Here is a 288,358-nt window from a genome sequence, read left to right on the forward strand (position 1 = left end):
AACAGGAAGCTCTGGTGTGTTATGATCCATGAAGTCATGAAGAGTCAGAAGCGACTGAACGAATAAACAACAAAAGTGGTTGTCTGGACTTTTGCAGCCTAAATCTGATAGCCCTAATTTACTCTTCATCTATAAGTTATCATTATTAACAAATATTATTATGCTTCTTTTTAGGCTAAAAATCTTCCAAAGAGAGACTGAATATCTTCAAGCTTGCCTTACTGATTTGTCATTTAAAATTGTTCTGCAGTGTACTCTTGTGTTCTTCTTTTATGATTGCGGGACTGAAAGGAAGATAAAAAACTTGACAATCACTTTACAGTGTAGTGTTGTATGATGTACACTTTGGAATATTTCATGTATCATAATCATTCCTTTGCTTAATCAGCAAATTGATAAAAGGGTGGCAGTGGAAATGATTTGCTCCTTGATTCCATCACTTTCTGTCTAGGCAGTTTTAGGTTTCAGAAAACAACAACAACCTTGAGGTGTATTAAGGCTGGAACTAGGGCTATCGTATCTGCATTGCAAAAATCAGGAAGACCACTAGATGCAGCAAAGTAATGCAGAAAACATACTTTTCCTGGCATCTAAATGGTTCTATGGAATTCTGCAACAATACATTGGAGTCCTACTGGAAGAGAGGTATTGGTGCTATTTATTTATTTATTATTATTTTTAAAATTTTGTTACCACCCATCTCCCCCAAGAGAGGTGGAGATGCTATAAGGTACAACTCTTCCAGAGGATCTTATTCCTATGCAGAATTTGTCTCTAATGGCATTAACAATCTCTAATTATGGGTCAGTGGTGAATTAGGTTGGCTTCATTAAGTTAAGAGTTGGCTTTCCTCCTTTCCTGGATGGGTGTTAAGGGGTTAACAAAACATATATTTATTTATATACTTCTGTACGCTGCCTTCTCCTGCAAATTTAGGTGGCTTACAATATATAAAGCCAGCCATAAAATGATAGAACCATGCACTATTTTACATAAAATACTGTTAAATAAAAACTACTGCTACTTGAGGAAATTCTCCCCAAATGTCTTCCTGAAGAAATCTGCAAGTAAAGTTAATTTTAGTCTACCCGAGAGATAGCAAAGGCCTGCAAGTCCTCGTTTTTTGGCACCTTCTGCTCCAGGAAAGAATTCCTGTTCCTAACTATTGTTCCTGTTTATCTCTTCACGTACCCCGTCGTTCATGGAATCAACTTTAATTTAGAAGTGCTCCTTCCAGACCATCTCGCTTTTGCATTGCCCCTGCGGTATCGCCTGGGTAACCCATCTCCCAGCCTAAAGCCCCGCTGTGCCGAACGCGGATCTCTTTCTTCCCTTTCTTTCCCCTTCCAAAGCCACGCGGCGCCAACTTCCCCTCCCCAGTTGAAAACTGAATACTTTGCTCAAGCCAACCAGAGACAGGGAGGCATCGCTCTATATTTACCTCCATGGTTCCGATGAGGTTCAGCCTTTTCTTTAACGTCACTTCCGTAGCGCCAGAAATGTCTTGAGTCGGCAGCGTGGTTCTCGGCTAGGCGTACTGGGGAGCTCAACGTTGCGGTATGCAATAAACTTTCCGCTGAGTGGGAACTTTCTCCCGGGCGGGGGTGGGGGGAGGAGATATTTCTTGGCTCGGAAAGGTAAGGAGGCGGAGGAATCAGCTGCCGGAGGAGCGCATTCTTCGCTGCGAGGAAGCAGTATCCGAGGAGTGGCGGAGCGAGGAAGGAATCTGCGCCGGGTGTCCTCGCTTTTATTCACGCCAAGAGTGCCTCTAGTTCAGTGTTTTTCAACCTTGGCAACTTTAAGATGTGTGGACTTCAACTCCCAGAATTCCCCAGTCCAGACTTCTTAAAAGTTGCCAAGGTTGAAAAACCCTGGGCTAAAGCGGTAGCTGTCGGTCAGCAACAAAATGAGCCGCATTTCCTGGTGCAATGCATCTCAATAGAATAAAATGGCATTCAGGTCCTTGGGGTGGTGGAGGAAGGGTCGTGTATGAAAATGATGAGATCTGACATAGAAAAGAATCGGGAAAAAGACTCTTCAGCATTTTGGGGGGGCAATGATAAAGATGGTCGAGCAATGACAATCTTTGGGCTGTTCATAGCAGTGGAGGGGGGCTATTACATGTGGAAGGGAAGACAGGTTAAAAATTGTATTTTCTGTGATGTGGTTTTCTGTAAAAAGTCAATCCTGTTTTGTTTTTGTTTAATTTCTTTTGAAGCACTATTCCTTTCCCTTGCTTCCTCCTCCATATTATAGTTTCAATTTGCCACAATTTATTTGGTTAATAAGAGATTGGAATCCCCATTTCTTTCTCTCATTTTCTCCCTAGATTTTTCTTCTGAAAACTTTTTTGTCCACTTCCTTTTATACATGGTTTCTGATTCTCCTCTCAGTCCAAGTGTATCTTAGTATTCTTTTTGCTGAATTTGTTATAACCATCTATCCATTTGTTATGCTTGCTATTTATATTATGACCTTGTTGTTTCGAACAATACTGTGCAATGCAAGCATTTGTATGTTGTTGTTTTTGAAATGGAAAATTTTCTGAGGCTCTAAATTGAAGACATATACAGGTTATTCTTTTTACTAAATACATTTATATCATCTCCTAATCTAATTGTTACATCAGTTAGCGATGTAATTGATCTTAGAGATATCTAATATAAACACATTGTATAAACATATCCCTTCTTTTTCTGTCTAATATATTCTATATATTGAAGCCTCACCGGGCATTTTTTTTTCTCTGCCTCCTTTCCTTTAGGGGCAATTGTTCAATAATATTCCTGACTATTTCTGTATTACTTTATTGATAAAGCTTTCTTTTTCTGGAAAATCAGTGTTCCCAGTAAAATGTGAAGATGACACTGATTAATTGTCCCTGTACTGGGTTTCTGTGTGCTTGGTAAAATCTGCAGGTTCCTGGGCCAGCTTCATCAAAATAATAGCAGCTTGTTGCTTAGTGGCACAAAGTCAGTTGAAGGGGTTCTCCTGATAATGTAGACATTTTACCTTCTTTTTCTTATTGAACATTACAATGCCACATTTCTGACTGCTGTATTTCTGCATATTGAATGACAGCAAGCTCCCTGCAAGCTAATGTATTCGTAGATGTACAAAAGAAACTTCAAAGGAAAAGGTCCAGGCTGACTTTTTCCTTGCTATGAATAAGGTGAACATAGTTCTAGTAGTCCTTAGTCTCTTGATCAATGGATGAGATCAAAGTATGTTGTCCTTTAGTGCTGCAGATCCAACACAATTCTCAGTTGAAAGGGAGTGTTATCTTTAATAAGGAGGCTAAAAGCCAGCTCCATACACCTGCTCCCTCTTGTGCTAGAGAATAGAGCCAGATTTGATATACTTTCCTGGGGGATAAGGACTGCAACCTTCTAGTGGCTCTTGGTCATACAGTTTATGAATAAAATTAACAGTATACAGGTAGTCCTTGGTTAACTATGGTCATTGGGACCAGAATTTTTGTCGCTAAGTGATGGGGTTGTAATCTGGCATTCCCTGTTACTGTTGTTAAGCAAAAATCGCAGGTCATTAAGCGAGCACCTCCTAGTGACTTCCTGCCAGCTTCCAACAAGCAAAGTCAATGGGGAAGTTGGTAGGAAGCTGCGAGTCCCAGGCGGCTTGCAAGCAGACCTGTGAGCATGTAATGCCTGTCACAGCCTAGCATAAGTGCAGCTGGGCCACGGTTGACTGCTGCCGGGGGCAAGAGTGTGTGCAAGCCGCCTTACACTCCGCTGCCGCCTGCAACTGACCTTCACCACTGCCTTCCTCCCGCTGCTGACAAGGCACACCTGGCCTGGCCCTACGCAAAGCCGTGGCTGCCCCAGCCTGTCCCAGTACGGAGGTGTGAAGGCACTGCGGTGCAAAGCCTTCAAAGCCTTGCAAGAAGGCTGCATGCAATTTGGACAAGGCTGCACATGGCCTCAGGAAGAACACCTGGTGTGGCCAGCAGCTGCCAACAGGCAGAAAAACATAAAACAACCCATTATTAAAAATACAAACCACCAGGCACAGAAGAGAGTAGATACTAACAATGGTAGAGCCATCTTAAAATGTCATTTATAGGTTTATGCTGAAGTGAAATTTGGATGCATAATCCAGACAGTTCACACTAAATATTTACTGATTTTAAGTTCTGTATGGGTGACTTCCAGTTCTGTAGACAGTGTTTGTGAATTGTGTCAGTGTTATAGTGTGATGTTTATGCAAATTTAGTAAGCATTCCCTCCATCCAAGTTATTCATAAAGATTTTAAAAAACATAAATTAGCTTCTACCCCTGGAGTCTGCTTTTCACAAGCAGGCTTGTAGAACTAAATCATGCCCCAATCCAAAAAGATATATGTGGATCTCAGAAAAAAGATTATTAATGCTCATGAGTTTGGAAAGAGCTGTAAACCGATTGACAAAGGCTTTGGCCTCCATCAATCCACAGTCAGATAGGGTACTAAGGGAGACATTGTAATACCATTGTTCCTAAGAGTGGTTGTACTCATCTCAAGTGTAAGACATACACTACTCCAGGAGGTTGTGTAGAACCCTAAGATGACAATTTGCAAGTTTTTCTTACATTTTCTAAAATCAGTGTTCATGGGTCCTCCATAAAGAAAAAACTGCACAAGGATGCTATGTGTGGGAAGACACCAAGGAGAAAAACACTGCTTTCCTGAAAGCATATTGCTGCCCATTTCAAATTTGCCAAAGAACACTTGGATGGCTATTCAATATTCTGTGGACAGATGAGACAAAAGTGGAACTTTAGGCCATTAATAAGAAACACTTAATTTCAACAAAAGAACCATAAGGTACAATGATGGGTATCATGGTTTTGGGTACTTTGTAGCCTCAGGACCATCACAGTAATTGAAGAAACGATGGATTCTGGACTGTACCTACACATTCTATAGAAGAATATCCAGGTATTGGGAACTTCCAGGGGAGGTATGGCAAACTGAAGACAGCTTCTGCAAAAGTGGAACAGACAACTGTGGCAAAGGCCAAGGAACCAGTGAGTAGACTGGTTCCTTGGAACCTCTCCAGATAAGTAGAAGATGGGAGATCACCCACATGTGCTCTGGATGGCTGTTCCTTGTGAGGAGACCACAGGACAGCCATTTTCCATAGGTTTGAGTGCTAGGAGACAATGGGATTAGCCATCTTACTTGCAGTGCAGTGGAGACTTTTAAAGGATACTAAGTTTGCAAACCTCACTTTATAATCACTTTTGGAAATTGCTCATTAATTACTTTTAAGCTATTAGAGACCTTCAGAATGAAAAGTTCAAAAACGACAGGTAAGTCTGCCTTCAGTCCTGAACAAAAGATAATCATAAGTTTAAGAATTTAAAAAATCTGAATAAACATCAAAAAGCTAAATAAGATTTTGATCTTAGAAAGTTATAAACTAAGGGTCCAGATAAAATTGGAATATTGAAACTTTTATAATAAGATTTTGGAATTATAAGGAACGAACAGCTTCTCATTGGAAATAGATTCTGTTTTGGGTTTTACAAGACACAACAGAGCTAAGCAATTTCATGATTTCAAAAACTGAATGCTAGAGGGGACTAAAGTTTTCAGGTAGAGGAAAGATTTACAATCCTGTAAAATGCTGGAAAACATGAGTGAAGGAGACTTTTGAAGAATGGAATCAGAAAATAGTAGCCGCAATATCAGCAAAATAATATAAGTAATGATATCTGCTTCTATGGATAGACTATGTCCAAAAGATGTTATCAAAAAAAAATGACAGATGTAGAACAAATTTTATCTGACAGGATAGAGATGGTATTGAAAGTAGATTTACAATGAACAGGCCAAGAGAATGACTTAGAAAAGGATGTTTCACTCGATTTAAAAAAGAAACGGTGAGGTTTTAAAATTTAAAAGGAAAAAACAAATGACAAACCAAGAGAGCGACCTGGGTAACTTTTTCCTATTTGATTTACAAAAGAGGCTTGCTGAAGCCTTGAAGAACTGTGTGCAATGGGACAAAGAAGAAATGAAGAGAAATCAAATCCTATGACAATATTTGAATGAAGATTAAGATTGTTAGAAGTAGAAGGAATATAAAGTTGGTTTATTTGATCATGGTTAAAGCAAGATGTGTTATTTCTGGCAACCCTTTATGGACTTTCTGCTGACACCAGGACTGAAAAGATGATGTTTTATGGATTTCATAGATGAGAGATGGGATATGGGATGAAGAGAAACGTTATAACCTTAGCGGGGTTGAAGCGTGACTAAATTTGTTTATACTTGTGATGACAGTTGGACATCGCTTCTTTATATATTTTTTCTTTATTATATTCTTACTTTTTTTTCTTGCACTTTTTACTCCTTTCTATTCTCTTTTATTTCTTTAAGTTTTGTTTGTATTAGATTTTACTATTTTAATCAAAATCCTTAATAAAAAACAGGGAGAGAAAAAATCCAGGTATTTATTGGTGAACTTAAACAAATGTGAGTCATGCAGGACAGCCACAGTCCTAAACACACAAATCTCAGAATACGCATTTAGAACAGTCAGGTCAGAGCCTGTGGCATGACTTGAAGTGGGCAATTCATCCTAGAGAGTCCAGAAATATAGGACTGAGTTGAAGCAGTTCTGTAAAGAGGAATGTTTTATGTATTGTTAGTTTAACCAGAATGTCTTCATCTATTAAAATATAAGTTAAAAGAATGGCACTGGTATCACAATCTTTGAGTGGTGCTGGAAGAAATCAGCCTGGAGTCCGGTACTTCAACTATTTACAGTCCTTACTATATACATCTATATACAAGCTAATTCTTTGTTGTTTATTCGTTTAGTTGCTTCCGACTCTTCGTGACTTCATGGACCAGCCCACGCCAGAGCTTCCTGTCGGTCGTCAACACCCCCAGCTCCCCCAGGGACGAGTCCGTTACCTCTAGAATACCATCCATCCACCTTGCCCTTGGTCGGCCCCTCTTCCTTTTGCCTTCCACTCTCCCTAGCATCAGCATCTTCTCCAGGGTGTCCTGTCTTCTCATTATGTGGCCAAAGTATTTCAGTTTGGCCTTTAATATCATTCCCTCAAGTGAGCAGTCTGGCTTTATTTCCTGGAGGATGGACTGGTTGGATCTTCTGGCAGTCCAAGGCACTCTCAGGATTTTCCTCCAACACCACAGTTCAAAAGCATCGATCTTCCTTCGCTCAGCCTTCCTTACGGTCCAGCTCTCACAGCCATACGTTACTACAGGGAACACCATTGCTTTAACTATGCGGACCTTTGTTGTCAGTGTGATCTCTCTGCTCTTAACTATTTTATCGAGATTTGTCATTGCTCTTCTCCCAAGGATTAAGCGTCTTCTGATTTCCTGACTGCAGTCAGCATCTGCAGTAATCTTTGCACCTAGGAATACAAAGTCTTTCATTGCTTCTACATTTTCTCCCTCTATTTGCCAGTTATCAATCAAGCTGGTTGCCATAATCTTGGTTTTTTTGAGGTTTAGCTGCAAACCAGCTTTTGCACTTTCTTCTTTCACCTTCATCATAAGGCTCCTCAGTTCCTCTTCACTTTCAGCCATCAAAGTGGAATCATCTGCATATCTGAGACTGTTAATGTTTCTTCCAGAGATTTTAACTCCAGCCTTGGATTCCTCAAGGCCAGCTTGTTGCATGATGTGTTCTGCATACAAGTTGAATAGCTAGGGTGAGAGTATACAGCCCTGCCGTACTCCTTTCCCAATCTTAAACCAGTCTGTTGTTCCGTGGTCTGTTCTTACTGTTGCTACTTGGTCGTTATACAGATTCTTCAGGAGGCATACAAGATGACTTGGTATCCCCATACCACTAAGAACTTGCCACAATTTGTTATGGTCCACACAGTCAAAGGCTTTAGAATAGTCTATAAAACAGAAATAGATGTTTTTCTGAAACTCCCTGGCTTTTTCCATTATCCAGCGGATATTGGCAATTTGGTCCCTAGTTCCTCTGCCTTTTCTAAACCCAGCTTGTACATCTGGCAATTCTCGCTCCATGAATTGCTGAAGTCTACCTTGCAGGATCTTGAGCATTACCTTACTGGCATGTGAAATGAATGCCACTGTTTGATAGTTTGAACATTCTTTAGTGTTTCCCTTTTTTGGTATGGGGATGTAGGTCGATTTTTTTCCAGTCTGATGGCCATTCTTGTGTTTTCCAAATTTGCTGCCATATAGCATGCATTACCTTGACAGCATCATCTTGCAAGATTTTGAACAGTTCAGTTGGGATGCCATCGTCTCCTGCTGCCTTGTTATTAGCAATGCTTCTTAAGGCCCATTCAACTTCACTCTTCAGGATGTCTGGCTCGAGCTCACTGACCACACCGTCAAACCTATCCCCGATATTGTTATCCTTCCTATACAGGTCTTCTGTATATTCTTGCCACCTTTTCTTGATCTCTTCTTCTTCTGTTAGGTCCTTGCCATCTTTGTTTTTGATCATACCCATTTTTGCCTGGAATTTACCTCCAATGTTTCTAATTTTCTGGAAGAGGTCTCTTGTCCTTCCTATTCTATTGTCTTCTTCCACTTCCGCACATTGCTTGTTTAAAAATAATTCCTTATCTCTTCTGGCTAACCTCTGGAATTTTGCATGTCATTGGGCATATCTTCGCCTATCACCGTTGCCTTTTGCTTTCCTTCTTTCTTGGGCTACTTCTAGTGTCTCAGCAGACAGCCACTTTGCCTTCTTGGTTTTCTCTTTCTTTGGGATGTATTTTGTTGCCGCCTCCTGGACAATGCTGCCAACTTCTGTCCAGAGTTCTTCCGGGACCCTATCTACTAAGTCCAGTCCCTTAAATCTATTCTTCACCTCCACTGCATATTCCTTAGGAATATTAGTGAGCTCATATCTAGCTGATCTGTGGGTCTTCCCTAATCTCTTTAGTCTGATCCTAAATTGTGCAAGAAGAAGTTCGTGATCTGAACTACAGTCAGCTCCAGGCCTTGTTTTTACCGACTATACAGATGTCCGCCACCTTTGGCTGCAAAGGATGTAATCAATCTGATTTCGGTGTTGTCCATCTGGTGAAGTCCATGTATAAAGCCGTCTCTTAGGTTGTTGGAAGAGAGTGTTTGTTATGCAGAGTGAATTGTCTTGGCAAAATTCTATCAGCCTATGTCCTGCTTCGTTTCGTTCTCCCAGGCCATACGTACCTGTAATTCGAGGTGTCATTTGACTGCCCACCTTAGCATTCCAGTCTCCTGTGATGAAAATAACATCTCTTTTAGGCGTGTTGTTCAGTAGGTGCTGCAGATCCTCATAGAACTGCTCTACTTCAGCTTTTTCAGCATTTGTGGTTGGGGCGTATATTTGGATCACTGTGATGTTAGATGGCTTGCCCTGAATTTGAATTGAGATCATTCTGTCGTTTTTGGGGTTGTATCCAAGCACTGCTTTAGCCACTTGACTATTAATTATGAAGGCTACTCCATTTCTTCTGTGGTCCTCTTGTCCACAGTAGTAGATCTGGTGGTCATTTGATGTGAAGTGGCCCATTCCAGTCCATTTCAGTTCACTGACGCCCAGAATGTCTATCTTTAATCTTGACATCTCACCAATAACTACATCCAATTTGCCCTGGCTCATAGATCTTACATTCCAGGTTCCAATGGTGTGTTGATCTTTAGAACATCGGATTCGCCGTTCACCACCAGCACCGTCGGCTGCTAGCCGTCCTTTCAGCTTTGAGCTAGCTGCGTCATCATGTCTGGAGCTAGTTGAGCTTATGCTCTGTTCCTCCCCAGTAGCATTTTGACCATCTTCCGACCTGGGGGTCTCATCTTCCGATGGTATACCGACATATCTCTGGTTGTACAGATCCATTTAGTTTTCACGGCAAGAATACTGGGGTGGGTTGCCATTACCTTCCCCAGGGATCGCATTTAGTCTGACCTCTCTGTCATGACCTTCCCGTCTTGGGTGGCCCTTTACGGTTTAGCTCATGGCATCATTGAGGTGCTCAAGCCCCAGCACCACGACAAGGTAACGATCCTTTGCTGAAGAAGCTAATTCTTACCAGCAATATATACTACACACAGTAACACACACCCCTTGTTCATCCCATACTGCTTATATATATATACAATGATAGGTGCTGAGTCAATCTACAGGTGCCGGCAATTACATCTCATGATCCTTCCAAGCTAATCACTTAGTGCTCTCAGCTGTGCAACAGCCTTGGCATTTTCTCATTCATACAGTAAAATTCTCTATACATCAAGTATACTCTGACACATATCACTTTATAGGTCACAGTACTGCAGGATTGCAAGTAATTCTAAGGGGTTCAGAAACTTAATTTTAACTCTCTTTTTCGCACAGGTATATGCTTGCCAGCACTGTCAGATAATGATGAATACTGCTGTTCCAGCTTTCAGATTCCATATTATAAAAGCAGAAAATCCATGAAATGTGGCTCTTATGCTCTTAATGGGCCCTTTTGATGCCACCAGCAAAAAACATGTATGCCATCCTACTGATAGATGTTTTTACTCAGTAAGCTTTGGTTTGCCATTACGTGATCTTTCAGCAGTTGAAATGGCAGCTGAAATGGCTAAGGCAATTATGAAGACATTGTTCTGTTACTTACTACTTCAGAAAATAGCTCTAGATCAAGGTGAAGAACTTACTCATCAGGTAAGGTAAGTAAGATATCATGGTATCTTTGATAATTGTTCATTGAGAATTAAAACCATAGGTGCTCTGATTGTTGGCAGAATGCTGGGAAAGCCTTTAGCCCAGGAGAGATCAGAAAAGTCACACACACCAGGCATATCTATAAAAATAATTTATTTACAGAAAGCATAAACAAAAGCAAAACATATTTAAAGGACTTAGCTCTCATTGAGAGCAAGCCTGGCTTGCTACATATCGGCAGAGAGAAAAAAAGAGGAAGTAAGAACAAGTCCGGGCAGGTTTCCTCCCCCCAGGCAATTTGCATGAAGCACGTGAGAGGAGACAATCAAATACAACCTCTTCACCCGGCCAAAGTGATTAGGTACAATAGCAGTCTTAATCGTTAGTAGGAAAACCTCAACACTCCCCTTTTTACACTATAGATTAAGATGCAAACCAATCTTCTCTGACAACTTTATATGTCTTTCCATTCACATTACTTTACCATTATCTCCCCTTTGGTTTAACAGAAAGCTACCATCCTTCTTCCTGTGTTTTTCCAAACCTAGGTTGTTATAATTCCAAGGCTTTTTAATATGAAATGGCTTTTCATGCAGGCTTCAAAATCAAGCCTTTGTTTTTCTGTTGATGTGAACAGCAGCAAATCATCAACATAAATGCACAGATACATACAGCCTTGTTTGTCCTTCTTCATATATACACAGGGATCTGCTTTTCCTTTTTCAAAACCAAAATTCTGCAGTTTTTCATCTACTTTTTGGTTCCAGGATCTAGCAGCTTGTTTTAACCCATAGATTGACTTCTGCAGTTCACAGACTAGATCCTCCCCTTTTTCATAGCCAGGGGGTTGCTGCATGTATAATTTGTGATCTAAATCTCCATAGAGAAATGCAGTTTGAATGTCATAGTGGTTAACTGACATTCCTTTCAGTGCAGCAACTTTTAACAGTAATCTAATTGATTCACCTTTAGTAACTGGTGCAAAAGTCTTGTCAAAGTCTAAATCTTTCCTTTGAGTGAACCCTTTTGCAACCAACCTTGCTTTATATTTTTGGATTTTGCCATCAGCATCCCTTTTCAGTTTTAAAACCCACCTACAACCCAGACAGCGTTCATTGGGAGGTAGATTTACCAGTTTCCATGTTTTATTTTCTTTCAAGGATGCTAATTCCTGTTGCATGGCAGAATGCCAATTTTGTGCAATCTCTGGTGGTAAAGCATTCACATGTTCTAAAGACTCAGGTTCTGTGAATATGTGAAAAGCCATTACTGTTTCAGCCTGAAAACGTGATGGAGGAACGCCTTTATTACTCCTCTGAGATCTGCGAGGTAATACAGGGCTTAAATTTTGACTCCTATCACTTTCCTGAGAAGCATCTGTCTCATCAGACAGATCTTCAGTTTGCTTTTTGGTTTAATGTCCTCATCAGGCAAAAGATCACCATCAGCAAGTCCTTGCTGTTCTCTTGTGGTGGTCAGATCAACTGGAGAGCTAGAATTTAATCTCCCCCAGTTTTGTTCAGCAAAAGAAGCGCTTTTGCTAATTATTAATTTCTCTCCCATTATGAACTTGTAGCTCCTTTGGCTTTGTTCATAGCCAACAAAGATGGCTTTCTTTGTTGTGGGGCCTCCTTTCCTTCTCTGCTGTTTTGGAATGTGAACCCATGCAGTGCTACCAAACACTCTAAGATGGTTTACCTTTGGTTTCACACCATAAAACAAATGGAATGGAGTGTCCTGAATCACAGAGTTATACAATCTGTTTTGTACATAAGTGGCAGTAGATATGGCCTCTCCCCAGTACTTAAAAGATAATTGTGAATCTTTAATCATGCATTCCATCGCATTTTGCAAGGTTCTGCCCTTTCTTTCAGCAACACCATTTTGCTGAGGGGTGTACGGGTTAGAAAGAATTTGTTCTATCCCCTTTTCCACTAGGAACCTTCTGAATTTGTGAGAAAGGTATTCTCCTCCTCTATCACATTGGAGTGCAGATACAGGCCTAGGGAATTTTCCATTTGCCCACGTCACAAAACTTTTAAATTTCTCAAATGCCTCATCTTTATGTTTTAAGATGTAGATAAATGTGTATCTTGAGAAATCATCAATGATGGTCATTGCATACCTTGCTTGTCCAAGACTTGGAGCAAAAGGACCAATAATGTCAGAGTGTACAATTTCCAAAGGTCTAGTTGTAACTCTGTCACTGTGCTTACTCACAGGAGCTTTTAGTGTTTTGCATTCTTTGCAAACTACACAGTCTAAGTATTTATCACAGGGTTTTATCTTTAGGTCAGCACACAGCTGTGGCATTTGTGCTATATACTTGAAATTAGCATGACCAAATCTCCTGTGCATCAGGTGTACACATTGGTCATGATATGGAGTGTTGCCAACTGCAGCCTTGCAGCTTGGCTTCCTTGCATTTTGCACAATGTACAAGGAGTCTTTTAACATACCAGTAGCACACAATTTCCCATTTTTTCGTATCTCACAACCATTTTTCTTAAATGTTATGATATACCCTGTTGCAGCCAATTGCGCCACAGATAAAAGGTTTGATTGTAAATTTGGCACATACAACACACCTTTTACAGTTTCTCCTAAGCAGGATAAATACAAGTCACCTTGTCCCATAATTTTGGTCACAGACCCATCAGCCAAAGATACACTTTGTCTTTCAGTTTTAGACAGTGACACAAAAGAGCTTTTACAATTACATAAATGACAACTGGCCCCAGAATCTAACACCCATACATCAGAATTACCCTTCTCAGCAACCTGTGCAATTTGGGTTGTCTGAAGAGCCTTCTTCTGTGTTGCCCTTGTGTTCTTCTTCTCTGTCTTTCTACTCTTGGGTCTCATGGCACAGTCTCTTTGCAAATGTCCAGCTGAACCACAAGTGAAGCATCGCTGGCTTGCTAGCGCTGTGGCCTCAGGTTCCTTTCCCTTCTTTTCCCTCATTTTCTGGTCTTGCAGCTTTCCAGAAGAGATGGGGGGGGATCTTTCCTCTCTCTTCTCCCATTCAGTGAGTAAGCACTGTGTAACATACGATGGGGTGAGGTCTGCTTCAGGCATAGCCTCCAGGGTACAAATCAGCGTGTCCCACATTTCATTCAGTGAGGACAGGAGGATATATGATTTTGTGAGAGGTGTAAATTCCATTCCTCTCTCCTGCAACTCAACAAACAGCTGCTGAATATAATGCAGGTGCTCAGGAAGGCTATCTCCTTCTGCAAGGTAGGCTCTGTACAGCTTTTTCGTCAGAGCAACTTTACTCCCTGCTGTTGCCTTTACATGTAAGTCTCTCAAAGCGTCCCAAAGTTGCTTTGCAGACTGCATGCCTCGCACGTGGACTAGCTGATTGTCCTCAACTCCCAAGATAATGGTGGCTCTAGCCCACTCATCCTGTCTCAGCCATTCAGCACTGGGATTTTGGGGGGTTTGCTCACCAATTGGCAGCCAAAGATTCTCTCTGCGAAGATACATCTCCATCTTCAGGGCCCAATTCAAATAGTTGGTCTCTGATAGGCGCTCCAGAGGCATCGCTGAGGGTTGGGAGGTAGCCATGGCTTCTTCCTTCTTTTGCAAGTCACCTCAGCTAGCTTCTTTGTCCTGTAGACCGGCAGTTGCTGGAAAATCTCCAGGCGGCTCCAAGGAAAATCTTCACAGGTCTTTGCTACCTGCCTTTAAATTGTGCATGAGGTGTGGAGCTGATCTCTCTTTTCTCTCTGGGTTTTACTGGGCTGTTTACTGGGTTGCTCACTGGGCACATAACCTGTTGGCAGAATGCTGGGAAAGCCTTTAGCCCAGGAGAGATCAGAAAAGTCACACACACCAGGCATATCTATAAAAATAATTTATTTACAGAAAGCATAAACAAAAGCAAAACATATTTAAAGGACTTAGCTCTCATTGAGAGCAAGCCTGGCTTGCTACATATCAGCAGAGAGAAAAAAAGAGGAAGTAAGAACAAGTCCGGGCAGGTTTCCTCCCCCCAGGCAATTTGCATGAAGCACGTGAGAGGAGACAATCAAATACGACCTGTTCACCCAGCCAAAGTGATTAGGTACAATAGCAGTCTTAATCGTTAGCAGGAAAACCTCAACACTGATGAATATATCATTCAGCAGGTTCTTGTTTTGTTTTTAAAAATACAACTTCAATAAATAGCTTTATATCTCAAATGATTAATTACCCTATTTTTTAAAAAAATAAATTGTGCTTGGAGCCATCATGCCTGCCTTTGTTACTTCTCTTAATTTTTGAGCAGTGATCATCATGCTACATAAGGACAATGATTTTCTTTTAGCCTTACAACCTACAAAACAATATTAAAAAAAATAGAAGAGCGATATAACTAAAAACAGAAAAACCTGGTGCCACAGCCACACTTCTTGTCCTACCCTGACCTTGCCTGATCCCAACGCCTGGGGGAAGAGCCAGGTTTTAAGTGCTCTCCGGAAGGATAGGGGCCTATCAGACCTCAGTGGGGAGGCTGTTCCACAGGGCAGGGGCTGCAACACAGAAGCCATAATATGTCTGGCATAAACTTGTATATGTCATGGAAGCCAAAAACTATTGGAAGTCCTGAAATTACGTTTGGTTGTTGAGTACTGTGATGTGGTATATGGAAGAGTTCCATGTTGGGACTCTGTTTTTCAGTTTGAAGTTTCCCTTCAAATTCCCTTTATGTTGCTTTCTGTGATTAGTTTTGATGGCAGTCACTCAGGCTTTATAGGAGATAACTGCAAGTCTCATTGAAAAAGGCTCAATACAGTATTGCAAGAATAGGTGCTGTCTCACTAACTGTTTAGAGCTCTTAAATGTACAGGTAGTCCTTTGTTAACAACCACTCGTTCAGCGACTGTTCAAAGTTGCGATGGTGCTGAATGAGTGCTACTTACAATTGGTCCTCAAAGTTCTGACTGTCTCAGCACCCACACGGTTATGGTGATCACGATTTGGGCACTTGGCTCACATTTACAGCAGTTGCAGCAACCTATGGTCATGTGATCACCATTTGTGACCTTCCCTGCCAGCTTCTTACAAGCAAAGTCAATGGGGAAGTCAGCAGGAAGGTTGCAACTTGCTCCTGTAAGTTACTGCTGCCACTTTTTCTCCCAAGGAGCGCACTACAGAATATGTAGTGTATGCCTGCCCACAGCAGCCCCCCATCCACACTCCATAGTGCCCACATGCCTTTTCATGCCCACCCACATTTGTGCGGTGCCACAGCACTCCCCACACCCACCCACACCATAGCACCCACATGCCAGCCTGCTTGCAAGTCTTCCAGGACTTGTGACTTCCTGCAGGCTTCCCCATTGACTTTGCTCATTGGAAGCCAGCAGGAAGTCACGGTAACATGAGGTCTTTGCTTAACAATCCGGGAAATATAGCAGACCTACTATTATAGACTCCATTAGTTTGTAATGGCTAAGATAGAGGGTGGAGCCACTGTTTTCTTTGGTCCTTCCACTATTGTCAATAGATACAAATTTGCTAAACCAATTTCAGAAAGATTCAATTTCATGGATTGTTTTCTTGAAGGACAAAGTGTAATCGTCTGTGGATCATTGACTGCCTGTGACATATCCATTTCCCCCTCTATGCTTATAGATCATTGCTAGGCAGGTACTGAGGATTAGGGAGGTTTCTGTGAACCTACTGGGAGGGTTTTGGATGCCTAAGTATCATCCTTCTAATGAACCTTCCTCTCCATTGGTGAAGGAGCAGGTACTCTGCATTCAGTGGCTCCATTATCAGCCTTTGGATGGCTTTAGTTTTATACTCTAATTTATTTTAGTTTACTTTTTAAAAAAAATATGCAATACATTATTTCAGAAATAAGGTACATCATATAAAGTATATTTCCAAGTATTTCTAGAGATTGATATAATACAGTTTGTCTAAGGGAACTGTGTTTTTTAGTATTGCAATGTCAACAATAAGTGTGTTTCTTTTCCCTCCCTTTTAAAAAAGGACAGTAATCCAAACACACCATATTTCCAAATATTAATGGAAATCCTGATTTGCCATCAAGTTTACAGAAAGGAAAGAACATGTTCACAAGAATTGCAACTGCAGTTAAGCCGAGAGAGCAATGAAGGAAAGGACTTCAAGTTGCCAAGTAAGTCTCTCTCCATCTCATAAAATAGATTCAGTAGTCATTGAATAGAATGCAATGGTATAGTTTAACTTTATGTGCTCCTTCAGCTTTTAGAGTTAAAAATGGAGGATTAAGATATTCTAAAACAGCCAGTATGTTGGAATAAGGCTTATTGAAGCTTCCACAGTCTGGCAATAACATGTTCCCATCTTTGGCCCCATTTTTGGAAGAGGTTATCAACCATACATGTCCCTCCTATTGCCGGTTACTGATGGGAGGAAAGGAAAAGCAATGGATCTTTTCCTATTTTCCTATTTTCTTCAGGGCTTGCTGCAGATTGCCATTAGCAATGGGAGACTGTGCCAGTGAATTGATTGAGTGATCATCTGGCTGTTGAAGACAAGACATTTTCTTTTTAAACTTAGAATGGCGGCAAGAAACCAGCAATTGATATCCTGCCACCTAGGGTTGCACCTGCTTACAGCTGCTTGAAGTTGGGCTATGGCAGAATGTTCATCAGTCAGCTCACTATCAGAACTGAATGACTGGCATTGTCAGCTAGAAAGATTCTGAAGGTGAGAGATTTAAACCAGGTAGAGGCAGGTGCAGAAAGACAGGAAAACCGAGCATTCCAAACTTCAAGAAATTTGGCAAGAGGGAGTTTATCTTCCTTCCACTGGGAGAGAAAAAATTGGATTAGCCTAAAGTGGGGGAGACAAAGGAGACCACCAAATTAGCATAGCAGATCCTAGTGGGTTGGAGAACTGGAAGGCAGAGAAGAAAAGGGACAGCTGGGATAGAAGGACTGACAGGGAATTCTGCAGTCTATTATATATATAGCCCTTTTATATACTTTTATCTGGACTTTATAATGCTTGGAAGCTGTGTGAAGCAGGAAGAGGTTTCTGAAGCCTGAATATTTATAAGATCACTAAAACCTGCACGTTACCTGTTTGGGCTTAAACATGGACTGATGACAGAGTTTTAAGCAATTTCCTTATGGAGGGAGCCGAAAATGACAGGAAAAAATGAGTGGTACTTCTAGCAGCATTTTTTTGTAGCTGAGAATTGCAGGTTATCCACTATGCACTACAGTCCAATATAGGTCTAAGTTTAATTCTTGGCAAATGCTTAAAACCAGGAATCTTAAATATATTAAATAAAGCAGCTTAATTCAAAGGAATTGTTTTAGACTGTCAGAAAATAGAGATTGATCAGTTATTTAGACACATATAAATAACAATGAATGTATGTTTTATACACATATATACATAAAGAAACAGTATGGACCATGGGCAGATTGCATCAAGTTTATATGTATCAAATACTCTGAAAACACATGTTGGTCTCTGTACACCTTCAGCCAAAGTATTCTTAACTAAAAGATTATTTTCTTTGAAGAAAATAGATGTGGACCCACAGAGAGGGAACAAGGCCCATGTTAGAAGGAAGCCTAAACAGCTGAATCCTTGTCTTCTTAAAGTTGGACAAGAAGTCCTTAGACCAAAAATAAAACCTGGTGGAAAGATGGGTGTTTCCACTTTGAATAGATTGGCCCCTGCATTATAGACTCTATCACTAATAATGGTTGCACAATACTGAGAGATGCTACAGGCTCAAGACTGAAACGCCACATCAGAATATCTCACCTTAAATCATATATAAGAGAATCACATAATCAAGATAAAAGTTTTTTTTCTAATTCTTTGGGCAGGGGAGGGTTTTATTATAGAACAGTGTAAGTCAAAAGCCATTCCTGTACCTCTTCAAAAAACCCATAGTTTGATATCTTTAGATCTTGTGCTTCTAGTCTGCCCCCAGTTGGCAATGCTTTTCTTCCAAGTTATTGTTCCTAAAAAAAATGGTTTTTTTTTTTCTGAAATGAGGGGTCTATGTCAGGAGAGAGAGTGAGATTAAGACACATGAACAGATATTGTCCACAAGCAGCAGTTGCTGAGAGCTCTGGGTTTTTTTTTTTATTATTATTGCTTACATAATTGCTGCTGGCAGGACACCAGTACTAGATAAGATATAAAGGATACTTCCTGTCTTTTTTTCTTCCATAAATTTAAATCATTTTGTCTAATCTAGCCAGTAAAAAGAATGGATTTTTGAATGCCTCTGAAGTTGGCATCTCTTAAACTATTGTATTCGTTTATTGAGAGGATGAATATCTTAACGATGTCAGTAAGTATGTCAGAGAGGTTTTTGTTTTGCTTTTTGCCCTATTTCAGAGAAGATTATAGAAATATTTAATTTTGAACACCAGCTTAGTTGTGATAGATTCAGCAATATCATTTTTATTTTGTGTTGTTTCATTCCCTTTAAATTACTAATTTAGTAATTTAGAAAGGAGCCAATAATAACATACTTCAAAGATCTGAATTGCAACACAGAGTGTGTGTATTTTTACAGGGTTTAACTGTAAAATATACTAGTGAATTATTTATTTATCATTTTGCAAAGAAGCTCCTCAGTGGTGAGTTTAATCTCTAGGAATCTTGAACGTATAAATGTTGTTCTCTTAATTTATTTCTATTAAGGACTATTGAACATGTAATTAATAATTAAAGGAGGGAAATATGTGAAAATGTGTGAATATGTGAAAAAATGATTTTGGCTTCCTATAACATATAACTAACTGCAGTCATTTCCTTCACTATTTACAGCACCTTCTATATATCAGAGAAATTTCTACATATTAGTCCTTCTACCCTCTGTTTTCAGATTTTTATGGAAATATCTAAGATTACTTGTGCCCACCATAAAAAGAGAGAAAGAGAATTGCCTGTCCTGCCATACTGCTTTTGCTCTTTTTTGATATGAGATACGATATGTTTTAGGCTTTGTTTTTTGTATTTTGCAGACATTTATCATCCTTACTGCGAAGCTGAAGGATGGTTAGTGAAATTTCTATCCTGTTAATACTTATGATTGGATAAATGTACCTTTAATGAAGATATTTTGTCTGTTGTAGGTGGCAGCTATGTTTGGCAAAGTGCCATTGTGGTTGACCATGACTATGTTGGTTCATCTGGAACATCCACAGAGCAGAGCAGAGCAGAGGTATTCTCTGCAAAAGGACCTCCTAGTCCATGGTGAATCCCTCCTGAGGAAGGACCTTGTTTTTTCAGAGTGTAAAAGTACCATGCATCTAGAATTTATAGGCCCAAACTGCACTGAATCAGCTACTTTGAATCCCAAGCAATGGTCTGTAGATTATTGGACTTTTCAGAATAAGGCAACCTGAATAAAATATGGTATGGGCTTCATGAGAATAAATGGTTCTGAACTTGTCATTTGTATGCAAATAACTTAGTTCTGGTTTAATTTCCTATTCACTGGACTGTTTTAGGCTCAGCTGCTACAAACACACATACACATATTTCAAACTATTCTTTTGAAACATGCTCAGAAATAGTAACTCTGCCTGCAGATTCTCTTCCAGAACCACCAAGGGATAAAAATATTTGTAAATTCCTTTGAAAAATATAGATCAATATTTAAAGATTCCTAGCAGCGCACACACACCCCAAACACAGAATGTGTCTGAATTTGGTGATTTGGTGTACTTCCCTCCAGTTAAAAAATAGCTGAATCAGATCAATAAAAGGATAAGAGCAAAGAAGAGGGCAGTTCAGATCAATCCAAAGCATGTTAAACTATTTTCCTAACTGAAGTATTCAGGTCTGAACCAAAGGTTCACAAACCTAGGGGAAAACATTATGAGAATATGGTGGTTGTTTTTTCCCCAGCTTGTTTTTTGAGCTAAGCAAGCATTCCAAAATAGTTCAGGAAAATTACCTGGAACATTTCAAGCCATTATATATATAATAATTGAGGTAAGTAACTAATCCTTGCTTTTAATATCAGCTATCATTCCTTTCCATTCTTTTCCAAGCCTGATAAAGAATGCAAGAGGAGTTCAGTTGTCTTAATTTGAAAGGAAAAAAGCCACTGCAGTAAGCAATTGCTTTCAAATTTATTCCATGTCCCAAATCCATTTCTTTTAAGCAAGAGTCCATTTCATAATTAAAAAAATAATGCTTTGCATTGGAAAAGCAACAAAATGTGATTCTTCCATTCAGAGCTATATTTCAAGAAGCACCATGTTTTTCATTTTACATGCTGTTTCCCTTACCTTACAGCGGTGTTTCTCAACCTTGGCAACTTTAAGCTGTGTGGACTTCAACTCCCAGAATTCCCCAGCTAGCAAGGCTGGATGGGGAATTCTGGGAGTTGAAGTCCACACATCTTAAAGTTGCCAAGGTTGAGAAACACTGCCTTAGAGCCTCTATGTAAATAAGGAAAAGAAATAAAGAAATACAACAGCCTTGTATTATCTAATAGTTGCACTAGTGCTACTTCTTAATTGTGTGATTTCGTGAGGGGTCTACACAAAAATAAAACCACCATAGAAGGCTGAGGGGTCTACACAAAAATAAAACCACCATCGAAAACTAGGAGAAGAGTTGTTAAAAGTTCACACTGATCTCTAGCCTTTCTGTTTCCAGGGGCTATTTGTATTAATGAATATTCAATTATCTGCAGACTCTGGAGGGCATACTCTTTCACCTAGAAGTATTTTCCATGGCCCAGGTCTTGTTCTGACATTGCTGCTTTGATTTGATGTCACTGTCTTGTGTGATTTCTGACCATCAGTATCTGAGACTGGAGACTTACTGTAGATAATTACTCATGTTTTAAAAGGAAGCCAGTTTCTACAGCAGTTCAAAAATTACCATGAACTTATTTTCTATATTGGAAATACAGAAGGGATATTTTTTTTTTGTTTGCAGCTGTACAAGACTTAGGTTTTTATGATAAAGCATTAACCTATACAAGAGCCTGCAGAAAATGATAGTTATCATTGTAATGGATTTATTAGTTTAGCTCGGATGTTTTCAAAGTTTTTCAAGCTGTAGAACTTGTTAATTAAAAATTATCCATCTCTTATCTATCATCTATCGATCATCCATCATCTACCTACCTACCTACCATCTCCCATAACCCCTGATCAAGAGGCAAAACTCCAGTGATAGAAAAGTGGCTGCATTTGAACAGACTTCATTTTCTTTTCGCCCTTAGTCACAGAACCCCATCAAGTTCTAACAAAACCCTCAGGGTTCACAGCTTGAAAAATCTCAAGCAAAATATGTTTCTGTCCTATACTATTCAGCTAATGCCTTTGAGTCAATTATTCAGTTTTCGGAGTGGCATCTTTCTTAACCCTTAGCCCTTAATAAGTACACCTTGCAATAGCAATATTTAAATTTCCAAGAAGCAAATTTTTGAACTACCTGTGTTTCTCAGTCACTAGAATGAATAATAACTCAGTTGGCTAGAATAAACTCTATGGCACACAACTGTTTTCACTTAATACAATGTTCATCCTAGCACAAATTTATAATACATAGTAATCTGTATTTGGATTAAAATTCTAAGAGCTCAGTCTTTCAATATGAAGGACTCACTTTTTCTTGTAGCTTATTATTACCAATTATATTATCAGTAGGGCTGAAGATCACCTGGCCTAAAACTCCCTGCATTTTCTGTCTTTAGCCATGCTGGCTGGTACTGTTGGGAGTTGTAAATATACAAGTAGGTCCCAGAATAAATTCGTGTCTTACCAGAGTTTATAGCTGAAAAGTTGGGGAAAAAAATATACAATGCCCTGCAGTAACTTGGGTCTCTTATGTATGAGCAAGCATGTAAAGCTTATTTATATTATTTATATAAATGGCTGAACATTTAAATCCATAACTGGGAAACAATCAAGTTCCTGGTGCATCACTGAAATACAAATTAGAAAAAAACAAAATATTTTTGATTGACTTTGGTAGTAGTATTAGTATGACCAATGAAGCTTCATTCAGTCTTCATTGCAAAATATAAGTTACTCTTTGCCTTCCTAACCACTAGGTGTCAATCACTCACTGAGTCTCGGGGCTTCTCGGACTTTTGGCTGAGATCAAGAGTAATCAGTGCAGCACATAGTATCACTACAGTCTTAACCATTGCTATAGCATAAAGACAACCCTAAGATTGGTAAAAAGCTACCACTGATTATGAGGCATGTACCATACCTATCCCTGCATCAGGACTAATTCAGATCTTTGACTGGGGTGCCTAAAGACAGCATAACCAACTCCCACTCACCAGATTATCTTACTGTGAGATTCATAGGAAGTAGCAGCTAAGTGACCTAGATGAGTTTTTGCAACATCCCAGTTGTGTTTTCTGCCACAGTTTGGGCTGTTAGGTTTGTACTTGGAGCAGCACTTCCATTCAATTAAAAAATATTCTCCTGGGAGACTTACCTGTTTACAGAATGGCTGCCATGTACGACATGACTAGTTACACATCACAGATTTAGAAGAAGGACCTGCCTTTAGTCCCCATTCTTGAAGGATTCTCCCTCTTACCCAGTTTAAGTTTTCTGGACAAGTAAGTGTATTTTCGGACAAAGCACTAGGCCACCTTTTATATTTATTTTTATTTTATGTTATTGTCTTATTACATTTTTGCTTTTTGTATCTATGGTGGGGGGAGACTGTGAGGGGCATTTGCAAAGGTGAAGTGTGTGCTTTGCAGCAAGGTGGCAGTTACATTTATGTATGTATGTATGTATGTATGTATGTATGTATGTATGTATGTATAATGTAACGAAACAAGAGGAACAGGGATCATGGCAAGTACCACAGAGGTAGTTCTGGGCACATGGGTGCCAAATTCTAGTTGTAAACTGAACTGCAAACATAATGCCTGAAAAAGTTAATTTCATTAAGTATGTACCTTACATACACTAAATGTTGCTGTTTTATTTCTTACCCAACCTTTTAAACCTTGCTTTAAAAGGTTACATTGGAGTAAGGAGCTTGTTACAGGGGGAAACTTTTCTTCAGCTTTAGAGCTTACTCTGCAGTGCTGAGTTTCAGTTGCTCACCATTTTGCGATAGGACATACAAAAACTGTAGATGTAAACCTAAAATAACCTTAACACCATTTTTGAAAAAGAAGTCAATCAAAATTCTTAACCTTCCTCATGTATGCAACATGTTGTCACCCACTTGGTATCATTGCCTCATCTGCTGTTGTCTATTATCTTTGGCTACAAAAATTGTCCATCTCTAATTTACTTGCTTATGGATCAGATTTTGAAGGGTAAAATCTGCATGGATTGTGTAGTCTTCCCAAGGCTCGCTGTAACTCATCAGATGGGGAGAGGGATTGGAACTTTTGATACGATGGAAAACTGAACTAGTTCCTCCAATGTAATGCAGAATATTCTGTATTTTGTTAAATTCTTATTTCATCATTAAGGTATCTTGAATCACAACAGAAATCAATGCTCTCAAATCCTGCTGCTATAATCAGGCAAGTACTGCAGTTATAGTAAGAAAGAGGAAACCTGGATTAATCTTGACATTGCATTGTGAATAGCATCAAACTTTCAAGCAACCCTGTTTTCTGATGTAAAGCTAAAGCCTTCATTTGTCTTGCACCTTTTATAACTACCATGTTCACCATCCTGATCTTGCGTTGCAGGAACCAGTATCAGAAGTGATAGCTAGCCATCATGGCCTGAAGGAACACACATAAATCAAGCTAGGAGAGGTAGGATGGGTATGGAGGAACTATATAGTCACTATACCATGCTACTCCAATATACCACATTGATCTATAAATTCTGATTAACTACTATAGTGCACTGCTTAATTGGAAAACACTACTTAATCAAGATGCCTCCCAGGGAACCAATTTCTACCTAATGATATTTGATGGCAAGGACAGCTGTTTAATTGGGATGGTAATTCCACATAATTAGAACACCTTCAGGAAACTGCATGGTGCTTAGGCTGGCATGCGTGCCTGTGTCACATTGGGCCTTATCTGCTCTGCCGATAAAGGATGGGTTCCTAGTTAATTTCAGATTCTGTTGATCCATCAGCCTATCGATATAGTCTGATCAGGTTTCATGGCACAGATACTAGACATAATGAAAAGTGTTACACTTCAGCAATGTGTAACAATGTATTACCTTGTTTACTACTGTATAGAAAGGAAGTGGCAGCTGCAGTAATCTCCACTGCTGCAATGGCTTTTCTTCCTGTTCCAGCAAGATGACTCCATCTTTCCTATTCATCACTAAGATTCCAGCTAAAGATGCTTTGAGAAAGTAAAAGCAACTTAACTGTTCATAGTTGGACATAACTGTATGAAATGCGGGGTGGGGGGAAGGTGGGCCACTATACTGTTGTAGTATCTTGCACATTGTTATTCACATGGTGGCAATAGTACCTTAACATAATCCAATGAGGTTCATTTATTTTGTTTTTGCTAAAAGTATGCAGATTGGCCAAATATTTGTGAAAGTTGTATAGACTTTGATAAAGGTTCAGAAACAAAAAAAGGGGGAAAGGCTGGGATGATTCTAATATTCTGCACATTTTCTGCTCCACTCCCAAACAGCTTATTTATTCTCTTTACAATTTTTCTCTTTGCATAATGTTGGTTTCACAAAGATACAAATCAACAATGAACAAATTTGTTACAATTTTGTTTTGTCAGGAAATTTGTTCCATCTTTGTTTCAATTGCTTCAAGAAATTCATTTTCAAATATCAGGAAAAATAGATCTGCATATATGTACACAATCATCATTCCTTTCTCTGAAATCACCATTTTTCAGGCAATATATTTTTAAACATTTTAAATATGGCTGCTCTTGAAATTCATATTGATAGTAATGCAGCTCACAGCAAAGATGGAAAGGTTTCAGGATTAGGTTTAATTTCTTTTTGGATGACATGGAGGATTCTGCATGGGAACCCAGTGTTGCCTTGTTGAAACAGACGTGGCCAGAACTTCTTGAAAATAAGAGGTTAAGTGGTTAAGGCACCAGGCTAGAAACCCAGAGACTGTGAGCTCTAGTCCTGCCTTAGGCAAAAAAGAGAGGCACTCTGTCTCAGCTCAGCTCACAGAGTTGTTGTGGGGAAAATAGGAGGAGGAAGGAGTATTAGGTATGTTCGCTGCTTTGAGTTAGTTATAAAAATAACAAAGGCGGTATAGAAAATAATTTTTTTAAAAAAATTTTATTTCTTGAAATCGTAAAATATAAAAGTCTCTATACTGGTATCAGTGAGAGAAACCTGATGTGGAACTTGAAATGGAGCCTGGCCTACAAGATGGATGTAGGACTATCATTGGAGATTAGATAGAGCCACCAATAGAAAAAAGGGGCATAGTGGCTCCCAGGCCAGAGAAGCTAAAGCAGCTTTATTTATTTATTTCCACACCTTTGTTATTGTTTTTATAAATAACTCAAGGCGGTAAACATACCTAATACTTCTTCCTCCTCTTTTCCCCACAACCACCACCCTGTGAGGTGAGTTGGGCTGAGAGAGACTGGCCCAAGGTCACCCAGCCGGCTTCCATGCCTCAGGCGGGACTAGAACTCTCAGTCTCCTGCATATTACAGAATGCTCATGTGATCAACGCTGAAAGCCCATATTAACCCTGCAGTACAAACCATCTGAAGGCATTCTGTTCAAAGACTTTGGTCAGCTTAGTGGCAATGGGACTACAAGGTAGTGTTTGCCAAGCCACAAAAATGCCTGTATGGAAAGATATTTCAATAGTAGTAATACTAACCTCAAAAAAAAGCACAACAAACATTAAAAAATGAAAAAGTAGGTGTATGTCTCTTCAGAGAAAAAATGGGAAACACTCCTCAGGTTACAGTTGTGTTGAAAAAGAGCAAATCAAAACATGGGAACAGCTTGGAACAGGTGTACTTCCAACCTGCTTCTTAGTTCTAGTTCTCCAATTGGGTTCTGTAGAAGCACACAAGCTGTGTGTGATGCATATACAAGATATATTCATATTGTACCAATGCATACACATTTTTTCAGTAGTGAGATAAACTGGGACTGTTTGAGAAAGGTTATTTTTATTTGCTCACACAATAAGACTTACTCCTGAGTAGACCTGCCTAGAAATTATGTCATAATCAGGAAGCCGTACTTCAAATAGTACTTTTGCCATGAATTCCATTTTGGGTATCCTTTTCCTCCCATCTTTAGCCCATATGCAATACGGAGAATATTGGTTGCTGGTTGCTATTGGAATATGTATCTATTAAATATTTCGCGCATTCTAAATAGCTTTAAAATGCCAGATTTTAAAACCAGGCTGATATGATAACCAGGACTATACCATATAACTGAGGAAAGATACAGGAACAAAACCAGTTCTGATGCAAGTTGACACACAGGTTTCCTGTTAATTCCAGCAATGTTTTTATTTTGGTATATGCCTGGAGTTTGGATATACAGGCCAGATTTTTTTTCTTTAAGACGACCCCCAACAACATGAATTTATACAGCTAATGAAATTTTAACTTTTTGATTTTAACAAAATTTTTTTAACTTTTTGATTTGCTTTTTTCTCTTTAAAAAAGCACTCCTTAACAAAGCATCTTCTTTCATACAAAATAACACTTGAGTTTTTCAGTTGGTGTGTTTTGTTAAGCTTCTTTGGGGATTGGTGGTGGTTTAACTGGGCTGTCTCCAAAGCCAGTTCCCCTTTGCCCCAAATGTAAAAATTCCACTTTGACAGCTAATGCTCTGCGAACACTTTATTACACAAGTTACATTCAGCTTCTGAAAATAGTGTTCTAACAGTGTAGCCATCTAAAAATAAGACATCCTGGAAACACACAAAGTCTAGGCGAGGAGGAGGAGGAGGAGGAGGAGGAGGAGGAAAAAAAGCCCAATTATAAATAGAGACTTTTAAAATCTTTCCTTTAAAGTAATAGAATAATAGCAATTTTTTTTAAAAAATAGGGGATTTAGTGGCTCTGTTTCATTGTGGCACTGTATTCTCTCTGCTCTGGATAGATTAAGGGCATCAAAAGTGAAAAGGCACCAAAGAAAAACTGAAAACCAAAAGTATTCTTAAAGCTGAGGCTGGGACTTATTTACAAATATAGAGAAGGTCCCTAATTGAAATGAGCAAATATTACTATTTTAAAAGCATTACTGCAATTGAAGTGGGATTGCCCTGCTTTATTAAAAGGTTCACATAAAACAATGGCACTGATATGAAATGTTCACACTCCCAAACTGAACTGAAGCAAAAGGGGAGGGGAGGAAAAACAAAATCAAAAATAAAACTGTGTACAGCCTCATAAAGGACTAGTACAGTTTACAATTAAATACGTAAAATCTTAAAACGTGCTAAATCTGGCAATCTTTGTAGACTCAGTGTAGCGATCAAAGGCCAGTTTCAGGAAGAAGACGAGGGTATCGCTGGAGGCTGAGGAATGGGATCCTCCTCTTCTGAATCCGTAGCATCCTCTTCTTTTTCCTGATCACTCCCTTCAGTACTAAGTCTGTCAAAGCCTTTTCGACTGTAGCCTGCACGGCTTGGGAAGAAATTCCCAAGATTGAGGCCCCCGCTTCCTTTTCCTGCAATGGAAATCAACTTTAGGATGTGGTTCATGTTGTTATCATTCAGACATGTTAGTTACTACACATTATTCTGGTCTTTCAGGTTTCATCTTTGTTAGCTTAACAGCCCCTTCTTGGAGAGCTTGCTGTGGTTAACATCAAGGAACACCATAAAAGAAATAGAACTGTCCTCTGTCTCCCAACCAAAGGCAACCTATACCTTTTTCCTCTTTTATTTCCTGTCAAGTGAGACATGATACAGGCACAAAACAGGGTTTGGTCTTCAAGTATAATAGGCTCTGCTTTCTTCCCATACTCTCCTCTAACCCTATGCCTCTCTTTGCTTAAAATTAGCTCAGGGATATTTTGAATTTAGGTTGACAGAAACCACTGCAGCCAATACTTTTCTTCATTTTTAGACAAAAGGCAAGTCTGAGGAAGAGAGATCAATTGCTCAGTCCTGTTCCCTGCTTTGCCTGTGTTCCTCATCTAAGCAATCATCAGTTCCCAAAGGCTTTGGGCAGTATATAAGATGACTCACCAACATCATTACAGCTTTCTCATCAGGAGTAACTGCAGATTCATTATCAGAGGAAAGACAATACATACGAGAGAGCGTGCAAGGGAAATATCTTTTAACTTTTAGAAAGGCAACACTACATCTTTTCCTTTACTCACCTCTAAATCTGCCCAGAATTCTACCTGAGCTTGAATCAAGTTTACGATCAGCATCACCTATAAGAATGACACATATATGTAAATTAGGAGCAAGAATTCTAAATTGAAATTACCTGAAGCAAAACATTTAAGAGAAACAAAACTATATAGCAGAGTATTACTATCAGGCCTCTGATTTACAAATGTTCTGTTCTGCCAATGATTCCTTGAAGTATATTTTACTTACCAAGCTAAACTTAAAGACCAGATTTTCTGACAGATGGAGTTTTTTTTTCTGGTGCCGCTGAAAAATGTCAAAGTCAACTAAGAAGCTAAAACTATATAAATTGTTTTAATTTCCTTTTATAATAGACACCCCATGATTCATAATTCATATTCTTTTCTTTCTCTCTCACACACACACACACATAAGGACACAGACACACTTTTAAACTTAGCAAAACTAAGCTGGTTTTCATAATATGGTATTCATACTACTATTAATAAGCTTTCACACTACTTCAGATACTTAAATTTTCTTTCTGAAAAATCTCACACTTGGAGAGAAAACTGCACATAGTATTTGTGAATTCAAGCTCTTAAGGTATATCTTGGTTAAATAATATTTCTTGGATAAAGTATGACTTTCCTCATAAAAATTACAGTATTACTGAAAGGATTTTGTATGTTCAGTTGGGGAGGCAATCGTTTTCAGGCCAAGGCTATATATGTATATTATAGAGTGTTTGGGAGGATAATATACGAAAAAATTGGGCATAAAGAAGGAGAAGGGTATATTTCTGGTACTAATCATCCACCCAAATCTGAAATTTAAAGCTTCAAAAGAAATACTGACAAGTTAAATTTGGAAATAAACTGTGATGCTGAATTTTAACAATTAATGGGGCTTCAAGGCCTACAGGAGAACACAGGGGAAGAAAAGTGATCTGGGGCCTAATAAAGGCAATGAGAGGAGAGGGTTAGGCATCTTATCTGCTTTCATCCCTTTTTTTACTCAAAAGCACACCTGAGGCTGTCATTCCTTGAAGAGCTGGTATGGAATTTCAAGGGGCATTAGTCCACAAATGCAATTCTTTTCTGAAAATAATGCTTTAATAATTGCATTGACATGTTTATAGAACTGGCTAGGGAACAGGTTTTAACAGTTTACTTTTACCTTTGATGCTGCTGTGTATATTTTTTTGAGTGCTGCCATAATTATGGAGCATTGCAAAGACTGTTTTACAAGAAGTTAAAAACAGGAAGTAGAGCTATTTGGCTGACAGAAAAAATCAATGCCAGAATAGATTCTAAAGAATACAGTGGAAACACCCAAAGGAGCTGGGTGTTTCCATACTGTCTTGTCTAGGAAAAGCTAAACAAAACAGCAAGACCACTTCAACAATCCTTTTTATGCATGTAGACATACATATTCCCTTTCAGGATAAGCAATGCTATAAACTCAAAGTAATATCCCAGATACCACAAGAACATTCATCCTAATTGCAAACTGGACTGAAAATAAGAATGTTAAAATATGTCCTGATTTGACAGGACAAAGGTACAACAATGTGCATTTTTGAAGCCAGTTCCATTACCAGAAATTGACTATGGTATGGCAGTGGGAAATTAGCATTCTCAAAGTTTTACTATGTTTTTTTTCCATAAAGGCATTGATATCAAAAGCTGGTTGTTACCAGGTTAAACACAGATTAATTACCTCCATAGATTCTTGCCTTTCTCCACCAAATAAATATGGCAATTGCCAAGAGGACAACTACTGGAATAATTAGAAGTGTTGTAATAAGAACAAAAGAAACGGAACTGCTAGCTTGCTGGACAACTGGATGCCTTTCTTCTTTCTTTAACAATTCTTTTGATGTGGGATTCCTTGTCAGTGTGCCTTCTATAATTGCCTCTGCTTTTTTTTTGAGGAAAGAAGAGATTGAACACAGATTAACTCTTTTGATCCATGCAGAATCTACTACAATATAACAGTTCACTTCAGAACACATATTGCCACTTTTAAATACCAACTTTAAGATACTTGTGCTGCAAGGTTGTCTGCCACCCTCCCTCCCCTGCAAAAATTGTACTTGAAGAGGACAAGTATGATAATTGCTTAATAGAAAGTCAGGATCAATGACAGCACAATCAACTGTTCGCAGTTCATCTCATGTGCATCATGTAATTGCTGAAAAAAATTAATTGTTTTAATTGTCAAAATGCATTCTTTGTGCACAAAATGAAACACTGCTTATTTTATCCACACAATCAATTTATAAAGTGTGTACCTCAACAATCCTCCATATACTATGAGCTCTATGTTGTTTATTCGTTTAGTCGGTTCCGACTCTTCGTGACTTCATGGACCAGCCCATGCCAGAGCTTCCTGACGGTCATCAACACCCCCAGCTCCCCCAGGGACGAGTCCGTCACCTCTAGAATACCATCCATCCACCTTGCCCTTGGTCGGCCCCTCTTCCTTTTGCCCTCCACTCTCCCTAGCATCAGCATCTTCTCCAGGGTGTCCTGTCTTCTCATTATGTGGCCAAAGTATTTCAGTTTTGCCTTTAATATCATTCCCTCAAGTGAGCAGTCTGGCTTTATTTCCTGGAGTATGGACTGGTTTGATCTTCTTGCAGTCCAAGGCACTCTCAGAATTTTCCTCCAACACCACAGTTCAAAAGCATCGATCTTCCTTCTTTCAGCCTTCCTTATGGTCCAGCTCTCACAGCCATATGTTACTATGGGGAACACCATTGCTTTAACTATGCGGACCTTTGCTGTCAGTATGATGTCTCTGCTCTTAACTATTTTATCGAGATTTGTCATTGCTCTTCTCCCAAGGATTAAGTGTCTTCTGATTTCCTGACTGCAGTCAGCATCTGCAGTAATCTTTGCACCTAGGAATACAAAGTCTTTCACTGCCTCTATGTTTTCTCCCTCTATTTGCCAGTTATCAATCAAGCTGGTTGCCATAATCTTGGTTTTTTTGAAGTTTAGCTGCAAGCCAGCTTTTGCACTTTCCTCTTTCACCTTCATCATAAGGCTCCTCAGTTCCTCTTCGCTTTCAGCCATCAAAGTGGTATCATCTGCATATCTGAGATTGTTAATGTTTCTTCCAGTGATTTTAACTCCAGCCTTGGATTCCTCAAGCCCAGCATGTCGCATGATGTGTTCTGCATACAAGTTGAACAGCTAGGGTGAGAGTATATAGCCCTGCCGTACTTCTTTCCCAATCTTAAATGAGTCCATTGTTCCGTGGTCTGTTCTTACTGTTGCTACTTGGTCGTTATACAGATTCTTCAGGAGGCAGACAAGATGACTTGGTATCTCCATACCACTAAGAACTTGCCACACTTTGTTATGGTCCACACAGTCAAAGGCTTTAGAATAGTCAATAAAACAGAAATAGATGTTTTTCTGAAACTCCCTGGCTTTTTCCATTATCCAGCGGATATTGGCAATTTGGTCCCTAGTTCCTCTGCCTTTTCTAAACCCAGCTTGTACATCTGGCAATTCTTGCTCCATGAACTGCTGAAGTCTACCTTGCAGGATCTTGAACATTACCTTACTGGCATGTGAATGAGTGCCACTGTTCGATAGTTTGAACATTCTTTAGTATTTCCCGTTTTTGGTATGGGGATGTAAGTTGATTTTTTCCAGTCTGATGGCCATTCTTGTGTTTTCCAAATTTGCTGCCATATAGCATGCATTACCTTGACAGCATCATCTTGCAAGATTTTGAAGAGTTCAGCTGGGATGCCGTCGTCTCCTGCTGCCTTGTTATTAGCAATGCTTCTTAAGGCCCACTCAACCTCACTCTTCAGGATGTCTGGCTCTAGCTCACTGACCACACCCTCAAAGCTATCCCCGATATTGTTATCCTTCCTATACAGGTCTTCTGTATATTCTTGCCACCTTTTCTTGATCTCTTCTTCTTCTGTTAGGTCCTTGCCATCTTTGTTTTTGATCATACCCATTTTTGCCTGGAATTTACATCCAATGTTTCTAATTTTCTGGAAGAGGTCTCTTGTCCTTCCTATTCTATTGTCTTCTTCCACTTCTGCGCATTGCTTGTTTAAAAATAATTGCTTATCTCTTCTGGCTAACCTCTGGAATTTTGCATTTAATTGGGCATATCTTTGCCTATCACCGTTGCCTTTTGCTTTCCTTCTTTCTTGGGCTACTTCTAGTGTCTCAGCAGACAGCCACTTTGCCTTCTTGGTTTTCTCTTTCTTTGGGATGTATTTTGTTGCCGCCTCCTGAACAATGTTGCGAACTTCTGTCCATAGTTGTTCTGGGACCCTGTCTACTAAGTCCAGTCCCTTAAATCTATTCTTCACCTCCACTGCATATTCCTTAGGAATATTAGTGAGCTCTTATCTAGCTGATTTGTGGGTCTTCCCTAATCTCTTGAGTCTGATCCTAAATTGTGCAATAAGAAGTTCGTGATCTGAACTACAGTCAGCTCCAGGTCTTGTTTTTACCAACTGTACAGATATCCGCCACCTTTGGCTGCAAAGGATGTAGTCAATCTGATTTTGGTGTTGTCCATCTGGGGAAGTCCATGTATAAAGCCGTCTCTTAGGTTGTTGGAAGAGAGTGTTTGTTCGTTTTGTTCTCCCAGGCCATGCTTACCTGTAATTCCAGGTGTCATTTGACTGCCCACCTTAGCAGTCCAGTCTCCTGTGATGAACATAACATCTCTTTTAGGTGTGCTGTCCAGCAGGTGCTGCAGATCCTCATAGAACTGCTCTACTTCAGCTTCTTCAGCATCTGTGGTTGGGGCGTATATTTGGATCACTGTGATGTTAGATGGCTTGCCCTGAATTCGAATTGAGATCATTCGGTCGTTTTTTGGATTGTATCCAAGCACTGCTTTAGCCACTTGACTATTAATTATGAAGGCTACTCCATTTCTTCTGTGGTCCTCTTGTCCACAGTAGTAGATCTGGTGGTCATTTGATGTGAAGTGGCCCATTCCAGTCCATTTCAGTTCACCGACGCCCAGAATGTCTATCTTTAATCTTGACATCTCACCAATAACCACATCCAATTTGCCCTGGCTCATAGATCTTATATTCCAGGTTCCAATGGTGTGTTGATCCTTAGAATATCGGATTCGCCGTTCACCACCAGCACCGTCGGCCGCTAGCCGTCCTTTCAGCTTTGAGCTAGCTGCGTCATCACGTCTGGGGCTAGTTGAGCTCATCCTCTGTTCCTCCCCAGTAGCATTTTGACCATCTTCCGACCTGGGGGTCTCATCTTCCGATGGTATACCGACATATCTCTGGTTGTACTGATCCATTTAGTTTTCACGGCAAGAATACTGGGGTGGCTTGCCATTACCTTCCCCAGGGATCGCATTTAGTCTGACCTCTCTGTCATGACCTTCCCGTCTTGGGTGGCCCTTCATGGTTTAGCTCATGGCATCACTGAGGTGCTCAAACTCCAGCACCACGACAAGGTAACGATCCTTTGCTGAAGATGAGCTCTATAGTGCTCAGTATAGTGCTTCATGATTGACAAACAAGATTCCCACGGACAGTCTTTGATTTGGTGTGATAACTGCTGTATTCTGGAGGTGGCTTTTGCTGTCATAAAAGGCATGGGCAGCAATGTGTGCGTTTGATCCTATAGTATGTTTGTGGCCAGTCCAAAAGGACCAAAACGGATGGAAGGGAAAGAGCATCAATATTCACTCACGCTATTCTATTCAAATTTTGTTTTTAGGTTCAATTATATTGTCATTACTTTATATTGGATCCTTTCCAATGGTGAAATCACTTTTTTACAGCGATTTTTCAAAGTACTATAAATAATACATGATTAAATAAACTTCAGAAGGATTTTAAAAATAAAAGAAGGGTTATGCTTTTAATGTTCCTCCTCCTTATAATTCATGCTACTCCATTCTGCCACTGTCAAAATTTCTGCACCAGGAACACTTAGTTCCTATCTGTGGCTGAAACTCATTGCCTAAAAGAAGCTGATCATACTATTTAATATTTAAGAATAACCTTTTTCTTTGTGTCAAGTTATATCCTTTTAATTTACATGACAAGTATTTTCCAGACAAGCATCTGCATAATCACAGATTTGTTGTTTTGCAAGAATAATCTAGTCTTATCCTCAGCAGTGTGCAGGAAAACCAATTATACCATCCATAAGAGGTAGCTGCACAGACTCAAATGGAGAACCCACAACCTCCATAGCTATACTGTTCTGCTTTGTACAGACCTTACATCAAGAAGTTTTTTCTTATACTTAAATGAAATCTAGATAGCTGCTATTTATACCCATTATTTCTGCCTCTAGTTTCTGTAGCCATGGAAAATAATTATTGACTACCCTTCCTGTAACTTCCTTTTACATACCTGAACATCTTTTCTCCCTTCAGTCATCTGTTCACCTGGTAGAACTTCCCAAGTTCCTTCAACCTATCCTCACAGTGCATGATGTCAAGTTCCTGTATCATTTTCTTCAACCCTTTTTGAACCCTCTCTAACTAGTCAATATCCTTCTGGAAATGTGGCACCCTGAATCACACAGAATACTCCTGGGTTAATCTCACTAGAACTGACTAGAGCAGAATAATGACTTCACATATCTTAGACATGACATTTCTTCTAATGCAGCCCAGAACTGCACTAGCCCTTCAAGCAGCTGTCTCACACTGCTGTCTCGTGTTCAATTTGTTGTCAGTGACCACACTCATGCCTTCTCAGATACAGTGTTTCCAAGCCAAGCTTCCCTTTTCTAAACACAGCACAGTCTGCATATTTTGCAGATAAGATAGGAGGGAACTCCTGCGTTGAGTGTTGAGGCTTTGTTGGCTCTGAGTTTTGCAAGCCAATCCCAAGGATTGTGTAGACTTTAAGCCCAAAGTCAGTCCATCCCCGAGATTGTTGGAAAATATAATGGGAAGGCTGGGGCAACCAGCCTTTGAACAGCTACAGCTCAATGTTTAGTCATTCCTATTGTTCTGCAGCTCTAGATAGGGTACTGTGGAATGGTGAGGGCACTGCTTTCAAACTATCCCTAAGTTCAAAACTTTGTTGATGCTTTGGGAATAGGGGGTCTTCAAAGAACACTCATGCATAAGCTACAGAACAATTGCCCATTGCAGTGCTCAGAACTGTTGCAACACTCAAAGCAACTCCTCTTGTAACAAACGATTTCCTTTTCATGCCTGGGACAAAACAGTGGGTTTTGTACCAGCCTTGAAACAAAACTCTCCAAACACAGAGTCAGGGAAATCAGAACAGCTTCTTTGAGGTCAGAATGTTTTGAGTTGAAGCACTTTGCACATTTCTGTTCAGAACCAACACCTTCCCCTGACCCTAAACGGCAGAAAAAAAAGACTAACCTTTTATTTCCTGTATTTCAATCCCAGCCTTTTTAACAGACCGATGTTCCATTTCTGAAACACAGAAATTGCTTTTGAGGCACTGTGATGTCTGTGATTCATTGAACCAGCAATGGTCACCAGTTGTGATACATAATTGATGTTGCAAGTATAAGAATGCACAGCAACTCAGAAGAATAGCAGGGGTTATACTATAAGTAGTATATAGTTAGTAGTACATTTCTTTCAAAATAAATAATAGTTTGTTTGTTTTAACCCAGGAAATCAGCAACATGAACCCAAAATATCAGCACAAAACGTTTATTCTTTGGTGTGTAATAGATTGGCAGGTGATTTATAACAATCACAAAAATTGTGATCTGGGAATCCTTTCAGTCCTTTCATTCTTCTTACCTATTTCTGGTTTTAAATTTCTTCACTTCGTTGTTTTATTATGCTTTTAAAAATATAAAATGGAAAAAAAGAATCTGAAACAGAGTAATCTCTTGATGACTTTAAGCAAAGAAATACTGAGAGACACTCTCAGCCAAGAACGAGTGCCAACTTCAGTGACCAAGTGACAGCAAATATTCCAGTGGGAACAACTTATTTAGGTTAACAAGATGTGAAAATGGCACAGGAAAATGAAAATGAAACCATTTGCACAGTAGAGTGACTACGATTCTCAGCTGGCTTGTCAATGGACACTGTATGCCAGATGCTAAGGAACAACCTGGGATGAAGAGATCTCTTTAACAAGGTAATAAAGCCAGACTTGGCAACACAGGATTTAATATTGCAAATCATCTTGGTGAATCTCTAAAAGAGCAAAAGTTACAATTCTCATTGGTCTTGTTTGGATTTGATTACACTTAGTCTAGCTCCGACGGTTCAAAACATTATTTTTCTCACCAACATCCACTGAAAAGATTATAGCTGTGTATCAACCAGATTATAATTCACAGTAGTTTCACGTGGCTGCTGAGAAATATATAGAATGAAAATTTATTTATTTATTGGATATTTAAGGCTACCTATCTCCAAAAAGACTCTGGGCAGCTTACAATATTTCAAATATGTAATTTAAAAACAGTTAAAAACATGACTGCATGGACAAAACACCACCACCACCACTTAAAAAAAAATTCAACGGGTTTCACAAACACCTAACCCCACGGCTAGGAAAATAGAGCTTTAGGAGCCTGCAAAAACAACTGCCTAGAGGCAGAGCCATAATCCCCTGGCATCTCCTTTAGAATTTGGAAATCCAAACATGAACCAACCCAGAATGATACTATGGGTCATGGTATCAAAAGTTGAGCCCTCAGCAGGTTCAGTTCAATTTTATTACGGTCACTGACCAGTACAAGATACAATTCTATAAAGATATACACATTAGCCTTAGCCTTAAAATATGAGCCATCTGATTTAAAGTAATTTTAAATTTGAATTTACAAGTTTCAATTAAATGTTAAAATATGTTTAGATCACAATGTAAATGAGCCCCTTAATCAAATTTGAAAACAATCTTATTAATTTGCAGGTTCTGAGCAGCGCCAATCAAGAGATCGCCATGAGCAATATGTGGGCAGCCCCGAGTGCCAGTGACATATTAAGAGACTTTTCCTTTGAAATTGAGAAACAGCTGCATGGAGTTGAGAAGCCAGCATAAGCCACTTGATGTGAGTGGGGTGACTCTCTATTAACAGCCAAGTGAGTTACTTAGAAGGAGGAGATGGCCAGTTGCCACAAGAAATCATATGGAGCAGCAGTGCGGGCAGTTACATGAGCATCTAGATCAGCACATGTTACAACTCTGTTCCACGAGCTACACTGGTTACCAATTTGCTTCTGGGTTCAACTCAAGGTACTGGTAATGATCTATAAAGCCCTACATGTTCTGGGGCCGGGTTGAGGGACACCTCCTCCCAATCACATCTACCCATCCCATCAGGAAGGGCACGTTGCAGGTCCTGTCCACAAGAGAATGTCACCTGACAGCACCCAGGAGGAGAACCTCTTCTGCCATGGCACTTACCATTTGGAACATCATTCCCCTTGAGGTTAGATCGGCCCTGACCTTGCTGGACTTCCAGAAGGGCCTGAAGACATGGCTTTGCCATCTGGCCTAGTGATCTGGTAACATGGGTATGGAGCCTGCAAAGTGGCTGTATTGCTAGAGAAACTGAATGTGCTCTCCTGCAGATTATGGTTTTTTTTAATGTTTTATTGTTTTTTAATTTTTTAATTATTTTTGTTATTTTTTGAATATTTTGTTGTATTGTTTTGTGTTTTTAACTTTGTACACTGCTCAGAGTCACATATATGAAATGGGTGGCTATACAAACTTACCAAATAAATAAATTAGCAAAGTCAAAATAAAAACCAGGGATATGCAAAACTCTTTACACATATACCTGATCTGGCCTCTAAAAACATGGATAATGCAACACTGGAAAATGAGGGCCATCTGTATATATAATAGCTATAATGTCTAAAATACTTACAAGTATTTAAACAAAAATAACTTCCAAATTAACTTTTGAATTTGCTTGAACATTTTAATCGTATTAACTGTATTTTTAAGTGTTTTTCCCCTACTTTTGGCTTTGAGAAAAAAAATCCAAGATATTATATAGCATGTAACATCAATTTGTGAACACTTAAAATAATTAAATTTCTGAACATAGTAATTATAATATCAATCAATCCCAGGCATTGGGAAATATTCTGATTTAATGTTGGAGGAAAATTCATCTAAGTGATTAAAGCTATCCAAAATAGGTTGTTCCCTTAGCCTGAACTGGAAGCACAGAAATTCTTTGTCCTATTTGTTAATGCATCAAGTGGCATTATAACTTTTTTTCAAAAAACCTTGGCCCACATTCATTAAGATGTAATGTACAGAAGCATTAAGAATATCATCTTTTTATCTGGAAATATTAATGCTTGTAATGGCAAAAATATCTTACTTTCTGTGGTTGCGAATTTCCACACCATGTTGGCATGAGCATCACCAACATATACTGTTCTGTCTTCTGAAGCAACAATGTCATGTGGCATCTCAAAATTCTGTGATGGTAAATAGCCAACATATTAAAATAGGGAAGAAATTGGAAATTATGTATTGAATAGCCTGAGATGTAGAATTACAGGCATCTGACAAGTAGCATTTGAACTTTAATTAATATGTGCAAAAGTATGGAGAAAGTCTAACAACATTTATGGAACAGAAGGAACCTCTGCATATACCAGAGGTGCTTCAGTTCCCTTGGCAATGTAGGATGACTTCCCTTGGCATGACCAGCGTTGGGGTGAGGGGGAATTGGAGCCTTAAAAGTCTGTAAGGATTATAGCACACATTTTATTCTCAGTCTCCTCAAACACACAGCCATATATACACAAAGCCAGAATTCTTGGCCTTAGTCACTCTGGAGGAAGCTCTGGGGGATGCGGACAGACCAAATGTGTCTCCTTGCACTAACATGAATGGGAAGTTTATACTGTAGTAGGAAGTCTTTTTCCAGAGCATACATGGTAATCTATTCCCCACTGGGTTAAAATAAAATGGTCCTGCTTGCTAATTTACAATATTTCACTGTTCTGTACCATACAAAGAAAGTTTGTCTTTACATCTGACACATAAAAGCACAATGAGAATACAATCTAATCATAATTTGTATAAACAATGAAAGATTCTTTGTATGTCTAGCAGGGATATGGTTGAGGAAACAACAAAACATACTTTGTAACTATAAATGGAAGACCGCAGGGATATTTCATTCTGGAAAACATCCTAGATTACTTTGAAGCCATCATTCTTTTACTAAGATTGATATTTGTGGTTTTAACTAAACAGTGTTGTTTGTTTCCCATACTCAATATTCAGAAATTAAAAACACATGGGGGGAAAAACAGATTTGTTCAAGGTGCACTTGACATTTGCTTTTAAGTTTTCAAAGCAGACGAAAACCTAGAATACTGATTAATTTTAATCTGATGGCGGGCTGATACTACATGCATAGTGGCAGCTACAGACAAGCTGAAAATGACAGAAAACCCAAATACAATGTAGTGACTTGCCCTCACTAGTGAAATCTCTCTTCTCTCCTTATGCTAACAAATCAAATTATTTCTTGGCCTGTACTCTGTCTCTTTGTGGCTGTAGCCTAATTAAATAAAAGATCTTTCCTTATGAAGCAAGAAGCCACTGTGTGCTGAGTAAACTCTGAGCCAGATATTGTATGTGGTACAGTTTAAAGCTAAGTAGAAAATGGAGAGGGTTCACTGAAATATATTGGGAGAGCATTTCCTCTTTCTTTGTTGAACTATTTTGCCGATTTTTTAAAACAAAAAACAAAGGGCCAGTTGAGAATGCATTTCAACTGCCACGAAGCATCAAGATGGGGCTATTAATCAATTCCTATTCTATACTTTCATGTAGACCATGTCTTAGTGATAAAACTCAAAAATCAATAATAAGGCAATAACATCAAATCAAGATCCAGGAAATTAAAACTCCAATTTCCAAATGTATGTATGTGTGCTCTGTCACAATACACTATTAGGATCCAGAAATCAGAATTCTGGTCAGATAGCTTTTCTCTCTTGGGATATTTTTCTCGCTAGCTGGCATTCTCCTGTTTTAAAGTTCTTCTAGAAGCATTTCATATCTCTCTGGCCACAGGAATTTGCTGTCCTCAGTTGACACAGATTAACGTAGCTATTTCATCAATGTATTTAAATTTACCCTCCTTCTGTTTTAGTTCTGGGAAATTTCAACAAATTTCAAAAGAGGAATAAAACGAAGTGCAAAACCATCTTCTTCCTGTTCAGCAACTAAGCATGCTTTTAGAACTTGGCAAATTAAAAGTTGTTGAATTCACTGCTCCCCAGCATCCAGGAACAGCCCAAAGTCCTTAGGATAACTCTAGGTGTAATCCAGTACCCAGTGCATTACCCAATTCAGTACTGCACGTTTTAGGAAGCATCTTATGCAATAATTGATTTATTCCAATGGGCCACTTAGAGCTCATATAAATCTTTAAAGGGAAAACATATGCTGATTTCTTATTGGCTATTGCCACATTATTGTGAAACTGATGTGGTATTTTGTCTTGTATATTTGTTTCTTGTTTGGGCTGAACTCTTTTAATAAATACTTCAAAATAGTTTTTCTGAACCAGCAAATCCCATGCATAGTTAAACATTTTGGTGGTAAGCACAGGAGTGTGCTGCATCTAATGTGAGAGTTTATTTATTTATTGCTCAAATTTAGCCACTGCCCATCTCCCCCAAAAGAGGAGTTAAGAGTTAAGAACTCTTAAGAGTTCCATTACATGAGTTAGAAGAATAATTCCATAAAACGTTATTTTTAAAAGAAGTATCTAGGTAATCTAAGATTTTTCATCTCAAAGTCTGAAATGTACAATGTACAAAGGGAAAAAAGTAAATGAGTATTCATGCATTTTTAATAAAAACAAGTCAAACTTCACAATGTGTTACCTTTCGAAGTGGCATGAAAGTGTCAATGATTTCTCCAGTTGAAAAGTTCATCACGAATGCTTGCACTGGCTCCCTGTCTCCAGAGGACAGCTTTCCGTTAACTGCATACAGGAGGCCACCTATAAACATACACTCATACTTTAATAATCTGTGTATAATGAATGATTTATTCTTTCTTACAACAATGTACAATTAAGAAAAGTTACACATTCATGTCACTACTGTTTTCATTCTCCAAACCCTCAGATGTACTTTGAAGGCCATCTGTGATGGTTTTCACTTCTGCTGACTTGAAATTCTAAGAGCAAAGAGGGAAAATTCCTGGTCCACAGAGAGAGAGAGAGAGAGAGAGAACACAGAAAGACCGATGCTTTGCATTTTGGCTGATGTCTAAGTATAAAGAAGGGGCAAACTGACAAATTCCTTGTTCATTTTATCTGGAATACTGACAAAATGCTAGGACTCCCCTTATAAGGACCTGAATGCCAGGAGGAGCAATGAAGTAAGTGTTCCCTCAGTTAGGGTACTGGAACCACGATGCTTCTAAAACCAATAAATCAAGCATGGTAGAATTCTTCACTGTTCTGCAGTTGAGCCTGGCATTCCAGCACTGCAAATCTCTGAAGCTGTTTCCAACTGACACAGAATCTTTGTGAGGAAGTATCCTTAAAGTCAACAGAACTACAAATATACATGAGCTCATTGCCTTTGCAATAGTGAGTTAATAGTGACAGTCTTGTACCACCACTCTCATATTAATCCTTTTAGCCATGACTATTGGGAGATAACTGGCACACCTTGGGGAGTGCAAGTAGTATAAACTTTATTTTTAAGGAGAAAAATGTATTGAAAAAAGAAGAAAACAGAATAAATCTTCTATTTTCTTACATTAATTGCTGCAATATATGATATTTATTATTAAAATGTATATGTCACACATCAATCATATTGTCCTGGGTCCTCACTAGTATGAGTAGAGATAAAAACAAGAAGTCTCCACCCTGTTTTGCCTTCCAGAGGGTTGGAGAGCCTCTTGAACACTAGTGACAAACAGGAACAGAATCTTCTATGTTGTCACAAGGAATGGTAAAGGGCCTCCCATTAGGTTCCTTTTAGTTCTTCTTTTTAGGATTCAGGGTATCATTTACATCTAGTAAACTGATGATGTTCAGGGCAACTGCTAACACAGTACTGTAATGGCTTTATAGAAACTTTTAGTTCTATAATTTCTGTTTTAGAAGCACTTTAAGAACAATGTGCCTCAATATAAACTATGGGCTGGAGTCCAGACTGAGCCAAAATTGATATACTAGCCTCCCAAACTTTATCTTCTTTTAAACAAGTTTTAAAGGAGTTTATTTTTCATTAAATTGACTGAAATTTGTAAACAAAACAAAACAGAACAAATTTCCAGTAAAGCCCTATCACAAAGAACCTAGTCAGAGTCTTAATCAAGATGAGCCCACTGAACATAAGAGGGCAGCCTTGCCACAATGTGTTCTGTTGTAACATCACTGATAAAAATCGTGGCAAGATACCTTCTAGAAATATATACTGCATAGTGGGTTAAATTAAAAAATCTTCAAGAGATTCAATGATTACTCTAAGTTCTCACCACTATGTCCTTCTAAAACTCTTAATATCACTTACCACCTATATTTTATTGGTCTTATAGGGATTGTAGGTAGGTAAGTAGATAGATAATTATTATTTTGGTCATGGCCAGCTGAAAAACAAAATATAATAAAATCCACCCCTGCAAGTGAGATGTACTTATGTATCACTGCATTTATTAACACTAAGATTAGGAACTAAAACTGATATACATTCTGTGAATAGTGGAGGAAGAATAAAGCTTGCTGAAAAGAAAATCTAGTATAGATATTCTCAAGCAGACTTGACTCCTGGGGCTGCTTCCATGTAGTTTTCTTAGCAGCGTTACAAAAAAGTTTGCCATTGCCTTCTTCTAGGATTTTTTTTAAAATTTAGCAGTCTAGCCTACAGCCCCGGAATGCCTAGTAATCTCCCATCCAAGTACTTTGTCCCTTATAGAACCTCTTTTAAATCTCTCTGAACTCTAAGCATTACCTGTCCTAAAGCAACTCAGGGCACAAAATCTGAATGCAGGTAGCTTGATGCAATTAGAGGATCAAGCTTCTATCTCCTGTACCTCCATGGCTTACAGATAACATAACTAATGCCAGAATATGAAGTTAAGAGAAACTGGCATGCTAACTGTAACGTATCTGGGACAAAGCTCAGCCAGAGTGCATTCTGCTGGCTAGGAAATGAAAAGTCAAAGCAGTGCCTGGCATGGATGGTGATCAATGTCATAGAAACTATGAGAAAAATGACAGCTCCTTTCAGAAAATGAAAACCCTGCCCAAATGATAAGACTTTTTCAAAAAGAAAACTAGCACTAAAGAAAAAAAATACAATAAATGATGCAAACATGTATTTTGTGAAGCCCATCTCTAAAGACATTGAAAATAACAATGACACATATCTTACATATATCACAAATGAGAAAACAGAGGAGCAACTGGACCACTGAATAACAAAAGAAGTATGAGGTTGCAAATAAATTGTTAAAAGTATTTGATAGGGATTGAGAAAACCCAACTTCCTGTTTCGCTGTGGACCAAGCACACTCCTTCAGTTCAACAAACTTCACAAGGCTGGTTTTTTGGAGATAAATAGGAAAGACATTCTATTCCGCCTTGGGTGAATAATGAAATAGTGGTATATAAATGCAGAAATAAATACATATCTTTGCATCTTCATTATACAAGATGTAGGACTGATACTGAAAATAGCAGCTCATTTTCAAGTAAGAAAATGTGAGGAACTGAGGCTAGTAGTGACGACAAACTGAAAACAAATTCAGCAATGGTAACTTTCCAGCTTAAAAAGGAAAAATGAAGCAAGGGTATACTACACACACACACACACACACACACACACACACAAATATAGTATACATTATAGATGTATACACTATTGTGTATCTGATAAAGTACTGTGAGAGTTGTGAGGGCAGTTTTTTTCTTTCTGTCAGGTCATCGGGGATAGAAACCACGCTGAGATGGTATTCCAACTCTACTTCTTCATTGCTCCTATCCGACAGACAGAACCTTGCCAAACTGAGGCTCCTGCACTAAGCTAAAGGAGATAACCCAAAAGGGCCCTAAGGAGGGGCTGCCTTGAACTTCTTAAGCTTCCCAGCCACCGGGTCTGGGCTGTGAAGCTGTTTATCAGTCTGGAATGTTCTCTCCCCCTGGGAACCAGCACCCTTGCTGGAATCCACCACACTTTCTCTGAAAATAGTACGGCCAGATGTCAGCAAATGAATTTTGAAGGAATAAGCAGTTCTCTACTCAGAGCTTATTTTACCTATAGCAGTATGGTAGTATGTAAGACTACTAACTTGAGTGTGTGTAAAAAGGAAACAGACAAATTCTTGGAGTTTAAGGTTAGCCCGCTTTTCATTAAAGTAATTTCCAAACAATAGTAACAAGAGGTACTATACCTCTCAATACCAGTTGTTAGGAAACATAAGGGGAGGATGCTATAACTGTGACTTTCCACTGGCACCTATTTAGCCACAGAATACTGGATGATTTGACATTGTATGGCTCTTAGGTTTTAAAGTTCCCTAGCTGGTATTGCTCAGTCCCTGGGCAGTTCATTGTAAAGGAGGGCCCTCCATCTGGAAAACAATACATAGAAAAAGCAAGCTGGATGGAATGAGAACTGTTGTGTTCCTGAAACTATAAAAAAATTCTAAAGGCTTAGGATAAAAGGTGCAAATTAGGAATGGTATCAAGCAGAACATATGTCTACAATTCTGTGAAGCCTTCTATAATCTTCTGCTCTTAGTGAAATGTCAACATAGGAAGCAAGATTTTGGTTGGAGAGACACAGGCCTGTTCTCTCAGGTTAACACCATCTGCAGTTTCTCTAGTCATATTCATAGTCTGTCGCAGATGCACTTTAGTAAGCAAAGAACCCATGAATACGAATAAACATTTCTAATATTTTATTGCTTGGCAATGGAGATTTTATTTAATAAGAACTTTTCACAAAAACTGAAAAGCCAATTTGATATTTCTGTAATTTCTGAATTTCTTAAAATACACAAGACATGGATAGGTATCAGCAGAGGCTGTAATGTGTGTCTAACCCCTTGTTTGAGGTATCCAACATTGTTGATGCCTTAATTAGGATAGGAGCTAAAATATTATTTCCTCTCTCCCTTAGTATGAAGTCCACATATCACATTCTTGCTGCAATAAACAATAGCACAACCTTGTTTAGATTCTGTTTTTCTCCCTACTGAACTGACCTACTAGCTTCCTGTTTTGAATAAGTGAGAGCATGGCTAACAAAGGCAGTTTTGTTTATACATGCAGGGAAAGCTCCCCCTACCCACTACAGTTTGTTATGAAACTCAAGCATAGTTTAAGAGGAAATCTGCTTGTATTCACACTAATAAAAAATTTAATTGTTTAAAACTGTAGAAAAAAAAATCTTAGAGGGACCAAGAAGAGAGAAGAAGCTTCTTAGTTTTTAAAGAACCTGCAGTAAGTTTGAGTCACATCTAATGTTAAAAAAATTAATACTGTAATTTTGTCCCTGAAGAAGCAAGCACGTGTCTCAAATGTAACACTTCTTTATAATTACCTGGAGTGTAAGAAACTGCAAAAACTTCTCTTCCAAACAATGGATGTCTGATCTCTTTCACAAATTCACCTGTTTCTGGCTTAAAACACTGAATCCGACCATTTTCTCTATCTGCTACGCATAGCTGACCAAAGTCAGATACAAGAGTTAAGCTGTGAGGGATGTTGAACTGGGCAGGTTTAGCATGACCTACAGAAGTCTCTGAAAGAAGAGAAATTGATTTTAGGTATGACAAAACTGAGGTCACTATTTATGGCCACATTTTAAGGGGAAAAAAAAAGTGAAGAAAAAAAGTGTCTCTCTTCAACCGCTGCAACTTTTAATCTATGTACCAATATAATTAAGCAGCCTTTTCACTTGTTCTTGTTTGAATAATGGACTGCATTTAACAACATGCTATATGCAAAAGAATTTTAAAAATCCCTATCTTGTAAAAGTCCAAATATCTAAATGATTAAAACATGGTTTAATACTTTTCCACTATATACTGAGTTTTTACTGAGACGTCTTATTTCTAGGGCTGCATTTCTCAGAATGTAGTGCTTTCTCACACTAAAGGTGTAAGCATACTTAATAAAAATGGAACTTCTTAGCCATTTAAATTATCAATTGCAGTTTAGTTCCTTATACAATAGGAATGTCTTTATATTAGAAATATTGTGTTATAAAATACATAACTTGAAGTCAAGGACTTACCCTCTCTGAAAGCCTTAAACCCACAGATCCTTAAGTATAATTGATTTCAGTGGGACTTGGAGGCGAGAGGGGATGGCAACCTTCTGAAATTTATCTTGTATGTACATAATTCTATGCCATTCTCCAAGGGGGAAAAAAAGAATTAACTTTCTATCCAATACCTTCTCCCCACTGCATGACAAATACTCCATTTGGAGAGAACCGAACAATACGACTATTGCAGTAGCCGTCGGACACATAAATATTCCCAGTTGCTGGATCCACGGCCACATCAGTGGGTTGGCAGAAGTGGTATTTGTCGCTTCCAGGTTGCAAAGCCCTTCCTAAAGTCAGCAAAGGAGATTCCGCACCATTTGAAGCCAGTTTGAACACCTAACAACGTAAAAGAATAGAGCTTCAGTTAAGTGAGACTAATACAAAAATGCTATCGCTTACAGGAAGATCAAACGTTTGACCTGTAGAATATATCTTTCTTCAGAGAACAGCCGTATAGACATTAATATTCATGAGATCAATACAGAAATCCGTTGTAAGAGCTGGATTGAGAGGGTTTTGGTTTTTGTTTTGCATAAAATGTCAGCCCATGGGTTGACTGTATTTTACCCAAATACAGTAAAAAAATGTGACAAGTATTTTCCCCGAGCCATCCTAGCTTGAGAAAAAATACTACACCCAAATTGTTAGTAAGAAGCAGAAAAACATAGATTCGGGTCTTCTTGTTAATACAGAAGCCATTTCTACATACCTGGTGAAGAGCTACATCCGTCACCCAGTAGTTACCATTATTATCTATACTCAAGCCATGAGGTAAATAAAACCTGAGAATAAATGAAAGCAGTATTAATGAGGAAGAAAGCAGCAGTATAAAATAAGAGGTTTTATTTAGTTGTCATATGTACAGCTTGAACTAACGTTATCTTATTTCAAGAGAAACATTATGGCTACCAAAATTAATAAGGGTTTTACAGCCCTTTTCTTGTTCTTTCTTCACTTATTTCCCCTGTCTTTAGTACTGTTATTCTCAAGTAATTCATTCTATTTGGTATCAACTTGGTGCTACTACCACTACATTTCAAAACTGACATTTGGGCAAAGGTCACAAGACAATGAAGAATTCCAGCCAGGTTACATTAGAGGTAAGCACAGATCTTGATCATTTGCTTCCCCCCCCAACACTGTTGATGGGCAAAAGGCAACAGCCAACATATCAGGGAACTCTGAATCCCCCTGCATTAACCACAAACATTTGTTACTGAAACTGCCCTGGTATTAATTTCCAACCACTTCAAACCACACCTGCAGTCCTAGAAGAAATTCAGTTCTTTTGTCCACGAATACCCTGGTGCATCACTCTTTTATTTCTCTGGTGATCCAACATGCCTTTCTAACATGTCATTACCGCTGCTTTAAGTTTTATTTTTTTCCATTAAAAGACCCAATTTCGTATTTATGGACGTAAGCATTTCCACCAGATAATACCGTCTTGGTAATATAAACTGCAACTTGCACCTAAATGTTCCATATATTTTATGGTAAGCAGTATAATGACTGAGGCACTCTATTAGCCATGTTAAGGACAGCTTAACTGTTGCATCTTTCCTACAATAAAGACACATCCAGCAACGCAAAACCAGAATCTGGACCATCAGTGTGATTTAGATTTATTTTAAATTTAAAAAGCAAAAGTGAAGAAAAAGGGGTTGCAGATATCATCACAGCCATGTTGAGCTTTTGTTCAATTTTGCAAAATCAGTATTACATCATTTGAAATCAGGGCAGTATGACGTACAGATTTTTGGAATGTTTTACGCAAGTGTAGGATCAGCCACATCCCTGGACAGCTGCTGATCTATCTTCCTTCTCTGCATCAGTATAAATGGAATTCCCTGTAAACAAATTGGTATCTCTTGCTTGTTTGGGGCAGTACTCTCTTCTATTGGAACCCAATTTGTGCTGTTCCCAACAGAATTGCTGACCTTCCAAGAAATGCTTTTGCAGAAAAGAGTAAGTGAAGTACTGGAAAGTATTCTACCATCAGCTTCCTTCGTGGCTTCTAAAGTTAACGCAAACTCTGTTTCTTACATAATTCTAAGTGTTTCAATGTTAACAGTCTAATTGTATGTACATTCATGCTAAAATCTGATAAACCTTTTTGTGGCAACACATTAAAAAAACGTCTACATAAATTCAATTTACAAACCAATTTGCATACTGATACCAAACCCCAAACTGGCGCATAACCTCACCCAGTGGTTTCATGTAGATGTCACAGAAGATGTTTCAGGAGAGGGGAGAGTGTTGAGCCCTGAGGGGCCATAGACATGATCACCCCCCTCTGTCAACACCAGCTGGAACTGAAAGGGTTTTTAATTATTTTGTGAGAGTATGCAAAGAAATCGCAGCCTCAACATCATCCCCATCCATCCATCTGCATACCTTCATGGGTTGACAATAAATGTTCACCAGGTATTAAAAGCATATTCAGCTAAACAGGCCTACAGATTTCCCATGATCATGGAGCCTTGATACATGGGAAAGCCTTGTAAATATATTCAGCAGCTCAGTGAGCCTAAAATTCCCTGATGAATCTTAATTGACAATATAGAAGGGTTTGCAAAGATGATAGACATGGAATAACATTCAAGGTAATTTGCAGGAATGATTTCACCGAAACCTACGTTTAACCCTGATGGATGCAGACTGAAAAGCTACCAAGAGCTAGGAGATTACCTTGCATGTAAAGAAAAGTCAGTCTTGTGACATATCTGAGAATCCTCATCTCAAAAATTCTTCATTTGAGCAGATCTTCCCTTCGGTACTCAACAAATCATGTCACGCAAACGTAAGACTATTTTAGAACTGCTTACTGTTTTCAGGCTGCATGAAAACAAGTACATATCTAGACGGAATACAAAAGAGAAACAACCCCTACTTTGCTTACTAGGGTGATCCAGGATAGAGTGGGGGTATTTCATGGCTTGATGGAACAGGTAGGATATGGGAGAAAAGCGATTTTCCCACCATATTGAAGCAATAAGGTAGCATATGGGACGGCTTTCAATCCCAGCCCACAGTACTTCACTGACTGACAGAAGTACATCCACCTCACCTAACATTTATAGCCAGGCCAGTGAAAGCAGACGTTTGGCAAACCATCCGCCTCTGTGTCCCTGCTTCTTTTTCCAAGAGAGGAGGAGATAATATTTAGTTTTGACTGAAATTGTGTTCATGTGGATCAGTAAACAGCCAGCAGACATAAAAATGAGAATCTATTGTTTCCAGAAAATGCTAGCAAAAGTGAAGAAATTTTGACATAATTAGTATAATGCAAAATAAAACAGAATTAACCAGTTCAAAAAAGAATCATGAAGACACATGAAAAAAAAAAAATTAGGGACTTACATATTTCTTCCTGTGGAACGAAGAATTGCTGAACCACTAGCCTCCAGTACAAGAATAGTATTTTCTTTAATTGGTCCAAGTCCTTTCTGTTGATAAACATAGCTACTGTTGAACGAGCTAAAGTAAAAAAAGAAATATATATATATATATATATATATATATTAGTAATAAACTACCTTCTCAAACCTAAGGATTGCTGGACTACATTTTAGCTAGTACAAATTAGAACTCTGGCTTGGAATGTTAACATCTGCCCGTTCACTACTGTCCCTCCAGTAAAAAGGGTATTTTGTGAGAGGCTATGTTCAACATAGCATTCATTTTGTGAATGTGCAAATAAATATGACAGCCAATTTGTGAGAACACCTCCAATATATTCTCGTAATTTAAAGCATGCCTATCAGTTCCAAAGACTGAACAGCCCATGACATAAGATCTCAATCAACCTCACAATATGTTTTTCTCTATCTACTTCTTTTAAACTGGGAACAATCTTTAAGTTCTTCAGATGCTATTAAAACTTTTTCCTAGCTCAGCTTCTTTCTTTAATAACTATTTCTCACTCAAACATAGGTTTCTAAGGTTGACATCCAGTGTCTGCTTCTTTTAGGAACTCTCCATGTTTCATCTTGCAGGTCTTTCTATTAACAACATATGCGTGTTCCTGTACTTAGATCTATACTGTCTCCTTATTGATGTGACTCAGAGCTTACATTTTAAAGGACTACATATATGGACCTTGTATTACAATATTGTCAGCATAATCCTCACCTTTATGGAAACAGCTGTCTAGTAAGAACTTACTCTGAAGGCTTTTTTCACGACTTTTCAAATGTTATATCAGATATAACAAAAAGTCATGAAAAACTAGACACTAGAAAAGCTAGAAAACTACACCCAGTTTGGTCTAGTGGTTAAGACTCCAGGCTAGAAACCAGGAGACTGAGAGTTCTAGTCCTGCCTTAGGCATGAAAGCCGGCTGGGTGACCTTGGGCCAGTCACTCTTTCTCAGCCCAACTCACCTCACAGGGTTGTTGTTGTGAGGAAAAGAGGAGGAGGAAGGAGTATTTGGTATGTTCGCCGCCTTGAGTTATTTATAAAAATAAGAATAAAGGCGGGATAGAAAATAAATAAAAAATAAATAATAATAGGATTCTAGGAAGCCAATAATGGGAGTTAGGAGAAAAGAGCAAAGCAATGTTAACATATTGAGAGATAAAGGAAACTGAATTTAGTCTTGATTAAATAAATCAATTAAATACCATTGGTTTTTACTCCAAATAAGACTAAGTTTAGATTTAATAACTGCATTGAACTGCATATTAAAAATATTTTATTTCTGTACAAAAAAAGCTTATTATGGGGAAAAATCCAGTTTTTTCAGGTATACTATTAATACACTATCAAGGTTGATAACAGGGTTGCAAACAGAATTTCCAGACTTGAGGCATGTACCAAAACATTTGTACATCTGTTATTTGGCAGGACTCCCTTGAAATTGCTACATCATCAGAACAGAGGAAAATGATCAAGCAAAAGAGCATGCACACCCAAAGGCAGCAATTTAAAGAACAGACTGCTTTGTAAATCTGAAAGTAGGTTAACTTGTTTGGGGCAAAACAACTGATATAGACACAGAACGCCAGATCCTGAGCATAGAATTCTATGGATAATACTAAATGAAACGGCCTAATATTCTCAAGCAGCTGCTACATTTACTTGTAGAGATGTTCAGCTTTTTATGTTCATGTATTATTAATACATTGCTGCCATTTTGTACTCTGCCTGAAGCACTGATAATTTGTTTGCATCTTTCTTGTTGTATGATGGGGAAGCAATCAACCACAAAAAATGAACCGAATTCCTAAGGCTAATAATTGAGTACCTCTATGACTGATAAAGAACATTACACCCAATTAATAACTGTGCATTAATTTTCTGATTATGTGCATATTTTTAGGCAAGGCTGTTAATGAAGGCCTATTCTCAAGGGGGGAAAAGGAAACTATTCCTTCTGATAATAAACATTCTTTCTCCTATGTTATTGCCTTCCTCTTATTAGTAATACACTCTTATTAAAAAATTTATTTACAAATCCCTGAGGGATTCTCACTGCAGAAATGTACAAGGCTCTTATATTACTTACTACCATTTTATGCTATGTTAAAAAGGTAACTATGAGTTATCTCTAATCACTTGATTGATCTATCCAGAATAAAAATGCAGTCCTTTGCAAATACTGATATGATCACACCACTGAACGCCACACGATCATACTAAAATTCATGCAACTATAAGCAAAAAAAGCAAAATATGTTTCCAGTACCAAATATGTATAATTAATACCCTGGGCTTTGAGATGTTCAGACTAACACCATCAATTGTGGTAGGCTGTTTGTCTGGAGGACAGACTTGGGAAACCAGAGCTATGATAAGGATATTATAAAAGAAAAAGAACAGTGAGCCAGGGTAGTATAGCAGTTGAGGTGTTAAAACTTGGACCAGGGAGAATCAGGGTTAAGTCCTGCTCTGTCATGAAGCTAAGTAATTCTGAGCCAGTTACTCTTTCTCAACCTACCCTGCAAACTTATTATTTTGGAGACAGAATTAGGAGAGGCTCTTTGAGTTTTCAGAGGAATATAAATGGAAACAACAGACAGAGTAAGTACACAGAGTAATATCCATCTATTCTGTTACATATTATGAATCATCCTTTAAAATTATCTACCACACTTTTTCTAAATTTGAGCATCGCCTTGAAAAACTGAAAAAGCCTCGTTCTGTACTCTTTTCTACACTGTAGTTTTTGCATTATTTGGGTAGATCAAGTTTAAACACAAATCTCTAATGCTGTCAAGCATGTTTACTTTTTTAAGCATAACTTGCTTTTCAAAATGTCATAAAGCATTTGGGATATCTACTATTAGTCTCAAGAATGTTCAAACTCTGAGGTTCCTTTTCTGTTGTCTGTCTGAGGTTCCTTCTGTTGTCACTGCCAACTACCATCACTACTTCCACAGGATCATATCTTACAACATCTCTCAAATTCTGAAAAATCAAAATCTATTAGAAAAATTAAGAAATAGAGACAAATGTCATAGCATTTTTCTAGGTATGCATACAAAATAGAAAGTGTATTTTGTTTTGAATCTGGAACAAAATACCCCATCAGAACATTTCAAGTTTGTTATGCTGTTACAGAAAAACAAAAAACATTTCACATGCTTCAGCCACAGAATATGTTGGAATTTGGGCTTAGCTACAACTCTCTTGTTTTTTACCTCAGGGTATAAAGAGTAAGTGGGAGGGCAGTTACCTACATTTCAGAAAAATTGGCCAAGAGAATTTTTAAAAGCATTTTTGAAACATTTAAGTAAGTTTCTACAGGACATAATGAGAACATAATTATGCCCTCAGCAACTGCTATAATAAATGATGATGATGCCAGTTCGGTGTAGTGGTTAAGGTGTTGGCCTAGAAACCAGGTGTTTGCGAGTTCTAGGCCTGCCTTAGACATGAAAGCTGGCTGGGTGATTTTGGGCCAATCACTCTCTCTCAACCCACCCCACACCTGGTTGTGGGAAAAATAGGAGGCAGGAATATTAGGCATGTTTGCTGCCTTGAGTTATATGGAATAAATATGGAATAATAATAATATTGTATGCCAACTCTCAGGGATTCTACTATCAATATCACCCCTCAAACAGACTAAACAGATTTCTGTAGATAACTCTGGATTGCTTTGCCAACAGGTTACATGACAAAAAGAATAGCTAATCTCTTTAATTTTCTTTTCCATTGGCAGATATCCTCTAGGAGTTTTGTTTTTTTTAAAAAATAAATAAATAAAAACATAACCTTCGCCATTTTTTTTAAAAGGCATGGAAACTCTACTTAGGAAGACAAGAAACAGATTTGTCATACTCCAGGAATGAAGTTGTGAGTGGTCTTCTTCTGACTCGCCATATGCTCAACAACTTACTGTATTTCTTCTCAGTGCTACACTTTCACACCAACCCATCCAGTCTAAACAAATAGCATGATTAGTCTCTGATGCGGTACTATATAGCTTGGGAAAATGCTGGAAGAAGATGTTGCAAGCCACAAAAAAAGCCTAATTCCAGTATTTGGAACAACAGAATATTTGAAACAAAAAAGTTTGTTTCTTTCTTGGAGAAATAATTCTTCCTAAACATCTTTTGTTTCAGGTCTCAAACAGCTGAAGTAGTTGTTTAAAAATTGGAAGAGTTTGAGAGCAAAACATTTTGCAATTCCCTACATCTTCCCCTAGAGATATGTAGGCTGTACCTGACAATTAAAAAAAAAACAATCTGAACTTATCCACCCATAATATAAAGATGTGCTCAAATTAACAGCCATTGAATTATTAATCCTGATTATGAAAAAATCTTGCTCTTTACACTTGATTTCAAACAAAAACTCGTGCTTAAGCAGCTGGTACAACCTGATCTCACAGAAAGAGCCAGAAGAGAGTGAGATTAAAGAGTACATGTGAAAGCATTAAAGATACATAGGTAGATTTAGAAGGTTTGCTTACTTTGCATCCCATACATGGTCACCTCTGTGAAAGATGACTAAATGGTTATTAGGATCTAGGGCCAGCCCAGAAACCTGGCCCAGTCTGAGGGTTATGCCAGGCCAGTCAGCTACTTCTTCTATATTTAAACCTGAAAAATTGAACAATGAATATATTTAATATAAATATTATGCTAATGAATATGCTTCTTAAAAAACATGAATATACATTTGCATGCAATATATTAGACGCAATATAATAATTACAACATAGCTAACCCAAGATTTTCAACCATGATTTGCTGGATAAGCCATAATGGCCTAATATTTAGGCTGGTAAGTGGGGTCATTCTAAGCCAAAACCCAACAAGCTGTACAGTAATGTTGTTACGCAACTGCAATGTATGAAACTAGCCAGTTTTTTTTTTATTCTAAAAAAACAGCCTCTGCATAGATCTCTAGGCATGTTCCCCAGCACTTTCCAAAGGAATGAAACTTGTATCTACTTTTAGAAGTGTAACGTAAAATATACTCATCAATCAAGAAACCTCTTATTATATCATCTATGCTGAAAATGCCAATTTTTCAATATTCTAATAAGTGAACTGTCACTTGCAATGTGCCTGCCTACAACAGAGAGAGCTGTGACAGCAAGAACCCATTCCATCAATCTGGCAGAACTACCAGCAGCCACAATTTGATGATTCCTCCTCAGACTGATTTCTAAACACGCTGTCCATAACAACTGTATAAAAAATTACGCTGAGTTTTATTCATGTTTCTATTCTCTCCCTACTCCCACTCTCAGACAAGAGTGTCTTGTTTGAAATCTTGCATACACAGACTGAAAACAATTCCAAGTATGTTTGTGCAAAAATGATTTCAGTAGAACACTTCCAAATATGCATGCTCCGGTTGGTGTCCTTTGATTGCTTGGTTAATGCAGTATACTTCAGGATTCTGGATTTTTAAAAAAAAACTTACTCTTGGGAAAAACTTAGCTACAAAAGTAGGAATGCAATCTGTTTTCCACTTACAAACCAAAAGTAAAACTTCAATAGGAATAAAACACCAAACACATAATAGTAAAGGTAAAGGTTTCCCTTGACGTAAAGTCCAGTCGTGTCCGACTCTAGGGGGCGGTGCTCATCTCCGTTTCAAAGCCTTGGAGCCGGCGTTGTCCATAGGACACTTCCGGGTCATGTGGCCAGCATGACTCACGGAACGCCGTTACCTTCCCGCCGAAGCGATACCAATTAATCTACTCACATTTGCATGTTTTCGAACTGCTTGGTGTGCAGGAGCTGGGACGAGCAACGGGAGCTCACCCCGCCGCGCGGTTTCGAACCGCCGACCTTCCGATCGACAGCTCAGCGGTTTAACCCGCAGCGCCACCGCGTCCCTAAACACATAATACATTCATACTAATTTGGAAATAAGCCCCAAACATTTGGATGGAATATGCCCAAGTAAATGAGCCGAATGCAATGAAATTATTTTTAATTTATTATATTTGCAAGTAAATTATTTACAATATTTGTTAACCAATGCAATCAAGTGCAATATAATCAAGTACAACCCAATTTGTTTTACCCTGGACAGAGTACAACAAAAGAAAAAACAGGATTCAAAAAACCAAAAATGTACAAACAAATATACAGATGGATGCCCACCACCAATCATGTGGAGTTAAAAGTCTAAAGAATAGGAAGGTTTGACTGGTGTTTTGGAATATAAGGACAGAGTGCCATTTAAGCCTCCAGGAAAAGCATGTTCTAGACAACAGGGACCACTACAAGGAAGGCCTGCTATCTCATCAAGGTTCCATGACCCACACAAGGATGAGGAACTGTTAGCATGCCTTTCAAGATGACTCTGGTTATCTGGTCTGGTTAACTTTGGTAAAGTGGTGCTGGTTGGAACCCTAAATGACTTTATAACAAATAACTAATGTTTTGAATTGTGTCTAGTAGCTAATGGAAAGGCAATTACAGCAACCTCAAAATGGGTGTTACTCTGCAGGGGTGGGATTATCCTATCAACAGTTTGACTGCTATGATCTGGACTAATCAAAGGTTCTCCAAAGGCTGCCCCATCTAGGGCATATTGTAGCAGTCCAACTGCATGGTGCATCATTGTCAATCTTGTCATTGTAATCTCACTCATTAGATATGTAGTCCATCTTTCTGTCCATATCATATAAGCATGCATGTCATTTCTCTCTGGCCTCTATTTCACTTCTCTTGCCCCCAAGATGGACAGGAAAAAAAAAACGTGATCACATACTCACAATACCTGAAAGTCATCTGTTATATAAACATTCACAACGTTTTCTTTCAACCTTCTATCCTTTTCATGGTATGATAATGACTAATGAAAAAATCTACTCCATTGTTTCTAACAATTAAGCTGATTTTAATTATGATTGAAAATCAAGTTTACTAATGTAAAGTTTAAGTTATTTCTGCCCAGTTGTCTACATTTCACTATCTAGTACAGCAGCTCAATTTGTGAGTTTATAGAATGTAATAGACAAGTAGATGAAAAACATGAGCAAAACCAAGAATAACAAATCTCTAAATTGAAGTAACACCACAAGTATTGCTCTTTTACTTTCCTGTGAAATACAGTCTCCAAAGAGGGGGTATGACTAGGATTAGTTGTGCTGCAGTTAAACCAATATTTTGTTCACCAGTTTCCAAATAACCTTATTTTCCCCAAATAATTATCAAAAACTGACCTAATTAAGCATTTTTGTCACTTGTTTTTCAACAGAACAGAGATGCAACAGCAATACTGTAGTAAAGTCTCCTGTGCAATATCTACTCAGAATAAATGCCACTGAATAATGGAAAATATTTTCCATATATAGGATTATCATGTTCTTCACATTAACAATAACTTCTCCCTCCCCCAAATATTCCTTTTTATAATTACAGGAAATTCCTTCAGGTAACAAAAGGCAGGTTGCTTTAAATCAAGAGTACAAAACATATGGTCTCTGAACTCTATGCAACCTAAATAGGAGGCAGGCTATGGCTTCAAGAATTGCCCAGATAGGTGAAGCAGAATTATTTGTCCTCTTTGTTGTTGCATTTTTGGGTTTCACTGCAGCTCTTAGTCTCCTACTGGGAAGTGGAAGAAAAATCAATACAACTTTTCTAATCAGGAAAAAAAGCTGTTGTTTCATACATTTCCTTTCTCTGATTTATGTACCTATAGCCTCCTGACTTATTTCCATAGATAAGCTGGCTCCAGCAACCTATGCACCAGTTCTGTGTTTCTGGGGAAAACAATATTATATACAAAATAATAATGCTTACACTTTTGGAAAAGTAACACATAAATAGAAATGCAGGAAGTACAATCACATATTTATGTAAAAGTGAAATAAACAGAAAAAAAAACCCTGGCATTTTTCAGATTTAGCTAGCTTTCATTAAAATACAGAAATAATTTTTTTCTAGCTCGGTTTTCCATTGATATATCAAAATGGTAAACTTTGTTTCTCAATTAGCCCGCCTAGGTTATAAAGAAATTATATACAGATAATTATAGGATCAAATAAATGTGTCACAAGACTAAACAGCTTAGATGTCTAGAAAAAACATAAAAGCCCTTTGGGAAAGAGGAGAAGCACAATATGAGCACGGCTTTAATAATTCCTGATGACTATCCTGAGCTGAATGAATTTTTCATTTAAACATTTGGTACAAGGATTGATACATTTTTAAAACTCACCCCCAAACACATCAGTTAACATTTCCTCCTCATATTGCACAGTATGGAGCACAGTATTGGATACTGAAATATAAAAGTACCCCAAACCTACCTCCTGTCTGTTCTTTTTCCCAGTTCCCTACACCAGGTTTAGTTTGCTGCAAAGCAAAATGCCTGTTTTCCGGTGGCCTCAGAGTTGACTCTAATCTGTGAAACTTGTGGATTCTGTCTCTGACAAGAATGGTATTAGCCCTTTTGTCATTCTTGGAAAATACTCTGGCATCAGGCCAGCCAAGATCCTTCTTCTGGACTACATTGGCAATCTCAGCTACAAAATCTGATTCAGCCTTTTCTGTAGGGTTATACTTGTGCAGGTGAACCACATCTTCCCTTTCTCCTAGCAGCCTGGAAATGAGGGAATAGAAATCACCTGTGCAGAAAAAGAGAAAGAGAAGGGGACATGGGAGAGAAGAGCAGGCAAGTCAGGCAGGGTGCAAGATGCTGTAGTAAAGCTGACAAAGAACAGACAGGGAGATGATGATAGAAGCAGCAGGAAATGTACTCCATGATTACAGCAAGTTATTCCTCAAAGCTCACTTGGTTCACAATTGTTAGGACTCTATGAATCCTTGGCATGAATCACAGGCTGTTATAATATTTACATAGACAAAATAAAGTCATTTCAGAACTCAGACACGGGAAGACCTTCTGAAAGATGATCAGGAAAGGAGGAGAACCTAAAAAGATATAGTTATGTTAAACAGGAGGTTTTATAAGGAATATTTGGAATACAGCTACACTTACCTTTGAAACTTGCTTCAGCTAAACTGAATTATACTCCCAAATACAATGACCATTTCTTCTGTCCCTCAGAAATTCAAGTGAAAACAGTTCAAAAGAAAGTATACTCGCTTTCTACTAAATGTGGCTTAGAAGTCATATAAATGTCAGGCATCATATCTTTATTTTGTGTGTTTCTCAATTTTGTGGTATTGCATTTAGCAGATTGTTGTTATTACTATTCTTTTACTAATCTGTGATCTTTCCAAGTGATACTGTACACAAATGCTTTTTTATGCAGTTCAGGAAATAACAGCTAAATTCTCACTGATTACTAATCATATTTGGTACTAATCTGTATCTTGAGATGGGCAACCTGCAGACTCCCAAACTCTCCTTCAGTTTTTTTTTTATGTTTTTAGTGGAAAATGGAAAAAACAGATTATTTAAAACTTGGAATAGACATATCATATATGTAATAAAGTTTCAATGCTTTTGAACTTTGGTGTTGGAGAAGACTCCTGAGAATACTGTGGGCAGCCAAGAAAACAAACAAATGGATCATTGAACAAATCAACCCAGAGTTTTCACTCGAGGTACAAATGATGAGATTAAAATTATCCTACTTCAGACACATGATGTGAAGACCTAGCTCCCTAGAGAAGCCTCTAATGCTGGGAAAGGTAGAAGGAAGGAAAAGAAGGGAACGGCCAGCAGCAAGGTAGATGGACTCAGTTACAGTGGCAATGAGTGCATTGCTGGAAGACCTGAAAGACCAGGTTAGGGATTGTCATGGAGAATATCTACCTATGTGGTCGCTAGGAGTTGACAGCGACTTGATGTCACATAATCAATCTATCAGACATAATATTTACTGAAGCTTAGGGGAAAAAAAATCAGAGTACTTATGTGTCTTGGTCCTACTTAATTCATATCACCAACCCTCTTGTATTGGATCCCTCTTGTACATACTTGAAAAAAAAAGTATGATCCCCAGTCTCTGAAAGACTGAATCCAGTTTTGTACATTATCTTCTACTTGATTTTGAGCAAAACACAGCTTGTTTTTGCTGGAATATTATATTAAGAACTGCAAAAAGAGACATTGCCTGTTCATATCCACTCTGCTTTTCCTCAAATCAATTTTTCATGAATTAAGAAGTAGTAGTAGTAAACAGTAATTTAGTCTGAACATCAACAGCTATCTTTTTCAATCTATTGCCTTCTAAATGGGTTTGGCTACAACTCTCTGTAACTTCGAAAATTCATGCATAGCATATAGTATATAGTTTCAGAATATGTTAGTGCTTACAAATATCCAAAGAATAGCTAGTATTTACCTAATCTGAAAGATGCATCAGGTTTTATATATACTGGTCCTTTATATATAAAACAATATGAACAAGATACATATTTGTATCAAGATACAAAAGTACTTTTCTCTTGAGCAATCTGTACCTGCAGTAAACACTTTTCTATATTTGTAACGATTTGCAAAAGAATATTATTTATTAAACTACCACAGCAGAAGCAACTGCAAGGATGGGTGTAAAAAAAAGTCAAAATGGTAGTCATAGCCATGTGATCAAAGCTCTGCCACTTTTATGTCTATCACAGATAAAAGGAGTTGGCCTTTGTTCAAGTGGCTGAGATCACCATCTTAAGTTTTTTGACCCACATGTACAATCCTGCATCACAGTGTAGCTCTGATTTTTTTTTAATCTGTTCATGGAAGAGCCTGAAAGAAGAAAATAAAATGTAATTGAAAGAATCAAGATTTTGTTTTAAAAAAAATATCACTTACGGACAAATATCAGTAATATTTTGTTCCCTTCAACAGTAAAATTCAAGGCAAGTACACCTTCCAGATATTGGTTAAGCTAATTGCCATTAGAAAGTGGACATATCCTCAAAGCTATTACTAACTTATTTCTACTTGTCCAATGTATGCACTAGAATTATCATTACCATCATTATCCTCATTATTAATAATCATATGCTTTATTACTGCTTTGAATTCCAAATGAGAGCAGTGTGGAGGAATACCAACTTCCCTAACTTCACCATAACTTCAGCGAATACGCTGGTTCAAAGGCAGTTCCATGAGATTTAGAGGGTAATTAAGGGAGAAGTTGAAGATTTCAATTATTTAGTCTTTTTTTAAATTACATTTATGGAATTATGTCATAAAACATTTTAAAAGTTTCATGTAAAAAGAATAGTAAATACAAATAAATAATGAGGTAAGTAAGCTTCAAGCCTTTTGTGGAAAATCTATTATTAAGAACCAGCAAAGAGGAAAATTAAATCTTTCCAGAAATGACCCTAAGGAGGAATTGGCATGTTTATAAACAGTCTGGTCTCAATGATTTCTACTAAATTTCCAGTTTCACTCTTTTGACGGAATATCTCAAGTGAAATCTCCTGTCAGGAAATAATTATCAGAGTTAATATGACCAATTTTGGCTAAATTAACAAAGCAAATTGGAGCTGAACAAAATGTGTTAAGCCAACCTTGATAACACATTTGATAAAGTATTCTCAATGTTAGACTGCTTGCTTCCCTTCACCAGCCCTCTTGAACCTCTGATTTAAGGCATTTCTCATACAATATTTTGTGTTCTGCTACAATCATCATGGTAGATGCTCATATATAAGTTGCAGTTCTTTCCTTCTGCTTTCCTATGTTTCCTACTGTAACTGGAATAAACCTGCTCTGGAATATCTTACAATAAGTAATCAGGGTAAAATAAAGAACTGACTGTTCATTCAGCAAGTCAGCCATGAAAATTAGATTGGCTGAAGTCAAGAATGCAGGAACACAGTTTCTGGTATCAGGAAACACACGATAGATGCCGGTATTATTTCCCCAGCCTGGGCTTTGCATTGCATGTATTTTAAGGGAAATGGGATAGTGGCATAAGGTCAGGACCATCAATCTCCACCACACCCTCCAATACACTGATAAACTGACTACCCTTACTTAGGGCAGAAACTCAATCTGCAAGGAACTTCCTGATCCTTACTGGATGGAATAGAGAACTATTTTCAGTGCAGGTGCTATTGCTTCCTTTGAAGAGGCCAAGAAAGTCTGGAAGCCCTCCTAACAAAGGGGATGACTCCTTCAGGATGTAGCAACTCATCTCTAGAATCCTCTGCCAAGTCATCAGGCAAGTTCTCCAATGACTTTTAGAAAAATAGAAATGCTAACTGTATTTGTTCTGTTATTAGCTACATTTAATTGAAAGAATGCAATGTAATTTCCTTCAAATAAAATATTAATTTGAATGCATCAGAGAAACCCTATCTTCTTTCAATATTTTTTTTTTGGCATAGTTGCAGTATTTTCTCCGTTGCATCACTGATTTTGTCTAGGTGTAGAACTAGTACTTGTTTTTAAAATTTTAGTTTTGATCCATCTCCAGAGGCAAATGCTTCTTTTGTGTAGAGATCACCCTAGTCTTGTACAAGTATTTAATATAGCTGATTCTGCATTGCTTCAAGCTTTAAACTATCTGCCACTACAGCAATCTCAGTTTCTCATTGAACACTATATTTATAAACTTCATCTCCTGCACTGAAAGGACAGAATATGAAATCTTATTTAAAAACAATGAAGCAGATGGCTGGAAGATTTCAAAAAATGTTGTAAGGCTTGTGCATCAAATGCTAGCAATGTAACTTTACTGATGCTTTTGCAGGCTTCCATAACTTTATAGTCCCAAACCTACTTCAAAAATTCATAATGAATGCAATAATATTTCCACAGTATTTTTTCAGATACTGCATACAACAAGACATGACATCACTGATCTTTTATTTGAAACGAACTGGGTTACCTGTGTACTAAGGGTACACTTTAGATTCAGTCAGAGTTAGAATTCTGAGGCAGAGCAGGTTGATTCAGAACACACAGGACAGAATAGATGGATCTGAACTCAATCCATTTTGGATCAGGACTTTTCCAAAGCTCTGCTGCTGATCTGTTTCATTATTTATATAAAATCCCATAGAGGAGGAAAAATATCGGATTCAGGGACTAACTAGTCTGTCCTCAAAAGAGAATGATGCTTAAAATCGGACCATCACTTTGTGAACAGATCTTCAAAAAGAGATTCTTAAGTTTACTATTCATTCCACCTGAGTGGTGCACAGTCTCTATTCTGAACAGTTGTGTGATAGGCTGTGATAATTAGTTGATCAGCATAATGATTGTTTTATTTCATGAAAAAGATCAGTGAGTTCAACTCTTATAGGTTTGTCTCAAACAGCTCTGCCATACTGAGAATGAGAATAATTTTATGAGCTATCTTTCTCGCCGCATAAAACCCATAAATCTATCACTTTAAATGTGCCATAGGTATACCTCACAACTGTAAATTTTCACTGCAATTTTTATCATACTCTATCCCAACTTTTTTTAAAAGGTGCTTAAAATCTTAAAGAAGCATAGCTCAAACTACGTAGTTCTGAAAGGTTTAAAATCTATTAGTAACTGTTGGCTGATAAACCAATACACAAAAAAGATTAACTTTACCGTTTCTAGCTTTCCTGAAAATGTAATTCCATGTTGTGTTTGTGTTTGTGCCTTTGTCTCAGTCTTGACTCCTGGTGACTGCCTGACAAGTCCATGCAATTTTCCTGGCACATTTTCAAAAATGATTTGCCATTGCCTCCTTCTTAGAGCTGAGTGCCTCAGGCAGGGTAGAACTCCCAGTCTCCTGGTTTCTAGTCTGGTGCCTTTACTAGCACACCAGACTGGCTCTCAATTCCATGCTGGCGACAAACAAAATCGCAATAGCCATTGTGTTTTTTTTCCAAACTACTCTACAAAACAAAACAGAGCTCCATTGTCAGGACTGAGGCGAAGAAACAACGCTGAGCCAGGAATTAAGCTCTAGTCTTTATTTTTTCTACCATACACAGAATCTTGCCAAATTGAGCCAAACCAAAAGGTGCTAGGGAGAAATACTCCAGGCAATCTAAGGTGGGCCCTGTCTCAGCTTCTTGGCCGGCTGCCCAAGGTCCTCCACACTGTAAGACTGTTTCTCCCGCTGGAATGCACCCCTCCTTCCTCTCCTGTGAACTCCATTGCATCACCTGCATCCTCAGAGACACATTCCATCACATCCATTTTTCCAAACCCTATTTTTGATCTGTGAATCAATATGAATTTATAATTTATTTATTTCTAGGGGTTCAAGATAGGATAAATAACATTGCATCCTCCAATTTTTCTGCTAACAAAATCCCCCAGGTTAATTTGAGCTAAGAAAGAATAACTGGCCTGAAGTAAACAAGTGATCTTCTATGTCCAGAGTGCCACTGAACCTGGGTCTCCCCAGTCCTATTCTAACACCTTAAGCTAGATTGAAAAATCTTATTGAAGTAAAGACAAGATTGTTCAAGATTATAAGGAAGAAACAGGGGGAAAAATGGACGCTTACAGCAGAAGTGGTCAATGTGCAGCCCAAGGGCCATATGTCACCTACAGCCTCCTTTCAAAAGACCTTTTCAAAAACACTATTTAGAACTCTGGGAAAGGATATCTGTCACTTTACTGTCAATCTGTTGCTTGGGAAAGAGGTTGATGGGTTATAAAAAATCTGAAAGAGAACAAGGGGCCCCACCAATTTATGATTCAGGTATGCCATAATTGTCATCCTACCCACAACAAATTATTTGGAGGAAATATAGCCTTCAAAAGAAAAAAGACTGCCCACCCCCTGAATTAGACAATACATTGCCAATATAACATTCAAAATCAATCCATTACTTAACAGTGGGTCTTGTTCATGGAAAGGTATTATTTAGAGAATCATATAAATATAATACCTTTGTCATTAACAACCCAAGTGAAATCCCAAAATTACTTTTATTTTTTCTACTTATACGCAAAGCTAAAACTACTGCAATAAAAATCAGCAGGGAAAGATACTTTATATCAATTATTAAAAATTAATTATAGAAACTCACACACAGTCTTAAAGGATTTTGAATTCTTTCTTAGCCAATAACAGCTAAGAACGTGTTGCCATATAAAAATCTTGGGGCCATACATACATCTAGGAAGCAGAGATTTTTATTGAATAAAACAATAATGCAGTATCTCTTTAAGGTGATGCTTTTACAAGAAAAATCCCAGAAGAAGTATTCTAGTATTTTTTTAAAAATGCAAAATTTTCCTATTAAAATCAGATGCCACACCAAGAGTACATTAACTGCTATATTAAGCAAGAATTCCCAAGAAAAAAATGCTTAAGAGTATCTCATTCAAATCTACAGAATTTACTTTAGAGGAAACCTTGCAAAGAAAGGCTTGATGTGTGATACTAAGCCAACTGAGAATAAGAGCCCAGTTAAATGTCTATGGATGGTATCCGCACCACTTCAGTGCTAAGTCATAATACAGTTTATAGAAACAGTTGGCCACTTATTCTCCCAGCTTGGATGCTATATCATAAATTTCATTTTATATTGTAAGTTTCAGTCTTTCAACAGTAAAATGTATACAAAAAGTCAATGAGCGTTGTCCCCCAAAATAGTTACTTGTTAATTGGAGCGGTGTGTGTGTTTTGCTGAGCATATCACACAAAGCATATAGTCATACTAATAACAATGAGGAAATGAGTAGGCAGTGCAAATAATGAAAGACATGGTTGAAACAGCTGTCGGAGAGGGAAGAAGCTGCTGCCATTCCTCAAAGGGAAAAAATATGAGCACATTAGTTTATCTTCCCCTGACTGACAAACACATGTACAGCAGGATTTCCAGACCTCATGGTCGTTGCTGAGAATTCTGGGAGCTGAAGTCCACATATCTGGAGGTTGCCCAGGATGTGAAACTGGTGTGGAGAGTATTTATCTTTGAAAGCCTCCTTATAAGCTGTCCATACAAATGAAGATTCATGAAAATCAGGATCCTTAATTACTGGAGACCTTCCAACAGAAAAAAATGTTTTCATCCTCTGTATATGATGAAAAAAGGAAGAGAATGGGTCTAGCCTAGTATAAATATGGTCCTGGGAATAAGAGCCATTGAACTCCACCACTCTTTCCCTATGGAGATGTACTGTGTCCTTGTATTTACTTATACATATGAGTGGACCTGTATGTACTTATGTATGTACATTTAGGTATGTGTGAAAAGTGATTGTGAATATATGCAAATAAGTGATTAATTTTACAGGTAGTTAATTTTAACCAGTAGGAACTTATTCAATTAATATAAACTAATTTTTCCTTCTGGCTCTGCTGTTTTTGGGGGGTATGGCTTGACCAGCGCATATGTAAACATACATTTATCAGTGTGAGGTAGTGGTTAGAGTGTGGCACCAGAAACAGGGAGTCACAGGTTTCTACCCTCAGCCACAGAAGCTCCCTGGGTAACTTTGAGCCAGTCACTCACTCTCATCCCAACCTATTTCACACAGTTGTTCTTGTGGGGCAAAATAGGACAAGGGAGATATATAAAAATTAATTCAGGCAGTGCCCAACTGCCAATGGACTCTGGGAGACTATGTCCACCAACCTGAGCTCCTGAATGAAAGAAGGGACATAAATCTACCAAATAATTAAACAAAACATGTCCATATACATATACAAGTGGACCATATGAATATATCTCTTGGAGCAAAGTGTCCCCGTGACCAGTTTCAGTGGAGGTTGGAACCCTGGCTGACAAAGAAGGGACCTAGGAAGTGTACAGGATTTTTGTGTCAATTTATAAACCTTGCCACCCTATCTGATTTTCCTTTGTGTTTGTAGGGGGGTGTTTTTTCTCCCTTTTCTTCAACTTGGCTTTGAATGGAACTGTACTTTTCCATTTGTATCAGCCCCATTAGCTTGCAATGTAACAAACTGCTAAGACAGTAAAAACTTCCAAAATTCTAAACTGAACAAATGAGCATTCACTGAAAACCAAAAATGTTAGGTTGAAATGTCAACTTGTTGAAATATCTAGCTACAAAAGTAATGTTTTGTTTTTCAACTTATAGCAGTTGAAACAGCACAGAATTATGGCAAAGGGGCATATCAGGGCAATAAAGTATGAGTTTAAAGACAGTAACATTTATCAGCTAGTATTCCTGATGATCTGTGGAGAAGGATGATCAGCAACTTATGTTGCTGAAGTAAGCTAACACACAACTGATCACTGGATTACAAATATAAAGAAAACAGGTAGCAAGGACTTCATCAGATTAATTTGGTCAGATTTTCTTTCCACTGAAACATTCCACAGATGAATAAACAATGCATCAGAATTAGTCATTAATTTCTGATGCATTCTCCTAATACATACATTTTATATGATTTCATCTAATAGACACATTTTGCAAGTGAATTTCCCACAGAGAGTTAAATACCTTCACAAAATAAGGATTCAAACACATAACAATAATTGCATTTAAGGTACCGATTGAGAAAGTACAAGCTAGGTAACTTCCCTTTGCATACTGATTTACACCTGCTTATGTATGTGTGCAACACTATATTTTCTATATAAATAAAGAATGTATAGCTATAATTTTTTAATAAATAAGTGTTATATAAATCTAATTCTATTATCCATTCCCTGGCCTACAGTGAACTGCAAGAAATCATATCCCCAAAGAACACCTTAGTAATACCTTAAAGACATTAATGTTTCATTTGTTTAATGTAAGATGTGAAAACATGCAATTATACACATTTTGCAAATTTACAATGAAGTAAAATTTAATAATATCAAATATTAAAGCATAGAAATATATTAGTTCTGTGCAGATTTCCAGTTTCTTTTGAAGCTGCTCTATATTAGAGCAAACATAACTAAAAATTATTCTGTTATAAATATCAAGATCAAAATATACCTTTTACAAAATATATATGCATTATTTTTGTGTACTTTTGAAACTAAAAGCTACAAATTACGTGTTAATTCCTATGGAACACTAGTAAAATCTAATAATATTTTTAGTGGAGTATACAGACAAATAAGATTACAATTATATAAATTAACTTCGAAAAATCAAATTAGGTTGTGCTAGTCATTTGCAAGATTAGAGGCCGGCAATCCACTACTTTCCCTTAAAACATGTCTTATTTGGGGACCTACAATAGAGTCACAAGGATAGCTTTACATGTTAGTAAAAAAAAAAAAAAGCTTCATACTATTTTTATAACACTGCAACAGTTTTAACACTAGAATTGTAAAAGATGTATTTAAATGGACAAGTGTAATACATACCCTGATCTAAAACCTCCTCCTCCTCTCTTTTTGGCTGCTGTATTATCGTACCTGTGTCTTCATTTTTGATTTCTAAAAAAGAAAATGAAATAAATTTCATCAAGAAATTTCCTATTATAAATATGAGATAAATTACTAGAGAAATTCACAGAACTTCATATTCCTCTACACAGTGACATTTGTATCAATACCCAATCACTGTGGGTTTAATCTAGATATAGTCATGGCACGCAACAGGATCACCTACTCTGCCCCTTCCCAAAGCTGACTCTCTGAAAAGATCTTGGCAAAAGATTGGGCCTACCAGATCTGAGCTAAAAATTTGGAAGACCACTAGATGGGAGCAATAGTAGAATTTGTTGCTGCATAGTGATTGCTTGGAATTTCGTAGTTCTAACAAGATGCTTACAAAATGAAGGTGTTTACACTGATTTTACATGGAATCTTCCCTTCCTCCTTAGATAAGATCCCATGCAGTTCAACTGTCTCTTGACCATAGTCATACAATTTGGGATTCCTGGATATGTCACCACAGGCAGAAGAAATAAAAAATTCTGCTTCTTCTGGCTACTTTGTATGCACCTGAATTTAGACTGAGCCCCATGAGAAGCAGAGCAACTATTAATTTTCTGGGATGAGAATTAATTATTACTTTCTGGGATCAGACTTAATTATCAGAAAATATACTATCTAGAATTCATTTATAATTATCTGTAACTTGGCTCATTCTTATCCATAAGTTATTAAGCCACTTACTTTTTGATGATTCACAGGTGACCATATGTGAGAACTCAAGCTCACAACAGTTCCTGAATTAGTGAACTAAAGGAACATTGCCTATGCATCCAATTCTTTTCAAATAAATTACTATAGGAAGAGCAGATATACTAGTAGTTATATTAGCCAAGGAATATTTCCTCACAGAAATAAATTGGAACCAGGAGATTATTTCTAACATTTATAAATCTTCATTTTGTAAGCATCTTGTTAGAACTGCAAAATTCCAAGCAATCACTATGCAGCAACAAATTCTACTATTGCTCCCATCTAGTGGTCTTCCAAATTTTTAGCTCATCCAGTATAAAAACTAGGAAACATGTTCTTGCTGGTTACAAAGTCTTCAACATTCACAAGAGATTAGTATGATATTATGAATTATCTAGAATGTAGACTATACTCTGGAACATATTTTGGTTAAGCTTATAACCAAGTGGTACAAACGTATTTGCTTAGAGTATGGAAACATAGTCAGTGTTGCTCTACTCCACCTCGATATATCATCTGATGTTACAACGCATCATCTCAGTTCAGATATGGCATTATTGTGACAGCTTCTCTTCTGGAATGGCTATGAGGAGATTGGAAACATCCTTACCCTTTTTAAGCTAACCAAATTGGTTATTTAATCTTTCACTTACTTAAAAGTATGGTTTATTGAAATAGACCAAGATTAAACAGTATCTTTCAATCCTCAGTAAACACTACCTTAAAACTGTAATTTGGCCCAGTTCAGATGTAACTAAGTGCAGTTAGTTTAAGTCAGAGGACTGCTTTCTGGGTTTTTTTATGTTTAACCCAGAAGAAAGGGGAAAGAGAAACCTTTAGTATGTGACAATCAAGCAGGCTCATTTACACAAGATTAAACTGCATCTCATCTAAATTTCCAAGTGCATCTAACAATAAAACAGAATATAGGCAAGCTTCATTTGAATTGAATCTCTGAATTATTTTTAATTTTTATTTCACTTTTCCATCCAATCTGGATAATAAAGACAGTTAACACAAAAGATAAGAAAAAGATAAAGGGACATAATTAAAAATCAACCAATATTAACATTATTTTTAATGTCACACAGGATTAGACCTACAGTACACTAATAATAGATTCCAGTTTGAATTTGGTCCAATTATTAACATTTAAATTTTTGCATATAGTAAGATATAGAACGAAATAATATGACAACTAACTCTTAAACTGTTTAAATACTAAGCAACATTATGCCAGCTGAATGTACTGGTGACCACCTGCAGGGCTGTGCTGGATTTCCTCATACATTTTTTTTTCTGCTGCATATCTAGATACCAGCCTGTTTAAATAGATGTCTCAAGCACCTTGGTTGAGTTCCTAACAAATACTGTATATGCTCAGCCATATCATTCTTTTCTCTAGTGGTATTAGCAAAGGAATAAATACTTTTACCTTCATTATGTCCATGGGCTATCACAGTCATATCAGGCTTGACTGGAATAGGGATATTTGCTTCTTGAGGTATGCTTTTGAACATCTCTGGGTTAATGTTCTGTGTACAGGTCATGGATGAAACTGCATATTTGGCTTCCATGTAATACATAATATAGAAATTGCACATTTCATCCCTGGCTGTACCCCTTCATCAAAATATGAATAGAGAGAAAAGGTGAAAATACAAATTTTAGCTAGAGAAGAAACACACTTACAAAGATTAAAATGTAGAGGAGGGGAGGACATCTCCTTCCAATTACAGAGTTAGACAGCACTGTTTTTTAAAAAATATTTCACATTAAACATGCATAAGACTCTTGAAATAAAAGCCATTATCTCAACTGTTTGCTTAGCATTTACTAAGAACATTGTTTTACATAGTTTTATAAAGCATATTAGAACTTAAGAATTCCTAGCACTTTGAGCCTTCAAAGCAAACTTTTTACTTCGCTGACAGCTTCCTAGTTATCATTCAGTCCTATTAAGGCCCTGCCTGCTCATGTGTGGCTTCTATACATTTCATTTTTGTTCTGTTTTTGCAGATATATTTCACAAGCTTCCATCAAAATGCAATCCAGCAGTGCAGATTTCAATCAAGATCACTTATATGGAATGCAGCAGTATAAACTATTTATTCTTTCCTGAAGAATTCTCCCCCACCACCCTACCACCCATCCAGATGATATATTCCATTTACAAAATCATTAATAATTTACTCTTTTAATTTAGGACTCTTCTATTTAATGCATGCCAGATTCATTGTATTGCCTCTCCCTTCTTCTGCTAGGCCACAAAGTATAGATCCAAGTAAAAAACCTAGTTTCATTATGTTATTATGGGACACTAACTGTAGCATCTTTTATTTAGATTAAGTGATGCTATAGTAGTAATGCTACAGTCTTTCCTCAAGCTTAAATTGCAAGCTTTTTCCTTTTCTTTTAAAAAAGTAGGGTGTGCTTTAGAATTAATGCAAAAGGAAAATAAAGCATTCTAGTGTTTTGAACATGAAGAATGCATTTATTTATTCATTACAATTTCTGTTATCACCCAGCTCAAAACATACTCCTGACAGTTTACACAAAATATTAAATATAAAAGGCAAAACAAACTTAATACAAATACAGATACAAATCAGTGCCCTACCAAGTAACAGTCAACAACTAAGCCACAAATGACAACTCCAATGAAATTGCCTCCAGTAGAACTAGCTTGCAGAAAGCTAACAGAGAGGATGCCAAATGCACCTCTGGGAACAAGGTGTTTTGTAGTATGAGGAGAGACAAAAGAGAAGGATTACTGAGGACCTATGCTGTTTTCTATTTGTACAGAGAGAGAACCATGAGCATTCTTCCTCTGCATGCCCAGACATTCCATCTGGGAAAGATGGTCCTTAAGGAACCCTGGAGCCAAGCCATATAGGGCTTTATTGGTCAAAAGTAGAACCTTAAATTGGAACTTGGTAACCCAGAGCAGCCAGATAATAAATATAATATTTACATAGCAGCATTCACTCACTAATCACCTTAGTTGCCTTATTTTGTACTAACTGTAGCTTCCAAAACTGCCTCATGTGGAGTAGTGGGGAGAGAGCTGAATGTTTACCCATTACTTTGATTGCTTATCTACCGCTACTGATTAGAACTGCCAACTAAGGTAGGTGGACTTTGAAGAAGCAGGATAGGAATATAACTTTGAACTCTGGTGTTGGAGAAGACTCCTGAGAATACTGTGGACAGCCAAGAAAACAAACCAATGAATCATCAAACAACTCAACCCAGACTTCTCACTCAAGACTCAAATAACCAGGCTCAAATTATCCTATGTTGGATACATTATGCAAAGATCTAGCTCCTTAGAGAAGGTTCTAATGCTGGGAAAGGTGGAAGGAAAAAGAAGAATAGGATGACCAGCAGCAAGGTGGATGAGTTGAATGGTGAATGGGTGCACTGAGGAAGACCTGAAAGACCAGGTTAGGGACAGATCATTATGGAGAAAATCTATAGATGTGGCTGCTAGGAGTCAACACTAACTTGATGTCACATAATCAATTAATCCAAACCTAAGGTAGAGCATAACCACCAGAAACAGTGCCTTCACAGGTGGTCCAGTACCATGGTTGAAGATACTGAAGTCCACTGAGAGGTTAAAATAATTGTTAGATCCTGACAAGATCATCCACTAGATGAACCAGTACTATTCCTGTTCTATGCCTAGGCCTGAACCCAAACTGAAAAAGATCCAATAATTTGCTTCATCAAGATTCTTTCTTCTTGAACAAGAATCAAAAGATTATTTAAACATCTTTCTTCAGAAAGAAAAAAAGTATTCCTGCATACAGAATACCTAACATTTGCTTCAGGAGATTTATACTGATAATACTTTCATTTTGAAATATGTTAAGAGGGCTAAATGGAAAGAAAAGATGTGTGAAAGAGAGAGAAGGGGGGAGGGAAGACCAGCAAAAAGCTTTGTCTATCTCTCCCCGCCACCACCAATTAGTTTTCACAATCAACACAGTCAGCCTACGCTAATAGAAAGTTGTGGGGGTGGACTATTTGCAGTTCCAAAGCCATCAGTGCTTACTCTTCTCCTGTGGCATCATGCAGCATTCATTTATTCACCATAGCAACAATAATGACATCCGTCAGGAAGCGAATGAGACCTTCCCAAAAGAGAATTGGTATCCAGCCTTTTTAAAACATGGAACCATTCCAGAAAGCTGCTTTGCCTTAGCAAGATTAGTGTTAGCCTCCTCCTCTTTAAATTCATTTCCTCTCCTTCCAGTTGATTTAGACAGCTGTCAGAGAACTGCCACCTCTTTAAAACATAAATAAAACACTGAAGTGTACTTGAATAAACCTAACTTTCCTGCATCTATTAACAGTATCCAAACACTGTCAATATTTTTAACATAGTACATTTGGTATCTTTGGAAGATAAAAAAGTAGGCTATTTATTATAACTTTAGTTGTTAATAAGATGCAAGGTATCAGTGACAGACAAACTGGCTTCCTTTCTTTGGCTGGCAAAGTAGTTAGCAATTAGAGACTTGTTTGCTCTGCAAATATGGATGGAGAACCTCTTTCAACCCAAGGGCTATTATCTTTTAAAAGTAACTTTTCAGGAACTGCATGCCAATTGTTGGGAAGAGATGGCAAAAGAATTGGGCATGACTAGTCCTGCCATCCAAACATAGTGTCTCCCAATTTTTTCTGTGGATTACTGATGGATGATGTCATATGCAGAACTGTTGTTGCAAAATATTGAGACTGATTGAATTATTGTTTAGAGAACTGTTTTGGCTGCTTAGGAATCATTGCAGAAGGCTTTTTACCCCTTCCATCTGTCAATATGTCCCATTTTATTTCACACTATTCCTATATTTGCCTCTTTATTACAGCAGGTTTTTTTTCTTTCTACCCAACTCAAACAAAGGGACCTTGGACAGTGTACCAAAGTCAGCTACAAACACAAACCCCAAAGAAAACAACACAATACATCAAAAGCCAACTAAAACCACAAAATCACAACCAAACTAAAACATACAACAACTAGGACTCTACTCACCCAGATCAAAGGCCTGGAGAAAGAGCCAGGATTTGACTGCCCTTCTAAAGGCCTGCAGGGTCAGGACCAACTACTGTATATTTTGGGAAGCAGATTGTTCCAAAATACAGGAGCCACCAACAAAAAGACATGCCTCCAAGGTCCCATAAGGTGGCATTTTGTCAGTGAAAACACTTGGAGTGTGCCCTCCTTATTGGAGTATATGGGACAGACAGATTCTTAGGGAGCAGGGGATCCTGCAAATAACTAATTTCTATTTTATTTTATTTTATTCATTCATTTTAAAGATTTATTTGGCTACCCATTTTATATATAATAATCCTGGATAGCTCACAGTGTAACAATAAAATATGAAAAGTTCCTTGATTAGGGTGTATACACCCTAATCAAGGAACTATAACTCAGTCAATCAACCAAGCAGCAAACAACAGCCCAAAGAACTCCCAAGGAGAGAACAACACCCCCACCAACACAAGCAGGGCAAGCCACGGTATATAAACTGAGAGCAAGGCCCACTCCCTCTTCGCACTGAAGATGTTGCCTAATCTGGCAATGAAACGTCCCCTTCAAACTCTGACTAGAACCAGTCTTGGAGGAAAAAGGCGAACCACTGCAAAATAGTGCCCCCACTCCCAACCCCATAAGCTGGTCCAGAAGGAACCATGGTTAATGGTATCAAAGACTGACAAGAGGACATGGAGGGCTAGGATGGATGAGCTACCCCCAACCAGAGCCTGCCACCGGTTAACTACAAGCACAACCAAAGCTGTCTCAGTGCTGAATCCTGACTGGAAAGGGTCCAGATAATTTGGTTCCTCCAGGACCTTTAGGAGCTGAAGCCAACCACCTTCTCAACAACTTTGTCCAAAAAGGGAAGCATAGAAACTGGATTAAAGATGTCCAGATCTGCAGGATCCAGCAATGGTTTCTTGAAGAAGGGTGCACTTCCGCTGTTTAATAAGACACACACATGCCATTACTCCATCCACCCATCAATTTGCCTAGGTTCTGATTTCAACTAGTTAGTTGCATATAAAAAATCTCATGTAATTTATGTTCTACTTTGTGAACGTGCTACTTCACTAAATATTAATACTATTAATCCTATCTCTTTCTTTTTTTTGGCAAATTTTCCCCTTTTAGATAGATGCAAAGCAACTTGCATCTGCATTTTTGTGTTTTTTCAATGCAGCCCAGACCTTTCATAGGTTATCATTTGCTGGCCTATACCAGCAAATAACTGCTACAGGACTGCTGTAAGAAATAAGCAGTCCTGTACCCATATTGTGCTTTAAAGCTTAAAGAATGCTTTAAATAATACAATATTGCCAGTGATGGAAGTGAAAGCTGCCTAATAATAATAATAATTAGTAGTAGTAGTATAGTAACAGTAGTAAGAGTGGGAATGTGGTTGGAAAAATCTTGTTCAGAAGCATTACAATCTGTAATATTTTATTGCAAGGCCCACTTACCTTTACTATTTTCAGACTGCACACAATAATTATGTCGCTATATATTTTCTGGAAGAAGTACAGGTAGTCCTTGGTTAACAACTGCCTCGTTCAGCAACTGTATGAACTTACAATGGTGCTGAAAAAGTAGATTTACGACTGGTCCTCAAACCTATGGCCATTGCAATGTCCCCTCAGTCATGTGATCACCATTTGTGACCTTCATAGCCATCTTCCAACAAGCAAAGTCAATAGGAAAGCCAGCAGGAAGTTGCAAGTCGCAGTCCTGTGATGTGTCACTTAATGACCCAGATGATTCGCTTAACAACCGCAGCAGAACTGATGTTGTAAGTCAGGTGTGGTCATGGTCATGTGATGTTTCACGTAATGACTGTGTTGGTTAGCAATGGAGTTGCCAGTCCCAATGGCAGTCTTTAACAGGACTATCTGTAGTTCTATAAAAGGTAAAGGTAAAGGTTTCCCTTGACGTAAAGTCCAGTCGTGTCCGACTCTAGGGGGCGGTGCTCATCTCCGTTTCTAAGCCTTAGAGCCGGGGTTGTCATAGACACTTCCAGGTCATGTGGCCAGCATGACGACTCGGAACGCCGTTACCTTCCCGCCGAAGCGGTACCTATTGATCTACTCACATTTGCATGTTTTCAAACTGCTAGGTGAGCAGGAGCTGGGACGAGCAACGGGAGCTCACCCCGCCGCGCGGTTTCGAACCGCCGTAGTTCTATACATTACTGTATATTTTGTGTAAAAAAGTCCTTACATGGGTTTAATAAGAAACTCAAGCAAGAACTCCCTACTCTGTCCTAGAGGCTATACTATTGGTGAGTTAGGAGAGATGAAGACACTCAATCATTTTGTGCCATATTATGTTAACTCTACTGTAAGAACAAGGCACAGATACTGTACTTTAGAAACAGCATCTTCATCATGCCAGCTGTTCACTATTAAAACACATTTATTCCTAGCAAAATAACCAATTTCCCATAGTCACTGTGAATAGTAGCACATAATGCCTTTAGAAAATGACCACCATCCTATAAACAGAGGAAGAATTCTGAACTTGCTACAGCATAAAACTTTAATAACAAACACACATAATAAAATGAAATAGAAAAAATGACTGTAAACATCTGTTTCTATATATTTTAAAGAATATATATAATATATATTTTCTATATATTTATCATTGTGTTTTCACTTTCTTTTCAATGTTTTTTTTATTCTTTTCAGGCAATCTGCTTAGAGAACCTTCAAAACTGAATAAATTAAAAATATAATATGCAAATATGTAAGTAAATTTTGCTTTGCTCATTGAAAGTGCTTATACCTCAAAATTTCATTGGGATACGTAGCATGACGTATATAAATTGATTCTGGCTGGTTCTACCATGTTGCAGAGTAGACATTATTGCAAGGCTTCACACATACTGTACACTCTATGTACTAGATCAAACCTGTCAGGCTTCACAGGGCTCAGCAGTAAATGATGGCTCTGCAGACACATAACCCCTTACTTAGTGCTTGGCTAGTCTTGGCAGAAAACTCTCAGAGACCTCAGCTAGATTAGATACTTTACTGGAGAAAGACTAAAGCTTCTAACACAACAGTTGACTGTCCATAGCAGAGTAAGGAATTCAGAGCCCTGTATGTCAACCCTCCAGGGTTTAAACATTTGGCTTTCTTTTCCTGCCTTTCTCAGCCAACAGAAACTTGGCCAGTCTCTTGATAGCCTTGATACAGCTGGGATACGTTTTCACAACATTTCTCTCTAATCCAAAAACTGATGATTCCAGCTTTGTCAGTTTCAAGCTTTACAACATCAGCCACAACAATGATTTGATTAATGTGCATGATGAAAAAAAAGTCATTTGGAAATCTTAACCTGTAGTATCAGTCTTGACCATGCTATGGCTAACAACTCTCAATATATATTTAATTACCCATATATCAGAAACACTTTTTTCTAGTCATTTACAAGTGCATCAGACAGGTATACAAATAAAAGTAGCAAAAGCTGTTAATCAAATATTGCGGTCTTGACATCAAAAGTTCTTGAGCCCAGAAGATGTGACAGAGAAGGCCCAATCATTACTCAGCTCATCTTACCTCAAAAGTGGGACTAAAAAGTCTCTGAGCAAAAGTTAAAGCACGGGGTTCATCATATAGGACAAGATGGACCTTGAAATATCCTGATCTGTTTTCACTGGCGGAACAGGAAATATTAATGGATAAGACTTTTCTAGTCATGACACATTAGCAGGAAACCCTAAAGAAGTTTTTTTTTTCCCCTGTGTGCAGCAACCATTTTGATTCTCAACCTTTTCTATAACCATTAAGATCTTTAAAAATATTAACACACGTACCCTATATAAGTTTCTGAAGATCTTCCTTCACCAGTAAAGACGCATCTTGCTGCCAGAATATCACCATACTTGATTTCTACAAGATTTTCTACAGGGTAAAATGCCTGAGAAATGAAACAACAGGAATAATAATTTTAAACTTTAGTAAATTTTCTTTCCTCTATTGTTTTTATTAACTATTAGGAATTTATAGAATATATCACTGGAGTGTGTTTTTTATTTCATATTTTAGGCTTCTTGTCCAATTTAAAACACATTGTCTTTTTTATTGCTGTCATGAAAAAAGCCTAATTTTCTTTATTAATCAAAATTTGTTATTTGGAGTTTGCCTAAAGATAGAAATTCTGTTTTTCTGCCCATTTCATTTGATAAGATCCTGTAAAATGAATCATCTCGGTCACTTTAGTAGCAATTGGTATTGGTTGAACATTGTAAACCTGACTTATTGGCAAGACAGAGACTCACTGGATATGTTTTTTACTGTGTCAAATGATCTACAATGGACAGCATGCAAATTGTTTAAAACACAAACATTTCTTATGAGATAGAAAGCAGCACAGAGACTACTCTTTATAAAAACAGGAGTGAAAGGAAAATATGCCTCCAGGTTCTCTAACCAAAAAATGCTTGATTAACAGGTTAGGGCAGTGTTTCTCAACTTCAGCAACTTTAAGCTTTGTGGACTTCAACTCACAGAACAAATTTAATACCAGAAATGTACTAAACTGCAATACGTATCATTTATTATGTACTACAATGAATATTATATTAAAGATATCTGACTGTATCCCTCCATATTTTGTGTGTGTATATTAAATATATATTAAGTGTGTGTGTGTGTGCACCTGTGTATATTAAGTAGGCCCCCTATTTTCACCTGCGTTAGAGAGCTTTACAACATTTTGAAAATTTGTCTCACTGAACTCAGTGGCACTTATTTCTGGGTAAAGTGACATTAGAACAGTCTTCCTAGCCCTCAAAATTTGGCTAAATGAATAAAAAAAAAATGGACAAACACACATTGTGGTATATATTTTTCTTGAATAGCTACTCATACACCCTCTGAAATTAGGGGAGTTAGGGAAGCAGAATGAGAGATACAGACATTTGTAGTGTAAAAAGGAAAAACTCTAGTGTTTGGTCTCTGTTTTTCTTCAGTCATGCTCACCCGCTTTCCCTTATCTTGGAGCCGGATGTAAGATAAAAGCTCTGCTAAAATGCTTGAGAAATTATTAATGGATATTAATTGCTGCCTGTGACACTATTTTTGTCCATATTTTATAAAAGGTTGCAATCAATTCCAACTACTCATCTAACATGCCATTTTAATTTTTTTAGGCTTAATCTGCAACTACTGCTTTAGTGTGGCTGCCCTGCCTGGGATAGGAAGGCAAATAATTCCTCCTGGGGGTGGCTGGCGCCGTAGAGCCCTCCTCACCGAATCAGATCTTATCGCCACTTGGTGATAGATAGATAGATAAATAAATAAATAAAATTAGTAATAGTAGAAGTGTTTTTATTGGGTATGTGCTTATATTTAAGCCCAGTACAAGACCTATTTTCCCCCTGTAACAACAGCCCTGTGAGGTGGGTTGGGCTGAGAAAGGATGGCTGTTCCAAAGTCTTTGAATGAGCTTTCACAGCTGAGGGTGAACTAGCACCTGATTTCCCCCACTCCTGTTCCAATATTTTAACCATGCTACCACGTTGGCTCTCCTACTTAAATCTATACTTCTAACTATTCACATTTCCATTAAATCTTAAAAACACAGTAAGAGTGACGATTCTTTAACAGTGAAACACATTAACCCAAGATACCTTTAAAATGTGAATAAACATACCTGTGGCAGTTGAGGACTTTGCCGGCCAATCGGCGACCACTGACCATCTCTAACTCGATACCCACTTACTACTTTTCCTGCAACAAAAAACATTCCCTTGTAAATAAACACATGTTTTATGGAATTAAACCTTGAGCGCTACCACCATTTCACTGTTTAGCCAAATAAACAATATGCAGAAATACCAAAAAATAGTTTACCAGTTCACAGTTTAAACCAACTGACAATGCTAAAGTTTGGATCACTGACATTTGCTCATTCATACGTATACCGTGTTTTCCTCCTTAGAAATCCACAGATCATTCTCACATAATTATACTAACATTGCAAAAGATTTTATAATATGACGACAGCATTTAATAGATTAAACCATAAGAAGGCTATTACAATTAATTGGACAAAATGTGTATTGTTATTATAGAGCAGTTATATAGTAGTCTTTTATACTTTACCATTGTTTCTGAGTATGGCAACCTCTCTTCACAAAATCTGCACTATCAATATTTTTGTCACCTAATCACTGTAAAAAAACTCTAAATGTTAACTGGTAGGTATACCATCTGTCTAAAGATTATACTGGCAGAACTGCACTCAGAAAAAAAAACCCTGACCAGTCCAGTGAGGACTGGCTTAAAAGTAGCAAAACAATGAACTAATTATGTTGTGATTTTGGGAGCGGCTCTAATAAAAGTACTATCCCACAGCAGAGTTTGGACTGAGTATCGCTTGGCTTCTTATGCCTTTAGCTTCTCTAAGTTAAGGCAATTCGATCTGGTGGCAAACATACGGACAACCACTAAAAGGCTGCAAATAGGTATGAATTTCTGTACAGGTACTCCTCGCTTAACGACAGTAATTGGAACGGAATTTCTGTCGCTAAGCGATGCAATCGTAAAGGGCAATCTCACGTGACCATGCTGCTTAGCAATGGCAGTTCCAGGAGTCCCCAGTTACCATTAAGTGAATCACCGCAGGTTGTTAAGTGAGGACCTCATGTGATCGCGACTTCCAACCTGCTTCCCCATTGACTTTGCTTGTGGGAAGCTGGCAGGGAAGGTCACAAATTGCAATCATGTGATGGCAGAACGCTGTGACAGTCAGTAATCTGGGCTGGTTGCTGAGCGCTTGATCGCAATCACATGACTGCAGGAGCACTGCAACATCTGGAACTTCAAGGACTGCTCATAAGTACCACTTGTTCAGCACCATCACAAATCTGAATTGTCACTGAATGGTCGTTAAACGAGGTCCATCTGTATTTCTTTACTGCTACCTAATGTTCATCTGGATTTCTGCAGCTGAGATATGGAAGCTGCATACTAAGTTTTATGAATGCCTAAAAATCTGGACCAGGATACACAGCACATGTATTTAAGAGGGTTCCTGTCCTAATACTATTCAGCTTTAAATAAAATTAATATATATGTGTGATATATACATACACACACATATAACATGGAATAGTTTACATTACAATTAACAGCCCAATTCCATCTCATAGCATTCAGTAGGCCTTACATCTCTCCCCACAAAAAAGGATGGATATAAGAATTAAGCTTAAACCACTAAAGAAATACATTTATCAATTAATGTAAAGACTTACCTAAGTGATGGGTGTGCACTCTATAAGCAAATGGATGCATTGGATACATTTTATAATGGCAAGCAATATCTGCATTAACCACTGTTAGAAAATAGATATGAACGACATTAAGAATGATGTCTACATGTTGAGGACAATTAGAACTATGGTTGTAAAGTTAAATGAAATATTTGGCAATATACTAATACCAGCAGAACTGTGCGCAGAAATTGTTCTTGCATTCATCCACAAATATCTTTGCATAATCTTTTATTCACACATTGCCATTAATGGCTATTCTGTTTAACTAAAAGACAATTCCCATATATTCATATTCATAATATTGTTTTTTCCATACAGAGTCACTCAATCCATAAATACACAGAATTATCTGAGCTGATCTGGGGGTGGGGTGGGATTCTGTTTGCAGATAATATTATATAGATATTTCCTAGCAAAATATCCTAGCAGACATTTGGTGGTTTTTAAAAACCTACATTATAAAATTATGCGGGTGGCACGCCTACTTGTGGTATGATAATGTTAAAGTTAATGAGGATTTTAGAAATCATTTTGTTAGGAGTGCCATACTGAGGATTTGGAACAAATATAAGGTAAGATTGTCTCCTAATGTACCGTTATGGTTGTTACCTCAAGGGGCATTTGTTAGAAGAGAAAACGTGGGAGGAATAAGTTGGTTAAAGTATCAAGATTTGTCAAATTTTGAAGAGGGTGAACCAAAACTAAAAACAAGGGAAATGTTAGAGTTGGAAGGTTTACTTATGCGCAATTGTCAGAACATTTTAAAGTGGATAAAAAGAATTATAAATTTGTTAATGAAACAACTCAATTTGAAATGGAGCTCTGCACAAATGATGAATATGCTATTACTAAAATACATAAAATGTTGTTACAGATGAATTTGGAAGCTGAGCATGTCAAAGATTTTTTTTTTTAATTTAATATCCCGCCTTTATTATTTTTATAAATAACTCAAGGTGGGGAACATACCTATACTCCTTCCTCCTCCTATTTTCCCACAACTGCATCCCTGTGAGGTGAATTCGGCTGAGAGAGAGTGACTGGCCCAAGGTCACCCAGCCAGCTTTCCTGCCTAAGGCAGGACTAGAACTCACAGACTCCTGGTTTCTAGCCCGTTGCTTTAACCACTAGACCAAACTGGCTCTTTAATGCATCTTTAATGGGCTAAGAACTTTGGATATAATATTATGTTGGAGCAAGGGTAAATATCCAGAACAAAGGTTTGAAATTTACTATGAATTAGAATTTAAAAGATATTTTTTATAAAATGATGTATCATTGGTATTTAACTCCTGATAAGTTGTCAAAAATGTACAATGGTGTAATGAATGTTTGTTGGAAATGTTTATAGGGTGAAGGAACTTTTTATCACCTCTGAGAAGGCTAAAAAGTTTTGGGACCCAAAATGTACAATTATTCAAAAGATTCTCAAAGTGAACATACAAAAAACAAAACAAAACCCAGAAATGTTCCTCTTGCGTTTGATGGAGGAGGAGCTAGAGAAACAATATGGAACTTTACTTCTATATATGACTACAGCTGTAAGAATTTTATATGCACAACAATGGAAAGATTCACAAATACCTACAGGTGAAGATTGGATTATTAAATTAATGGACTTGGCTCAAATGGCTAAGTTAACAGCACTGATATGAGAAAATACTGTTTCTGGATTTATATATACTTGGCAACCACTTTTAGATTATTTGCTTATGATGGAAAAAAATGAAGTTTTGATTTTGGGTTTTAAATGGTTTGTTTTGATAGAAATAATGTTACTAAGGTTTAATTAATGGTAAGAGATTATATTTGTAAATTTATTTATATCTGTATTGGAGAAAGTTGGAAGTCACTTTCCATTTCTGCTTTCTGTCTGTTTGCACTTTTATAGTTTATTTATTTATTCTTTAGTTCTATTTTCTAGCTTTTCTATATTTTCTGTTTTGTATTTTAGATATACTTTGAAAACTAATAAAGTTCTTATAAAAATATCATAAAATTATGAGCTAATAACTAGAGAATCTGGGGTAGCAATGGGGGTGGGGTTGGAGATTTCAACAAATCTGGGAACCATCGGTATAGGGAAGAGAAGCCTAGTTAAAACCCATGAAACTGGATTGATTCAGAAAACCACTGTAAATATTAAACGTAATTTCACATTTGGGTGCCATGATAAGGTTTACTTAACCATGGAAGTGAAAATCTTCAGTCTTTTTCTTGAAGCCAATGAACAAGAGAACCCTGAAGCTCAGCCATATTAATTGGAAGTTATAGCTTACTGTAAAACTTGGGTAGCAATTAAGAGAAATTAAAGACAGCATATTGTATATGACCTGTTCCTTGACCATACTGAAATACTTAGGAGGCTCAGTAATCTCTCTGTGTGTATATATGTGTCAGAAAGGCTGAGAGAATGAGTATGAATGACTGAAAAAGTATCTAAAACATTAGAATTTAGCAACACAGCCTCCCTTTATGTTTGAGTACACATGCATTTTTATGAATACTCCCATCATAAAAAAATGAAAATTTGAAGAAGTACTGATTACATATAAAGTAGTAATAAAAACATGCATTTTGAAGTCAGTAATTATCAGAATTTGATAATTCTGATATGGTAATCAAAGAAACTAGTATCTTAACTTGCCATAATGTTCTTCTAATATACAGTAGCTTTCAGTATTAAAACTGAGTAAGTGTTATGCTGTTTCACCTGAAAATTGCAAAGGCTGAGGGAGGGATGGGTGGACAGGGATACCTATTTTATTCACCTTTTTCTCCAGGTGGTATAACAGTATCCATGGACATCATAAGATACATGCCAGCAATCAGAGGCTGCCTTTAAAAGAAAAAGAAACTCATATCAAATTTACATATATTGCCCCGATTCATTATTTACTGTATTTTTAATCTACTAATAACAAGGAAACTTTAACTGAATATACCCAATCACTATGGCTTGCTGGTTTTTAAAAAAGAAACAGCTATTTGGCTATACACAGCACCTTTAAAAATTCAAACCCAGTATACATAGCTATTTATATACTGACAGTACAAAGTAAGAATTTATGGACAGTTACTCAGTCAGGAAAACTATTAAACAAATATAATGCACATATGCAGGTATGAGACTTGCACACCTCTTGTGGTAAGACAATCACAAATTTCATGGCTCCCACTTGTATGGTGTACAATTCTTGATTTAAGATTTACAACAGAAATACAGAAAACAGTTTTACAAGGCTTACATTTCTGCTTTCCCACTTCCATTATATATGAACTAGCTTTAAAAGAAGTTTAAAAGCTGACATTCATAGTGAGGGGGAAAAGATTAAAATAGTTTTTCAAGGTTATTTATTGGCCAGTAAACATTCTCCCTGATGGTTAATTGGTAACATCAATATTTTTTCCATTTCTACATCAATAACTTATGTTATTTTCAAACAGCTCTCTTTCACAGTTAAAACCAAGGTATTGGAAGATACTGTATATCCTCCACAAACACTGCCTCCTTTCATAATGCATCTGCTTCTAGAATAGTATCCCGCCCAGAGGTCCAGAGACCTGCCACCCTACTCTCCTCTAGAAGACTTGACTCTCTTCTCTGACTTTGGGCTGAGATGAGTAGCTGGCTCCTTGAGGAAGTGAGCGTGTTAGATGAACATGGAGTGTTCCCTCTGGTTAACCATTATCTGTTGCTGATTGGCTTGGTTTATTTTTCTGTTGTTATTCATGTACAATGGTGGCATTGTTTGGAGTTAGACTGCCTCATAAATACGTTAAATAAATAAATGTTTACATAGATTCTCCTCCAAAGCCCCCCTACCCTCCCCAGATGAAGATGAATTAATATGTTAGTTAAACTAATTAACGGCAGATGAAAAGAGAAGTAAAGCACATATGATGAATGCATATGAAGCCAAACTTCCTCCTTGCTTGGGGGGTGGGGGGGAAATGGAAGATGTTGGCAGAAGTGAAGGGGGGAAAGGAAGCAGGCAAGCCATGCCTCAGCATTAAAGAAACTGAGATTTAAAGAACAACCCACAATTAAGCAGCAATGGGTAGTAAAACTAGATTTGGGCAAACTAAACTTTTTACACTGAAAGCTTAAGACAAGAAAGAAGAAGCAATGAGCAATATTTCCAAGGAATATTTACTTTGGCTACATATTAAAAGTTGAATGTTTATTTTTCAAGATGGAGAAGACAACAAATTTCGTATGTTACTCCATTCTACAGTTTTAGAAACATATTATTAAGTCATTTTGAAGAACGTATTCACTAAATAATCTGTCTTGCTTACCAGGACATACCAGGACTATCACTAGAATTCTGTTCTTCTGTTTAAGCTCACATTAATCTTTTCAAAAGAATCGGAGGAAAATATTTAAGAAACCACATGAAAGATGCTTACTTTTGATTAGTCAGATGTAAAGTCACTCCAGAACAGTCTTTGTGTTTATCTGCACAAAATATTAAAATGGAGCTTAAGCATAATAGTTTTCTTATTAGTATTGAGTACAATAATTAAGTAGACAATTAGATAACTGCTTATTGGACAATATCAAGCATGGACTATTTTTTTCCCATATACAGTATAAAATCACTGTCTTGGGCCAGGAGTGAAGACCTGTGTTTGCACTAAAATCTCTTTAAAATGTGGTAATAGTAAAACAAAACAAAACAAAAACAATGACAAGTCTTTAAAATACTGCACCCAGAAGCTTTTTAAGTTAGTCATTATGTTTTAGAAAACATATATGAATTTTCAAGAGAGAAAAAAATGTCACAGTAATATTGTATTTCAAGTACCAAGGCATACTACAACACTTATTTTTCAATGCAAAATATTTTTATTGCTTTAGATATTCCAGATACCTAAAACACATCTTTACACATTTCAGTATACAGGTAGTCCTCACTTAACAACCATTTGTTTAGTGATGGTTCAGACTTACGACAGTGCTGGAAAACGACCGGTCCTCACACTTACAACAGTCACAGCATCCCTGAGGACACATGATCATGATTTGGACACTTGGCAACTGGTTTGCATTTATGACCGTCGCAGCATCCCATGGTCACGATTGCCATTTTCGACCTTCCCAGCTGGCTTCCGGCAAGCAAAATCAATGGGGAATCATGTGATTCGCTTAACGACCACATGGTTTGCTTAACGACCACATGATTGGCTTAATGGCCATGAAATTGGGTTGGATTCGTTTAACGACTGCTTCACTTAGTAGCCAAAATTCCAGTCTCAATTGCGGTCGTTAAGCAAGGACTATCTGTAACACTTATTATATCTGTTATCCCTGATTAACAGTGAAGCATTCTCTTCTACACAGATCAAGTAGTTTTCTAGTCAGTTTCATCAACTATCTTGCTATTTCCCCCATCCCCTCCTTTCTGTCCTATCTATGCTGATGAACTATTCTTTATAATTCAACGATGTGTGTACTATTGGTCAGTTCCAATAAAGTGAGTAACTAAGCAAAATCTCTTTCAAGTTAAGCTCAGCTTCATAATTTCCTTTGCAAAATGATGAAAATGGTTAGCCATTGTCTTCTTCTCACTGTTGTTGTTGTGTTTATGGTTTAATTTTCCATTCTTGTCTAAAGTGCTGACATTTCCTGAAAGTCTCCCATCTAAGAAGTAACCAGGTACAATCTTGCTTAGCTTCCCATCCAGACAATGACAACTAGATGTTGCCACCTGCTAGGATAATCCTTACAAAAACATTACTCAGTTGTGCATTTTGATTTTTTTTTTTACTAACTTGGATTAAGCTATTAGATATACAGTATTTTGCCTCCCCCAGAGTAGAAGCCACATAAATTACTAAGAAGCATCGCCTTTGTGTCTTTTACTGATATGCTGATATTTACTTTGGTTTGACCTACCGTTTTATCTGCTATGGTTTTTGTTCTGGAATGCTAAGGGGAATGAACAAGATCCTGCAAGTCCCATGTGCCTCCCTCAACTACCCATTATTGTGCCTGTAAAGTTCAGCAGTACAATTTATTTTTTAATTTTATTCCAAATTAATGGACTTAAAATTCTTGGTCCCACTCTTTTCAATGACAAGTACAAGTTCATTTGGTCTCTAACCTTCTGAGAGATCAGGATGCAAACTTGCAGTTCTCCCCCTGCTTAAATATTGCTGACTACTGTTCTATGGATAAGAGTTAGGGAAGGAAGGAGGAAGGAGAGAGAAACAGAAGCACCTTCAAAACACTCAAACATACTTAATAGGTTAATATGACACAGCAGAATGCTAGGCTATGCTCCATTCAGGGTATCTCTTTCCTCTATCTAACAGGAGTCAGTGTATTAGTTCATCTGCAAAATGCAAACTTGGCAATACTGTTATAACACTGGATAATCATTTTCTCTACTCTGTCCTGAAGAAACAGCCCAAAATATTAGGGGTCTAATAATTCTTCACCTCTTTAAACATTTCTGATAACTTCTCATTCTATTCACATTGCATCACGGCTAATGTCAATCTTATTACAAAATCTACTGTTTTCCTCCCAGTACCTAAACCTAGTAGAACAAACAAAACAAAATTACAAATAGAAAAGCAGTCTAGCTTGGGTTAATAAGTTAGTTCACCACTTCTGTCTGGCCTTGAAGAACTTTCTTCACCTTTTCTTTGCTCCCCTTCCTTTGGGCTTTTTCGGTCTTTTTAGACTGTAAATGTTTCGGAGCTCTCCTCATCTTTTAACCATGTGGGTTGCTTTAGGAGACAATCATTATCACACAAACTGGGACTATAAATAGCCAGAAAATAAACAGTTAACTAATTAGGGTAAAGTTTAGGAAAGCAAGTAAGAAAGGAAGATCATAACAGAGATATGGAAAATTAGAATTCCTTTTAGAGAACACAGATCATGTATAACCTTTATTTCATCCTAAAACAATCCAGTGAAGTAGTTTACCTTCGTTTTACTAAGACACAGATGTTATCATTTGTCAAGAGCAATTCATTATTCAAGCAAAGAACTGGATAGTTTTTCTAGATCCAACTAGGCATTGATAATCCAGAAAGAACAGATGGTACCAGAAAGAGAAGCAGCACTGGAATAGAGAAAATTCTGCATGCAGCTTCTCCAGATTCAATGGTCTTACAACAAGCATTCATGTATTTGAATTCTTGATTCATTATGAAATTCAGGACAAACACTGAAGTGGCAAGTTCATAAAATGGCATTGTGGGGGATTTCTAAAAAGGTAAAAACGAAATATAGTTGCTATATTTTGAAAGTTACTTCACCCACAATTATAAGATTGCAGCATTCACAAGCAATCATTATCACCTTTGCATCTGTAGTAAATAAAAACAATATGTGAAAAACGAACATCACAAGTGAAAACCCTAGAAAGATAACTGTGCTAAATCCATATCACTATGTACTTCAGAAAAATTGCCTGCTGTGCTAAAGCAAAATATAATCTTCAGCTTTGCATAAGAGATTAAGGTGGGTTTTTTTGCAAACAACACACCAATTCTTATATTAAATATGTATGATGTACAAACAAGAGCTTCTCTTAATTCTAACAGAATTTCCAACACATGGACCTGCTTTTTAGTTCTTATACCTTTATTTAATGGCAATGCCTAACCAATTTTCTCTTGAAAAGAACAGGACCGTAACATTTGCTTTCTTGGCAAGTACATCTGCTATACAGGTTGCTAGAACACAATGATCCTTATACTGTATATGCTCTTCCCCATTTGCCTCTCAATCTAGGACAACTCCTTTGATTCTGCATTTCAGTTAGACAGCAAGTACATATTCCTTTAGAACAAATGAATTATTAGTTTCTATTTGCCCTATGGCAATGAGAGGAAAATGTATTCATTCCACCCTCAGAAGCAGATTTCTTTCAAGCTGATTCTCTATGCAGAGTTTCCAACAGAGATCAAACAAGAATCTGTGCTTACTACTGTGGATTTAATAGCACTTCTGGACTGCAGAGTCTCTATAACAAAATCCATTGTGAAAGGAGTATCAGCTCCTGATTCTTTGATCACTAAAAAAAAATAAATGGTAACTGCCACTCAAAATATACATTAAAGGTTTCTAAAACTGAAAAATCCTAAACCCCACTTATTGTACCATGGTTATGTTTTTTAAAAAGCCCAGAAGAAATAGAAACCAATTTTCCACTCCTGATTTATTTGTGAAATATTACACATGGAAATGATGATAAATATACCCAATGTTAATAATATCACTTGTTACTGACTATTCTAAACTAGACAAAAATATTGGGCAAACATAGTTACAAATAAGAACATGACAGAAACATTTACTTAAAAGTTTATCTTAAATGTCATTTCTTGCTACATTATGTATGAATGCATGTGGAGGAATGCTTGTAGATGCACATCTAAGATGTATTTGTAAATGCACATTTCAAAGACTAGAAAGAAGAGTCTATCTAAATAGGAAATGGCCATTTAAAACGAAACTATCTTTTTAATTAAGCTGATACTTATGATCATACAATAGAATTTCTTTTTTTGCAGCTTTACCAATGTAGCTTATCTTATGAAGCTTATCTTATGTGCCTCTGAATACAGAAATAATGTGTCATGCATCACAAACTTTAATGTGTTAAATTAAAACAGCTGGAAATAATGAGGTGGTGTCTTGTGATGACTGTATGTTCCATGTAATTTTCTTGTTAAATTTTGTGAAATTTGTTTTAAAAATTGTTAATTTTTCCAGTCTAGCCTACAACCTCAGAATTTTCTGGTTGTTCCTGATCAAAATACTAACAATTTCAACATTGCTTAATGTTTTCAGGAATAATCAAGATCAGTTGGGGGGCAAACTTACTGGAAGTGGAAATTAACATATTTAAAAACTATCACGACTTCTAGAAACATTTTACTTTCACATGCTTTTTTATGATTTCACAAATCAGTAGCCCGCATTACTGAAATTCTGATGTGTAAATAGTACCTTTCCTTATTATAAAAGAAATGGGAATATGATTTGTTTCTCTTCAGCCAAGGCAATGCTATTTCACATTGGTGACGACTACTCTTGAATTTAGCATAGAAAATGATGTTTGTACCCCAACTTCTGTAGTTTTTATTTTTCCATCCATATTGTTCCAACATTTCATAAAATAGGCATTTATCATGCTATAGTTAGCGCAAACTGTTGCTTGAGCATCTATAAACATCACAACAACTAGGCATTAAAATTATAGCCATCAGAAAATTTTTGTTGCCTGTAAGATCAGCTATAAGGCCTCAATCCTACATACCCTAGAAGAAGTCCCATTAAGTCAGTAAGGTTTGAAGACATACACAGGATTAAGTTGTTGACCAGGATATTTGGGTGAAGCTCACTGATAAGTAATAGAGCTATTAGTGTGGCTGGTTTAGCCTGGGCTCTTCAGTGTGGTGCTTGTAGCAACAATGTGCTTATACACATTTTCTTAGAGCCCACCGTATTTCCCATCACACTGATGTATGCAAAATATTTTATATTATTTTAATTAAAAAAAACAAAACACCAGGAACCCTGCAAAACAAATCAAGCATCATTTTCTTTCCAAGAGACCTTCTGTACCCTATAAGGAACTATATAGGTGTTTTAAAAGGATAAGAATTATTCACGGCAGTCCAATGATTTATTTAGAAACATGTCCACCTACCCAAGACAAAAACAAAAACAAGCTGAGGATAATACTGGGTACGAGTAGTGGGGTGATTAGGAAAGTTGGCAATTTTTTGCAAATGGTTCTTTATAGCAGCCTTTTTGTGAAAGTGTAGGGGAAACAAATTCAGTTGAAAATCAATTCATGAGTATTATATTTTAATTTTTTTGTCTTCATATTCAGATGTTTATATATATGCAAAGGGAGGATTTTTGAGGCACTTGACGTAGTGGACTGTAGTAAGGGAAAGCTTATAATTTAAAGAAATTATTAGTCTTTTACTTTGTTAATCTGCTATTCAGATTAATGTAGCTCTGCCTTTGAAAAATATTATTGCTTGTAACTATGCTACAATTTAAAAAGGAAGAGAAGCTACACACTCTGATATCCTCTTATACTACTTTTGAAGCTGGTACTGGATAGGTGAAGTTCTTATCTCATGCTGTAACAGTGTCCCAGTGAGGAGCCTAATTTCTCCAGTCCCTTGATAAGCTCTTCACTGGAATATACACAAATTTGGAAGAGTTGAAAAAGAGTGAGATATAAACTTCAAAATGAAGAGAAAAAAATAATCAGATTATTTTGGAAGAAGAAAATCACATATATGTTAACTGGGTATAACTACATGGATCAGATAACATGTTGCAAAGAACAATAAAGACTCTACTATAAACACCCCAATGCAATTTAGCCTTGAACAGAATTGGGAGTAGGGATGGGGGGAGACATAAGAAATCTATGAAACATTATCGAAGTGCAGTTTAAATTAATTTCAACTGAGCTAGCACTGGGTAGCAACAGTGACTATGATTTGCTGCTCTTATCGAACAGAAGTCCTTGGCATTCAAAAATCAGAATCCATTTTCACTTCCTAAAATTAAATCATCAGACACAAGATACAATCAGTACAGGAATGTGTTGCAGTGGCATACTGTTACAACACAACTGTGAGGTTTACATGAACAAACTGCTAAGATAGTCAATAACATTTGCAATAAATGTTAGTTTTTCAAAGGAACTAATAGTGATATAGTGAATAAAAATTATATTTTCTTAATTTAATATCAATTTGATTTAATTCAATTTAGTCTACCATCATGATTTCAGAAGACTAGTTAACAGATTGAAAAAAAGAAAAAAAGGTACTATAATGGGTACTTAAAATTTAACCCTTTCCTTAAAAAAATGTGTTTTAATGCTTAAATTTGCTGGGTCTGACATGAACTAGATCCATTTTGCCCTACCACTTCCAAGGAGATTTTCTCGCTATCATCTCTCCAGGCCAAATCTTAATGTGGAGGAGGCTAGCAGGAAGGATCTCAAGAGCTTCAATGGAAGTCCTCAATGATTATCCACTCATGGGTGTTACAGAAAGGAGGCAATGTTAACTAGCACTCAAAACTCAGCCCTATTGCATTCTTAATTATACAATGGGATGTGCAAGACAGAGACTGGAACCATCACCAGTTTAGAAAAATTCCATTGTGAAATCAAAATAATTTTGGCAAACTAGTACATTAGCCTATTGACAGATGTATTCTATTACAGGAAGCTCTGCCCATCCCATAGTATGGCACATTTATGACATCATTACTGATAGACCTTCAGTAACAAATTAGTTCCTTATTTTATCTAATTCATAACAGCATATTAAAATATATATTTAAAGATTGTGCCTACCTTTGAATGCACTAACATCCCCGTAATGGACTTGGAGAACAAAGTATTTGCTACCCATTTCTCCTCCAACTTTAAATCCAACACCTTGAGGGAGAAGAAAATATGAAATTCACATAGTAATACTCAAGCATATTCTTAAAGGATAGAATCCTAAAGCAAAGAGCATATTATTTTAAAGACTTAAAATACAATGGAACATTTTGAACTTACATTCTCTTCAGAAGCCACCCCTAAAGCATTTGCTTCAAGGAAAACAAACATTGCAACAGATAGTTCTGCATGTGTCCCAAGTATGACAAGGACAAAAATCAAATAGAACTAGGTGAGATCTCCTAGTTTATATCTGATATATTTATTTATTCATATAACTATTTCTTTTTAATGTGGGAATATGGAACACGGAATGTTACTGTTATAATAAAAGATTTTAAAAATCTTTTTGATATACCTTGCTACAAAACAAATGGAATTCCCTAACAATTCATCATTTATTAACCCTAAAAGTTATTGGCAACTGCAGTTAAAATTTAAAAAAAAAGCAGCAGAAAGGTTCACTATATAATTTGTTCAGCTCTACATTAAAAGTAAAAAAGGTGGAAAAAAATCCAAAAACACCCTTTATAGTAATTTACTAAGATGAGCAATTTGGTTCTCTGAAAGCCTAATTCTCTGAATAAATATATTTGCTACTATTAGAGAAATATAGAAATCCTTGCAGTAAAGTAACATAAATTGCTTTTCCTATTATTACATCTTGTGTGGAATGCTTTAACACAAAAGATCCCCTACCTTTCGGCAGTCTTGTTGGTGGTGCATTTCTTGCCCAAGCATACAAGATATCACTTGTGTCCATACATGTTTCTCCATCACAATCCCTGGAAAAAACACACACAGAGAGATGTAGAAATCTTTTTTCACTTGTCTCCCCAACCTTATCAGCACTCCCATTACACATCTCATCAGAAATCCTACTTCCATAATTTGGCTTCTTCATTAAAAAATGCTTCTGAATCATGACATGCTTCACAACCTAGAATCATTTAAAAATGTTTTTCAAAGTATTTTAAATTTGATAATTCATCTGTTTGAGCCTTTGACATCAGCAGCAGCAGCAGCGTGTCCTGAACATGAAATATTTTATTTATTATATTTGTATTCTTCCATTCTACTATGAAGTTTAATCCAATCTATATAGGCCTATCCTTTGAACCAGTTTCTTAAGTAGGTTAAGGTAAAAGAGAGAACCTAATGTAAGACTGTCCCAGGAAATAGATAAGAATTAGATTCTTTCCAATCAGATCCTCTAGCTACTTATACCATACTGGCCTGCAGCAATCAATCAATCAATCAATCAGTCAATCAATCATTTTCCTCAATCACAGTTATACGTGTCTCTTGTTTATATCTATTTAAACACAAAGGTACTATAATATTGGTACTGGAAAGGGATTCAATTAATAGAAAGAAAGAGTGGTTCATGTAACTGTCATGAGTTGTGTCATAGTTTAGGTGACCCGCCTGATCAATAACCTGCACGATGCTGATTACATTACTCTAATAGCTGAAAATACAAATAATCTGGGAAGCCTATTAATGAAAGTCAGGGAGTACTGTGAAAAATGGGACTAATATTAAAGGTAAAGAAGACCAAACTAGTGACAACAAGTAAAGCAACCAGCATTAGAATTGATACTGGTGGATAATGGTGGATAGCTTCTGTTTTTTAGGACTATCAAGAGTAAAGGAACCATTAGTCAAGTAATACACCACAGACTAGCACTAGGTAGGACTGCAATGAAAGCTTTGGAAAAGGTATTCAGAGGCCTTGATATGTACTTAGGATAGAAAGTACATTGATGCTTTTGAACTTTGGTGTCGGAGAAACTTCCTGAGAAACTTCCATGGATAGCCAAGAATTCAAACCAAAGGATCATAGAACAAATCAATCCTGAGTTCTCATTTAAGGCACAAACATTGTATTCCGGGCACCTTATGCAAAGAGCCTGCTCCCTTGAAAAGTCCATAATGCTGTGAAAGGTAGAACTAGCAGCAAGATGGATAGACATATACTGTAGTGGCATGGGAGGCATTGCTGGAAGTCTTGAAGTGTCAGGCTAGGGACAGATCACCCTGGAGAAAGTTTATCTATGTAGTTACTAAGAGGTGACACTGACTTGATGGCACATAATCAATTAATTATGTGTCTGACTGAACTCCTATTTTTGACCCCTGGAGAAATTAATCTTTAGCATTACAAATTTGATTAGAGTGAACATAGTTTCTTTTCATAAGAAATGGCTTAGCTTTCCCCTTGGACTGACACTACAGCAAATATGTTTGCTTTTTACTCTGAAATTACATTCTTACTTAAGTGGAAGAAGCCTAGCACTTTAAGTACTACCAATAGCTACTTCCATATATTCATATTTAAATACTTTTAGAAAGATATATCAAATGAATGCTGTTGTTAGTGTTTAATCAAGGAAATCATATAAGATATCTATTCTAGCAATTTAAGCATTTATTATAAGAAATCAAGGAGGCTGTGCCAAAGGACCTGATAGGGTAGAACGCAGAATAGCTAACTGTAGAATCAACAGTAAGCATAATCATAAATTACAATAAATAAACTTGAAGATCATGAATATAATTTAAAAGCTTGGATGAACCATCTGCTTTGTGTTCTAAAAGCCATTTAAAATAAGTTTGATTAATTAATCCATTGCTATTGCACCTGTATTAGCTTCTGATACTTGCCAATCATAATCCAAACTGCTGGATCAACATTTCAAAGACGAGATGGTTTGGTAAAGGACTATGATAATTTCCCCATATAATCATGTCTGCCTATTGATATAAGTAGAGGAGGTTCTGAATTATGTGTTAGCTTTTTCCAAAATTGTGAAATATGCAGCAAAATAAAATAGGCGTATCTCCAATTTTACGGAGGTCCTTAAGTTTTTGTTAAGTTGGTTATCTAACAGTCTTGAAGATACAGTATTATCTCTAGGTTGGTGCAACATGTCTCCAAATATTAGGTGCAGAGTAACAACTGTGGGAGAAGAATATGTCTCCATTTCCTCCATCTGATTGGCTACTATGGTAAACAAAATGTTTAACTAAGACGGCTTTGATCTTAACCAACAAAGCTATTCTTATGCTCTTCTTTGAAATACTGCTTGTTCCAAGTCCAGGCGAAGAACCAGGAAAAATGAGAACAAGACTTCTGGAATTGCCCATGCACAGTTAGCACCTGGAAAGCACCCTTTTATTGCTTTATTTAATTGTTGTACACTGCCCAAAGTCACTCTGTGGGCGGCCATATAAATTTGATAGATAAATAAATAAAAAGACTGAGCGAAAATATATTTATCTGGTCATCCCCACAATGGAAATATGTAATGAGTTTTTATTTAAATTATTGTATTTCAAAATTGAATATAATTATCTATAATAGCATATACACGTTTTATGCTTCTTTTGATATATATATAGATAGATTTATATATAGATTTTTAATGACACAGCCATGCTATAACAAAGGACATTTGTAACAGAATCCACCTGATTCTCTCTCACAATATTTTTTTGCATATTCTTTTTATTTTGACAAATCATTGACCTGGCTGAATTAAAGTTATTTTTTAATCTTACTCATTTGGTATATTCTCAATTTTTTAATTATCACCTTCAGCATCTTTTGAAGATGGAGTACAGTTTTGAGTAATAAATTATGACTGGGTGACTATCAACAAAATTTTTAATTTTGTGTGAGGTTTCAGCACGCGTCTGACAATGAAAACAAAACTTATGCAGAGTCAGAAGGGGAAAACGATCAGGAGAGAGTTGAAGAAGCTGAACCAGGAAGTGACTCAGCAGAGCGGGAGAATTTGCAAATGCAGATTGGACCAACTCTGGAGGGGGATTTGAACTCTCCAATCAGTGCACGAGACAGGAGAGCTGAGAAGCACACAAATCAGAAAGCAGCTCGATTGGCTGCTGGAGAGAAAAGGCGTGGAAAGGATCAGCTTAAAAGTAAGACATGCGAAGAGCAAGCTGCCAGAGGCAACTGATTCTTCAAGCTCACAGCCACTGCGGAAGAGTCATTACCTGCATCAGAAGCCTTGCCTCTAGCCAGAGCGGAACCAGCACCAGCATCTTCTACCTCCATAGAATCACCTTCTGCTGCTCCAGCTGAACCTCTCCTTGCCGTTGCTGCCGAGCACAGCCTCGCGTCTAGTTCCGGACCTTGTCACTGCGTTTCAAAGCAATCCAGGTGTGCATCCAGCCTTGCCTTTAGCTCTCAGCCTTGCCTAAGATCTCCAGCCTAGTCCAGTCTCGCTTCCAGCTCTCAGCCTTGCCCAGACTCTCCAGTCCAGCCCAGCCTGGTTTCCAGAGATCAGTGCTGCCTTGACTCTCCAGCCCAGTCCAGCCTAGCCTCCAGAGCCAAGCCTCATTTACAGGCTCCAGCCCAGTCTTGCCGAGCCTCCACGCTCCAGTCTGATCCTTCCTGCGTGCCAGTCCACAGAACCTTGTCTTCCGTTTCCTCCTTGTCTTGCACTCTAGCTTCACCAAGTCTGACAGCTTCAATCCGAGAGTTAGCTGAATTCTGCCTTGCGGTTCTGCCTCAGCCTGACACAAGAACCTTGCCTGTTCATCCGTCATTGTCTGGGTGGTCTTGATTGAAATTGCTTGCTTAATCATTCACAGACTTTGTTGTTGTAAATCGTTGTTTTTAATAAAGAATTTGATAATACTGCTATCTGGCCACATCATAGTCTGAACAGGACATTTTGAACCATAAAATTTTGCACAGACATAGAAGGATTAACTAGGTAAGATTTCAATTTACTAAACTTGAATTGTTTGGTTAAAAAGTTAAAGGGATTTTATGAAACATGGCATGTATCTGCTGTTTCTCTACTGTGTTTATTTATCAAATTTTATCACTGCCTATCTCCCTTGCTACGTGTTAATAGTAGAGCACAAAATATCCAATGAAAAGTATTATTAATTCTGATCAATGTATTTATTGATGGATTAGCAAATATATTGATTTACTTATTACATTTATACTGACTCTGGGCAGTTTACACTAGTAAAATTATAAATAAAAATGCATAAAACAGGAATCCAGAAAAGAAAAACTATTCATCCTATAAATAGTACAATCCACTTCGTCTAACTGAAGGTCCAGCAAAAGATCCAGATTTTAAGGGCTCTTTTATACAGGTAGTCCTCATTAAATGACCACTTGTTTAGCAACCAGATGAAGTTACAATGGCACTGAATGAGAGGGACTTACGACAGGCCCTCATAGTTGTGTCCATCGCAGTGTCCCCGCAGTCATGTGATTGTGATTTGGGCACTTTGCAACCAGCTCACAATTACAACATTGCAGCATCCTGTGGTCAGGTAATCTCTACTTGTGACCTTCACTGCCGGCTTCCAACAAGCAAAGTTAATGGGGAGGTTGGCAGGAGGTCGCAAATGGTGATCATGTGATAGCAACCATTGCAACCATGTGGGATTCGCCTAACTATGGCAACTGGGACTGCCACAACTGCCATCGTAAGCGTGTGGTTATGTGACATCGTGCTTCATGATGGCATCACTTAGCGCTAGAGATGCCATTCCAAATTTCCATCGTTAAGCAAGGACTACCTGTACATTATCAGGATGGGAGCCAGACAAATCTCAGGGGGAAAGTTGTTCCAGACGGCAGATACTGTGACAGAGAAGACATGTCTCCTAGGTCCCATCAGATGACACTGGTTAATGGACAGAACATGGTGTATGTGACTGTCTGATCAATGAAGATAGGAAGCTATGGAAAATAGATGGTCCTTCAGATACCCAAGCCATATGCCAAGAAGAGTTTTATAGATAAGAACCTATAGCAGCTTGAATTGCACCCAGAACCATAGTGGTAACCAGTGTGTAGCTCATGAAGCAGAGGTGTTACATATGCATAATGGCTCCTGCCACTGTATCCTGGACCAGCTGGAGCTTCTGAATGGCTTTCAAAGGCAATCCCATGTATATTGCAGTATGAAAACATGAGGTGACCAAAGCATGAATGGCTGTCTGAAGGGCCTTCTGAAGGGCTCTCCCACAAGATGAATTTGATGAAGATCTTTTTAGCCACAGCTGCCATCTGCTCCTCAAGCAAATTGCACAGCACTCCTGAAATGACTCTCAAATTGTGCAGCAACTCCATTCAAGACTAAAGATGGAACATTCCTGGTCCCAGAAGGCTCAAAAACCCACAGCTACTGAGTCTTGTCAGTGTTGAGCTTGAGTCTGTACCTCTCCATGCAGGCCCCCACAGCCTCTAGACATTGGTACAAGACTTTGACAGCATCATCTGGTCAGCCTGAGGTTCAGAGTTACAAATAGGGATCATCAACACATTGATGGTATCTGACCCCAAACCAAAGTTGACTTTACCTAACAATCTCAAGTAGATGTTAAACAGAAATATTGAGCTCTAAGGGATCCCACACATTAGGGGCTTGGAACTTGATCTCTCCCCCCATCAACACCAACTGGATCTGATCACAGAGAAAGGAGAATCACCACAAAACCATGCCCCCTACCCCTAAACCTCACAGATGAGCCAGAAAGATACCACGATTGGCAGTATTGAAAGCATCTGACACAGTTTCTCAGGTACAAGTCATTCTATTCATAATAAACAGAATATTTTAAAAAACATACTATATATGTTCAAATCCCCTGCAATGCTGCCCCACCCCCATCCCTCCTGAATAATGATGGCCTGATGCTACGGCTGGCTAGGGTTGGAGGGAGGCTGGTAGACAACAATTGAGGTAGAAGGGGGAGATAGCTGAGAGGAGACTTTTCTGATAGTGCTGGCCCAAAGTGATTCAAGGCATCCAAACCACTTCACTGAAACAGGTGGAATGGACTCTTTGCTTCAGCAAAACAAAGCAGGTTGCCTTCAACAGCCTGAATCACATTGTCAAAGCTAATCTTAGTCACTTTGCACAGGCCTAGGCAAGAGAGTTCTGTATGAGATATATTATAATTACAACCATGACTCATTCTAGTTACCACACCTTATCTTCATTACGTCCATCTTGATTTCAAATATTTCATGGATTCAACCACAATGAAGTATAAATCTGAGCACTCCAGTGATGTAAAAAACAGACCTTATCTCTTAAAAGTCTTCTGCTTCACTGACAGCAACCACTTCTAATCTTGCACACCCCATGAAGCATTTCATTCAGCCCACTGAGATGCAAAGGCAGACCACAGATAATATAAAGGAGCTCAGTGTATCAAGAATGGCATATGGACAAGACAGGCATAGTAAAGAAGGGATGATAGCAACTAAAAAAATATGGTTGGCTATCAAGTCCAGCCTAACTTTGAGAAATCCCAAAGTATATGTTTACTCTAACCATTATGTGATATACAATATATTGTTAATAAAGTGACAAAATTGAAAATAATACAAAGTAATAATAATATATATATACAGTATGTATGCATGTATGTATGAGTATGTCTATATATATATATGTGTGTGTGTGCGCGCGCGTGTGTGTGTGTGTATATATATATATATAGTCTAAGCTGAGCTTATCAATTGTGAAATAATAGAAATATGTAAGAAGTATTCAAACTAAAAATTTGAGTACCAACTTCAATTAAATACAAGGGTTTTTCAATGGCATATAAATAGAACACCTTTCCAGTTGCAGAACCCTTTGGGGCTATGTTAGCATTTCTGGTACTTGTTTTATAAACTGCCCTTTTCAAATATTAATGGCCCAATCAAAATTTAAAAGGCATTTCAAAGTTCTTATTTATTAATAGCAGTATCTTATTGATGAGAAAGAAGGTGCAGATATCTGCACCTGTTTGTTATTCTCTGGGATTTTAAAATTGGAGTTGCAGCCTTTTATCTATTTGAACATAAAAGCAATCCATTTTAGTTGATTAATTCATAGGGTGAATCTTAAATGAGTGACTGACAATACAATACAGTGGTTGCTTTCTTTGTTTATTTTTTGGCTTCAGTGTATCACAGTAATACAACATTTGTAAAAAATGCAGCTGGAATTCCTGTTGAGGAAATATGGTAGAAGACGTTTATTAAATTGGAAATTCTTTTTTCCCTTCCTTATCTCAAACAGAGTAAACGCTGAAATGGTTTATCAGTTGATTTAGAGTAAAAAAAGTAAAGATTCCCGTGTCTAATGACACACTAGGGGGAGGTGCTCAGCTCCGTTTCCACAGCTGAAGAGCCAGCATTGTCTAAGGACACTTCCGCAGTCATGTGGCCAGCATGACAGGCACGGAATGCTGTTACCTTCCCGCCGAAGCAGTACCTATTTATCTACTCTCATTTGCATGCTTTCAAATTGCTAGGTTGGCAAGAACTGGGACAAGTGCGGAAGCTCACTCCGCCATGCGGCACTCAGGTCTTGAACCGCCGAACTTGCAACCGTCTGGTCAACAAGTCTGGCGTCTTAACCACTGAGCCACCACACCCCCTGATTTAGAGTAATCAACCTGAAATACTAAAGAATGAACACTTTCAAAAACATTGTATTCACAACTCATTAACTCTGCCTTAAAACTCAACAAGTTTAGAGATGAGCAATTCTACCTTCTAGTATTGTTTTTCTATTAGGGATTTGGTGGTGACGCTTTGAGATGGTTCTATTCCTACCTCTCCAAATGTAACCAGAAAATGAGGTCCTATAAGGTTTTGTCCGCCATGACATTTAACATCCATATAAAGCCATTGGAAAGAATCATTCACAGGTTTGAAGATAGCAGTCATCAACATGCTGATGATAATTATATTTTTTCATTTTCTGTGACTTGGGATTGGATGTCATTCAGGCTTCTGCGCGTCCAGACTGAAAGGGTCTGAATGGATAAAATGGCCTGGAATTCAGGATAAATGACTGTTCTGAACAGAGCAGCATTTCCCCTTACTGATCAGGTTTGCAGTCTGGGGTTTCTCCTGAATTCAGCATGATGCTTTCAATCATACAATATCAGCGGCAAGGACAGCCTTTAATCTTTGACCAGGTGTGTCACTATCTGAAGAACAGAGACCTAGCTTGGTAATTTATGCACTGGTAACCTTAAGTTTGGATTGTAATGCACTCTTTGTGAACAGCTCTTGAAAGTGGCTCAGAAATTGCAGATGGCTCAGAACATAGCAAAATGCAAAATGATTGGTGCCTCCTAAAAGTTTTGCGTAAGTCCCATGTAGAAACAACTTCACTGGTTCCTGGTGACCTTCTGAGACCAACTCAAAATTCTCCTAAGTATAAAATGCTCACACAGCTTAGGACCAAGCTCCTTACAGAACTGCCTATTCCTGAACTACCCACCCAACACTCTTAGAACACCAATGAAACCTCTTTTACAATTTGACTACACTTAACTCCGCTTTCTCTTTGGCTAATCCATGTTGTGGAACAAAAGGCCATTGGAAATGAAGCAACCTATTAGTTTCCCATGTCTCTTGATTGCTTCAACTGTCTTAATAGTTTTGAAATGCATTTTTAATGTTGTAAAATGTATGTTTATTGTATTTCTGCTCTTGTAATTCTATTTCTCTAAAGTGCCCTGAGCCTCTATGTGAGTGGGCAGTACACAAATGCTCTGAAAAAATCAATAAATCAGGTCATTTATTTACTATTGACTCCAATCATGCAAATGTATTTAATTCTAGCAGTCAGATAACAACATAGTTGCACATTTTACCTGTTTTTAAAAGTGCCAGAACAATTCATACCTTTACTTAGGAAATAAATGTGGGCCACTATCTGAGGCCATTTGGTTATAAAACTGTTAACAATGTTTTACCATTGCCTTTATTAACTTACTTTGTGATATTAACTTATACATAGGGAGGGGTAGTGTCTTCAAGTCAGTGTTGACTCCTGGCAATTGCCTAGACAATTCCCTGCAGTTTTCTTGGCAAGGTTTTTTGGAAGTGGTTTGCCATTGCCTGCTTCCTAAGGCTGAGAGAGAGTGACTGGACCAAGGTTGGCTTCATGCCTAAGGTGGGACTAACACTCATGGTCTCCCAATTTCTAGCCTGATGCCTTAACTACTACACCAAGCTGGCTCTCTAACTTGACATAAACAATAATGTAAGAATAGAAAATAATTTGAACATATTACATCTTAAGTACTACTTCTACCAAATAAAACTTTCTGAATTAAAACTTGACAAAGATTTCAAAAGCTTGCATTATTCACTTCCCAACTAAGGTGAAACACTAACATGGGAACTTAAGATCTTCTCATTCTTTTAGGGAATAATAAAAGCCAGATAACGTGAGGCCCATAGTCATTAAGGTGTTGAGCAGTTTCAAAATTGGATTAAATAAATAAATAACAATTATAATAATAGAGAGTTACATGTTACTCATTACTAGAATTATGATAATAACAGAACATGTTTTTCTATTACTTGATTAATGGAAGCAGAAGATATAGAATATAATTCTAATATATAAAACTGATAGTTTTGCATTAGAAAAAAGAATTAAATACACTAAAAAACCCCTCAGTCCATTTTTGCCTTGGGATATGCATAACTATAGTGAAATGAAGAATTAAATTAAGTATGTATTAGGATGCTCTATATGTATTCATTAACAGTATTGTGTCTGGAAAATCATATAAACATGGGTCAAAAATATTTGTTGTATGCCACCCAGAGTTGCCTTGTGAGAGATGGGTGGCCATATAAATGTGAGAAATCAATCAATCCATCAATCAATCCTTTCACATCCTTCTGAAAAAGGAAAGTGCATTTCCAGTTATTTTAGAATATTTTTATATAATCACTTTATTAATGTAATTTGGAATTCTCTATGCCAACCTTTTCAACTTTAAAAGGCAATGTAACTATAGAAATGGTATAAAGAAAAATGAAGCTGAGTAGTTTTGTCTACCTGTGACCAATGTTTGACCATGCAACACTGATTAATCACTACCAGATTTTTTATAAGAAATGGTGATTGTCTCTCATCCTTCACAGTCTCTCTACTAATCCCTCCATCCATTATTATATTCACCACGGTCAGCCTTATGTGCAAGCTTCCTCTCTTCCTTATTTACTGATGAAAAGTGAGGCCGGCAACAAGGACAAGAGGGGAGTACACATCCAACAAATTCTAATTGTAAATTCTGATTGCTATAGAGTTAAATTTACACGGACCTCATTCTCTGCTTCTCCACTGTGTCTTGCTATCCCAGCCTTAAAGTTAATACAGGAAGAATATTTAACCAATGCCATAGATTCAATCTTATGCCCCTTACCAGTAATCGTCATCTGAAGCAGGATTGTTACATCCAAATAGTAACATATGATGGACAGTGTCCATACTGGCATGAGGTTTGAAGTCAACTGAAAGATAAAAAATGATATATAAGTATAATTCTCTTTTCTTACTTCAAGAAACCATTAAGTTGTATAAGAATGCTTTTCTGCAAACACTGCAGAAAGAATAAAGCATGAAAATCTTGTTGTTTCTGTTCTCTCCATTTTGTTGTGTCACTTGCAAACACCAGGTCATTGAAATGGCTGGCGAAGAATAAAAGGTATTTTCAAAAAGAAAAATACCTGACAATAGGTTTGATTCAATACCATAGGGCAGCCCATACCAGAGCAAGATTTGAGCAGCTAGATTCTATGGTTAAATATGGACAATTCCACCAAGTGCCATATTCTGAGAGAACATATGTTTGTGGAGCACCAGTAATAGAAGACATTGTTCATGTCCTATTCAACTGGCAATATATGCCCCAGCAAGGGCTCAGACACTACTTGACACTTATAGACACTACTTGACAGAACCATATACAGTAGACTCTCAGTTAACCAGCACCCATGGGGATTGGTAGATGCCGGATAAATGTAGTTTCTGGTAGCTTGAGAGTTACTATTAAATCCTAATACCCACTAGATGGCAGCAGAGAGATACAGATTTTGCCTGTTGCTTGAGAGTGCAGGTTGCTTGAGTTCCAGTTAACTGAGAGTCTACTGTATTGGGACTGTTACAAAAGATTATCTTATTTCCTTCAGGACACAAACACATATGCAGTCATTAGAACTGTTAAGTTTATAGTTAGGGCTGTCCAACTGAGAACACATTGTACAGATCACATTGAGGTTGCATGTAAAGCTGATGCATTATAGGTAATCAAAAATTAAAAGAGAAAGGAAAATAACAAACATACCATCCACAAATATATTTAAATTCACTATTGAAGAAAAGGATTACAATTAATCTATTTTAAGTTTCTTTTGATAAAACTCTCACAACATTCCTCTTTTTCTGTCCTTTTTTGGGCTAACATACAGATGACAGACTATAACAGTTTTATTGTTATTTTGTCTCTTAAATGTGAGAGATAGCTCTAAAAAGTAGTGGATCAGATTCTTGAGAAAGTATCATTTACAGTGGTATTAGAACCACAGAAGACATTTTTTTAATATTACAGATGTCTTGGAATTCTGATTTTTGAAATTGAGTGATATAAAAGAGGAGGAGAAGAAATGGAATACATTAATGGACAGAACCCATTCCTGTGATTACAGCTAGAATTTTACAATCCATTCCGCAAAATCATTTTCCAGTTATTGTTACTGTGATTTTTAGTGACAGCACTGTAAGACCAAAAGCCTTCAAAGAGTAGTAAAGATATGTCAAACATTAAAACACATTTCGTCAGAAAAAATCTAGCTATATATACAAGAATATCATTAAGCTTGTGCAATAGGCTCCAGTTAGTCTGCTACTGTATTCCTTTTGCTTCTAATCAAGCATCTTCCAGAACATAAGTGATGTATTTTTCAACATAAAGTACATATTTCTATTTTTTTTTTATTTTTTTTACATTTTAATTACTTTTATTCAGGAAATTTACATTCCATTTGGTGGCTTGAAGACATCTCTCTGCCTTTTAGTTTTCCTCTTTGAACTTTATATTTATGGTATCTTTTTGTACTTTTATAATGGTTTTTATGACCTTTTATTTGTAAGCCACCCTGAGTCACTTCCTTAATGAGATGGGCAGTATATAAATTCAATAAAATAAAATAAAATAAAATAATAAAATAAAATAAATAAAATAAATAATACCTGGTTAGAAATATACAATGGATTACTCTTCCAGCAGAATGAAAGGAGAGTGGATATAATGAGAATTGTGGAAGCTGTCTGAAGTGGAGTGAAAAGAATTATACTGTGGAGGCACACAGAAGATGGGGAAATAGGTGAAAAAATTTCAGTGCATGCAAATGCTGACTGAAGCACGATGAGTAGTACGTGGTTTGTTGCAAGTCTTTTTAAAATTTGAATTTGCAATCAGTGATGAAAACAAGCATACTAGAGAACAATAAATCCAGCTATAACTATGAAAAAATTCCACAACATGTGTGTATATGTACTGAGGTTTCCGAAGTTGCTATATATTTGAACATCTGGCAGTGAGAGTAATTGTAACAGTGACAACTGTCTTCCTCTGAGCTGTCATGAAAAGGGTTAGGCCAGGTATTATTGTACCAATGAATCCAGTGAATGGGTTGAAAGAAAGGACAAGACTGAGAAAGTTACAACAGAAAGGAGATGATGAGGTCCTCAAAAAAAAGAGGTGAGAATTTTTAATAATAAAATATATTGTCCGAAGCAGTGTACAAACACAGTGGAAGCAAGGTTGGTTTGTAAGTATAGAAAGGTATTGAGAGGAATACTGTAGTGCACAATGCTGATGTAAAGTAGATTTAATTGTATTTCCTTTTCTTTTTCTTTCTTTCTTTCTTTTTTTAGTCTACCATTTTATTTCTTTACCTTGCTATTTCTTCTTCCTTCTCCGCTCTTGCAAAAAGTTGGGAATAAATAATGAGTATGCATGGAGGTCTTCAGCAAAGGATCGTTACCTTGTCGTGGTGCTGGAGCTTGAGCACCTCAATGATGCCATGAGCTAAACCGTGAAGGGCCACCCAAGATGGGAAGGTCATGACAGAGAGGTCAGACTAAATGCGATTCCTGGGGAAGGTAATGGCAAGCCACCCCAGTATTCTTGCCATGAAAACTAAATGGATCAGTACAACCAGAGATATGTCAGAATACCATCGGAAGATGAGACCCCCAAGTCGGAAGATGGTCAAAATGCTTCTGGGGAGGAACAGAGGATGAGTTCAACTAGCCCCAGACGTGATGACGCAGCTAGCTCAAAGCCGAAAGGACGGCTAGTGGCCGCCGGTGCTGGTGGTGAACGGTGAATCCGATGTTCTAAGGATCGACACACCATTGGAACCTGGAATGTAAGATCTATGAGCCAGGGCAAATTGGATTATTGGTGAGATGTCAAGATTAAAGATAGACATTTTGGGTGTCAAGTGAACTGAAATGGACTGGAATGGGCCACTTCACATCAAATGACCACCAGATCTACTACTGTGGACAAGAGGACCACAGAAGAAATGGAGTAGCCTTCATAATTAATAGTCAAGTGGCTAAAGCAGTGCTTGGATACAACCCCAAAAACGACAGAATGATCTCAATTCGAATTCAGGGCAAGCCATCTAACATCACAGTGATCCAAATATACGCCCCAACCACAGATGCTGAAGAAGCTGAAGTAGAGCAGTTCTATGAGGATCTGCAGCACCTACTGGACAACACGCCTAAAAGACATGTTATTTTCATCACAGGAGACTGGAACGCTAAGGTGGGCAGTCAAATGACACCTGGAATTACAGGTAAGCATGGCCTGGGAGAACAAAACGAAGCAGGACATAGGCTGAAAGAATTTTGCCAAGACAACTTACTCTGCAGAACAAACATTCTCTTCCAGCAACCTAAGAGACGGCTTTATACATGGACCTCCCCAGATGGACAACACCGAAATCAGACTGACTACATCCTTTGCAGCCAAAGGTGGCGGACATCTATACAGTCGGTAAAAACAAGACCTGGAGCTGATTGTAGTTCCGATCACGAACTTCTTATTGCACAATTTAGGATCAGACTAAAGAGATTAGGGAAGACCCACAGATAAGCTAGATATGAGCTCACTAATATTCCTAAGGAATATGCAGTGGAGGTGAAGAACAGATTTAAGGGACTGGGCTTAGTAGATAGGGTCCCGGAAAAACTACGGACAGACATTCACAACATTGTTCAGGAGGCGGCAACAAAATACATCCCAAAGAAAGAGAAAACCAAGAAGGCAAAATGGCTGTCTGCTGAGACACTAGAAGTAGCCCAAGAAAGAAGGAAAGCAAAGGGCAACAGTGATAGGGGGAGATATGCCCAATTAAATGCAAAATTCCAGAGGTTAGCCAGAAGAGATAACAAATTATTTTTAAACAAGCAATGCGTGGAAGTGGAAGAAGACAATCGAATAGGAAGGACAAGAGACCTCTTCCAGAAAATTAGAAACATTGGAGGTAAATTCCAGGCCAAAATGGGTATGATCAAAAACAAAGATTGCAAGGACCTAACAGAAGAAGAAGAGATCAAGAAAAGGTGGCAAGAATATACAGAAGACCTGTATAGGAAGGATAACAATATCGGGGATAGCTTTGAGGGTGTGGTCAGTGAGCTAGAGCCAGACATCCTGAAGAGTGAGGTTGAATGGGCCTTAAGAAGCATTGCTAATAACAAGGCAGCAGGAGACGACGGCATCCCAGCTGAACTGTTCAAAATCTTGCAAGATGATGCTGTCAAGGTAATGCATGCTATATGCCAGCAAATTTGGAAAACACAGGAATGGCCATCAGACTGGAAAAAATCAACTTATATCCCCATCCCAAAAAAGGGAAACACTAAAGAATGTTCAAACTATCGAACAGTGGCACTCATTTCACATGCCAGTAAGGTAATGCTCAAGATCCTGCAAGGTAGACTTCAGCAATTCATGGAGCGAGAATTGCCAGATGTACAAGTTGGGTTTAGAAAAGGCAGAGGAACTAGGGACCAAATTGCCAATATCCGCTGGATAATGGAAAAAGCCAGGGAGTTTCAGAAAAACATCTATTTCTGTTTTATTGACTATTCTAAAGCCTTTGACTGTGTGGACCAGAACAAATTGTGGCAAGTTCTTAATGGTATGGGGATACCAAGTCATCTTGTATGCCTCCTGAAGAATCTGTATAACGACCAAGTAGCAACAGTAAGAACAGACCACGGAACAACGGACTGATTTAAGATTGGGAAAGGAGTACGGCAGGGCTGTATACTCTCACCCTACCTATTCAACTTGTACGCAGAATACATCATGCGACATGCTGGGCTTGAGGAATCCAAGGCTGGAGTTAAAATCGCTGGAAGAAACATTAACAATCTCAGATATGCAGATGATACCATTTTGATGGCTGAAAGTGAAGAGGAACTGAGGAGCCTTATGATGAAGGTGAAAGAAGAAAGTGCAAAAGCTGGCTTGCAGCTAAACCTCAAAAAAACCAAGATTATGGCAACCAGCTTGATTGATAACTGGCAAATAGAGGGATAAAATGTAGAAGCAGTAAAAGACTTTGTATTTCTAGGAGTGAAGATTACTGCAAATGCTGACTGCAGTCAGGAAATCAGAAGACGCTTAATCCTTGGGAGAAGAGCAATGAAAATCTCGATAAAATAGTTAAGAGCAGAGACATCACACTGACAACAAAGATCTGCATAGTTAAAGCAATGGTGTTCCCCGTAGTAACATATGGCTATGAGAGCTGGACCATAAGGAAGGCTGAAAGAAGGAAGATAGATGCTTTTGAACCTTGGTGTTGGAGGAAAATTCTGAAAGTGCCTTGGACTGCCAGAAGATCAAACCAGTCCATCCTACAGGAAATAAAGCCAGACTGCCCACTTGAGGGAATGATATTAAAGGCAAAACTGAAATACTTTGGCCACATAATGAGAAGACAGGACACCCTGGAGAAGATGCTGATGCTAGGGAGAGTGGAGGGCAAAAGGAAGAGGGGCCGACCAAGGGCAAGGTGGATGGATGATATTCTAGAGGTGACGGACTCATCCCTGGGGGAGCTGGGGGTGTTGACGACCGACAGGAAGCTCTGGCGTGGGCTGGTCCATGAAGTCACGAAGAGTCGGAAGCGACTAAACGAATAAACAACAACATGCATGGGGGTATGTATGTAGGTATGGGAGAAAGAAAACAATACATTTATTATTACATCTTTGCACCTCAAACCACTGGGAAGAAATCTCAGCATGCATTCTTCTGGTGCCATTTTAGGAAACAAATGAGCCTCCTTGGCATTATACTGATGACACATCTAGAAATCATTATCGGCAGAAATTCTCAAGCCTTTAATTTTACATCAAGATCTAGTTGTTGAAGCCCTTTATTCTAAATGAAATCTTGAAATTCACTGGGGGGTGTACCTCTTGATACAGTATAGAAAATGGAACTTTCAGACTTATTACAATTGACACAACATTCTTTCTGTCAAGATATGTTTTTTTAGATTTTTTAAAATCCTGCCTTTATTAATTTAATAAATAACTCAAGGTGGGGAACATACCTAATACTCCTACGTCCTCCTATTTTTTACTTACTTTGTTTACTTACTTATTTTCATAGTAAGATGCAACTTCCTCCACATCTGTTAACCTATACACATATCTGTCAGCCCTTTGAGGTATGCCTGGTCATGAAATTCCACAAATCTGACTGGAACTATATTTTATTGGAATAAATCATAGTAACAGAATCTTGAAAGCACTACACTCTAGTGCAGTGTTTCTCAACCTTGGCAACTTTAAGATGTGTGGATTTCAACTCCCAGAATTCCCCAGCCAATTGAAGTCCACCGGTCTTAAGTTGCCAAAGTTGAGAAACACTGCTCTAGATGTTTTCAAAAGCACCAAACTGAGGAATAACCCAGTCACTCTTTTGTCAAATATGAGGAAAACGTACTGTCTTATGTTAAACAAATGAAAACTTTTTAGGATTCTTTGTACTTCAAACATCTATTGATATTATAATAACCAAGACAGATAACATAGAAAGTGGTATTTTCAGGTCAGATGACAGGGTAACAACTGCTGAAGTAACCGTAACTACTTTTTACCAAAAGCAAATCCAGTGTTACAAACATAACTTGTGTATTTGGTAACACAATCAGGTAGCAGCAACATAAATATCTTTGGAACTGTGTAACATCTAAAAAAAACAGCATACAACTTCCGTTTTCAAGATCTTTTTGAAATATTTGAATACTAATTAGACTTCTGATTAGATAGATAGATACATTCCAACTCCTAACCTCCCATGAGAACTGTAATATACTAGTAGTTACTTATTGTCAAGTTCTTGAGATTTACAACTACACAAGGAACATGGGGTAACTTTTTTAATACCAAAAATATAGCTAGAGAAAGAAACTACTATTCAGTATTATATTATTCCCCTCAATATTTTTGATTCACCAACAAAATACTTGGGAAAAAATCCCAAAGGCTGAAGACATTGAACATCTATTTGGCTCCATTTTAAGTTTCATAAGGAAATGATTCTTCAGCACAGTGGAAAAGTATCATTCAACTTTAAAAAAAAAACAAAAAACAACAATAATAAACTGGGTACACCAAAGACCTACGAGAAGGCCTTGCTCACAGTCATCTGGCTGAAAGATGATCAAAATTTTATAGTGTATTCTGAGGGTTTTTTTTTAAATATTATAAATAGATTTCTTGCTGATTTGGCTGGATTATTTTCTGCGTTTTTTGCAAGATAAATAAAAATGGTGTCCATTACTTTTGATTCATATGTAGTTTAAACAGAAAGTAATTTTGCAAATATTAGCATTTAAAATTGTTATTTTTTGCAGTCAGAAAAGTATTTGTTCCATTTTCTGAATATTGTATTTTTAATTCTTTGGGTGTGTATTCCTGTGCATTGTTTGAATTACATTTTGAGTATTGCAGCAAGGTATTACAAGTTCTTATTAAAAGTAGGATATCACCACATGATCAAAGGTGTGATCCTTTTAAAATGCACTATTGGAAAAGGGTAAGGATAGTTTATAGAAAGGTGAGGTAAGACACATTTTGCTACACATTTTACAGAGAAAGAAAAAGGGAGTAGACATACCATACATAAAAGAGCTTTCTATCTTCCAATAGATGTAAATGCTTATTGTTATAATTCAGTATTTTGAAAAAAAATAGTCCTGGTTAATATTTATAATCTTAATTTAGATATTTCTTGTGTATTCATGATCATATAAGCCATATTGCCCTCATTACCTTGACTTTTTGATCATTCAAAATTATTAACACAATTTTAAACAAAAGTTGTTTACTTAAAAAGCTTTGGTCTTGAATTCTTTTAGCACTGAAGGTTTTCATTATGAGATTGGTTGGTTAATGTATGATATTTATGACACTCAACTGAAAGAGATTATACCTTTCTTTCCTTTGCATTGTTGCACTGTTAACTGCTCTTCTCTAAATTAGTTTTTAAATTTTTATTATTTGCAAAATAGGAGAAACAGAAAAATATACATAAAGGATTTAAATGAATATTCATCACATAGGCAATTCAGAAAATAATTTATTTTCATTTCTATCCATTTAACTGAGTTTAGCTAAATTAAAAAAAGAAAAAGAAAACAACAACAAACAGAAGATTAGACGGATAGAGTAATTTAAGAATAACACATTTCTAAATAATCTTCCCTAGGAGAAAGTAAAAGGCAATACAAAAGAAAAATTAGAGGCAAAGGCAAAGTTTTTATTGTTTCAATTTGCTACCTATCCTTCCCTAGACCCTAACACTGAATTTCAGAATTTAAATGAATGAATTACTTCTACTTGAGGTAGAGGTTATACTGACATATTTACAGCAGAACTTCTAAGAACCTGGAGAAGGATGGCAAATTGATTAAAGCAGTAACAAGCTCAGCATTTTATAGCAGTGATTCAGGATAATAATAATAATAATAATAATAATAATAATAATTGTAATTGTAATTGTAATACAATTTTGTTTACAAAGTTATCCCCCTTGGTTTTTACCCAAGAAGATTCACTTAGTTAGAAAAGGGTTTAGTCATCCTTATTTAAGTTCATACTGTAAGCTGTTTTTCTTCCTTACTTTGCCAATTGGAAATTTGCCCTTATTAACCACCTTGGAATTGGCATATTTGAACTCCTATGTTGGACGTTGTTACGGTTGAAGTATTTTGGAAAATATGGAATTCCTTATACTTTTATATTAGCTAGTAGGGAGGCACAGCAAGCAATACCATGAGTTCATTTTTACCACTGAATTTAAAAAAAAATACAGAACCAAGGGTATAATCATTACAGAATTCAGACTGCAACACTTGTTCATGAGATGTGATCTTGCACTATAATTGCTTCATTTTGGACAGAAGTTATTTCAATATTAATTTCATTCTCAAAGTGTCATCTGGTTTTTGCAGATGCTAATATTCTTCTTAATTACATACCAATGGTTTGGACATTAACATCAGAACAATGGAAATGGGTATGCTGTTTTTATGATCATAAACTAATAAAACTGGAAGAATGCCAGTTGTTTGTTAATCATTTCATAGTCTAAAGAACTTACTTCTATGGTTCTTTCTAAGCTATAGAGAGGCACTGAGGAATTGGGCCACATTATAATTGATACCTGGACCTACATTTCATTACTCACAATCCCAGCTGGAGAACTATTTAGAAATTTGGCCTGCATGTACTAGTTTATATGTTTAATATTCTATTTTTATATTGTTAAATTGACTTAAAAATTAATAATTCAGTTGTGGAACAGATATACAAGTACAGTAGATTAATAAATATAATAAGTATCTATTAAGTATATTTTGTGTATTTTTCTCTACTTAGATATAGAACAAAATTTTATTGACAGAAATTTATAGTTTTTATCCATCCATCCATCCATCCCCATCCAATCATCCATATCCATTTCGAAAAAGAAAATACTTGAACACTGAAACTGGTTATTACTTGCTAGGGAGAAGCAAAATTACTGAAATAGTATTATTTTATTTCTATCCTACTGACCAAGACTGATATAGTACATAAATGCAATTCAGTCAAATCAGTCTTGAAGCATATAAAGTATTCTTGAGCTTAGAACCTCAATATTCTCAGTACACTTGCAAGAGGAAATTTCAAGCATTTAGACTGACTATGAAGCACTATTACACTTTTTGTAAGGGGGAGGCAGGGGACAGGGGCGATATGTAGTAATATGTGTAGTTTTCTCTGTTTTTAATATTTCCAAACAAACAGAATCTTTGGAAGAAATTATATGGGGGAGGGGGCTTGAAGCTTCGTCTCTCTGAATCAGTGTTTCTCAACCTTGGCCACTTTAAGATGTGTGGACTTCAACTCCCAGAATTCCCCAGCCAGCAAGTCTCTGAAAACTAAACACAGTGATAGCAAATTTAGTGTGATGGGAGAAGCTGGCTAAAGAAAGAGTTTGAATATCAGCTGGATCTAACCAGAGGCTGTAGAAAGAAATCCCTTGATAAGTCCCTAGGATAGGCGGCTTGGAGTGCCACTGAATACTCCATTCTTAAGCCTGCATCCTTCCTCCTAGGCATGTGAACGAAGGCAGAGCTGCAATTAAGAGACTAGAAACAATTCCAGAAATTGTGCTATCTGTACCTTGCTTAAGAAATACTATTCGCTCAGTAAAACTATTTACTAATTTTCAACTAAGGAATATAGTACTTTAACAACACCATTTACATATGATCCACATTTACTACTTCTCCTAATGCAGGGTTTATGTTAAGAGCTCTAGAAAAGTATTTGAGTTGATTTCTTTTGTATCTATAATTTAAGTATCAGCTATTTCCTGTTTATTTTAGTGTTGATGGTTCAACTGCTTTTAATTATCCTGTAAATAATTTCTTTGAGATCTATTTTTTTAGCAAATTAAGAAATGCAGATCAGGTAACTTGAATCATTTTCACATATTACAAAAATTATCATAAATTGTTCCCACCAAAGTATGCATGTGTGTGAACTTCCAGTGGGAACATGGCCGTCTGAACAGCTGTATCTGCGGGTTCCGTGGACAGAACTGACAACACGGGGTTTTTTTGGGCTCAGGCAGGCTTTTTCCTGAAGTCCAGAAGCATCTTCATGAATAAAGAAAATACTCGGAATCATCCCATCTGTCCTCCAGAATGGCAACTTGCAGCCAGAGAATCGCAAACAGTGTTTGCGCCAATCTGGTAAGAGCTGCCGGGAGGCTGGGAGGTCATCATTTCCAAGCCGCGCTGAGGCCTTAAAGGGACACTAAGTTGAGCCAGAGAGGCTTTTTACAGCAACGAGAAGTGATCTATGTTGTTGCTTGTCATTATTTTTGGGATTAATTCTTTAAAAAGTGTCATGAGTACTGATAGCGAGCAGGAGGGGGCCCCCATCCAGGGTAGAAAACGCATGCGTAGTACTGAGGAATTAAGCAGCCATTCAAAGAGACACAGATCAGGCCTGCCTTAGCTTTTGGGGTTTATATGTCTGGGTTTTTCCCATGCTTCTTCAGTTTGTTAGGATTCTGTTTTATGTAGCAGTAATAAACACTAGAGACCTACTCCTCGTCTCAGCGTGATTTCTGACTGTTAGGACAAAAAGTCTTTTAAGTTTGGCTTGTTTCCCATTCAAATACTAAGGAGGGTTGAGTATAATTGCCTCCCTGCTATTGTTTTTGTATTGAATTTGAAGAATTTAATATTTTCCTACACATTGGATCTCCTGTTTTGAATTTTCAGCTTTCTGTTTCCACTTTCTCTGGGAACTGCCTGTTATCGTACTTTAACTTGTGCCAACATATTTTGGAAATTTTCCATTAACTCATTAACTCCTACTTTCGCTAGTCAAGTATCTAGGGGGCGCCATAATCTACTGCCTGAAACATGGAGGATTTCAAGCAGACTTTCTCAGAGTTCCGTTGCGAGCTTAAACAGTCTTTTAAACAGATTTTTTTTTATTCCTGTCAAGCTATTTTGCAAGATGTTCAGGATATTGTAGAAAACATCAGCTTTAAAATGTGTCTGGGGATGTCGTGGAAGTTGAGGAACTCAACAACAATAGAAATGTTTCTACTGACAGCAAGATCAAGGCTTTTGCTGACGACAACCAGATTGTGGAACTGAAGGAATTAAATGGAGAGATCAAATTGCAAATCATAAATGGAATTGTTTTTCTGATGGAAAGTTAATGGAAAGAAGAGATTTTTTTCCTATGGGAGGTTTTTTGCTGAGAAGTCGTAGTTTTTAAGGGGGGAAGTTGGGCTCTTTGATCTCTCTGTGAAAAATGCTTTGTGTCTATTGTGGAGATGCTGTATGTGAATGCTTTGGTCTATTTTGAAGCGGGGTAAGGATTTGAGAATGTTTATCTGGATTGCTTTTAAGGCTTGTTTGACCTCATACTCTTTTTTTAATGATTTGGATTAAGATTAATAAGGTATAAACAATAAATGCTGGTTTTAGGTTTAAGAGAATTAAGATCGTTGTAATTGTAGTAGTATTAATTATAAGAGCAGACAATTTATATGTTTTTTTAGTTTGATCTTTATTATACTGGACAGAAATGTATAGAAATAGTGGTAGGAATGAAATAATTAAATAAATGTTTTTTGGGGGGAGAAGTTGATTAGGAGGTTTATATATTTCTTTTTCTTTTAATATAAGGGGAAGGAATAATTGTATTTAGTGATTTTTATAATGTGCTAATGGAATGATTTATATAAATAATGTGATTTTGGTCAGATACAGAGTAAGGGATTGATTATGGAAATTGCTGTATATTCTTGTTGTTAAAAGTCAGAAGTCACTTCTTTATGTAACCTTTAAAATTCTTTTTTTCTTGTGTTTTCACACCTTTTTAGATTTTTTCTTTTTTCTTTTTGTAGTTTTTATATTTGCTTTAAATCTAATAAAATTCTTATATAAAGTATACGTGTGTGTGTGTGTGTGAAGGCTCACTAAATTAAATGGGTTTTGCTCAAGAAAAGGTAATCTCAGTCTGCAGTAAGATATCTATAGCAACGATTCTGCAGTTCTCTATTCAAATAAACAAGCAAACAAGCAAGCAATACATCTTCCCATCTATTTTTCAGATTATGATACTGTTTAAATAGAATTGTTGACAAATGAGGATTACTATCAGTCAGCAAAGGGAAAAATACATTATAAACTGTTGGGCATATGCATGAAAATCAGGGAAGGGGAATGGTAGATAAATTTCCTGCTCTGGCTGAATGGCTTGCTGTCAGACATAATACTTCTCAATGTCAGTAGAATGGCCTTTAGTTATCACCACAGTTTAATAATAAGCAACAGATTGGACCAGACTAGCACAGTATTAAAAAATACATTTTACCTTTCCTATTTTGCCCTTATAAAGTAATCAAATATCAAAATGCTAAATGGGAAAATAATAGTTTTTCAGAAACACAGTTAATTGTATACTACATCTGCAAAACTCTGTGTAAGAAAGGCACACCATATGTATTTTCAGTAAAGAATTATAACCATATGTTTGGTGATTTACACTTATGTGCTAGTGTATTTTTGTGATTTTTTAAAATGCCAGTTTTGCCTTATACAACCATTGTTTTCAGTTTCGATGAAAACATGGAAAACATGTTTTACACTTATGTGCTAGTGTATTTTTGTGATTTTTTAAAATGCCAGTTTTGCCTTATACAACCATTGTTTTCAGTTTCGATGAAAACATGGAAAACATGTTTTCGATGAAAACATGGAAAGTTAATTGGCAATTATTAGAAAAAGTAGACACATGTTTTACTAAGATAATAGATATCCTAATATTGGGAAATTTGATATTTTATGTATGTCTGTTCAACTCTATGACTTCTGATACTGAGTGTAATTGCTTACTGTTATCTAAAGCAGTTTTATCTTAAATTAAAATTGTAATGGAGCTTTGTATGAACACAGGGATGCTTGTAGAAGTAAAAAACATTTAAAATCCAGCCTAGGCATAACACAGGCAAATAAAATATACTCAAGACCCATTAAAACCCACCACTGCAGTTAAACAATATATTTCAGTCACTGACATTAACATTCACAGAAATATTCCTGAAGTTAATCCTAAATGTATTCAACATTCACTCTATTCTTCTCAGTGTTAATAATTTTCGATATAAAACACACATGCCCCTTAACAGTTTGACAGCCACCATTTATCTGTCCAAATGAAATGTACTACTTCTAAAGGATTCTCCTGCCAGACTCTGGAGAATATGCAGAGAAGAGAGATTACAAATAAATGAAGCTGTTTTATATTGAATCAGACTCAACTATATATTTTCTAATTGGTTTGAGATCTCCAGGGTCTAACCCTTAAATTCTGTACTGAACATGTAGCATTCCGTCCCCTTCCTATGGAACTACCATCAAAAATGTTTTGTTTTGTTTTTTGTAATCCCTATTAAGGAAATACTCACTGAATGTTTGTGTTGTTGTTGTTGTTGTTGTTGTTGTTGTTGTTATTCCTTCCAGGAGCTGTAAATTTCCTGCATTCATCCTAATAGGCCTTTCAGGCAGATTACCTTCTGTCTTTCAACTTATTCTAAATTAACTGATGAACCTCATGGCTAAACCAAGATTTGAACCTGGAGTTCCTGTATTCATATGGGTTACAAGGCTTTTTAGCTCACTTATTAGGAAGTGAGCAAAAGCATACCATAAAATATTTCAATCTTCAATCAATCAGAAAATGCCATATCTATCAAATTATTACCAATAAATCATAGCACAAGCTGCTGGCATATTTTGTTCACAAGAACAATTTTATAAAGACAGACCAAAAAAGAAATGTCACCATTTTTCATTGCATTACCTATGGTACCTGGACCCCAAATTATATTCTTTAATGCTCTAATCCACATATAGTACAATAATTTCATATTAAAACTTTTAAAATAAAAGTATTAACAAATAATGTCTTTTTACAGGCTTTACTGGTCATTTGATTGGGTTGCAAGGAAAGTAGCTTCATTTCACTCTTAACCCTATTTTAAAGTTTTTAGCACTCATCAACCACTTTACTAAAATGTGTCAAAAGTTTACTAATACATTTTCAAACTACAAATAGCACTTTCCTGGGTTCTGCCTGTCATAAATTTCTATTTTACTATTTACTTTAGTGGATGTAAATATTTGCAAGGGGAATGAAATAAAAATTAAGACCGAATGGACTTGCTAAGCAGATGGTGCCTACTTCACTGGCCTACTTACTTAAATTAAACATTGATACAGTGCTGTGGTAGGGCTTGTCATTTATCTGTCATTTCATCCTTGCCTCAACATAAAGCAAGTACATTTTGCAGACAGGTAAGATCTTACTATGCCAATGCTTATTGTAAGTGCAAAGAGATTTACAGCCTGAACTAGCAGGTAAATAAACAGCTTGTGCAATGGAGTGGAATTAAGTATCCAGCCACAGACAGAAAGCCAATGCTTTACAAATGGGAATGTTTGGGCCCAGCTGCCAACGGCATCTACATGAAGCTCCTTAAGTACTATTACTCACCAGTCTCTCCAGATATAGTTTGTTATCCCCACCTTAAGTAGTTCCTTAAGGTTTTGCTTCTGCATTAGGCATGATGAATACATTGCAGGAACTCTATGGAAAAGTTTAAGCTATAGAGAAGCCACAGAAACCTTGACTGATTCATACAAAGTTGACCATGGTTTTCTGACTCTTGAATGGTACTCACCCACATAAGCTTCTTCCTCCACTGGCAAACGCAGCGACATGCAAAGGTAAGTATCAGACTATGAGGAAGGACAGAAAAAGTAGAGTATACAAAGTGTTAGGGTTTTTTTCTCCTTCAAAAGTTAAAAATCACAAGAGGAAATAATCATATCTCTAGAACTGTTTTTGACGTATAGCCAGAACTATTTGCTAAATGAAAATAAATCTAACTAAGGAAATGATAAAATATCTTTCTTTTAATTCCCTACCTGATAATGCTTAAGACTACTTTTTACCTGACCAGGGATAATATATGTATATACAGGAATCCAACTATATTAATCAGTGAAAGCCAGAATCAGTATTCTAGGGTACTATACTTTATGTTCAACCACACTGTTAAGCCAGCTCCAGAGCAGGAAACAAGCACACATGCACATAACACCCATATTCAGCTGTTTAACTGAATGTTAATCATTCAGGTTAAGAGATATTTAGATTATATCTGCAGTCAGCACTGTAGTTCTGCAATGGGACTGTGAGACAGTGCATGGGAAAAGTGCATGGAAAGCAAGCAGATATCCTTCTCCTATCATGGCAAGGAAATTCAAGCACCATATTGTGATAGGCTGAAAAGCATAGGATGACATATAATCGATCAATCAATCAATCAAAACAAGTTTCCCATGCAAATATTTACTTGGAAATAAATGAGAGCAAGCCAAAATCATGCTGTATTATAATCTAAATGTAATTCAAAATCTTTCTGCAGATATACAGTATACTTCATCTATATCCAAATCAATAGTGCTTCAAACTGGAATACATCTTCTTAAGCCATTATTTTGTACTTTATTTACTCTTACTTTTCTACAACAATAATGCTGTTAAACTGTAAATTCTAGTTATAGTGGATATATAAACTGGAAACCCCTAATGGTGTCAGTATGCCCCTCATTCAAACAAACATTAATGAAAATTAATTAACAGAATAGTTTCTTTTTAAGTAAGTGCTGGGAAAAATTACTGAAACCAGACATGGTTCTGTAATAGTCTTTGTGCAAACTGGAACATGACAACCCTGAACTGATTACTTCAGTGGTCCCAGAAGATACAGCCTGCAGTGATATGCAAGACACCTGCAGGCAAATTTTCTTTTATTTTAGGAGACTTTGTGATAGTTCAGTAAGTGTAAGTTATTATTTTTTTAAAAAAGCCTTTGCTAAGAATCAGAGACATTCAACTCATATTACAAATTAAGATACAAGCAAATATTATGTCCAGTTGCATTTTAAAGCCTCAAAATATTGTATTAAATGAATTATAAACAAATACCTTGGATTTTCCAAAAGATACCGTATATTTATATTAGATTTTTAAAAAACCTGTTTAATTGTATACAATTTCAGAGACTGCCTGGACAAGTTCTTGCAGTTTTATTGGCAAGGTTTTTTGAAAATGTCTGCCATTCCCTGCTTCCTAGGGCTGAGAGGAAGTGACTGACACAAGGTCACCCAGCTGGCTTTGTGCTTAAGGCGACACTAGAACTCATGATCTCCCAGTTTCTAGCCTGGTGCCTTAACCACCACACCAAACTGGTTCTCTCTGTTAGAAAAGATGTCACTATTTGCAAAAGGGATACTCAAAATCACTATATACAATAAGATTTGGAACCCTAAATACAATATATAGTTTTCTGGGTTATATGTAGTTTTTCTGGCAACAATATGGAACTGGGAATGCCCTGGCATTTCTGATGGTCTCCCATCCAACTACTAACTGGACCTAAGACTATTTAGCTTTCTGAGAGCAGCCAAGGTCAGCCTAGACTTCAATGTGCAAAAAAATCTTTAAAAAATTATGAATGTCTTCCTATAGTCTGTATTTTAAAGCAAGATGCCTTCCCTCCATACACTAATGTATTACCAATCAAAACAAATATTTGTAGCTCAGGCTTGAACTGTGGAATCCTTGGTGCTCTCTCTGAGCCTTGTTGTTTTCTTGCAGATGTTTCATTGCCAGACTAGGCAACAAATAGTTCGCGCTGAAGATGTTGCCTAGTCTGGAAATGAAACGTCTGCAAGAAAACAACAAGGCTCAGAGAGCACCAAGGACTCCACTATTGTATTAGTTTTCTATAATATAAATCAACATTTTCTTCTGAACAAAGTAGAAAATATTCAGAGAAAAATATGCTATGAATAATAATAATAATAATAACAGTGGCAGCAGCAGCAGCAGCAAGGAATTTCATAACTTTAACAGACTGATTGTTAAATATTACTGCAACCATATTCCATAAGAGCCTTGTTAATACTAAAATAAATCAGTTTATCATTATAAACCATGCTACATTAAGTCTTATGATCCCTTGCATTAAGTATCTTTTAATAAACAATATTTTCCTTAGCAGAATGAAAAATGTCATCTTATAATTTAATTTCATAATTTAATATTTTCTATTAAGCATTTTTAAAATTATCTGAATCTTTCAGATATTGAGTTAAGTCCTGGTTTCCAAAATGCTGAACCAATTTCATTATTTATCTTATATAATTTATGCTTCCTTTTGGGTGGAAAAAAACACTTTCCCTAGTTTTCTTACTTAAAAACATATAAGTATAAAATAAAACGTTGATAATATACAAAAGTACATAATTCCTCTATCACTTTTCCATTCACATACTTCCAGATATCAAAATACATAGACTGATCATATAATTGCAGTTCTTTATTATATTCCATTTCAGAGTGATAACTCCAAGTGCCTTATATGTTGTTTTCTGTTTTTCCAAAGTGCATAAATAAACAATTTACTCCAGTGTAATTCTCCCTAATTCATCAATTCAAAGTAAATAATTTACACAAAGGGAGAGAACTTTAATGATTATACAAAGACTCACTGCTCTTTATCTTTCAAACTGTCAGTGGCTGACAGTCGTGTATGCTAATGGATACACTCCTATTAATACAAAAATAAATGAGCAATGAAAATGTCAATTGCTCTGCAATCTTCTGTCATTATTTCATATCTTAGTCTACAAGCAAACATTAATGGCTTGGGAGTGGTTGCAAATAACATACAAGTTGAATTGTCTAATTTCTTTAAGACACAATCACCTAAATAATTAAAACTGAATAATGAAAATGGAAATTGTTCTTTCCTTATATTTTTTCATGCATTCCATGTAAAAACTTTTTTTTTGCATCTAAAGATTATTTTTACTTCAAAAGATTAAATCATAGGTAATTCAAAGATGCTAATGGTATGGTTGCTTTAACATATGTTTTTCATGTGGTTGCTACAAAGGCAGGCAGTCTGGGTAGAAAAAACCCAAGATCTAATAATTAACAAAAACAAATTAAGGAAAAGAGTCATACTATAGGCCCCCAAAATATCGGTTATGAATGCCCTGTTCTCCCCCCCCCCCCCTTAAATGATTGTTACAAGTACCTTTGGTCTACATGATGCTATAGATTTGGAAAAGAAGATTTATTTGGGCCTCATCACCACTGTTGTTGCTATCATCACCACCATCATCATGTTAAATTTAGCTTATATAGTGTAAGCAGCACGTTCCTTTTATTATCAAACCTATGTTTTCTGTGTATCATGAAAAAGTGCAGCATGGTCATGCACAATTTAAATTCAAGCATCCACTTCCATGTATTATCTCCATATAAATTAGTTTCAAAAAGATTCATTTTCCAGTTATATATATTCCTTAAAATTATAATACCTCTACACCCTAGATCTACACCTAGATCTCATCACAGGATAAGACTGAAATGTAAAATGCAAATCATATGCTGTGAACTGACAACAAAGAACTGTAGTACGATTATGAGGTTGATGCAAGGAAATTTTAGTCTATCTTTACTAAGAAACAAAAAGGTTTTCCTTTTTCTCTAGAATATCATATATCACAATGGAAAAGATTTCTGTTCTAATTAATTAAACCCTTTAATTATCCTATAGCTACCTGCATATTTATCACCCTGAATTCTGTCAATATTGCACAGGAATATTGCAACAGATGCTGCATTCTTTCTTATGTTGCTCTTCTTCTAGCTTTTCCCGATTAATCAACCTTCATTAATCACATAAGTTCCATTTTCAGTGTGATGTGTGGATTACTTCTATCAAACCACAAAAATTAAACAAAGTCTACCAAGCAGGCTAAATATGGTGAGGGGGAATTAAATCCTAAAAGGATCATTTAGCAAGGCCCTTTAAAGAGGTGTCCACAAAATCTGATTGCTTCATTAAATGAAGAAGCAAGAATAATGATGCAAGCTCCATCCCTTATTAATCTATAGACACTTCTGAACATATAAATATTGCAACTCTGAAGTATCCAGAATATCAATATGCTGCAAAGGCTTCCACATTCTGTATTATTCATGCAAGGAAAGAATAGCAACTTTCTGGACAAAGGTTTTCCAGAATCAGGATCTTACTCTTGCCTTAAGCAACAGGATGTGAAAGAAATTTAATAAATATGCTGAACTTGCCTCTCCTTCCATCTCACGTTAAACTGTGGCTAAACAGAAAGTATTCAACATATTTATATCTATATTTCTATATCTGTCTGAAGTGTATTTTGAATTACAATCCAATCTGTAATATAGCCCTCCTTCTAATATGCTGCTGGGCAACCTGCAAACCACAATGCCATAAAGAGACCCACTTAACATTTATCAGGGTGCTCTCTTGGCTGACTAGAACAAACGACTAGCTTCTCACTTGCAATGGCAGCTGGAAACCAGCAGACCCTGGGAGGAAAGAAAAGGCTTTGTTTTGTTTCACAGAAAACTTTTTTCCCCCAGTAGCCCTACTTAACAATCACTTTTTCCTGCAGCCAGTAGTATCAGAAAACAACGGTCTTGAGCAGACTTGCTAGGAGATCAAGGAATTAAGCCTCCCAATTTCCTTTCATGCCAGGAGGACTTTTTATAATCAATGTTCCTTGCAGACAAAAATGAAGAAGCCTTATTGGTTTTCTCTCTCTCCAGGTAGCACTGCTCAAGATTCCTTAGAAATGTATTTATAGGGCAAATGCAGACACGCAGTCATAGCAAATTAAAGGTGAATGCAGGCATGCAGAATGTTAAAAGATGGGGGCAGGCATGGGGTGGAGAATGAGCATGTGAGGTATGATCACATAAAACTAAATGAGGGTAAGAACAAGCAGTCAACTGAGTAAAGGATAACATTCCAAGGACTTTTTTTTACTAAGAAAATGCCAACACATAAGTATGGTGAGTATCTAAATTATATCACTCCTTTGAAGATCCTTTAACACTGAAGAACGTTACTTCACTAGCGGTTCTTGTTCCTGAAAAATAAGAGTGAACTAGCTGACACAGGCAAGCTGAGTATTGGAATTCTGAACTAGTCATCACCTCTCAAAGGTGTCTCCCCCCATCAAAAAAATGAGATGTGCAATGGGAAGGGGAAACACATACTGTATGTTCACCTCTTTGTTTCTTGAAGATAAACATGATAAAAATAACTTTTATTACTAAAATTGGAATAAGTTATTCTGCTGCACAGTGCCATCTACCACACCATTATATAGACATCTGATTCACAATACGTTACTGTATTAAAGGGCTGGGATTAGTGTAAATTACCTAGGAAAGCAGGCCATTCCCAGAAAAATGCAATCTGCTTTTGCGGGGACTGAGATGGTTCAGCCACCCTGTTCAGACCACTGCCTCTTATAAGACTCATATTAGTCCTTCTACTTCAACAGAGGACCTGCCCTAATTATTCATAAGACTGCAGGATGTAAAAACGTTAGCTCTAAAATCAATCATAGATTGAAATCTCAGCTTTATTCAAATGAGACTTATCATGTAACATAGCTTTCAACTGGGCAGCATGTTCATTTCATACACAGGCAAATTCTAACTCTTTTATGTTTACATTCTGGGAGGGAAAAACTGCATAGAGCGCATTTTAGCTGAGTATTTACTTTACGTCTTTTTGCGGCCATTATGTTGAAAACAGCTGGTTCTAATCATAGTTTCCAGGAAATGATCCCCAATAACTAGAACACTTGCTTTTCTTCTGTTTCTGAATGAGCTAACTGCAATGACTCATCTCTTCTCTTGTTGAACATTCTGTCATGAATCTAAAGATCCCTTGGAAAAAAAGAGGAAAAAAGGAGGAAAGAACTGCTTTTAAGTGAGTTAAATAGGCACTTCTACAGTCATGCGCAATACAGTCCTATGTATGTTTACTGGATGTAATGCAGAGTTTATCTTTATGACTGTATCTTAAAGTGTTATTTGAAGCTTCTTCACACTGTAAAGCTCATTGTCCATGATGTGGGAGGAGGGGGAGCTAACTAAAACAAATAATCAATCTTTAATTTAAATGATTTCTATATCCCGTAGCTTTTCTAAGTGCAGATTAGAATGTTGAATTATCTTCCAAACAATTTATTTTATATATAACTCAGTAAAGACATATAATATTATTTAATCAGGTCTTAACTGAATAAGCAACTAAATGTTTGGAATGGTATGCAGCTGACTGCTGGAGTGGTAGCAAGTTCCAGTGTTTTAGCATATTGGCTCACAGGAAAATCACTTGTAATTGGTTCACTGACAGGGGGAACCAGTTTATACAGCCTGATCTAGTAATGATAGCATTTGTACAAAGGACATACTATACAAAAATATACTGCAAGTACAGTTTCACAGCAGCTGCCAATTGGTTATTGCTGAACCTTGAAATCCAATGATCTATGCAATATTCCAGATGTTTCATCAGAGATCTTGTATGCTGCTATCCATTAGCTGCCAGTTTTAATTACCGGTGGTCATCTAGTTTAGAATGAGAGGACTAGGTACATCCTTGCACTTCCAGCAGGTGTACTATACAGCTAAAGCTATAAGCTTTAGCCATCTATTGGACTCAAGTCCTGAGGAGACAGAAAAGCTGCTTCTGTGTTATTGCTTGCAAAAGTCTTTGGAACACAGCCATAGTAGCAAATTGTTAGCCTACTAGGTAGACCAGACCAGGAAATCAAGTCCTCAGGAAAGCTACAACTACTTTGATTGAGATTGGCTTTAATAACAGGATCTTGCAAGTCTATGTTATACCTCCTCCTCATTCTTATAGTTCAGTGAATTAGAGAAGTGTTCGTTTGTCTGAGCTGCTTCTGAATGTAAGCTCAGAAAAGGGGCTGCTTCAGCCCCTTTTGCTAGGCAACAGATCCTCCATCAAGGTAATCTTCCTTACATTCTACATAAAGGTACTGCTTTGTGAAATATATACATTAGCACAAGTTCACTTTTTTTACTGTAGACTACTCCACAAAAAATAGCAAATTGAAAAAAGATCACAACACTAGTTTATGAAACCCATATTGTTCAAAATGGGTTGGTGTTGAGCTTTTTGCTTGCTGATTTTAAGATATGTTTTATTTATACACCTTAACTCTAGTACTCTATTTCTGTCTTCAAACGCCTATCATAGAAGACTTTGCCCTAGCTCATGTAGGAGAGGTCTTATGTAGCCCTGCTGATTTACGACTTAACTGGAACTGGAAGAACAAGGAGTGCTACAGAAAGAACTAAGTTAACTTGATGTACTCTTAGGAGTTCCTTCATGTGTTCCGAAGTAAATATTTAAAGGATTATTCTAAATCTAACTCCCAAGATAGATCCTGAATCATTAAATAAACTGGTAGGAAAAACTTACCTACTGCAACACAGAGCTTCTATTCTGTTTACTGAACTCTAGGCACTAAAAGCTATAGAGCTCAACATTGGATGAATTTTCTGTTTTGAAAATAAGTACACCTAACTTCTCAATTATGGTTTTTAATTTTTTTTTACCACCACCACCCCTCCTCCAAAATAAGAGTTGGTATTTGAGTTGGATTAGCTTTCTACCTGAAAACAGCTGTCTCCTTTATTTGCTACTCTCTGTTTCTTTACAGAGATGACCTTGGAGAATGTATGTGGTGACTGTTAGTAAAACGTAAGCTCAGCCAACCTTGATTTTCTTTGGTATAAGACAGAGCGAAAGAGAAATGCTGTCAGTCTTTCAAGATTGATATCAGTCCTTCAGGATAGGCCAGATTAGGAAACTAACCCCACAATACTAGTATGTTATTGATATAGAGCAGAGCTTTTCAAACTTTTCATGTTGGTGACACACTAACACAGTGCAGGTGCAGCCGCGTCACTGGAAGTCACGCAGAATCAGCTGTTTCAACCTGATTATGTATACTGTGCGTGTGCAGTACCTGTATGATCCCTCAACCGTGCAACACACCTGCACACTACGGCCAACACACTAACGTGTCGTGACACAGAGTTTGGAAAGCTCTGATATAGAGTATAATAAAGAATCTTGAAAGCCATGCAACATTTTTCTCCCTCGCTCAAGGTAGGACAATCTTCAGTTTCTTTCTCATGCTTTCTTGCTTTCCTGGACTGAGCTCATGTTTTCCTAACAGTCACTACATAATTTTTCTATGCTCTACAGTTTCTTTCTCCATCTTCATGTTATTACTGTTTGTATCACACAAATACAAAAATTTTACATATTTCAGGAAATATTATTAGAACATATAAAAATTTAAAGGGCTAAAGCTGTAGGCCTTTCCTAAACATGGTTGCTTATCACAGAAGACAACTTCTGAACTTGCCAGTGAGTTCTGCAACACTGCACATGTCCTGTTTGTTCTCTAACCACTTCCCTAAAACAGTTGATATATTCACACTTAATTCTCTCTCATTGTCAGTCCTCTGAGGAAGGCCAGGTCAAGAAATAGACACCACAGAGATTCAAGGACTCCTGCTTTGTTGTGTAGAAAATTCTTTTCTGTCCCATCTTATACTAAGCAAAATCAAGGTGGGCTTGAGTTTCTTCGTCCTGCTTCCTTCTATCTCTGGTCTGGGTAATCTCTTGTCCAAATTCCTCCTTAATGGCTTTTTATAGCTTCCCCCAAATCAGCTCTAAATTCCTTAATATTCCTTTATACTAAATGCACTATATGTTCTTGTTTCAAAGCCATATTTACTCTTCACTATCATCTTTCATGACCAATTCAGTGCCCCTACACTCCCAAGACCATTCCATTATAGCCTGCCTCTAGAACTGCCTGTCATAATTGTAGCACCCACCCTTATAACTATCCCATCAGCACCTCTATTTTTCTGTTTAACTCCAGGTATTATACTTGAAAAACATAAATGTAGTACTGCTCAGAAGCCACAAAAAACAATCTGTTCTTTTAATCAATATTGTCATTTCTGTTTTGAGTGACCCTAGAAAACAACCTGGATAGTAGTAACAGCAACTATGACGATAATTAGTCCCTGCAAAATCTGTCCTGAAGTCATTGCAAAACAGATGTACCAAATCATGCAACTCAACTGTTAATGATTTTATTTTCTGTAAAATAAGCAAGGTACAAATTAATGGTTAGAGTTGTCTGTATGTTTTCACCTGTTTAGGAGTCACTCCAGGCATACGAATGTCCAGTGCAAATTCTGATAAACCTAGTGGAACCAGCTGCCTGTTGCTGCCAAGACATTCATTGGAATGAGATCTAGTAGCATCTTTATACCTAAAAATTAATAAGAAATATGAATATTATAATGACTCTTGCAATTTAAATGGTTTTTTTTGGTTTTTAAGATTTATGTAGGTATTCTATTAAAGTTCATTACTGTTTTCAGACTTCAAAATTAGCCAGGAATCCCATTTACAGTGACATGGATTACAGCCACCACATCACATAATAGCTAACATGTAATAAGGTTTCTATGTACTGATCGAAAGGAGAAAGGTATAACTTGAGAGGAAAGCTGTACCAATGAGAGATTTAAATTCTGATTTGTTAGCTAATCAAGTTAACATTATAAATATGCTGATAAGTACATTTGAGGTTGCAATAGTACAGTAGCCAGTTACAACACACATTTATGCAGAATGCATTACCATCCCAATACAAGCATTTACGTATGTAAGTTTGCATCTGGTGTAAAGTTTAAAAAGCCTAAGAAAAATGTCTTGTATTTCATTTCCCCAAATATAATAGTATACTGCTGTTTAATCCCTCATATTTCTAGCTTTTGCTTAACCATTTTAATGCATAATTTTTGTATGGAATAATCTACAGACAACTACATGGAAAATATGTTTGCTGTTTTCAAATCAATAACAGACTCTTAATGTGATGCAAAATAATACATACATATGTTGCACATACAGTATAACCATAGTGTCTTGCAAGGGGGAAAAAAAAAAGCTAACTTTCCTTTAGGAATTCATCCAGAAATGCAACCATGTATGTTCTAAAAGATTAAGCAAACAAGCTATAGATGCTCTGAAACTTAAAAAAAAGGCTATTCAAACCCAAGAGGAAGAAGAGTCACAAAGAGCTTCCATAAAAAATTACTGAACTACAGTTCAACTACTGCTAATTATAATAATGTACCGAGGAAGGCAATCAACATTTCAATGACTAGTCTAAGCATTCAATGACTAGCCTAAGCTACTAAATTTTTCAAAATGAATTTATTTTTGTTTACCATTAGAAGCTGTTGTTTTGAACATGTAACACATTTATCAAAATTGATTCTGAAGCAAAGCAGCAAATACTGATAAATAACACAAAACATGTCTAAATATCCCACCTCTTAAAGACAGAAAGAGGGCTTCTGAAAGCTAAACAGCTGTTTTGGAAAATAAGGAACAATATTAGCAAGTTGTTAACAAGGCCGGCCATGTCCACCCTGCTGTTCATGACCCGATTAAGGCAGCAGGGAAAGGGCAGTGCAGCTTTATCGGCTGTGATCCCGACAATTAGGCAGTGGCACGACTATCAATTTTCTTCTTCATTATGATGTTCTCTGCAGGCATCCTATAGCATTTGACAGACCATCTGTCTCAGAAGGTGATGTGCTTTAAATCAGAAAGATATGCCAAAACTGTCCTGTCTTCATTTGAAGGGGCAGAAATTGGGAAGAAAAATTGAGGTGGCAGTAAAAACAGTTCTTTCCTTTGGATCACTTTTGTTCAATGGAAAAAAAGCAAGGATCACTGCCCTAGAGTTTTCTTTAGTCTGCTGTCAAATCTCCAGGCTGTGTTATCAGTCCATTCCACAGTGAAAAAGGCTCCAAGTGGCATCACAGAAACCTATGTCACTCATCATTCAGAACCTGTAAAAACAGAAACAATGGATGACTAATACATTATGTATTTAGTTCTTAGCAAATCATGGTTAAAGCTCTTTCAGACATTAGGTATTTCACAAGCTTCATCTCAACTCAGAAAAAATATTATAAACTTGACCTATTTCTGCATCCCTGTAACATTACATAGCAATTCTCACAAGTCTGTTGTCTGTGTGTGTGTGTGTGTGTGTCTGTCTGTCTATCTATCACTATATCTATTGCTATATCTGTAAGTATATGCAAACATTTATTGTGAATGCTACAGGCAAACACAGCAAAATTAGTCCATCAAATTCTCCAATGTCTTCAAGTGACAGGATTTATAAAACTCAAGTATACTCAGTTCCAGCTCTACTTAAGAGAAATCTATATGCTGAATTTGAAATGAGAAATTCTTTCCTCAAGTCTTTCTCTTTTTGAATAGTTTAGAGAACTGATATACTTAACATTCTACATCTAATATTAAAAAAATAGAATTTAAGGGGAAAAAAGTGAAGTGTCTATTTTTCCAATCTAGAAGCGGAAGAGCAAGCAGCATATAGCTATAATGTCTTACAGATTTTTAGGCTCTAATTGTGCAAATGCTTTCAGCAAATTAAACTGCGGGAGCTGAGCATCTCTAGGTTCTAAATATCCATTATTTTCTTTATATTCCCGTTGGCCCATTTCATTTCAATTTAAGATACAGTGTATTAATATTCTGATGTTATTTCTACTACAGCAATTACTTGGCACTCAGAAAAACTAAAATATACATTAGTCCTAGAAATACAGAAATATGCAAAATACTTAGCATTTTATGAATACCTTCTCAATTTTTATTGAAAATATTTTATTATCTGTCTAAATAAGAATTTAACCTGGTCTTGAAATACAACACCATGAATGTGGAAAGCATATCTGCTTATGATTACATACTAAATTTTAACTAACACATAAATAGGCATATTAAAAACACAAACATAATGTGCAAAAGATTTTAAAAAACACCTCAAGGTTAAGTTTCATTAACAGTGTTTTTATTATTTATGAACTGCCTGAATTATGTTAGGCAATAGAATGAACAAATAACGACAAATATTTTTCAGGAAAACTTCTTGCCAAATACGAAATAGAAAGGAATAAAAGGAAATGAGAAAATAAGGAATATAATAACAAAATTACATGTTGGTTTTGGTTAATTAGGTCTGGGTACTGGCACTGCAGCTTTGTTTTGTGCTAAAAGAGATACTTCAGATGGAAACATGAAATAGAAGAGACAGGAATAAGGTCAAGCAGAAAGCCAGACAACTATTTTGACTTTTTAGAAGTCAACACTGCACTTTAAGGGCTGAGTAAGCACTAAGAGGAACAGCATCTGAAACAGAGCCTCAGGGCTCTGCCAGTCCTTTGAAAAAGGTGCTTCATAACGCACAGAAAAGTATACAAAGCACCTCTTTCTGAATCATCCAGCTGCACTGGAAGCTGCTCTAGGCTGTTTCTTCATACATATGCCTGTCTAGCCACTTTGCTTTGCATTTTCCCAGCAAAACAAAGTGACGTCACTCTTAATACACTCGTGGAGACAATATCTGAGCAATAGGAATAATAAACTATCTGTAAACTATTTTCATCAATTTTTTTTTCATTTGTTTCTGACTGCTATTTTCAGATATTCTTCTGCAACAGTTTGTTCATGTTTGGCAGTATATATAGCTAGTCCACATCCCTTTCATTCATATTCATTATGAAGTCAGTTCCAATGAATTCTGCATCAACTTACCATTTTAAAAACATGTATTTATTTCTTTATGAAGCTTTCCTAAATATATGAATTTTTATATTGCTATTTTAAGCCCAAACTGCACTGCAAACCACAGAGCCCAGCTTATGAAAACTCCGTTCCAAATCGCATTTTAATATGGGAAGCGTACATTAGGTTTGTTTGCTTAAAAGTGTTCTTCCCTAGTCCTATTTACAACCCCCTTCTTGCATATATACTTTCCATGCCTTCTCAATCACTCCAAAATACATGAAATGTTTCACTTACAGAGATGAAACTAACATTGACTTTTAAAAGCTTGCTTCCTGCTTATTGGGGCACTGTAAACCTGTACTCTTCATTCCTCTTGAGAGAATTCCAGAGTGCACAAAGAGCATTTAAATGGTTATGCATACTGTTACAGACTGCTCATATGTATACTGCTAAGTCTATGTTATATTCCATTGCTCCAACAATACATATTCAAGAACAGATCCATCTAACAAAGAGCACAATAATGATTAAGAGGGCAGCAAGATTCCCATGACACATCTGACTCTTAGCAGACCACAATGTAATCACTCAGGTATGACATATAAGTCAAAAAGTAATGGAGTTATGTTTGACTTTTCAATATATTGCCAAAGAAACTCTCAAAGTGGTTCTGAAGGGTAATGTTTTCAACGAAGAAAGTAATACATTTTAGTTAGTTGGTAATGTCCTTAAATAATTATGTAGTAAATGTTATATAAAATAGCACTTAATCATCAACATATGAAACGCTTAGTACTCTAGCATTTAATACTTACAAGGCCAAATTATAACTTAAGTATTAATAAAACATTTATGCTACTATCTATTAACAGAAATAATTTGTATCAAACAAATTGACCGTTAAGTTTCTGCAGAGAATGATATGGAAGGAGCCTAATATATTTTTTAAAATGTATTCTCATATTCTCGGACTGATAAAATTCTTAATATGTATGTCTATCTTGCATGTATAACCCTTTAACCTTACAACATTTTGAAGAAAAAAAAACATGTTTCTAAAGAAAGAGTCCAACTGCTGACTTTCATAATTCTGGAAATAAGTACATAATGACATCTGACATTGTTCTGTCCTTACTTAACAGGGAGTTCTCAAGCAGGGAATTGTTCCCCTCTCATAAAATCCAGTTTACACGTAACAGTGAAGATGTCCAGGTATCACCTCCAGCAAAAATAAGGTCTTCTCAACCTATTGTTCTCTATGTTGAGGGTAAAACTCCCAGAATTCCTAGTCAGTGGGGAATTGTATCCTGAAGATGTTTAGGGGGAAACAGGTTGGGAAAAGCTAAAACAGGCTCTTAACTTCCTTAGTATCCTGCTAGTACAAAGCATGATAGAACCATGCATACTAATGTGTACTTTCTAGTTACTAATTTGCAATCTACTATTCATTATGCATACATATCCTTAGAAAAGATAGTCACACAGATCTCCCAGTTGTAGTGAGATTATCCAGATGAAATCCAGTCTTACACAACAGATTTCCACTAGCACAATGAAGCATTCTATATAACATCCTAAAATCTCTTTTGGGTAGACTGGTAGGTCTTCCAGAAAAAAAATTGAGGATATGGTAGAAGGGGTGCTGAAAGAGGGTGGAAAGCATGTTCTTATACTGTGAGGTAGATCTGTATCCTCTGATGGAAGCATAATGGTAGATTTTTTTCTCAACAGAAGCAGCAGCATTGTATCTAGGAGTATAAAAGGTATATAAGAATCAGGTTGTTACACAATTAGAAGTTAGGCAATATCTTTGATTATCAACATCCTAGTGGTTGCAGTACTGCATTCTCTCCATTCCCTGCAGGACAAAGGCACATGCTATACAGGATTAGTTCTATTTGAAACAATACCATCTTTGAAATCCTACTGTAAGAGAAGTTCAATTCTGCATACAATGCTAGTTCACTTTAACTCTGTAAGTCTAATTTTAATATACTGTGACACAAAAGGTTTTTGCCTAGTACTATAGAAACTGGTTGGTTAGAAGACTGCATCTTACACTGGAAGAAAATGAAGCCTTTATGCTATAAAAAAGAGAAGCACTAATCAAAGCAAAGTTATGTTCTATGAACTTAAAGCTCAAATAATGCAGTGAATGAATGATGCTAAATGGAAAATTTCTTTTTCCAATCTTCCATAGCACAGAGCAACTACATTGTTGAAAAGTCTGAAATACAGAACTCTATTGGCCTAGCACACAAGGTAAATACCCATGAATACGTCAATTTGATTGGAAGACAAATGGCTGGGAAAACATCACAAGTTTAGTTAGTTTACACAAAACAGCTGAAACAATAAAAATGTTCCAAGCATACACCACAGTATATTATAAATCTAATTTACAGCATAGTTGTTTTTTTTTAAAGTACTCAAAAATATGTCAAGGAAGAGAGTAAAACTACAGCTACTTATCTGGTCTGCAAAACTCTAAACAGCCAGTGGATGGCAGCAAAAAGGTTATAAAACATAAAAGTGTGTTGCCACCTTATGGTAATAAGCAAGCAAGATATGGTAGACCTACTAAAACAGAATTCATTCTTCTCTATCTACCAGAGGTAGAGCACATTGGTCCTCTCACTGCCAGCTCTTTGAATCTGAAAAGCTGATTATATTTTTGAGTTTTCTTTTTTTAAATTTTTGTATTTTAAGTACTTTATTAGAAAGCAAAATAACATAAACAACATAATACATACAAATACATATAACAATGAACAAAGAGAAAAGAAGAAAAAGAAAAGGACAAAAAGAAAAGAAAACGAAGCTTCTTAGAAAGTGGTTTCCAACTATCTAAACTGTGATTTTGGATCTATAGTTGTGTTCTCTTAACTTCTTCTCTATTTTTAATCTATGTCACCCCTATTTCTATTTGATTAAGTGTTTAGTTGCTAAATCCTATATTCATATTATTATTTTTTGCGTTGTCCTTATATAATCAAGAAAAGATTGCCATTCCTTCTTAAAATCGTCCATATTTTTACCATTTAACAGGTCCGTTAGTTTTGCCATCTGGGCCAAGTCCATTATCTTAATTATCCATTCTTCTATTGATGGGGTAGACTCCATCATAGAAAATACGTTTATTGGTCTCAGCACAGGAAGCATTTTACAGAAAAGAAACAGCAGATAGGTGAACAGATCAAGATTTATAATACAGGAAGATGGAGAACTTAAGATGAAGTCAAGAGAACAACTGAATGCAGAGGGACATAGTTTTCAATGGTTTTCATATTTGTTGTTTATTCATTTAGTCGCTTCCGACTCTTCGTGACTTCATGGACCAGCCCACACCAGAGCTTCCTGTCGGTCGTCAACACACCCAGCTCCCCCAGGGACGAGTCCATCACTTCTAGAATATCATCCATCCACCTTGCCCTTGGTCGGCCCCTCTTCCTTTTGCCTTCCGCTCTCCCTAGCATCAGCATCTTCTCCAGGGTGTCCTGTCTTCTCATTATGTGGCCAGAGTATTTCAGTTTTGCCTTTAGGTTTTCATATGCACAACTAAAATAAAGATTTAATATAGACAAAAGTGTAGTTGGAATTGAAAAACAAAAACAGAATTTGAAAATGAACTATGTACAAATGATGAACATGTAATTGCAAAAATGTATAAACTTTTGTTAAGATTTGAAACTGAAGAACAAGTTAAGGATTGTATGATAAAATGGGCTATCAGTTTTGGTTATAACATACAGATGGACATAGGGGAAAGAATGTGGGTAAATGGGATAAAACATGTAATTGCAAAAATGTATAAACTTTTGTTAAGATTTGAAACTGAAGAACAAGTTAAGGATTGTATGATAAAATGGGCTATCGGTTTTGGTTATAACATACAGATGGACATAGGGGAAAGAATGTGGGTAAATGGGATAAAACATGTAATTGCAAAAATGTATAAACTTTTGTTAAGATTATAATATACAGATGACTTCTGATTTGGGATGGTGCTCTGAGTGCACATCTCTTGCCTCTCTTCTGATTAAAGTGTTTTCAAACTTATGAATTATTGGACTGTGTGGACACTTTGATCATTGGGTAAATAATACTATTCATTACATATTATGTTTTTAGTGAGCTATTGGGATGGCAACTATACCCAAACATTTAACAGCTAGCTTAATTTCAGCTGCGCCACTATCTGCCGAGCCAGAGAAGATGGTGGAGGAGGATTCTTCTACTGATTTGTTAAAAGAGATCATACCTCAGGTATAAGTCTTGAAGCCAATCCAACAAGATCTGGTAGAGCTTAAAAGTGATTTAAAGCAGATGCAAGAAAAAATGGCTCGCTATGAAGATAGTCTGCTGCCCACGAAACTGTCACTCAAGTTAGTCATAATACTTTGGATAAACAAATTACTTTACTTAGAGTCACAACTGCGCAGGAAAAACCTACTTGTGATTGGCATTGAAAACCCTCCAAGTCAATCAAACCTGGCTGAATTTTTGGAGAATATATATCTACAGACTTGTAACTGTTAACTGTTATAGCGTTTTTTCTTTTTTCTGTTCTATTTTTTCACTTTTTGAGCACTTGTTATACATTGTATTTGCATTATAATTATCTTTGTGTTTTGTTCCTTTTCTTTTTTCTTTTTCTGTTGTTATTTTAAAAGCAATAAAAAACCAATTTAAAAGATTATAATATATAGATGGATAGAGGGGGAAGAATGTGGGTAAATGGGATAAAATGTACACTGTGTTATAATTTAAGAGAATTTTTTAATAAAATGATGTATCATTGGTACATGACACCAGAGAAACAATCAAAAATGTATAAAGGTACCTGAAGTCAATGCTGAAATGTGAAAAACATGAAGGGACATTTTACCATGCATGGTGGACTTGTGAAAAAGCCAAGAAATATTGGATACATATACATACAATGATACAAAGAATTTTAAAGATTAATATCACAAAGAAACCAGATTTTTTTTAAAATTAAGACTTATGGAATTAGTGAATTAGAAAAGACTCATGGAAGATTGATTTTGTGTATGGTAATAGCAGCAGGATTATTATATGCACAAAGATGGAAGAGTACTGAAATTCCCACAATGGAGGAATGTGTAGTGAAAATGTCAGAACTGGTGGAAATGGCAAAACTGACCTGTTTGGCCAGGCAGAAAACAATAAGTGTCTTTTTTAAAGACTGGAAACTTTTAATGGACATTTTGCTAAAAGAAGAAAAAAAGTGAAGTGATTTATGGATTTAATGACTGACAAAGATGAGAATTAAATATGGGACTGGAGGGATTTCTTGAATAGTTAAGAGGGAGGGGAGATGATGGGTTTGTTAACTGGCTATTTGACTTCCTCACTGATAGGTCCCAGTCGGTGTGAGCTGGAAATACTATCTCCAAGCCTATTTCTTTGAGCATCGGTTCTCCTCAGGGCAGTGTCCTGAGCCACTGCTGTTTACCCTGATGACCCATGACTGCTGTGCAGGTTTACCACCAACCCCACTGTGAAGTATGTGGATGATGCAACGGTGGTGGGTCTTATCAAGGATGACAATGATTGGGCTTGTAGGGAGGAGGTGAAGGGTTTGGTGGATTGGTGTAATATAAATAGCCTGGTTCTAAATGTTGAAAAAACTAAGGAGATTATCAGTGATTTTAGAAACTACTAGCTTAGCCATACACGACTCTATTAATGACATAGCTGTGGAGTCAGTTAGTAGCATCAGGTATCTGGGGGTGCATATGACGAATAGTCTAACTTGGTCTCTCAATACTGCATCCTTGGTAAAATGGGCACAGCAGCGCTTGCATTTTCTGCACTGGATGAGGAAAGCCCATCTTCCACCTCCCATTCTCCTTACTTTCTATAGAGGCACTATAGAAAGTGTATTGACCAGCTGTATTTCTGTCTGGTTTGGAGGCTGTAGTGCCTCGGATAGGAAGTCTGTGCAGAGGGTGGTGAGGGCAGCAGAGAGGATAACTGGGATTTCACTCTCTCCTCTTCAGGATATGGCATACACACGCTGTCTGTCTAGAGCCCGAAATATTGTCAGAGTCCCCTCCCACCCTCATTGTGGCTTGTTCTCCTTATTACCCTCTGGGAAAAGGTTCTGCTGCATTTGATGCAGAACAGCTAGATCAGGTAATAGTTTTGTCCCCTGGGCTATCAGGCTCCTGAACTCTTAATAATCCCCTCTTACTTCATTGTGGCACATGTTGTATGTAGGACCGTGATATTTATTAGGCATAACTATTAGGGGAGTGGAATGGTGTATATATATATATATATATATATATATATATATATATAATATATTATAGTAATTATTTTTTTGTGAGCCAATTGCAACAGAATTTCATTTTAATGTGCACCTTGGTGTATAGCGGAATGACAATAAAAGTTTATTCTATTCTGTTCTAATATCTATTGAAAAGAAGGCTGAAAGTCATCTACTTTAGTTTCTTTAGTTATTTCTTTTTTCCTTTTTTTCTCTGCACTTTATCTTTTTTCTTTCTTTCCTCTTTCCTTCTTTTTTCTTTATTAGGTTTGTTTTTTACTTATGAAAAAAATCTTTAATAAAAAAATTATGGCAGATAAAATATTCACTGCTCTAGCTTTCTATTCTCAATCACGTTGTATTACAAGCAGGTACTCCTGACTGACTTTATATCTGCTCTGAAAGAAAAATTTCAATTACGACTAAAGACAAAGATGCAACAGGAAAACAGTAGTTCTGATGGGATGAATTAAAAAAAAAAGAGCTGGGTGAATAGCCTCTGGATACCCTGGTGTCGACAAGCAGAGAATTAAACTGTCTTCTGGGGAAAGAAGTTCCACGTGCTAATAACTGTAGTACAAAGGGGGGGGGAAGGTCTTTTATGAACACCCATTAAGATGGTAGAACATGCAAAATGGCCTGAACTTAGTAGATAGGTAGGTAGAACCCAAGATAGGCTTGTTTTGAAAGTCACTTTCTTTGTTTGCTTTTATCTGTCCAGAAACCAGGCCAAGGTTCATGCCATTCATGCAGCAACGCAGAGGATATGGTTCTTTGAGGGCAAGTAACTTTTAATATTACCTACTACAAAAGACTTAAAGAGTGCCACTGATTTATACTGAGAAAGCAGTCATACTATACGTGGTCTGAAAAACTCTAGACAGCTACTACGTGGTGGCAATGATACAGAAAACTCTAACCCAGATACGATAGGCCTATATAGAAAACAAGTATTTTTTGGCTATTGAAAGTCTATAAAACACTATCAACCAAGAAAGAGAACATAATGTAACTTCTGGGAACAGGATGACACTGAATTATTTTACCTGGTGAGAGACATTGTACTTTCAATAGTTCATTCTGTGTACCTTGATAATGGGATTTAATGGCAGTTGTGAACAATGCTGACTCAAATGATGCACACAGGAAAAAAAAAACCTGTAAAATTTCAGGAGCATTTTGCATGTAGTTACGAACTTTACTGAAGCTCCACAAACTCCTAGTGTTCAAAACTTAACACTATCTTTACCTTGTGCTTTTGTGTATTTTACAGAACTTCATAATTCATATAAATGTTCTACCTTTTGATAATGAGGTCAAAGCTTTTCTTGACATTTGGAGCAAGCCCCCCAACCAGATTCTATTTTTAACAGTTCTGAGCTGCATCTGTTACCAAATTAATGCCTATTTCCTCATCAAGAGCATGTTTCTGCTTTCCACTTCTTTCAAGCATCTCCTGAAAAACTCCCTTAAAAATTAATATCTGACCATATAATCATATTAACTAAAAAAAAAAGCAGCCTTTAAAATGCATTTTTTATTTTTTACTATCACAGGCAGAACACTTCTATTTTAAGTTGTACTTACTTTTCAAAGAACAAACTGAGAAACAGACTAATCTTGTTTAGTCATTTAATGTCACATTGCAAAGCTGTATCATTTAGGCAAAGAATTCCAGGGTGACAGCAATATTGAAAAGGTATCACATTTCTTTGTAAGCACTGCTAATTTATAAACAATAATTACTTAAAAAGTAAAATTTCTCCCCAAAGCAAGAAAAATAATTTTGGCAATATTGCTTTATTTCCCAAGAAAAATCCCAAAGTAATTAAGGCAGGGACTCTCAAATTATGGGTTCTGATCCCCTGTGGGGTTGCAAGAAAATCTAAAGAGGCACACATTTGGGGGTACTTGAACATAGGGAAGGGTTGCCCACAATTTCCCTGGCAAAATACTTATATAGGAGAAATGGTTTGGCAGGGGTGTGCCTGTGGCCTGGCCATTGCATAGGTGGATAGAGAGAGGGCCTAGGGCACAGTCTTGTAGGAAGCCAGCCCAAGATCCCTAGGTATCATTGGGATTTGGCTGCTGTCTGGGTGACTGGATCACTGTCACAACTTGTTCTTGCTTTTCTGTGGTTGCTGCCACACAGTATGGAGTGAAAATGCAACAAAGGGATGAGATTGGGTGTCCTATAGGTGTAGGAGATATGTTGGGTTGAGTTGGCATATTCTTCCCAGAGAGGGGTATGGTTTTGAGTTTGGTTATTTTGCTGTTTGCTGAAAATGTTCTGTTTCCTAATCTTTCAAGATTTTATTATTGGTTTGTTTTTGGTATGTATACTAAAAATTCAGTAGGGGTAGTGCTCATTCTAATTTTGGGGGTGCTTTTCCTGTAAGGAAGGAAGGAAGGCAAGAAGGAAGATACAAACTAATTTAGGACTTGGTCATTTCTAACATTTATGACAAAAAGAGAATCAGCAATGTTAATTTCAGACAAGTCTACTACCAAGCTCCCAGGGTGATTTGGGACTTTGAGCAAGTCATTTGTTCTTCTGAAAAACTAGCAGATAGAGGGTGTATATATTGCCTTTTGTTCTAGAGGAAAGATGGGATATACATTTAACAAATAAATATTTTGCTTCCCCTTCCAATGGATTCTTTATATTGCTAATTTTAAAAATCTTATAATATGACTTTTAGAAATCAAAATAGCTTAATGTCATATTAATTTTATAATTCTTAGTTATTAAGTTCTCCAAAACTATATTACCATGAATATATCATTTAAACTGTCATTTCAAAATGATAAAGAATGCATATAAAGACATTCCCATCTGATTCATAATATTAATAATTTAATAATTTATTAAACTTGTATGCTGCCCGACTCTCAACGACTCTGGGTAAATAAATAATACCATTTAGTAGATGATTATTCAAACTATGTAACAAGGCTGCAATTAACATAAATAGTTTGATGGACAGTTAATGATTTATGCAATGCTTTGCCTGAACAAAACATCAGTATACATGACCTGGTACACATGGTTTTTCTAACAGGAACAAGGGGAAAGGAGGAGACACAATATACTGGGTATCAATACTTTACCTATGCTTTGTTTCTAATAGCTTTTATCACCCAAATGTCCACATTAACAAATCTTTCCCAAATCTGATATCCTACAGATGTGCTAGTCTTCCTCATCTCCCAATGAACTAGATTCCAGAAATAATGTAGCCCTAAACATCTGGCGGGTACCAAGTTGGGGAAAAAAACTGTCTTCAAGTTAGCCTTGAGTTCTGGCAATTACACAGACAAGCACATGCAGTTTTAATCGAAGAAAGTATCTGTTGCTTGGGGTTGAACTGTGGAGTCCTTGGTGCTCTCTGAGCCTTGTTGTTTTCTTGCAGATGTTTCACTGCCTGACTAGGCAACATCTTTGGTGCACTGAAGCTCAGAGAGCACTAAGGACTCCACATGCCATTTTCTTGGCAACATTTTTCAGAAGTGCTTCACCATTGCTTCCTTCTTAGAGATGAGAGAAAATGACTGGCACAAAATCATCTAGTTGGCTCCATGCCAAAGGCAGGACTGGAACTCATGGGCTCCGGATTTTAGCCCAGTGCTTTTAACTTCTACATCAAACTAGCTCTCAACTTGCAGAAGGAGCCTAGATGATATACTATATATTATGAGCCTTTGCAAAAAATAAAGAAGAGCTTAAAGGAATTGAAGAACTACAAAACTGTTGTATTTCTTAATCTAGAACAGCCTCTTAGATTTTAATCCTCTATATCCTTAAATGGGAATAATTCCTATTAAACTCAGTGAGACTTCTTTCTGGGTATTTATACCTCTGATTGCACTGTAAGGCAGACAAAGATGATCTCCACCTTCTAGGTTTGTAATCTTTATTGTATAAACTGGTTTACTCAGCATACCTAGTAATCAGTAAGGCTGTTTTATACTGTAGTTCAGGCTGCTGGTATCATTAATATATTTTACTTCTAAGACAATGCTTTTATACAAGTATAAATATAAATGTTCCATGGTTATCATGCAGACATACAAGTACATTTTCTAAGAATTTGCAACAATAACATCAATATTCAGCCAATAAAATCAATAAATCAGGTATCCCAGACCAATGAAGTCAATTGCTACGGGAAAGCAAATTTGTATAAAACCCTAAACAGAAGACTGTCAAAGACTGTCAAAAGCAGTTTATTAAAATGAAGCCTACACATCTGGGGTTTGAAATGCTCTGGTGTGATTTCTAACAGCTCCTGGTGCAGTCTCTTAGATCAGGGTTCCTCAACCTTGGCAACTCTAAGCTGTGCAGACTTCCTAGAGCAAAGCTGGTTAGGGAATTCTGGGAGTTGAAGTCCGCACAGCTTAGAGTTGCCAAGGTTGAGGAACCCTGCCTTATATAATGCAACCAACTCACAGACAAATCAGCAGCTATCATATTGTTGTTAATATGTAGCCTTTGTCATAGCAAATGATGAACCACTGTGTCCAGCAGTGACATGTCTTTGGAGAAAGCAAACATGTCGCATTTTCCCCCCATGTCTTGATGCTTAATTTAGAATACCTTTTAAAACATTTTCAAAGGGAAAAGGGAGAAAAAAATGCCACACTTGATTAATTAAACTGGACAGTGTGCAGTGTCCAGTTAAACAGAGAACTCAAGCTACTTTTTTCTAAGACACCATGTTCAGAACAGAATTCTTCCAGGAACTGCTTAAGTCCACAGAGCCTAAACATCAAATTTGGAGACAAGAATGCTATTTATACCACAGCTGGAGCAGTAGGAGTTCCATTTGCATCACAGTTTACACTCAGCCCATTTAACACTTGAAGCGAAGAGGAAAACATTTTTCATGGTTGTAAATGAGGAGTCACTAAGGGTTTTATTTTTTACATAAAGTTTCATGCAGACATGAACACAATGTTTCAAACAGTCGGGAAATGCATACAGCTGATCCGATTCTAAAGTTCTGTAGCAATTTCATTTTTTTAACCAAAAGGTATGAAAGCACCAGAACTATCAGTGCTGAGTAATTTTCAGTAATATCCCTATCTACAAAAATCAGGGATAATTTGTACCAGCCAAGCCACTTAACCAAGTGCTCTAATTATTATTTATTTATTATTTATTTTCTATCCCACCTTTATTCTTATTTTTATAAATAACTCAAGGTGGCAAACATACCAAATATTCCTTCCTCCTCTTTTCCCCACAACAACATCCCTGTGAGGTGAGTTGGGCTGAGAGAGAGCAACTGGCCCGAGGTCATCCAGCTGGCTTTCATGTCTAAGGCGGGACTAGAACTCTCGGTCTGGAGTCTGTGGAACATTGGGCTGGGGTCTCCAGTGTAGTATCAATGGAGCCCCAGTGTGCACACAGACATTCCTTTCTATTTGCCAGATATACTGTAGAATTTCTGGTTTTTCTTAGAAGTTACATAACATAGAAATTATTCATTTATTGTATAGTATATATTTATTGTATGTAAGTATATTTTCTATTGTATCATTTTAGTTTATTTTTATTTCTTTATTTTAAACATACAGCACCTCAAAGCCATCAAAATAAAACAACAGACTATCATGTACAACTGCAGCCCTAGGTTCATCTTGGCATCTGCCACGATACCTAGAAAAATTAAAAGGTAAGCTAGCTAGAAGGTGACTGGCAACATTGCAGAGTTAAATGTGGCTGGAAGCTACAGATTATGGGTATGAAATACTCTCTCTGCTGTTTTACTTTCATCAGTTGCTACCTGGGAAATGAATGTTTAATGGCTGACTGCCCTCAGGACGGATTCAGAATTTCAATGGGTCAACTACTCCCTAAAGTTTAAGGACCTCATGGTCAACTAAACAACTAAGGATTCATACAGAAATAAAGTACTTGCAAGTATGCTTTATAGGAATTTAAGCACAATAATGTTTTAGTTCTTTCAAAGTAAAGCTACATATACATCTTCACAAGGCACGAAAGCTTTGCAGCTCTTTTTTTCTCATTTACCACTCATGGAGAAAGTGAATTCATAGAACAATTTAACAAGTAGTAAGGTATGGTACCGTGGCATTACTTGGAAAACCAATCATTTGCATAATTTGGTGATGAGCAGTTTACCTCACTGCTGAACCTGCTCAGAAAACCAGACAGTGCCATAAAATTCACCATGGAATGGCCTACCTGATAAATGGCCATCTAGGTTCACCATTTTTGCCACATTTGTGTGACTTCCTGGCCAACACATTTACTTAATCTACCTTACAGGGGAAAAAAAACCCCCAAACTTCTCCTCCCTTCAGATATGACCCTAAAAGAAAATACTGAAGGGGCGGGGGGAGGTACACCAAGAGAGCTAGTGAGTTTAGAAATGTTCTGATCTCTATTTAAGATATAGGCCGGTTTTCCCTTCCCAATGTTTCCATTAAATTCCAGTCCCAAAGTTTTCTAAGTCTTCTTATCTAACTGAGTCAAGTTTGGATTCAGGCAAACTAGGTTCATTTTCCTCCAGAAACAAGAGCACACATCAAGAGCAGTTTCTTTTTTGTGTCATGACTACCATCAGAGAGGTCCAGCTCACTTTTGTGGATCTTTGTCCACAAAATTACTGCCCTCCTGATTACCAACAATGGTTTTGTTTCCTTCTTCTTGGCACTTGCTTTTCTTTCTCAGAATTAAAGAGATGACTGGACCACAAAATAACAAGAGAATTAAGGCTGTCTGGATAGCAGCATAAAAAATAAAGTAAGAAAGAAAGAAGTGACAAAAGAAAATCAGGAGATTGCTAAGAAGCTATACAGAGCAATGATTAAATTGTTGGACTTGGACCAGAGAGACTCAGGTTCATCTCTTCATTTAACCATGGAGTTCTTGGCCCAATCATTCTCTCTTGAGTTCATCTACTTCACTGTGACAACAAAATTAGGGGAGATAGCCATATATGCTGCCCAGAATTCTCACAGACAATGTGGGTGATAAATTCAGCAAAGAAACGAACTGTGAAGGCCCTAGATTTACTACTCCCTTCCTGTTGCCTATTAGTGGCTGAATTCCCTCCAAAGATATTGAAGGCTGATACACAGCTGCAAAGGCATTTAAAAAAATAATTGGGCTATCATGTCTTTTATGTTTTACATGCCAATATCAAAACCTTGTGGTACACTTAGAAGCACCCAGCATGGATTGTCAAAAAAATAAAATGTGTAAGATGCCTTCAGACTTGCAAGTTATTCTGTAACCAAACTATCAGACCTTTGGAAAGCTGCAAGCAGGTACAGCCAACTAAGGTAATGCTCTCACTATATATCATTCTATAGGTTGGGAGTACAGAACATATCTTGATCATCGTCCATTTGTTCTTTTTAAAAATTGCCTGAAAACAGCTTAGAAAAAGAATAAAACAAAATATGGACTACTGTATATATGTTCTCCTCAAGATCTGTTTCCATAAGTAACTACTAAAATATGGAACAGTCTTGAGCTTAAGGGATGAATGAGCACAATGCTATTTGCCTGAAGTGGCTTCACTGAACTGTACGCTTTTAATGGGGGGAAAATCCCTCCTTAAAACAGATTCAAAATTAATGTGGTCACCACAATGAGACCAAAGTACATTGCTCTAAGAAACACTTTAACTGATTTGTCTGATTTAAAAAAAACCTCAGTATTTTTCCCAGGTTGCTAGTGCCTCATAGTAGAACGGAGAAAAGAAATAGGAAACAAAGGCAGCAAACAGTGTGTTGTTGAAAGCGTACCAAAACAGTTATGTAGATATCTTTTTGGAATTTTCAGAGGGAGGCTTCAAATTCATAGTGGAGTAGGAAATAAGGAGCTGCAATCTACACTACCAGATGTTGTGAGAAATTATGTCCCAATGAGCATATAAAGCATTAAGCATCCAGTTGCTCACAGAAAGTCTTACAATGGAAAGGAGCAACAGCCAGTCTAGTGTTATCAACCCTGTATTGTACTAGCAATCTTTTCAGCAAAGATGCTGCTTTTCCAAATTGTATGTGATGCATCAGCTTTGCTCACTGCCAACATTCTCCAACTACTATGTTTAATAAAAGTTGCATAAAAATAATTCCACTCATTTTATAAAATGTATCAAGAATCACTTATAACTAATATAAAATACACCTAGAAAACAACTTCTATAAGCAATAATAAATAGCAAATAATATAACCAGCCAAACAGCAGCAAGACTAAAATATATTAAATAAAGCTAGGCATTATACATTAAAAGCCTATCAAACTGAAAATACATAGCAATAAACCACTCTGGAGTTTTCATTTTATATAGAGATTACAGCAGCACAAATCCCACATCTGAATTGTCAAGAAACAAAAAGCAGAATATTTGCTTATAACTCGTCTCAATAATCTGCTTATACCTTCACTGTTATTTTACATTAACTAGATGTATGGTTAAAATAGTTTATATGAGATACAGCTGTCTTTGTATCTCCAAAACAGAGAAAATATCTAGGGACGCAGTCCATATGAAGGCTTTGCTCCGATCTTAGCTGGGGTTAGCTATCAAACTTTTATTCAAAGAAGCAAGATTGCTTCATTTAAATCCTAATCCCTGTGGGTTTTCCAGGTCACAAGGCATCTCTCAGCCAACAGTGTATAAACACAGCCTGCATTTCTTATGAAGTAAAGATTTTTGAGTGGGCTGAGAAACAAATGCTTCTTTGTCTTCAGATTCCTGAGAATCCTACCTTCTCAATCAATAGCAGAAAACAAAGCTCTGCCTTCCTTTCTGTTTGCAACAATATAATAGTGTCAACTTTAAATACAAATGCAGGTTACAAGGAGTACTGAGGCATTGTTCTGGAACTTTTTTACAATAGAATTCATAACTGACATCAACATGGCACACACAGAGAAAACCTTGTTTGAATTAAGTTTTTCTGCTTCATACAAAGCAATAGGATCTTTTTCAATTATCACTACTGATAGTTGGACAAACCATACCACATTCACAAGCATCGTGCCTGTTTTTACTCACACTAAGCATCAGGATCATTGTGTGCTGAGAGAAAGGACAAAACTTCCTTGTAGCACCCTGTTTTTTGTAAATATACACATATAAACACAATTGTTGAAACAAACAAACAAAAATCTATGCAGCATTAATGGATGCATTCTCTGAATTTAGCAGAACGACGGTAAGGGCAAAGTTCAGAAAGAAAGTGAGCAGAGAAAGTGTAAACCTTTTCCTCCCCATATGGGATGGATCCAATTTAAACCAGGATTCTACATCCTTATTTCAGAATAAAAACAAATAATGTTCACTACACACTGGGCATTTAACATTATATACAATATTCTTGTTAAGATCTGTCTATAGATCCTGGAAATTGGCTATGTCATACAGTTCAACTCACGTGGCAGCATCTCTTTCTAACAAAACACATTGAAAGTGTTTGTCTGCAGAAAGCACTGTCCTTGAGGGCTGTGCAAATCCCGCAGAACAGGTGCTTCAGAATGTGGGGGTGTAAGAACAAAGCTCTTCTTTTCACATTGTTAAAGGAACCACATCTTTTCTTTTAGCTGCTTCGGATGCTGCTTCCAGCTGTCTTTTCTTACATGTGCATGCACACACACGGAGAGGCAGCTTCTGAAGCAGGGTGTAAGTCCAGAAAAAGTCGTGATAGTTTAACCATTAAATTGCCTTTATTATATTTGTTGTAATAAATGTGTTCACATAATTTTTATTTAATTTTGTTTCTCTTATTCCCCAAATGTAATTATCTAATTTTCTTATGTTAAGTAAATCCTGAGAACAGAATTATTAACAACCTGTGTGGGGGTGGGGTTGTAATTCATTCTGGGACCAAGGGACAACAGTAAATCAAAAAATCAAGCAACAGGAGCCCAGAAATACTCTCATTCATCAGTGTGGTGCAGCATTTCAAACTGAGGTATTACACACGTTATTTCCAATCCTTATCAAGTGATGCAGCTAGCCTGTAACATCCTCATTTGACAACTGAAAGGCAACTATTTATGGAAGTCAATAGGATGTATGTGCATCCTGTCTGCTGGAAGAGTTATTTCCTGGGGCAGCAATTTCCTTGCATCCACACACTCCAAAATATATAAACTTCCTGCTCTGCTGTCTTCATTAACCACAAAGAATCTATTGCTTTATGAATAATACACAACACCTCAAGCAACTGCTATGGCATTTACACACTAACAAAGCAAGAAAATAAATTAAAAAATGGAAAATAACTAGGAAGAGATTGACTACTGTTACCACTCCTGTGGAAACCAATTTATTTTATATATTTATACCTCACTTTAGCTTGACAGGTGACACAGATATTGCACGTTATTTCCCACTGAGGTCTGACCAGACCTAAATATGTTTTGCTTCAGCAAGATGGCTGTAACGTATAACCAACCAAAATGAACTGGGACTATGTGATTGATTACTGTATGCAACAATTCATTATGAGGCTGCAGCATGAGGGTTCCCAACACAGTGCTTCTGAGTATCAATTTGCAATTTCTTGGCTCAAAAATTTCTGACCCATTGGATTTTGGGAAGGGGGAAATTTTGAATGGGCAAACCCAGTCATTCACTATGGCAGCATTGATATGCTCTCAAACTTCCAAATATGCTTTCACACAAAAAGATTGGGGAACTTTGAAATAAAAATGCAAAGATTTTTTTTAAAAAAAATTATTACTACTATTACTATTATTATTTTCAAACAAGGTGCTATTTACTATTTCTTATTTGAAAGTACAATGAAATCTTGGTTTAAAAGGCATGGGAGTGGGTGGGTGAGAAGAAATGTCTATAAAAGCTGAACATCCATTAAAGCTGCAGGTGGAAAAAGAAGAAAAAATAAAATTGGTGGGAATGGGGTGCAAAATAGTGAAAGAAAGAGAGATAATAGTTTTATTTTATTTCTGGTTTGACTTAAGTCAAATGAGATTGATGAAAAAAGTACTTCCTTGCACACTTCCTTGAGTATCAGAAAATACTCAGAGAAACTTGGAAACCAGCAAAGAAGAGGTAAAGAACACATGTGCATAATAAAAGATTTACATAATGAACTATACATAATAAAATACTTAATTAATGTGCTGAATTATGGAACTATCCTTCGCACGACAAATATAAAACAATGGGAAAAATAGATTCACCATTTACAAATGTATTTATAGATCCGTATTTATAGATTTTAACTACTTATTCATGGAGTAGCTTCAATTAGTAGATTGTCACCTGTAATAAAGCAGTTGAATACTGGTGCCTAGCAAATTGGTCCTTATGCTAGGAAAGCCAAATATGCATCCCATTAGCTTGATTTCCAATACACTATGGCAGTGTTTCTCAACCTTGGAGTTTGAAGATATGCGGACTTCAACTGGGGAGCTGGGCTGGGGAATTCTGGGAATTGAAGTCCACACATCTTCAAGCTGCCAAGGTTGAGAAACACTGCACTATGGAATGAGTAACACTGAATTTGAGGCTACAATGTAGCAGAAAAATGATGGCTAAATATTGTTCTAGATGTATTGTTTAATCTAGAAAAATACTAGGTAAAATTGCTGTTTTTCTCTTGAAACAAAGCTTACAAACCAAGCCAAAAGCTAGCATCTTAAAGTGAAAATTAATAACTGCAGAAAAAAAAGTAGGTGTTTGACTGAACAATAAATATTTCCAATAAAATTAGATGATCCTTCAAATTATTATTGTTCACCCTGATTTTTCTTTATTTTTTTATACTATTGTCACTTCCAAGCCAACTGGAAATAGAATATAAACTCCATTTCAAGTTTGGTGGTCAATTACTGTTTTTCTAATTCAATAAATTAAAACACATTATAGCCATCTCAGATCAAAATGTGTGGGAAGGAATTGGAGGGAAAAAAAGAAGAATGAAGAGGGAAGAGCATAGGGTACCTTTTCTATAAAACAATGTTTACTATATTTGGCCATAAGCTTTAAATTCTTTTTTAGAAATTTTTTTTTATGTTCTACAGACATCTTATTATATTCATAATTTAACAGCTGTAAAGAATTATACTAAATGCTCCAAAATTATGACTGGCTAGGCAGTTTGATTGTTTTTTAAGATACAACACTTATTTATTCAATTTAGAATGCCACCCAACTTTGGGCAGAGTACAATATTAAAAGCAGACAAAAACAACAATTAACAGAAAATGATAGTGATACAGAAGAACCAAAATACCTCCTCTTAAGCAAGAAAGCTCTTAAGAGACTCCACCATTTAAACCAGCCCAGGCCTGTAAGAAAAACAGGTTTTAGGGGCTTTTTAAAATAAGGCAAAATGTAGTACTCCCCCTTTTTTATTAAGTTGTTTTATTACATTATAAAATGTGAATAATACATTATTGAATACAGACCATAGCTAAGTACAGTGGGGTTTATGCAACAGAAACTAGGAACTGTTAACACTATAATGATAAGATAAATTGAACCTTTAAAGATGAGGGGAAAAACATTGCATCAATGTTAAATATACTTTCTAAAATGTTTAATGTACACAAGGTTGCTTAAATTGTACAATTAATGCTAAGTATAACACTAATAAACAGTCACAAAATTCACTGAACTATTTTCATGAGAAAAAATTTGATCTTTCAGCTTAATACTAACACTGTATCATTACTTATTATTTCTTTATAAATGTTAAAAAAGAGGTGAAAAAGGAAAAAGGAGCTACTTGGAAAAGGTAGATAGGTATTTAATTTCTAACTTCCTCCTTCTATATATTCTGACCTATTTATACTGTTTATAATCATTCAGACCCCCTTAAAAATCATACAGTACTATAAGTATTTGCCTTGCTGAGTGCTGTATTGTAGCCAGTTTGTTGCTTTTAACATAAATGTTGAGTTAAATTCTGCACTATTCTTAAATAAACACCTAGTGAAGCTGGGTTACACACACACACACACATACACACACAGCTAACCCTTCCACAACCATCTTCTAGAGATAAATATTAGATGCTGGGGGGAAAAGCTGCTAATGTGTCCAGCTTCAACTTTCCAGACAGGAAAAGCCAACTCCACAGAAGTGTCAAACTGACTCTATAATAAAACAGGCCTTGAATATCATCTTCACCATCTTTTCTATTTGTACTCATTCCTCCACCTTCTTGGACGATCAAGTTAGAACAGAATGTTTAAAAATACTCAGAAAGCCCACCAGGACTCTGGATTTTTTCCAAGTACCTTTTTAAAAAATTGTGCCCAATGAAATTACTATTTTAATATGGTATAAACAATTGTCTTCTCCTTAGAGAGGCTGGAGTCAGGTTTGGATTCAGACTCTACATTTTGATACAGTGGAATGCTTACAAAGTAGTTATGCAAGACATATTTTACTATTCTGAGCATAAAATGAACACAGTCAAATTAGTAGTGTTCCTTTCTCTACATCTGCATTCTGCCAAGTGATGTAGTCTATCTAGTATTGCCTCTTGCTTTGCTGACTCCTTTATTTGCTCTGTACTTACCTTATGTGTCTAATCTTAATTATGTATCTAATAAAGGGGATTCTAACCATGGAAATCTATTTGATAGCCTTTAAGAGAGGTTCCACAATTTATCCCTTAAAACTGCAGATTTTTTTTCATGTGGAAATCTTGACATCTCTATTTTTGTCTGAATCAAGTATGCTGAGGAGACCAAGATCAGATGGAAGACTAACATTAGGTAATGCAACAATCATAATTATATTTCCAAGATCACTTTTTAAAAGCAAAATGAAATTAATACTTCCTAGGTATTTGGCAACACTAACACAGACCCCAATGTCTCTGTCCATCAAATATTTGTAGGAATGAGCTCCACCCATGTTTAATTCCATTTAGACCAACTGCCACTGCTTCCCATTTTCATAAAGGGGTGGGAAGTTTCCCATCACTTAGAATATGTGTGCTATTAAACTGATACATATATTTGTGAGACTTAAATACTATTTGTTTCGGGGCACAGATAAATAAAAGCAGTTTTTAAATAAAAGCAGTAATTTAATGCTGTCTAGCATTATGACTTCATTAAATATTTCATCTGAGACATTACAATACATATTTCTATGTCTTGCAAGTATTCAGTGCAAAGAAAAGTATTTGGACAGCACTGAACATATGCAGCAACTAAAAGAGTGCTATGCTAATAAAAATCAGTTAAGCAATTTAATTCTGAACAGAAAAAATTGCAATATTTTATACTAAAAATAATATAAAGTGTTTTGAGTTGTGCAAGTATTTAACAGATGTGCTTTACAGCATGCAGGGGCACAAACAAAACATCCCTCTTTAAATAATTGAAGCAACTGCATTTTTGGTGAGACTTCCATAACTATTTCAGGAGCTGCTCCCATCTACCTCCACCTGCAGACACATGCATAACTGGTTTGTTGCCCTTCTTTGCAAAAGACACAGCTGCTTTAACAATTCGAAATGAAGTGCTTTCTTTGCACACCTGTGTATTGCAAAGTACTTGTTTTCATTGCCCATCTATTTTTCCTATACCTGAAACATGACAGAAATACTAAACTTATTTGGCACAATATTTGATTAGAGATATAGTAAAGAAAAGCAAATATGAAAAACCGAGTTACAAAAAGGTTTGTAACTTTATAAAGGTTAACACAATGTGGAGTTTGCAGCAAAAATTTCTTCTGCCACAGTGGGAGCCACGGTTTGCAACTAAAATGACAGATGTGCAGATCAAGACACTGAACAATGTCTCAGCTGTCAGTAGTTCTTCCCCAAATCTTCAATGGAGCTATCTGCCTTTTAAATATTAAGAAAGCCATCTGAAATGTTTTGCAATTTTTAATATTTGATCTTTTAAAAGAGAAAGAGTGCTTGTTTTTGTTTTTGTCCTTTACAACAGAAATGATAACAAAGGCTGCATAATAGCAAAAAAGAAAAAAGAGAAAGGGAGAGAGGAAGGTGGGGCAGGAGTTATGTTCAATAACTATTAAACATCATAATTGTAGAATTATGTCCAGTTCTTCTCCTACACTTGACTGTGAATGGAATACATACATTTCAATGAAACACGAAGCTTTTACATCTGTTTATATGAATAAGTACATTCAACCGAAGACGGATGCAGGAAAATGCTGGGCAATATCATTCTGGTAGATTTTGATATTCTATATGCCTGAAAAAGGTCCTGTAGGTTCTCTAAAAATTCATATATGCTGCACAGTATTAGAGCTGCAAAGACAGTAAATATGTCATAATACATTCATTACAATATTTTAGAAATGTGGAAGTGACAGAATATTAATTTTCATCCATCAAATACATAATAATATTATGGCACTTCTTCCTCTAAGAAAAGCACCATTTCTGACAAAATCTACTTTTCTAACTAAAGCCCAAACAGGTAAAATATATAGATAAATTTTGCTGCATTCAATTACAGCCAACGACTCTTTCAGGGATTTAGCCTGCATGATCAGGGAACAAAGAAAGCAACTGGTGGTGGTGGTGGTGGGGGTATTCTCCCCACGTATTTTCATCAGATATCTGGAAATCATAGAGAAGCATGGGGATTTCTATTTATATAAATGGGATATGTGATTCCCAATCTCATGGACCAGATCCTCCATGAACACCTTGTACATACAGAGTGTCTTTCTTCAGATGGTAACAGATGCGGAAGGAATAGGAAGCAGCCACATTCCTTATATACACTTCATGGTACCATCCAGATGCCTAAACATAGTTTTAGCTGGCCTTATTTTATCCAGTTTGTCCAGCTGAACTAGGTTGGGTGAGTACATAAACCTTTTGTGAGGAGCAGGCTTTATCCTTTAAATTTGACATCGTTTCTCCAGTGTTTCTAAAGTTATTCTCATGATGATTTGAATACATATTGTATTTCTGATATGTTTGCACACCAAGGAAGTATCAGCCTTCCAACAGGCCAGAGAGCATTTATGTGGTATGTTAAACAGAAAGACTAAACAAAGCCCATCTCAGTATATAGAAGAGTCTCTACATGTTTGCTGGCATGATTATATATTAAATAGCTGCTATTAGAACTCTTGGAATATCAATTGCACGCCTGAAATGAAAACATATCCTTAATGTATATCACATCGGTGAAAATTTTTATACTTAATTTTTTTCCTTTGTTCTATTTCCTTCACTTTTTTGTCAAAGCAATTTTTATGTTTTTTCCTCCTCTTTTTATAATTAAAAATTTTAAAAACATTAAAAACTATAAAAAACAAAGCTAAGACAAAGAAATAGTAGGTGAAGGGGTATTAATAATAGCGGAGTGACCTCACTAGTTTACCAGTCCCCTGGGGTCCCCAGGCCTACTGGCATAACCAGGTCTTGAGGAACCTTTGGAAGCTCAGAAGCGATGGAGCCAACCTCACCTCAGTGGGGAGAATATTCCACAACTAGACGCCACAGCAGAAAAGGTCCACTGCCTAGGGACCACCAGATATAGTTTCCTAGACGAAGGAATCCATAACATGGCCTGCCTGCTGGATCTGGTGGGACAGACAGATGTAATAGGGGAGAGGCGGTCCCACAAAACACACATAATTCCTCGCACTGCTGCATTTTGCACCAGCTGAAGTTTCTGGATTGTCTTCAAGGGCAGCCCCATGTACAGAGCATTACAGTAACCAACCAGGAGCTGACCAGGGCATAAGTGACCGTGAGTAGGGCCCCTTGATTTAGGAATAGGCACAACTGGAGCCCAATACGAAGTTATGCAAAGGCCCTCCTAGCCACAACTGCCACCTGCTCATCAAGCAGGAGTCGTAAGTCCAATAGGACCCCCAGATTGCGCACCAGGTCTATTTGAGGCAATGTAACCCCATCCAGCACCAAAGATGGCATAGTCCTAGAACTGGAGGCCCCAAACCCAAAGCCATTCAGTCCTGTTAGGGTTCAGTTGAAGCCTGTTGTTCCCCATCCAGACTCTCACAGCCTCCAGAGACTGGGATGAGATGTCCACAGCATCGCTTAATTCACCAGCAGCAGAGATGTACAATTGGGTATCATCAACATACCAATGATACCTCACCCCATGGTGATGGATGATCTCACTCAGAGGTCTCATGTAGATGTTGAATAGGAGAGGAGAGAGCACCGACCTCTGTGGCACCCCTTACCGCGGGGCTATCATTATTTTCCAAGCCGTGCTGTAGCCTTAAAGGGACGCTAAGACTGGCCACCCATTTCTATATCACCAAATTCATATTTTTTTAAGTATGCGTACCCTAAGAGAGGCTTTCTACAGCAAGGGGAAGCTGGCTCTCTTGGTGTTTATCATTATTTTAGGGATTACTTTAAAAAAAAATAATCTTTTTTAAGTTGTGGAATTTGCTTTCCTTCCAAATATAAAGGAGGATTGAGAGTAAACAATTGTCTTCCTGTTATTATTTTTGTATTGAATTTGAAGGTACTAGCATTTTCCTACACACTGAATTGGCTGATTTGAATCTTCAGCTTTCTGCTTCTACTTTCTCTTGGGAACTGTCTACTTACCTCACTTTCACTTTGTGTAAATACACTCCAGAACTTTTCCATATCTTAGACTTTCGCTGGTTAAGTGCCTAGGGGAGCCATAACTCCACTGCGTGAGACATGGAAGATTTTAAACAGATTTTTCTGACTCCTACCAAGCTTTTATACAAGACATTCAGGACACTGTGGAAAATATGACGTCTAAAATGTGTCATCTGGTTGGGGATGTAGTGGATGAATTCAACAGTGATGGAACTGTTTCTTCTAAGAATGAGATCGGGATTTCTATTGAGATGCTGGATGAAGACTGGATAGTAGAGTTGGAGAAATTTAAGGGAGAGGGGGCAATGCAAGCAATAAATGAAATTAACTTTCTGGTGAAATGCCATGAAAAAGAAGGGGTCATTATGTATGGGAAATTCTCTGAAGAGAAGTTGGGCTGTTTGATTTTTCCAAGAAAAAAGCTCTGTGCACATTGTGGGGATATGTAAATGCTCTGGTTTATTTTGAAGTGGAATAAGGGTTAAAGAATGTTTACCTGGATTGCTTTTAGGGTTTGACTGATGTTATTTGTTTTTAAGGATTTGGATTAAGATTATTAGAGTATAAAAATGTTTATTTGGATAGTTTTAAGGGTTTGATTTAAATTTACTGTTTTGAATTGTTTTTTGGGGGAGGGTTATTAAGATTAAGATTATTAAAACTATTGTACTATTAAGTATAATGGCAGACAATTTATGTGCTTTTTAATTTGATTTTTATTATAGTAGACAGAAATGTATAGAATAGTAGTAGGAAGGGAATAATTAAATAAGTGTTATCTTTTTGGGCGGAGTTGTTTAGGAGGTTTATATGATTTTTTTTTCCTTTAAGGGGAGGAAAAAAGGGGGAGGGAGTAATTGTACTTAACTGATTTTTATAATGTGCTAAACTGGAATGATTTATAGAAATAATGTGGTTTTGGTTTAATATAGAATAAGAGATTGATTATGGAAAATTTTTGTATATCCTTGCTGTTAAAAGTCAGAAGTCACATTTTTCTGTGACGTTTTTCTCTTGTATTTTCACATCTTTTTAGTTCTTTTTTCTTTTTTGTAGTTCTTTTTGTTTTTTTGTAGCTTTTATCTTTCTCTTGAAACTTAATAAAATTCTAAAAAAAAAAAAATACTGTGCCACCCACCCACAATCCTCTGAGTTGATCCAGAAGGATACCATAGTCAATGGTATCAAAAGCCACTGAGAGGTCAAGTAAGACAAGGATGGACACACAACCATTATCCTGCCCATACCAGAGGTCATCCAAAAGTGTGACCAATGCTGTTTTCATTCCATAGTCAGGTCTGAATCCTGACTGAAAAGGATCCAGATAATCCAGATAATATAGATCAGTAAAAGCATTATAGAACAAAGGAAATGGCTACCGATTGAGCATTTGACAATTGTGGAGGTAGGAGATGCAACTCTTGAATTGCTAGGCCATATGTGACTTCTTTGTGGTTTTGGAAACACAGCTTCATAACTGTACCATTTGTATCAGGGATATTCAACTTTAATTCAGAATGAGGACCACACTTGGTCTTTCAGTGGCATGCCAGGAGCCACACTCCAAAAATGTGGGGACAGGACAAAAATGAATGAGAAGTAATTTCACTTAATTGATAAATCTACATAAAGTCAGTGCGGGAACTGAGAGAGAAGGCAGCTCGGCAAACGAATGGTTGCTGTTTGGGCTGGGGCAGCTGCAGCTTCCAGGGGCAGCTGCAGCTTCACACTATGCTGCGGCTCAGGGGCTTCTTGCAGCCCCAGAGCCAAGGTTTGCAAAGAAGCCCCTGAGCCACAGTGCAGCAAGCAGCCCCAGAGCTGTGTGGTTCTGGGGCTGCTTGCTGTCCCACAAGGCAGGGTGTGGAGTGGCCAAAAGGGCAGAGAATGGAGGGGAGACAGGCAGGTGGGATTGTTGGAGGCAGTCTCTTACCTTACTGAGGTTCAGGGGGGAAGAACCAAGTCCACAATGGCTTGGATTGGGGTGAGTCCTCAGCCAACAGCCAATGGAATTCGCTAAATGACAGCAATGGGGAGTGCCAGGATTGCCGTTGCTAAGTGATGCGGTCACGTGAAGTCTCGCTTTACAACTGTATCACTTAGCGATGGAAATTCTGGTCCGAATTATGGTAATAAGTTGAGGACTACCCGTAATAATTTCTTCCTTCTGTCACATTAAAAATTACAATTTGATGGAAGCATCTGGAGGAACTTGAAGGCTGCATGCAGCCTGGAGCCTCAGGGTCTGTATCCCTGGTTCATACAACAGAAAATTGAAATGGCAAAACAGTATGCTTTTGATGCTATTACAGTTGTTGCCAAACCTCCCTAGCACTGAATGATAATGTAACAGATGAAAGAGGCTAAATTTATTTCCTCTGTGCCTAAATACTACAGTTTACATTATTCTAATCATCACCAAACTAACCATCACAGCTGTTCTAAGGTCAGGGTTCACAGAATACATAGGTCAGGGTCCATAGAGTACATAGGAGTTCACAGAGGATGTATTCCTATGTATATATGGTAAATATTTAAGTTTTCTCTATCTATAGGCCTGCCATTAATAAACTGATGCTTTGATATTTGAAACCCTTTTTCACACTTGCCATACATCATTCTGGACACTTGCAACATAACACATAGCACCATAAGAGCCAGAATTGTGGAAAAATAATATTTAAAAGAAAAAAATTTTATACACACACACGTGAACTGCACTGTATATATTATTGTGAACTGCACAGAGACATATATGAAAGAGCAATATCTGCATATAAATAAATAAATTTAAAAAAAATTGGGCAGAGCATCCCTTTTAAATGTATGCAAGCTTGTGTTTACACTTAATGCTAAAGTTTTTTGAAAATAAAAAATAAGTCCTTAAGCCTTCCTAGGATAATCTTTAAGACATCTGCTTCCACAAGAGTTAAAAATCAGCAGGTGAGTAAGCAAAGAACCTCAATTGATTTCAAAGACTAAACACCTACTTCTAAGTAATAAATCTATAGGAAATAAGAGATGCTGCGAAAGATTTCTTTTAATGAGCCAGTAGATGTTTTAATCTATGTTTGCATTAACAAGAAAAACAACCCTCATTTGCGTGTGCTACTTCAAAGCATGAAGCACCATAAAGTGAAATTAATGCTGAAGTATTTAATCCAGCAAGTTGAGATATCATTTCTGAATTTGTTGATACCATGTATAGTATGATTAAAAAAAACTATTGAGGTATCTGTAATTTTAAATGTAAAATATCTGCCATCTAGGCTTTATATTTATTTATTCTAAAGAAACTTGTTTGATTTTAGAACTGTGACAAAATACAAGGCTCTAAAGTCTTTTGACAGCTTATGACAACTTATATTTCCCAAACTGGTATCTTCCAAGCTTTTTGACTACAATTCACATCATCCTCAGCCAACATCACCCACACTATTTTAGCTGAGGATGATATTAGCTCAATACATCTGGAGGTAACCAGGTTGAAAAAATTGTCTTAAAAGTCAATAAGCTTACTGAGGTATATTTTTATAAACTAAAATCTGATTTGTCAAATGCTTAAGAGTTACCCTTTTCTATTTGTTTACAGATAGCCTCATAGGAGCATGTATAAGGAATACAGAGAGTATACATGAGGACAGAAGGCGACAAATGTTACTGGTATTCATTAATTGAAAGAAAGATGATCCTAAATTTAAGACAATCCCCATGTGCATACAAGAGAAAGTTTTTGAAACAGCTGCTTCATCTTTCCAGAGAATAGTGCTTTGAGAAGGATGTTCCACTCTCAAACACTTTGCAAAGTGTCCCTTTCAAATGCTAAATAGCCCTAATGTTAAATGTTAACGTTAAATATATGTAAGCTATTAACGTTAAATGTATGTAAGCTCTATACAGATTTTTTTCTTTTACCAGATGAAGCAAAGCAGCAGCCATGAGTGTGTAGCTCTCAATCCTCTTAGCCATTCCTGATCTGCAGTAACCTATGTGTTTGGGCACAAACTTCAACTCTAGAGTCCTTTATAACTGGATAGTATTTTCATGAGATAGAACCCTGGTTTTTCAGAAAACCTACAGAAACAGAAAAGATCCGCTGCTCCATATGTTCAGCCCAAACACCTAAGGGCCTCCAGGTTCATTCCCTCACATACGTAAGACAACGACAACAGGACAAGCTGGAAGTGGGTTGGCTAACAGGTTCATCCCCCATTTCCTCCTTCACAATAATTGTATATGGGGGAACATGAATTAACAGGACAATAATGAAAGACAGCAGAGTTCTGATTAAGTGAAAATGGGAGAGGGGTTATTCTTTTTAGTTAAGGAACTTCACTCTGAGGTAAAAAAAATTCTCATTGGAGTAACAATACATTTTTCTGAGATTATAAATAGAACTAACAGAATTAGTTCAGCATTACTTTCTAAATTTCTGAGCTTTACCATGGCTCAGTAATTGTAAAGGTTTGTGGGAATGACCTTGAGGGATGAAGGGAAGAGATGCTTCCTAGGGAAGGATGAGATAAAAGGGGGAGGAGCCTGCAATTGTATAACAGACAAAGAAAGAAACTTAAGAAGGATCCTCCCTAACATATCAAGATGTTAGAAGTGATGGCGGGGGATCTGTATTTTCAACTTGCAAGATTCTGTTAACATAGCCTTACAATAAAGTAGAATTAGCTCATCTAGTCGTGTTTCCTGTCTGGTTTACCTGGGAGAGCTGACAGTAATCATCTCAAATTACCCAGCACATTCTATCTTCTTCTTAATAGTTTTAAAAGTACAATCTTAAAGCTAGGTTTCATTTTCCTCAATGGTACTCACCACAAATAGTTCTAAGAATTCTCATGCATTTCCATTCATCACAGTAAGCTATCACTTGAAAATCAGGATTTACTGATTTTAATAAAGAATGTTTGAAGAAAGGTATGTGTCATGTCCCCCGTTGCGATGTATACATACATCACAACGGGGAACACGCCTTTCCGGTGAAGGGAAGGGGGAGGAAAGAATCAGTGCTAATCCCATAAGCACTGAAAGACAATACAGATAAAGGACAAAGGAGCCATACCTTTTCCCTGACCCGGGAAGCCATCATCCTATCTCCCTGACATCTCTGCATTACCACGGGGGACACACCTGCTCCGGACACAGGAAGAGGACAGAGGTAATCAGCGCTAATCCCCCTGATTGCCCATCGAGACTCCGGAATCGCCCCCTGATCGCCCATCGAGACTCCGGGTTCACCGTCGGTCATGACTTTGGGACAATGGGGGGTGGGGAAGGATCAGGTCCGCACCGCGGGTATTTACCGGCTACCTCGCACGCCATGTGCTCATTCCCATCTTTCTCCGTGTCTGCATTCTATTCTTAATAAACCAGATATCCTTAGCCCTGGCTGGTGAGTCTGTGTTTTTCTGAATAAGGCAACCATCACAGTATGGAAGAGGCTAATTAAGAGGCCAAAAATTAGAATTTATACTGTGAATGGGATGGGGAATAGGCAGCAACTCAAATCCAAGTTAACGAACCACTACTGCCATGTTCATGTCATATACAGTATGTCCAATACAAATAGATCTACTATGGGTTAACATGATGGTGTGATTCACACGACATGCTAAAACAAGACTGTATTACTGTAACACACTGAATCACTAACTACCTAACCCAATTTTAGTCTAATCTAGTTTGTTTTGCAAACAGAATTAAAGCAATGTTATTTGTCCATGGCTTTTGCATATGAATTTATAAGACAATTTTACAAACAGTATACAACAGAATATAACAAAATATCCATTATTTTAAATACAATATGAATGTAAAGATGATTTAAAAGCAGGTGTTTAAAATGCAAGATATAACAAGTTATAGCTCTCTTGACACTATTTTATGAAGAGTGAGATAAAAATACATTAAACATTATCATGAAGTATAGCGATAGGTACCTACTATATTTTATTACTTAGCTATTAGATTTCTATCCCCCCTTACATTCAGAAGCAAAAGGCAGCATACATAGCGCTCCCTTCTATATTTCCTTCCAAGAATAACTTTTTTTAAATAAGAATTTTATTAAGTTTCAGACAAAGATAAAAACTACAGGAAAAAAAAGCTACAAAGAAAAAAAAACTAAAAAAGTGTGAAAACACAAGATAATTTTTTTTAAGTTACAAAAATAGGTGACTTCTGACTTATACAGTAACAGCAAAGATATACATGACTTACGACTTTTAACAGCAAGGAAATATACCTTCTAAGAATAACTCTTGTGAGTTTCTATACTACAGAAACAAAATCAAGTTATGTAGTTGTAAAGACGGAATCAGAAAATCAAAGACTCTCTTCATGCAACCTCTCTCATTCTCAAGATTGCAAACAAACAGTTTTACTTTGTTTCAGTTCATATCCTAGGTCAACCCACTAAAGGCACAAATGACCAGGCTCAAATTATCCTACTTTGAACACATTATGCAAAGACCTATACCAGAAAAGGCTCTAATGCTGGGAAAGGTAGAAAGAAAGAGAAGAAGAGGACAACCAGCAGCAAAGTGGATGGACTCAGTTACAGTGGCAACAAGGGCACCATTAGAAGACCTGAAAGACCAGGTTACGGGCAGATCATCATGGAGGAAATCTATGTGATCATTAAGAGTCAACAGCAACTTGATGGCACATAATCAATCAATCAATCAGATCCAAGGCATCCACACACTCCACCATTTTTGTCAAAATGATGAAAGCAGTGTCATAGTGTTGTGATTCAAGCTTCGCCCCTTTCATACATGCATGCAAAGTCATGATGCATGTATAAAAGAAGTGGGGCCTGTATTGCACCTGCATGATCCTGCTTTCATCATTTGTCTCTCTATCTCCCTGCAGATGCTGCTGCTTCACATGAAGAATTAGCTGATACTTGATAATACAAGCAACATAAGAATGGCATAATGTCATTATTAGAGAGCCAGTTTAGTCTAGTGGTTAAGGTGCTGGGCTAGAAACCAGGAGACTGAGAGTTCTAGTCCCGCCTTAGGCATGAAAGCCGGCTGGGTGACCTTGGGTGAGTCACTCTCTCTCAGCCCAACTCACCTCACAGAGTTGTTGTTGTGGGGAAAATAGGAGGAGTATCAGGTATGTTCACCACCTTGAGTTAGTTATAAAAATAATAAAGGCAGGATAAAAATAAAATAAATAAAATAATGTCACAGCCTTCCAGATATCCAGATTATAATATTTATCAACTCCAAGCAACACCTTACCAGCACACATGTAATATTGGGCTGAACTCCAAAAGCTGATGTCGTACAAGCAGACTATCAGACACGATTCCTAGAAGACATAATGGAAACGGTGACTTTGGGTCAGTCTTTCTCTCTCAGGCCACCTTCCTCACAGAATTGCTGTTGCAAAAAAATGGGAGAAAGGGTGTGTTGCATGTGTTGTCTTGAGTTTCTGAAATGGAAGGTTGGGTGTAAATGTAACAAAAAATACTATGTCAACAAGGAGTTGTCTTAGATAATTTCTGACAACAAAAATCTTTCCAGAACATAGCAACAATTACATATTTGTCAGGTGTGCGTATCTGTTAGTTATAAACATGAAAGAGAAAGAGAGAAGAATCAACATTTGGAGCTGAGCAGAGATAGGTCAGCAGGTATATCCAGTTTTATACTTTTGACTAGCTATCCAAAGATTGTGTTCCTATGTCATTAACTTGGTTATTAAGTAATTTTAAACAATTTTTAACAAGTTAGCAGGATGCATTATTATGATAGCAACAAATCACAAAAAGTATTATACTCTTGTTCCTCCCCTTCTCTCTGGCAAAGCTGGGAAAGCAGCAGATGTTGCTTCCATTTTTCATTATGCCCACAATCTAAATCGTGGTTAAACTTAAACATGCTTAGACATAACACACAATGGAACCTATACTGACCATGAAAAACAAATATGAAAACAAAATCCATACAATAACTCTATTAAACCAAGCATATTTTCAGTAGTTGCATTTCAATGCAATGTCTTAAAATTCTTTGTAAGAGTTTTAAACTTTTAAAACAGATGGGTATGGGGAGATATGATGGCATTCTTCAAATACCTGATGTTACCATCTTTTCCTCTGGCACTACCCATTTAACAGTAAGAGTTTAGTCAGACTATCATCTAGTTCCTTCAGTACCTAGGATGCAAATTATCAGGCCCTGAAAATTTATATTTATTCAGAGTAATTTTAAGGATCACGTTTCTAACAATCTCTGCTTTTTCCTCCTGCTTACTACCACTTCCTGGAGAAAAACAAAATTCTTGTTCAAGAAGACTGAATCAAAATAGGAGTTTAAATAGCTGTGCCTTTTCTTGTTTACCTGCTAGCACTTCCCTGTCTTCACCAAGCAGCTGGCATACTACTTTTCCCACTTCCTTTATTCTGAACATACCTAAAGAAGCCCTTGATGTCATTCTTGCATCCTTTTATAAACTCATTACAAATTTTCACTTTCTTGATACCATCTCTAAAGTTCTGGAATATCTGTTTGGATTCTTCTTTGATAACGTGGCCATCTTTCCTCTCCTATATGTGCTGTTTTTCACTTTCAGATTGTTGCTCTCTGTGGTCACATTTGCTTCTGGTATCACTGGGATTGTTTCCAACTGTACTTTTAGGATCACCTTTTTATGGAACTTCCAGTCATATTGAGCTATTTGTACAAATAGCTCTTATCCATCAGACTAAATAGTTAAAACACAAAAGAAAAGAAAAATTGTGGCTGATGTTCCACATAATTATTGTACCAGTTGCATTCTTAAGTGGAGAAAAGAATGCAATTTGGATGCTGTCTAATGCTGGAAAATGTAACACGGTATCATTCGGCTTTGAAAATATGCACAAGTTACTAGGCCACTGAATAGAATACAAGTCCAGTTTTCATTCAAGCGGCTGTGTTCGCTATCAACAACATATAAAAAAGACACATTACAAGTTGTTCTAATAATATTTTTTGTCTGATGTCAATTTATATATTTATCACATTTCTTCACCACCCATCTCCGCAAGTGACTCTATTTACCACAAATACTGACTCCCTGTTTAAAAATAAAAACTGTCATTAATCACCAGAAGTATTGTTGTTGTTGTTAGTTGCCGTCGAGTCATTTACAACTCATGGCAACCCTATGTATAACAGAACAAAATGCTGTTAGGTCTTGCGCCATATGCCTGACTGTTCCAATGCTTGCATCCATTGTTGGAGTGTTTGTATCAATCCATCGCATTGAAGGTCTTCCTCTTTTCCGCTGGCCCTCAAATTTAACAAACAAGATCTCCTTTTCAAGCGATCGGTCTTTCCTGACGATGTGCCCAAAGTATGAGAGTCTAAGCCTAGTTATCTTCACCTCTAGGGAACATTCTGGTTGTATTTATTCTAAACCTGATTTGTTTGTTCTTCTGGCAGTCCATGGTATTTTCAATAATCTTCGCCAACACCACAATTCAAATGCATCAATTCTTCTTCTGTCTTCCTTTTTTAATGTCCAACTTTCACAGGCATATGTGGCAATTGAGAAGACCATGGCGTGAGTCAGATGCACCTTTGTTTTTAAACTGACATCTTTATTTCTGAAAACTTTAGATAGGTCTTTGATGGCAGATTTTCCCAACGTGATATGTCATTTGATTTCTTGATTACTACTTCCCTTGGCATTGATCATTGATCCGAGTAGACTGAAATTGTTGACGACTTCAATTTCTTCTCCATTTATTGTGACATTGTTTATTGGTCCATTTGTGAGGATCTTCATCTTCTTCACATTCAGGTGTAGTCTGTATTGCTGATTACAAACTTGTATCTTCATCAGCAAGTACTTCAAGTCTTCTTCACTTCCAGCAATCAAAGTTGTATCATCTGCACAACGAAGGTTGTTAATGAGTCTTCCACCAATTCTGATACCCGTTTTTCATACATCCTGTTTCTTGAATTATTTGTTCAGCGTACATATTGAATAAGCAGCCTGGAAGTATACAATCTTGCCGCACACCTTGTCCAATTTTGAATCATCGTTTTCTGTTCTAACGACTGCCTCTTGATCCATGTACAGTTTCTGCATGAGTACAATTAAGTGCTCTGGAATTCCCATTCTTCGTAATATTAACCATAACTTATTATGGTCCACACAAACCCCTTTGCATAGTCACTGAAACAGAGGTAAACATCTTTCCGGTATTCTTTACATTCAGCCAAGATCCATCTGACATAAGCAATGATATCTCTCGTACCATGTCCTCTTCTAAATCCAGCTTGGACTTCTGGTAGTTATCTGTTGATGTAAGGCTGCAAACGTTGAATTATTTTCAGCAAAATTTTGCTAGCATGTGAAATTAATGAAATTGTTTTATAATTTCCACATTCTGTTTGTTCTCCTTTCTTTGGAATGGGTATGAATATGGATCTCTTCCAGTCAGTTGGCCAGGTTGTTGTCTTCCAAACTTTTTTACATAGAAAAGTAAGTGCTTCCACTGCTGCATCTGATTATTGAAATATCTCAACTGGTAATCCATCAATTCCTGGACCCTTGTTTTTCACCAATGCCTTCAGTGCAGCTTGAACTTCTTCCTTCAGTACCAATGGTTCTTGATCATATTCTGCCTCCTGAAATAGCTGAACATTGACTAACTCTCTTTTATACAGTGATTCTGTATATTCCTTCCATCTTCTCTTAATACTACCCACATCATTTAATGTATTGCCCATAGAATCTTTAAGGATAGCAACTTGGGGCTTGAATTTTCTCTTCAGCTCTTTCAGCTTGAGAAATGTTGATTGTGTTCTTCCTCTTTGATTTTCTAACTCTAGGTCTTTGCATATTTCATCGTAATATTTTTCCTTATCTTTTTGAGCTGCCCTTTGAAATTTTCTATTTAGTTCTCTTACTTCATTCTTTTTTTCCCTTAGCTTTAGCTACTCAGCATTTAAAAGCAAGTTCCAGAGTCTCATCTGACATCCATTTGGATCTTTTCTTTCTTTCCTGCTGTTTTAATGATCTTTCACTTTCTTTGCATATTATGTTCTTAATGTCTTCCCACAACTCTTCTGGTCTTCAGTCATCAGTGTTTAGTGCATCAAATCTATTTTCAAGGTGGTCTCTAAATTCAGGTGGGATGTTTTCTAGGACATACTTTGGCACTCTTGGACTTGCTTTAATTTTCTTCAGCTTCAGCTTGAACTTGCACATGAGCAATTGATGATCTGTCCCACAGTCAGCTCCTGGCTTTGTCTTAACTGATAGTATTGAGCTTCTCCATCCTCTCCTTCCACAAATGTAATCAAATTGATTTCTGTGTAATCTATCTGGCAAGGTCCATGTATATAGTTGTTGACTGTGTTGTTGGAAAAAAGTGTTGCAAATAAATAAATCATTGGTCTTACAGAATTCTATCATGCAATCTCCAGCGTCATTTCTGTCACCAAGGCCATATTTTCCAACTACTGATCCTTCTTTACTTCCAACTTTTGTGTTCCAGTCACCAATACTGTAATTAACAGAGCATCTTGACTGCATGTTCAATCAATTTCAAATTGCAGCAGTTCCTAAGTTTTCACTTTCTTCATCTTCAGCATTCGTGGTTAGTGCATAAATTTGAATAGTAGTAGTATTAACCGGTCTTCCTTGTAGGCGTATAGATATTAGTCTATCACTGGCAGCGTTGTACTTTAGAATTGATCTTGAAATATTCTTCTTAATGATGAATGCCACGCTGTTCCTCTTCAATTTTTCATTCCCAACATAATATACCATATGACTGTCAGAATCAAAGTGACCAATGCCAATCCACATCAGCTTATTAATGCCTAAGATGTCGATCTTTAGGTGTTCCATTTCATTCTTGACAACTTCCAATTTTCCTTGATTCATACTTCATACATACCATGTCCCAATTATTAATGGATGTTTGCAGCTTTTACTTCTCATTTTGAGTCATGCCACATTAGCAAATGAAGGTCCCAGAGGCTTTACTCCATCCGTATCATTAAGGCCGGCTCTACTTTGATAAGGCAGCTCTTCCCTAGTAGCATATTGAGTGCCTTCCAACCTGAGGGGCTCATCTTCCAGTACTATACCGCAAAATATTCCATTGTAATCCATAGGGTTTTCATTGGCACATTTTTGGAAGTAGATTGCCAGGCCTTGCTCCCTAGTCTGTTCTTTGTCTGGAAGCTCTGTTGAAACCTGTCCACCATGGGTGACCCTTTTGGTAGTAGAACTATTGGTGGCATAGCTTCCAGCATCATAGCAACATGCAAGCCACCACAGTACGACAAACTGACAGGTGGTGGTATCATTCCCCATTACAATGAATGTAACAGAAGAGGCCAGGGACAGAAGGCAGCAAAATTACACATTCCCAGAAAGAATATTTCTGTTCAGATAATTTTAAAATGTGAAATTCTCCCCTCAACTTCAGCTCTTATCTGGGAAAATACATTTGGATCCTGTGTAATATCTGGATAAGAATTGGCCATTTATTTCATTAAAGTATACATGTGCACAGGTGAAAGGTCCCCTGTGCAAGCACCGAGTCATGTCTGACCCTTTGGGGAGATGCCGCCTTCGTGACGTTTTCTTGGCAGACTATAGCGTGGTGGTTTGCCATTGCCTTCCCCAGTCCTCACCTTCCCCAGCAAGCTGGGTACTCATTTTACTGGCCTCGGAAGGATGGAAGGCTGAGTTGACCTGAGCCGGCTACCTGAGAATCCAGCTTCCGCTGGGATCAAACTTGGTTGGTCCACCCCTTCTTTAAATAATGGCTTACTGAAAACTCTTCAAAGTGCTTTGAAAACTTTGGATATGTAGTATGTAATACCAGAAGTATTATATAATACATATCCAGAGTTCTCAAAGTACTTTGAAGAGTTTTCAGTAAGTCATTATTAAAAGAAGGGGTGGACCATGTGTGGTCTTTCAGCTATTACTGAATTGTAACTTCTATTATTCCTTACCATATACCATTCTAACTAAAGATGGTAAGGACTTATATCCCACAAGTTCTAGATGGCCATATTCTACCGATTTCTGTATGCCAGTGAAGAAGGACCATGAAAGACCTTTCCCAGCAACTCAGTGGCTAATGACATATAACGCTTCTAGGCTAGATTAGTTGCCTCCTTCAGTGCATACAGTTAAGCAGCAATGTTAGTTTAAAAAAAAAGTTGAAATAACTTGGTTTAAAATAAAGCTACATTACAGAAAATGCTATTGTTTTCATGCATAATTCAAGACTTCTCTTAATTCTTACTCAAAATGACACTGCCTGTCTTAAACTATATACAAAGAATCTTATATTTTCATCACAATGAGTCATACTATCTAGAATGACTGTACAGTATGCCATCCAAAGTCTGACTTAAGATATTTAATATCAACATTAATGCTATTTTAATTGATGTTGGAGTGATTTCTTTATATAACACTTTTTTGAAAGAAGAACAGTTTTGATCATAGCACTGTTAGTTTTATATTATCATATGTATTATATGCAGTAAGTACTTACCTTGTGCACCTACTTGTGTTACATAATGCTAAGTAGAAGAAGATTTGCGATGGGGCTTATGATTTTTCAGGAAGGGTGAATCATCTTCACGCAGATGCTGTGAATAACCCCTGTTATGCATACTGACATCATCAGTAAAGGCTTGGAGGCAGGGGATACCATGGTAACCAAGCAATGTGCTGAGGGACAGAAGCCTTTAATTGCTTTAACAACTTCCCGGGGCTCTGGATACTGGGTCTCAATTTGCCAAGTAGGAAACGAAGGTTGTCAGAAATATAGCAATTGTAGCACCAATTCCAAAGAACTCAATGAATCCAGGGTCTATTAATTCAGACATAATTTTTAACAAGTGTCATCACCTATATCCATTACTGATACCTTGCTGGTATCTGCCAACTCTGCATAACTTATAAGCAAAATAACAATGCTGTCAGGTAGAAATTTCATAAGGAATACTCAAGCCTCATTATTTCTCGAGTTACTCATATTGTCAAGGCTGCCACTAAAACAACAAATACTATATACTTGTTTTGGCCTTTAATTTTTTTTATTAAACCTGGACACTGGTACATTTGAAGAGTAAAAAAGTACCTTACATAGAAAATATTTAAAAAGTTTCTGTACCTGTTAATTATTATTACTATTATTAATCTTTCCAGTGACTTAAATGTTACAGGTCTATGATTCTTTCCTGAGTGTCTGACACCTAAAAGGGCAAAACTGAAAGTAATGAGGGAAAAATGTGTAACAAAATAGCAAATAATCAAGAAAAATCTATAGAGTAAGGTTTATAGATCTAAATTTTTACAGGATGTGCTTCGATAAAGAATGTGGGGTTTTGAAGTCCTTTGTTAAATCAACGTTAAGGGACACAGAATTTTGAGACTCTCATAATAATATCTTAACATGTTCTCCTTAAGAAAGGAACACTTCCTTTGGAAAATATTTGTAAGCTACATTTTAATTTGCAGGAGAAGCCAGACATCCAAAGCACGAAACGAACATTCAATTTATTTTCAGTATCATTCCTCTGATATGGAGTTGCTATGTGTTATGATGGCTCATATATAATTGTGTACAAATAGTGATTTAATTTTATCATTCATTCTGTGTAGGAATAATAAAAACATACTATGTATCTGATCTGCTCTGTTTAACCTTTTTGTGGTAACTCAGATACAGAGCTCAAGAATTTTAGCCACCTGGCAACTGTTTGACATAGGCTGAAAAAGAACATACACATATCCCCAAGACTGTTCTAAAGAATGGCTGAATGAATACATGAACAGGAATACTATTTGGAAACTGAGTTGTAGACTGAAGTCAATTAGTGATAATGTGGCACTCTTTAATGAGAGATATAGGACAAGATTATGGAGTGCCTTGTCTGTTAACAGGCTTATTCTAGTAGAGCTAAGGGAATGTGCATGGAGGTGACAGAGATTTTACATTTTACACTTGCAAGACAAAGAAAGCTTTTAATTAGAAATGTGTAACCAGGGGAAACCCACAAGTTAGCTAGCTGTTTAATTCACAGTATGCCCTCCACAGCTGTGGTGCAATCCCAGGAAAATCTGTGTTTGATTTAAGGAACTGCTGATCAGGTTAAGGATAGATAGGTGCTATGTTCATTCCCATGACCATCGACAACAACCTGCACAGTTCAATATGTATATTTTTTTCCTTGGCTAATAGGTTTCATATAATACAATTACTCATAAAATATAAAAAGGATGTGATTGTTAAACTAAAATGTGTAAGAATGTGGCATCAGAATTAGCTTATAGGCATGCAAAATTCCTTCTATGTGCTGAACAGAGAAGTTGTTAAGGAAGTTGTCAAATGCTAAAGTCTTGCAAGACTTGATGATATAAGATTTCAGCCATTTTCAAATGATGGTTTAATTATTTGGTGACCATGACACAAAACAAAGTTGCAAACTTTACTCTTATAGAGGGTCCAGATTACAGTATTCCTTATTAATGCAGCATAAGAGTTTCCCTCTTTTCTGACTTAAATGGAGGTATAAGCCTTTCCCACATAAATTTTAAAACGGATGCAATCATAGATATTCTTCCTGAAAAAGAATCCTAACCCTAACTCATTCCATATAAGTATATCCAGAATATGTGGAAAACAAAATACATACTATAGGAGACATGGAGGGAAGGGTTATATATGACTGTATAGTATTCCAAAATATATAAGCCAGAATTAGATTTTTAGACAGAGATGGATATATAGGTGCTTGCTACCATATATGGCCTTCTAATGTAATTATTTTCAGACTCTAATGTATTTTGGTATCATTAACAATACTTATTAGAATATGAATAATTAATTAATGGTAATTAATGAGTAATTGATTGGCAATTAATTAATTAATGACTTTTCAGCACAGTATCATTATTTAAAAAGGAAAAATGCATATATTTCTCTTTTGTTAACTACATGGGTATAAAAACAGGCAACCTTTAATAAATTTAAACTATAAATGGTTTTGTTACAGAGATACAAGTTTATTTTTTAAATGAGTGAATTAGCATGCTACAAGTAAATATTATCAGAGATCTTTATTTTTATCTTCATTTCATCTAGGCAAGGAACTTGATTCTAATGAAAGGATACTGACCTGTACTAGCAATGTCAACTGCAAGACCCAGCCAGTAAGTGCACATACCATGTCCTAAAGTGGGTTTGAACTGCAGCACTGGATAGCTTATTCTTTGTGATATACCTGCGCATGTCAAACCAGCATGAAGTTATACAAAGAGGAATACATGTAGCCTTTGTAGATTCCCACCTTATTTCTACACATCAAGGTAAGTAACCCTAGGAACAATCTGGATGAAAAACATGAGACTAAGGAAGCTAATAGCTGCATAAAACTCTGCCAGAACAACAACAACAACAACAAGAAACCAAGCAAGAAACAAACTAAGTAATACTACTGGAAGCTGAATTCTCTCGAAACTGCTATTTTACTGGTCTTTTAAGGATGACAGTATTGTCTTAATTCCTCTCTTAGAAAGACAAGAAAAAATGTATTTCATTTTGCAACTTCCAAACTTTATCACACAGATACTTCAGAAGATGTATTTGGTTCTCAAAACATATCGTGATAATAACAATTTAAAATAACATACACACTCACCTGAACCTAGTCCTTTTACATGCTTTCCTAGAGATCTTTAATTTCAAATTCAACAAAGCCAAGAACAACTCATACATTTTTCAGATGCCAACAGCATCATGCTAGAGTAGAACGCAAGCATGAGTAAGCATCCCAGCCTACCATTTCAAGTAAAATCTTGCAGGGAACATTGTCATTCAAATATATTTACAATTTACAGAAGAAATATTTTAAATTATACTTCTTTAATGGGGAGGAGGTACTCAGTTAACCACAAGAAAATTAATTCATGGTTTAATAGAAATAAAACTGTAACTAACATCACCATCCCAAAGAAGGTAAAGATTCCAAAAATTCCTAGATTTCACAGTAGAGCTTCTAATAAAATCTGGCCATAGTTTCCATTTCTTTAAAATAATGTATTTACTGATACTGATGCTGAAGTGAAACTTCAACCAAATCCTAATAAATGAAAGGAAGGGCACAAGATATACTTAATATAATCATATATGCAGAAATATTCCTAATTCCCATTGACCAAAATCAAGAAAATGGCTACAGAATTAACAACGTGGGTAACAGCCTCAGTATATGTTAAAAGATGAAAACATACTGTATTTTAATAAAAGAGCAACATTAACAAGTTGTGTTAAAATCAATCTAACAATATTTCTGACATTTGGTTCCTTTGGCATGAATTCCAGGAATATTTCAAGGCTTAATGCAGACCTTATACTTTTTTTCTATTATATCTACAACATCAGTATAATCTGCACATGGTACTTCTAGCATACATTTTATGCCCTAGTGCACATAGTTAAAAGGAAGAATGACCACTCCCCATTATCTCAGTAGAAACCTGAGAGTAACAGATGTGCTTTGGTTTGCTTTCTGTGCCTAGCCCTCCTGAGACCTTGTCTGGAGACTATGCTATTATATTTGGAATCCTTGATTTTAGAAGCAACAACAGAAATAGCATTCCGATAAATACCCATTACTATTTGCAATAAAAAAGGTAAATACTATATTTACTAAAAACAATTCTTGCTTCAGCAGTGGGGGAAAAGCCTCTTTCTTCCAAGTTCCCAAGCTAGAATCCATTAAAACTCATATAATTATATAGACGGAATGAATTTATGAACGTGAACTGCCTGTAATTATATCTATCAGAAATAATATAATTGTGGAGCTGATTGTGGTTTATCAGATGCCAACTACTAGCTATATCATCAAGGTCCCCAAGATCTGCAGAGTCGTGACCTCCAACATCCATATTGTGCCCCCATCATGCCCCTCAAATTCAGTAGAAGTACTGTTTTTAAGCAGTGTGATTTCTTTCTATTTGGTGCTAAAGAAAGGAGCAAAATGGAATACAGTAAACCTGTGCTTAATGTAATAATGGTTGCAAAAATATGTATGTTAGAGAGAGATCAGAGATGAAGAGAAGTATAATAACTTCCTAATGCATAACTTCCTAATGCCCAGCTAAGTGGCAGAATGGAGATGATCTGAACCAATCTCAAAAGATTAAGTATGGTTGGACCTAGACAACACTTGGGTCGGTGACCATATGAAATCTCAAGGCTTAGATTGGGAAATTAAAATACATCCCATAAGAACATAGTGCCAAACCACACCCTTGTTTTTGTTAAGAAAACTATATGGGTGTGCCCATGAAATCATCAGGAGTAGAACTTGACTAAAAGGAAATTTTATCTTTTCAACAGGTTAAAAAAATGGGTCTAGAGTCTTTTCTTCAGGTAACAAGTATGTGAATAGCTCAGGACAGTAGGTAGAAGCTCTACACAATGATAAGAACAAGTTGCAAGGCTTTTTTAAACTTCAAAGGAAGGATAGATAACTCCTGTGTTTTCAGAGATCACTATTCTCAGAGTAAATCTGGGGGTAAAAAGCCTATACATGGATGAAAAGGGTTATTCACGTTGGCATCACTGAATAAGCAAGACTTCAAAGGTTTAAACCACTTCCACTCAAATAGACTGAGGCCATTGTGGGAGCAAGGAGCAAGTATTCTTTCTGAAATAATGCTTCTAAAAATTGAGATTATGGTAGCCTTTTTTAACCCTACTATAAGATAGTATATTATAATTATATTAATATATTAAATTTCTGTATTATTCAATAATTGGTTTTACAAAACAAACATATAATAAAAACTAAACTTTTTTTTAATAGAAAATGTAAAAGCATCAGATGCTTAAACTCAATAAAAAAAGAGAGAACCCTTTTTCACATCTAAAATATGAAACATGGTGTCACTTTTTTCCTTGCCAATGAAACAATGAGCACATTTATCACATCTTAATTCAAAAGTGGGAGCGTCATCAGTTTAGACTGGTTACTGTGAAGAAGTTGGTATTTACCAAAAATTGAACCTAGCCATGTTATGGAAAGTAATGATATATTCCTTGTAATATGTCAAGAGTCAAACTGCTCTTAATAAACAAAATCACCTCTTGTGTTATTGTGGAGAGCCACAATTATTACTTCCTTATAGCTGAACAACACATATTGTCAGAAGTGCAGCTGAACTCCTGTGCACCAATACTTATGTGCCAAAACATATGGCAACCCTCCACCCGCATTCTTCCACTAGCTTGTTAAAAAGACCAAAAAATGTGAGGATTATTGCACAAATCATAGAGAGTGAGCACAAGGTTGGAAGGTCAATTGCAACATTACTCAGCAGTCATTAGAGAATAACACTCTTTGGAGTTGGCTGAGTAGTGACAACCTCAAACATTTCATTATTATATTTCTATGGATACTCTGGGCAGCAACCACCACCAGAACTAAAACTTACTGGCAACATGGAAAGTCAATGATGATGCTAGCAACAAAGATTTCTGTGGTACATGAGAGCAACTGACTGCCACAAAGAGGAACAAAAAAATATTAATCCTCTTAATAGTGACTAGATGTGTATAATACATTAGTGCTTGAAAAAAGAAATAGCTTTAAAGCTACAATGTAGAAATTTGAAGACAGACAGACAGAAATAATATTGAGTACCACCCTCTGCCCCCATGAAATGAATTGAAGATTTCTCTTCAGATGTGACTACCAAAGGACATTAATAATTGAAGCAATTTGCAACAAATCTGAAACCTTGAGGCTTTGGATTTTAGTACTAAGTGAACATCTGATCAAAGATCAAATTTTTTGAGCCATAAGAAGCAAGAGGGTAGAACAATGCTTCCAAAGGAAAGGAGGATGGATCTGAGAAGGATTACTGTACTTATTTCTCTGACATGGACAGGGTGAGACATCAGAAAGAAGGCTGCGTTGAAACAATCTTTATTGTTTGTAAGACTAATGCTGGTGTGCCATTAATCTAATTTACCTCTACCCATTAACCATGCATCTAAAATCATATACTGAGGACCAAACAGTCACACTGGACTTCAAATGGGAAGGCACTCTACATGTTATAAAAACAGCAATAGTACCAAATCCCTGAAGAACCACCCTGAACCTAGAAACATCTGAAATGGTACAAACAGTAAATCATATTAACATGATACTTAATAAAAATGCATAACCAGTAGCATGTACTGCAAGATATCTACCAGCAACATTGACAATATAACTGAAAGCAGAACTGGACAGAATGGAAAACAAAACAAAACAAATTATTTGTAGTACTGAAGATCCATCTACATGGGTTCATTCCATGGTTATAGTTCACAAGACAGATGGATGTCTGAGAATGTGCCTGGATCTGCCTGGAATTAAAAGTGTATTCACAGAGATGATTATGACATCCTGACATGAGCGGGACTCTGCAGAAATGGAAGGCAGGTTTTGGCCAATATCATTGAATTAAGAAAGCAACACTTATGAAGGTTTAATATGCCATATGGTAAATGTCAAGTTCGTGTAGTGGTTAAGGCACCAGGCTAGAAACCAGAAGATTCCAGAGGCATGAAGCCAGCTGGGTGACCATCAGCCAGTCATTCTCTCTCAGCCGTAGGAAGCAGGTAATGGCAAACCACTTCAAAGAAGATTGCATTTGTTTTAAAGCTGTGTCCCTGAGTGCTTAAGAAGTTGAACTGTCTAACTGAACAGTGTTATGTGAATAAGCTACTTTGTTTCGAAAGAAAGAGATGTAAGGAAGTTGGTATTTATCAAAACCTGAACCTTACCCATGTTATGGTAAGTAATAGTATGTTCCATGCAATCTTCTTTTTCCAGGTCAAAACCAAGCTGATCTTAATAAACACAATCAGTTCACCACTTGTATCATTAAGGTTAGGTAAAGTTTCCTGTTTAGTCGTGTCTGACACTAGGGGGCGGAGCTCATCTCAGTTTCATGGCTGAAGAGCCAGCGTTGTCCAAAGACACTTCCGCGGTCACGTGGCCAGCATGACAGTCACGGAACACTGTTACCTTCCCACCGAAGCGGTACCTATTTATCTACTCACATTTGCACGCTTTCAAATTGCTAGGTTGGCAAGAGCTGGGGTGAGTGCGAGAGCTCACTCCGTCACGCGGCACTCAGGTCTTGAACCACCGAACTTGCAACCTTCCGGTCGACAAGCCTAGCGTCTTAACCACTGAGTCACATTAGCTCCTGATAAATGAAGAACTGTCATGAGTAAGGATGGCGAGCAGGGGGCTCCCATCCAGGCTGTAAAGCGCATGCGTAGTACTGAGGAATTAAGCAGCCATTCAAAGAGACACAGATCAGGCCCGCCTTAGCCTTTGGGGTTTATATGTCTGCGTTTTTCCCACGCTTATTCAGTTTGTTAGGATTCTGTTTATGTAGCAGTAATAAACATTAGAGAACTACTCCTTGTCTCAGCGTGTGTCTCACTGTTAGGACAAGAACACAGATATTATTTAGCTATTATTTCTCTAAACTCTGGAAGGAGAAATTGAGATCCTCTACATGCTGACTCAACTCTAAGCAGTCCAAGCAGCCATGAATAATAAGAATGGAACAGACAAATGGATAAAAAGGGTTCAAAGGTAGGAAAACTCTGAATTAACCTCAGAACAAGTTTAACGGGTACAGCGCTTAAATTAGATGGTTTCCAATTATTTCTTTCTTCTTCAAATGGCCTTTACCAAGGGAAACTAATTATTCCAGCAAATACACTTTAAAATGCTGTTCTCCCTAGGTTAACAGAACTAAGAATGATATTAGATGATCTTTGGCTTCACTACCTCTGGGAAGATCCTGCCTGATATGTGATATGCTACTTAAGCAGCCAGCTCAAGCAATTCTACCACCTCCCTCTCCCCCCACCCCACTTGCAATAGAATATAGGTACTCCTTGTTTAGCAGCCACAATTGGGACTAGCAACAGTCGTTAAGTGCAATGGTTGCTAAGTGAAACCATGACTTGTGATCTTACTTCAGCTACCCTTTGCTTTACAGACCTGCAGACCTCCTAAATGTGAGGATTGGTTGTAAAGTTACTTTTTCATTACCGTCATAACTGTGAACTGTCACTAAATGAGGCAGTCACTAAATGAGGACTACTTGTATAAGATATCTTGATAGACAGATATCTTATACACTGGCACTGAGCTCTTATTAAGCCACAAAAAGATATGTGAGGATGATTTTTAAAAATGCTCCAGGACAACTTATTTGTATGGGACATTCCAGGAATGAAAGATATCAGAAATACCCATTTCCATTCTTCTTTTAATACCTATGTGGGATTACTAGCGCAAACCACAAATCCTTGCAGCAGACTGTACATGTATTTCTGCATACTCTTCAGAAAAAGTTATTGTTTTTTGAGGACCCAAAACACAAAGAAAGTTTAGAAGGATAATTTGAGTTCAGTACAGTCAAGAAGCACTACAGAAACACTGATCCTGTAATGCAAACAGAATGGTTTTAATTATTATAATAACTCAATATTAGCAAAAGAGAAATAAAGCTCAATGGAGAAATACTGCAGTTACAGCAAAATTCTGAAGATTAGTGTCTGCACCTGAATATAGCACAATACCCACATGAATTTTATTACTTATAAATATTGATCCTAGAATACGTAATTTTTCTTGTCGAGAACAACCAGCTTACTTTTATTACACCTAACTAGAAGATAGAATTATCACCAATATAAACAAAGAATACCTGCTTAACTTTAGCAAAATTAGATGTAATTCTGAATGCTAAGGCAAAAGACAATTCACATTTTCTTTGACCATAAAAAAATAAAAGGCTACCACTGAAGTGTTCAGATAATTATCCATACAACTATTCAGTCAGGGCTAACAGAAGTAGGAATCCATCCCAGTCCTCCAATTCTTTATTTAATAGAATATCACAAATTATTCCATTGATAATTCTGCAAGGAAATAGTTCAAATTAGAGATTTATACTGTTCAACCCTGCACATATGTCTAAAAACTCAGCGGGAGAGCAGATTTTCTTTTTAAAAACTACGTACTTCGGAGTCCTTGGTGCTCTCTGAGCCTTGTTGTTTTCTTGCAGACGTTTCATTGCCAGACTAGGCAACATCTTCAGTGCGAACTTGCTCTCTGTTTATATACGGTGGCTTTGATGTTACATCACTCTTCACATCCATAGACCTGGCACTAGCGAAAGAACCCATGGCCGCAGTTCTGTGCAACACACCCAACCTAGCCAAATACACCAAAATAGAAATACCCAGGATAATGGACCTCACCAACCTCTGCCTTACGACCTATTTCAGTTTGATGGAGAAATATACCAACAGATCAAAGGAACACCAATGGGATCATCTATTGCAGGGCTTATAGCAGAGATTGTGATGCAGCGTCTGGAAAGGATAGCACTCCCACACATACAACCCAAAGTATGAAAGTGGATGACACTTTCATCATAATACAAAAGAAACAACTGGAAGAAACTCATGAAACCATCAACAACATCTTTAATGGAATAAAATTCACAAGGGAGGAAGAAAACAACAACACACTACCATTCCTGGACATCCTCATCAGTAGAGGAAATGATGGCAAGTTAGAAACACAAGTCTACAGGAAAGCTACCCACACCAACCAAGTGCTCCATTACCAAAGTAACAATCCAACCTCCCACAAGAGAAGCTGTGTAAGAACATTATTCAGACAAGCACTTACACACTGCAGCAACACAGAACACCAGAAAATGGAAACAGATCATTTGTACAGCATCTTCCAGCAAAATGGATACCCTCTCAACTTCATCAAAAAGTGCCTCACCACCCAACCCACTACAACTCAGCCAACAGAAGCTATGAAAAGGATAACACTGTCATACATCAGAAACATCTCAGAAACTACCAACAGACTGTTACAATCGCATGGCATCACCGTAGCACATAAACCAACTAAAACTCTTCAAAACGTATTAAGTAACCCAAAAGACCCAATAGCCCAAGAAGAAAAAACAGGAGTTATCTACAACATACAGTGCAAAGACTGTATCAGCCACTAGGTAGGACAGACAGGCAGAAGACTAGCAGAGTGCATCCACGAACACCAACTAGCAGTCAGAAGACACGATGAGAACTCCTTAATCTCACAACACATGGATAGACTCAACCAGAGTTTCAACTGGGAAACTGTGAGCATCCTAAACCAAGCCAAATCCAAAAATGCTAGAGAATTCCTAGAAGCCTGGCACTCGGACAGAGCAGCCATCAACAGACACATAGAGGTAAACAACATTTACATACCATTCAAAAGAGACAATAGAAAAGCCAAAAGACCAGTACACCTCCTCACCAGCAATCAACACCCAGATATGCAAAAATCAACACTAAGATTAACACCAGATGAACAATGCACCCTAATCAAGGAACTATTAACTCAGTCAATCAACCAAGCAGCAAACAACAGCCCAATCAAAGAACACCCAAGGAGAGAACAACACGCCCACCAACACAAGCAGGGCAAACCACGGTATATAAACAGAGAGCAAGGCCCTCTCCCTGTTCGCACTGAAGATGTTGCCTAGTCTGGCAATGAGACGTCTGCAAGAAAACAACAAGGCTCAGAAAGCACCAAGGACTCCACAGTTCAACCCTGAGCTACAAATATTCGCTTCAATTGGAACTACTTACTTAAAACAAGACAAAACTGGTAAGAGAATATAACAGTTGCTGCACTGAAATGTCCCATAAAGCAGTGCTAGAAGCATGGGCATCCACAGTAACAGAAGGTGTTGTCAGGACAAAATGTATATCATGACATCGTAACACAAGATCTGCTCTTTACTTATTACACGTAGCATAACAACATTCAAAAGGGACAACCTCTCAATGCATGTTTTGTCATTTTCACTCTCCCCTGTGGACACATATAGTTAGAAAACAAACATGTTTCAAAAGCAAGTGCAAATACTGTAGTTTGCTGAGTCAGGAAAAAACAACAACAACAACACTCCAAATCAAATGGGGAGCATAATGAAAAAGAGGATGGGGAGATACTATGGAACACTAGCATACAGTAATATGCCCAGGCTTGTTACAATCAGACATACTCTCACTCATCACTGTGTCCCACAACATGCTAAGCCATAAATTATGGCTCAGAAACTAAATGGCCAGATTCACACAACATAGTAAGCCAAAATCTGACACTGGGCTAGAATGATGAATGAGTCCATGTCTAGGAGGCATCATAGATTGATTAACATCCTTGGTTGCCTATTTGTTTTTATTTGTATTTTTAATGTTTGTTTTTAATTTATATGCTGCCCATTGTTTATGTAAACTGAGCAGTCATACAATTCAAAAAATATTTTTTTTAATTTAAAAAAGCATCATAGCTTAGCATGTTGTGTGAAGCAAATCATTCTCTCTCAGCTCATCCTAGTTCACAGAGTCATTGTTATAGGGATCACATCAGATCAAAAGTTAATTATGACTGTTAGGCCAGGAGTCAGGATAAAAGTATAACAGATAAAAATGGAAATATATAAGGCTAAAAAGAAAAGAAATTAATAAAAATTTTCAGATCTAAGGAGAGATGATAAAACTGAAGAGCACTATGTATGTCACCTAGAGTTTTGGAAGAAACATGTAACATTAATGTAACAGATCAGTAAACTAATATATAACTTCGAAGATGAGATTTGCAATATACTAGACTTTATTTTAACATCTTAATAGTCTAAGGTGGCCAATAATCATTCTCTATGTAGACTATGCTATACGGTAGGCTATGGGTTATGGTGCTGGAGCTGGTTAAGTCTAACATAATTCAAGGCCGCAAGGTCAGAAAAGAGCATTTTAATGAGTCACACTACATGTGAGGTATAGGGGATTTTGTTACCTAACGCAGCTTCACACTATACATTGTCCCCCACGCATATCTGAAGGCACTGGTTCCATTATGAGAAACTCTCTTAGCCGTATAAAATGAAGCTTGACAAGAACTTCAGGGTTTAGAAGATAACTGCTTTTTCACCTGTCTGAAGCATGTAATGTTTAAGTCACAGCATTTCTTCTTGTAAGTACTTTCCCAGGCCTAAAACTGACATCAGATTGACAGAAATAATCAGATGCTGTAAGGTTGACAGCTGACTGAAGTTGTACATTCTTACACATCAGAAGCAAGAATGCTATCCTAGGGCAAGGGAAGATGAGCAACAATGTGAGGTCAAAAGCCTACATACACAGCTGGATATCAATCCATTCCCCAATTACTAGTTTGCTATTTTATTTTTACAAGACAGGAGAAAGAACTAACATTAAAAAAACTACATTATTTTGCTAACAGTATTAATGTAGAAGCTGTGTTTCATGGGATGCTAAGGTACAAAATGTGAAATCTTGTCTTTGTATCTCTGGCAATCAGCAATTGGATCAAAACTGGACCCCAGATGTTTGCACTGAAGAACAGGAATAAAAAAGCAAGTCCTATTATAGCAGGACCTGCTGATAAGCATTATCTGCAGCTATTCCTTCCAACAAAGTATCCTTCAAGTAAAGCAAGCTGGTGACTATTTCTCTCTATCCAGCCACTAGTTTTTGTGAACAGCTGTAAATGTTCAGATAAACAGAGCCAGTTTGGTCTAGTGGTTAAGGTGCTGGGCTAGAAACCAGGAGACTGAGAGTTCTAGTCCCACCTTAGGCATGAAAGCCGGCTGGGTGACCTTGGGCCAGTCACTCACTCTCAGCCCAACTCACCTCACAGGGTTGTTGTTCTGGGGAAAAGAGGAGGAGGAGGAGGAGGAGGAGGAAGGAGTATTTCGTATGTTTGCCACCTTGAGTTATTTATAAAAATAATAAAGACGGGATAGAAAATAAAAATAAATAAATAAAACTGCCTATATACTAGACAATTGAGTCTGCAGCTCTTCACAGTAGGAAAACAGGAGGCTCAAACAGATTAAACTAGGAGTTTCATACTAATTTGATTATGGATGCTGACTACTGGAAACACTAGGGCACTGTTTTTCAAACTCGGCAACTTCAAGATGTATGGACTTCAATTCCCAGAAATCATGCTGGCTGGGGAATTCTGGGAATTGAAGTCCACACATCTTAAAAGTTGCCAAGTTTGAAAAACACTGTAGTAGGCTGTTCTGGACTACCCTTGTATTGGGCAATGCATAATATTTTGTCCATTTGTTAAACCTTCTTCCTTCCTCCCAAGCTGAGGATTGGGGAGGGAGGGAGGGAGGATAGCAGACAGACAACAGCAACCCAAGGCTTATAAGCAGTCAACAGGCAATTATATGACTGCAAATGATTCAGAAGGCTTGTCATTTGGCCCCCAATTTTCATTTGGGAAAAATACATCATTCCCATCATTCTGCCATCTTTCCCTGTTATTTTTTGGCATGGCACATGGGATAGTTTTAAGAGGCAGTCAGTGGCAGGTAAGGGAGACAAACAGGTTCCCCCTCCTCACTGCCAATTTTCCTGCCTCTCTCTGCAATCTGAGAAACTCATAAAATCATTGGGAATACTCAAAAGGCCACAAAAGCCCTCCATGTTCTATAGATATTTGAAAGACATGTTCTTACAATCAAACAGGTTAGTGAACTAAGTTAAGTGATATTTAATTATCTCAAGAATAAATCAGATGGCAAATTATTAAAACTTTCTGAAAGGTATGACTGCATGCAAATTTCCCCAAGACAGATTTTTAAAAATTATTTAAAAACCCCTTCTCAGTTTTCCCGGGTCAGAACTAACTTACAAAGAATTAAATTTAAGGATGAATTACTTCAGCATTGTCCAAGAGATGTTCATGAGAAATCCAGGGGCAGGACATGAGGTTAACAATGCTTTCTCACCATGTTTCCCAACGATCAGTACTGGAAAGCATCCTACTTATAATACTGAAGTTCAGTATTTTTCAAACTTGGCAACTTTAAGATGTGTGAACTTCAACTCCCAGAATTCCCCAGCCAGCAGGCTTGAGGGAGAATTCTGGAAGTTGAACTCTACACATTGTAACATTGTCAAGATTGAAAAAAACTGCTGTAGTTGTATACAGCTATCATCAATCAGTAGTAATAATTTTATTTTTCATGAATTTGTCTAATCCCATTTTCAGTTATACACATTGGTGGTCATGATTATATCTTAAGGTGTCAAATTCCTATTGTTCAACCATGTGCCATGTGAACTAATAATTCTTTTTAAATACCTGGAGTCTTCCAACATACATCTGAATATCTTTTAGTATTATTGGGGGGGGGATCTCTCCCTCTTCACCATTTCCATTTTATACAGTTCTATGATGTCCCCACTTACCATTTTTCAGCATAGAAAGTCTTAAATGATATAATATTTTCTTCAAGAGATTGATCCAGATCTTTGATCATTTTGGTTTTCCTTTTCTATACATCTTGCAGATCTAGAAAATCATCTTTTGGGGAGTGCACTTGTTAAGATTCCTTAACAACTTTAAAGTGTGCATTACAGAATATAGAATTCATAACATGGTGGCATTCAGCACCAGGATTATACTGCTAAGTATGCCTTACAGACCGATTAGCACATAACATGGGCCCACTTACAAAATTACCCGCACAGCCAAAGAACATCTGCTCAGATACAAGGTGGCCTAGTTAACCAGAAGGTTAAATTCATCTTGATATGATTAGGAAAAATGCTAATAAAGTTGATCAAAGTCAATGAAAGATATATAGAAGTCAGAGAATAAAGTATCCAGAAAGAAGCCCTTGGTCATAAAACAGATTTGACTTTCTAAAGAAAACTCTATGTGACACAGACAACAATTAGAAGAAAAGAGGCATGAATAAATAACGATAAACAACTTTGTATTTAAAAAAAAAACTACCACAGCAACCTTGCTATTTAAAAAGTTGCAAAATTAATGAGAGTTGATTGCAAGGCTACAAAGCTAAATTTTATCCCAGCCACTTGCAATGGATATCAAATTCAAGTCACAGAAACACTGGAGCTTAACAGTTAAGGAAGTGGGGAGATTCATTTATTTATCCATTCATTCATTTATTTAGAATTTCGCCACCGCCCATCTCAGTCGAAGAGTGACTCTGGGCAGTTTACAATAAAACTGAAAATAAATACAGATTAAAATACAATAAAAACAGTACTTCTTAATATAAATATGAAATATAAAATCCAAGATGGGGGTGTTAAAAGCTCTTAATTTAAATTCATAAATTCACAGGGGCCTCTTTAGGGTGCTAACCACCCCCAGGATTGACTAACCCCCTCCCGCCCAAAGTGAGATGGCAGAACCAGGTCTTTACCCCTTTCCAGAAGGCCAGGAGAGTGCCTTACCTCTGGGGAAAGAGTGTTCCACAGGGCGGGGGCCACGGCAGAGAAGGCTCTCTTCCTGGGCCCCACCAATCGACAATAATATATATATGTAAGGGACTTGTTAACTAAACCAAATTTATAGCCATAAGGTTTCTGCCCTTCACGTCAAACTTCCTCTTGTCTTTCTTGCGGGAAAAACAAATGCCAGCTTGTCTATCATGGAGTAGAAGCATCCAAGGAATCCCTTTCCTATTTTCAGGAAAGAAAATGTTCAGCAATATTTATTTATTTTTGTGCCTTTGAGTCAGTGGTGACTCCTGGCAATTGCCTGGACAAGTCCCTGCAGTTTTCTTGGCAAGATTTGCAGAAGTGGTTCGTCACTGCTGTCTTCCTGGGCTGGGAAAGTGTGACTGGCCCAAAGTCACTCTGGTTTCATGCCTAAGGCAGGACTTGAACTCAGTGTCTCCCAAGTTTCTAGCCTGGTGTCCTAACCACTACATCAAACTGGCTCTCATCAAGGTCCTACCATCAGCAAAACAAGCAAACAAAACGAAGAGACATATTGCATATGCATTGGTCATGCTACAGTATACTCCTTTCAGAACATCCAACTGACCTACTTTTAATAACCCCAGTAAGAGCTAAAATTCCTAACAGGGAAGTAACAACTGGCTCATTCAGCCTCTGAAACAGCATCAGCTTCCCTGTTGCCCTTCCTCTCTTCCCTCTAACTAAGCCTTTAAGATCAGCTGGTGCTTTAAGATCCTTAAATGAATGATGATAAATTGCACAGTATACCATACAAACAGTAGCTGAGAAACTGTATTAACATGCATGCAATCTACTTCCTAGAAGCTAAGTATGATTAAAATAAGAAAACAATTTGGAGATTTGTTTTATACAAAAGTTGCCCAATGTAGAACAGTACCCATATTTGGATTTTCTGAGCTATTCCAATACTGTGAGAGAATTACTGGCATCACTACTTCTAAAATGTCATCTGTCTGTTCGTTGTATAATTCTATCACATTGCTTAGAAAGTACAGTCTCTGTTGAAAGGGATTTCCACTGAAAATATAAATAAGAAAATGGATATAAGGCAAACAGAATAGTATCTGCTTATGTTAGTGCCACTGATCCTACTGCATTTTTTGAACTGAATATCTAGCTTGCTTGCTTGTATTTTTATACTGCCTGTCTCAAAATGACTCTGGGCGGTACTCTGGCTTTACAAAGGATTTTTAAGTTGTGATTTTGACATTCAATGAATGAATGAATGAAAATGGATCATATAAGACCACCTTTTATGAGAAAATTACATATAATCATTACATGCTCCAAGAGGTCAAGTTGAACACCAAATACATAGTTCAATATTTGAGTAGTACTTATCTAGAGATCAAATAGCAACCACAAATTCAATGTTCTTGAAACCATTTCTTCTACTGAGAAGTTATAATCTCAACAGTGCAATGAAGTTTGTGAAGCAATACCGTATCACATATAACAACAACAAAAAGTTCTACTTTCAGTAGTTTATGCTAGTTCACTCTCCCATTACCTGTTAAAATATTTTGAAAATCAATTCTGTATTGGAAGAAGTAGCACATTTGCAGATTATAATATTTTAGCTCTAATTACTGTCCCATTCAAAAACATTATGAAAATCAAGTATTGTAAAAGTATACAATATTTATAGTGTAGAGTTCTGGAAAAGTTAACCAGGCTATAATCTAAAAATGTAATCTAAAGTATTATATTTACAGCATTTTAGGGAACCTGCTCTCATTTGCAATTTTTTTCCTCATTATGTGGTTCTTGATACAGGATGGAAAAAAACAGCATATTCAATCTATAATTATGTGCAAAGATCTGTAAATATTTTAAAAGATGTTGCATGTTTATCTTGAAGCTAAGCACTGCAACAGCGAAAGTATTATTTTCAGAATACACGCCTGTCAAAGTCTCAGTGAACACTATTACAATACTTCCCCTCCCTAGTCTGAAAGCAAAAAACCCGTAGTTCTAAGAAACAGAAAGTGATATGTTAAAAAGTATATTATCATAAAGTTAGGAACCAAGCTGTACCCCTAATAAAAATAGCTCAGCATCACTACCGGCTCAACTGTGCTTGGCAGAACATAGATTTTTAAAAAGAGAAAAATGAAGTGAGCAAGCAGTTGCAGAGTAGTATACCATAGATAATGGAAATCACGTATCCTTCCCCTGTTTTTCCAAAGTTCTATTTTTAGTATTTCTTCTTTCTTAAATGTTAACTTGCAGACAACCCCACTCCTTCCCGAGATGGCTCCTCTCGTACTTTGTGATGCACTCTCACCCTGTTGTCACTACAAGAACAGTTAAGAATATTAGGAGAACGTACACATTACTTAAAAGCCACAAGCGTCACTTTTCCATAATCAGACAATGACTGTTACAGAACATCTTTAGATCAGAGGCTCTCTTGAAACCCAGTCCCATTATAGGTTTCTTCGCAAAACCAAGCAAGTAACAAACATTTAATGACGTGCACTTCAAAAGCGTCCAGGAGCGTTTCTGCACAAACCAGCGTCAATTAAGAGAAGGCGGGATGGGAAACTTGAACGAGAAAAACACAACTCGCCACTCCGGGGCTTGCTCACTAAATCTGGGGAGAAAAAGGGGGTGGGGTGGGGGGCTGTGACAAAAACCGCTGTCTCTCCCCCTCAGAATGAGGCGAAAGAAAAGCATAAACGGAAACTTGGCAAGGGCTAAATCCCTCGCAAAAGCGGGATTATCTACCGGAGGAATCTTCCACTCCCTCACTAGCCGCAGCCCCAAAGGCCCCTCGCTGTCGACGCTCGCCTCCTCGTCCAGACCATCTTGAACAAGCAACCTCTAAAACCACCCTAATCGCCGGCTTGGAATCGAGGGGGATGGGGCGGGGGACAGCAAAATTAGCCCTGAGCCGCTCCCCGCGCGTGGACGCCGCTAAGAAGACCATCCCTCGCACCCTCAAAGTGGAGACACGCCGATCCTCACGTTCCCATCGCCCCAAACAGGGCAGCGCCCAAGTTTCCGCTTTCAGACCAGCCCTGGCCGGGCACCGTCAAGGGTGCAGGGGGAAAAAGTTGTTCAACAGCAAAACACAAGAAGCTGCAGCGCGGGAACCTCTCTCGACCGGGGAGGGAGCCGACTGGAAAAGACGCACGTTCCGAAGAGGACAAAGCGGGGGAGGCAAGAAGAGGCAGGTGCCCGGCGGGAACCTCGGACGCGGCGCGGTCCAGAGAGAAGGAAAGAGCGCCGGGAGAAGAGAGGAGAGGAAGGGGAGGCAAGCAAAAAGGTTGCCCCCCCACAGCACGCGCGCCAGGCCGGATCAAGGGGTAGAGAACAACCAATCCCCACCGGCAGGACGAGAACGACGAACCCGGGAGTCGAGCGGGAATCCGGAAAGGAGCGGCGCGATGGCCCGCGGAGCTGACGGGAAGAGCCGCCGCCTGCCTGGCCACAGCACGGAGCCCGAGCCCTGGCGCAACTTGTCCTCAGCTGAGCCCGCCGCGGGGGACGCTTTTCCGCTGCCCTCTCCGGCTACTCACCGCCCTGAACGCCGCTGCGTCTCCGCCGCCTTCTCAAACTGTTCGACGACCACCTCCGGGGCTTTTTCCCCCGGATTGGAGTAGGCAGCCACGACTGCTGCCTTTCTGACGACGAGCCAACAGCCAGGGCCCACCCCCGAGCTGGCCGGGCCCGCCCCAAGCCCTCCCCCGACCCTCCCCCCGCCAGCTCGCCGCTCCGCCTCTCCAAAACCCAAATACTGTACCGGCGGAGGCCCTTCTCTCCCTGCCCGCTGGGAGGGGGCTGTTTGTTTTGCTTAGCTCCGCCGGCTTTGGAAGGCTTCGAGCGAGATGCGGGGGCCAAGGCGAGGTCTGGGAGGCCGTGCGCGGCAGCGAGGAAGGGGAATCTCCTCGCCTTGGACTGCAAGGGAAGCGCCTCTCCAGGTCCCAAAGATAGCGGGGGGGGGGGGGGGGACGACGAAACGAAGACCTTAAAAGAGCTTTTCTCAAGGTTCGCAGCCGCTGACAGATGTGCACACCAGGACGGGATGAGTGGGTGGCACGGCAGGGGCGGCAGGAGGAGTTTTGCAAGACATGCTCTGAAACTACAGTTGATAGTGGCTTCGTGTACATATGCGGGCACTTATCACGCATGTATGTGCTAGTGTGATTGCTGTCTGTAGGAGTTAATGTGGCCAAGTGGCAGTAGCCCTTACCCGTACAGGTACAAAGCGATTTTTTTAAAGAATAAAATTGAATGGATAAGTCTAAGAACTAGGTCAGACAGTGTGGGGAATTAATTTCATTCTTTCATCCCACACTGAAGTTGTAGGGAAAACCACATTCCTTGAAGACCTATTTGCCAATTTGGGACACTCTCTGTGGGGGGAGGGGGATCTCATCCCACCCCCAAAATCCCATCTTGAGAAATCCTTCCCCCCCCCCTTTTTTTTACACAGTCATTTTAGATAGGACATCTGAGCAACAGCAGGAGAAGCAGGTTGATGAGAGGCTTCAAGCCTAGCTTCCAACTTGCTGGTTAAGTACAAGGGTGTTTTACTGCAGCGTAATTTGCCATTTGCCGTGAATGACAGTTTCAGTATTCTGGTAGGCAGAATGTTTCCAGACATTCCAATAGCCAAGAAATAGGCAATGCAGCTAACACTCAAGTCAGCCACTTTATATAACTGCATTGGCAAAGAGAACAAACTCTTGTGGAATTTATACATACAATGGTACAGTAGTTTTGGCACAGATGAATTCTTCCCAGTACTTCTCACCTTTGAAAATTCTCAAGGTTCTGTCAAGACTCCCTTTCTGAATGTGTCCGTAGCTGTGTGCTAAGCAGCTGGTGAAAAGAGACCATTGAAAAATGTTTAATTCAGTTCAGTCTAGAGAACTGTGTGGCTTTCATTTCAAACAATGCCTCCATAATGATTTGCTGGAGGAACTGAGTTACCAAAATTGTGCATAGGAAATGAAGTGGTAAGAAAATTAGCAATTTTGACTATGCATGCCATTTTACAGAGACATGCAATATATTTTGAATTTGTAATGTTTTTAGCTCAAGCAGTTGATTTGAATGTGAAATGGGTTGGTCAGCCCTTAGTACAAGTATTCTGCACTCAAACAGTAATACAGTTACTGTTTCCAGGTGGATTCTCCTCTGTCCTAAGCAGATGGTTCCAGGTGGTGTGTTTGGGGCATCAGTGGTCCCATCCATAGTTGCTCCGCTGTAGGATTCCATAGGACTCAGCCCTTGCCTCTATGAAGTTGTTGGAGGAGATCATCCATCAGTTTGGGGTGAAGTATCACTATGCTGATGATACTCAGTTGTGTGTTGCCAGGCCAGTCTATAGAAGTCCAGTTCTGATGCCTAGAGAATATAAGGGCCTGTGGGGTCAAAATAAGCTCATGTTAAACCCCTGCAAGACATATTTGCTGTTTGTCAGTGACTGATCTGGTTTGATCCCAGCTCTAACACTGGATAGGGTCAGCTCCTATCTGAAGTAGCAGGTCCACAATTTGGGTGTCCTCCTGGAGTGAAGCAGAGCAGCAGATGGAAGCCCTGGAAAGGGAGGCCTTTACTTAGCTCCAGCTGGTATGCCAATTAGAGGGCTTTGGGGGTTAAGATGCACTGGCAGCAGTGACTCATGCCTTGTCACTTTGCATATAGACTCCTCTGGTACACTATACAAAGGGCTGCCCTTAAAGAAGATTTAGAAGTTTCAACTCATCCATCTGCTAACTGGAACTAGTAGATTCAACACTATTAGACTTATGCTGTGGGCCCTGTATTGGCTTCAGGTTTGCTTCCAGTCCAGTTCAAAGTGCTGATTATCACTTTTAAAGCACTTCATGGCTTGGTACTTGGGATCTTTGAGATCATATTTCCCGCTCGAACTCAGCCTGCCTCATATAATCACTAAGGAAAGTACAGGGCCACAACTAGGGGGGGGCAACCTGGGCATGTGCCCCGGGCACCGCACTGGTGGGGTGCCAAAATGAGCGCTGGGGGGCACCAAAATGAGTGGGGGGCACCAAAATGGGCACGGTATCCATGTTTGCCCCGGGTGACACAGACCCTAGTTGCAGCCCTGGGAAAGTATACTGAGGGTCCTACCTGGGGAGAGGTGAGGGGGATTGGAACTGACACTGGGCTTCTCAAGGGTTGCCCCACTCTTTAGAACACCCTGACACCCAAGATTAGAAATGCTCCCAGCCTTTAAGAAAGTTATTGTTTCAGAGGGCATAGGAACACTGATGGTATAAAGGCTGGCTGGATTAATTAGATGAGGTATGATTTTGTACTAATCATACAAAATCTGATTGTAAATTACCTTGAATCCTTGCTCAAGGGGGCAGTTTATAAATAATTGTATAAATAAATAAAATCAGAGGAACCACAAATCCTGCCAGTAGAACTCCATGGCAAGGAAATTGGAAAAAGTGAAACTGTCAGGATAAAAGAGGAGGTTGTGAAAAGCAAAAAGGCAACCGTCTTTCTGATTTGCTTTTGAAATTAGAACAATGGCAGTAAGAAGGCTGATTGGTGTTCATTGGTAGATACCTAGGTAATTTGTGTTAGAATAATATGTTTTTCCCCCATTGTGTTTAGGGCAGTACAGCTTTTTACATTTGAAGGGAAAAATTTGGTTTGGAGTTCCACAAGCCCCCCAAAATACACAGCTATTTTAAGGTATTTCTGACAGGTGCTATGTGCATGTGTGAAGCAATGCACAAACCCAATAGCTTATATTGCAACAGCATCAAAAATATATTTTCCTTTCCTAAATGAAGCTGCTAAACTAAAAGATTTAGGCCATTGCTCTAGTGCTGTTCCTAACAGTAAATTTCAAATTTAAGCATATGCATGAGTTACTTGGTTTCTCCATTCACTAGCTGATTTGCCAATTGCACTAAGCCTTAGTTTGTTAATCTATGATTTATTGAATAAATCACAGCTGACTGGATTTGCATAACATAGTAAGCCAGAAACTAACAAGCCACAATTTGGCTTTCAAATAACTTTTGTGAAATGAGCCACTATATAAATTGTTTAAATAAATAAATTACTATAATAAAAAGAGGCTAATATTTATTATAAATAAATAATAAACTAGATTATTCTCTACCTTCTTGAGCCATTATTTAAGCTGTATATTTTCCCAGAATTAAGAAAGGGAATGGTCACTAACAAACCAACTATTTTTTTCATCTTTCATGAATGCTAGGTAAAACCTACCTGTGATTATACCTGCTATCTACCTATCAATTTTTGGATTTTCTTGCTTCTTCACTAGTCCCTGTTTTTGTAACATACAGCTTGCTAAAGTGTTAGAAGAACCTAAAACGAACACAAAAAGCCAGTTTGGTGTAGTGGTTAAGGTATCAGGCTAGAAACTGGGAGACCATGAGCTCTAGTCCTGTCTTAGGCAAAAAACCAGCTGGATGACCCTTGGCCAGTCACTCTCTCTCAGCCCTAGGAAGGAGACAAGGGCAAACCACTTCTGAAATCTTGCCAAGGAAACTGAGACTAGTCCAAGCTGTTGCCAGGAGTCAATGCCGACTCAAAAAACAAAAACAAAAAATACCCCTTGAGTCATTTAGTTGATCCTAAGAAAGGTAAAGCCCCCAAATGAGGACTTGACTTTTTTTAGTTGATGAACCAACATGAATTGCTTTCAATTTCATATTATGCTTTGGTTGATGGATTTTAGGGTTGTAGTAAGAAATAAAGGCGCTCGTGGAAGTCAAAGGCTAAGCAGTGTGGCTTACAGTGGCTATTGTAGAAAAGACCCTGAGGGTTGAGACAGATGCAGTATTGTCTTTTGAAAAAAGTTACAAAATAATGTTTATATTCCAAACTAATATTTCTGATTCTCATTTTATACATGTCATATCCTATGGGATGTTGCTGGGTCATTTTGGGAACTGAAACCTAAATAATTTAGGGGGCTAGAGGCATTTGCCATCAAGAAGGGCTCAAAACAAACACATATGAGTTTAGTGCATGCATGTCTAAGCAAGATTATTTTTTGTTGAACCATGCAACTGCACTGAGCTTCCAGGAAGGGGGATGAACTCCACCAGAGGCATGGTAAGAACATTGCTCTCAGTGGAAAAGCCTCCTTGGCAGCCAACGACATCAATCACTGGCAGAAGATTTGTTATGACAACATGAAGGGAAGCGAAGCTCAGGCTGCTCTAGATGTTAACTCTGTGTTGGTGCCCTTGAAATAACATTAACTCTGTGTACTGTATTTTGTGCTTTTTAGTTTTTAATTTTTAAGAAGGATAAAGCTTTATTTATTCCAATAAGCTGGTGATTGCAGCTGAAACATGGTACACAAATACAGTTTTGAGCTGATACAGAGAAAGAAAATTAAAAAATTACCGAACAATAAGGATTTAAAACAGTTTTAAACATTACCTTATTTTACACATCGTGCTACACCAAAATTAGGCTTGCTTGTTTGTGGTTAACATGTTGTATAAATTCATCTGAAGATTTAGTACATTTAGTAGGCTGCAAGAACCCTCCTCCTATTGCTGTAGGATTGCTCTGTCCACAAAGCAACAAGAAAAGTAAGCTGTCAGTTCCTGCTTCTCCCAATTTTTTGTCCTGTTGCACAGTATTATAAGGACCAGGCCTACAATACCCCATATGCTGGGTTTACATATTATACTAAGCAAGTCACATTATGGCTTTGTATTATGCATACAGTCAGTATCTGACAGTAAATCCACATCTGATAGTAAATACACAATAGGCAATAGCATTTTGAATCAGAAATAGTACTCGTATGCATACCTATCTGAAAATTGCATTCTCCATTGTAGAAACCCTGTGTATTAAGTCCAGTTGACAGAAGAAATTCTGATTTTACATTGCTATCTGGCTGCTTGCATTATACTCCATTTATATTAGATTTTATAATTTAGCAAAGACTTCTTGGATGGGTTTCAGTTTCTAAAACTGATGCTTATGTTAAGTTCAGTACAGTACATCCAGGTGCAAAATGACCAAGGTATGAGTGACTATGACCAGGACCTCCAGATCCAGGAACAGGGAAAATTGCCAAATAAGATGTATTGTGCAAAGGCCTTCCTAGAAATAGCTGCCACCTGCTCTTCAAGCAGGAGCCAGTGCTTATGCACTAATTCCACCTGGGACAGTGCTACCCCATCCAGAACCAATGACAGACAGTCCCAGAGCCAGGGGGGCCTAAAACCCATAGCCATTCATAGAGTTGACCCCAGGCCATTTTTTCTCCATCCAGGCTCCCAACACTGAGGAAGAACCTTGACAGTATCACTTGGTTGGCCCAGAATGGAAATGTACTATAGGTGTCATCAGCATATTGATGACAGCTGTCCCCATGCTGTCAGATGACCTTACCCATTGGCTTCATATAGATCCTAAATAGGAGTGGGAAGAAAGTAGAGGCATGTGGAACCCTGCAAAGCAGGGGCTTAAGGCACCTCCCCCAACACCAACTGGAATCAATCCTGGAGTGGCCCCCATTCCTAACCTCCTGAGCTGGCCCAGAAGGATACCATGATTGATGGTATCAAAGGCCACTGAGAGATCAAGGATAGCCAGGATGGCTGCACCACCACCATCCTTATCCTGCAGAGGTCATCCACAAATACATTCAATGTTATTTCAATATCATACCCAGGTCTGCACCTAAGTGAAAGGGGTCTACTTTCTCCAGGACTTTCTGAAGCTGCAGCCCAACCATCTTTTCAGCAAGAGAAGACTAGAGTCAAGTGAAAATTGTCCAGTGTTATTGGGTCTGTCAGAACCAAGCCTGCCTCTGACTCAGAAAGTGAAACTCTTTCTGAGTCAGAAGAGGAATTGGAAACTTACCGGGCTGAAATCGGGAAAACGAAACTCCAGGATGAGTCAGCAGTGCGAGAAGAATCCACAGAGCTGATTGGGCAAGATTCGGGGGAGGATTTGAATCCTCCAATCAGTGCATGCCAACGACGGGCTGAAAAGTGCACGAAGGAGAAAGCAGCCCAATTGGCTACCAGAGACTCCAAGCGCCCCAAAGATTGGGATAAAAGGCAACAGTGCGGACAGCGAGCTGCCAGAGACAACCGATCCTCCAAGCCTGCAGCTTTAGAAGAAGAGTCCTTACTGGCGTCAGAGACAGTGTCTGTTGCTGAAGAGGAATCAGTGCCTTTGCTCCACTCCAAGGAGGGATTGAATTCCACTTTTGCTGCCTCCGAGGAATCAGCATCGGCCGCACCCAGCAGCCTTCACCTTGCATCCAGCCTTGAAACTCCGCGATCTCCCCAGCAGTGTAGTCATGCCTTGAAACTCCAGTGTTGCCGTTTGGCCTCGGTCCTGTGCAACCGTGCTTCGTATGCTCAGCCGTGCTTGGGAATTTCACACCTGTCTTGTTCAGGATCTGGATGTCAGTCCAGTCTGGGGCTTCCAGCCGAGTCCAGCCTTGTTCCAAGTTCCAAGCCTTGCTCCAAGTCTTCAGTCCAGAGAATCCTGCCTAGTCCAGGGCTCCCAGCCAAGTTGAGCCTTGTCTTGCGTTCTAGTCCTGCTTCGAGTATTTAGTTCATAGTCCTGCTTCAAGGTTCCAGTTGCTGCATCTAGTCCAAAACCAGTTCCAGATAGCCAGCGATCCAGTGTCAGAACAGTTCCAGTTCGAGACCTGCTGCCTTCAGCACACTGCGTTCCAGTTGCATCCAACCTACCTGTCCAGTGAGAAGTCCTGTTTCACTGCCCTATTGTGCCCAGTTGGGCTCATTGATCCAAGTCTTTATAGTTCAAGGACTTAATTATTGGAAATAGTTAATTTATAAAGAGTATTTTCATAAGACCTTGCCTGGTTGCATAGTCTGAACAGGACAGGGTCTAATGATGCCTTTTTGAGGAAAGGCAGACCACAGCCCTCTTAAGCATAGGTGGGACCAACTCCTTAAAGATGAATTCAACATTTCCTGGACCCACCCACACATCTTGAGCAACCAGGAGAGCCTTGAACAATCAGGAGGACATGGATTTAATACATGGGTGGCTACACTTTCAGCCCAAATACCCTGTCCGCTTCCTTGGGACAAACAGGTCAAACTCCCCCAGATAACAAGCTGGACCATGCCTCAGTCATGCACAGTTGAACTCCATCTCAGAGCAGCTCCAACTGAATTTATCTGACAGTGCATGAAAACTTCTCACAGGAACAACCCAAGCTCACGTTGCTGCTACCCTGAATTTCCTAGATGACTATAGCCACTCCATTTTTCCTGCATGGGATCACATCTGGTACTGTACTCAAAACCCAAGAGAGGACACTGCCCCCATGCCTAGCCAGGTCTCTGTTACAGATGTCAAGTCAGGCCTCTCATTCCTTGTTGAGGAAGGCCTTATTGCATCAGCAGCAACTACTTCTCTAACTATTGACCACAATGTCAGCTTCTGATCAATAAAATGTATTGGCCTGCAATATCTGGACAGTGATTAGTTCCCCATTCCTACTGTAAATACAAGGAGTCAAATTTCAAACAATAAATTGAAATAGGGGCAAAATCATATGTCTGATCTATTAAACCATTGCCCAACACAAAATAAATGATGCATACTAATGAATTGCTAGTTTAAAAATAGAGCAATTTGAAGAACTCATTCTGTCACTCATTTGGTATACTTTTGCCATTAAATAAAAAGTAGTGTTCTCAAATACATTTTGTTGAGCAGCTAAGGAATCACATTAACAAGAGCCCAAATACTCTGGCTCACTACTAGCACTCTATTTCAAAGGTTCTGCAAAAACACTATGACTTTTGACACCCTGACTTTTATATTTGCTCTGGATTTTGAGGGTGAAGTCAGTTTAACTGACTAAACCACTTGGAAAATATTGGCAAGGTATCTTTACACAAGTTACATCCTACCTTAAGCAATACTATTTGCAAGCAAGCAAGATATTGCAAACAATTTCCACAAGAATTTCATACTTAAGTCCGCATGCCCTTAACTTAATTTCCAAATAGTTACACACAGGACTTTGGGGTTTTTTGGTGGGGCTTGGAGTATATATTCTAATGGTCATACTGACTAGTGGTTGAAAAGAAAAGAAGTGTTGAAAACAAGAGAAAGAAAAACAAAAAAATACTTAAAGAAGCAACTTCCTATCTTCTTTACAGCAGTTATAGACATACTTGAGAGCATTTCCCCCCTTCTAAATTACATAATGTGGTTCCCTTCTCCCCATATTCAACCCTTATTAATTGGTAAATCCAGAAATCACCAGTTCATTTTTATCCATTTTCAGCAAAAACTCCATAAAAGGTTTCCAGTCTTTTTTTTAAAAATGGTGATTGTTCTGTCCCTAATCAAACAAGTCACTTTAGAAGTTTCTGCAAGTTCTGCCATCTTCATGATCCATTCCTCCATTATGGGTATTTCTGTATTCTTCCATCTTTGTCCATATAATATCTCACTCCAGTTACCATATATAAAACCAATCATCCATGAGTCTTTTCTAATTGATTATCCATAAGTTCTAGTAAGAAAAATTCTGGTTTCATCTAAATGATTTTTAAAACTCTCTGCATCATCATATGTATTCATATCCAATATTTTTTTTGCTTTTTCGTAAGTCCACCATGCAAGGTAAACTATCCCTTCATGCTTTTCACATTTTCAACGGAAATATGGAATGTTCCTAAGAGCTATGTTAAATCTGAAGGAACAATGTGAGTATTTTTCTGTCCCTTTAAACATTTTCCAAACTGCAGTTATGGATGGACCTGAATCCTTATATGAAGTGTAGAAGTACAAATTACAATTTTTAAAAAATCTGTTCAATAATGTCCCATTCTTGGAGACTGCCTGGACAAGTCCCTGCAGTTTTCTTGGCAAGGTTTTTCAGAAGTGGTTTGCCATTGCTTGCTTCCTAGGGCTGAGAGAGAAGGGCTGGCCCAAGGTCACTCAGCTGGCTTTGTGCCTAAGTCAGGACTAGAACTCATGGTCTCCCGGTTTCTAGCCTGATGCCTTAACCACTACACCAAATTGGCTGTTACTGATTACCATTAGAGGGCAGCAAAGAATTAGCGTTTTCTTTGTCTCTTTGGTGCCATCTAGTAATCTTCCAGATTTTGCAGTCCAGGTATGTTACACCTGTCAAAAGTATAATATGGAGGCATTTTTCCTATGCATGACCTAAAAAATTCTACCCCTAAAGCTGTTATTTGACTTGTTTTGGAAAATATAATACCTCTGGAAATTATTTTCTTAAGAAAATATTCCATATGAAAAGATTTAAGCTCCCTTTCTTTCATGCAATGGTCATTCCTTCCTCCCCAATTGATGTTTACAAAAGGCTTGGAAACAGAGTAGTTTTACTCTATGTTAAATAAATTGATAAACAATGCAATTAGTTGGGTCCACATATCTTTCTAAATCATGATTTACAAATCACAGAGACTGGGTTCACAGAACACTTTATGCCAAATAGACTATGTCATGATTTAGAAAAATGCATAAACTGAGCTGTATTTTTGTTGTAATGTCAAAACAAAGGGGCAAATAATGTACTTAACAGGAAGTGGAATCACTGAATGTTCCATTTAAAGATTTACCCAGGTTGCCAGTGATCTAGAGAAAACAAACTGTATAAGCCACTGAAGTGACTGTATAAAGCTGTCTGCACTTCAGCAGGGAATCTTTCTTTGCTTAAGTTCACCAGAAAAGCATCTTCTGAAACTTTTTTCTATTCAGTTTCTTGTATCTTTGTATAACCTATGAAAAATACATACAAGTATAGATAACATTTTTAAACTGTTGTGTATATAAGTTGGGCCAGCTCAGCTCAAGTGGATGGTTGTGTTAATGCAGACATTTGAAGATTCAGGTACGTTACAGTTATTGTTTAGGTCTCTTGCAAAAGGCACTAATACATCTCTAGCTGCCTCCCTCTAGAATAGCAAAGTTACATGTAATACAATATAAGAAACTACTGTATTTTCTGGAGGGATGGTTTGAAGAAAGCCAAAGTTGTTATTAGGATAAATGATAGCCATTTTCTGCCAACAGTAGAATTCAATTTCATGTAGACTGAGCTATTTTGCATTTTAATGCAAAGATGTAGTTTTATTACTTGAGTTACGCTATTCTAAACAATGGATTATTGTTCTTGCCCAGTCAACACATGGCATACATACATACCTATCAGGCTATTCCCTTTCAGCTATGCAGCTTATGCAATCTACAGAAAGGAGTAAGAAATATTAAGCTAAAGAAATAAAAAATACGATGTAAGAAAAAGAGGTATAGCTAAATCTAAATAAGACCAACACCACTGAGTATATTTCTCCTTACCTCTCTGTCATTGCAAACCATCCATGGGTCCACCATATCTGTACACCAGTTTATACATTGCCTTTTATTCTTTACATTTCTCACTTCTTGCCTTTGGAGGGTCTTAGCAACTCCATCCAGTCACAATTTTCTTAGTCTTTCTCTCAACCCATTCACTCTTACTTCATATATTTGCTCTGAGATTAGACCCTGAATAACTTCAATATATATGTTTCATACTAGTGGCTCACTTTTATTCAATCTATATTCAGTCAGCACCCATTCATTCCTGATCTTATTTCTTTTTGTTTTACTACACTGTTTCTTAAATAACCAATTCCCATTGCATTCAACTTGCATTTTTGTTTCTCCTGAGATACCCAACTTCCATATAACAAAAATTGAAGAAGCATGCTCTTATGTATAGCCATTTTTACAAAATCCATTCCTTGCAAATACAACATTCTACCCACTTCTTGCTACCAGCATTTGTGCTTCTTGAGATTTCTCCATCCTTTTTTCTAGCTCTAGAGGCTTTTCAATCGAGGTACAAACATTCATTTGTTTGTTGTTCTTTTTTCCCTATATATGTATAACTTGCAATAGTTTACGCCATTTGCTCTGTCAAACCAGCTATTAACTACAGCTATCTAACATTCAGCATAGTGTACAAAAATACACGCATATTCATGTTTCCAAGCAATACACCTCTAACGTCACCATGTATGAGGGCTGAAGCAGGAACTAACAATTCTCAAGCCAGAAATGGCAGTTTGTAAAGAAACAACTGGCCAACTTCAAGGCCACCAAGTACTGTGCCAAGAGTTCATTATTTTGTGGAAATGGCACCACAGTTTTGAACCACCAGGATTCTCAGTGGCAGTGGACAATCAAGTGTTTATATGGCTTCATTCTTGACTGCAATAAAGATTTTCTCTTGCTGAGTTGTGTCTGTGTCTGAATAAGGAACCAAGATAAGACATGAAGTGTCAGAAGATTGATGCTTTACTGCTAAGTCCTGGGTAGGGAGCCAGACACCACAAACAGTCTTTATAATCTGTCCATAAAGAACATTAAACAACTTAGTGGACATCACACGTCATCTTATTCGGTACTCAGTGTCGAACCATTTATTCCATTTATCCTGGCTAATTTGAAGAGACTTCTGAGAACGAAGTTGGTTCAGTATTTAGTTGTCCCAACTAAGATGTGGTGCACGTGTTGTACTGATACATTTATATTGATTTTTCTTTGTGTGTGATTTTACTGCTGCTAATGACTGTTGACCTTGTAAGCTGTTTAGATTTGACCACAGTGAAGCAGCATAAACATAATTGCAATAAATAAGTAAATAAATTTATGGCATTCATTCATTTGAATTCTGCTGTTAAACATATCATCATCATCCCCATACAAATCTCTAAACTGTCCTTCCAGAGTTCTTTCAGTTCAGTTCCACCCCAAATTATTTATTAGGTTTTACTTTTAATTCCATTCACACTGGTTGAAGTTCCTTATTCAGCCCTTTTTATCCACACCCAAGGCATGTTTTTTCCTGTCAAAAGTGTTCTGCCTTCCTCTTTAGATAGCAGTCCTTGTGATTATCTTTTTTTGTCTATACTTACTAAACAAGATCATTTTCTCATCTTTATGATAATAAAGATGAGAAAATGGTAATAGTCATTCTCTTACCTCATTTTCCCTCATCCGTAGCCTTGAGGATTCAAATCCAGGTTTTTTAGTAATACAGAGAAGGTACAGATTAGGTTACCAGCCTTAGTCATACTCATGCCACATGCACCATTGCTTGTTAATTATAAAGACAATATATCATGAATGCAAGCAAAGCCCAATTTTGTATACTTATGATACTTTATGCAAGCAAGAATCTCTACTCTAGAGATTTACTTTGCAAGCCAACATAGTTGCCCACATCCCACCAACTAAGAGATATATACCATCTACTTTTACAGCCACAGTCATATTCATAGCAAAGAGAGTTTAATCTGGGCAGTTAAATGGTTTTTTTTAAAAAAATGTGAAAATAAATAACTATCTAAACTCTTAAATACATATTTAATTTCCTAAGTAAGTACGCTGATCCTCAAAAAATGTTCAGAACCCAGAAGCAGTTAGGAAGTTGTTGAGGCAATTCATTGTTTCATTATTGTAATGGCTTACATACTGAATGAGCTTCTGAAACCATTTTGATATATTTTCCAAATACATTGAATGAATGCTGGTCCAATGAATAGTGATGTAATGCTTAGTCTAAAAATATTTAGGATCTGCTGATGAGAACTCTTTCCTCAGGGGACATTTGAAATTATGTTAAGAAATAGTACTTTGAAGAAAGTGCTGGTTAAGGACAATAGACATTTCAGCCAGACAAAATAAGCTTCAAGAATATTTCCTGAAAGAGGTATATAGCTGCAAAATACTACTTGATAACTGGGTGAACTTTGTACAGAAATGATTGACACATAAATAAGCATCACAGATTCTCAGGCCGTCGTTGTCAGATAAAAAGGCAACAGCTTCGATTCAAGCTTGACTCGTTATTGTATCTTGGCAACTTTATGGGAATTAATTAAAATAATTTAAAATTAATTAATTTTAAAATCTTGTATCAACTCAGAAAATAAGCAAATAAAAACAGAAAAGAGTATCCCAAATCTATAGTTATAATGCTATTATTATTTTACCACAACAATGCCATTTAAAAAGTACAGAAACTTTTAAAATCTCCAAAATGCTTCATTGGATGTGGGCATACAACAAAACATGACTACAGAAGAAGCTAAATGAATAAATCCCAAAACTATGTCAAGTGTTTTAGCCATGAGAATTAAATTTTTCAATATGCAGTTTCTACAAGGAGGCTGACTTTGTAAATAAAAACACCTGGTCTTAGTTTTGAATTTTTGTTTGGTCTTAATAAAGTTATTACCAAATTATGGATCTGGATCTCTTTTTCTTCATGGACCTTTAAAAAAAAATGTATATGTATATATGTTTATACATGTATATGACAATACCAGAGTTCAAGTAAATACTGTATCCTCAGTGTTTCATTTGTAGCTAAAGACCAAATTAGATATGAAGTTAGTGAAATTTTTGCTCTATCCGTCCTTGGGTGTATGTTTTTTTCCTCCTGTACTAAGTAGTACCATGATCTTCCAGATGTGAATGGGACTGGTATGGAAGAAAAAGGATAGTGGAAGAGTGCCAATGGGAGCTTCTGATGTAAATAACTGTATTGTGAGGAGTGGCCTTGGTGGGGGTGGGGGTGGGGTGGGGTATCCAGATCAGAATTGTGGAAAAGATTAGAGATTCTTTCCTCATATCAATACACAAATAACAGCACATGTGTGAGCACACACAAACTGCAATTGTTACTTAGTAAGAAACATTAAAGTGTGCATTCAAAAGTCAATCATGGATTTGATGCCTCATCAAATGTTGTCCCAAATGAGATGATTACCTTGTGACCTCTTAGCATCATTATAGCAGAAATAATATTTAACAATTCATGCACTGCTTAGTCTGTTGTGAATTTAGGCAGCTGATGTTAGCAAGCATCTTATATATACTTCCACAGTGTTTGAGTTTCCACAGTTTCTTCAACTTCAAAAAAGGATGCTATTATATAAAGGCAAAACTGAAATGCTTTGGCAACATAATGAGAAGACTGAACACCCTGGAGAAGATGCTGATGCTAGGGAGAGTGGAGGGCAAAAGGAAGAGGGGCCGACCAAGGGCAAGGTGGTTGGATGATATTCTAGAGGTGATGGACTCAACCTTGGGGGAGCTGGGGGTAGCAACGACCAACAGGAAGCTCTGGCGTGGGCTGGTCCGTGAAGTCACAAAGAGTCGGAAGTGACTGAACGAATAAACAACAACAAAATTATTTCCATCCTGCAGATTTCCTGTAGCCAGAAAAATGACTGGAAATGTGGAAGACTGCAAATGGAAGGCATCATCATCTGATCCTTCTCCAATAAAATTTTGTGAACAAGGTATTGTGTAATTAAGGATTCATTTCGAAATGTGTCTTGTCTGAAGATTATTTTACAGGAAAAATGAAAAATAACTATAATTTTTCATAATAGTTATTCAGTAAGGCCTGAATATATTCAGAATGGCATGTAGATATTACAGTTCAGGATCCAATTTCAATTGACTGTAATGGATACTGCAAATACCCTTGTGTTGGGCCCTCAAACCAAGAGCAGTTATGAATTCCCAAACTCACATAACAGTGCTACAGAGCAGAATTTATTCCTCAAGACTGTAAGTGGACGGAGGTGGCATATGAATTACTGAGATAGATACTTTATCTGGAGTATAAGGCTTCCAGCATTATATTGCTTCACAGATGCCATTTCAGCTACAGGAATACCAGTTTTTTAGCTGAGGAGAACCAGATCAGGATTACTACTGCACCAGAATCCACCTTAAAGTGGAAGATAAATAAAATATATACACAAAGGCATTAAAGAATGATCAAAAGACTTCTAGAGAAGGGTTACTAGGTCTGGACTGCAAAAATCTGGACAACCACTAGATAGCAAGCAAATGTTAAAAGGTTCTGTACCTCTTTGCCACCATTTAGTGATCTTCTGGTTTTTGGAGGCCAAACTGGATATTTTAATTTATAGTGCCTTGTTCCTGGTTCCTGACTAGCAAGATCCCCCCCACTTTTTTTTTGCAGGGATAGTTATAATGGGGAGTGGACCATATGCATGTATAAACAGAGCATACAGTTGTCTTTGAACCAGAAGGTTCAAGTGATTATCTGTCATAATTGGGGCTTGCCAATTATCCTCTATCAATTTAGAAATATACTTAGCATCTTTGTCTTTAGAGTAAGAAAAGAGCTATTAAATGTTGAGTAGTAATTAAAGTTATTATACTATGGAAGTTAAAATGGAGGGAAAAATTATGACAAAATTGAGATTATTTTGACTATGATAGCACAGCTAATTGCTGCACTTAATTGCAGTTTCTATTTAAGTATTTTCACTATATGGTGAAATGTTAATTTATCAGACCTCAACGCAATGGACTTTGTATGGAACAGAACAAATTTCGGCTATGATTTACATCATTTGCATAATAAAACATCATACAAATAATGTAAATTTATGCAAATGACATAATTTGTGCCATATGTGTGATGACATCATCAAGCAAATGAAGTAAACCCCATTATACCCTACTCTTAAATTCAGCTGACATTACTGAGTAATGGATAACCGCTTCCCACTTTTCTGAGTGAAGAGGCAAAGGAGACAAAAAGAAAGGGGGGGGGGAGAATCAAAAGGCTACTGTCCCAATGGAATCCAGCCTTTAACTAAAAAAAAAAAAAGTTCCCACCCCTCATCTAGACCAGTCGCTGGTGATGTAACTAAGGTTTATCTAAAGAGCCTGCATCTCAGAGAAAGGGAACCAGCTTGCCATTGTGCTCAAAATCGTGGCATGACTGACAGCAATAAGTACCGAACCACAGGCTGGCTCCTTGCATATATGAGATGAGGGACTTTTTATGCTATAGTATTTCTGACAGTTATTGCTTTTACTGAAGATTAAGTACGCTGCCAGCCTCACCTTTTTATTCAGTTTGTATTGAGCAATTTATCTGCATAAGGCGACATTGGGGAGGTTTCATTTTGTAAAAAGGTGAAAGTGTGCTGGCAGCAAGTGCTTTGAGCAGAGCAGGCTAACTCTGAGTTCCCTCAGAGTGAACCGTTATTCACAGCTATTGCCAATGCATTACTCTTTCCACTTAGTTATTAAGATACAAAATATTGCATCTGAACATATGCAAATACAGTAACTCAAAGACTCCTTGTTAGCAATCTGCAGAGCCCTATAATTCAGGGTAACCAAAAGCAAGTGGAAAGGCTCCTCTATTTTTACTTGCTGTAATAGAAAAAGGAATTGTAACCTGTATAGATTTTCTACAGCAGCATTAAAGGAACAGGAAGTATGTTCTCTCTTTGTAACTGATTGTCCTATCAGAAGTAACCCACAAGCAGTATAACTGGTTTGCTCTGTCAGTACAAACGGCTTTCCAGTTTGCAGTCTGGAGAACAGCATCACTTTTCAATCTGTTACTGAGTTAGGAGAGTCTCCTGCCTAGGTCCCTGTCAGGGCTCCTGCCAATCATTCCCTCCTGGTGATGGCAATAATGAACAAGGCTCCAGGTGTTCAAAAGAGCAAATTGTTGAATGTAATACAGTCAAGTGGAAAATAAGAAAAGAAGCCATGATTGGCATCCCCTTCTGAGACAAAGGGTTCTTAAACATACATGGAATATCACAGTTGCAATCCGGTATCTCCATTTATCTTAGATGAATCAAGCAATAAATTAAACATTGGCAATGCAATAATCTTAAAATCAAACAACATTTCCATTATTCACATATACTGGTACAAATATAGCACTGCTTTGGAGGTTACACCTGAACTTTTAACACCCTTGTCTTCCAGAATGAAATTCCCTAGCTTCTCATGCTGTTCATGGGGTTCCTTTCAACTTGGAGCAAAGGACCAGCACCAAGTCCAAGCTCTGCAAATATTAATACATATGGTTAAATCACTGCTATCAGATCACTGCTATCTGTAATTTGTTTGTTTGTTTAGGCCTTTTATATGGTGGCCCATCTCACAACAGTGGCTCAGGGCAGTGAACAGAAGATTAAAACCAAAAGGACACACCAACCCAATTAATAAAAAAATAAACAGCCCAAAACTATCAGTATAACCCATGCCCAGGGTCTAAAAATCATTTTGTTCCAGTAGAAGAGAAACTCTGGGAAATTGAGCATCCTAGACCAAGCTAAATCCAAAAACACCAGGGAATTCCTGGAAACTTGGCATTCAGACAAATCAGCCATCAGTAGACACATAGAGATTAACCTCATTTACACACCATTCAAAATAGACAATAAAAAAGCTAAGAAGGAAACAAAAAGATCGGAACATATCCTCTCCACAACCAATACCCAGATAAGAAGGAATTAACACCAGACAAACAATCAGGCAGAAAACAATACCGTAATCAAAGAACTACTAAGGGGAAAACTAAACCCCCACAGCACTGGCAAGGCAAGCTGCTGTATACAACAGGGAGCAAACCCCACACTCACCAGCAGTGGTGATGTTACCTAGTCGGGTAATGAAACGCTCACAAGCAAACAACCAAGCTCAGAGAGCACCAAGGACTCCACAAATCATGCTGGAATTACAATCAATAACAAAACAACAGCCAGACAAACTACTTAATAGGGCTCACTTAATATCCTGGCCCAAATGCCCCAGGAAACCACCAGGTTCTTGATGCTTTCCGAAAGGCCAACAGTCAGGGCCATCCAGATGTCCTGGGGATGCTGATCTACAGGGCAGGAGCTGCAACCCAGAAGGCATGCTCCTGAACCCCACAAGATGAGAGCCGATGCAGCTTGTGTGGCAGCAGTGTTACATTTTATATTTCCAACTTCGATACATTAAGAGCCAAGGCTTAACAAAATCATAGTAAGATCTACTGCAGCTTCTAGCTAAAAAGTTAGGCTGCTGGTTTATAACCAGTTTAAAGATATTATTTAGTGTTAATTACACACTTAGCACCTAACAACTAACTTTGAATATGTGAAGCAGGTCAGAGTTAGTTAGAATTTGGATGGAGACTATCAGGAATTTGCAAGTTGCTAAAAAAGTTTCATAGATGATTCCACTCTTTCCCTTGCAATGCACTCTATAGGCCTTAATTCATTACATCGATGGTGTCCATGGCTTATATGAGCTGTTCTCTTTCATTTGTGTAAATTAATTTTCTTCAGCATGCATTTTTCATTTGGTTATCCAGTGCTTAAAGCATAGCTTTAATAAACATAGCTCATATGTACTGAGGTCCTGGCAATTAAGTACCCTATGCACTCAGATATGAACACAATTAAAAATGAACAAGAAGCAACATTAGTAGCCAAGTAAAGGGAAGGAGCAGCTTAGCATTTGTCTTAGGTGGTATATAAGGTATTAACTAATGAGCCAACATTGACTAATTAATCGGGACAACAGCCCTGTAAGGTAGACAAATAACTATCCTATTACTTTCTGCCAGTTTTATCAAGTCATATCTTTTTCTGGTAATGTCTCTAGGGTAATTATAAAAAAAAACATGAATCAGTGCTGATGTGCACAAACTGAAGTAATGAAACATTAATTAGAGGTTGCTGATTTTCTTAGATTCTAGCACCTTCAGAGCCTAGAAACTTTATCACATTTTTGAATCCTACCTTTTCTTCAGAGTATTCAAACTGGATGAGAAGAGGAACTCCTGGACAAATTAGCCCATAACAAGTGGCCAAAAAAGAATGATGTGTCCAATGCCACAAAATGGGCTTCATGGCAAAACACGCAGGTTTTAAGATTTCTTATTCAATGTCTTCATAACATAAAATAACATAGCATAGCATAGCATAAATATAAATTATGTGCATGGTTCTTTTGCTTAGTTTTCTGGTCTTTTCTTCATTTTAATTGTCTGCCTCCCACAGTCATTTGGAGATGGGTGGCCTCCAAATGATATAGAATAAATCAAATAGAGTAATTTCAATAAAGATTTGGCTAAGATGCATGTTTATGTTATGGAGAAATTGAATACAGAAAATCTTAAGACCTTGTGCTTTGCCCTGAAGCTCTTTCTGTAGTTACACTGCCTAATATTATGGTGTAAGGGTACTGTATCTTACAATATGGCTGTGTGTGCTTCAAAAAATGGCTGCAAGTGCTTCTGACCTCGTGTAACCCCAGCATCTCTCTGCTTTTTCAGTAAAGCCACCAAACTTTTTCCAGACATTCACATGAGCCTGAAAAAAAAGGTGTTGATGCTTTCACAGGTGCATTGGAGTAGATTCTTTAAAGCAGCAGCTTTTTTCAGGTTCACATGAAAGCCTGAGTTTTGAAAGTTCTTCCAAATCATTTTCAACACGTTTTCATACTGTAATTTAAATAGGTCTGATCATTTTGTAAACTTGCTGTGTTCTCAGGTTTTGAAAAGGCAGAGAAAAAGCTCCGGTATCAGCTCCAACAGTATTCAATTATAAGCAGGTCTGATTTCCATAATCAAAGTCCTTCCTCTGTCAAATCGAGTTGATATTTATGATAAATTTTTAATACAGCACATCAAATTTTCAACTCCTGTTATTAAGAATAAAGGGTTGCATTTTTATTATTAACAAGGAGATATTTCCAGTGGCAAAAAAAAGCACAGATGTGAAAAACTGTATATAAATATATAAAGGGATGCTTATAGTTACCAGCTTCAGCAAAGGATCGTTACCTTGTCGTGGTGCTGGAGCTTGAGCACCTCAATGATGCCATGAGCTAAACTGTGAAGGGCCACCCAAGACGGGAAGGTCATGACAGAGAGGTCAGACTAAATGCGATCCCTGGGGAAGGTAATGGCAACCCACCCCAGTATTCTTGCCGTGAAAACTAAATGGATCAGTACAACCAGAGATATGTTGGTATGCCATTGGAAGATGAGACCCCCAGGTCGGAAGATGGTCAAAATGCTACTGGGGAGGAACAGAGGATGAGTTCAACTAGCCCCAGATGTGATGACGCAGCTAGCTCAAAGCCGAAAGGACGGCTAGCGGCCGACGGTGCTGGTGGTGAACGGCAAATCTGATGTTCTAAGGATCAACACACCACAACCTGGAATGTAAGATCTATGAGCCAGGGCAAATTGGATGTGGTTATTGGTGAGATGTCAAGATTAAAGATAGACGTTTTGGGTATCAGTGAACTGAAATGGACTGGAATGGGCCACTTCACATCAGATGACCACCAGATCTACTACTGTGGACAAGAGGACCACAGAAGAAATGGAGTAGCCTTCATAATTAATAGTCAAGTGGCTAAAGCAGTGCTTGGATACAATCCAAAAAACAATCGAATGATCTCAATTCGAATTCAGGACAAGCCATCTAACATCACAGTGATCCAAATATACGCCCCAACCACAGATGCTGAAGAAGCTGAAGTAGAGCAGTTCTATGAGGATCTGCAGCACCTACTGGACAACACACCTAAAAGAGATGTTATTTTCATCACGGGAGACTGGAAGGCTAAGGTGGGCAGTCAAATGACACCTGGAATTACAGGTAAGCATGGCCTGGGAGAACAAAACAAAGCAGGACATAGGCTGATAGAATTTTGCCAAGACAACCCACTCTGCATAACAAACACTCTCTTCCAACAACCTAAGAGACGGCTTTATACATGGACTTCCCCAGATGGACAACACCGAAATCAGACTGACTACATCCTTTGCAGCCAAAGGTGGCGGACATCTATACAGTCGGTAAAAACAAGACCTGGAGCTGACTGTAGTTCCGATCACAAACTTCTTATTGCACAATTTAGGATCAGACTAAAGAGATTAGGGAAGACCCACAGATCAGCTAGATATGAGCTCACTAATATTCCTAAGGAATATGCAGTGGAGGTGAAGAATCGATTTAAGGGACTGGACTTAGTAGATAGGGTCCCGGAAGAACTCTGGACAGAAGTTCGTAACATTGTTCAGGAGGCGGCAACAAAATACATCCCAAAGAAAGAGAAAACCAAGAAGGCAAAATGGCTGTCTGCTGAGACACTAGAAGTAGCCCAAGAAAGAAGGAAAGCAAAAGGCAACAGTGATAGGGGGAGATATGCCCAATTAAATGCAAAATTCCAGAGGTTAGCCAGAAGAGATAACAAATTATTTTTAAACAAGCAATGCGTGGAAGTGGAAGAAGGCAATCGAATAGGAAGGACAAGAAACCTCTTCCAGAAAATTAGAAACATCGGAGGTAAATTCCAGGCCAAAATGGGTATGATCAAAAACAAAGATGGCAAGGACCTAACAGAAGAAGAAGAGATCAAGAAAAGGTGGCAAGAATATACAGAAGACCTGTATAGGAAGGATAACAATATCGGGGATAGCTTTGACAGTGTCAGTGAGCTAGAGCCAGACATCCTGAAGAGTGAGGTTGAATGGGTCTTAAGAAGCATTGCTAATAACAAGGCAGCAGGAGACGACGGCATCCCAGCTGAACTGTTCAAAATCTTGCACGATGATGCTGTCAAGGTAATGCATGCTATATGCCAGCAAATTTGGAAAACACAAGAATGGCCATCAGACTGGAAAAAAATCGACCTACATCCCCATACCAAAAAAGGGAAACACTAAAGAATGTTCAAACTATCGAACAGTGGCACTCATTTCACATGCCAGTAAGGTAATGCTCAAGATCCTGCAAGGTAGACTTCAGCAATTCATGGAGCGAGAATTGCCAGATGTACAAGCTGGGTTTAGAAAAGGCAGAGGAACTAGGGACCAAATTGCCAATATCTGCTGGATAATGGAAAAAGCCAGGGAGTTTCAGAAAAACATCTATTTCTGTTTTATTGACTATTCTAAAGCCTTTGACTGTGTGGACCATAACAAATTGTGGCAAGTTCTTAGTGGTATGGGGATACCAAGTCATCTTGTCTGCCTCCTGAAGAATCTGTATAACGACCAAGTAGCAACAGTAAGAACAGACCACGGAACAACGGACTGGTTTAAGATTGGGAAAGGAGTACGGCAGGGCTGTATACTCTCACCCTACCTATTCAACTTGTATGCAGAACACATCATGCGACATGCTGGGCTTGAGGAATCCAAGGCAGGAGTTAAAATCACTGGAAGAAACATTAACAATCTCAGATATGCAGATGATACCACTTTGATGGCTGAAAGCGAAGAGGAACTGAGGAGCCTTATGATGAAGGTGAAAGAAGAAAGTGCAAAAGCTGGCTTGCAGCTAAACCTAAAAAAAACCAAGATTATGGCAACCAGCTTGATTGATAACTGGCAAATAGAGGGAGAAAATGTAGAAGCAGTAAAAGACTTTGTATTTCTAGGTGCGAAGATTACTGCAGATGCTGACTGCAGTCAGGAAATCAGAAGACGCTTAATCCTTGGGAGAAGAGCAATGACAAATCTCGATAAAATAGTTAAGAGCAGAGACATCACACTGACAACAAAGGTCCGCATAGTTAAAGCAATGGTGCTCCCCGTAGTAACATATGGCTGTGAGAGCTGGACCATAAGGAAGGCTGAGAGAAGGAAGATCGGTGCTTTTGAACTGTGGTGTTGGAGGAAAATTCTGAGAGTGCCTTGGACTGCAAGAAGATCAAACCAGTCCATCCTCCAGGAAATAAAGCCAGACTGCTCACTTGAGGGAATGACATTAAAGGCAAAACTGAAATACTTTGGCCACATAATGAGAAGACAGGACACCCTGGAGAAGATGCTGATGCTAGGGAGAGTGGAAGGCAAAAGGAAGAGGGGCCGACCAAGGGCAAGGTGGATGGATGATATTCTAGAGGTGACGGACTTGTCCCTGGGGGAGCTGGGGGTGTTGACGACCGACAGGAAGCTCTGGCGTGGGCTGGTCCATGAAGTCATGAAGAGTCAGAAGCGACTAAGCAAATAAACAACAACATAGTTACCAGCAAGCAATTGAGATCTGTGTAGTTAAGACAAGGTTAATATGGAAATGTGGGCATAATTGCTCTCCAGCTCTTTAAAGAGGGTTTCCATAGCAATTACCTGCTGCCTGGACAAAGGCCATTATGTTCAGTTTCCCTTGTTTGCTTTTAGCTTTTAGGTGTTTCTATTTTCTGAAACTTTTGTGAATGCTGAGTGCTGTCCTTTCATAGAAGAAAATATATGTGAAGCACAGTTCAAGGAATTTGCTTCCATGTATAAACAAATCAGATTGGCAACATGCCTGAAAACATGCACATATTTTATAATAAACACTATACACATATCTTGGAGGTAGACAGGAGGCTGGATAGGAGACTGTAACCCACGCAGCACTGAGTAGTGTCTCATATGGTTCCCATTCATTTCAGCAAAGCTAGACTACAGCAAGTGTGCTCTAGCTGGCCGTATGCGCTGTAAACCTCTCCAACACAAGGGAGCTGATTTCAGACTGCTGCTCTAGAATGTTCCCCGGGAGTTGCTTATACAGAGCATTTTGAGGGCTGCAGTTAGATATTATACAGTCTGTTAACAGCAGGGGTAGGATGATATAATTAAAGCAAACTTTCATTAAAGCTTCAATTTTAACAGCAGGGGAGGGGCAGTGGGAGATATTGTTATAGATGTATTATTCATTGTAATCAATTAGTCCAATAAACTTATGAAAAGTGGGCGGGGGGGTTGCAGTAGAGAGAAAAGAAAAAATGCCACACTTTACTTCTAGCAATAAGCATCCATGTTTCATATTATCTGAATAATACATATGTTAAAGAAGTAAAAATATGTATGCCATCAAGGATTCTTAGACTGAAAAGAAACACCAGGCAGAAGCTGCACATGCCAAAGTAAAGCAGATGAAACAGTGCAGAGAAAATGGAATCAAGGACCAAAATGTGAGTTATTTTTAAAGTATAAAATGCAACACAGAGCTGGTTTCTGAAGTAGCAGAGGCTTGGACCTTGAGTCCTTGTGTGTCCCATTTTAGAGAGGGCAGTCCTCTATTCAAAGATCTGTTGAATCCCCAATCAATTAAAATACTAAATCAAAAGAGCAGTGGCCTTGACACTGGGCATCAGCAATTAACATCTGCACAGACCCTGAGCTGACATCCCATCACAGATTTCCATACAGCGTTAAGATACACTGTACTCTACTGAAGGTACACTCATTATTTATAAATGTGGATTTATACATATAAATCAGTATATGCAAATTTTATGCAAGCCTTCTCAGGGGAAGTTGTAACTCCTCCCTTTGGTGATGCAGCACCCAATTTAGTAAACCATAGCTTAATGCCATCTGTGAACATAGATGAATCTAGGTGACTGCCTCTTTCAAATGCCTGCCTGATAAAACCCACCAGAGGAGGCAAGCTACAGGTTCCTTCACAAAAAAAAAAAAATGACAGGTACCAGAGATGAGCCTTCTCTGCTGTGATCCTCCTCCTTTGGAATAGCTGGAGGCAAGGATGGCCTTCGTCCTGTTATTACTTCAGAAAGCAGTTAAGCTCTGGTCTATCACAGGAAATTTGGGGATAAAGAATGTGGAATGTTGGAAGTTGATCACAGTTTATGGAACAGAAGTGCCAGGTAGAGTGTTACTGTAGTCTGAATTCTGGCTTATTGATGTTTTAAAATTCATTTATTATATGGACTTCTTGCAATCTGTTTGTAGTCTAAGGACTGAAGTGATTTATAAAAGTAAGTAATAAATAAAGAATAAAATGAAAGAATAAATCCAGTCTCAGAGAGATTCATAGCTAAGCCATGGTTTATTGAGTTAGCCATAATTGGTTGAGTTTGCATAGCAAGCTAAATGCAAGCAAACCGCATTTAAATTAACACAACATGCACATCTGGCTACTAAGAGTTCCTGGCCCAAACTGAACTGGCTAGATAAGACAAGAAGTCCAACTTTGGTGCCAATTTATCAATGTCTAATATTAAACAAGCATTTAGAGCATTCTTGCTAACAGTGTTTTCACATTTTTGCCTTCCAAATCCACATTAGTCATTTACATTTGTTCTGTGTTTATAAGAACTAAAATGATAGGAAGATTTATCTTTTCTTGGTGGAGATGGTGATGCTGTAATTTTTTTGTATTTCACCAATAAAAATAATAAAAAATAAAAGGATATCAAGAAGGATTTTTAGGAGACCAATGGGATAATTTTGCAGATCTTTATAGATAATCCAAACACATAGTAAAAATGGAAAGTAAATCTGTAAGGAAAGGAGGACCAAATAATCTAGTGCCCAAAAACAAAGTAAACATCACTAAATCTCTCATTAGAACATATAAAAATAAATATCCATTGATTTAGATGCCATGTTTGGTATATAAGGAAAACAAAACAATACAGGACCTGTTAGGAATGTTCAAATGTGAGAAGATTTAGTAATTTGACATTTTTACTAAGATACGCACCTGCTTCTCCTACAAAAGTATAATTCCCAGCATGCTGGCTGGGGAATTCTGGGAGTTGAAGTCCACACGGTTGCTGAGGTTGAGAAACAGTGGTTTAATGAACGCAGGGCTGTGTATCAACCCTTTCTATTTGGTTATGTAGTTCCTTTATCAATGAAGAATTATAAATCTGGGGTTGCTGAAAAGAACATTCCCTAGATAGAATCTTAAAATAGGCAGTTTTTCCTTTTAAAAAAAGGTCATGGTTTTTTTCTGGTTTCAGCAATTTGCCGGGCTGATGGATATATTCACAAGAGCATGAGCAAACAGTTCTTTGTAGGTTTGTGGAATATTTATTAAAGCATACCTTACTTTTATAGTTTTCATATATATTTCAAAAGCAGAAGTAGATTTGTCAGGAGAATGATATTCACTGAAGCTATGTGAGATAAAATAACTTCATCTCCATTACTCATAGTCTGGAGTATACAGCAAATTTCTTGAAAAAGTAATGCAACATTCACACCCTGGAGTCCTTGCCCCATATCCAGAGATGCCTTCCAGGGCCAGCTGAAGCAATTTTGCTACGTAAGGCAAATAACAAGAGGGTGCCATCCTATTTCAAGGGAAAAAAAGATGACTGGATAGACAGTTGGATACTTCTTCAGCAGGGGCATTGGGTTGGCAGAATCAACCATACTCCAAGTCAGCTGGCTAGTTTAAGAGCTATACAGCAAATGCTGTGCGCCACACAGTTCTCTACTCCTTGTTGCCACCTTCCAATGTCTGCTGCCATCTGACACAACTGCATCACTATGTCTAAAGGTAGGGCCAACCCTTCTGCCATTCTTTTCATTGATACTGTTTTATAGATAGAAGTGTTTTTTTTGATACAAAGAATATTCTCATGAATGGAGAAGAGTTGTAGAAGTAGTGCAGGAGACAGTCCAATGCTTGGTATCATACTATTTTAGTTGGTAAGAAAGGATGCAGATTGGATATGATGGAATACAGATTGTATTCCAGTGCTACATTCTCACTGTCATTAGTGAACCATCAGGTATGTGCACACTCTACCAGAACTTCCTCTGGGAGAAGGTGACACCACTCATACAGATCTACCAAAAAGTAAATGGGAAGCTTTCACCAAATAGAAAATTAAGATGAAATATGCTGCGGGTTGTAGCTCTAACATGTTGGCAGGCATAATAATCCTCTGTTTACAGGTTGTTCAGCACAGAGACAGATGATATGTTAAATGGAACACAGAAGGTAAAAACTTCAGCCTGTCTCATGGGCATGTGTCAGAAGACATGTTACTGTTCTTCCCCAGGAATTGTCCTTGGTCATAAGGTTTGGCATGAACCAATTTTTCTTGTTTCTCTCTATCTGTACTAGGCTACAGTCTTCATAATATGCTCCCAGATGTTTCTAGAGCTTGTCTCATAATGTTGCTTGAGCAGAAGGAAGTATGACTTCAGGACTATGACATTTCATTTCCAGCTTTCATATCATTTAGCAACTTGGAAAGCAATAACTATGGATTCTTGGTTCCTTGCAATGATGCAGTCAGGATATGCCCTTGAGTTTGTTCTGAAGTTCATGTTGGATCAATCAGGTATTTATGTCCCTTACTTGCTTTGCAAGCCAAAATGAGAGTTTCTCTACAAAGTTAAAATAGCACAAGTTTCTCCAAACTCGATGATGCAATGTTTTTATTCCTGGCTTGATATTTTGCCATCCAAAAGAAAGATGGAATTTTATGTCCTGAGACATAACTAGTACATCTATCTAAATCATGGTACAAGTAATGATACTTTAAAACATACTCTATTATGGAGAGGGGATTGCTTGAAGTCAATCAACCTGAAATGAAATTTACTTCTACATTATGGTTATGGCAGTTTACTATTGGTTCAAGGACTTCTTTCAAGTAGTTCTCTATCTCCATAAGGGGAAACTACCTTAAGCTTGATTCTGTTCCTCATTAGATTTCACATGACAACCTCTAGGACTTATTCCTCAAAATCTTTTCTCCAGACTTACATCCAACTCAAACCCAGCACTGCATTGCAGAGATCTAGTGTTACCCACAGTGATGTATTCCACCAACGTGGATTGCAGCTGCTGTTCTTTCAGGCTCTAAACCTTCATGCAAGGTAACAATAGATGAATCCTAAACTGGCTTGGAGGCTCACCATGAGGAAGCTGTCTTGCATATCAGAGCTTCTCTGTTCCTTCAAAACTCTTCAGAATTTAAAACCTGTTTTATGGGACTGTACTTTTCAGATAGCACAGTAATAGTGCTCTCTATAAACAGACACGGAAAACTTGATCCCAGACTCTATATGTTTTATCACTGATCTCTTGAACTCATGTGCTCTTCCGAATATCTTTCTTGTGGTGGTTCATCTTCAGTGATTTGATGGATGCTTTCAGTAGGTCTACAACTGCTCCTCATAAATCTATATTTTATCCATGCACTGTCCTGAGGCTACACTTTAGTTTTTCCATCATTGGGGCTGACCTAAGTTAGATGGAAAGATTAGTTCACCAACTGTGCAAGATTTAGAAGATGGTTTAGTAAACAGCTGCAAAGTTCTCCATTATCTGCAAAGAGATATATCTCCTCAGCACTTGAAACAGAGTAGATGCCCATCCTAAGATATTTCAGGGAACAAATTAGTACCATATGAGTAATAATTCATTTGTGGAAATTCCTGTAATCCTATCCCTTTCAGCTAAATAAATCTTATTAATAAAGTTTCTGTGAGAATCTGGCTTGGATGAGTTACTTTGGGTTTGAGGCAGTTGCCAAAAATTTAATATTAGATATTTCCATCTGTGTGGTCCTTGTGAAATGCTTGAAGATGGTATCAACAGAGGGCCACTATGGCATATCATAACCATTCATTGATTGAATAATCCTGTATGCCTTTCCACCAATCATATTGATTGCCAAGCTTTTCAACAGTTTTGAAATGTTTCAGTTACAGATTCTAGTCATTCCTGTGATGCTTAAGACAGCCTTGGGTTTTCTACAGTTTTTCTGACTCAAAGGAATTTTATTTGCCTTTCTAGATTTCCTCATATAGGAAAATGACACGGTCCATCATCTAAACCTAGAGATCTATGCCTGATGGCAATTACAGATATGCTAGAGCTAGCATGAAACCCAACTTGAAAATCTTACATCCTCAAGAGGCATTGTTTTTCAGCTGTAGTTTCTCTAATGAGTGGGGACTCTGTTAAGCGCCCACTCCAAGTTATTTTTTAGTTCCTTCTTCATTTAAAAGTGAAGGGTTGTGTATTCACTTGAGATACAATTAGTGGCTATCTCCTCCAAGCACATTTCTCATAATAGTTGTTCAGGTTTTTTTTAATTTTTTACATCTACCCACAAAGTGTTTTCTTAAAGGAATCCTTCACTTTTCTCAAAAAAGACTACTGCTTCTGACGATCTATTTCCATTATCTGTACTAGTCTTGCAACTAGTCTACAGTGAACATTTTGTCTCTTAAAAGTAGCCATTTTAGTAGCAGGGACCTCAGCATGTCATATCAGTGACTTATGTGTTTTCTACATTGAACTTCCCTACCTTATCTCCCATAGTGATAAAGTTACTTTCTGACACCGTATTTTATTTTTATCAAACGTAATGTCAGATTTCTATTTAAGCCAGCCCATCAACTTTCACACTGTATCTTTTCCTTGACTTTCCACTCATCACATGTTGCCAGAGTACTAGTATCCTATGTTATCCATACTCAATATTTTTTTCTCTGTCATTTGGATGCAAGGAGGAACTTGCCAGTATCCTTGCAATAGTTAGTGAAATGGATCATAAAAGTTATTGCTGTTCCTTACCAGTTCTGATGTTTCCAGTGCCATATGGGAATAGATTTCATTGTACAAGGGCAGTGTAAATCTCCCTAGCTTTTTATCGGGGCCTGCCTTCCATGATATGTGTAAAGCTACTATCTCAACTTTCCATAGTGGTCAGAACGTACTGTCTTGAGTACAGATGCTTCCTTTGGGCAATCAGTAACATCTACTCTTCTTCATTGGTTGCAGTACTTACACACTGCCCAGAGATACTGTATAGTTGGTACTTAGCTGTTTGTGTGATGCACAAAGAAGTGTCAATTTTTCTTCTGTAACTCTGCCTCTTCATTTAGTCCATTATCCCTGATCATGTGTCTGCCTTGATATGATTATGGGTTTTTCCTGGTATTTTACAGACTGCTGAGGGGAAAGGTGGAAACTATATCCAGGAGTACAAATACCAAGAAGAGTGTTGTCCATTGAAAAATTGGCCTTAGTTCTAGAAGATTCTGGTAAAAAGCTTGCAGAAGCATTGACCCATATGTATGAATGCACAGATGACTACTAGAAAATTCAGTTACAGGTAAGCAACTTGTTCACTATAGATAATTAAAAAATAAAATCAGGAGAAGTAGCAGATAAATAGTTTGAGAGAAATATTGAATGTAGTAAATTGATTTATTCAAGTAAGTGATTTATTCAATCACCATCAGGCTCAGATTGGGATCAACATCACTGTGGCCTCCAGCATACTGTTCAATACTGAAATAATCCTTGTCTTCCTCCCTCAATTTACCCAGGAAAGAAAAGATGATCAGAGAGAAATATATTCCTGCATTTGCCTCTGGGAAGAGCAGTTGGGAATTGCATGCTGTATTGTTTGAATGTCCAGTCAGCAGGTCCTTTGAATTTGTTTAAGTAATTAACTTGGGGCAAAGATGGTATCTAGAATGATAGTATTGTATAAAAGATGCCTTCTTCATTGTGGCCTTGAGGCTGTTGAAATAATGATCATCCCCATCAGAGACAAGAGACACAATCTACACTCCTGTCTTGAACACTGCTGAAATGAATAGGAGCTGCGAAAGAACATAGCCATTGGAGCAGGTGATGATTCAGAATGATGCTGCCAATGAGCCATAACGCAGCTGAAGCTGTGTTATCAGTTCTAGAATCTAGACTGTTTTTGCTGTCAGTTTGATATTTCCCCAATCTATGCTTATAACTGAAAAATATCTATATTTATTTTGTTAGTTTTACATCCCACTTTTCATTGAGAAGCTCAAGCTGGTGCATGTAGTGTTCCCACTTCTCATTTTGTTTCCACAACTCTGTAAGTTGGGCTGAGAGAGGGTGACTAGCTGAAAGTCACCCAGCAAACTTCCACACCTGTAAATGCAGGATGATGGAAGGAAGACCCCTTAGAGTATTTTGCCATTGGGATACCAAAGCCTCTGTCTGTTCCAGAATTTAATTCTTTTAGGAATAAAGGTCTAGGGAGAGTGGAAGGCAAAAGGAAGAGGGGCCGACCAAGGGCAAGGTGGATGGATGATATTCTAGAGGTGACGGACTCATCCCTGGGGGAGCTGGGGGTGTTGACGACCGACAGGAAGCTCTGGCGTGGGCTGGTCCATGAAGTCACGAAGAGTCGGAAGCGACTAAACGAATAAACAACAACAAGGAATAAAGGTGGGGAACATATGGCCCTCCATTATGGCCAATCTGAGGGATGTTGGGAATTCTAGTACAGTAATATTAGGTTCCCTACCTCAGAGTAAACAGTAGTATGTTGACTTATACTTGGACTACTTAAGGCAAATGAGGTTTAAATGCCTTAAATCTTACAGGGTAATCCCAGGTTATTTCATCTCAGGGTAATTCACCTGATTGTATAAACTGCCCTGATCTTCTTGGAGAAAGGGATAAAACCAGTAAGAAATAAGTTGCTGTCAGAAAATGTTGGGTTGCCATTGTTTGTTAAATGGAAGCCTGCAGTGACTACTCCTCAGTGTACTTTAAGCAATGCACCATGATTTAATTTTTGACTGCTGAAGGAGAACCTACAGCCAAAATTCACCATCAAATTCAGGTTGCATATTATGACGACTGTGTTGACATGACTGTTGGGCATAGCTGAACCAAAAAACATAAAGATAGTGAACCAGGAAGAGCTGATTTGTGTGTTCAGAAATGACCTATGATAGCAACTGAGTTACACATGAGAAAGCTTGATGAACTGATTAAAGACAATCAGAGATCAAAGGAAAATTGCTGCCAGCTTGGCATTTCACGTGTGGGTCACATTATTGATGTTCTTCAATACTGAAAAGTTTATGCAAGATGGGTTGCTCAAATACTGATGGCAGAGATAAAAGCTTCAAAAGTTGAAATTTGCCAGCAATTGTCATGCTACTAGAATGAAGCTGATGAATTTCTTTATTGCATCATAACAGCTGATGAAACATGGACTCAACATTATGATCCAGAAACAAAGTGCCAATCTATGAAATATCATCCCAAAGCTTCACCAGGGGGAATCAAAACCAAGGATTTGGCAGGAAGCTTGATGGATACAGTTTGGTGGGATGCAGATGGTGTTATTCACATGGATTTCTTTAAACCTGGCATCACTATCAATTCAAAGCACTATATAGCAGCATTCAAAACTTTGAAAGAATGGTTCAGTAGAGTTCAGAAGCAGAAAGGAAATTTTGCTGCAACATGACAGTGCTAGGCCTCATATCTCATGAGGCATCCAAGAGGCAATTGTAAAGCTGGATGTTACTGTCTTATCCCATCCACCATAAAGTCCAGAGTTGGTGCCATGAGACTTCCATCTTTTCCCAAAATTGAAGGAATACTTTTGTCAGAATGTGTTTGACTCAAATGAAGAGGTGGAAAGGACTGTCAGGACCTGCTTGAAGAAACAAAGGGTTGAGTTCTTTCATAACAGCTTTAAGAAGCTTTTACATTGTTTGGCAGAGATATGTCGTGAATGATGGTGGTTATATGGAGAAGTAAATACAGATAAAACAGCAGCTCTTTCAAAGATTATTTATTAAAATATCCCTATTTAAACTTAAGTTATGGAGGTGGAGGCATTACCTTTCATTCAACCCTTATATTAATTATGATTTCACTATATTCCATAGAATATTTGTTCAGATATATTTACCATTGAGTCATCCATGCACTAAATGAGTATGTGAGCCTTGCTGTTCTATGTTATGAGTGAGTTGGTTGCACATCAGTTAGTAAGACAGACCCCATAATTTAAAATGCAGTGCAACTGCTATTGTAAAATGGCTAATGACATTTAGAATGGACACTAATCCTTTCTATGGCAGCCTGTCTCTGTGTAAGGCTTTTTTTTTCTAGGTGTACCCAAGTACCTTCTTTTTTTCCTGCTACCACCATATTTTTTTGTGAGTGACAGCAAAGCTGCAGACACAACCTGACCTGGTATTTTCAAGGGAAAAGACTCTAGTATAGTGGTAGAGCACAAGCACTGTTTACAGACTATTCACAGTTCAATATTATACATTTCTTATCTAAGACATGTTACTCTAGAGTTAGAACTGTAGACATTATTGAGCTATACAGTCCAACAGCCAGACTCTCTGTGGATAATTTATTCTGTTTCCATGAAAACAAAGACTGAGAAATGCCACAAGGTCTTGTAATATGTTAAAGCAGGAATAGGAAAATGGGCTCTTTCCATGAACCACTTTTTTAATTATTATTCTATGAATTTAGAACACAAATGAGAACATCCTTGAAGGCTAGTTTGCTTCTGGTAAATGGGTGCTTTGGATGGCCCCATCCATCATGTCAGTCAGTCAGTCAGTCAGTCAGTCAGTCAGTCAGTCAATCTATCTATTGTTCAAATGTCTATCGCCACCCCCGAACAGGGGGATTCTGTAAGCCCATATGCCATTTTGTAAGAATGTTGATTACATGTTCCAAAATCCCACATAAGCCTCCCAAAGCTGTTGCTATGTTAAATGCTGCAGTCCTATGGAGTTTCCTATGTTCAGGTTCTTTGGAGAAAGAGGGGCTTACATCTGGACAGAGGTGCACTGAATTACATTATGAAGTTTTTAGAGGAAGAAGATCAAACAGAAGTCTTCAAAGGATCTGTATTCCAAGTCATCCTTCCAAGCCTTATTAATCAAGATTTAGCAAAGCTAAAACCAGACGGCAATTTGAAACAGAACATACTAAATCTGCATAACAGATTAAATTCAACTGACATTAATAGCACAGGGTGCGATGGTGAAATTTTCTGATGTTGCCTTCCTGTAAGTTCTTATTCCTTTTTTTACTCCTGTAACAAAACAAAGGCTTATTTTACTTTCTTCATAATTTGTATGGGTTCCCCAAGTGGATGCTTAGGCTGTGAAATTCTACACTGACTTGGATTTTGCAAAATAATAAAGTTTTTTACTTTTATCATTCTTAGAAAGGTGAAGATAACTTTAAGATTAATGTCATCATATTCACCTAGAAGTATAATTACCATTGATGGGAGAATCACTTAGGAAAGGATGCTAAATGAATGTGAGTGAAGTGAGATCACACAGCAGGAAATGTTGCAACTGTGAAGCAAAGGAGAAACATGGCAGGTGCAGAAACTAAACAGAGCCTTGATTTGTTTTGCAACAACATATTAGGACTTTGGGGGGCCATATTCTTTTATTAGGTTCTACCAAAACTTTCCATTATTAGCCTAAGGTGTTAACTTCAGGTTCTTAATGAGTTTACCAAGCATTCCAATATTGCTGTCTGATTGTTATAGTTTCACTATGGCTTTTGCCTTAAAGAAACTCTGCTCACAGTCTGGGATTTAAATATTTAATAGAGTTTGAATGCTTTCATGGCTTGTTCCCATAGAGAGTGTCACTGTACTTGGAGGGAAGACTGAACTTGCTTTTTCTTCTAAACTAGACAACACCAGCCGGGAGCGAAGCATAGGCAAGATCTATCAATAGTCCAGGAAGCAGCCCCAAAAGCAAAATAAAAGGGTTCAATAAAAGAACAAAAGATGGTGGCAAAAGTTCCAACAATGGGTCTGGAGAAAGAAAGACTTTGTGTCCATCACTGAATCATCTCAAGATGGCCAGCTTTATATCCCGGGTTTCAAGCCTCCAGAGTGGCAGAGTGATGAAGGATTAGGAGCAGGGAGGCCCAGGCACTAGTCCAGTCTCAGCACAGAGGAGGCTTTGAGCCAGTCACCTTCTCTCAGCCCAGCCCATCTCTCTGGGTTGTGGTTGTTGTGGGGAAAAATAGGAGGAATGAGCACTAGATATGCTGCCTTGCATTCCTGAAGGAAAAGTGAAATGTAATGAATGAATCAACAGACCAGCTGGATTGCATTAGCTCAGTTCAGAGCACCAGCTTCCCCATGACCAGCAGTGTCTCCTGAAAGGAACCCTTCCCTGCAATTTCTCAATTCTCTGTTTTTTACCTTCCAGTTCTTAACTCTCCATTACCATTAACTCTCATGGACTTTGAGGGTGTTTGGAGAATTCTCCAGCCAGGATCCAGAGCTCTATCCTGTACCCCAGTAGCATCCTGCTTGTTCTGCTTTATCCTGGCCCACATGATTTTGCAAGGCCTCTCCTGGCTCTCTCTCATTCTTTGAGAAGAGTGTGGGATCATGGTTTTTTTATACAGCAACATTCACTGAGAAGGCATCCATTCTGTATAAACACATCAACAAAAAGACAAAGCCAGACACTGTCAAGATTGTGGCTGTAAAGCCTTTTCCTAGATTCATAATTACGTTCCTTATTGGGACTATCATGGTAATTTGGATACCCTATCTGTGCAGCACAAATAGTTTTCTGTACTTCTTTGCTGCCATCTAGTGTTCATCTGGATTTTTGCAATCTAGATAGAGTAGCTATGTACCTCTGGCATAACACCTACTGCCCCTGGTCCTGACTACAGGGTGAGTATATGCTCAAGTAAAATGTATAACATGATGCAATGCAGGACAGAACCTGAGTAGGGTTACATTTTTTTTCAGATATGCATTCCAGCTGACTCTTTAGCAAATGATACAGGAAAAGCTTCAGTTTCAGGTTTTGTGCAGATAACCCTGTTATTAAAGGTTTAAAAACAGCCAGGCTGCTGCAAGAGTAGTGTCACTTGGCAACTGTAACATAATCCCCTAGTTTAGGCATATCCCCAGATAATACACCCTTAAAAATGAAATATATTTAAGTTCAACTGTTGAGCATAGGCTATTTATCTGTCTGTCCCAGTATTTATGCCAGGAAAGTTCTGCCAGTTGTTTTAAATTGTTTTGAAAGCAGCAGTACATTATTTTTGCATACATTATGATTTTCCGTTTCCTCTTGTATATTTAATTTAATATTTAATATGTTTCTTTCTTCCTGTCCCAGGATAATGTATTTGCTTTGTTCTTCAGTAGCGTATGGTTTAGAACTATCCCTGGAAGCAAAGTACCAGTATGATCCTTGGTGAATTTTCCAAAGAGGGAAAGGCTCTTCATTATTCAGGCAATCAATATTGCACACACGCAGAGTGGAATATCAACAGTGTTTGAAATACTGTAAAGGGCAGACCTGTTTCCCATTTAGTCTGGCCTAATGGGTTTTGAATGTTTGCAGGTGAATGCTGTATTGTTAATGTAATGGTTTAATTTTGGATTGAAGATAAAATATTATTTGTTCATAAATATGGTAGAAGCTTAACACCAAGAGCTTTAGTAACTCTACTAATGTAATTTTTTATATAGAAATAATATAGAAATTCAGCCATTTTGCAGAAAATCTTGTTAATATAATTACAGAATGTCTTTTAATCCTTTAATTAATCTTTTAATTGAAACTATCCACTAAATTAGGAAAGCTGCCTGATGTTCATGTGTTGCAGTGCAAGTGTCATGAGCACGGATGGTGAGCGGGAGGGGGCCCCTATCCAGGGGGGAAAACGCATGCGTAGTAGTGAGGAGTTGAGCAGTCATTCAAAGAGACACAGAACAGACCCGCCTTGACTTTTGGGGTTTATCTGTCTGGGTTTTCTCACGCTTCTTCAGTTTGTTAGGATTTTATGTCTACTGTAGCAGTAAGAAAACACTAGCAGCAAAAAAAAGCACAGATGTGAAAAACTGTATATAAATATACAAAGGGATGCTTATAGTTACCAGCAAGCAATTGATGATCTGTGTAGTTAAGACCAGGTTAATATGGAAATGTGGGCATAATTGCTCTCCAGCTCTTTAAAGAGGGTTTCCATAGCAATTACCTGCTGCCTGGACAAAGGCCATTATGTTCAGTTTCCCTTGTTTGCTTTTAGCTTTTAGGTGTTTCTATTTTCTGAAACTTTTGTGAATGCTGAGTGCTGTCCTTTCATAGAAGAAAATATATGTGAAGCACAGTTCAAGGAATTTGCTTCCATGCATAAACAAATCAGCAACCGTTTGAACTTATGATGGCGCTGAACAAGCGGTAGTTATGACTGGTCCTCAAACTTACAGCCAGTGCAGGGTCCCCATGGTCACATGATCACAATTTGTGACCTTCCCTGATGGCTTCCGACAAGCAAAGTCAATGGGGAAGCCAGCAGGAAATCACAAGTCATGGTCACGTGAGGTCCTTAACGACCCACATGATTCTTGCTTAACAGCAACCTGGACTGCCAAAACTTCCATCACTAAGTGGCTCATTCATGTTTGGCTTACAACTGCATCACTTAATGATGGAGTTTCTGGTCCCATTTAGCATTGTTAAGTGAGGACTACCTGTACTGGAACAATTAATCACTTTGCGTGGATTGTTAAAGGCAAGGTAGGTCTTTTGTTCTATAAGCTTCAGTGTATTTTTAAATTTATTTGAATAATAACATTACATAGTAGCATATAAAATTTAGGCATCCCTGATCACACTGTATGTTTGAATGAAATTCTAGGTAAAAGAAAAATGGCACAACCTGTACAAAATACAAAGTTAAGCACCATGTCTTTCTGCAAAATTAAATGCATACTTACTATTTGTGTGCAGTTGTTAACAGGTTCAAAATAAGAAAAAGTGAATATGGCAGGTACAGAAATTTGGACATAACTCCAATCAATTTAGTGCTATCTTCTCCCTTGTCTTTTAAATTTTTTTTTGTAAAGTTATTAATAAGACCCCAAAAGGCAATTAGGACTACAATTAGCCAGGTGAAGACAATGTCACAGTTGAACAAATACTCTGACCCTTCTAATTTCTCAGGTTGCAATTTTTGTTTTGTCTACTTTTATGACAATCATGGGCTCCTCTAAACAGCTGTCTGAGCAATTGAGAATGAAGATAAGTCACTGTTACAAAGCAAGGGTAAACCTAAAAAAATAAATATCTCTAAATCTTTCTAGCTAGCAATTTCAGCTGGGAGAAACATTGTCAAGAAACACCTTGACAACCATGGGGGTGGTTTTATTACGCATTGGGGTTGTAAGGCAGCCAGTAGCACAGGAAATTGTGTGGGTGGATAGGAGAATCAATTGAAAGAAATATCCTAGAACCTAATGACTCACAGTTAGTGAAGAAGCTGAAAAGAGGTTGGATATTTCAGCAAGACAAACTGAAACATACCCCCAAATCAACCACAAAGAACTTACAGGAAAACATAAAGGTTTTGGAATGGGCTTAACAGTCCCCAGACTTGAATATGATTGAAAATCTGTGGGGAAATCTCAAACAGGCAGTATGTGCAAGTTTATCTAAAAATCAATTAAATGTCATCTAACAGGACCCAGGAAGCACACCTGCTCTGAAATGGCACCTTTCCTTCAGAATGAGATTCCCACTGAAATCCATGAGGCTCCCCTTCTCTTGGTGTTCCATAAGACTTTGAAGATCTGGTGGTTCCCCCTTGGAGTCAGATGGATGGGGCCTCTTGATGGGCTTGTTGGTTGTTTTTCTCTGCTTGTTGTGACTGAATCCCATCTTGGCTTTGGTTTGTATTGGTTGTTATGTTATTATTTCTTAACTGCAGGAATCTGCTGGAGTCAGGTGGCACCTAAACTGAAACAAACAAACAAACAAACAAATAATGAAATATTTATGTTAAAGAAGACTTCTGCAAGGAAAAGTAGGGGAAAAAATTCCAAAAGTAAAAATAGAAAAAAATATTAGTTAGCTATCGAAAGGGTTATTTCTGCCAAAGTAGGTACCTGTATTAACAAAGTATGGGCTGAAAGGGTGCCCAAAGTTTTGTATCTGCTATATTTACTCTTTTCTTATTCTGAGTCTAAAGAACTGCATAGACATAGTAAATACACATTCAATTTTGCAGAAAGATGTCATGTTTAACTTTGTACCACATAGCTTAGCTCACTTAGAATTTCATTGAAACATGCAATTTGACTTGCGATGCCTAAACTTTTATATGCAGCTGTGTTACTCTTAAGTAACTTGCTATGCTGACAATTGCTTCCGTACCTTTTTCAACAATTCTCATTCAATGTTGTGAAGAATACACTGTATCAAGGGGTTTTTTTTCCCAAAGGGGAAAAAAAATTTGGTGGAATTCCCATAAACTTCTCATAGAGCAAACAAGGGTATGTGAGAGAGTCTTTTCTTTCTTTGTACAATTATCTTTCCGGTGGTTTCCTGCCTCCTTGACTTCCCATTCTTCCCTTAAATCCCAAAGGAAAAACACATTAGGGGGAAACTGCTCTCATGGGCTTTTTTGAGATCAGGAAATATGATCAGCTAGAAAACTGCAGAATAATGAAGATTTATGTAACTAAAACAGCAGTAAAAATAAAATCTTCCACCACCTGAGAAAAATAAGCAAAGCTTACAAACACCAGTAAAAGAAATTTGAAAGGCATTGTAAAGGTTTTGAGAATTAGGTAGAAAAAACAATAAAGGTGGGCAAAACATTTCATTGTAGAATATTCTAGCCTCCAAACAGGTAGCGTTGGCTGTTTTGACCTGAAACATGATATTCTGATCCCGGACAAGGCCGTTCTGAGCCCATTTCAGAGGTGGAACATTCAGTGACAGAACATCTTCCACATCTCTAAAACAGAAGCTGCTTTTGCAGAGGAAGAAACCTTTGTGAAACTAGAAGGCAGACTTTGGCACAATACATCTCTGTTCCACGGCCAGGTTCTGAAAGTAAGAGGTAGGCATCCCTGCTCAGCCGTTATTGGCAGGGAAGATATGAGCTAATCTATACATTACTCAATACTTTGTCAAACTTTGGTTCCCCACGCCTTGCCTGAATAACTACCATGGTAAGTACAGCTATGCTGACAAGGCAATCCTAAGCATAGCTAGTAAGAAATTCCCATTGATTTCTTTAAAATTTACTTCCACATTCATAGAAATATAGCTCAGACAGACTTGTCTGGGAATAATCATCATTATATGCACTGGAACTTCTGGTTAGAAATGTACTGGATTTTCTTGTAGCACACTCTCTGCCATTCCACATCTCAAGATGTTGTTGTATTATCACTCCCATAATACTATTAGCCCTGTTTATTACTCCCAATTATAGTGGAGGTATAGTTATGACTGGAGAGTAGATTGGACACCCCTAATCTTAAAGCTAAAGCAAATGGAATCTGGTCCAGCAGTAAGAACTACCTGGGGTTCTAAGCAGGATCAGCTATTCTGAAATCTTCAGAGAATGAGGGGCACAGAAGTGTAATAATTAATAAAATTCCATAGCCCCAGTCTATCAAAAATAAAATATGTCCAATTCAGTTTTGGTATCCTGATATATCCCTACCTATGCAAGGCACTCTGCTGGGAGACATCTCTGCGCCAAGGAGAGTGCTGTGTTGCAATTCACTTTAAAAGGCACACTGTGGAACTGAAAAATGTGCATAAAAGATGAACCAAATGATTAGAGGTCTGGAGCATGAGGAAAGGTGATAACAAATATTGTGGATTCTGGTTTAGGAAAAAAAAGTAGAGAGAGATGGGGGTGTGGTGGGGGTTACGAGAGAGAGGGAACATTCTATAAACAAAATAAGTTACAGAGAAGGTTTTCTTCCACTGAATTCTGAAGTTATCTAATGAAATAGAATTGAGGGAGATTGGGCAAACAACAGCCATTACTTCATACCGTGTGTATTCAAACTGTGTCTTGCCTCCACTAGATGAACTCATGGTGGCAAACCTAGATAACTTTTAGTAGCATTATAGAAAATGCAGAATATAAGGCTATTTCAAAGGCTGTTACTCACAATGGTCATATAATATAACTTCAAGGTCAGAGATGACATCTCTTTGAATACCAGTTGTTATAAAACAGGAGAAGGAGATAACTATCACATCTTGCTTGTGGGTTTCTGCTTGACCACCAATTATACCATGTTACTGAATTATATTGGTTTACCCCAGTATGGACAGGGCATTCAGAGCCATAATGTCACCAAAATGATAAAACAAGCATCATGATATTACGTCACCATCTCTGCCTTCTAGATGCACTGTGACATTGCACAGATATACAGAAAGAGAAGAATTTGCAATACAACACTGTAATGTATATTTCATCACGTGTCCTTTGCCCCCCTCTTGGTGGATATAATGAATAGAGCTCTTTTTATGTCCATAAATATGTATGAATATTCCCAGTTACTGGACCCAGTACTTGTATGCAGAACAATAACAAAGGAGAGCTGTACGCTGAGAATTCTGCTGATCTGATTGTGCTATGGAAGAGGCTTTAGATTGCTTGCATACACTACAGGAAAACTATCTCAGTGGTAAAGTGTATCTTCCACTTGCGAAAGACTCCAGTTGCAGTTTCTAGCATCTCCAACTACAGTAACAGTAACCTAGAATGGATATTTTGTAATGTATAACTATGCAATCAGCATATAGAGAGAGGCAGAAACTGAGGCCCCCAGACCTCAGGGAGTGCATATAATCTTTGGCTGTAGTCCAGACAACCCTTCCAAAATTGCCATGAAATTCTAATTTCTAACAGAAAGGAGAAATTATTAAATATCTGGAGAATAATCCGATGAATGGTATTTAATTAATTTAATTTAAATCAAATTTGCTTTTTGTCCTGCTTCCAACCACTTATTTGTCCAAGTCTACATAATTTCAGAGGTTGCCTCCCAGGCACCTCAGTTAGAATCCCACTTGTGCAACCTTGATGTAGCCAGCCCTCAAGAGTTTCCTAGGATCCTATGAATTGGTCAATTGGTAATTCTAGTCAGAGAGAGTTTGAGTGAAAGAAACTGTGAAAATGTATATCATTAACCAGCCCACTGAAATGAAAAGAAGCAACAATCAGCAGAAAAAATTGCAACCAGGAAACTTAGGAAGAGGAAGAGAGAAAATGGCAAAAATGTAACAGAAATGCAAGCTTCAAATCTAGGGACGGCCAGTATGTGTCAAACGGAAAATACAGGCAGAGAAATAAAGGAATGTGGAGTTGATTATGATGCAATATTTCCCATTCAAGCAACTGCTTTTGGTATCGATCTGGTAAGCAAATGCATATGAAAACAATGCAATTTAAAAAGTTACTTATATAATGTTTCCCATGAGATTCTGCAAGCATGAGCTAAACTCAGCATCGCTTTAAGATTTAGCACAAGTAATTAAAGAAGGTGCACAATCTGGCCAATTATCAGGATAGAGACAACAGGCCCATTAATGTAAGGACTGAGAGCTTTAGCATAATCAGAACTATTTCCTATAAAAAAAATCTGAGCAATATTAGAATTTTGGAAAATTCAAGACAGCAGAGCAAGAGGCCAAGAATGAGAAAGGAAAACTTCTCATGGCTATGTCTTCCTTTTTTTCCGCCTCCACAGCTGGAGTGACTTCAAAATAAAAAGTAGCACTATACTTTGCTGAGATTCCATTCTCTATAGTATTCTTGTGTAATTTTGAAGTCTGAGGACTTCAAAAAGAGGAGAAATAAAGGAAAATGCTGCTTGAAGGCCACTTTCTAGAGCTCTGAATGTTCATTTCCTCTTTTGAAGCATTTCATTTATAATCTTCCAAAAAAACCACCTTTGCTGATTAATGTAACGTTGAACCCTGCCATAGCTGAAAAATAGGCCTCATGGATGTTTATCAAAAGAAAATAGTCATCTGTGGCCCTGAAAAGGTCCTTTGTGGGCTATACATTTTGTCACACAGAGGTGAGATTAAGCCCCTCACTACACTTCGGATGCTTCTGGAGTGAAAGGCTGTTGCCCAGGGGATGCCCAAATGTGTTAACAAGACATTCTTCCAGGAGGCTCCTTTCATGTCCCCCTCCTCCTCAGAGATTAAAATCCAGGAAAAGTTTCCTTAGGTCGACGGATGATTTCGATTAATTTAAAAGTAGAGTGGACCTATGGAAAGCTACAAAGAACCAACACTGGATGGAACCAGCAGAGGAGCTGGCACCTGGGTTTGGTGAAAGTTGGGAAGTATGGAAATCGCTGAACAGACTGTGCATGGGCATAACAAGATCCAGAGATACTCTGAACAAATGGGGCTATCCAGTGGCCTCTGCCCTTTGTGAATGTGGAGACATGCAGATGACAACACATTTGTACACCTGTCCTCTGTGCCCCGATCAATGCACATTTAAGGACCTCATGATAGCGTGACAGAATGCAATTAATGTTGCCAGTTTCTGGGCAAGATCTGTTTAACTTTTATATATTTTAACTTTTATATCTTATATTTTAAATTCTGTGTTTTACAGTATGCCTTATTTTAATTGTGATGCTTCTAACGTGAATAAATAAATCAAAAGGAAAGGGAAGAACATTTTCACCTCCCTTATCCTTTGGAATTCTGCCTGTAACAGCTCACAACTTGTGTCTGACATCTAGTCAGTCTTTGGAGAAAACCGATCTTTTGAGACTACCAAAGAAAACTGCAGTAATATTTACAAGGATGCTCAAGGTTTGTATTTCTGGCTAGAGTTTCTGATCAGAGAAACATTCCTTCACCAGAAGAAGGAAGGCTTTGAAATCCATTCATATAGAAGCTCTGTTTTATAGCAAACAGTTTAATAAGGAATTCATGGCCCAGCGGCACATTATGTAGTGTCATTTTCTCCCAGAATTGATGTGATAATGATAATGCAAATGGAAAGCGAGTGAGTTAATGATTGTGGCATTCTACTGAGCATTCCAGACTTTTATCTTTGGTGTTGTTTTGCTACAGTATATTCATCAGTTAGTGCCAGAAAACTGATGCTCAGAGGCTTTGGGAATCTTACAGACTATACTCCATTTATGATATTTCAGTGCTGGTTATATTCTACTGCAGTATGAACATCTAGTATATAAAATAAACATATTCCAACATGTTTTAAAAACAATACAAACAACAGTATGAAAACAGACTAATAGGTAACATAAATATGAAAGAAACCTCATCAAAGCTACAGCAGATATCCTCAGAAAGGTGGGGGGAGGAATGGGAGAAGCTTAAAACTTTTTCAATAAATTCTTTTGAAAAATGGTTTCATGTTTTCTATTACATCTCTGCTACTTATCATATGGTGGTTAGACAATACACTGTTTAATGCAGGTGTTGCCAAGTTGAAAAGAGAGGATATGCATTGTAGCTTTAAAGCTGCTTAAGGTAGCAGGAGATGAAATAGCCTTGTCCTTTCTTGGTATAGCTTCCCTGGCTTTTTTACTGATTGCAGCAAGATGCAAGGCCTTCGCTCCCCCTTTATCCCTCTGCTTATATCCCAAATATGAGTTTCCACCCTTAAAAAAAGAAAGTAAAATATCTGTGCTACAACTCTGGTAAGCTTAACTAACTATCCTTTTAACACATACAAATACTTACAATAGAAAAGGAAAAATAAATGGGACTGATCATTTTGCTCTTCTTGGGAATATTACCATATCATAGCAAAGCTCCCTGAAGTTCATGGAGGCTGAACAAATAAAAATTAACAATGTGCAGCCTTGCCTGCAAAAAACAGTCCTGATTTAAATATTGCTTACCTCATTCTCCAGCTGATAAAGCTCACATTCAAGTTTGGAAGAAGTCTTCACCAGACAAGATGGTAAAAAAAGGAAAGGAGGAAAGAGTCAAGCCCCAGAGTCTGCCCTGAGTTACACTGTCCCAAATGAAAATTGGGACTCATCTGTAGACGTCTAGAGCAGACTCTATTAGCTGCAGAAATGGCTTGGAGGGGATAGTAGGACTTTTGGAATGGAGAAACAATGACTTATTTCCCATTTTTGAAAGAACACCCCCTTTTTTTCTTGAATCTGTCCCCAAACCTGATTTCTCCTTTCTAACTCTGAAATTCCCCACAAAATTCCTCCTCCAAAAGCCAAATTGTTTCCTTCTGATCTCTGTTCTTTGGAAGGTTTATTCTCAGATGTGCTAACTCTATACAAATCAGAGATTGCACTTCCAAATCAGCGAGCACCGTGGCCCAGGATAGCTTGACAACTCCCTTTTGAAGCTTTTCATCCTGTTCATTTGGAGAAGATTTACCCCTCCCTTCCTTCCTTCCTTCCTTCCTTCCTTCCTTCTTCAGTCTAGATTTTTGTCTCCCTATTTATACAGGAAATATAGAAGTATTGCTGAGAGGAGACTACACAACCTGCCTTTTGTTTTGTTTTGCTTCTAATTGCTATCATTTCCTTGCTATTGGCTTTGTACTTTTACTAAGCATTTAGACTCCTGGTTTATTTTTCATTTAAAGCATTTCTTCAAATGCCTGCAACTTCCACATTTTTTAAAATAATGATTTTTTAAAAAGTCTTTAGAAATGTTGGATTAAAGAAAAATCTGTATATTTTATATGGTGAGAAAGACTTTCATTTGCCTGCTCTACAGCCTACCTGAATTTCCTCATCAACTGTGAATCTTCCATTTTGTACTCAGCAAATTCCCTTTGGCCTGTATCCATTAAAACAGGTTGTACTATTTGCTTCTGCTATGCTTACTGATCAGTTTAGCATCATGTACAGGATTTGTAATAATAGAACTTTCCCCTTTCCTCAGCCTATTTGATTAGTCCAACATTCTCCAGAACATGGCTAGTGTGCACTGAATTTTGAAATACTGAATAATTTACAATACTTTGAGGATAAGATGCTATTTTTTATATAAAACATATACAGAAGTAGAGTATCAAGGTTAAAAAAAATCCTTTATGGATTGTGAACAAAAACGTATGATTTGAATATCTAATGCAATAATACATGGAACATTTTATTCGAACCTATACAACAAAGGAGTTCATTATTTATGTTGACTACATATTGATATGCTGTCTTTCTTGCAATGCCTCCAGAAGGCTCACAGTTTGAATTATAGTCTAACAGACATAATGCTGAATATAAAGCAGAGGAAGGAAATAAGAAAGTAAGATATTACCTAAAGATCTCAGCCTTACTTCAACTACATTTTCATAGTAGTAATGGAAATTAATGGGGAACAGATAGATGCAATCCTAGACAGGATTGGGAAGGAAAGGGTCAGAGTTACCAGTTCTGCTTGGCAAGGAACCATGAGAACTCTAAATCCATACTTAAAAACAGCTGACAAGGGGCTGTGTGGTGCAATGCAACTCTGTCACTGTTGGGTTTTCTATTTTTAAACATGGATTTAACATTCTTGGGGGACCAGCCAATGGTGCTTCTCAGTCTTGTTCAGGATCACACTTAGATTTGCTGGCAGGCATGACTGAGGGGAGGGAGTGTTGTGCAATATAGTGGAAAAGAGGAAAAGTCTTCTCTTGCTGCAGCACATAACCTCACCCTGCCTTTGTCAGTTGTAATGGGATGGAAACTCACATTGCACTTTACTATTCCACAATTCAGTCTGAATATAAGAGGCTAAACCCAGGAGCCCAGATTTAAGTGGCTAAAAATTTAGACTCTCCAGGTCAAAGATTACTACTACCATCTGAAGCCTGACCCCCTGCTGGCTCAAGCTGGCCAGTGTCAAAAATGTGGTTTTACCATGCCAACTTGTCAGAAACACCTACCAAGGCACTTCTGTATTGAAGGGATTTGCTGGTGGCAACACCATTGCCTGGGGGATGCCTGGGGGGGCTCCTTTCATGTCCCTGTTATTTTCCTACCGAAGTGATAACTATTCATCTACTTGCATTTGCATGCTTTGGAACTGCTAGGTTAGTAGGAGCTGGGACAAGTTGATGGGAGCTCACTCCGTCACGTGGCTTGCCCTCTTCAAACTGCTGAGCTGCTGACCTTAATGGTCCTCTGACTCAGCGTCTTAACCACTGAGCCACCATGGCCCCATACTTGATCCTGATGTAACTAAGAGTCTTCCACTCCATCCTGCCAACCACTGCTCTGGTAGTGGACAACCACAGAGTTGCTTTCAGGGAACTGCTCTGTCCTTCCAGGGCACTTCAGCAGGGCCACTCTGCTCTTATGCTGAGTGAATTACCTCTGATGAGATGTTATAAGATCATTCAGCTGAAGCTATTGTTTTTTTCTCTTGAGCCCCACTATCAGCTGTTTCCATTCTATTATCCTGTGCATGCACCCCAAGTGATGAAGTTAATTGCTGGATGTTTGCTTATCCTGCATCTCCTAACCTAGTATGCTGTCTTCAGAGTCAGGAAGGGTGTTGAAGAAAGATTCAACTATCAGTCTGGTCTCCTTCTATACACAGAATGATGGGATAGCATATTATCGTGTCTTCTGCTGAAGGCAGCAAATATCACATATCTTCCTGTACCTACCCTAGCCTTTTTCTCTTGAATTAATGCTTGTTTCCTTATTTATACAGAGCAAACAGATAGTATATGTTGCCATTACACTACATTTTCAGCCATGGCAGCATCAGGTTGTTTTCTGAGATGCTGTTCTTTTAATGCTATATTTCAGCCCTGCTAATAGTTACAGCTGTCAGATTAGTTTTTGATTCAGTGCTAGTACATGGAGCTGAGTCCTTTATTCAGATCAAGACCAAACATTGTCCAGATAAGTTTTCTTTAAATGCCTAAGACACCATCTGTCCCTGGCAATTTCTGGAGTTTTTGGTATGCCACATACAGCCTGGTTCATCCCCTGAACCATGGAAAGTTGTGCACACCGGCTTTAAATCTTAATATTTAATACTTACTATAACATTTTAAAACTTTTTAATTAAATGTTCTTCAATTAACTGGCATTACCTTCCTCTGTTTTTTCTCTGGTCTTATATGGCATCAATTTGCCCTTCAATACAATTAAAGCAATGATCTGGGAATCTGTGACCTGTAAAGGTGATAAAGATTTGGTTTTCTTCCTTCCTAGCCTTGCCTGTCCTTTGCCCATTAAACTCTTTCAGATTTCTTACAATTTCATTGATTACTGCTAAAAAGAAAGTGTAGAGTTAGCTTCAGCTGTATCCAGTTCCCTTCCTAATATGTGGAACAAAACAGTGGTATTTTAATCTGTATTGACTGCCTACAGAATGCTGTAAGTTTTTTGTCATGTTGAATACATCTCCATTATGTTATTTCTTTGTGAGTCTTTTGAGTTATAATGCAAGGAACTTAATCATTTCTGTTTTCATGTTTCTGTGTTGCCAAAGTATAAATGTCTACTCAAAACTAAAAGCTGAATTTTCTAGTTTTTTTTCTTGTGAAAACCTTTGCACTTTTACATTTCCTATAGGATGAGAGAGAGTGTCACTATCACTATGACCCTGAACTTAAGACAATATTTCCAAAAAAGGATGAGTAGGCAGAGAAAAATATATAAACCTAAATAAAGTCCTGTTCAGTGCTCAGCTTCCTCATTTTGTCAAACCAGGACTGCCAACTCCAGCTGAAAGCAATTCTGGGGATTTCTCCCTTGCCCATTTATGTGTATATATAACACCAGACCTACACATTATATGAATATACATATACTTGCCAGAAGTCACATAAACATGTACAGGGTCAGGATAAATCTATATTGTACATATAAATCCAAGTACCTATAAAATAATATATAGCATTTACAAACTTAATTCATCTGTATATCCTTAGCATTCTCAAACCAGTCTCCTACCCAGAAATGGGGTGATGGGGAAGGGGGTGATTTATTATATGACGCTTGAATGAAAAGGAATACCTCCACCTCCATAACTTTAGCTTTGATAGGGATATTTTAATAAATGAAACAAGAAAATGAAATGAACTCTGCATTTATTTCTCCTCATAACCACCACCTTTCATTACACATTTCTGCCAAGCCTTTTAAAGCTATCATGAAAGAACTCTCCACTTCGTTTCTTCAACCAGGTCCCCACACTCCATCCTACCCTTCATTTGAGTCAAACAGATACTTGCAAAAGTATTCCTTCAGTTTTGGACAAAGGAGTTTCATGGCATCAAGCCTTGACTGTATGGTTGATGGGGTGAGATGTTGAGATCCAACTTTACAATTGCCTCTTGGATGGCTAACAAAATGTGAGGCTTACTGTTTTCATGTTGCAGTAACATTTCCTTTTTGGGCTTCCAAACTCTGCCTAATTGTTGCTTCAAAGTTTTGAATGTTGCATTGTAACACTCTGAGTTGATAATGGTGCCAGGTTCAAGGAAATCCATATGAATAATGCATCCACGTCCTCTCAAACTGTAACCATGAGTTTTGTTGCTGAGGCCTGAGTTTTGATCTGGAATCTTTAATAATGAAAATCAAGGAGCACAGCAAAAAAAAAAAAAACTAAGGTTAAATATAAAGAATACCAAACTAATGGCAACAGGTAGAACAACTAGCCTTTGAAAATGAAGATCTAGAAATGGTGGATAGCTTCAGCTTTTCAGGATCAAGTACCAACAATAAAGGAATCAGTCAAGAAATATGCAGCTGACTAGCCCTTGGTAGAGTGCAAATGAAGGCCTTGGAAAAGATATTCAGATGCTATAATGTGTCCATACCTATAAGGATCAGAATCATGCAGGTAAAAGTTTTCCCTGTGATATTCTTTGAAAGCAAAAGTTGAAGCAGGATAGAAAGAGCATTAATTCTTTTGAACTTTGAAGACTCCTGAGAATATCATGAATAGCAGAATTCAAATCAAAGGATCATAGAACTAATTAATCCAAAGTTCTCACTTGAGGCAGAAACGACTACGCTCAAATTATCATACTCTGGACGCATTATGGAAAGACCTAGCTCTCTGGAGAAGTCTATAATGCTAAGATGGAAGGAAAAAGAGGACAACTAGCAGCAAGATGAATGGACTCAATTATAGTGGTGATGTGTGCACTTTTGGAAGAACTGAAGGGCTAGGTTGGGGCAGATCATCCTGTAGAAGGTCTATGTATATGGTCACTAAGAGTGAACACCAACTTCATGGCACATAATCAACCAATCAATTCTATTTCTGTCACCTCCTATAACGAAAGTTCTGTTATCTCCTCTTCCAGTTGCTGACTTTCTTAAGGTAAAGGTAAAGGTTTCCCTTGACGTAAAGTCCAGTCGTGTCCGACTCTAGGGGGCGGTGCTCATCTCCGTTTCAAAGCCTTGGAGCCGGCGTTGTCCATAGGACACTTCCGGGTCATGTGGCCAGCATGACTCACGGAACGCTGACTTTCTTAGTATCTGTCTAAATGCTTGAAGTTTCAGTGATTAAGTTTTAAACATCGAAACACAAACAGGAGGTGAGGTCAGAATGCAAAAGCCAGAAAAAGGAAATCAAGAAATGTATTACTTATTTATTTATTTAATTTTTATCCTGCCTTTGTTATTTTCATAAATAACTCCAGGCAGCGAACATACCTAATACTCCTTCTTATTCATGTGTTTGCCATGAATGCCAGCAGGTGCATTTCGTCCTTTGAAATCTCATCCCTGAAGGACTTATATCAAAGATTAAAGAATTCACTGGACCATTTGAAGCAAAAGAGGATGTTTTATACTTCAGTGATACTACTGTATTGTGGCAGAGACGCACAACTGTTGCTTATATCTCTTTTACAGAATAATGTAATAAACATTGTGAATCAGGGCTCAGTTTACAGATAATGATGACAGAAACTATACCACATACCAATTATAGAACTGGTTCTTAGGAACTTAAATGCATGCCACATGCTGATTCTGCTGTTACAGGAGTTGTACTGGCTTCTGGTGTATTTCCAGGGCAATCAGAAAGTTGCTTATCACCCAAAAAACTCCTACATGGCTCAGGGCCTGGGTATCTATGAGATCACCTATCCCAGATGGACTCTGCACACACATTCTGGGCAAACAGAAGATGCCTGCTGAAGGTTCATACCTATCAAGCGGAATGATAGGAGGGGGCATGGAGGCAAATATACTTGGTGGGGGCTCTTCTGGAATGATTTGCTCCCTGAGATGAGACTGGCTCCTACTATTATGGTGTCATGGCCTAGGATTCAGACTCTGACTCTGAAGAAGCTGCTCCAACTGAACCTGTGGAATGTCAGCCTCAGGTGAGACAAAGCCAAGAATCAGGCACCACCTGAACAGCTGGAGAGTCAGATGATTATGTCGGGCCTCCCAGCCCTTGCACCCTGTGAGTAGAGCGGAGAGCCAAGCAAAGATGTTCTGCCAAGCAAGGGAGTAAATCTCTTGATTAAAGACAGCTGGCTGCAGCCTGATTTAAGAGGCAGCCCTGACCCATGTCCCCTTATTGGAAACAACCATTTGATTTCCTGCTCTGGAGTATCATTCCTGTGAATCCTGCTGGTGAAACTCTGACCTTGGACTAGCTGACAAACCTGACTTGGCTTTCTGAACTTTGGACTGGGTTTTGACTATTCTTCAGCATGTTCCTGTGGAAAGCAAAACCACCCAGGCAGTTTACTTTCCAAGTGACTTCGTTGATTTACATTTCTTCCCTTCTCTGCTGTTATTTGCTCAGCCTTGAGTAAATTGCTTTCCTCATCTAACAGCTGCGTGTGAGTTTGAGACCTGAAATAGGACACATGGCTTACCAGAGGCTTGTTAAGACGTACTGTAGTTTCCCCCGGAAGCCTTTGGCGGTTGAACAATACATGAGGGTCTATTGCCAGAATGTGCAAATAACATTATTTTACTGCATTAATATTGTATTGTTATTGCTTACATTTTAATTATTATTTCACACTGCTTAGAGCCTGTTGGATTTTAAATTATATAAATAAATAATGCAATTGCGTATCAGAGGGCTTAATTGTGCCTATCTTATTGTCATGAAATAAAAAAGTGATAATTGATTATGCATTTCTAGTACCTTATTTACTTTGAGGCTGAAACTCTGATATTTGGGAACATCTCCAAGGCCCTCTTAAGGATAAAAATCCATAATACGATGGCATAATGCCATTTACCTCCTAAGTATTTGTATTACGGCTTTCTTTAAAAAGCATATAGCAAAGACCTTGCCTCTTAGGCTTTAATCATTGATCTCTGCTACAATCCCAGACTTGATCAGATATCCCGTGCTTGATATTTATACAGGAAAGGACTTTCCACTGATGTGACTAGAAGTTTTCCTTCCAAAGATAATAATAAGACTAAGGCCTTCATATCAGTCTCCCTTTCAGTTCCATGCATGCTGTTTACTAAAAAAAAAATCCACAAGTTGCTCTAATTGTGTAAGTAGTGCCCTGTCTTCTGTAATAATTTGAAATGCCACATGTGAAATTTCATGTAATTTGATATGCCTGCCAAACTGTTCTTAGGTGTATAGTGCTGTATGTAGAACTTGCTGAATCGCATCTTTGCACTTGGCTACTCCTGATAATTTGCAAAGCAACTTACCTGTTCCTTGCCCACAAATCAATTTGCTTCTGCGTGCAATTCAAGGTCCTGGTTCAAGGCCCTTTAAAGCCCTACATGGCTTGGGGCCAGGTTACTTATGCTACTGGCTCTCCCTGGTTGTTTCTACCCATCCTATCCAATCCAGCAGGAGGGGCACGCTGCAGGTACCATCAGCCAAGCAGTGTCAGCTGGTGTCAGGCCCTGAAGAAGAGCCTTTTCTATCAGAGCTCCTGACCTCTGGAACATCATCCCTCCTGAGATTAGGTTGGCCCCCACCCTGCTGGCCTTTCATAAGACCTTGAAGACCTGGTTCTACGCTTGAGCCTGGGGCCCTGGGTGTGGGATGGAGCCCATCTCCTGATTATGTTCAGGGATTTTTTATGATTCTCCAACTTTCTTTTTATATTGGTGTGTGTGTCTATATCTATATATCTATTTTTGTTGTTTATTCGTTCAGTTGCTTCTGACTCTTCGTGACTTCATGGGTCAGCCCGATCTCATGTTAATGTTGTGAACCACCCAGAGTCATGTACTTGAAATGGGTGGCCATATAAATTGATTAAATAAATGGTGACCATAACTTTAAGTAAGGCATGGAATATCTAATCAGATATTAGAACAGCAGTTTTGTGTGTGAGAATTAGTTTATTTTATACAAAGGGGGTGATTCGGGTAGCTCTTAAAACTATAGTATGATCTGAGAAGACAGATAGCTTCTTAACTGCTAAAATTGTTTTTCCACAGCATTTTTCTCCTAGTTGGAATCCACTGTTGGAAGCAATGCCCCTGGGAGAGATATGGTGGAAACAGTTGGTTTGATGACCATGAGCACAGGTGGTAAGGCAGGGGTAAACTTCCTCAATTCTACTAAGCCCACTCTCACACCTTTGTATGAATTTGGAATGAACCACATTATATAGCCTGCATCTGTGACAAGATCAATCTGGCCCGCACACCCCATCAGCCCCATTTTCCGCTATTGCCCACTCAGTTTTCTCAGTTTCTATTGTGCATAAAGCTAGCAGCTTGGTTCTTTAGATTTTACAGACTGATTTCCCAGGTATGGTTTCCCCAAAGAAGTTTAGAAGCAGCTCCTGCTAAGAATGCTACAATTTTTTTGCCCTCTATTTCCCATTCCCCATACCTAGGGCTTCCTGAGGCAGTGGAAACAAATGAAATTTGCAGTATAGCTTCCACAAAATTCCACTGATCGATAAAAGAGGGTGGGTGGCTGCAATAACAATAGAAAATATAGTGTTCAGAGCCTAGTGGGTGCCAAAGGCATTAATGGAGCCTGGTGGGTACCAAAGGCATGAGTACCACAATGAGGATCCAAACATCAAGATACATTGAGGTTTGTCCAGTTCTGAATTAAATAAAACAACTAGCCTTATCAGTAAAGGGAACCAAGATTTCTCCACCTTGTAGCCACAGAAATAGTACTGTCTCAAGATCATGAAATGCCAATTATGAAAGCCTCTAGTCCAAATGGTCTACAAGATGCAACTTTTACAGTTCTTTCAAACCAATTTGCAGTTTACTGATTTTGTAATCTTTTCCGTTTTCCTTGCATTTCTCCTGGATCTTATCTGATGCTGTTGAAATTTTGCACAATATACAGTAGTGTATTTTTACTGTAGATTTTAAAGTGTGTTTTGTGATTAATATCATTCCTTCAAGTGAGCATGTATAAAGGCAAAACTGAAATACTTTGGCCACATAATGAGAAGACAGGACACCCTGGAGAAGATGCTGATGCTAGGGAGAGTGGAGGGCAAAAGGAAGAGGGGCCGACCAAGGGCAAGGTGGATGGATGATATTCTAGAGGTGACGGACTCGTCCCTGGGGGAGCTGGGGGTGTTGACGACCGACAGGAAGCTCTGGAGTGGGCTGGTCCATGAAGTCACGAAGAGTCGGAAGCGACTGAACGAATAAACAACAAAAACCTCTTACCTCTCGGTATTAGTCTCATTTCCACTTCTTTCCAATTTTAATAAAATTAATTGACAACATTGTGTCCATTGGTTGTAATAGGAGCTACACTTGTCACCAAAGAGTATCCTATCAATTTTCTGCTGTATTTAATGGCCACATTATGGACAAATTTGACAAATAAATATGTATGTATATAAATTTCTATCTATCTACTCACAACCTTGAATAAATAGGATTTCATGTGGCAATGAACTGGTTTGGGCTGATCATCAACATCATCATCACCAACATGTAACTAATGTATACCATCTTGTCTTAATGCTTCCATAATGCATAAAAGAGTGAAATATATATATTAAAAAACTGGAAACTGTAAAACCTTCCCCCTCCTCCTCTGCAATCAAACATTCAAAACCTTGAAAAGGGGAGATGAGCTAGACTGTGCCATAGGGTTATTTCATTAGCATCTCAAAGCTAAAAACATAGAAAGAATGTTAGTTTGAGATGCTTAGATAGTGATCCAATTAACTTGCTTTTACTTCCTCTAAGAAGCTAATCCAGCAAGAAGCACCATCTTGACCTTTTCAGTGTCTCTCAGTTTGTGAGTTTTGCTATTCTTATTGTAAAAACAATTTGGAATATAGACTGCATGGATTGTTGAAATTCTGTTTGAAATAAAATTGTGTGGTTTTCTACAAAAACAAATTATCACTCTGCAATTATAGATAAAGGGACTCTTTATCTATATACAGCGTTAAGCACTGTAGAATGGCTTTCCATCATAACTAATTCTACTTCATCCACTGGTGAAAAGAAATGTTCACAGCAAGGTATGTCTGTATTGCAGCTTTTCCTGATACTTGTTTAGTGCTGCAAGATTACATATGGGTCACGGCAGATATATAGGAAAAATCCATAAAGAGGATTTTTTCTCCCTTTTGGATTTAGAAACTGCTGATATGTGTAGGGAATCTTCTTTTGAACTATAAATCAACAATTCCCAACATAGTTCTCTCCAGATGTGCAGAACTTCAAACCCCATTATTCCAAGCCACCATTAGTCAAGCCATGGGAAGCCATCAGGCACTCTCTATAGGCTTCTCTTCAAACCTTTTACTTCCTTCTAGAAACTGAGTTTCCATAACTTAGGTTATACAGAATATGTTAGGTTTGCCCATATTTTGACTCGCAGACCAAATACAGCCTATCAGCCATGTGGTGTGGCTTCCCTGGGCCTTGACCAGTTTATCCAACTCCTCATGAATATCCTGTCAACTTGATCAAGAAGCTTTCTTGGGAAATCTTCCCTAGGAGTTAATCCTCAATACAACTGAGAGGACCCAGCTATAAGCTCTGTGCCGAAAGACCATCCATGAAGTTCTGGAGAAATGAGAGGCAGTAATTGCTATAGCCCACCTGCCCCCCCGACCTTCCTCATTTGACACCACTTTAAAAAAAAGTTCTAGACCATAATCACAGATCTGGCATGGAAGCATCTTATGAAAGGGTGCTTCCAGAGAAAGAAAGACAATTGCTGGCCCAGATACATGAACCTGCAGAGGAACCTCTAGGTAAGGCAAAGGCAAGTAACCAAACACCCAAACTCTGGAGGATGAAAGAATAGAGCCCTACCCCAGAGCAAGAGATATGAGGGGCCCACTGATATAAATCATTCCTCAATATCCAATGTCTCTCCTTGCCTGCTAAGTCTGTGAGAGATGCCAACCTTGTCAGGCACATAAGCTGGTAACATGTACAGTCATGCTGCTCCCATGCTGTCTATTTCATCACATTTGAGTCTTTGCTGACATTTAAAACACACAAAGTTACATGTGTATCACCTACTTTGACCAGGGTCTACCTCCTGAACCTACTATAAACACGCAAATAGGAAAACAAGTGGACCCCAACAACGTAGATCTGACCCAACCAATGAGGCAGTCCATATGAATATATTTTGCCTGACTGAAGAAACCTGGCAGTGGCCAACAAGATACCATGCTCCTCCCAGACCTAGCCATGTCCCAGAATAGTTGATGACTCACCAGCTGAGAAGCAGTTTAAAAGACCCCACAGCAACCAGCATCACCTACCACTATGTCCAAGATACAGAACCAGAACAGAATCCTACTGATAGTCAGTATACTCTGGTGCCCAGTGCTCCTACTATCCTACCAAGTATAACAACAAACTACCTATACTAGGAAAGCCAGTTTTACATGGTGAAAAATAAACAATCTGAATCTAGATTATTGCTGAAACAAGAAACATATGGAAACTGTATCTCCCACCAAAAAGATTTCTTGCCTTTAAGGAGAGAGGAAAGCACAAGAAATTTGAACCCTGATTATTATAAATAGAGCTTGCATTTGATACACAATATTAACTGGATTTTTTTCTTAATGGCTTCATGATTTTGCTACAGTAAACTTACTTACATAATTATTCAAGCCCTGGGAAATATATTCTACAGTATTTTGCACTGTTAGCCTAGAGTGACCTGATACTTACATAGACCTGAAGGAGGTAACTGTAGTCTGTCTGCCATGTAAGAACAGTGCAGATGGGAGCAACTGGCAGGCCAAATGGTCCCAAAGAATCACTGACTGCAGAAGGCCAAGATGGACTGAGGATTTTATTCTATCAGAATCTTCCTTCTTGTATCTTACATCTCTTATTCTATTTCCTGTAGTCTTTGGTATCATTGTCAGACTGATTTGTTTTTAGTTTGCTGGAACTTTTTCCCCTATTTGTTGAAGATAAGGTCATTCCTCCAGTCGTTTCACCTTATACCAGTTCTCAAGGCCAGGATTTCTCAAAGGTACAGATTTGGCAAGACTTCTAGCTAGTTCCTTCAGTACTGGGGGACACTGTTTAGCTAGTTCTGGAGATTTATATTAAATCAGAGTAAAGACTTATTCCCTGACCTTTTTTTTATCATTTGCAAGGTTCAGTCATGACTTTTCATTCTGCCTTTCACAATTTCCAGGTAGAACTCATAGTGTTCTGTTGCTGACAGACAAAACTGGACCTGAATAGTAGAGTAGCTCTCCCCCTTCTTTCTTACCTGTTAACATTTTGCCTTCTTCACTGTGCATCCACTGTCCATTTTTTCTCCTCATTGGAATTATTTGGGACTGTGCTTTTATATCTCCTTCACCAGAACTCCCATCTATCTTGAGCACATTATACCACTATTGTTTCCTGCCATGGGATCCAGTTAATCATTGCTTTGAGCTGATTAAAGGCTGCTTTTTAAAAAAAACCCAAGATATATAATTGACTCTTAGTTTTAATTTCCCTTAAAATTAAGAATTCCAGCAATACATATATTCCCAACATTGTTACTTCTATTTCTTCTACTAAAGCTTGAGGAACTCAGTCCAGCCACTACTATTCTAGCAAGCAAATTCTTTATGGAAACTAGACCACTAGAGTGACCAGGAGGTTCATGTCACCAAACTGCTCCTGGTATTTCTATATTTCACACTGCTTCCCACAGTGATAGGGGACGAAGAACACAGCATGCTGGTATGACCCATGGACAGCATTACATATCAAAAAATTCTGCTGTACCAACAAAGACAAGGTCATGAGATGATGTCCTTGATAACCCCTCTGTTTTCTGTTCCATATCTGGCAATAATTTATAGAATTACTTCCCATCTATCTTTGACAGTAGTGTCTCACACATCCCACATGATCAGCAGACCTCACTGGCTTTTTAGGCTTGATATGGGAATTTCCTTGGGATATCTTTGGGAATATCCTTCTAAAGTATTTCATCCCGGAAGACACAAAACCCTGCTTCAGAAAAAGATGTAATCTGTTCCTCAGAATAGATGTTATACTCTGTGGCTCATCAGCCCAGAAAATCACCTTTAATAGAGCTAACCAAGCAGTGACATCCATGCTGAAAAAGCAGCTCAGCTTCCCCAGACAAGCTACTAATGAAAATTTCCACATCTGTAATAACAAGGAAGAAGAGGGTTCCCAAAATAAGGTGACTTTGAAGATATTGTAGTGATCACTCATACCTTCTGTCTCCATAGCTGCCCAGATTTACCATGAGAACCAACATGGCTGAAAAGCATTATCAGAGCCTCCTTCAGAGAGGACCTGGCCAAATAATTCTGTGAAGCCTTAAAAAATAAGTATGCAGACAGCAGTGAAGTTGCTTTTCTCTTCTCTCACATCCAGATTGCAATTCACTGCCTCAGCTGTTAAATGCAGAAGAGAAACTGCAAACTGCCACCACCTGAGGAAATTCACCAGAGCTAGAGGACTTCACTTTGAAACAAGAAAGTTCTTTGAGGATGTCCTGAAATAATAACTGGAGCATAAGTAATGGCAAGATATTTGAAGACATTTCACAATGATGTATCAGCATACATTTAATGTCCTGTGGAAACTTCAAACAATTTGCTGATTGACAATTTATGCATTGTGACCACCCCAGTGCAGTGCCCTAACAGAGCCAGCAAATCTGGGAACTGAGACAAGTGTGTGGCTGAAGCTATGGATATTTCAGTGAAAGTCTTCCTCACCTGCTCTGCAATTACAAGTCCACTTAGCAGCATGAAAATACTGATATTATGGAATAATGGTTTATCTTAAGCAATCCCTTTCTCAGTGGGCCCTCTAAACCAGCCTTTCTTAACCTTTTGACCCTGGAGGAACCCTTGAAATATTTTTCAGGCCTTGGGGAACCCTTGCATATTCAGCCTCAAATATAGGCCAGAAGTTACAAAATTATTGTGTTTGTTTCATGTATAGGCCTGTATATATGCATTAACAGTATTGTTAAACTAAAAATAAAGAATGAAACTTACCTCTTTAATGTGAAGTTGCCTGAATTTGATTTTTTTTAAATAAACATGATCTCCCAGGGAATCCCTAGTGACCTCTCGTGGAATCCTAGGGTTCCATAGAACACTGGCTGAGAAACCCTGCTCTAAACCATCTGTGCTTGGGACAGGAAACCTTCTGAGGTGTGACACTGTCCTCTGCCAGATGGAAGAAGATCGTAATGGTCAACATCACCATCCCCTTTGAGAAAGGAGAAATGGTTAAGGAGAATGCGAAAGAACACCAAAAATACATGCCCTGGCAGATGCTCTGAGGCAGAAGGAATATACAGTAATTGATTGACTGAATGATTGATTATGTGCCATCAAGTGAGTGTTGACTCTTAGCGACCACATACATAGATTTCCTCCATTACAACCTGTCTCTAACCTAATCTTTCAGGTCTTCCAACAGTGCACTCATCACCACTGTAACTGAGTCCATCCAGCCTGCTACTGTTTTAGTTCTTCTCATCTTTACTTCCATCTTTCCTAACATTAGACCCTTTTCCAGAAAGCTTGGCTTAATGTAATTTGCTTCATAGCTAGGACATGGAGCTGAGTCTTTCCATAATGTGCCCAAAGTAGGATAATTTGAGCCTGTTCATTTTTGCCTCAAGTGAGAATTCTGGGTTGATTTGTTTAATTATTGATTTGTTTATTTTCTTGCCTGGAAGGAATACAAATTTTTCTTTACACTTTTGTGGACATCTAGGAGCCCAAGACTGTATCCATTTTGAATTCCCATAGAGAAGACAACTGATAGTATTCAATACTACTTGATGGACCCATGATATTAAACGTATTTCAGGACACTGCTACTATGAGGAATCAGTTTGTCAATGGGAAAAACACAAATTATATATCCACTGACCAGTGTAAAGAAAAATCCCAGAGTTCCTAAGAAAATAGCTGATTCTCCTCAGTCAGAGGAGGAGGGGCACTTAAATGCTTGATCCCAATACCTGAAGTGGATAGGCCAAAGCTGCAAAACACAGGGAGCCTCAATCTGTCACTTCCTCCAAAGGAAATGGCAGATGGACTGGGGACAACCTTACACTGTTAGCTGAGGTGTTGTTGTTTTTTTCCTTGCTTTTTCCCTACTCCACAGATTGGCTGATGAAATGTTTTGGAAATCCCTCAAAATACTATAATTTCAGATGTACTTGGATAGGACCCTGTAGGAAACAACATGATTGGCTGCAGGAAGAAACTACATCCTGATTACTTTTGCAAGTTGCAAGATAACAAACTTCCCACTTTAACCCTAGTTAGATAATTATTTCCCACTTTTGCCTTAGCTAGGTACCCAATACCTGCTGGACACTGAACAGTGAAGCTAATCCTCACTATGCCTTAACTAAGCAACTCTGGAATGGCAGGGCTGTAAAACCTGCTCAATGAAAGCAACCCTTTGTGAGTCAATTCCATGGAATGTCCTCCTTGCTGCTACTTTGGCTCACTGCAGGGGTCCAGGAGAAATCTCTTCAATGCTGTAAGTATCGGGATTTCATCAATAAACATTTATTAATTGCAATTTATGCTGGCTTCTTCCCCTGTGTGCATCCTCTTCGGTATCTGACCCAAAAAGTTAAAGCCAGCAACAATACAGATGGTCCAAAGCATAACTTCCTACATATCACTCATCCTTTTACTTTATATTCAGCATATAAACTTTGCTTGGGAACTGCTTTGTTTCTATGTCTAACCCCATTATGCTAATAAAGTAGCTAGAATTGCCAGAAGCTTCTGCAGAGAGTAACTTGAAGGACTCCCTCGACTCAGCAATTATACCAGAAAGCATCAATGATCAGTGGCTGCATACAGTGGAATTGGCTTGGCCCTTGGGCTACCCACAGCTCTGTCTTTGGGTATTTCTTATCTGGTACCTGACACTTAATTTTTTTAAATAATACTAATCTGAACCTAATTATTATTAACGTTATTTAATTAAGTATAAATTAACATTAACATTTATAATATTAATATTAATCTAAACCTATAATATTAATTCTAACCTATAACCTATAGGTTATAACTTAGAACTTCATAAAATCCTTAACCTTTTTTTCCATTTTTTTTTCTCTTTCCAGACAACATTATTCCAGCAAAATTCAGATGGCTTCTTGGCCTACAAACTGAGTATACTTTTTTTAAAAAGTGTATACAAGATAATGTTTGCCAAACAGAAACACAATTCATCTTTAGAATTGTGTTAGTGAAAATAAGCTCAGAGGCAAAATTTTGATAACCCATGTTCAAATTAAGATATAACAAAGGAGATAAATTAAGATACAAAACAGGTGAGAAAGTTCAAGCATGGATGAGAAGTTACAAACTATATAAAAACTGACTTGATGTCATCTAACTGATCACTTTATGTTACGTATCTATTGCATAGCACCATCGCCCATGGGAAACAGTAATAAAAGCAGAATGTAAGCTCTAGAAATAGCTTATATATTGCAGTGTAACTAATTTAGAAAAAGCTTAAAGACTGAGGCCAAACTTTCATGGCTAGAAAAAACACACCAGGTTGTAAAATAGTGGTATATGATTATGTCCAGGAAAGGATTAGAAGGAACAAGGAAATAGGATGTACTATGTAGGTTTGATGGCTTGGGGGTGTAACGGACAATGTATATAGATTATACACCTTGTCAAAGGTGTAAGAACAGGGGCTGGTAAACAAGAAGGAAAAATGGCAACTCTAATTGGATCTGGGCTTGCAAATACGTATGAATTTTTTGATGCAAGAGACATTCTTATAAACTGTTATGGATATTGACAATAATATGCCTAAGACAAATTTGTGATTGTCACTGGGGTAACAAGGGTCAGAGGTACTTAGTAAGCTTTATGTAATTATTAACTTTTTTTTTTATCTGTTCAATCATGTCCGATTCTTGGAGACTGCCTGGACAAATCCCTGCAGTTTTCTTGGTAAGGCTTTTCAGAAGTGGTTTGCCGTTGCCTCCTTCCTAGGGCTGAGAGAGAGTGACTGACCCAAGGTCACCCAGCTGGTTTTGTGCCTACGGTGGGACTAGAACTCATGGTCTCCCGGTTTCTATGCCTTAACCACTTCACCAAACTGACTCTCAGTTATTAACTACAGTAGCTCTAAATCCCAGCTCCAGGCTCTTTGTTAATGAAATAAACTGGGAATCAAAATAAATGTATTTAAAGTGTCCTAACCTCACAATTTATGAGGACATTCTTATTAGATATTCCAATTTAATTATCTTTGATTTTGAGGACAAGACCAGATATTAGATGTTCATCTACCACACATTCTCTTTCCATCCATTTTAGGATCCCTTTCCCCTACAGGGGAGCCTTTGAGCCAATGAAAAACAATAGACTGCCCTGCCATCTAATTCACTGATATAAAGTTATAAGAAACAATATGGACCACTTTTTCTTTCTGTCTTAATTTCCGAAGATGAACGTGGGTGCAGACCTGTGTGCATGAGCAATAATATCCTAATGTGTACAGTCTTAAGAGCAAGGGATCCTTTGTACCATACAATTTATCTTCTGTTGAATGTCATATAATACATCTTGATCCTTGAAGGAGAGTTCAATATTCTGCAAGAAGATGTGAAACTAAGCCCAAAATGAAACAAAAACAAGGAAGGACTCACTGCCATCTCTTTCAGATACTTATTTCCTCTTCCCCTCCTTAATCAACAAAAGTAACCTGGGAATTGCCATAACTCCTTGGATATTATAACAGCCACCCATGCAGGCTGCCATTACCCCTAACCCCTAACAATGTAAATCAGTGTTATCCAGCCCAAGGTCCTTCAGATGTGCTAGATTTTTAACTCCTAGTTATATTTACATTGTGAAAGGACTGCAGTGGAGAAGGAGAGGAAACATTGTGTATCAGCTTATGGTGTACAGAGCATCACAGACTTAAACTGAATTATTGATAATTCCATCTCCACAGGAAATCTTGGGCATCAGATAGGCCAAAAGGAAAAGAAGGTGTTCTAGTAATTTCAGTCTGTCCCTGAGGACATGAACAGGGGCATTTTGTAGTCCAAAATACTAGAAGAGCATCTGAATTGTCTATCCCAGACAAGTGAACTCTAGTAGAAAAGGCTCAGCTTCCTACTAAATGAGGGTTCCCAGGATTCTTTGTGTGAAGCCATAATGGTCAATCTAGTATAATGAAACTAATTTAAATGTATAACACAGATAAATTGCTTGAGTTCTTAGATGCAGAAGCCTGGCTGGAGTGTATGGTTGTTGAGAGCACTTTTGTAAATTCTGGGCTGTCTGTGCAGAGAAGTCCTTGTTTCCTAGAACTTTAAAACTCAGGTGCTTATATTAAAATCAGTTTAATTTGTTATTTCCTCATCTATGTGTCTGTGTATGCTGCTGCTTTTAGTTATGTGTTTTTTAGCAATGGATATTTATAGTTTTTTCAGGGTTTCTTTTTTTTTAATTGTAAGCTGCTTTGATTGATTTCTTGTTTTTGGAGAAGGAAAGTGGGGTACAAACACTTGTATAAATCAACTAATCAGTCAGAGCTTACATGGACTGAGGGCTGGGCACAGCCTTGTGTAGACTTCCAGCTCTAAAAGAGGTAAGGCACAGAATCCTACAGCAATCTTCCCCAAATTGGTGTCCTCCAGTTGTGTTGGACTACAGCTCACATCAAGTGCAGCAGAGAAAGTGTTGGGCTGAAACTCCAACAGATCTAGAGGGCACCAGGTGAAAGCAGCTATTCACAAGCTTTCCCTTTCAGATAGACTCTTGGTAACATTAAACAATAATCCAGCCTAAAGGTTTGACATTACTGGAAAGTTTTGGGGGTCCATAATTAGTTTCCATGGAATAGAGTTCAATTAAAGCAAGAATATGTGCAGCGGCCCTGAATACTCAATTTAATTTTCTCTCTTGGTCTCAAATAGCCTGAATCAGTCAGGCTTTCGTACGTGGTGCAGAGCTTATCTGTTTGAATGGGCCTTCTGGGACAAATGAGGTGAAAGGGGCATAAGAAAGCATAGGTTGGGGATTTTTTTTCCTGTGTGCCTGATTATTCTCCTGCTTTTGTGTATGCACACACTCTCCTTGTTCAGTAGCAGCACATTACATTTCAGGTTTCTTTCTATTTCTCTCTCTCTCTCTCTCTCTCTGTGTATTTCTATAATTTCCAGGCATAAAATTTAGTGACAAGACTAGAGGACAAAGGGTTATTATATTTTGATAGCAGCTATTATCTATTTCCTTTCCATTTATTTAAACTCTAAAGGATCTGCAGGTTATTATTCATAACTATCTCATTTTTCCTCAAGCATGGCATATCATTTTAACCTCAGAACAGCCCTGTAGGTAAACTATGCAGAAAATGGGCATTCACACTCCCTGGCCTCAGTCATGTTTCAAACTATATGCCAGGCTATGTTTAGCTAGAAACAGCATTTATCATGTTAAATTACTGGAGTATTCAGTCATTGTGCCTGATATGTAGCTGTTTCAGAAGATGGTATGAAGCAAAGGGATAATTTCACATCTTAAAGTTTTGTCTGCTTTAGATCCCTGGACAAGAGAATTCAAAGTATAGTTCAACGAAGAACAAATATTGTAGTTACAGAATGAGATTGAATTTGCACTATAGTAGTGTAATCAGTTATAATATTTTCTAGAATTAGTAATATTTCTAAGCAATATAAAATAAGCGAAATACTAGCATAGGTTTACTATATTTCTCCCGTTCCCCCCAGCCACCCAATTTAACCTATTGAGATTAGCAATGTATAAAATAATTCAACAAATAAAAGGAGAAATCCACAACAGGATTCTGTAATAACCTGTGAAGGTAGTTTTGTTATCTGGCCAAGATTCTTCGATAATCCTCCTATAAAAAATTAAAGGGTAATGAAGGGACAATTCAGAAATTAATTCGAAACAAAAGCAGTCAAAACAATTATCTCTTTCAAAAGGGGAAGCTTCCAATTAGGCACATAAGAAAATTCAGAATATCATTTTTTGAGTCTGCAAATGATAGAGAGACATTGTTATTCCATTTTATCTGGGCCACTGCCCCAATAAATCATATATAAGAAAAATACGAAAGGTGACATGAAACCCACTGAATGTAATGAGGTGTTAGTATTATTAGGGATTATCTATAAAAATGAGGGAACAAATATGACAATCCCACTCTGATGTGGAACTATTGCTGGAATATTGATTGGTAAGTAATAAATGCTGCTTATTAAGAGGATATAATAATCATCAATTTCTATATGGAACACCACTAGAAGTCCCATGTACTGTAAGTTGCTCTCTATGATCCAACTAGATAGGCCCTGGTGTGAGCAGCAGTAATAATAATAATAGAAATACTAATAATTGATTCTAAAAAATGCCCATATCTTCCAAGGTTTCCATATTTTGTAAGATTTTGAGATCTCATGAAATTTCCTATTTTAGGAAAAATATATAAATTAGTTTTATTTAATTTGAGTATCTGTGCCCATGAATGCTGCATAGCTGACCTGTGGCATACATGGTCCTTAAAAGCTTATGTTGACAATAGAACAATCCACATAAAGGCAGTGGTTGGTAACTGCTGTTCTAAACCTTTTAAACAAAAAGAATTATAATGTCCAGCAATCATTGATAGGTGGAATTTTGGAGAAGGTGAGAAGTTGCAACCGAAAGGACAATGCTGGAAATTCAGTACAGTCATACTAAGTATGTAGGCAAGGCTGCCTTTTCCATCGCTGGGGTGGGGAGGAGGAGAATTTTTCTTTGTAGTAAAAACAGTGTTCAGTGCACTGTAGGCTTTATATTACTGGTAATGACTTCAGCTGCATCCACCACTGCATTTGTTCTAGCTTTTACCCAGCAGTTATAGATGAAGAAAAAGGAAATCAATCATGTTTCAGGCACATTATGATCTGAGTTTAAGGCTATTTACTTGAAAGTACATCATCCTGAGTTTAATAGGACTTTCTGGATCAGTAAGGCTGAGATCTTCAGGTTTCCCAGTCTGAGCCTCAGAACGCCTATTGATAAACTGCCTAAGACTGGATATTGTATGTGTCTGAGAGCACCGCATTGCACACTTGCCTTTTCTAAGTACTGAGAGATCTCTGGGCAAGTTTACAAAGCTATTTTTATTCTGGAAACTCAGGATATTAGGGGATTTTGTAATATTGTCTTTCTGTGCAGCTGGATATGAGGAGCTGATCACTGAAATGGCTGTGACCCTTATTATCCTTTATTTAGCATGAATTCTAGTAGCCACATTGTCCCCAGCTAGACTTTGAATAAAGACACATTTTGGCCCAGAATTGTAGTTTATTTTTACACTACTAGGCCACATTTCTACCTAAATTATGTAGAAATGCTGTCTTCCAGACAATAGCTTTTTTGCTTTTGATCTCTTCAAGCAGAAGTACAATACGATTTCTGTGTTTTTACAACAAATTTCTTGTTCGCAGTGGAACATAATTCCAGTCCATTGCTTTTTCTTTTTTTCTTTTCATCATTAAGTTAACCTCATGTCATCCATTATTCATTCAATATCATACATAAAGTCGTCTCTCCCTCTTTGCTCACAATCTGTGTCAAGTCCCAGATGCCAATGTCACTGTCTAACTCTGTGAATATTTATCAACAAGAGCCAGTCTCTAAACGCTCAGAAAGACCTTTTATGTCCAGAAGCATCCAATCACATCCTTCATAAACAAAACCACAGAGAGATATGCACTGACACACATATTCCCAAATCAACACCACAAAATAAAACAAAATGAAAGCCAGATTACCCAATTAAAGCAAAGGCATGGAATAAAAAGATTACAGGGAAAAACATCTCTGTTCTGTTCAAATATCAGTGATTCTGGACAAGGTTCTTCGTGTGCAATTGCTATAATACAGTATTTTTTGTTGGGGGTGGGGAGCACACTAATATTACATGCCAGTTGGAGGAGATATATATTTGCCCATTGTTTATTCTACTGCAAAGGAACAATTAAGCACGGAAGAAAGTACATCAAGCCTTCCTTCCTTATTGCTTACCATTTGGTTCCTGTTTCAGAAAACTGAAAGCCCTTTTCCTGCAGCAATCAATTAGGTTTTAGCCTGAAATATGTCTCCTGGAAATGTGCTTTCTTCAACCCACATTTCAGTGAGTTACTTCATTAGACCAGTATTTCTCAACCTCAACAACTTTAAGAAATGTGGACTTCAACTCCCAGAATACCCCAGTCAGCATGCTGGCTAGGGAATGCTGGGAATTGAAGTCCACACATCTTAAAGTTGCTGAGGTTGAGACACATTGCATTAGACAATCTCCCTGAAAACAACGTAAAATATTTTTGAGGGCCCATGTCTATATTTTGGTTGTTATTATGTAAGGCTGTTGTCCTTTGGTTCTCTGCCATTTCTTCTGAGTAAACTTCTGTGTCTTATAACTACAGGTATAAGGCTGTAGTTTCCCAGCCTTGGGATACTTCATGTTGTTGTTGTTTAGAATTTGGAACATAAATAATCTTGGCTATCCTGTGAAAGAGAAAAGAGTTCCTGAGTACTTTTCACCTACAAAATGAGAGATGCATGAAGTTAAAATGTATCTCAAATAATTTACATAGTAAAATCATAAGTAGATTCTAACATGGCAATAAGGAAGGGGTGCAAAAAGTACAGTCTAGAGATGGCCCAGCAACAACCCTTTGGAGCCACCAAAGTTGTCAGGGTCAAAATGTTTGGTTTCTTTTCTTTTAAATTTTAAACCTTGAAGAGGATTAATTTTCACCATCTAAACATATTAACCCCTCCTGCACAATATAAATTAATTTTTATCATCTAAACTTCTCCTCCACAATTAAGAGCATTTTGGGTTATGGCGCTACCTACTTTTCAAGTGTGTCTCCAGAGTTGACCAGCAGTTGAGAGTCCATGAACTGATATGGTTTATTACCCCATGATTTGTTGAATAAATCGCAATTGGCTACATGAATTAATTGTGTTAAACAACAACCAAACAAACTACATTACGGTGTGGCACCATATGCAAACCCAGTCTAAATGAACCCAATCACTACAACTTGTTTTTGAACTATTGTTAAGAAAACATGGCTGCTGTGATATGTGATATATGAGAGTTAAAGAAATGTGAAAGAGGTACATTTGTAAGTCTTGCTAACAGAAGGATTCCTTTAAATGGTTCATGAAGTTCAGGTGGAGAAAACCCACCATCATAGCAATAATCCAAAAGCGTTATGTGAGTTAACTCAGCTCAGGACTGAGGAGCCTGTGCCCCTCCAGGTGGCATTGGATTTCATTTTCTATGATCCATAGCCATTGGTCATACTGGCGCCGACTTATGGGAGTCAAAGACAAAGACCTCCACCCCACTACTAAACATTTGTAACTGCTGTGCTTCTTTTTACTTTTCACTATCTACATAACTCTGATAGCAGATCAGCTCTATATGCCATTCATTTTAGAGAGTTATCTGCATAGGCATGGAGTGGCTGGTATCAAGAATGCCCCATGACCAGGTTCTGCACTTGCAGCGATTCATTTTCTCAACCAGGGAGTTGGCGGCCAATGCTGTTTTATCTCCTGTTCTAAATGTGAGAGGCCTGTATGTGACTAGTGATAATGAAACAGTTATATAAGTTGCTGCCTCATATTACAGAATGTGTCTGGAGTCACTCGGCCATGAAAAACAAATTTCTGAGATGCCAAATGTATGTGCTACAGGATAGTCCCTGGAGGGAGAAGGAATAACATTTGTGCCTCCATTCTAATATCCCTCAGCCCAGGAAAGAGACCATATCTGGCATCACATTTAGTGTAATAAACATGATGATAATAAAAAATAAAACGTCCTTAAGCATTGGCAGCATGTATTTACTACTATAAGCCTATTAGTGCTGTCAAGTTGCATACGGAGAATCTTATCGGAGAACAGCCATGGAGAGAGTAGGTCATGTAAAAAGATGAAGGGAATGGAAATCTAGCACAAGACTGTAATTCTTGTAACAGTATTGGCTGTCAGTTTATTTATTGACTTTCCCCCCCAATGCTGTTATTCAGGAAAACACACACAGTAGCTTGAAACTGGGCCTATCCTGAAAACCGGCTTAAGGAAAAGTTCTAGGCCTGGGCAGCCTTGAAGTTTTCTTGCATTTAAATTGGTTTTGAAGAATCCAAAAGCCACAATCTCCAAATTCAAAAGGAATTAAGAGCTCATCCATCAGATGAAGCCTGAATTATCCCAAGTTTAATTGTACGTCAGGCATGAAGCAGTTTAAAAAAAAAATCTAAGTTTGCTCATTACAGCTAACCTCATTTCTAAATTGCTTATTGCTGATATCCTGTCCATGGACCTTAATAAATGAAGAAGGGGCTTCATGGGCTTTTAAAGGAAAATGCATATTCCATAACTTGGTTGCAATAATCTTTGAGAAAAGCAGTGACAATCCCTCATGTAAATAAATGACCATTTCCAATATGGAGAAGCTAAAAACAGATTGCATGGACATTTGGAGTTGTGTGGACATTTGGAAACATATAGATAGCCATAAGAATAGAAGATGGAAGGCATTTCTGAAATGCAGGCATTTTTATGATCTGAGATCTGATAGTCAGTGTTCTCCCTGCTTATAATTAATCTGAGAATTTATGTATACTTTGCCTGCATATTTGTAAATAAAGAACATATTTCAAAAACTTTCATTCTCTTGAAAGAACAAGCAAGCAAATAAAAGACCTTTTGGTGTTATAATCAAAGTTTGACCCATGCCAAGGTGCCCATTTTGATACAACTGCACCTTTCTGCTTAACTGCTAAATAGCATCTGCAAAATACCTGAATTTTTGAAAATATGCACAACACACTGACTTTTCCAATTTGTTTTTAACACTGAAAAGTGGGATCTCTTTAAATAGTCAAAAAGAAAAACATTATGATATTCCATTTAGTGATTCTGAATAATACAGGAAGAGGGAAACATCACAATATATTTCCAATATATTGATGTGTTAGTGACCATTTTATGTACAGAGATGAGCAGACAAGCAATTGCAAGTGTCAGAAGGCAAATGCTTAGTCACAGAGGAGATTGATTCATTTATTCACACCTGCCCATTTAAGTTTTCAGGGACAAGGCTTTAAAAGAAATACAGCTTTATAGCAATTTGCTGTGACAGCTGTAACCCTCTGATATGCAAGGTCTAATGACTTTTTTTGAAGGGGGTCAAAAAAGTCAAGATGGTGTCTGTGTCTCTGTGATCAAAACCCTGCCCTTTTGTAGATGTATTACTGTCACACATATGGACAAAAGAACAGGGTTTTGATCACATGGTCATGACTGCCGTCTTGTCATGTTCACCGTTTCAACGTTCTGTTAACATCGTAACTTTTCACATGTCATGCCTCTGATCCGTGTATTGCAGGCTTGCAAGCTTATTGGTATTTCTCCGTTTCACTTTGTTTTATTTTGCTGCTTAGGAATGTATGTTTGGGTTTGTAACTCTGTTCAAGGTTACTTTCTCAGGCCGATGTGGGTAACGGTTGCTAGCACCTGGGGGTGGTGGTTGCTAAGAGGGGGTAAGGGCGGGACTGGTTTGAAAGCAAGGGTTTTAGTTTGTATTTCGCGCGCTTTTGCTCATTCTCAGCTTTCTCTGTATTTGCACACTATTCTTATAATAAATCAGTTATCTTTAAGCTCTGGCTTGTGAGACTGAGTATTTTGGAGTAGGCAACCATTACACGTCTTGACTTTTTTGACCCCAATGGGTCTTCCTGATCTTCATGCTCTTTATTGTGTTATAACTTAAAACTGAATGTCATATTTATTATATTACAAATTGATTTGTCAGAAATGTTTTTGGTTGAATGCTGGTTAGCTAATGTTGAGGCAGACAGGTGAACAATTGTCACATTTTCCAACATGTCACTGATGCATTCAGATTGCCCTTTCTACTCTTTCATTGGCCATGACCTCTCAGGATTGCCAAGAGTTGGAGCTAATGAAAATTTTACTGGAAAATAATATTGACACATCTTTATCCTGAAGAAACATAGAACCTTATGCTTGATAGACATACTTCATTCTTGTAGGCTTGCTCATACTTCCTTCTCTAATTCTTATCCTTTCTGTAAAATCAGAGGGAGGGACTGGAGCCAGCTTAGCTTTACACCTGTCCTGCATGGGCAGGTGAGGTTAAATCAGGAGTGGCCTTAAGAAAGAGCATGCCTGCCCCTGATGTCATTGATTTCTTCAGTGCAGAAGGCCATGGGGAATTACTCTTATTTTAGTGATGAAACATATGATAAAGACTGAAAAAAAATGAATACACAACAACATATCAAAGTTAGAGGAATACATTGTATTTTAGTTGCCAAATTATTTTTCCCCAAGTGAACCATCATTCAGTCAAATGCAATTAAGTGTGTATGTGTGTGTGTAATAAGTGAAGATGTCTTCAAGGCTTAAATTGGAAGTGTTTGGCCTGATAACATAATAATGAACAATACATTAGTTCATTAACTGATAAACTATCACTTCCTCTGGAAATATGAAGAACAATGCCTACCACAATAAAAACACAGGATCACTGCACAATATTTCAAAACAACAAAGAGAAAAAGAGAAATAGATAAAATCTTGTCACAAACCAAAAGCTGCATCATAGTAGGTATCAGCTTGAAGAGTAATAAAGTCTTAAACAATGGAAAGGAATGGATGACTCTCCATGTGTTGATGAATCACAGTTCCTAGCAATGCTAGCCCAAAAGTAAAGCATGCTAGCAGGTGTAATTCTTGGGTTGTTCTCCACCTTTGCACTTATGCCATACTATGAGTAATCTGTTGCTTTTCTTCTATCTAAATGTGAGAGTGTAGATACCAAATTCTTTTTTTTTAAAGGAGACATCTAAACTTGTTCATCCCACTTTACCAGACATGGAGAGCAAGTAGTGGTTGTTTTTAATGCTGGCAGGTAATCAGTAGGATGAGAAACAAAGCTAGAAGTAAATCCATGAATTGTATTTTTTAAAACAGTAAGAATGACACTATACTTTATGCTTCTCTGTAAGCAGAAGGAAGGAAGGAAGGAAGGAAGGAAGGAAGGAAGGAAGGAGAGAGACAGAGGTGGTAGAGAATATTAGGACAGGTCTGAAGATTGGTGAAGTGTAACCTTTCTGGTAAATGGATGTTTTGTGATTAGTTACATCTACCTAATAGGTGGATGTTTTGTGGGAAAACTTACAATAAATTCTGAAAAGTTCCAAATGTGTCCCTCAGCATAAAAATTTGGAGCCCATTGGTGTTTTATCCACAACCTGCACTCTTTTGTGGAGATATTTCTCTTTTCCTATTCATAAAAAAAGCCTTACAAAGAGTCTACATGTTCTCTATTGCAAAGCTACAAATGTGACTGTTCTTCAGGAGAAAAGTATTTATAAATAAAGCAAAAATAAGTTGCATAAAGAAGCCAGGAAATTAGAAAAATTCATAAAGGTATGACATTAAATATATAGACACTGAAAGAATCAAGCATTGTTGGCTGGGGGAATAAAAACAAACCTATAGGATACAAAGCTATATCCACTAATTATATTATGCTCTACACTAAAAATGATTGCAGTATTAAGTCTAACGTTCTCTTTCCCACTTCCCTTTGAAGGTTGCTTTAGCTTGCCATCTGTTTTGTAATGTGAATTAAGGAACAAAATATGACTGTTTTTCAACTAACTGAAGTACACAAAAATTACACAAAGCAGGAAAATTACCTAACATGTGGGTTTTCTGTATTGAAAAGCTTTTCAGGATGTCAGAGTACAACTGGGTCATTAAGATCTCTGAAACAAGAGCACTTTATACAACAACATCTAAGAAATTATATTACATGTTTTCCCTCCAAAAGACTTAGTTTAAATCACATAATCATTTATGTCATTGCCCAATTTTTCTAGCATTTTCCTCAAGGATTTTCTTTTGTGGAAATAACACATGGCAAGGAAAAGGTGCCCCACTAGATGCTGGAGCCAGCATTGGAGATCTTCTGCTGCATCAGCTTGGCGTTTCTTTAAAGCACATATGATCTGTGGCTTCATTAAGTGACTCTGAGAGCATTTAAATATTCCCCAGCAAATATTTTCTTCTTTATTCCACTTTACAAATAAACCAAGGAAAGTGACCAGCAAGTAACAATATTCCTGCAATGTCATGTCTTGCTAGTGGGTATTTGATTCATAACTCTAATCTTTTCAGAGAAGCAGATGCATCTTTCATAATTGCCCTAGATTTTTTGGCTGGGAAAGCATCTCTAAAGTTCAAGAACAAATGTTCTGCAGAATATTAACAATCAGTACAGATAATTTATTAGCAGTGATGTTTTCCCCATTTTCCGGCAAGTAAAATCTCAGGATATGAGATGGATAGATAGATAGATAGATAGATAGATAGATAGATAGATAGATAGATAGATAGATAGATAGGCTGGCCCATAGACCAATTACTATATGTTTTCTTATTTTTCTTTTTCAGAGAAAATATTACTGTCCTTAGGAATGTTCAAAGATCTCATGCATCAAATAAGTAAGGAAGTATTTAGAAGAAAATGGCAACCAATTTGAACATTTTATGTAATTTATATAATAAATTGTCTATGGCACCTGACTTAGTCTACGGGTCTGACTTTTGGTACAGCCTGTCTCTCTGTGTGTCTATCTATTTATTTATCTCCCTAAAATCTCATTAGTAATGAATGTTTCCAGAATTTACAAGTATCTGCCAAGAAGGTTTTTTAAATATTTGTACTTATTTTTTAATTCAAGTCTTACTTATTTATTTTGATGCCCTATCTACCCATTTAAAATCTCAGTTGTAGTGAATGTTTCTAGAATTTACAATTATGTGTCAAGAGAATATTTTAAATATTTGTACTTATCTTTTTAATTTATGTCTCATTTATTTATTTTGATGGCCCCCTGACTCCAATCAACTTTAATTTATGCCACATGAGTTACAGTAATTCTTAAGCATGACATTTTTTTTCTATTATTTCCCCCCTCCCCGTTTAAACCCTGTACACTTTCAATTAGCTATGCAGGAGGATTGAATGTAATTCAGTCATTAGCACTTTAAATGTATTTAAGCCTTATTAAATTTGGTGGGACTTATTTCTCAGTCTTATTTATCACAAACAGGACTGAGCTGTGAGAAAGGCATGTGTTAGATTTACATGCATGCTTCCTTTTTTGTTTATTAAGATTAATTCCAGTCAAGTTGTGGTTGTGCTAATTAGCTTACCCTAGAGTAGTAGTTTATTAGACTAATGTGGAGCTGAAACTAAGAGTGGAAGCAGAAGTTGTAGAAACAGCCCTTCATCAAGAGAGAAATGCTTACTTGGCACCACAGGATAGCAAGACAGGAGTAATAGGCTAAAGTAAAATCTAGCCATCTGGACGGGCATTGCAAATGTGACTCTTTTATTCCCTTTGGAAAGTTAAGCCTTTCAGCAATCAGCATCTGCCCATGGACAAAGACTGCAAAGTTTGGACATCGAGTGCTGTAAAAGGCATATGCCTAGAATATATGCTTTAATTTATAATGAACCTTGGTTTAAATTACACAAATATTAAAAGTTGTTGGAATGAAATTATGTCTGTCTATTAATTCAAGAACTGCAAATCCACACAATTTAACCTCTCACCTGATGAATGAAGTGCTTCAGCCCTCTTGTTGGCATAGCATGTATAAATATCATATGAATACAGGTACAGCTGCTTTAACAAGTTGACTCATTAAAGATATTGTGATTCCTAAAGCAATTGTACATCTGAGTCATGTCTGAATTGTGCACACCCTGTTCAGTATGTCAGTATGCTGAAGCTCTTCACATAAAACAGCTACTTAACAAACAAAATGGAACGAGATGCTTCATTGTGAGTTAAATGCTTGCATGAACTTTGGCCCTAAGATTTATTAGCTTATTTGGTTTAGACCTATGTTTAGGGACACTTGAACAAAAATGAGACAGTCCATCCTTTAAAATAAATATTTTAAAAAATCATGCTCTGAAGGGCAACCTAAGACTTTGTCTCTTATGATGTTAGCACCTAAATTCTTTATACAATTCTAATTTTCCAGAAGTCTACTATCTAAGCAATGCAACCTAAACCTATGGCTTTTTAAAGACCTCAAATTTTTCTGGTGTTCCAACTCTGGATACAGTCTTGACTTCCCAAGATTCATAACAAAACTACTTGTATCCTTCCATCAACCTTGGACATTTTTTATTATTTCAGATAGGTAATTCACACAGAAGAATAAAACAACAACAGTTCCTAGCTCATTGTTATGCAGCTATTTTCTAACCTTCATCAAAATATTTTGTTTCTATCTAAAGAAATCATTAATGTTATCACAAAAAGGACAGTGCCAACAGTTTAAAAAATGGCAGAGGCTAGAATACTGGGAATTTAATATTTTGCTACATTGTACAGATGGTGTCTTTAGTTCTACAAGATGGCTCCCACTCTGCTGCTGTTTAGAAGAGCTGTGAAGGCTTGGCTCTTCACCCAGGCCTTTGGTGAGGGAGATTGAGACCCCTCACTACATTCGATCTGGTCTGTCGTGCTTGCAATCTTTTATCATTTATGTTTTATTGGTTTTATTGTAATTTTTTTTTTTGTTTGATTGTTGTGAGCCACCCAGAATCATTGGGAGTTGGGCAGCAAACAAGTTTAATATTATTATTATTATTATTATTATTAGGCATCAATTCATACTGTCTTCCATAGCTAATTTGGAAGTAAAAATCAGGAATTAGAAGGACTACTGTAACCCAAGCTGGAGAACTCTAGAATTCACTATTCCAGGCCAACATCTGTGTTGCTGGTGAAAGAACATAGAATATACTGTAGGTGGTCCTTGCTTAGTGACCACAATTGGGACTGGAAACTCCATTGCTAAGTGACATGGTTGCTAAGCAAAACATCACATCATGCAATAGACTTATGACGTCACTTCCCATTTGGTTGTTAAGTGAGTCACCGTGGGATATCACAGGACCGCGACTTTACTATCAGCTTCTCCATTGACTCTGCTTGTTGGAAGCCAGTTGCAAAGCACCCAAATGTCAATCATATAACCGTGGAGACACTGTGAACATCATTAATGTGAGGACTGGTCATAAAGTTACTTTTTTCAGTTCCGTTGTAACTTCAAATGGTTGCTAAACAGGGCAGTTGTAAAGCAAAGTTTACCTATAGAGGAAATTCAGTTCCTAACAGCCTAGATCTTGTAGACTCAACAGTGCATATCAAGAAAAAAGTGTTCATACATGATCCAGCACTTTAGAGGAATAAAACAAAGGGAATCAGCGACCAGATCCAGAGGCTACAGCTGTTAGGAAGAACTTTGCCTGAGAATATAGAGTTCTAGCAGATGAAGGGAGAGTTGCCACAATACAAGGGAACTGAGAGAACAATTAGCTTGTAAGATATCAGAATAGCTGATCTGTGCAATAATCTGTGCAAGAAGGAGGCCTACTGCTAAAGCAACAGAATTGCAAACTTAAAATATTCCCTAAGTAATGTTTTTCTATATTAAGTGCCAAGCAAGGCTTAACTGTACTAACAGCTTTGAGCAAGGAAAATCCATCTGAAATTAAATAATCAAAAAAGATGGGTAAGTGGTGATTTTAGGAAGTAAATAGTGATTGAAAAAAGAAGAGTGAACAGCAGGTCTCTGCGTGAAGTAAATTAATTCATGCTGGAGTTTTATACTCCTGAAGAAATTACATTGCGCACTTCTTAAGCAGCAGCACTGTTCTAGGTCTCTCAGTTCTTTGGCTTTGGTGACCCCATTTTTGTTTAAAACTTTCTTTTCATGTAAAAGCTCCATAATTATTTCATAATGCTATTCAAATCATATCATTCTACCATAGAATTTGATTTTTCAACATTTTGAGACACCACATGGGACATTTTCTTAAATGTTTCCATCTTTTTTTCCCCCCTTTTAGCCATTTTCTGTATTTTAGATCTGTGTGTCTCTTCTAAATGAAATAGGGGTTAAGCAAACTGGCTAGATCTTGACATAAATTCAAGAACCATGCTGGCTAATCCTAAATTTTAGATTTATAACAGTTTCTGAGGTGTCTTGATGCACGTTTAAAAAGATGGGGCTTCAATCATATGGTTCCGACCATCATCTTGACTTTTTTGTCCTCCCTGGGGATATGCCTGAACAGTTTATTTAGCCAATGGTTTAGGATATGTAACAAGATTTGAATGTGGTTATAATATTTAATTAACTTAGGACTAAAAAGTATTTTAAATTTAAAAAAAGGTCTTCTACTGGGTTTATAAAACATTTTGGACATAGAGCTTGTAGAGTTGAAGTAATTCAGAGGAAAACAGTTTGTGTGAGAAACACTTTATGTAAATGCCAAGCCACCTTTTTGACAATTTTTTGCCAAATAAGACAGCAACTTTCTGTAACCAAACTGGAATCTGGAAAGTTTGTTATTCTGATGAGGGCTTTTGAGATGAGTGGCTGGGACTGAAATGAAGACTTGGAATAAAAAGGAATCTGAATTTGAGGAAAAATTCTTGACTTTAGACCTAGTTAAATCAAAGCTTTCATATTATCCACCAGTAATGTTATATATTTCTAGAACAGGGGTGGGCGGGCAAAGTAGTTCAAGATACCACTTGATACCATGTGATACCATCAAGATACCACTCTTGATGCTTGGTGGCCCATTTGGCTTCTTCAAGGCATTTTTAAATTAACAATAATTTAATTATGCTGGTGTGGTGCAAAGTAAAATGCCAGCCTCTAGCAATGCCATTCTGCTCAAGAATTCTAAACCTACTAAGCCACAGGCATTTTTTGAAAACAAAATTAATGAATGGCTACAGCCCAATGCTTTCTTTAGAATTCTTTCCAAATAAATATTATGTACCCTTTATATATTGCTAGGTTCCTGAATTTGGGGCATAGATCAAATAGGCACAATCTGCATTAAATGTGTGCAGGCTAATTTAAAATACGTATAAACATCTATAAACAATTATCCCAGTTAATTTACATTTCACAGAAAGTAAATCATGACTAACCCTTTCCCATGAAAATCACATAATATGGTTATGAAGAAATGGAAAAGAAACAGCCTCTCACTGCAAAGAGTGAAAGTTGTGGTTGGTTTTGTTTTCCTCATTAATCCTTTCATACACATGCCTGCAAAAAATTGAGTGGCTGGATCAAGAAACAGCTAAATTGCCCTTGAGCAAGGCTAGACCTATGCACTGATTTAACTTAATTTAACCTTAAGTTTCAGTGGCAATGGTTCCCACATCCAGCCTTCTGGCATTCATTGGCACATCAGACAAAAGGACAGTTGAAAAGAAAGCCCAGGGTTAACTTTCTGCCGAGACTCAAGGAACTTTCCAACAATCCTGTGGTCGATAGAGACTACAGAGCAGAAGCCAAATTTCAAGAATAAATATCATACAGCTATTGCATTTATATTGCTATTCTAGATCAGCTGATAGTTTGAAACCCTCTTCCTATTAGCAGTCTGAAATTCAAGCACGACAGGCAATTCAGAAGTATCTCCAAGCTGGTAAGTCAATATTCTGAAATTCCCAAGGAATATTGAAATCACCTATTAGTTTTGTTATCTTCCACAAGTAATATCAATTTTCATTATTTTAATCACCTTTACAATATGCTAGTTCTAAGACTTGGGAGTTTGGTGGGATCAAAAACAGGTGGAGCCAAAAGAAGCCTTTGGTGTAGTAATGCCATTTCATTCTGTGGTCTCAATTCATTCAACATTATTGTTCCTCATCTAACTAAATCCAGATTTATGGCTACATTGCCAGAAGTGGAAAATGTTATTACAAGCTATATGAAGCCTTGGGGATAAATCATAGTCTTTTGGAAATTTTGCCAGTCTTGGCACCCAGAAGGCCAAAACAAAGACACAGATGAGCATGCAGAATTTCAGTTAGGGATTATTTGGTAAGTATTCTATAAATAAACCCAGCTATACTTGGCTACCTTGCTAAAATTGCTACATAATTAGATACTATTTATATGCTTTACAAAATGTGGTGACAAAAAGGCAAGTGTACTGAAATGTTACACACTATATTTGTGAATCTACATGTCACCAAATAACATTAAGCACTTTTCCTGGAAAGAATCTGGGAATTTGAGTTATTGGGGTTAATGAATCAAGACACGATCAGGATCACTCCTTTTCCAGGGGATCGTTTGCACCTTTGCTGTTCTGATATGCACTTGGATATAGGAAGCACTTGGTCAAGGAGAGCTGCATGCCATAGTAATTGCATGCCTATGAGGTAAGAGGACGCACCAGATGGGAAAAACTGACATGATTAATTCCACTAATATTGCTCCATAATTCACACATATTTCAAAAGCATAGAATATCTCAACAGGGATATTTTTATTCATTTTATTTATTAGACGGGCTCTCTGACTGCATTGATTAACTTACATAGCAATAAGTAACTGGGAATAAGGTCCATGATCATTTTTAAAGCCATTTCAGGCTGACCAATCTGACTATAAATCTCTTTGAGCCATTCACTCAGTGTTTTATGTCCAGGTTTATCCTGTATTCTCTTCTTGCAGATTCTATTTCACATCTAATCTCCAACTGTGATCACACTGTTTCTTATCTTGTTTCTGTTTCTCATTCTATGTTTACTCTCTTAGTACGTTACACTTTATTGATCCTTCAGCATAAAATTGGACTTTGGAGCCACATATTCCCCTTGGTGGTAAGAGTACATAAACCTGATGACCTTTTATTGAATAATTTGGTTTCTGCTTTGCAATAAATTTGATATAGATTGCCAGAGCAGTTATTGACAGGTATACAACATATGGCCAAACATTTTCTTAGCATTATGGATTTTCAGATAACTTTTCATGTTTTTGTGGTTTTCAAGTATGCTCTATGGCTTTGCTGCCCTTTTTTTAGTATGCCATAATGCATCAAGAACAAGTTGAATATTATACTTTGCAATATTCATATTTTCATCAGTAGTATTTTGCCTCATAGACTAAAACTTTTTGACTTACTGCCACCAGAACTTAGCTTAGCAGTTTTATCTTATAAATTCAAGTCCTGGGAAGCAAGATTAAAACTTCTCTTCCTCTGGCTGGAGTTAATATGTTTGAAGCAAATAGATCAGGCATAGATATGGTGATCCACACAAACAAGTTGGACATATTGATAATCTGGCCACTGGTATTTTATGTGTCTGTCCTTCTTGAATTAAATGTAGCTCAGGAATAATCCAATCTTATTATTTATATCTTTAGTGCTTGGATCCTGTCTTTTCTATGACAGGTTTGTATACATTGGAGTCTCCCCTTATTTCAACATTACCATAACTAAAATTGTTTGGTTCACCCGAAAGACACTCAATGAGCTGTGTAGTCAAGGAGGGACTTGAAATTGCATCTGCCTAGTCTAAGTCCATCCAATTAACCAATGGCTCTTTCCTAAAGTTCCCATGAATCTGTAAAGCAAAGGGAAAGAAAAGAAATAGGGAACATGAGCATCTATGGGAGACTAAAAGGAGGGGGAACTGATGACACATCATAATAATGTCATCATACAAATGCCATGACTTATAAATGGAGGTCATGGATGTCTGATAATAATGAAAATTGCATGAAGTCTTCAAGCACATCGTTTGGTGTGGATAGTACTGGCAGGGATGTTTCATTACCTCTGCTGAAAGAGCTGCTACCTTTGGCTCCACCTGTACTCCACCTGCAGCTCTTCTATTAGGTCGCAGAGGAAGGAAAGGGTGTTTTTTGACTACCTTTGCTGAAAGAGAAGCCAGTTCTTTCTGGCCTTCCTTCAGCTGTTTCATAGAAATAGCTGTTTCAGCAGGCTTCTGGACTGCTTTTATCCCAGCTGTAAAAACAGCTGTAAGAATGGGTGCCTGAGCTTGCTTGCTCCTTTCTCCCTTCCTTCCTTTTTTAACCCAGAGGGCTGGAACTGTCTCACTACTGAGTTTTGTTAACCTCTGGTTATAGAATACATAGGGCTGGAGATTTGTCATCCTCCCACTATTGAATTACAGCTCCCATCAGTTCCAGCCAGCGTGGCCAGTGAGGAAGCCTTTGGTGAGTTATAGTTCATCAGTATCTGGAGAACCCCACTTCCTCACCTTTGGATGGGAGAAAATAGTGGAGTAGCTGAAGGCCCAAAGAAGCCTACCTTCCATGTATCTTTAGTTGGGATGATTCTCTTACACCATCTTTTTGGGCAGTATTACTGAAACGAAAGAAAAAGTTGGGTCACTAGAAAAAAAACACTTTGCTTTACCAATGAATTTCTCTCTCACCATGTCTTAGCTAAAGTGCTTCCCAACACAGTCAGTTGTTGATATAAGTAACTTTTGATAAGAACTGACAACGTGATATGCAGCAGTTTTTCTTAAAACTATTTAACTTCCACCTTTTAGCTCATATGGAACATGTTTTCTTTTCCTCAGAAAAAAATAATTGGAAATGCCTTTCCCATCTCTTGCAATGCAGAAGCAGAATAATGGAAGGCAGATTTACATCCTAGCCATATCATTTCTTTTAGCTTTCTTCTTCGTTTCCTTTTGAGCAGCTAACATGTGGTCCCAAATTTCTCTACTCTTTACCTACTGGGGATCATTTCCGGTACTATTCTTTTTCATTCTGACAGGTGAAATTAAAAAAGGCCAAATGATAAAATATGTTAAAAAGACTTAACAATAATTCTAGAAGCCTTTAGCTGACAGTCTCACTTCTAGAGCCCTTAATAAGGTGTATTTCTCTTCAATGAGTGCTGTGCTATGAGTCCAAGATGCATTTACTACATTATATTTCCTTGGAGTTATAAAAAAATAGTTAAAATATGCGGCAGTGAAAATCAGGCAATCAAGTTCTTATTGGACAGGCAGAGAAAGCTAAGTGATAATCTTCCATTTATCTTCAAAATCAATTGCTTCTAACAGAGCAAATGACTATCACTTCCATTTTCAATCTCTACCTAAATATGCTGTCTTATTTTCAAATGCAATCCAGCATCAAAGCTTTGTAGGGTTTCTGGAGTACCCATCTTAATACATACTACATATTCAGGGTCTCCAACTTTATTAACATTCTGTGTTTATCGGGAAAAGAGGCATCTTCTTTCTTACTTGTACTAGTAATTCTACAGTCAGAAATCAGTAGAAAATATCTGTACATATTCAACTATGAACCGTTTCCCTACTTTCCTAACAAGAACATGTACAGAAGGTACTATTTTTTTTTCTTTCAAAACAGAGATATTTTCATGACTCATGGGCATTGTTTCTTTTCAATCAAAGTGATTATAACAATGAATTCTGGTCCCTTGACAATATATTATGGTGCAAGTTAATTCAAATAATTCAATAGTGTGGAAAACAAAAATGCTTTAAACAGTAAAATCCTTGCAAGTTGTCAACACCAGAGAACATTCTTTTTGTACACATTCTTTATCCTATATTTGTTAAAAACTGCTTGAGGCATATGGTTGGTTGAGTTTTCTCATTCTAAATCTGGCTTTCTAATCCAGCCTACTCAAAACTGGTTTGTTCCAGAGGTGCTGAACTACAGTTCCAATCATTACCAGCCAGCAGTTGAAATCCAATATATCTGAAAGGCACTGGACTGGGAAAGATTGGTCTAATCTATTGGAGAAATAAAGTTAGTGGCTTCTGAGTTCCTGAAAACATCACAGCCATGAAAAATGTACAGAGTTCTGAAAATACAACTACAATAGAACTGAGTCCATATTTAATAATGCTTAGAAAATGACCCATTTCAATCAATGGATTTCAAGCTAGACGTGATTGAATTTAGTATCAATTATGTCAATGGGTTAATTTTAGATTCATTTGATGCCTATTAAAAGGTAGAATTAAGGATGTTTCTTGCTGGCTCAAGCTCCACAATACCAAGAAATTAAAAACTGAGATGGATGTTTTAATAGATGTAACCCACAATCACTAGTAATGGTGTGCCGAGTAAGAAATTGTTTGTGCTTATAACATACCCTCCATGTAATCATATTTTTTCCCCAGATCCAAATTCAAACAGAAAGAAAGGAATTCCTGGATCCATCAAAGAATTTCTGGTTCTATAATGCAGTTTAATCTAACCTGGTGATCTCCAATATGATGAGATTACAGGTTCCAGAATCCCTATCTGCTGTAACTGCGTAAATTTGTATATGTGTAGTTATGGATACAAATTTAGAAATAGTTCTTATTTAAGGAAAAATGCAGTGTATTTGACTTGTAATGAGGTGATTTGTATATATGTACAGTATTTGTATATATTTTCTCAACCAGTGATCTGTACATCCAATAGCCATGCTGGCTGGAATACTTGGCCTTGTACTTTTATCACAACTTAAAGGCACAAGAGGATGAAGCTACAGTGTTGTTTTTACAGATCTGAGTGGTCAGTGGAATCCTTCTATGAATTTACTGGGGCCTATTCGTTGTATCTATTAATAGGTGGCAGGTAAATAATACATTATCCTCTTCTTATGCTGGCTTAACCCAAAATAGATTTCAGATGATACTACAGAGTTCAAGTTTCTTGAAACATTTAGCTGTCCAAGTTTTAATGCTTATACAAAGCAATGGAAAATAGGTTAAGAGTGAAGCATCATTTGGGCCTCCTGTGAAATATGGTAGGTTTGCGCCCCAGCACTGAATATAGTTGATTTCCTACTTTGTTGCTCTTGTTTTTCTTCGCAGTTTACAAAGCCAATATCACCAGTCTCTATATAACAATACAGCACTGATATGAAGTAATAATGCAGCTGCCATCTTAGTTTCTAGTCTTTAATGGTCCAAAGCAGGTAATTCTGCTGAATCCCTTACTAGAAATCCGAAATAAGAGCTAGTTTGGTCTAGTTGTTAAGGTGCCAGGCTAGAAACCAGGAGACTGTGAGTTCTAGTCCTGCCTTAGGCAAGAAAGCTGGCTGGGTGACCTTGGGCTAGTCATTCTCTCTCAGCCCAACTCACATTACAGGGTGGTTGTTGTGTGGAAAAAGCGGGAGGAAGGAATATTAGGTATGTTTGCCACCTTGAGTTATTTATAAAAATAATAAAGGCAGGACAAAAAAAAAATCTAAAAAAAAAGTGGTGGCTAACCTTTTCAGAAATCCTGCAACCCACACCCAACAAAGGCAAGACAATGAAGAAAGCACATGAAAAAGACATCCTTAATCTCATTGCCCTTTCCTCCCTACCACGCAAGGATCAGCTGAATTGTCCATTCCTATGGACAAGACCAAGTACATTGTGGTAGGGATTCTGATGGCTTGTTATGTTCCAGTATAACTTTCTCTAACTTTATTATTGTGTTTTTTATTTTACATGTAGCATGTTTTTTATTTCCTAAAATGTGAAATGTAAATGTAAATAATGGTAATAGTTTAGGGCCCACCACTCTGCTCAAACTACACCTTGGTGAGATTCTGAGGCTGTGTTGTGTTGTGTTGTGTTGTGTTGTGTTGTGTTGTGTTGTTATGTTATGTTATGTTATGTTATGTTATGTTATGTTATGTTATGTTATGTTATGTTATGTTATATGTTATGTTATGTTATGTTATGTTATGTTATGTTATATGTTATGTTATGTTATGTTATGTTATGTTATGTTATGTTATGTTATGTTACCACTCTATCTAAGTGGCATAGATAGAGATGAATGATGACACTGTTGTAAGTATGCCTGCAAGTACCTTTGCTTCTGTCTAGTATACAGCACCACCTTTCTAGCATATGTAGCACAGCTTGGCCAGCCATGACAAAAAGGCTCTTAGAACTATAGCTTGTTGCAAGAAAATAGAAACCAGGACTTTACTTGCCAACAGTGAATGCTGCTATAGGATTACCATCTACACATTACTCAGAATAATTAAATGTGTCAACCAAAAAGAATAGAAAACAGGAGGAGAGATATGCACAACATATTCATATGCTGATTTAATTTAGTAATAATTTAAACAGAAATGCAATGCATCACATCTCAGAATATCAGGGAAAACTATGACATTTGTGGCTTAGTTTGATTTTAAAAAAATCAGCAGTCACCTGGTAGCATCTTCTCTGACTAACAAATCTTATTAAAAGGTGTGAGGTTTTGTCGCCTGCAGCTCATTTCATCAGATGTACAGAGTAGGTAGACTGATGTAGGCTTTAAATTGGGGTGAGACAGGATTAGGGCGGGGACAGACAGATTGGTTATACAGGTACAAGTTCCATGTGAGACAGATTACAAGTATAAGGAAGTGTGCAACTCTTAGGATCATATTATTATTATTAATATTATTATTATTATTTGATTATGATTATTTCTGTCAAATTTGAACTGAACAGTGTTTCAGAGAAAGGAGGACTTCAGTGTGAGGATTCTCTTCTCTAAAGTGGGACACATGACTGTTCTGATAGCTTGGTCAGTGGACAAAAGAGAAATGGATACATTGAAATAGTATTAATAGAGAAAAAAATTCAGCAGCTGAATCCACAAAATCATATCATCACCAATTTCCCCAATAGCGGAGTGCTGGCCTTTTTAAATCAGCATCCATAGAGAATGTTCTGTTCTAATGTGATCTTACTTGCAGAGCAAGCACTTAAATTAATATGCCCAAATATAAAAGAAATCCCAGTGTCCACATTCAAACTAGCTCTCAAACACCAAGGCTGCTCCGGTGTTGAGCAATAAAGTAAAATCACAGAACACAAAATTATATAGGCAGCACACAGCAGAATCTGTTGATACTGTTTGAAGAGCAATTACTGACATACTTACTTCATCATTTGGCTTATATCCATTACTAGTAATTCCCAAGTCTGCAAGTAAGCAGAGAAGTATATTTGAGGAAACAGATGAGGCAGAGATACATAAAAATTGCATGGAGAGATTCAAAACACACTCACTCACAAATCCTGTAAGTTTATAGCTTGTTAAAGAACCATTTGAGAAATTATTATGCATCATTGAGCTTCAGAACATAGATGAACGTTACGCATTCTGAGAAGATTAGCAAAGTGCATTTAACCTACATCCTATAAATGTATCAGTTTAATTTCACAATGGGATAATATGGAGCTCACCATCTTTCTTAGCAAGCAAAATGGACCGATGATCAAACCATGATTTAAAATGCAGTCTTTTTATGTGTTTTTCCTCCATTATCTTGATAATTGGCTGCTTGATCTTTGTAAGATAGATTTTCTTCTCCGTTTAAATTATAGAGCAACTAAACTCAAATGTGTATTCTCTCTGAATGCTCACCCTTTAGAAGAAATTATTGAACTGTCTATTCTTTTTTTTTAAAATAGCTTGCACTTAGATATGGCTAACGTTTCACCAGTATATAATTTTAATGTAAAAGAGCTATCTTTGTGGAGAATTCAGTCTGCCACTGGATGTTTAAATTTTCAGTGTCTGTTGCTATGGCAACCAGAACGGAATCTGGTACCCACTGCGTTAAACATAAATTAATTTAAAGACATAGCATCCGAAAGATTTTATTCATTCTCTCTCCAAAACTCTAACATTGTATAATTCATGCACAGTTCAAGTAGCTTTACTTGATCTATCCTTAAAAGACATTTATCCTGCAATAATAATAATTTTTATTAGCAGAATTCCATACTTTGAATATAGTGAATAATATATAGACAGGTACTGGCTCTTTGATTTCTTGTGGAGTTAAAGCAGCAAAATTATATAAGCAGATTAGCTAAATGATTTTTCAGTTCAGAATTTATTCTTATGTAATTGAGGCTCCTCACATTAAGCTTCCTATTACTATATAACATTTATCACAGGAACTGTTAGTTTATATTTTGATCTTGTAGCATTATAATCGTTTTATAAAAAAACAGAACTATTAAACTTACTTTTTAAATACCATGTTTACTCCATTAGGCATTATGACAAGAAGGAGAGAGAAATAAATTTAAAATTTAAGATACTAATCAGAGGTACTTAATTTTTTTTATAGGCACAGCTTTACAAGTTTCCAAACTTGTACAGAGAATTTCAGTATAGATAATACATGTAAGAACTGTAGGAGAAGTGGAAAGGCATGACATAACTTGGCTTTCTGAACAATAGTCATAAATGACATATATAGTTAATTTCCTAAACTAATTGTTTTGCATATAGCTCACACCAATCTACACTTAAAACAACCAGAGCTTACAAGAAACTATTAGCCTCTAAATGGATTGATACTAGAAAGAGGTTAATGATGCCACTGTTTTGCAGAATACGACACATCTTTTAAATGTTCCTATTTAACCACCCCAGCTGTTGCGAAATCTGACACATTTTAAAAACACTTTTATTAGCATACAACAGACTACTATTAAAGTGTGTTTTTGATTAGGCCCTTTTAAAAATGGTATACTATCTGTTTCTCTTTATCTGTTTATGATCTGTGGATAGCTCAGCTATGCAAAATATGTATTTTAAAAGCCCTAAAATTATACAAAAAGGAAATTGCAGGATTTGATCAAAGCATGCAAAATGGAATTTCTTTCCATCAATACCATTTCAATAGGAACTCAGTGTTGAGTCTATAAATCTCCTTAATCTGCTTGCTTAAAATGGGAAGAACTACCATCTCGATAATGAGCTGAATTCAACAAAAATCCTTGTTCAGTCAGAGCAAAGGATGGTGTTGAAGAATGTTTTGTACAAGGGATTAAAAAAGCAATTGTCGTATTAAATATTTAGACCGCTTGCACACTGCTGTTGCGATCATCATTTCTGTCAATGTCATTGTCTCCGTGTGCCTGGTAGTTATAACCTTGCCATATTGACACATGCTGTAATGAGACACCTAAGAATACAGCAATGTGCTGCAGCTCAGCATGACCCATTTGCACCAATCACATATCCTCATCAACAACACAGCCCATTCATAGTGCTCCCGTGGGGATTTGCTGTGCTGAATTTTCTCCGGCAACACTGAATGGCGGGAATTTTTTTTTCTCATTTGCCACAAATACCCCTGATCATTCTTCCCCCTTCTTATTTTAAAGGGGAAACTGCCACCCATTATATTAAATCTTCTTTAATGAGCTTTAGAAATAACAAGCTCTTCACCACTACAGATGAAACAACTGAGGAAGACTCCGTTTGGAGATCTGCTAAGATGAATTGAAAAGGAACTAACCTTTTAAGTAACTATCGACGGTGGTGGTGGTGGTGATGGTGGAAGCATATTTGCCCGATAGTTTATTCAGAATTTACTAGAATTCATGGGCAAGATATTGCAGAAATGAGAATGCTGATGTAAGTGCATTGGAAAGGATTCACATCAATGCACACAGCTACGCTTGGGTTAACTGCATCAATAATCCACTTTATTTGTTTTAAAGCTCTTTTTGGATGGCAGGTAGTTGACTCTGAAATAAATGAATTGATTGAAGTCTCCCTATCCATTATTAAGTCTCATGGGCAGAAGACCATGCTGTAATTTATCAGCTATCCCAAGGATGAGTTTTACTGGGGTTCTGTCCAAGAATCAAAAGAGTATAACACATGTACAGAACTTTAGACAAACTTTAATTGACTGCATACCTGTGTCAGTCACATGAAACCCCAAATGAATGCCATAGTTTGATTAAAATCTTCAGGGGATCTTTTGCCCTATCAAGTCTGGGATTGTTTAACTGAAAAAGGCAAAATGCAGATTTTCCTAGTCATTGCACTAACCTTTTCAAATTGTATCTGAAATGCAACTCAAGTTTGCTAAGCAAATACTTGATATATTTAGGAAACTGGTAAAATTCTTTCCTTTTAAAATTAGATTTGGGCCTAATGCCATTTCTGTTACATCAAATGCTCTGATTTGATGCTTTTATTGGATTCTGTTGTATATTGCTTTTATTGGATTGTGTTGTATTTATATTGGTATGTCTTGGGCAGCATCACCAGGAAGGCATGAGATAAATTCTAAAGTTATACAGTATGTTGATAAATATACATAGCAACATATGTGAGATCTAGCGAATCACAGTGCTTTCAGAGAAAGAGGTTCTCAGATGATTAGGAATATTCAGCATATTCTCCAGTAATCAGTTTATTTTAGTCCTCTATTCCACTTCTCTCACATTACTGCCCAAAATGGATAAGAAATATGAAAAAAAACAACAACCAACAAACAAAAGATGATTGTGGATGTTTTTCTCCTTTTAGAACAAGTGTGGCTTTCTCCTTTTTTAAATTCTTACCCGAGCATTCCTTCTGTAAGTGGAGAAAATGTCTCTAAATTACCAGGCCTTGCTGATTCATTTCCTACCACCTACAAAGTGAAACTCCCTGTGTTGCCTTGTTGGCAATTCTGTCCTTTACTGCTTGAAGATGAACTTCCAATAGCATTGCTTCATTAATGACTTCCCAAGCTTTTCCCAGAATCTGTTCCTAAAATGCTTTTATTTATAATATACAATAGCATTTGCTACCTTACTGTGATCACTTAGATACCTTTGAAAACAGATTTGACAAAATATGGAGGATAATCCTCAGTAGCTGCAAGTCTTCTCATTATATATTGCCTCTAGACATAGCTAAGAAACCTGAGCAGAAGAGTGTTCATTAAGTTCTGTTGGGTACACAGTGCTGGACTACATGAGCTTTTAGTCTATCACGACTTCTAATGTTTAAGATATAAGATTTGCTATCTCTAATCAGTTTGTCTGATTATAGAGGTCTTCCATAACTGCTATGGAAAGTCATTACCTTCATAAATTTTGCAGTTTGCAATATTGAGTTTCTGCCACTTGAAACTCAGGGCTGATAAAGAAATTCAGTGGCAGCCTGATGTAAGACAAGCAGAAGGGGTCAAAATACACATGATTTGTCTGAAGTGCTCACCCTAGCAGGATCCTTCTTTCTCTTCCCCAAACCTGATGCCCCTGCTATTCTTTCATCTTGGTGTTGTTGCCTCTACGTTTTCTCTTTCCAAATATGTGTGCAATGACAGAAGTCTTGGACTTTCTGGAAGTTTGTGGATAGGACCTAAGGGGATAGTAGCTGCAGAAGTGAAGAGTGAAACACAGTTGCAGAAGGGAAGAGCTGATCTACTGAAAGTGAGCAACTGCTAAAGGATACCTTGCCAAAGTGCCCACAAATGCTGGAGCCAAGGCTGGCCAGATGCCTAATCCTTTGTTTCAAACAGTAGGCTGGCACTTGTATTTGCTTGCAAATCTGTATTCAAGTAAGCATCCTGGACTGGGATCCTACAAGCATTCCTTGTATTAGTCTTCACCTGTGTAGATTGCAAAAGCACAAGAACAACACAGAAACATAGAGAAACAAGGAAAGATCAGCATAAAAGTAAAGTGACAAATGGTGTCAGCATGGGCACTGTCTAAATTAACAATCATTTTTAAACTCCAGGAGATGATCTCTAACAGCATGAGTAGCTTTACATCCCTCCTAGCATAATCATGAGTCTGCTACCTGTTATCAGACAACAAAGCTTTTAGCAATGAAGAAGAGGAAAAAATGATATAAATTAAGAAGGAAATTGGTTGTGTTTATAATGGAAAGCCATGTGCCTCTGAAGAAACAAATCCCCACTGTGGTATTCCTTGTCAAAGGTAAAAGACAGCTTGCAAGTCATGTCCAAAATGATGATCTTGCCTTTGTGTATACAGTGATTCCCTTATCTGGAGCTACTAATGATTCCCACTAAACAAATTAGTCTCAATAATTTCCTTGTGTTATTATGAGCAAAGCATCTTCTGTGTCTGGTAATGCTACCTTTGGAGCATGGGAGGACTTAAACTAAACACATTGTCCTTGTTTTTTTTACAGGCAAATTCTCTTCTGTTATAGGAATGTGGGAAATAGTGTTAATGCTACTTGGATTATTTATCCATCTATCTCAGGTTTATCTCTTCTGACTGGTACTAGCTCTCCAGGGTCCCCACTGCCTCCAGTGGTGTATATCTGGCAGAAGACCAGATACTAATGGCAGTGTGGGTCACCTTTGCTTCTTGCATTGCCCCCCTCCCCCCTTGCCAAATTTGCTTTAGAAGTTGGGGGGCTCTATGGAACAAGCATGGGATGTGTGGAGAAGTTGCGGGGGAGGAAAGGAGGGGGAAGTTCTATTGTGAGAGTGGAAGTCTGTTTGCACAATCTGGGATGTAGAAGAATCCCCCCCCCCCCCGATTCACTTGCTTCTTCAGATTCTTTCAGCTAGAAATAGCAGATGCTGATCTTGTGCATGTATCACACTGTATATACTCCTTTTTTAAGCTCTGGTTTCTCCCTAAGGAGTCCTCCCCTCAATTCTGAGAACACTGTTAAAAAAATCAATCTTCATAAATCTGAGGTTTTACCGAATGGTTAATTTGTAAGCCTTTGTGCAAGGCTATGCACATAATGCACTCTCCACTGAGACTTTTGCATCCCATTTTCCTGCCCCATAAAAGAAAAAAAACCAAGCAGTCCTTCCCCCATCTCTATTAAATCTTGACATTATAGCTGTAGGTTACTCTTTTTTTAAATTCTTCATTGCCTTTGCAATCAATGAGAATGTTTTACACTTAATTGCTATTTAATACCACTTGCTGCTGCCATTTGAAATATGATGTTTTCAGTGAGCCAAACAGTCCAAAGCTGGAAGGGAGTCAGCCTATTTATTTCCAGGGAACTGCTAGCAACACGTCAGCTAACATCTCAATCTTGTTGCTTCTGAAAACATTAAAAATTATGTCAGGATCTATGTTGCTCCAGATCTAGCATACGGCATGTGTCATATTTTATCAAATAGTTCCTCATGGTGATAGGTATCTATCTGCTATTATTGGAACTAGAATTTTAAATAGACTATTCTGAATATGAATGGTTTATGTAGTCTACCTTGAAGTATATGCAAGAAAAAAAACCCTCTTATACTGGAATTAACGTTTCTTCTAATTTTGTGCAGAGTTCATTGTTTCCTCCATAGGGGAAAAGAAGAGGCTACCCAGTAATGACTTGGAATCAGTAAGCATGTTCCTATAGTTGCCTGGGCATCATCTACACACATTGGTACACAATCTGCAGCTCAGTTTTTGTGTCCCCTTTCCTTTTCTTTGTAGCTGCTGCTGATATTCAGTAAGTTAAGCCTAAACTTAACAGAAGTTAAAAGTAGGTGGGTAGGAAAGCTTATGAGCAAAGTGGATGGGTTGTTTATGTCAGACACAAACATCTTTTCTTTGCCATGCCCACATGTAGCCCTAGACACATTGCACCCAGAGGCATCTGGAGAAGGGGTCCAAAAAGTCAAGATGGCAGGTGTGACCATGCAATCAAAGCCCTGCCCTCATTGCACAAGATCCACATGAAGCTATCAGCTCTCCAAAAGTTCACATTATCAGTATCTAAAATGGCTGACCTGTGTAGTCCCTTCCCTTCCCTTCCCTTTTTATTCAGCATGTATATATCCTCTCTTTACATCCATCCAGAACAAAAGGCAAATAGAGCAGGCCTAGCCTAAGGAAAGTTTGTAAACAACAGTCTCTAGAATCCAGTTGTAAAGGTTCTCCTCATCTCAGAGATACCTATGCATGCTAAAGCAAGGGTAGGCAATTGTTCTGCAGCTGTGGACCATACTTCTTTTCTTTTTTTGTAAATGTGACAATAGGCAGGGTAATAACTTAAAATATGTGAAGGGAAACACTAAAGAATGTTCAAACTATTGAACAGTGGCACTAATTTCACATGCCAGTAAGGTAATGCTCAAGATCCTGCAAGGTAGACTTCAGCAATTCATGGAGCGAGAATTGCCAGATGTACAAGCTGGGTTTAGAAAGGGCAGAGGAACTTGGGACCAAATTGCCAATATCCACTGGAATCCAAGACTGGGGTTAAGATCGCTGGAAGAAATATTAGCAATCTCAGATACGCAGATGGTACCACTTTGATGGCTGAAAGTGAGGAGGAACTGAGGAGCCTTATGATGAAGATGAAAGAAGAAAGTGCAAAAGCTGGCTTGCAGTTAAACCTCAGAAAAAACAAGGTTATGGCAATCAGCTTGATTGATAACTGGCAAATAGAGGGAGAAAACATAGAGGCAGTGACAGACTTCGTATTTCTAGGTGCAAAGTTTACTGCAGACGCTAACTGCAGCCAGGAAATCAGAAGACATATAATTCTTGGGAGGAGAGCAATGACAAATCTCAATAAAATAGTTAAGAGCAGAGACATCACACTGACAACAAAGGTCCACATAGTTAAAGCAATTATATTCCCTGTAGTAACATATGGCTGCGACAGCTGGACCATAAGGAAGGCTGAGTGTCATGTTCACCATTTCGATGTTCTGTTAACATCGTAACATTTCACATGTCAACCCGTTATTCCGTGTCCTACATGCTTGAACGTTTGCTGGTATTTTCCATTATTGCTGTGCTCTTTATTTTGCTACTTTGGAATGTATGTTTGGGTTTGCAACTCTGTTCAAGGTTACTTTCCCAGGCAGATGTAACGGTTGCTAGCACCTGGGAGGGGGTGGTTGCTAACGAGCGCTCGGGGCGGGACTGGGTTCGAAGCAAGGCTTTTAAGTTTGTATTTGGCGCGCTTTTGCTCATTCTCAGCTTTCTCTGTATTTGCATACTATTCCTTTAATAAATCAGTTATCTTTAAGCCCGGGCTTGTGAGACTGAGTATTTGGGATTAGGCAACCATTACATTAAGGTGAGAGTCATTTAAACCATCTTCCGCTAGCCCCATCCAAAGTTTGGATAACGGGGAGCGCTAGCGATGACAGAACCTCAACTACACGAGAGTGAGGGGTGTGAAGAGGAGCCGGACTCGACAAAGACCGTGGTAGCTCCGACCTCGCGAGCCCAAAGGGCAGCACGTCAAGAGAAGCGGGATGCCCAGTTGGATGAACTATTGTTGGCAGTGCAGGGTGCCACAAGGGGTGAACTACAACCCGAGGTGGAAGTAAGAATGGGGAGGGGATCACCACAGCCATCCTGGGAACCTGAAATCCCCTTACCCCCGAGGGTGGTGGTGACCACTAGACCCCTAGAAGAGCCCGTCACCTCTGCCCGCATGAAGGCAATAGAGGACAAAATGGACATGATAGTGACCCTCCTGAAGGATATTCCCAGAGGGTCGGGGTCCCTACAGGAAGATTGGGAAGAAGACCCCTCTCAGCTGGCTTACCCGAGAGAGAGGTCCCCGTCACTCAGGGGAAGAAGTAGGACTCGGGCTTCCCGACAATCAAGGGGAAGGGAGTCGAGAGCAACGAGGGAGAGGCCACCACTGGGGGCTCGACGCGCATTGATGTTTGCGGAGCCATCGCAGCCGGCGGAGCCAATGAGGACCTTTCCACCGTTTGGGGTAAAGTTTGATGGCGACCCTACCATGCTCTCTTTCTTCATTACCAATGCTAGATATTACATGGAGGATTGGGGGCGATGCTTTCATTCGGAGCAGGGCAAAATTAATTTTATTGCCAACAAGTTGAAGGGGAGGGCAGCGGATTGGTATATGCAGTTATGCCAAGCAAAAGCCACGGAGTTAGAGGACTTTGATGAGTTCCTGTGGGCACTAAAGCAGCACTTCGAAGATCCCTTGGCCCAAGAGAGAGCAAAAACCGCCTTGAAAAAACTTTATCAAGGAACCCTCTCCGTCGCAGACTACGCTTTGGAATTTAAAGCCCTGGTGGGAAAGGTGGAGGATTGGTCCCAGTCGACTTTAGTGGAAATGTTTAAACAGGGACTGGAAATAGAGGTCCTCCGGTGGGCTTTGTGTCGGGATGACCCCAAAACGTTGTATGGGTGGATTCAGTTGGCGGGCAGTGCAGAAAATGCTCTACAAACGTTCACCCATAGCAAAGAATTGAGGCAAACCAGAGTTAGTAGGGGGGCTCGTGCCCCTGGATTTCCAAGCTGCCCGAAAACGAAAAGTTGGGAAGAGGAAAGGGAACGACGATTTGCGAAAGGGCAGTGCCTAAGATGCGGGAAAGAAGGGCATCGTGCCACTTCGTGCCCGAGGCGCAGACTGGAGGAGCGGCCAGCGAAAGCGCCGGGAAAATCGCCAGCATTACCGCGTAAGATGAGAACTGCCTGCGCAGAAGTTGACCCTGCAGAACTCCTATTTGGAGAAGAGGAGGAGGAATTGCATTTCGACCAGCCGGCGGGAAAAGGCTACCACCTGCTCTGAAGGGCGCCGTTGGGCAGGTGGAAGAAACCGGGCGCGACCACGATTCGGTGAGTGGGAATTTTCCTACACTGACTGTCAAAGTGAAATTGGGATCTAGAACCAAAACTGTTGAAGTCTGGGCTATGCTAGATTCGGGGTGTTCATGTTCACTAATGCACCCCGATGTTGTAGCCGCCCTAGAACTGCCCACGTTTCCTTTGCCACGACCAATGATCTTCACGCAATTGGATGGAACTATGGCTGGGGGAAAAGCGGTTACCCACTCTACAGGACTTGTAGCTTTGCAAATGGGTACCCATTGGGAGAAATTGCCTTTTGTCATAGCTCCAGTGGGGGGTCCTTTGGTTATATTGGGAATGCCTTGGTTCATACAACAAAATCCTTTTATCAACTGGTTGCATAGAACTGTAACATTTGCTGATGGGTTTTATAAAGCACCAGAAAAGGACTTGTTGGAGGACATTGAGGGTGGATGGGTGGCTACCACTACTGTACAGACGCTTCAACCCCTAGAAGGACTGCCTAAGCAATACCAAGATCTGGCAGATGTGTTTGGAGAGAAGGAAGCAGATCGCTTACCACCGCACCGAAAAACAGACTGTGCCATTGAATTTCTGCCCAATGTGAAATTACCTCACCCAAAAATCTATCCCATGTCTCCGAAAGAGCTGGCCATGCTGAGGGAATTCATTGATAAAAATCTAGCTAGGGGTTTCATTGAGCCGGCAAATTCCCTGGTGGGGGCACCTGTCCTCTTTAGACCAAAAAAAAGATGGGTCTTTGAGGCTATGTACCGATTTCCGCGGGCTCAATGCAGTATCAATATTAAATAAATATCCTTTGCCCCTCATCAAGGATATGTTATCACATCTGGCCAAGGGCAAAAACTTCTCAAAGTTAGATTTAAGGGAAGCTTACTTTCGCATTCGCATAAGGGAGGGGGATGAGTGGAAAACAGCGTTCAACTGTCCTCTTGGGGCTTTCCAATACAAAGTGTTGCCTTTTGGTCTGTCTGGGGCACCTGGGGTTTTTATGCAAGTTATCAATGAGGTCTTGCATGACCACCTATTCAAAGGGGTTTTAGTGTATTTGGATGATGTGTTAATTTATACTGAAACCATGACAGAACATATTCACTTGGTGCGTCAAGTGCTTGCTAAACTGAGGAAAGCAGAGTTGTATGCAAAACTGTCCAAATGTGCCTTCCATCAATCACAGATTGATTATTTAGGGTATAGAATTTCAGCAGAGGGCATTGAAATGGACCCTGCCAAGGTGGAAGCCATTGTGGCATGGGAACCTCCCCGTACCAGGCGGCAATTACAAAGTTTCCTTGGATTCGCCAATTTTTACAGGGCATTTGCCCCAAATTTTGCTGAAACCGCCCTTCCCCTTACTGAACTACTAAAAACTAAAGCTCAAGGGGATACGCGGCGCTCCAAGAACCCAGGTGCGCTCCTTAAATGGACCCCAGCCTGCCAACAAGCGTTCGATGCGCTCAAACAGATTTTCACCACTGAACCTATTTTGCAGCATCCTAACCCAACTAAGCCTTTTGTAGTGCAGGTGGATGCCTCTGACTTCTCCATTGGAGCAATTCTGCTGCAAGCAGACCAATCTGGCATTCTAAAACCCTGTGCTTACCTCTCTCGCAAGTTCACAGAAACAAAGAGAAGGTGGCATGTTTGGGAAAAAGAGGCGTTTGCTGTCAAAACAGCCTTGGAAATATGGCGCCACTTACTGGAAGGGGCTTCCCACCCTTTCGAGGTGTGGACTGATCATAAGAACTTAGAGGCGTTAAGCACCAGTCGAAAACTCAGCCCCAAACAACTTCGATGGGCCGAATTTTTCACTCGCTTTGATTTCACACTCAAATTTATACCAGGCAGGAAAAACTTTTTAGCAGATGCCTTATCATGCAGACCCCAAGATGCTGGCCCTGGGCCCATGGTACAGGGTACTGTATGGACTGAAAAGCAATTGAGTTTCGCAGCTGTGACACACAGTCAGACGCGAGTACAACAGGCTGAACGCCAGACCGCTCCGCCTCCCTCCCGTCCGGCGCGTCTGCCAATTCCATCAGACTTGAAACAACAGTTGCTTTTCCACCTGAAATCTGACACTTGGTTACAAGCAAATTTAAACACTGTAACTTTTACTGAGGACTTTGCCTGGCGAAACGATCGTCTGTATGTCCCTGAGGCTTTACGAAAGACGATCCTTCAGCGCTGCCATGACGATAAGTTGGCTGGACATTTTGGGTACCTTAAAACCCTTCACCTCATCAGGCATCAATTCTGGTGGCCAACTCTTCTAAGAGACCTTAAAACTTATGTGGCCGCTTGCCCCGTGTGCGCAACAACCAAGCGCAAACCTGGCAAGCCTCAAGGCTTTCTGCAACCGGTGGCAACCCCCGCCTACCCATGGCAGGATATATCCATGGATTTTATTATCGACCTCCCACCCAGTCAACGAAAAACAGTCATTTGGGTAGTAAAGGACTTTTTCTCCAAACAAGCGCATTTTATCCCATGCGCTTCCATCCCCACCGCGCAACAGCTGGCACGCCTCTTCCTCGTACACGTGTACCATCTCCATGGGATCCCCGCACGTTTGGTGAGTGACAGGGGCTCACAATTTATGTCACAGTTTTGGCGGGCATTTTTAAAACTGCTTGGCACTAAACAAGCCCTCTCCACTGCGTGGCATCCAGAGACAGATGGATCTACTGAAGCTGTTAATTCAACACTGGAACAATATTTACGAGCATTCGTCAATTATCAACAAGACAATTGGGTTGACCTGCTTCCTTTTGCTGAAGTTGCCTACAACAACGCTGTACATCAAAGCACTGGACAAGTTCCTTTTAAAACTGTCTTTGGCTGGGAGTTCGTCCCAATACCCGAACTCCCACACCCACACTCACTGCCAGCCTCTCTCACTGACTGGGCTGAAACCCTACAAGCCTCATGGCACAACATTCAACGAGCCCTTTCTCATGCCCAAACCACCTACAAAAAACATGCAGATGCTAAACGTTCCCCCCAACCTATGTTTACTGTGGGGGATAAGGTCTACCTCTCCATGAAATTTATCAAATCATCACAACCCTCGAAAAAACTTGGTCCTAAATTTGTTGGTCCTTTTCCTATTATTGCACAAATTAACCCTGTAACTTTCAAACTTGATCTTCCCCACAATCTTAAACGTTTGCATCCTGTTTTTCATTGCAGCCTACTCAAACTGTACCTGGC

General features: G+C 37.8%; 2 protein-coding genes across 6 annotated transcripts; one reads left to right on the forward strand and one right to left on the reverse strand.

Moving 5' to 3' along the window:
* The first annotated feature begins 10,261 nt into the window (after nucleotides 1-10,261).
* Nucleotides 10,262-20,037, forward strand: GIN1 (gypsy retrotransposon integrase 1). The gene is given in 6 exon segments (XM_063293128.1): nucleotides 10,262-10,658; nucleotides 16,281-16,397; nucleotides 18,172-18,273; nucleotides 18,276-18,459; nucleotides 19,748-19,866; nucleotides 19,868-20,037. Coding segments are annotated over 6 exon segments (963 nt in total). The 5' UTR covers nucleotides 10,262-10,370; the 3' UTR covers nucleotides 20,021-20,037.
* Nucleotides 20,038-27,393: 7,356 nt separating this feature from the next.
* On the reverse strand, nucleotides 27,394-189,923 carry PAM (peptidylglycine alpha-amidating monooxygenase). Of its 5 annotated transcripts, none has more exons than XM_063295387.1 (26): nucleotides 189,782-189,923; nucleotides 130,664-131,188; nucleotides 129,471-129,591; nucleotides 120,018-120,075; nucleotides 104,577-104,664; nucleotides 94,038-94,123; nucleotides 93,249-93,332; nucleotides 86,299-86,347; nucleotides 84,657-84,724; nucleotides 81,865-81,945; nucleotides 80,262-80,338; nucleotides 78,421-78,524; nucleotides 70,983-71,170; nucleotides 68,783-68,854; nucleotides 58,888-59,205; nucleotides 55,078-55,207; nucleotides 50,520-50,636; nucleotides 47,863-47,935; nucleotides 47,279-47,489; nucleotides 46,422-46,622; nucleotides 41,739-41,857; nucleotides 39,206-39,305; nucleotides 36,255-36,308; nucleotides 30,600-30,797; nucleotides 28,901-28,957; nucleotides 27,394-28,240 (listed from the first exon to the last, which is right to left on the reverse strand). In XM_063295387.1, the coding sequence occupies exons 2-26, from the start codon at nucleotides 130,771-130,773 to the stop codon at nucleotides 28,059-28,061; spliced, it is 2,946 nt and encodes a 981-aa protein (XP_063151457.1). In that variant the 5' UTR covers nucleotides 130,774-131,188; nucleotides 189,782-189,923; the 3' UTR covers nucleotides 27,394-28,058. The 5 variants fall into 5 exon arrangements, with proteins under 5 accessions (XP_063151457.1, XP_063151454.1, XP_063151455.1 ...); XM_063295384.1 differs by having other exon boundaries at nucleotides 30,600-30,800; XM_063295385.1 differs by lacking the exon at nucleotides 189,782-189,923 and adding an exon at nucleotides 177,654-177,743 and having other exon boundaries at nucleotides 30,600-30,800.
* Nucleotides 189,924-288,358: the final 98,435 nt, after the last annotated feature.

The sequence above is a fragment of the Candoia aspera genome, chromosome 2 (genome assembly GCF_035149785.1).
Source record: "Candoia aspera isolate rCanAsp1 chromosome 2, rCanAsp1.hap2, whole genome shotgun sequence".
NCBI lineage: Eukaryota > Metazoa > Chordata > Lepidosauria > Squamata > Boidae > Candoia > Candoia aspera.

Coding starts and splice junctions, on each gene's coding strand:
- PAM (XM_063295384.1), bottom strand. CDS start 130,773: ATGAACAGCAGGGTGGACATGGCCGGCCTTGTTAACAACTTGCTAATA. Junction 68,855..70,982: donor AGCCCATGGACATAATGAAG/GTAAAAGTATTT, acceptor TTTCTTTTTTAG/AAATCAAAAATGAAGACACA. Junction 41,858..46,421: donor TGCAGTTTCTTACACTCCAG/GTAATTATAAAG, acceptor GTATGTTTATAG/GTGGCCTCCTGTATGCAGTT.